The sequence below is a fragment of the Anabrus simplex genome, chromosome 3 (assembly GCF_040414725.1).
Source record: "Anabrus simplex isolate iqAnaSimp1 chromosome 3, ASM4041472v1, whole genome shotgun sequence".
Lineage (NCBI taxonomy): Eukaryota > Metazoa > Arthropoda > Insecta > Orthoptera > Tettigoniidae > Anabrus > Anabrus simplex.
Window position 1 is genome coordinate 236,830,495 of NC_090267.1, and position 288,358 is coordinate 237,118,852.

The 288,358-nt window shown below is 39.0% G+C and overlaps 1 protein-coding gene and 1 long non-coding RNA gene across 2 annotated transcripts; one reads left to right on the forward strand and one right to left on the reverse strand.

Annotated features, from left to right (window-relative positions):
• Positions 1-112,933: 112,933 nt before the first annotated feature.
• LOC136866186 (mediator of RNA polymerase II transcription subunit 25) lies at positions 112,934-219,218 on the forward strand. Its single transcript, XM_068226643.1, has 7 exons — positions 112,934-113,061; positions 145,754-146,022; positions 171,371-171,537; positions 200,523-200,685; positions 200,773-200,967; positions 210,683-210,793; positions 218,573-219,218. Exons 2-6 carry the CDS (start codon positions 145,783-145,785, stop codon positions 210,719-210,721), a joined length of 804 nt encoding a protein of 267 aa, XP_068082744.1. The 5' UTR covers positions 112,934-113,061; positions 145,754-145,782; the 3' UTR covers positions 210,722-210,793; positions 218,573-219,218.
• LOC136866187 (uncharacterized) lies at positions 131,332-132,964 on the reverse strand. The gene is made up of 3 exons (XR_010859518.2): positions 132,887-132,964; positions 132,419-132,481; positions 131,332-132,248 (listed from the first exon to the last, which is right to left on the reverse strand). It is a non-coding gene; the product is annotated as an uncharacterized lncRNA (long non-coding RNA).
• Positions 219,219-288,358: the final 69,140 nt, after the last annotated feature.

Below are 288,358 nucleotides of genomic sequence, written 5' to 3' on the forward strand. Positions count from 1 at the left end.
ATTGTGTTGGGTCCTTCTTAACTATTGAAAAGGATTCATTATCTAAGAAAGTTTTGGTTTTTTGAATGTAATCTGTTTTATCCATAATGACTGTTAACACAACAGATAAAACAGATTACATTCAAAAAACCAAAACTTTCTTAGATAATGAATCCTTTTCAATAGTTAAGAAGGACCCAACACAATCAATTCAAAGGCAACTGAAACAAATTCTAAAGAGCACATCTTTTCTCCTCACTGAACAAGAAAAACAAAAGTTAATTACTATGAACCCAGGCCTACCAACAGCTAAAGCACTACCCAAAATCCACAAAACCGGTGTCCCTATTCGACCCATAATAAACTACAGACCAAGCCCCTTGTATAAATTATCTCAATTTATCCAACAATTTCTTAATAAACATTATAAATTCTCATCAAATAAATCCATCAGGAACACTGTAGAATTAGTGAACAAACTAAACAGTTTCAAGCTTCAACCATATCATTCAATGCACTCCTTTGATATAGTCAACATGTATCCCAGTATAAACACCAACTCACTATTCCCGATCATCGAAAAGAACTTACTTGCTAACAATCAACTAAGTAAACTAGAAGTTCAAGACTTTATGACCATATTAAGATTACTAATTAACAATAACTACTTCACATTCGATAAGATCATTTACAAACAAGATGGTTTGGCTATGGGTTCACCAGCCTCAGGAATTTTAGCAGAGATCTACCTTGATTTCCTAGAGCACACCGCCATCGACAATAACATCAAATTTGCTAATATCCAATTTTGGGCTAGGTACGTCGATGACACATTTATAATCCTAGATGAACGCTCCATAGACGCGCCTTCCACCCTCAAAAACCTTAATAATATTGATCATGACATTAAATTTACCTTAGAATCAGAGACAAACAACTCCATCAACTTCCTAGACCTAACAATCAACAGGCACCCCTCTTCGTTCACATATAGTATCTATAGAAAGCCCACTCAAACGGCCACTACTATAAGAAATGACTCACTACACCCCCAAACACACAAAGCGGCTACATATAATAGCTTAGTAGACCGAGCATTCAAAATTCCAATGTCAAGAAAAAACTTAAATAAAGAATTGAACACCATTCGCTCTATAGCAAAATTCAATGGATATAATGAATCCTTTATTGAAAGAATAATCAATAAATTCAGACACCGCCCAAAAACCACCCTAATAAAAGACAATACTAGCACTGCCACGCTTTCCACATTTACCTTCAATAAAGAAATTTACAACGTCACTAACGTTTTTAAAAAACACAACGTTAAAATAGCCTTTCGTACTAACAATAGAAGCACAGAGATCCTACACAACTCTTCATCAATAAATAAAAGTAGTCCTTTTTCTAAATCAGGTGTATATAGGTTTTCTTGCCAAGACTGCAAAAGTTCTTACCTAGGGCAAACAGGACGCAGCTTTAAAATCAGATATGCAGAACATGTCAATGCCATAAAACACAACCGTTTTTCCGCGGTCGGCCTACATATAAAAGAATTTAAGCACAACTTTACTGAAATAAATCAAGATCTTGAAGTATTAGATATTCTAAACAAAGGTTCTTTCCTAGACGTCACTGAAAACCTCTATATTCATTTAGACCAATATTTCAATCCCAACCTAAACTTAAATGATATCTCAGAGAAACCAAAGATCCTATTCGACTTTCTCATTGAATTTTTCAAAAACATGAATATCCCGAAAAACAGATCTGTCTTTCAAATCATGCATAATACTTTGTCACGCCACACACTTTCACCACATCACCCTCCATACTTCCCCCCCTTCCACCCCTCCTCCCCTACCGCTCCTCCCCTCTCCCCTCCTAATCCAACAACGGCCGCTGCCCAGACCTAAACTATAGCTTTACCGCCTTATGTCCCGCAATAATCATCATAGAAACCTGCCCCCACCCTACACATAACGCTGCAACAATACACCACCAATACTGGCACAGTCAACCTCCAAACTCTCAACAATGTATTCCTTAATACCTATTTTATATTCTTGTCAAGCTGAATACCGGACCTATGAAGATTACAAGATTAATTTGTGCAGCTACAGAATGGTTGTTAATGAAGCTATGTAATATAGAGAGAAACTTTCAAAGGTGGTTAAATGAAGAAGTTATATCATGTTCAAGATCATGCTTCCACATCTCTGCACAGTATTTAAAATACAATTTACCGTTGCTCTTTTATAGCTATTGTTGAGAGTTAAAGAGAATTTCCTGTTGTGTATGTTTATCAGGAACTCAAGGAAGACTTCTTTAGTTAGTTGGAACATAGAAAGAATGATGAACTCTTCTCAGAAGAACTCTTAAGGTTTCACCTTACCTTTTCCTGCCTGCTGGCTCTTTAGAAAGTGTGTGCGTGCATCTTGTATTCAGGATTCATTCAAGGCAAATATTTTCGCACTGCAAGTTGTGTGGTTAAGCTTATTTTTAATATGTATAATTTTTGCTTTCTCAAAAATGCATTTGTTTCTACATTCGTCCCTGTTTTTATCTCCTCGTAAGATGTGGATTGTTTAATATAACACCTTGTGTAAAAAATTGGGTTAAATGAAGGAGTTATATTATATTCAAGATCATGCTTTCACGTCTCTACACAATATTTAAAATGAAATTTACCGTTGATCTTTATAGCTATTGTTGAGAGTGAAGAAGAATTTCCTGTTGTGTATGTTTATCAGGAACTCAAGGGAGACTTCATTAGTTAGTCGGAACATAGAAAAAATGATGAACTCTTCTCAGAAGAACTCTTAAGGTTTCACTTTACTTTTTCCTGCCTCCTGGCTCTTCAGAAATGTATGCGCGTGTGTTTTGTATTCAGGAATCATTCAAGACGAATATTTTCGCACTACAAGATATGTGGTTAAGGTTATTTTTAATATGTATAACTTTCCCTGTTTTTTATCTCCTTGTAAGATGTGTATTGTTTAATTTTCCTGTTGTGTATGTTTATCAGGAACTCAAGGGAGACTTCATTAGTTAGTCAGATCATAGAAAGAATGATGAACTCTTCTCAGAAGAACTCTCAAGGTTTCACCTTACTTTTTCCTGCCTGCTGGCTCTTTAGAAGTGTGTGCGCGTGCGTTTTGTACTCAAAAGGTGGACCGTTGAAAGAATCCAGGCGCATGTTACATCGGCTCTAAAAGACATTCCGGAAAAGGCCTTCCAGGATGCCTTCCAGGCATGGAGAGTGAAGGAGAATTTCCTGTTGTATATGTTTATCAGGAACTCAAGGGAGACTTCATTAGTTAGTCGGAACATAGAAAAATGATGAACTCTTCTCAGAAGAACTCTTAAGGTTTCACTTTACTTTGTCCTGCCTGCTGGCTCCTCAGAAAAGTGTGCGCGTGTGTTTTACATTCAGGAATCATTCAAGAAGAACACTTTCGCACTGCAAGATGTGTGGTTAAGGTTATTTTTAATTTGTATAACTTTTGTTTTCTCAACGATTCATTTGTTTCCTATATTCGTCCCTGTTTTTATCTCCTTGTAAGATGTGTATTGTTTAATGTAACGCCTTGTGTAACATAAATGCCTACATGCTTGCCTGTTTCCCATTTTGGCTGATGATGACGCAAACACAGCGTCGAAACTAGTTCCAAGTACAAATACATGTTATAAATAAAATATAACTTTTTGTATTGAAAAGGTGGACCGTTTTAAGTTTTTCCTATCAGACCTATCTGTGTCGGTGCGACGTAAAACAACTAGCAAAAAAGAAAAACTAAAGTACCCAACATTAATAACATACTTACCGTAGGTTTCAAATCACTTTTTAACTTATATATGTGCAATATTTGTATGTTAGGTCAAATTGCCAGCGATTACGAATCGGTGATATGCCATTGCTTCCCTCGCAGCTTCCCAAAGAGTAGAATCTGTTGGTAGAGGGAAGCTAGGGGAAAGGTGTGTATGTGTGTGGCACTGTTTAACCGAGAGGGAGAGGCGATGTGTGGTTATAGACTGTCTGTCTTTATGTGTAGTAGAAAATGAATACACCGAGAACAATTCCGGAATAAGTTTATGTGCGGTAACGAATTAAAAATGAGTACTGTACTTTGTAGAACTTTATGTTTAATGATTCATTCATTCATTCATTAATTTATTTCAATTAATTCCAACGAGCCTGCAGGCTCATGCATAGGAATTGTACAGGATATTACATACTGGTGGGCACTTACACATCAAAATATAGTCTGTGTATACAAGATTATTAGTAAATGGTTGAGCATATAAACACATACAATATATAAAATATATACATCATCAATATGAGGATTACAGAGAATTATTTCTGACTGTATTTACATTTACATAACAAGAAAGTTGCAAAGGTATAAGAATAGATTACAGAGTATTTTCATTTACATAACATAAGAGTTGCAGAAGTACAAGAATAGATTTCAGATTATTTACAATTACATAATATAAAAGTTGCAGACATACAAGAATTGATTACCGAGTATTTACAGTACATATACACAACACAGAGTTGCAGAGGTACAAGAACAGATTACAGAGTACAGTATTTACATTTATATAACATAAAAGTTGCAGAGGTACAAGAATAGTTCCGGACAGTTTGCAAGATTGTTTGGGAGAATGACTTCAATGATAACTGATATTTTGATTTAAAGAGCACTGTACCTTTCCCAAAAATAATGCTTGACTCTTTGTTTGAATTTTGCCAAAGTTGGTGCTGTTTTTACCTCCACAGGGATGTTATTAAATAACTGGATCGCAGAGAACTTTAAGCTGTTTATACCATATTTATAAGAGCGAACATTGTATAAGGCAAAGTCATTCGCGTGCCTAGTACTATATGGATGGTTGTCAGAATTCAGAGTATATGCAGTGTTGTGGTGTATAAATTTATGTTTTATTTTATACATGAGTACAGCTATATTGAATTCTGTACTCATGCTTAGGGGTGGTATTTTAGCACTTACGTATAGATATTTTATTGGCGTTAGGTAGGGAAGATTAAGTATATTTCTAACAGCTCTATTTTGTACTACCATTAGCTCATTCAAGTCAGACTTCTTACAGCGCATCCAGATTACATTCAAATATTGTAGGTGACTATGAATTAAAGAGTAGTAGATTTGTTTTAGAAGATGTTGTGGGATAAGATAACTAAGTTTCTTTAAAATTCCTGCAACCGGTGTGATCATTTTTTAGTAATGTATTCAACATGGTCTGTCCAGTTCAAGTTCCTATCAATAACCAACCCAAGATATTTGACAGTACTACCGTAACTAGTTTTATTTCAGTATTCTGCATATATATTTTACTGTGTGGGATTTCATCATGATCTTGTTTTGTCATTATCATATAATTAGTCTTTTGCACATTAATTGATAATTTATTTGCTTGAAACCACAAGCACAGAGTACCGTATAATGGGGTAAATAGGAACATGGGGGTGAAAGGGAACACACAGTAGGGAATTTATTTTATGGAAGGTTTGCATCACATGCGAAGCAGTTGAGTGGGATTTTTTCACCCAAAATTTTTCCTATCCTCATTACCCGCCATTTCTATGTGCTCTGAAAGGATAACAACAACTTGTAGCCACAATAGTGCGCAATAAGGAAACCTTGAATTTTTTATAGCTATTAAAGACCATAAAATCTTCTTCTGGATTAGAAAAATCACATGGAGGTAAGTGCTTTTAATGTCTTAGAATAAGTAACTGTGCTGTATTGTGACACAATTAAATATAATTTTACCATGATATACAACCACACTTTTCTATGTAAAAACTATGCACAATTAGTGAACAAAATCATTGAAAAATGGGGTGAATGGGAACACATAGATGATGTGTAAAATGAGGTTAAAGGTGAATACAGTCTTCATATAAGTTCTATCCCTTATTTTATCTGTATTCCAGCTGATCAAGAAAGATGCCAAGGCAATATAAACCAGATCAAAGGGGGAAAATCCATAGGAAAGACCCACCGGAAAACTTTCTGCTGCATTTGAGGATATTAAAAGAGGATTATCATACAGAAAATGTTCAGAGAAGTATGCCATTCCTACAACAGTGTTATACAGACGTATGAAATAAAATAAAAGTAAAGGAAGAATATAAATGAAGCCAACAGGTGGACAGACATTGTTTAGTGTTGATACTGAAAAGCAAAGAGAATGAGTACCAAAGAGAATGAGTAAGAGATGACTCTCAACGTTATTTTTCTCTTCTGTACGCAACGGCTGCGCAAAGATCACCAGGAATTGCACACTAGCGCCTCTAGCTTATACAGGGCTGAACTAAAATTATCGGGCGGGCGATTTAAATCGTTTAGCGCGCGGAGGGTCCCCAGGTTCTCGTCGCCCCTCCACACTTAAATATTATATTAAATATTTTTTTTTCTTTTTTTTTTTCTTTCTCTTATATTTTTCTTTCATTTCTTTTTCTTTCTTTCCTTCTTTCTGAAATACTGCATTCTGAACAACAATACACCTGGAGGTTGGCCTGTGCTGTATTATTAATAATTTTTTTGCTGGAGAAAAGAAGCTTACCAGCTTGTGCTGCTTATTATAATTATTTGATTTATGTTTAGTGATCATAGTATACCATAATCTCATGACATTTCATTCAGCAGTGTTAATTATCAATTAATCTTCATCAGCCAGAAAACTATTCAATACAACACAAATACAAAATCATTCATTTATAAAAGAAAGACTGGAACTGACAAGGTACAACATAATACTTTTCTCTCTTATTGCAGTCTAACATTGCACTGACATTGCAAAAGTTTTCAGCAACACCATTTGTATTTTCCCAAGGAACTTACTATGTGATACATCTTTCAGTCTGTCAAAAGATATAGCAGATACCTTGGATTCTGGAGGTCAAATGGACTGTATCGCGATTGACCTGTCTAAAGCATTTGATAGGGTGGATCATGGGAGACTACTGGTAAAAATGAGTGCAATTGGACTAGACAAAAGAGTGACTGAATGGGTTGCTATATTTCTAGAAAATAGATCTCAGAGAATTAGAGTAGGTGAAGCTTTATCTGACCGTGTTATAATTAAGAGGGGAATTCCTCAAGGCAGTATTATCGGACCTTTATGTTTTCTTATATGTATAAATGATATGAGTAAAGGAGTGGAATCGGAGGTAAGGCTTTTTGCGGATGATGTTATTCTCTATAGAGTGATAAATAAGTTACAAGATTGTGAGCAACTGCAACGTGACCTCGAAAATGTTGTGAGATGGACAGCAGGCAATGGTATGTTGATAAACGGGGTTAAAAAGTCAGGTTGTGAGTTTCACAAATAGGAAAAGTCCTCTCAGTTTTAATTACTGCGTTGATGGGATGAAAGTTCCTTTTCGGGATCATTGTATGTACCTAGGTGTTAATATAAGGAAAGATCTTCATTGGGGTAATCACATAAATGGGATTGTAAATAAAGGGTACAGATCTCTGCACATGGTTATGAGGGTGTTTAGGGGTTGTAGTAAGGATGTAAAGGAGAGTGCATGTAAGTCTCTGGTAAGACCCCAACTCGAGTATGGTTCCAGTGTATGGGACCCTCACCAGTTTTACCTGATTCAAGAACTGGAAAAAATCCAAAGAAAAGCAGCTCGATTTGTTCTGGGTGATTTCCGACAAAAGAGTAGCGTTACAAAAATGTTGCAATGTTTGGGTTGGGAAGAACTGAGAGAAAGAAGAGCTGCTCGACTAAGTGGTTTGTGATATACTAACAATTTGTTGGTTATTTTGATCCACCTTTTCAATACAATAGGCTGATGATGCTAGTGAATAAAAGCGAAACATGTCCCGGTAAATTAGTGTTGTAACATTACAACTTAGCAACACAAACTGTAATTTGTATTGAAAAGGTGGATCAAAATAACCAAAAAATTGTTAGTATATCATAGCATAGTTCAATACGGGTCTAATAATGAGATTAGTTACATGTAATTAGTGGTATGTTCCGAGCTGTCAGCAGAGAGATGGCGTGGAATGACATTAGTAGACGAATAAGTTTGAATGGCGTTTATAAAAGTAGGAAAGATCACAATATGAAGATAAAGTTGGAATTCAAGAGGACAAACTGGGGCCAATATCATTTATAGGAAGGGGAGTTAGGGATTGGAATAACCAAGGGAGACGTTCAATAAAATTCCAATTTATTTGAAATCATTTAGGAAAAGGCTAGGAAAGCAACAGATAGGGAATCTGCCACCTGGGCGACTGCCCTAAATGCAGATCAGGATTGATTGATTGATTGATTGATTGATTGATTGATTGATTGATTGATTGATTGATTGATTGATTGATTGATTGATTGATTGATTGATTGATTGATTGATTGATTGATTGATTGATTGATTGATTGATTGATTGATTGATTGATTAGGCACGTAGGGCCACACACTGAGAAATATTGAGATTTGTACTTCTTTTGCATCTACTAGAGGATGGCAAATCTCTGGCAGAGTAGTGTTTGAAGAAACCAAGACATGATAGCACATACTCTGTTCCTACATACTGCACCAAAACACAACATATCATTCAATCAGTCATTTGCATTTAGATGACAAACAATGTCAAGCTACAAAATTGTATGCATCCCTTGTACTCATTGATCTGCACTATTTACAATACTTAAAAATGTTCTATTTTATGTGACAGTAGGATATATCTAAATTTTTCTGCTACATGGAAAAGGATTGAATCATGAATATGTTTGTGGGTTTAAAAGACAAGAGAGCGCTTACAGATTCTGTGATTGTTCCCTCTTACAACATGCAGGAGGTACAAATAATGCTTCCTTTCAGTCCATCCGCAGGAGAGGAATTCCAAGAAATTGACAGAAATATGTAGCATCAGGATCTACGTACAATAACATGGCAGCTGATCCAGCATAAAACATTCCCATGCCAAGTCACAACATAGCTCCACCTATTAAGACCTATGTCCAAGGACTTGTTTGCTAATTTAGTACAGTATTATGAACAATATGCTGCTACTTCCACAACATTACGGTGTGCAAGGGACTTTGCTGTGACCTAGATGAAATGCCAGTTGAAGACAGTGGAAACTCACTTCAGACAGTGCCATTTGTACCTACTGTATATCAAAGGCAGAAATCTATGTTGGTGGTTGCAGAGTAGGCTGATCTGTGGTCTGACAGCATGCACTCCAACCAGCCAACCAAGCAGAGGAGGGGTGGCTATGGTTCCACAGTATTTCTACACCTCTGCATTTGGGACACAGAAACGGGCTGTTCCCCTACCACTGGCTGTCCTGAGAATGGTTTTCCTTTCGCCTGCAGTAAGGCGAATGATAGGATATTTTCTAGTATATGTCATGGCCACCAAACATCTCGCCCTCACCACAAATCTCCTTGCTTAAGATGATGATGATGCTTGTTGATTAAAAGGGCCTAACATCTAGGTCATTGTTTTAAGAGAAAGTACAACTAGGCAACCATCCCCTATATATATATTAGTAATCGGAGAGAAGAAATGGAAGGGGCTGACACTAGGAAAAATGATTGTATCAGCTAAGGAAGAGCAGGACCATGGAGGGCTTGAAAATAAGACTCCCTGGGCCTCTATACGTAATACAATCGGGGGCAGAAAAGAACAGGTGGTGATCGAGGTAGATCAGATAGGATAGATGAAAGTGGGGAGCCTGGCACAAGTAAGCGGAAGCAATGCCAAAATTCAATTAAGGGCTCCGTGGTCACCTACCCAAGCTCCCAAGTGCAGAGCCCACATGGGACCCCTTTTAGTCGTCTCTTACAGCAGGCAGAGAATGCCGTGGCTGTTATTCTAATGCCCCTACCTACAGGGGGACAACTATGATAAGGCTAGTTGCTTTACGTTGCACCGACACAGATAGGTCTTATGGCGATGATGGGACAGGAAAGGCCTAGGAATGGGAAAAAGCAGGCGTGGCCTTAATTAAGGTACAGCCCCAGCATTTGCCTGGTGTGAAAATGGGAAACAACAGAAAACAATTTTCAGGGCTGCCGACAGTGGGGTTCGAACCCACTATCTCCCGGGTGCGAGCTCGCAGCTGTGCGCTCCTAACCGCACAGCCAACTCGCCTAGTACTATGATAAGAAAAGTTTGTACAACTGTTACCATCACATCAAATGAATGGGCTACCAACATCACAAAATTCACAAATATTAATTTAGTTACTTGGACATTGCATACATACCAGTACATGCTTTTGTATAGGAGGTTGTGCATACAAACTGCAAATAAGAGAGGTGAGAATATAATATATTCCCTGTGTTCTGATGAGAAATTTTCTCCAAAATACAAGATTTTTAGTGAAACCTCCTTTGGTAGAAATGGATGCTTAACCAAAACTATGACTTCTTTACACAAATCATTCACACAATATCACACGACACTTCCACTTCAGTATTTGATTATTATCATACAATTATACACAAATGATGATCTCATATAAAGGAACAGACTATGAGTACAGTAAACCACATGTTTGAAAGGTTCATTGCTCTTGAAAATAACTCCACATTACAGTTTTTCACTTCCCATTTAGCAGATATGCTTCATGCTGTACTTAATCTCCCTATAATAATATTAATAGTAATACTAATATTAATGATAATAATACATGTCCCATGAAGTTTAAATAAAGTGTTTGATTATATAACAACTGTAGGGCAGGAATTTGTAAAAGTCATTAATGCAATTAAGACAAATGGGAGTCTGAAACATGCAGATGTATGGCATATTTTGAATTACAACACTGAACATGAACTGAACATACTTCTTTTCCACCTTTATGAACAATTATAATGATGTTCTGGGCTTCATAATGATCTCATTTTTTTTTGCCTATGAGGCTCATATATCACCGATTCATGGCAACGATGGAATGGGGTTCGAACCCACCACTGCCCAAGAGCAATTTCATAAATACATGACCACGCTGCACAGCCTACATGTTGGGTGTTTTGTAATACAAAAATAAATATATTGCTAAACAATCATTAGCATTCATAAACTGAAATTGTTTAATTTGAATGTAAAATTAACATTAATAACATTAGCACCAGTGTTCTCCCCAGAAATGTTTGTCAGGCGGGTGGCAAGAATGAGTAGCCGGGCGGGGAATACTACGTAAAACTTCAATACGAATATAAATTTCAATTCGTTCCCCTCAGGGCATTAACGATAATATCAGACAGGTAAATATTAACTGCACAATTGAACTATTTGAATGTTATGATCACAAACAAGTTATAACAGAGTACTTTGAACTTCTAGTGTTCTATTGCTCCTTCCAAATCATGTAACACTGGACTTAGGCCTCCCACTCGGTTGCTGTGGACATGTGGACAGCATCTTTATACAGCATCCTTGATAGGAGTCCTGGATAGCTGGAGTGACGAAAGTGCCTCGAGCACACAGTGCGGTTCCTCAGCTGCTTCGGAGGAAGCTGCCGCAACCGTTCGACCCCCACAACGTCCAACCACTCTCTGCAAATGTTAGGTCTAGCAACAGGGAAATGATGAAATAAGATTCCCTGTTGCCGGCCTTCTTCGCTATCTGTGTAAATTCCACAGATCTGACACTTTTTTTTTTCGTGCATGGTCTGAGACATGAAAAGAAATAGAAGAAAATAATTAAGGACACTGTAATCAGTTTATATTTTTACTGCTAATATCAATTCTATAAAAACGATAGTGGCCTATCAGACATAGGCCTAATAAAACATTACATCAACTGAATTTTAAGGTGTCTGTTTCAAGTAGGCTTATGTAACTATCATATCAGCCACCATGCAAAAAGGTAATAAAAAGGTGACAGCCAAAAATAATAGCAACTATCAATCATTAACTTATTAACTTACTTAACCTCCTGCGGCCTAGTATCCTTTTAATAGGATTTTATTTAAAAATAGAATGGAATATCCGCAAAAATTATTCAAACAATAAGATAAAATAAACAGAAAATTTAGGCCTAGGTGATTATGTTTCAATTTTTTTATTATTATTTTTTTTTTTTTGCTATTGGCTTTGCGTTGCACCGACACAGATATGGCGACGATGGGACAGGAAAGGGCTAGGACTGGGAAGGAAGCGGCCGTGGCCTTAATTAAGGTACACCCCCAGCATTTGCCTGGTGTGAAAATGAGGAAACCACGGAAAACCAGGGCTGCCGTGGACAGCATCTGCCGACAGTGGGGTTCGAACCTACTATCTCCCGACTACTGGATACTGGCCGCACTTATGTTTCAAATTATCCGAAATTCATTTGCCTTGGTGTGGTATGTTTTCATGTTCTGGCCTCAGGAGATTAGTAAAACAAGAACAGTAAGGATGCTTACCTCAAATATCTTGTACTTTTTCTTCAAACACACAAACGAAGATAACAGATAGCATACAAATCAAAGTGAAGCAAAATGTCACAAACGTCAAAAACGTGGTCGTCCCACGTGGTCTAAGTTGTCAAACTCAAATCGACTAATAGCAATCGGGAGATGTTTCTACCAATAGGAGCTGCCATATTCGTCACGTGGGCTTAGGGTGAGTGACGTGATGTACAACAGCGCGCCCACACGTGTGGAGGGCGAAAGTATTCAGTCTGAGCTGGGCCCTCGGAAGGGTAGGATTTATGCCGCTGTCAAACCCTTGATGAGTACAGAAAAGCATTTGGTTGGTCAGCTGGTGACGTGTTCTCCTCTGGTTAACCTTTTGATGCATAATGGCCTCCGATGTCATTTTCCCTGCCTTATCTTTGACGTGTACGGTTGTCCTTGTCTGGTAGCTCCGTGGTTTTTGGTGTTTGCGTGGGGAGTAGTGCATTGTTGTCCGTCGTTCGTGTGCCTTCTTCCTTCTGTGTTCCTGAGTTCCTCTGCCTGAGCCTTTCCACTAATGGCGACTGCCCCGCCGGGAGGCGGGGTCCCTCTTGGATCTCTACCTTCTAGCGCTTCTTCTTCTACGTCATCCCTCCATCAATGGCCTGCTTCCGCTCCCGAGTCCAGGATACATGTGCTTCCTAATGTCGATCCCAGCCTGCTCCAAGCCGTCATCGACATGACGTGTAAGTCACACAATATATCCTCTTCCTCTCCAAGTGCTCCTGCTTTCCAGATGTTTGCGAAAGCTAAGCGCAAGGTCGCGGAGATAGAACGTAAACGTTTCAAGCAGCTGAAAACCAGGAACATAGCTGCTCCCGTGCCCTTGGCTAATAGCTTTCAGGTGCTTTCTGATCTTCCCACCAGTGGTAACTCTGATAGTGCTTCTTTGATTCCTATTGTTCAGTCAAATACCAGTAATGTAACTGAACAGAGCACTTCCTCGCAGTCCCAGCCTGACGCCTCTCAGACTGGGACCCAAGAGGGCTCGAACCCTGGTGATGTTGTAAGTGAGAATATGGAGGTAGTCCCTCAGAAAAAAATCACTGTTCCCCCGATAGTTGTTTTTGATAAATCTAACTTTCAGCAACACTTTAATTACCTACGTAGTAAATGCACTGGGGAAATTAAAGTAGTTAATCAAAGAGATCCCATCAAGTATCATGTAGAAAATGAAGATGACTACCACCTGATGAAGCAATATTTCAAGGATGCTAACAGTCAATATTTCACGCATCAGTTACCTAGCAATAGATTACTCAAAGTAATCATCCGGAATATTGTTCCAACAGTTGGTGTTGACTGGGTGCGAGAGGAGCTCATGGCGCTCAGCTACGAGCCCCGTGATATCTATCAGTTCACAAGGAAAGACCCCAGCTCTAATAAGCAAATTCCTCTGAGCGTCATGAGCGTAACCCTCCCCAAAACGAAATTTTCTGAGACTATTTACTCCCTGAGATATCTGTGTGGTACGAGGGTTACCATTGAGGCATACCAGGGGAGAGAAGGTCCCTCTCAATGCTTTAAGTGCCAGCGGTGGGGTCATACCGCCAATTATTGTCATATGCGTCTAAGATGCGTCAAATGTGGTGAAAATCACAACGCAGCTGCATGCCCTCTGAAACCAGAAGCCAAGGCTAAATGTGCCAACTGCTCTGGCGAACATCCAGCCTCCTGGAGAGGTTGCGCCTTATTTAAGAATATCATGGAGGCAAAAATGCTTAGAGAGTACGAGAGAGCTCAGAAAAAACGTGCTCTTTTAGCAAAGGAAATAGATCCGAACATTACCTTTGCTAACGCAGTAACTGGCGGTACCCCCCCCCCCACCACAGAACCCACCCCCTCTTCGTCCTCCTTGGGGTCTGACTTATCAGGCCTTAAGGAAATATTAGATCTCTGCAGGCAAGTTAATTTCTCAAAATTAATGCCTATATTGCGTGATACCACTACGAAACTGAAACAGTGCCAGAACACATTCGATAAGATCACTGTTCTGATAGGTGCTGCATTGCAGTACTTCTCAGAACTTTAGACTCTTGAATTGTTCTGACAATGGACTTGACAGTCTGTGCTTGGAACTGTCAGAGTGTTGTTAATCAGAAATACGAACTTGAGTCGTTTATTTCTGATTACAATATTGACATCATGTTGCTAGGTGAAACGTGGCTCAAATCTCCTCATACTTTCAAAATTAAAATTTTTACAATGTATCGTAAAGACCGACTCCACACTGAGGCTGGGGGCGTGGCGGTGCTGATTAAATCTAGCCTTACTCACCACCTCATCGACCCCCTCCCTCAGGGTGTAATTGAATCCCTAGGAATTGAATTACAACATGGTAACTTTCATTATCGTTTAATAGCCGCCTATCTATCTCCTAACGCCCCCCTTCATACCCTGGAAATTGACAATATACTTAATAACAATGAGCACGTTCCATCTATCATCTGTGGTGACATCAATTCCAAGCACCCGGACTGGAATTCATGGGTGACTAATCCTAAGGGGAGAATACTACAACGTCATGTAAGGGACAGTAATATAAAAGTTCATGGACCGACGGAGCCCACTATTTATCCGGCCCGCGGTCGCCCTGATGTTATTGATATTGCTATTTCGAAATACTTCTCTCTGTATATTACATTTACAGTACCTAATGTGCTAAATTCAGAGACCATAATCCCATTCTTTTCAATCTTGCTTGGTCCCACCTACATGCGCCATCTCCCATTGTTAACCACATTCCAATTGATTATAATAAGTTCAGGTGGCACGTTAATAAAAATCTACAACCTTTTGAACCACGTAGCAGGGAGGATATTGACCGGGCTATTCAACATCTATATAATAATATGGGGAATGCTCGTAAATATGCTTCGAAAGCTACACAAAATTCCATTTCGGCCCAAACACGCAACAATGGCGTACACAACAATGGCATTCATACTCCCGCCCGACAGGGCGGGAATATGACTGGCCCTGATGATAATAGTACACCAGATATTATTAAAGACCTAATCTATATTAAAAACAGATATAGAAAAAGATGGCAATTGTACCGCGACCCTGCTGACCGGGCTGAATACTACGAACTGGCCCGGGAAGTCCGCAAAAGACTGCTGGAACGTAAGATTGAAAAATGGGAAGAATTTTGTCGCTCCCTTACAGAACACGAATCAGACCGCAATTTCTGGAGAACCACCCGCTGTCTGACTCGAACCCGGGAACCTAGCCGAGCTATTCACGGCACTAGGGGCCTGGTATTCTCCCCTTATGAAAAAGCTGAGGCCTTTGCAGATTCTATTGAGAATCAATGTGTGGCACATGACAATATTAACGATGACGCTGACGAACTACGGACCCGTGCCGCACAAAGAAAGGTCTCAACTTTCATAAGACAATGGACTCCTGACAATGACATAGAGAAAGTAACTCCTGCAGAGGTCCGCAAAATCATCAAGGACCTAAATGAGAATAAGTCTCCTGGCGATGACAAGCTTTCCAACAAAGAAATTAAATTCCTGCCTTATAAAGCAGTATTGTTTTTAGCGTCCATTTTTTCGGCCTGCCTTACTACGGGATACTTTCCTAAGCTCTGGAAAACAGCTAAAATAGTTGTTCTTCCTGAGCCTGGAAAGGACAGATTGTTCCCACAAAATTATCGCCCTATAAGCTTGTTATCGCACTTATCTAAAATCTTTGAGAGACTTATTCTCAAAAGACGCAATGGACATCTTCGTCTGCAGGGCATAATGAGACCGGAGCAATTCGGATTCCGGTCGAGGCGGAGTGCCCCTCTTGCGGCGCTCCGCCTTACTCAGTATGCTACTAGGTCGTTCAATTTACGCCGTACAGTACCCGCGGTATTTTTTGACATTGAAAAAGCCTTTGATACAGTGTGGCATGACAACTTAATATCTAAACTTCTGGATAAATATCACGTTCCCCCTTACCTAGTCAAAATTATCCACTCCTACCTCTATAATAGAAAATTCTATGTCGCATGTGACGGTGAGAAATCCACCCCTCGGTCTCTAAAAGCCGGAGTACCACAGGGTGGAACGCTATCCCCCACACTGTACGACCTATATGTGAACGATCTACCGATAATTCCGGGAGTAGAGATACAGCAGTATGCTGATGACATAGCCGTCTACACTACGAAACGACGGAGATGCGATGCCATTCGGCTACTGCAGTCCTGGATAAATCGTTTTAGGGACTGGTGCAAAATTAATAAAGTCAAAATTAATGCAGACAAAACTCAGGCCATTCCTTTTACTTGGAGAATACCTAGACTTGACCATCTTAGAATTGGCAATACGGTCCTACCCTGGGCCCGTGTTGTCAAATATCTTGGACTATGTCTTGATCGTAAATTAACATGGCGCAACAATGTGAACCAGGCCCTAGAGCGAGCTTCAGCGAGGGTGGCCTGTCTCAAGCCACTGCTTCAAAATAAATATATCTCTCCCACCATAAAGAGAAATATTTATTTAGCATGTGTGAGACCCATCCTCCTGTACGGCTGTGAGGCCTGGGGCTACATTGCAAAAACTCATGTACGCAGGCTGCAAACCTTCCAGAATAAAACCCTTAGAAGAATGATCAAGCCTCCCTGGTACATTTCGAATAAAAAGATCAGGCAAGACTTGCGTATTTCCACAATCCGTTTCCAAATTAACAAAATTACTAGGATGGCCAAGTCTAGAATTCTCTCCACCCAGTCAAATGATCCAGGAATCTCTTTGTTGAAACGGGTTATAAAGACCAAGAAGCCGAACACCCGGTTCAAATTCAGAGGCCCTTGGCTCCTTTATAATCCACAATAAATTTCGGCCTATTCCAAATTTTCTAACCAACACTAATTACTAGAAAACTGCCCTGAAAACGCCCTTTTGTTGAGAAGGCATTGGTATCCCCTCCCACCTTGCGCTTATTTTATAACAATGTATAGCGATGTTGGGGGTTTTCATTACTGATTTAGGGGCTTAAACTCCCCTAAAACAGATCAGTTCCCCCCCCCCCCCCCAGTGCAAGTAACAGTGATTTTTCCGTCTCATCGGTATCCCACGGAAACAGATGAGTAGAGGGGCAAATCCCACCTACTTGCTTTAAAAAAAAAAAAAAAAAAAGACCTCCGATGTATTGTTAAGGCTTACCAAAGCCTACTGGATACTAGAAGGCCTGGACAGAAAGCCAATTTCTTGCATTAAAAGCGGGGTAATAGTTTTTCTCTTTTAAACCGCTAGGTTCGCGTTTATGATCTGTTGTTTGGCGTGAATTCTACGATGACGTGTGTTACAGCAACATGTTTTATGAGAAGAAATAATATATTAAACTTTATTTTATAATGTAAGGCCTTATCTAACATGAAATATGAAGAGTTTTGCCGTTTTTTAATTTATTTGGTCTCACGGTTTGCAATATATGGATGGCTGTTGAGATGCATTTAACATTTGTTTAGTTATGTGTTTCCAAATTACCGTCAAGGTGGTGGTGGTAATTATTGTTTTAAGAGGAAGTACAACTAGGCAACCATCCTCTATATAATACTAATCAGAGAGAAAAACTGGAAGGGGTCCGACACTTCGAAAAATGAAAGTATCGGCCAAAGGAAGACAGGGGCCAGGAAGGGCGTGAAAATAGAAGACTCCCTAGCACTCGGAAACCTAATAGCGTCGGGGTCAACAAAGAACTAGAGTTGACCAAGGAAGGTCGGATAGGATAGATGAAAATGAGGAGCCTGGCAAAGTAAGTGGAAGAAATGGCAGGACTCAGCTAAGGGCCCCGTGGTTGCCAACCCACGCTCAAAATTTCAGAACCCCTGGGGCCAATTGCCGTCAAGTTTCTCTTTCCATTCTGTAGGTTAAGATGGTTTATTGCCGGGCTGAGTGGCTCAGACGGTTGAGGCGCTGGTCTTCCGACCCCAACGTGGCAGGTTCGATCATGGCTCAGTCCGGTGGTATTTGAAGGTGCTCAAATACGTCAGCCTCATGTCGGTAGATTTACTGGCACGTAAAAGAACTCCTGCGGGACAAAATTCCGGCACCTCGGCGTCTCCGAAAACCGAAAAAGTAGTTGGTGGAACGTAAAACCAATAACATTATTTTTATTAACATTATTAAGATGGTTCATTGTTGCGTGCCTACACATCTGACACAGCGAAGAAATATACACAAATATTAATTTTCATCTTTTTCCTAAAGATCCGAGTTTACGGGAGAAATGCAGGCTTGTTATTTCTGGACAGGGCAGCAGAAATGAATCTCTTCCGGCTCCTAATGATAACTCCAGAATATGTAGCTTGCACTTTTTCGAATCAGATTACGGTGTACGTATTGTGAGGGGAATTCTGCCTCCCCGACAAAGTGCCGATGCAAATTCTTCTTCTTAAAATGTATTAATATTTACAACGCGGGCGTTAGGATATCTCGGAAAATGTAAACTTGTCCGAAAGCTGAAAATCCTTACCACTCCAAAGTTTAAAGAGACGTTTCAGTGCCACGACTTGTGATGTTTGGGACATCACTGCATGTTTTTAATTATTGAACTATGTAATTAATTGATAAGATGTGTATATTTAATCACTGATAAGTCATGTTTAAATTAATATGTATATATATATAGGGTTTTTATCATCCATTTCCATCATCATTTCATTTCTTTGTATCGCGGCTATAACGCATTCTGAACGAACAAATTATTGGGTAAAGTATTTCAACATCATGCATATATACAACTTGCAGTAAATTTTCCAATAGCCGTTGTGAGGTGACCAGAGTCAGCAGGCTAATTTCAGCCCAATTCCAGGAAAAGTACGTCATCTAGGTTACGAGAGACCGTACCCTCTCTACCTCATGAAGAGACAATTGATACATTATTAACACCCACTTTTCAAACTCCACTTCGGGACGCTTTATTTCAGCGGGAAAGTTCAGCCTATGTGAATGAACGTAATGAAGCAACGTGATGGATTCACAGCAATACATAGGAGAAGGGATGAGACCTCGAATCTTACTGGACCATGTGATATGGCTGATGGAAGGAGACTTTTGAACCGATATATACCACCGACAAGAGCTGGAGAGGACATTCATACTCTTATTCTTACTCGTGAGCAGATTGTCACTTGTATTCGGACATTCTGATTCTGATTCTCACTCTTGGAAGACACTCTTACTACGATTCTACGTCTGCACATCGGAGAAGATTTTAACTTAGTTCACTTCACATCTGAGTATATACTACTCAAAAGTTACTCTCATTGGAACTTGTTATCTCAATGACGAGAGGTAGTCAACGGGAGACCGGTTTTCACTAGTATAGGGGAAGAGAGCCTTTATTATGAATTTAGCTACGCTACTGTTCCGTAATACGGAAGAATACAAGTGTATTCTCTCCATGAACATAACCCATGGTGGTTTTGCATTTAAAATTAGGACTCATTACGACTTTATGTAAGGAGTACAGTAGGAAGTGTTAAGAACAGGAAATGTAGAAGTAGGACTGGAATCCAACAACAGAGAAGGCAGCCGGTACGAGATCCACACATCATCAGCTTCAAGACAATAGAGTCTACATATGGTGAGCTTATGGCATAAGTTACTGCAAGTCTTCGCGCAACAGTTCATTTTTCAAATTAATTTCATTCAATTTTTCTTTTGCTTCCGTAAGTTCAGATCTTGTTAAAATGCCGTTACGTCACGTTTTTCATCTTAATAAATAGCTGTTTTAATTTGTATTTCATGAAATGATTATTAATGATCCTTAAATTCCAAGTTAGTGTACTTAATGGTTTGTGTTCCGTTCACCTCACCCCTGGGAGTTTTTGAGTCTCATTACGTATTATTATTATTATTATTATTATTATTATTATTATTATTATTATTATTATTATTATTAATTATCTACTTTTGTTTTCAAGCCGTAAGCTTGAAGACTGGCGCCCTTGGGATACTGTTTATGGAGAAACAATGACATATCATTTATTTATTTTAATATTAAAGTGACCCGCCACGTTATAATTTTGTCATACATCTGTGGGCCAAGTGGGTACGTCACAGACTGTGATCAAGCACACATCACATACGTTATACTTACAACATTTTTCAGGCCTGTTTTCGATAATAATGCAAAGAAAGTGACTAATGACTATGATACATACATACATACATACATACATACATACATTATCATTATAGACTGTTACGCTTTTCAACGTTCAGTCTGCAAGCCTCTGAGAATTTACAAAACGTCGCCACAATCCTCGATTTGCAACTAGTGTTGTGGCCTCATTTAGTTCTATACCTCTTATCTTTAAATCGTTAGAAACCGAGTCTAACCATCGTCGTCTTGGTCTCCCTCTACTTCTCTTACCCTCCATAACAGAGTCCATTATTCTCCTAGGTAACCTATCCTCCTCCATTCGCCTCACATGACCCCACCACCGAAGCCGGTTTATGCGTACAGCTACATCCATCGAGTTCATTCCTAAATTAGCCTTTATTTCCTCATTCCGAGTACCATCCTGCCATTGTTCCCACCTGTTTGTACCAGCAATCATTCTTGCTACTTTCATGTCTGCTACTTCTAACTTATGAATAATATATCCTGAGTCCACCCACCTTTCGCACCCGTAAAGCAAAGTTGGTCTGAAAACAGACCGATGTAAAGATAGTTTCGTGTGGGAGCTGACTTCCTTCTTACAGAATACTGCTGATCGCAACTGCGAGCTCACTGCATTAGCTTTACTACACCTTGATTCAATCTCACTTACTATATTACCATCCTGGGAGAACACACAACCTAAATACTTGAAATTATCGACCTGTTCCAGCTTTGTATCACCAATCTGACATTCAATTTTGTTGAATTTCTTGCCTACTGACATCAATTTAGTCTTCGAGAGGCTAATTTTCATACCATACTCATTGCACCTATTTTCAAGTTCCAAGATATTAGACAGCAGGCTTTCGGCACAGTCTGCCATTAAGACCAAGTCGTCAGCATAGGCCAAACTGCTTACTACATTTCCACCTAACTGAATCCCTCCCTGCCATTTTATACTTTTCGGCAGATGATCCATGTAAACTACGAACAGCAAAGGTGAAAGATTGCAGCCTTGTCTAACCCCTGTAAGTACCCTGAACCAAGAACTCATTCCACCATCAATTCTCACTGAAGCCCAATTGCCAACATAAATGCCTTTGATTGATTTTAATAATCTACCTTTAATTCCATAGTCCCCCAGTATGGTGAACATCTTTTCCCTCGGTACCCTGTCATATGCTTTCTCTAGATCTACGAAACATAAACACAACTGCCTATTCCTCTCGTAGCATTTTTTAATTACCTGGCACATACTGAAAATCTGATCCTGACAGCCTCTCTGTGGTCTGAAACCACACTGATTTTCATCCAACTTCCTTTCAACCACTGATCGCACCCTCCCTTCCAAGATGCCAGTGGATACTTTGCCTGGTATACTAATCAGTGACATACCTCGATAGTTGTTGCAATGCTTCCTGTTCCCTTGCTTATAGATAGGTGCAATTACTGCTTTTATCTGAAGGTACCTTACCAGCACTCCACGCTAATTTTACTACTCCATGAAGCCATTTCATCCCTGCCTTCCCACTATACTTCACCATTTCAGGTCTAATTTCATCTATTCCTGCTGCCTTATGACAATGGAGTTTATTTACTATCCTTTCTACTTCCTCAAACATTATTTCACCAACATCATTTTCCTCCTCCCCATGAGCTTGGCTGCTTGCAACACCACCATGATGATTTCCTTTTACATTGAGAAGATGTTCAAAATATTCCCTCCACCTCTCCAGTGATTCCCTGGGATCTATTATGAGTTCACCTGAATTACTCAAAACACTGTTCATTTTCTTTTTCCCTCCCTTCCTTTCTTTATTACTGTCCAGAAAGGTTTTCCTGCTGCTTGACCTAGACTTTCCAGGTTATTACCAAAATCTTCCCATGACTTCTTTTCGGATTCAACAACTATTTGTTTCGCCCTGTTTCTTTCATCTACGTACAAATCCCTGTCTGCCTCGGCCCTTGTTTGGAGCCATTTCTGATAAGCCTTCTTTTTACGTTTACAGGCTGCTCTTACTTCATCATTCCACCAAGATGTTCGCCTTTTCCCATCTTTACACACAGTTGTTCCTAGGCATTCCTTTGCTGTTTCTACTACAGCATCCCTGTATGCCACCCATTCTCTTTCTATATCCTGAATCTGCTTACTGTCTACTGTTCGAAACTTCTCACTAATCATATCCATGTACTTCTGTCTAATTTCCTCGTCCTGGAGATTTTCTACCCTTACTCGTTTGCAGACAGATTTCACTTTCTCTACCCTAGGCCTAGAGATACTTAGTTCACTACAGATCAGATAGTGGTCTGTATCATCGAAAAATCCGCGAAAAACACGTACATTCCTAACAGATTTCCTGAATTCGAAGTCGGTTAAGATATAGTCTATTATGGATCTGGTACCGCTAGCCTCGCATGTGTAGCGGTGAATAGCCTTATGCTTGAAGAATGTATTCGTAACAGCTAAACCCATACTAGCACAGAAGTCCAGCAAACACTTCCCATTCCCATTAACTTCCATATCTTGCCCACATTTACCAATCACCCTTTCGTATCCTTCAGTTCTATTCCCAACTCTCGCATTGAAATCGCCCATTAGCACTATTCTATCCTTGCTGTTGACCCTGACCACGATGTCACTCAATGCTTCATAAAACTTGTCAACTTCATCCTCATCTGCACCCTCACATGGTGAATACACGGACACAATTCTTGTCCTAATTCCTCCCACTGACAAATCTACCCACATCATTCGCTCATTTACGTGCCTAACAATAACTATGTTGCGTGCAATGGTATTCCTGATAAAGAGCCCCACCCCAGACTCTGCCCTTCCCTTTCTAACACCCGTCAAGTACACTTTATAATCTCCTATCTCTTCCTCATTATCTCCCCTTACCCGAATATCACTTACTTCTAGCACATCCAGATGCATCCTCATTGCTGACTCAGCCAGTTCTACCTTCTTTCTTCCATAAGCCCCATTAATATTGATAGCTCCCCATCGAATTCCATTTCGTTCGCCAAGTTGGTTCCAAGGAGTCCCTCGCCTGTCAAATGGGAGTGGGACTCCATTACTCCCATAGGTCCGAGGCTTGCTTAAAGTGTTCTGAGCTCGGTAAATTCATGAAGCAGGATGCTGCCCTACTTGCACATAGTCCAAGTGAGGATCTCTCCTCTAACGGGTTATGGACCACCGGTGAATTGTATAGTCCTAGCCGCCTGAGCACAAGGATGACCACGACTCAGAATATGTCCGAGATGCCCACTCCCATTCCATAGCAACTGGTATCCCGACTCTCAGGACCACTTACTAGGCCACTCAGCCGTTGCCCATGGTTCACGAACGAGGACGTGACAACAGTAACCCACAAACATGAACCATATAACTATGATTTATAATTTATTAAACAAATTCAAGAGCAAGCCTCTGAGCAGAAAAGTGTTGAAATGATAGAAATAGCGAAAAATCGGGTCAGTACTTCTAATTAGGCCTATTTCCATTTCTTTACTCCTTTGTGATAAACAAGTGCAAAATGAAAGAACTCTATGAAGTGTAGTGTGTTCTAAGTTGTTTTATATATTTAAATCTCATCCACACCAGACACAATGATAAAAAAATGTATTATTTCGCGTTATTGTATGAATCTTCAATATAAGGATATAGACAGAACATGAGAACAACAGAACATAAACGCGATCCAAGCGGCCATTGCCTGAACTACTTCGTTCGCCCAGAATTGTGTCGGCTTGTCCAGGCCTTCTATTATAGCGTAGGCAACGGGCTTACCCAAAGAGAATGAGTAAGAGATGACTCTCAACGTAATTTTTCACTTCTGTACGCAACGGCTGCACGAAGATCGCCAGGAATTGCACACTAGCGCCGCTAGCTTATACAGGGCTGAACTAAAATTACCGGGCGGGCGATTTAAATCGTTTAGCGCGCGGAGGGTCCCCAGGTTCTCGTCCCCCCTCCACTGTTAAATATTATATTAAATATATTTTTTTCTTTTTTCTCTTATTTTTTCTTTCATTTCCTCTTCTTTCTTTCTTTCTTTCTTTCTTTCTTTCCATTCAGTCTGCAAAGTGGGGTTCGAACCTACTATCTCCCGAATACTGGATACTGGCCGCACTTATGTTTCAAATTATCCGAAATTTATTTGCCTTTGTGTGGTATGTTTTCATGTTCTGGCCTCAGGAGATTAGTAAAACAAGAACAGTAAGGATGCTTACCTCAAATATCTTGTTCTTTTTCTTCAAACACGCAAACGAAGATAACAGATAGCATACAAATCAAAGTGAAGCAAAATGTCACAAACGTCAAAAACGTGGTCGTCCCACGTGGTCCAAGTTGTCAAACTCAGATCGACCAATAGCAATCGGGAGATGTTTCTACCAATAGGAGCTGCCGTATTCGTCACGTGGGCTTAGGGTGAGTGACGTGATGAACAACAGCGCGCCCACGCGAGTGGAGGGCGAAAGTATTCAGTCTGAGCCGGGCCCTCGGAAAGGTAGGACCTATGCCGTTGTCAAACCCTTGGGCTTACCTTGATAGAATGGGAGTCACTGTGAGGAGGTTCAGAAACAATATGCCAGGTCATGACTTAGCCCTCAGTTTCCTTAATCGTCACCGAAATGTTTTATCTCAACGAATGTGAAAAACAGAACAGAGACCGTATTCTAAATCGCGTGCCCCGTTCATCAGCAGAAGAAACTGTGGACGATGTTGAAGGAAACAATGGTATCACTGATGACTGCATTGCTTCTGTACTCAATGATAAAAGGTTCAGTCCTGGGACAGTAAGAATTAGAAGTGGACTCCTGAAATTCGATGTAAATTTCCACGTATGGTAACCTCTTGGAGCATGTTTTAGGTTGATAATTACCTTATTGTATTATTTCTTACTGTTTATACATTTTTCAGATATTAGATAACACTTTTTAAAGGTTTTCAGTGTTCCTTTTAACCCCAGTATGAGGAGAATAGGTTTAGACGGGACACTTAAGTATCTATTCCTACTGACCCCATATTTGGGGTGAATGGGAACAGTAGTTTTTCAGTCAATATCACGTAACTCTTTGTACCAATCAGTTCGTTTCATGTACCATAAGAAACTATCTGACATTATCAACACCGCCACATGCAGAAATGTATTAAATTATCTAAACCAAGAAAACAGCGACAGAAAATACTATAAAACCGTTCCCATTCATCCCATTTTACGGTATTGAGGTCTTCCTGCATATCTTTAACAATGGAGTCTATATTGCAACCAGTATAGAACAAGTTTGTGTCGTCGTCATATAGAGTAATACGTCCTTTCAAACGGCAAGTTGCAATGTCGTTGATGTAGACTAGAAAGAGTATCGGCCCTAATACCAACCCCTGTGGAACGCTGAGCTCCTACAGTTATTCAGCACTACATACTGTTTTCTATCAGACAGATAATTATCAAACCACTTCAAAGCAACACCACGAACTCCTGCTCTCTCTAATTTTGCCAACAATCTTTCATGGTCCACTGTATCAAGGGCCTTCTTTAGATCTATAAACAAACCACCAGCAAAATTATTAGAATCTATTGACTCTTGCAGCAGATTTATGAGATCTACAGTTGCTATTTCAGTGTTAGAATTCTCACGAAAGCCATATTGTGCATTGTTAAAGAAATTATTTTTGTTTAAAAAAGTGAGAAGTCTCTTTTTAACAATAGTTTGTAATATTTTGGAGATTATGGAGAGAATGCAGATAGGCCTATAGTTACTAGGATTCCTCCCATCCCCACCCTTGAAGACAGGAACTACTTTAGCTACTTTTAGCTCACTAGGTAATGTACCAGATACCAAGGATTCGTTAATGGTCTCTGTTAGCATCCCACTTAAAGAATCCTGGATTTTTTTTAGAAAGTTGGCAGTTATACCATCCTGCCCACAACTACTCTTGTTTTTTTAGATTTGATATTATAGATCTTACTTTTGTTTCATCAGTTGGATATAGGTAAAATGAGTTCAAGTAACTATGACCCCCAAGTGTTTCAGTGCTCTGGGGAGGGATTGCTGAAGCCAGGGTTTTAGCAATATTTGAAATATATAAATTTAATGATTCACATATTTCCTGACTGTCTGTAATTATCTTGTTATCTATTTCTAGAGATGTACAATTATCGCCTTTTGTTGTTTTTCTGTTATGTATGATTTCATTGATTATTTTCCATGTTTCCTTTGGGTTCTTGTTATGAATTCTAAATTTTTCAGAGTAATATTTGTTTTTAAGCTCCTTTTTAGATTTGTTACATTGTTTCTACACCTGCGATATTCCTGATTGAGATTGATGTTATTCTTTAGGGTTGGATTTTTAAGTTTCGCATGTAAAATGTCACGTCGCTTAATAAGGCTGAGCAGTTTAGAAGATATCCATGGTAAGCTACCAGTTCTTTGTGTTCGATGACTTTGTGCTTTCTGTCTTTGTGTATTAAGCGGTAGTTGGTCAATAAAGAATGATATATTATGGCAATCCTATTAGTAGTGTTGTTTAGGACTTTTGTGTTACGTTCAGTGATATTACTACTTTCAGGTCTATCATCTTTTCGGTCTACATTAGTTGCTTTCAGCCTTTTCAGTTCAAGTGATTGTGATGGAAATTTAGAATTTGGCAAAAGAATATCAAATATTAATATATTATGGTCACTTATATAGCTACCAACATTTGATAAATAATAATATATTCCAGAATTATTTATAGACACATGATCTATTAAAGTGCTTGTGGTATCACATATTCCTGTTGGATATACATTATTGCATTGCTTGAAATCATAGCAGGAAAGCAGGTTCATGTATTTTCTTTTTAGTTGGTCACTAGTTAAGATATCAATATTCGTGTCACCCAAAAATAGGCATAAATTGTTAGTTGTTTTACTTAGAAAATTTTCGAGGGATGCTAGAAATGGTGTGGCATTATTCCTATTTGGGTTATATCCTGCAATTAAGTCAATATTTTTATATTTACTACTACTAAATTTATCGCTATAAATTTGAACCCATATCAAGCTATGATCAAGTTCACAATTCATTTTCACATTGTCTTTCTAATAGTGCGAAATGTAAATACCTAAACCACCTCCAGCTTTGCCGTCTCTGTGTGAAAAGATGCTTCTATAATTAGGTATATTATAGTATTTCGCCTCCTCACCTTTTACCCAGGTTTCTGTCACAACAAATATATCTACCTGACCTATAATGTGCAACAGAATTTCTATTTCCTCAAGTTTGTTTCGGATACTCCTGCTGTTTAGGTACAAGCACCTAACCGCACTGTAAGATTTTAACGGACCAGTAGAGCTGTTTCCGTCCAGGTGAGAAGCAACTGTATATGAACTGATGTTCTGTAAAACAAAATTATTTATGGAATCGTATTGAATTTCAAAACAGCCTAATGGAAAAATGAAATATCTTGTGTAACACTTAGGTACTGCCATTAACGAGTGTTGGTATGATATCTTGGCTGTGCCGTTACACTTGTGTCTTCGCTCTGCAACTTTCTAATATCATCAATGCTCCTAATTCGCACTGATCGATGGTTTTCAGTCCTTCATACGTAGATTTTGCAGTCCCTTGTCCAAATATATTTATATCCATATTGCCGTAGATCCCTGGCCATCTTGTGGAGATATTTATTCCGTGATGTCAGATGTTCATTGATATATACAGCTCCGTTAGCTGCTTGGATACCTAAACCATACCCTACATAACGGTCCTGCCCGGCATTAATACCGGGTGCCGGTGCCCAAATTCAAAGAATTTGGTACGGATAAGTATAACCTAACCCACATTCCAGACCTTTAAGTCAGAGATTACCTCCAGTGGGATTCATTAAAAGCTAAATTTTACAAGAAGAATGAAGAAATCGTCTCTCTCCTTTATTAATGAGGATGCTTGCTGCTTGTTGTTTAAAGCGGCCTAACATCTAGGCCATTGTCCTAGTCATTTCCTTGAGAGACTATTGTACTCGCTGCAGAGTTATTGCTTCTGGCATAGGCGGTGTCTTGTCTTGTCTTGTCTAGGTTATTTAATGGGCTTCGCTTGGGAGCGGTATACCTAGCCACGTACCTTGAAAATAAGCTAAAAGATAGAGGATGCGGAAACTTGAATGCTAAAGGTACGTTTGAATAGAGAAAAAAGCCTACAAAACCTACACACAGGAAAACAAAACACAGGGACCCAAGGCACTAGGCTTCACGCCAAAGCGACCAATACTTGGCGACTTCTACAAATCACATACAAAACCGGGTCAACACATAAGGAGTAGGGGAAGGGACATAAACTACAGGAATATTTTGTTGTCAAAAAGGAAATTGGATAAAGCAGCTACCGAAGATGGAGTGGGATCTAAGATCCAACACGTCAATTTCGTGGGTAGCGCGAATTATTTTCGAAAACAAGGTTGTAACCATTTACGCCTGCTGACTTCTAATAACGGACACTGAAATAAAATATGATTAATCGTAGCCACCGACGTACGACAAGTGCATAGATTAGACTCTACCAATTTCATGCGAAATAAGTAATCCGGCGTACACATATGGTTAAGTCGCATACGAATAATAGTGGTAATCTGACGTCTAGTATAGGGGTGTTTCAGAAACCACGGAGAGCGCGGGACAGTCGGAAGTATAGAATACAAGTGGCGACCTATACGACACGCGGGATCACTCCATTCAGTCTGCCAAAGCAGGCGCATGCGTGAAAGACAACTACTCCAAAATTCCATTAACGGCAACATCAAATGATACACCACTCCCTGACCGTGCGCGGCTGCCTGAGCTAAGCGGTCCGCCAATTCGTTACCCGCTATGTTTCAATGACCCGGAATCCAGATTAAGGTAACTCGTTTGTCTCGTAGATGAAGATCGAAACATACTTTACGAATATCTTGAACGTACCAATGTGAGCGAGACCTGGGATTATGTATGACGCGTAGTACACTCAAGTCAGAAGCAATAATTGCTGCAGTTAGCGGGGAATATTTAAAGTATAGTAGAGCTTGACGGATAGCGGAAGCTTCCGCCATAAATATAGAAGAATCCTGAGGAATGCCAAATTGTTTAGAAATGTTTAAATCCGGGGAGAAGAAAGCCGCCCCCACCCCAGGAGGGTGGGAAATTTTGGAACCATCAGTATAGCATATTAGAGCGAATGAATGAACATCTGTAGACTGACTCCGATGGAGATATTTTCTAGCACTGTGTGTCCAGGCCGGGCCAACAATAGGGTCACTACCAGACGTAGGCAATATCATATCAGGAACGTGATAGTTAGCCTGGAAAGGGATAATGTAATGCACTGGGGACGGGCTACGCAAGATAGACGTACGAAGAGAACTAAATAGATGATAGGCCCATGCTAACGCTGGGTAACGGTGTAGCGGAGTACCTTTCTCTTGAAAGTATCGAACTAGTAAATCTACTTTAGGTAGCAAAGGGTGAGAGTTTCAAGAAAACTTTCGTAGCAGAAACTTGGTGGTGATAATTTTTCTCCTCAATGTCAATGGAAATTCCGCCGCCTCAACTAGAGTTGCATTGTTTATTGATGCTGGTAATACTCCTAAACACAGTTTAATAAACTGGACCTGAATCGAATCTAATTTGGTAAGTTTTTGCTTAGCCGCCATGTCGAGAAACCCCGAGCCATACTCCAATGAGGAACGAATAATATTACGATATAAGAGAAGTAACGTAGCGGGATCAGCTCCCCAAGGCCGCTGTCGTAATGCAAAAAATAGTGTTTTTATGGGCAGTAACTTGCCCACCAGGTAGTTAACCTGGGCGTGCCAAAGTAGTTTTCGGTCAAGGTAAATACCTAGATATTTTGTAGACGGGACTATCGGAATCGTGACGCCTTGGAATCGGATTGATGGGCGATCCGTACGCCGAGCCCGGGAGAAAATCACCGCACGGCATTTATCTAAGGATACTTTAAAATTATGCGCCAGATGCCACTGACCAAATTCTTGAAGGGTAATATTTAATGCCGAATAAATGTCCTCAAGTGATGGAAGGCTGAAATAGATTACCAGATCGTCGGCAAATTGGATCATCCGGGCCCTGCGCGTAATAATTTTTTCTAGGGACATGGAATATATTGCAAATAAAATAGGACTTAGAATATCCCCCTGAGGGAGCCCGGTAGAAGTAGTACGTGCGGGTATTTGTGGAAATTGTTTCAATTGAAGTGATCGATGCAGCAGCAAGTTCAATAGCAAGTTAATGAAGTGGGGAGGAAATTTATAGTTGAGTAATTTTTGGCCAAGTAGGTGAAGATCCACATGATCATAAGCTCCACGGATATGAAAAAAATGGCCAGCTGCGGTTCCTTCCAACATCGTGCCAAAAAGATATCGGTGACCAAAAGGTTAATAGCATTCGATGCAGAACGTTCTGGAAGGAAGGTGAATTGAAATTTTGGCCACAAATTGTAAAAATCGGGAGACCATTTAAGGCGTTCCAGAAGGATTTTTTGGAAAAATTTTCTCAGGCATTGCCCCAGATAAATTTCCCTGTAACTGTCAGGTAGCACAGGGTTCCTACCCGGTTTCAACAAAGGTACGAGGTAAAATACGTTCCAGGTGTCAGGGGTTCGAGCCAATTCGAGGCAATGATTGAAAATCGTTAATAAATGCTGACGAGCAGACAGGGGAAGTTGCTGTAATAGGGAGTATGAGATCTCATCCTGGCCTGGTGTCGAGTTATGTGATGATTGGATTACCAAATTTAATTCTTGGTTATCAATGGGGTTCATGAGCGATGCAAATTGGTTGAAACCACCGGGAACAGTGAATTTAAATTGTGGGATCACAAAATCCGGCGTGAGTTGATGGAAAAATTGTTCCAAGGCCTCCATATTGTAGTGGGTCTTAGATGGAGTAGTAAAGAAACGGTTTGATAGTCCTGCAATTGCTCGCCACATTTTTTTAGACGGCGATTGTCGATTGAGCGAGGCAATGAAAGTTTTCCAAGCTAGGCGGCGTTTCTCATTGAATACCTTGGTGGATTGCGCAACAAGTATTTTATAATATAAAAACGATTGTAGTGTGCCCAAACGTCGAAAGGAACGCAGTGCCGTTTTCCGACGCGAGATTAAATCTGCACAATCCGCATCCCACCATCGTACACAAGCAATGGACTTGGGCCGGAAATGTGGTTGTAGCGGGTGGAAGAGATTTAAATATTCAGTAATAGTATCTGTAAAAAAGGTATAAGACATCTGCTGGTCGTTTAAATCCGAAAATTTGTGGGTTAGAAACTGTTGAAAGTGGGAAGTATTGAAATGGCGCATTCGTCTACTCAATTTGACCGGACGAAGTGAAGCAGGCATGCTGTCAGCCAATCCAATTAAGATAGGGAAATGGTCACTGGAGTGCGTGTTCTGTATGATCTCCCAATCCATGCGGTATGCCAAAGTACTTGTACAGAGAGATAAATCAACCGCAATCTTATTTGTTATTGGGGCGGACACCCTAGTAGGGGTGCCGTCATTCAAAATACGTAAATGGAGTAAAGACGCTATTTTAGCTATTTTATTGCATTTGGGGCACGAAACTTCGCATCCCCAACTTTGGTGGTGCCCACTGAAGTCGCCCCCTATGATAAAGGGTTGGGGGAGCTGCGAAAGAAAGGTAGACCAGTTATCGTATGTACCTTGGATCCTGGGGGACAATATATAGAAATAAAATATATGTTTTCCACGACTATCGCAACAACCTGTGTACCGGGTATGCTATATGGTAAGACTACCGGTGAAAATTGTAAGGTGTTTGAAGCTAAAATACAACCTCCGCCATAACCAAAATTGTCATGACGCAGACATGTATAATGGGGTATAGCAAAACGTTTGTTAGATGCCAACCATGTTTCACTCAAGAAAACGATGTGCGGGAAATAAGAATCTATTAGTAAAAGTAGTTCGTGTCGTTTAGGTATGATACTATGTGCGTTCCATTGAAGAATTCTCATTGAGGGAAACAGATGAAGTTAAGTGTTTGAAGAGAGCCAGTAATTCCTCCAGCAGTGTGCGGCACATTTTGGGCCAGTTGTCAGGATTAGGGGTTGCCCTTGTATACGCTGATAGTTTGTCAGACATAATGGATATGGCTTCCGCTAACTTATTCGAATCCCGGGAGAGCCCCTGTTTAGAGGTCCCAGCCGACTCAACCTGCCTGATAGGATCCGGTACTTTCTTTCCCGATACTGAGGGTATAGGGGAAGGGGATGTTGTGCCCGAGAGAGGAAGTTGAAGGATTGAACGATATCCTTGGAGATCGTAGCCAGGCGACCAATCGTGCCGTGTGGGGGGGGGGGCGAGGAAACTACCGCCGGAAATTTACGTTTTCGAGGCATTGGAGGGTGCATAACCTGAGGAGCACTCGGGAGGGGTGGCAAGTGTTGTAGGGACAAAAGTGGGCGGAATCTATTGTTGTCCGACGTAAAAAAAAAGGAATCTGAGGAAAAAGTCACTCCTTCCAAAGCTTGCGGTTTTTTCATTTCCTGTTGTCTTTTGTGTTCCGGACATTGTAGCGATCCTACTGAATGGTCCCCTGAACAGTTGAGACAAAGTCTTGTCGAGGTCTGACATTCGGTGGATTCATGCTCATAGGCGCAATTGGCGCAGCGCTGGTTTTTTGCCCCACAATTTTTTCTGGTGTGTCCGTATCTTTGACAGCGCCGGCAGATCATTGGTTGAAAAACAAATGGTTCCACCTGAGTACGCACGCGATATATTGAAATGAAAGCGGGTAGGGTATGACTTTGAAACGTTAGTTTAATGGTGCCTGTGGGAATATAAACAACCTTCCCATCCTGAGTAGAGCGGCGTTTCATGCGCTGAGTCTCCACAATGGGGGCGGTCGATTCAACCACCTTGCATATTTCTTCCACTGACAAATCCTTATCAACACCACGAATCACGCCTTTCTTATACAAAGCGGCCGAAGGGATAAATGCTTTTAGCTGTTTTTCTTTGAGGACCGGAATGGTGAGGAATTGATTAGCTTCTTGCCTAGTCTGGAATTCAATCTGTATCCGCTGTCGACCACGCCTAGCTATTTGTATAACAACCTCAAATTTTCTATCATAAAAAAGTTTTCCTAACGCCATGGGATGTATGCTTCCCAATTTCTTACTGGCATCCAGTGCCTCCACGAATACCACAAAGGGGCCCGTATGTTTATCACCATATATCTGTGTTTCAGGTTTACTGGAAAATAAATCAACATTGTTAGATGGAGCACTGTTACTAGTAGGTTTGTTGGGTGCAGGAAGCACTAATGTGTTTTCTATCGAGTATTCTCCGTTATCCACTTCAATGGCTTCCTCCTCCATACCGAGACCCCTACTTGACTCCGCCATGAGGTCCGGAGTGAGGTGGGAATGTAACAAATAGGATACTCACAACCTCTCACCGCTCTCAAAGCAGAACCGATACAACACAAGAGAAGACACACTCCAAACTGATCCTACTCGCGTAAGACACTGAGAAGAACGCTAGAGCCGATAGCCACACGTCCACTCGCCACCGGTCACCAGCCAACACTCTATAGTCGGTGCCCTGGAAGTTTTTTTACCTTTAAATTTCTGCCTTGTGCATTTAAAGCGTCTCTGAAGTTCAATTTTCTTACTAACATTGCTCTTTGTCTGTGGTAAAGTTGCAATATGCTGTTCAGAAGCATTCGGAAGAGGAACTAACCGTTTCAGACTTTGACTGCAGATGTTGTATTGCTCTACATTATTAACTTTAAGGAGAACATTATTAAATTTCCGAGTCAAGTCTGCTCTTAATCTGGCAATATCGACTACTGCAGGCCTACTTATTAATTCACCACTGCCAACTTCATTTAAAATTGCATTTCTTTCGGCAGCAACAATATGTTCTTCGCCCATATTAGCATTTCCTCAAGACTGAATGGTACATTCGGAAGGTGCTGATATACGACATAACAAGTGTATATGCTTGCACATGTTCCACTTAATGCTTGCATCAATGCAAGTGCAACTAAATTTGTGTATGCAAGCCTTGCAGTGAGTACATGTAATGGAACAACTGCAGTCTGGTTGCACAAGCCTCGCAGTATAATATAACTGTGGAACATTTGACGAGGCAATAGCCCAACCACCGTCTCCATTTTCCGATACCAAATCGGACCTCAATTGTAACGATTTCTTATGACGCTCCCTAAGATCCCTTAACTTTGCAGTCACTTTTCCTTTCTCTATAACAACCAGACGGTCAAACAATTTAGTTATAACCAATTGAATTATAGCATGAATTGCTTTGACTAGTCGTTTTACTGGTTGTCCTTTCAATAACACGTGTTTCAGAGTTCTATGCATTGCCTCTAAATGCATGTTAGTGTTAATACCGGAATTCAATCTGTGACAATATGCCCACGCCTTACAGCATCTTGCATACCGCTGCTGGAAATACAAGCCAAAATCCTTTGTCTCCTCATCCTCCAATAACTGACGTGTAATTTCATCTATCCCAATGTTAAATGTGGCTTCATCTGTCTCGTGCAGAAGAGATCTCAATCTCTCGAAAGTTAGTTTTTGCTTTTCTGTGTCCTTAATTTTTGTCAGACTTCCTTTCCACGCCCGAATGACATGCCATGTGTAAAACAAACGCATATTGGATTCACCCATAACTTCTTGCCATGCATTATATAACGATTCTGCCATGTCCGACATGAACACGTTACAACTGATCACTCCAGTTCTCTCTTTTATGCAACTAAAAATACTCTGAGCGTTGCAGAATCTATTTTGCTACCTATAAAAAAGGCACACGGCAGCCCTTGCCTATGATCATCTAAAACAAGTACCGTAACCATCTCGAACCCATATGCATTCAAACCATGAGTGCTGTCCACGCAGATACAATCCGAGCCAAATTTCTGCAGCATCTCCTGCTGTGCCTCCGTGAATATGGCAAGAAAGAAATCATTTCTTGACAAAAATGGGTATTCAGATAGGAGGAAGGGAAAAGGTAGGAAAGGAAAATGTAGAGTAGAGGATAGGAAAAGACAGGTGGAACAGGGTCATGGGAAGGAGAAAAGGGAGGAGGAAGTAGCTTCTGCAGCTATCAGGAAAGATAGGTCTGACCAGGAGGGGACGGGATCAAATGAGGTGGGTAGAGTTGAGGCTCTGGTCATGGGGGATTCCATCGTTAGACACGTGGGGAAAGTGTGTGGAGGAAAGGGTACCAGGGTAGAGTGTTATCCAGGAATTAGGTTGAGGCAGATGTTGAGGAAAGTAGAAGAGAGGGAGGAGGGGAAGGAGAAGGTGGTAGTGTTTCACGTTGGTACCAACAATGTAAGGCAAGCTGATATAAGTACCAACATAGTTGGAGATGTGTGGGATCTGGTAAATGCAGCACGGGTGAAGTTTAAGAAAGCGGAGATTGTTATTAGTGGAATACTGTGTAGAAAGGATACTGACTGGAGGGTGATTGGGGATTTAAATGAGACTATGGAGGTGGTATGTGGGAAACTGGGAGTGAAATTTCTAGATCCTAATGGGTGGGTAGGAGATAGGGATCTGCGCTCAGATGGCCTTCATTTAAACCGCAGTGGTACGTATAAGTTAGGAAATTTGTTTGGAAGGGTAATAGGGAGGTACATTCAGGGAAACGGGATGGCCTAGGGAGCGGTGATAAGGGAACAGGGATCTGGAAATCAAGTAGGGATGACATAAAATTGTTAGTGTTGAACTGTAGAAGTATTGTAAGGAAAGGAATAGAATTAAGTAATTTAATAGATATATATATTTACCAGATATTGTAATAGGAGTTGAATTATGGCTGAGAAATAATATAATGGATGCAGCAATTTTCTCACGGCACTGGAGTGTGTATCGTAGAGATAGGATAGGAAGGGTGGGAGGGGGAGTGTTCATTCTGGTGAAAGAAGAATTTCTAAGCTACGAAAAAGTTAAAGATGAGACACATGAAATTCTAGGTGTAAGGCTCATTTCTAACGATAATAGGCAACTTGATATATTTGGAGTGTACAGATCGGAAAAGGGTAGCACTGACGCGGATTCGGAATTATTTGATAGGATAGTCAGCTATGTGGGAAACGACATGGAAAGAAATGTGATTGTAGCGCGAGATCTGAATTTGCCAGATGTCAATTGGGAAGGAAATGTGAACGACAGGCAGCATGACCAACAAATGGCAAATAAGTTAATATGGGAAGGACAGCTGATTCAGAAAGTGATGGAACCAACCAGAGGGAAAAATATCCTGGATGTGGTGCTGATAAAACCAGATGAGCTCTATAGGGAAACTGAAGTAATAGATGGTATTTTTGATCATGAAGCTGTTTTTGTGGTAGTTAAAAATAAATGTGATAGAAAGGAAGGTCTTAAAAGTAGGACTGTTAGGCAGTACCATATGGCTGATAAAGCAGGCATGAGGCAGTTTCTAAAAAGTAGCTATGATCGGTGGAAAACGGTAAATAAAAATGTAAACAGACTCTGGGATGGGTTTAAAGAAATTGTTGAGAAATGCGAAAACAGGTTTGTACCATTAAGGGTGGTAAGGAATTGTAAAGACCCACCTTATTATAATAGAGAAATAAAGAGACTAAGAAGGAGGTGCAGACTGGAAAGAAATAGAGTTAGAAATGGCTGTGGAAGTAAGGAGAAATTGAAGGAACTTACTAGAAAATTGAATCTAGCAAAGAAGGCAGCTAAGGATAACATGATGGCAAGCATAATTGGCAGTCATACGAATTTTAGTGAAAAATGGAAGGGTATGTATAGGTATTTTAAGGCAGAAACAGGTTCCAAGAGGACCTTCCAGGAATAATTAATGAACAAGGGGAGTGTGTATGTGAGGATCTTCAAAAGTCAGAAGTATTCAGTCAGCAGTATGTAAAGATTGTTGGTTACAAGTAAATGTCGAGATAGAGGAGGAGACTAAGGCCGAAGAAGTAATAAAATTTACATATGATAAAAATGACATTTTCAATAAGATACAAAAGTTGAAAACTAGAAAAGCGGCTGGAATTGATCAGATTTCTGGGGATATACTAAAGACAATGGGTTGGGATATCGTACCATATCTGAAGTACTTATTTGATTATTGTTTGGTCGGAGGAGCTATACCAGATGAATGGAGAGTTGCTATTGTAGCCCCGGTGTATAAAGGAAAGGGTGATAGACATAAAGCTGAAAATTACAGGCCAGTAAATTTGACATGCATTGTATGTAAGCTTTGGGAAGGCATTCTTTCTGATTATATTAGACATGTTTATGAAATTAAAAACTGGTTCGATAGAAGGCAATTCGGTTTTAGGAAGGGTTATTCCACTGAAGCTCAACTTGTAGGATTCCAGAAAGATATAGCAGATATCTTGGATTCTGGAGGTCAAATGGACTGTATCGCGATTGACCTGTCTAAAGCATTTGATAGGGTGGACCACGGGAGACTACTGGCAAAAATGAGTGCAATTGGACTAGACAAAAGAGTGACTGAATGGATTGCTATATTTCTAGAAAATAGATCTCAGAGAATTAGAGTAGGCAAAGCTTTATCTGACCCTGTAATAATTAAGAGGGGAATTCCTCAAGGCAGTATTATTGGACCTTTATGTTTTCTTATATATATAAATGATATGGGTAAAGGAGTGGAATCGGAGGTAAGGCTTTTTGCGGATGATGTTATTCTCTATAGAGTGATAAATAAGTTACAAGATTGTGAGCAACTGCAACTTGACCTCGAAAATGTTGTGAGATGGACAGCAGGGAATGGTATGTTGATAAACGGGGTTAAAAGTCAGGTTGTGAGTTTCACAAATAGGAAAAGTCCTCTCAGTTTTAATTACTGCGTTGATGGGGGTGAAAGTTCCTTTTGGGGATCATTGTAAGTATCTAGGTGTTAATAAAAGGAAAGATCTTCATTGGGGTAATCACATAAATGAGATTGTAAATAAAGGGTACAGATCTCTGCATGGTTATGAGGGTGTTTAGGGGTTGTAGTAAGGATGTAAAGGAGAGTGCATATAAGTCTCTGGTAAGATCCCAACTAGAGTATGGTTCCAGTGTATGGGACCCTCACCAGGATTACCTGATTCAAGAACTGGAAAAAATCCAAAGAAAAGCAGCTCGATTTGTTCTGGGTGATTTCCGACAAAAGAGTAGCGTTACAAAAATGTTGCAGTGTTTGGGTTGGGAAGAATTGAGAGAAAGAAGGAGAGCTGCTCGACTATGTGGTATGTTCCGAGCTGTCAGCGGGGAGATGGCGTGGAATGACATTAGTAGACGAATAAGTTTGAATGGCGTTTATAAAAGTAGGAAAGATCACAATATGAAGATAAAGTTGGAATTCAAGAGGACAAACTGGGGCAAATATTCATTTATAGGAAGGGGAGTTAGGGATTGGAATAACTTACCAAGGGAGATGTTCAATAAATTTCCAATTTCTTTGAAATCATTTAGGAAAAGGCTAGGAAAGCAACAGATAGGGAATCTGCCACCTGGGCGACTGCCCTAAATGCAGATCAGTATTGATTGATTGACTACGTTCTGAGGCTTGTAAAACAGAACGCTATTAGATCCCAGCTGTTTCTCTGTTTCTACCCATGCATCCACACTTACTGCATCATTAGGATGTCTAACAGCATCACTATTTAGGGAGAAGGCCCTTTCGATATTGTAAAGGTTTTGTTTTGTGATTAAGTGCTCTCGTTTGAGATTATCTTTACTTACGGACGATCTTACTTGATCTAAAATATCACCGTGAGACACTTTCATTGCAATTTTTGTTGCTAAATCACTGCGTTCAGCTGGGCCTAAATAAAGTTTTGCCAGTTCATTTTGGTGTCCAATATGAGTACTGCAAAATTCTACAGCTACGTGCCCATTTTTAAACACTGCATTAATTTTAGCAAGACAATAACCACCTGTGTTTGAAGTTCCTTGTATTTTTGATTCTCTTTGTCTACTTTCTAGCAAAACATGTGTCCTATACTTCCCCGATCTATGGCAATAAAATGTTACAACAAAATAATTATCACATAGAGTCTTGCCCTGTCTATCACAAATGATGCATTGTCCTTATGCTCAACCGTCTGCTTCCACTTATAAAATTCTGATTCCGATAGAAATTCGTGACTTTCTGTCTTGATTGTAATATCATGGGCCTCACACACACATGCTCCTTGTAAATGTCAAGGTCAAAACAATCTTGCTGGCAAATTGCACACTTAAACAGGCATGATGCAGTTTCTACTGGTATATATTCGCCTCCGGGATGAATATTAGAAATGTGTCTTTTTAAATTTAATGCTCTGGGGAAAGATTTGTCACAAAATTGACAGCTAAGCGGATTAACTGGCAGGTTAATTACAGGCCTAGTTTCTTGTGGATTATATTCCATTCCAGGATGAATTATAGAAATGTGTCGTTTCAAATTGTACATCCTGGGAAAAGTTTTGTCACAAATTCGGCAGCTGACGGGAGGTGGCATTTCGTTCACGGAATTTTACCTCAATACAAAAATAAAAATAGCCGTGCAGACACAATGGAGTGATGTAAGAAACGCTACTATCTGCGCACTTCTTCTTCTTCTTCTTAAACTGTTTTTTGGGCTCCTAATGTAATAATTTTTCCCCAGTCAATATTCTTATGTAGTTAGCAAGAACTATATAAATAAATAAACTTGCGGAACACTAAATGACACACACGACAGTAAACACATTATACACTTCAAGAAATATAGCGGGAACAATTACTGAAACAAGGCCTAAACTTCATGTAGAGGGTAGTAAGCCAGGTTCTTATTCTTCTTCTTGAAATGTGTTGGAGCTCCTTATTTAAAAGTTGTCGCCCAGACAATGTTCTTATGAAATTATCAAAAAAGATAGAAATAAATAAACATGCGTAGCACTGAATAAGACACACAACATCCAGCAAATATACAGCAAACCTTCAGTTCATTGCATACTTTTAATGGACAAAGGGTTAACAGGTTATTTAGTCCTCTGATTTACGGCAGGTTTATCAGCTGCCACGGAAGCAGCCACTTTCTTCTTTGCCAGTCTCAGTTTGGCTTCTTGTTTTTTCGTAGCAATCTCTTCTGGAGTACACTGACGAGGTTGGGAACTGGAGATGCTTCCAGATTCTGAAGAATCCTCTTTAAGATATAAGTTGCCCCTGTCATCATAGAACGAGAGCATAGATTGTACACTATCTTGTAACATGTGAAGAACATGAGATACCTGTTGATTATCACCCAATAACTGGAGTAATTTGGAAAGTTTACTACTAATGTTCCGTTGTAAATGTAGACGTTGCCGTTGAATATTATTTACTGACGGGGGCTGGGATACATTGCCTGGCACTGATTGGTTACTGGAAGTGGCAGGGACCGATGAGACCGTGACGTGGGTAGTAGAGACCTCTGAAAGGGGTTGGGAATCTGGTACCGGGGGTGTACGAATAAGATTTAAGTAACCAGCGTGATCATATCCGGGTGCAGGTACCGGGCGAGGGTTATGAGTAATAATTTGGGTAAATTTTCGCTTTCTTGGAAGCGTAGGAGTCATAGGAGTTACAGGTTGTGTTAAAGGGGGAAATTGTTGCGGGTTCCGATCTGGAAAGTAACTGGGAGGGTGAAGTTTTGACATGGCGTCATGAAAAGAGATGTTTTCAGTGCTCATAAGTTTTTTAATCTGGATTTGATGCTGTTGCTCGGGGCATGAATCAGAACCAGTCAAATGGGGCCCACTACAATGAACACATTTGAGAAAATTTTCTTGACAGTCTGCAGTAGCATGATTCAGAGAGCATCGACCACATCTATTAGTATTTGCCCTGCAATTTTTATCTCGATGACCATATCTATGACATTTACGGCAAAGTATAGGAAGAAAAATAAACGGATCCACCTCCATATACACACTATAGAGTGACACATGTGGAGGTAATGCCTGTCCTCGAAATGTTACTTTGACAGAACCTGTAGGTAAATAGTCCGTTTTATCTTGTTGTATGACACGTCAATTGAGACGTTTAACAGATTTGACTGGTACTGAAGATTTTAAGTTTTTGAGAATCTCCTCTTCCGTGATTGATTTGTCGACATCACGAATAATTCCCACACGCATAATGTTAGAACTGGGTATGAATGCCTTAATTTTTAAAGTATTAAGCAGAGGATTAGTTAAGAACTCATTTGCCTGTACTGCAGAGAAAAAATCAAGTAGAAGGCGGTTCCGTCCCTTACGCATGATAGACTTAAAAGGAAGATTAGTGTCATGAAATTTGCGCCCCAAGGCCATTGGGTGCAAATGACTGAGGTTTTGCGAATTAATAGACTCCACAAACACAATATAGGGTGCATAATGAGTAATAGAATATTTTTCGATGATAACAGACGAAGTAGAATCCGAATGGGGTGGGATAGTCGACGCTTCCGTATTTTGAGAAGAATCACTATTCTGCAACGCAGAAAGAAGTAATGAATCATCTTCATCCATACGAATAACTACTTCACGTGCAACCGGTAACTTTAATGGATCGGGTGATTCATCACCCCCACTGAACTCTGCCATTTCACTCACACGGCAGTATGGCACTCACACTACACCACACTCGCCCGTATGTAACTCTCCAACCGGACACACTAAGCAAGACAACCGAACTGAGTGAGAAAGTCAACACGATCTGCGCACTTTTTAGCGATAGATTTACACGCTAGTGCTGAATCGGTCGACCTCGGCAATCTTCGAGATTCGTACTGGCAACTTTTGCAATACAAACTATGAATCGCTTATGCATCGCTGTGCGACATCTGGCGTACACTTTACGTACTAGTACTGTTGTTATTTACACAGCAAAGCTAAGCTATAGAATTCACTTTAGGAATAAGATTCTCATCGAGAAATGCTATATAATGTTATATAATGGTGTGCGTGACACAGTTGATGGCTTAAGATAACAAAGGTTTAGAATATTCATATCAGTCGATCATATTATCGATTTAATTCAGATTGCATTTCCATTCAGTTGGCAGTACTAACGGAACCGGAAGTGATCCCTCCTTGCTCCTCAAACCCGTACACAAATCTATCGCTAAAAAGTGCGCAGATAGTACTTACCAACATTCCAGAAAAATAAATATATTTAGCTATTCTCAAAGTGTGCTACAAGCTCTACAATCTTTCTCCCACAGTCAAAATACATATGTCTACGAAGTTAAACATCTCCTTTTTCAACTCGAAACATCTGGCTATGGTATAACGTTATTATGGATTAAAGGACATAGTCAACACGTAGGCAACGATATGGCCGACATAGCAGCCAAAGAGGCTAGTGCAGATACCACGAACTTATTACAAATCAAAATTCCGGTCTCTGATTTCCTTCCATGTATTAAACACGAAGCTCAACACGCATGGTACACACAATGGCGTATATCAGCTGGTACGAAAGGCCAATATTATTACCAAATTCAACCGAATATTCCCACACTCCCGTGGTTTGCCAACGGTACATACACACGACGTCACATCACTAATATAATTAGATTACGCTTTAATCATTCATTAACCCCTGTATACTTATCTCGATTTCACATTACGAATTCCTGTGGAGAACCTTATAGCGACAGCGACCATTTATTTTTCCAATGCCCCCAATATGCACACTACCAGGCAATTTTAATACAGAAATTATTTAAAGTACACGTACCTTTACCTACACGACTTTCAGTCTTGCTGTCTCAACCTTCACATATTATCATTGCTATTTTAAACGAGTACCTTGATAACAATCATATCAAATTGTAATTACGCTCTAGATTTTCAGTTGTTTTTTCCGACATGTTTGCCAAGTGGCATTTCTATACGTTCCTGGTGAGTTTATCTCGCCCCAAGAGTTTTACTTCGTCCCAGTCTTGTACAGTGTATTACGTTTATGCTGCTAAAGAACCATAAGATTTCTGTGTATTTGAACAGTGCATATAGTGTAATACTTTCATGGATCTACACATAAAAGACACAATAGTACCTTTTTCAGTTTACCTATCTAAGTGTATTTGTGCCTAAAACGGTAATTAATGATGTAAATGTGTGTTGATGTGATACAAGTGAAATATTACGTTGGACTTGTGACTGGGAAATAATATATTGAATCCCAAATAAATATCCTCAAGACAAGACAAGTACTTACCAACCCAGTGTCAAAATACAGAACACAATAAACACACACAGCGTACAAAACACGAAATAAAAATACTTTCACTGCATTTTCCTACAAAAGAGGAAAAAAACTATGTTCAAAAGTCAGAACATATTGAGTACCCGCAACAGAAGAAAGCATCACTATACGTTAAATTACAAAACTGGCACCTAATACGAGGCATTACAATCTCTGGATTTTACCGCAAAATAAAGGTTAAAGCAGCCACGCTCAGAACACGTGGAAAGGTGCGAAACGCTACTTCCACCATCTAAAAACAGGGATGATCAGTACACGTGGTGTAAGACTAAACTCAAAACTATACATTCACTTAATTTTACCAAAAATAAAAAATAGGGCTTATAGTAGAGCACTTTAAACACACGAAGCGTTCCTTGGCAAAAAATATGAAGTCTGCTCCCACTAACTACGAATTAAACACGGAAAACAGCAATATTCGAAAGTCAAAACCTGCAACAGAAGAAAGCACCACTATACGTTAAATTAAATAATGGCAGTAAACAAGAGGCGGATTTAAAATAGCCCCGCTCAGAACATGTGGAGTGCAGAGAAACGCTACTGTCGCAAAATAAAAGCATTCGTTAGTACGAACTCTACCCAAAAATACAAAAATGAAAACAGGGATGGTCAGAACACGAGGTGTAAAGAAATACTTACTTACAAACACACATTCACAGAATTTTACCACAAATAAAATAAAAATTAGTCCTTCGTTCATAGAGCACTTGATCCAAATGAAGAAGCGTTAAAGTGGACAAAGTTTCTTCTTTATGATTTAATGCACTTTGCTTCACAAAATTTGTCTTGTTTTGTCTTGGTTGTTTAATGGGCTTCGCTTGGGAGCGGTATACCCAGGCACGTATCCTAAAACAACGCCAAAAGATGGAGGATGCTGAAAATTTAATGCTAAAGGTAAGTATAGGTATAGAAAGAATCTACAAACCCTACACACAGGAAAAAAACACGGGGACACAAGGTACTAGGCTTCACGCCAGAGCGACCAATACTTGGCGACTTCTGCAAATTACGTACAGAACCGGGTCCACACTTAAGGAGTAGGGGAAAGGACAGAAATATAGGAATATTTTGTTGTCAAAAAGGAAATTGGATAGGGCAGCTACCGAATATGGAGTGGGATCTAAGATCCAACACGTCAATTTCGTGGGTAACGCGAATTGTTTCCGAAAACAAGGTTGTAAATATTTACGCCTACTAACTTCTAATAACGGACACTGAAATAAAATATGATTCATAGTAGCCACCAACGTACGACATGTGCAGAGGTTAGACTCTACCAATTTCATGCGGAATAAGTAATCCGGTGTACACATATGATTAAGTCGCACACGAATAATAGTGGTAAACTGACGTCTAGTATAGGGGTGTTTCAGAAACCACGGAGAGCGCAGGACATTCGGAAGTATCGAATACAAGTGGCGACCTGTAAGACAAGCGGGATCACTCCATTCAGTCTACCAAAGCAGGCGTATGTGTGAGAGACAACTACTCCAAAATTCCATGAACGGCAACATCAAATGATACGTCATTCCCTGACCGCGCGCAGCTGCTTGAGCTAAGCGGTCCGCTAGTTCATTACCCGCTATGTTTGAATGACCCGGAATCCAGATTAAGGTAATCCGTTTGTCTCGTAGGTGAAGATCGAAACATAGTTTACGAATATTTTGAACGTACCAATGTGATCGGGACCGGGGATTGTGTAAGGCGCGTAGCACACTCAATGAGTCAGAAGCAATAATTGCTGCAGTTAGCTGGGAATATTTAACGTACAGTAGAGCTTGACGGATAGCGAACGCTTCCACCATAAATATAGAAGATTCCTGGGGAATGACAAATTGTTTAGAAATATTTAAATCCGTGGAGCAGAAAGCCGCCCCCACCCCAGGGGGTGGCAAATTTTGGATCCATCAGTATAGAAGATTGGAGCTAATGAGTGAACGCCTGGAGAAAGACTCCGATGTATATATGTCCTAGCACTTTGTGTCCGGGCGGGGCTACAGTTGGGTCACTACCAGATGTAGGCAATATCATATCAGGGACGTGATAGCCTGGAAAGGGATAATGTAATGCACTGGGGACGGGCTACGCAAAATAGAAGTACGAAGAGAACTAAATTGACAATAGGCCCATGCTAACGCTGGGTAACGGTGTAGAGGAGTGCCTTTCTCTTGAAAGTAGCGAACTAGTAAATCTAATTTAGGTAGTGGAGGGTGTGAGTTTAGAGAGAACTTCCGTAGCAGAAACTTGGTGGTGATAATTTTTCTCCGCAATGTCAATGGAAATTCCGCCGCCTCAACCAGAGTTGCATTGTTTGGTGATGCTGGTAATGCTCCCAAACACAGTTTAATAAACTGGACCTGAATCGAATCTAATTTGGTAAGTTTTTGCTTAGCCGCCATGTCGAGAAACCCCGAGCCATACTCTAATGAGGAACGAATAATATTACGATATAAGAGAAGCATCGTAGCGGGATCAGCTCCCCAAGGCCGCTGTCGTAATGCGAAAAACAGTGTTTTTTCACGGTAAATACCTAGGTATTTAGTAGACTGTACTATCGGTATCGTGAAGCCTTGGAATCGGATTGGTGGATGATCCGTGCGCCGAGCCCCGGAGAAAATCACCGCACGGCATTTATCTAAGGATACTTCGAAATTATGAGCCATAAGCCAATTACCAAGCATCACAAAATATGAATTTTGCTGCCACTACCCGTCCACTACTGCGATTTTTGGCTCCTCCCCGTGGTCGGACTCCGCTCAAGTCGTCTTGATTCTTCTTCTTCTTGTTCTTCTGGATAACTATGGACTTTTTAACTGTCGTCCAGCCACTATGCGAATAATAAAGTAAATCACACGCAAGATAGAGTCTAAAAATCATAGGAGAAGTGCATTTTGCACAATATTATAGAGGGGTTGAAAAATAACGTATCTGAAGGCAGTCTAATTATTCACAGTTCACATACAACCAAAACTTGCACTCAGTTCAAAAAATGGAAGCCAGGACAGAACGACCAATGATGGAGAAAGGAATTGTGAAGAGCACAAAATATATTGAGCACCTATAAATATGATCGTGCTGTGGAAATGTCACGCAAAATCCCGCATGGAACGTAAAGATCTTGAAGTAGGTGAAGAGGGGATCACACCATGAAACTAGAGTAGTAAAAGAATAAGTAAACAAGTGAGTGAGACATGGAAAAAAGCACAGGGACACAAAGGTACTAAACTTCACGCCGAAGTGACCCTTCTTGGTGACTTGTGTACTACTCAAAACAACACCGGTTCTACAATTGGGATAGACAAACACTTAGGAAAAAACTAGGAGGGAAAAAAGAAAAGGTTAAATCTAATAGGAGGATTAATTGAAGGAGTGAGGGGGAAATGAGATATATGCCAGAGAATTTAGTGTATAAATAAGAGCACTAACCTAAAAATGATAATATGCAATGTTTTGATCTAGTTGCCAAAAGACGAATGCACCGGAATTACGTACGTTAATGCTTGAAGCACGAGGAATAGGAGTGACAAGAGACAGTAGCTATGGGTAATAGCGAGAAAAACAGTAGCAACTGAAGTAAAGTATAACGGGAAACAAAAGTAAACTAAGATCATAAGAAAAGAGTGAATAAATGTATACCCCAATGAAATAGATCAGTAAAATTATCATGAACGTGGAATGATTATAGGATCAACTGAGCATCGTCAATATATTGATTAGGAACTGTAATGACGTCAGTTGATAGATCAATTAACAGATAAGAAAGACTTGTAGGAAAAGGAATTTTCATTCGTGTCAGGCTAGTGAGTAGCTTGCGCCGGGGGGCAGAATAGGCAGGACATTGAAAAAATAGATTCACCACACACACAGTTAGGCTGGTTAACTAAGTGGAAACGAAACTTGTATTGCGGAGTAAGGGAATGATTGAAACGTAAGCGAATTATGTTAGTGATATGTCGACGTGTATATGCGCCCCTGGTAAACCAAGGTTATGTGGTAATATGTGATTGGAGCTGGTAATAATAGGTACCTTTATAACGCGCAGATTGATTCCATTCATCTTGCCAGGATCTGTAGGCAGTATCTTTAAGACTGGGATAGAAGTCAAGAGGGGGTATAGCTACTGTGAGAGGGGGAGTTGGAAGACGACTAGCTTCTTTAGCAGCACTCTCAGCTAGATCATCAAAATCAAAATCTCTTTATTTGCAAATGAGGTGTCTACCTCGGTGGCAAGTGGTACACTAAAATACATTATTGTCAAGCACTAAATATTAAATTAACACTTGAAGAATATTTTCCTATAGCCTAATACAATACAATTTACGCTAACAATTTTTTTCTATTAAACACACAGCTCATCATTAATACATTTATATTGCTTACAAAATTCTACTTATATCATCTCCTGTACTACTTAAAACTATAGTCATCTGATATACAGTATGTGGAATTACTCCAAATAATACTATACAACTGGTATAAAATTAAACTTTACACTGCATTTATTTCCTTTTTTAACCCATTCTGGAACCTAAGTAGCATAACGACCTGCTGCGTCTTAACCAGAGCCCCTTTTGCCACCAATTTTCAGAGTTCCTGAAGGCCCTTCACAGCTACCGTAGCGCTCCCAGGGCCTTCGAAGTCCCCACTGTATTTCACCCCTACAGGCAGTCCCCTACTTTGGCTGTCCAGCTCCTTAGACCAGGGGATGGAATTAATTTAATCACACACATTTTTTTACAATAACCTGCACTGGTCGAATGCCCTCTAACACTTCATTTATTTTTTCTGTTGCTGTTTATTCTCTTCTTGAATATCTGTACAGATTTTGGAAAAGGATCAAACATTACCCCTGGTAAACTGTTCCACTCCTTCACACCCTTTCCAATGAATGAAAATTTATCTCAATCGCTTCTGCTAAAATTCCTTCTAATTTTATATTTGTGGTCTCTCCTGCCGATATAATTAGTTTCCAACTGAAGCCTCTCACGGATATCTCCCCATGCTTCTTCTCCTGTATAGGCTCTATATAATCCTATAAGTCTAGTTTTCTCCCTTCTCTTACTTAAAGTTTCCCACCCAAGTTCCTTTAACATTTCTGATACACTACTCTTTCTTCTGAAATCCCCTGTTACAAATCTTGCTGCTTTCCTCTGCACACTATCTATTTCTTTTATTAGGTATTCTTGGTGAGGGTCCCAAACACTGTTTGCATATTCCAATAATGGACGAACCATACTTAAGTAACTTTTTTTTTTAATTCTTTATTGCATCCTTTAAGTAGCCTCATTATGGCGTGTAACGATCTGTATGCTTTCCCAACGATGTCATCAACATGACTCTTCCAGTGCAAATTACTTTCAAATCTCACACCTAAGTATTTGCACTTGCCATCTTTTGGAATAACTACCTCATCCAAAGTATAGTCAAATTCAATTTTAAAGCTCCTGTTTGTCATCTGCATACAATCTTATTTTTGATGTTATATTGTTCCTTAAATCATTTAAGTATATTAAGAAAAGTAACGGACCGATTATACTACCCTGTGCAATTCCCTTCCAAACTTTCTCTTCCTGCGATACATTATTTCCTACTTTGACTTTCTGAACCCCTGAATTTAGAAATGCTTTTATCCAACGTGTAACCCTTACGTCCAATCCTATTCCCTCCAATTTCTTTAATGATATTCCATGTTCCACTCTATCAAAGGCTTTGGAAAGATCTATGGCTATGCAATCTAACTGACCTCCTGAATCCAATTGATCTGATATGTCCTGCTGAAATCCCACCAGTTGTGCCTCACAAGAAAATTTCTTTCTAAATCCATACTGGCTCCTCATGAACCAATTTTTATTATCACATATCCCTCTGATGTACTTTGATATTAAACTCTCCAGTATTTTACAAACTATACTGGTCAGGCTGATTGGTCTGTAGTTCTCTGGTTTCCTTTTATCACCCTTTCCTTTATAAATTGGTATTATTATAGATTCCTTCCATTCTTTTGGTATTACACTATTATTTATGACATAGTCAAAGAGAAATTTTAAATAAGGCACTATGTACCACCCCATTGTCTTTAATACCTCCCCAGTAATTTAATCACTTCCTGCTGCTTTTCCTTGCTGAAGCAGTTGGATTTCTCTGAAAATATCTTCATTTGTGAATGAGAAGCTTCTTGTTTCCCTCTGTGTCTCTCCCTCTCTATCTTCTGTTACGGTTTCCAACTCCTGACAATCGTGTAGTGAATCTCTGAATTCCCTACTAAATAGGTTTGCTTTTTCAGTATCTGTTAAATAGTGTTCACACCTTTCTCCCACCATTGTAGGAATTTGGATTCCTTTTCCTTTTTGATTCTTGATATATGAATACTGTTTTTTCAATTTCCCTTTGTGATCATTACCCTCTTGAAGTATGCCATTCATATAATTCTCTTTTGCTTCCTTTTTCACTCTATTTAGTTCCCTCATTAGCTGTTTTCTAGTTTCTCTACTCTCCCTACCCTCTTTGATTTTCCTATTTACTATTCTACATTTTCTTTTTAATTTTCTTATTTCCCTTGTATAATAATCAGGGTCTGAGGTCATTTTACCCTTCTTAACAGGCACAAATCTATTCTCTCCTTCCCAAATGATTCCTTTAAATTTAGCACAAAGTGTGTCCATATTACTCCCTTCACTTATCCAACAACTGAATTGTGATTTAAGGTAAGTCCCAAATTCATCAACTTTAGTTTTTCTGTATAATTTCTTGTCTTGTGTGACCCTCTTATTGAGCCTTTCTGGTACGAGTCCTACATCCATTATTACAGCTTTATGATCTCCTATTCCTTCAATTACCTCAGTTTTATTAACAATTTCCCATGGTTTAACCAAGAATACATCTAGTAAGTTATTGAGACGAGTCGGTTCTTGTACTACTTGTGTAAATCCTCCCTCCCAAATTAACTTATTTGCCAGTTTCTGTTCATGGGCTTCACTTGCAGCTCCATTCCATTCAACTTCAGGCAAATTTAGATCTCTCCCAATTATTGCCATATCATTATTGTTTTTATGAGTATAATCTATTATTTTCTCAAATATTTCCATGTCTCTTTCCTCTCTTCCAGGCCTGTATGTTCCTATAATTCCCACCTCCTTCATATTATCACAAACTAATTTTATCCCTAATATTTCATCCCTTTCATCGGTAAACCATTCATGTGAACAATAAGTTTCCTTCACCAGAATAAACACCCCGCCTCCCTTTTTATCTCCTCGGTCTCTACGATAGACTGTGTACCCTTCTGGAAATACTTCTCTATTACTCACCCCTTCTCTCAACCACGATTCGACTCCTATCACCACATCAGTCTCATAAGATTCCATCAATGTACCGAATTTAAATTGTTTATTTACTACACTTTGACAGTTTACCAGTAGCAATCTCAGACCCCCTTCCTCCCTAAAACTTGACTGTTGCAATCGGGTAAGTTGAAATTTTTTACTTTCCTGAGTTTCATTTTCTAGTTGACTGAGCCAGCTTGAAGTACAGCTGGCTCTTTCTACTAGTTTTCCTGGTCAGTATTATAACACAAGGGAGTTGCCTGTTTTACAGTACATATCTTAAGATTAATAAAATCTAGGACAATATTTGCTATCTTTCGTTTACCTGAATTGTTTAAATGGAGGCCATGTTTTGTATAACAGTATCTCTCAAAACTGCTGCATTCAATAACCTGAGTATTCCGAAAATGTTTACAAATTTTAACAATATCTGTATTGACCTTGTCCACTTCAATGTTCACACACGAGTCTCTAATCAAATCATGCCTGTGGGGCACGTTCACTACAAAGACGTTAGTGTGGGTCAGCTTCCCTAGTGTATGTTTAAGTTGTGATCTTACATTCTTGGCGTCGTCGTGAGCTACGTCGTTCGTCCCACCGATGATAAGCACTGCATCGTCGCTCCCGAAGTTCCTTGTTGCTTCTTCTATGTTTTCCAGGACACTGCTGATAGAAGCTCCTGGATATATTTCACCGGTTGCTGCTATATTCTCGTCGTTTACCACTCCCGCAATTCCCCTTCCTTGGCTATCACCAAACACAGCTACCTTTGCTGATTTAGGCCTAACTGGGTCTTGAATCTGAAATCTAGGCCTAAATTTTAACGTCGGCACGGCAACGGATCGCGATGATTTGGTATCACGCGCGCGATCACTTTCTTCCAGAATTAAATTATTTAGGACAGAAAACCTATTTCTGATGTTTATTTCCGGAAATTCGGTTGTAGATTTCTCCTTAGCCGGCCATTCATCAACTACTTGACACCACGTGCTCGAGTTTGTTACTGGTACCGGTATATCACTCGAAGAATGGTCAGTCCCAAATTCTAGCGATCGCAGTCTTTCTTTTAATTCTTACCAAGAATGTTGGAATGTCCCGGTATCCATACAAGTGTGATATATATATGGCACTTTTTTCAAGATGATAAAGTAGGGAATTGACAGTATATATATATAAGTTTAAGGAGGGGGTTTGCCTGCTGCCATTTCTTGATGGATACAGTACTTTTGTATCCATCTCTTGGCACAGGACAGAGTAACGTGTAGCTTTCACCGAAGTCCCAGTCTCATCCATGGCTGTGACGATATGGAAGCTGCTGGGGTATGAGTAGTGCTAAGTAAAGACATCCAGAGCACGACTAGTGCATCTGCGTGTTATGAAAGGTGTTGCTCATAGGGTCAGTCGTGTTGTAATAGCACTTTGACCCAATGAGGAAAGCAATGGCAAACTACCTCTCTCCTCGTCTTGCCTAGTACGCCTCATTTTGGTGCTGCCATTGGTTTTTGCGGTTTCCTTCTAACCGCATAACCTTTGGTGGTGCTATTTGAGGATCCAACCAGCCTCTGGGCTGATGACATAACAGACAGACAAGGACGGGGTAACTGATGTTAATGCCTGTAAAACACTTTTAGCATCCGTATAAATGGTAGCTTTTTTTTGGTAGCGGCTTTACGTCGCACTGACACAGGCAGGTCTTATGGCGACGATGGGATAGGAAAGGCCTAGGAGTTGGAAGGAAGCGGCCGTGGCCTTAATTAAGGTACAGCCCCAGCATTTGCCTGGTGTGAAAATGGGAAACCACGGAAAACCATCTTCAGGGCTGCCGATAGTGGGATTCGAACCTACTATCTCCCGGATGCAAGCTCACAGCTGCGCGCCTCTACGCGCACGGCCAACTCGCCCGGTAATGGTAGCTTTTTGAAAAGAATGTTGTTGTATGTAAATTAAAGCCTGTTGGATGGCAAATAGCTCTGCAGAAAAGATAGAGAAAGAAGTCGGAAGATGAACGGGTTCGACTGTGCTGGAGTCTCTAATAACGAAAGCAGCACCGACTCCTTAAGGGTGTTTTGCCCCGTCGGTGTAAAAGTCGACACCTATAACAGAAGGAGTTATGCGCATTTTTCTTCGACATGCAAAGGGACAATCAGAGATAGATGACGATCCTGAAAATAAAGAGTTATGAGAGAAAATAATTGTGGGTGTGTAATGTAAGCTTGCAAATGGAGTGGAGTACATGGGTAGAGAAGGAGTCCTGAGAATCGAAGTGCAGGATCTGTGTAAAGTGATATAAGCAGTGTATATAGCTGGAACGCGTCCCGATCGGGGCGGACATTGTTGATAGTATTCCTGTAATAGCTGTAGCTTTGGAATTAAAGGAGAGGATGAAAATGCAAGCCTTTTAAGCAGAAATTTTTTTGTTCGAGTAGTAAACGTCTTATCACAAGTGGGACTTCACTTGTTTCAACTAATAATGCGTTAGTTGGGGTGGTTTTAAGTGCTTCAATACAAAGACGTAAGGCTTGAAATTGAAGGGTATTGAGCGGAAGAAACGAGGTAACTGAAGCGATGTCTATTATATGAGCGGAATAATCAAGAAAGGAGCGAATAGTTGCTTTGTATAAAGAAAGAGCAGTATTGGGGTTGAACTACACTTTTAAGAATTTTAATATATCCGTCATCTTTGTGACGTATCGATGAAATATGTCGCTGCCATGTGAGTTTTTGATCATAGATTATGCCGAGGTATTTGTGATGAGTAATAAGAGGGATACTATATCCATCATAAGAACGTTTGTGAGTAAAAATCATTGCCGCACATTTTTCAATGGAAAGTTGAAGGCCATTATCCTGAAACCATGTATGTACTTTACTCATTACCTGGCTCATCAGTTGTCGTGCAATATCAATGTTATCATGCGATGCGTAAAGTACTATATCATCTGCGTAAATAAGGACTCGGGCATACTGTGCAATGAGATGTTCCAAATCACTGATATATAGAGCAAATAAAATTCCACTTAATATATCACCCTGAGGCAAACCATTACAAGCAAAGTAGCTAGGTACGTGATGATACGAAGATTTAATAAGTAATGAACGATATGTGTATAAGTGTTGTAGGATGACGACAAAGGCGGGAGGTATGCCTTTCGCAGCGAGTTTTTCCCAAAGACGGTGGAGTAAAACAGAGTCATATGCACTTTTGATATCCAAAAATACGGAAAGAGTACTTTGTTTACGATGCTTGGCTAGGAGCAGGTCTATAGTAAATATATTGATAGGATCTTGGGTGCTTTTTCTCTTAAGAAAGGCATATTGATACTTAGGAATTAACTGATAATACTCTATAGTCCATAACAGCCTTTGTAATAATATTTTTAAGAATGTCTTGCGAATACAGGATCCGAGGACAATACCACGAGAATTATTCGGATCCGTTGAAGATTTTTGTGGTTTGAGGATAGGTATCAGAAAAAATTCCTCCAAGTAGGAGGAATTTGTGTACTAAGTAGAATATCGTTGTAAAATGTAAGAAGTACATTGAATATTGAAGGTTCACGACCGCATTGTAATCGAAACAGATTTTCAACGTATTAGGTCGTGTTACGTACAAGTAGTACGTGTTGAAGAGATGTTAAGTACAGAACAAAAATGGCCAGCCGGACACCAGTGGATCCCCCACGTAACACGACCTAATACGTTGAAAGTTTGTTTCGATTAAGAAGTACATGTTGTGCTCTCAAAGGTAAGAACTGGAGCATATTATATGTAATATAGTTCGGACCTGGGGTCGATTTAGATGCGGAATGAAGGACAGTTGATAATTCGCTTAATTGAATGCGTTGTAGAAGGTTGGAGTAATGTGGGTGAGCATTATATGGGGGCAGATCAAAAAACGGTACAACATAATCAGGGGTCAGAGAATGCAGGAACTTATTAATTATATCACGTGGGATGATTCGTTGTACTTGGTGTTGAGAGGCACGCGACAGCATGCGAATAGCGTTCCATAAATGTAGAGCAGACATATGTGAATTGAGAGAGGAGATAAACGACTTCCACGCAGCACGTCGTTTCTGATTAAGGATAAGTTTCGTTTTGGCAATATGATGCTTCAAACGTAAATAATTATATCGTGTTAAAGATCGGCGATACGGGCGAAATAAAGCCTTGCGGGTCAATATTAGTTGGTGACATTCATTATCCCACCAATGGATATATTGGAACGGGCGGAGGGTAGAAGTGACAAATGGTTTGTGAGGATGGTAGATATCAAGATACTGATTGAGAAGTGTAACTAGGGAAAAGTATGTGTTGGTGTGTTCTGAGCTGTGTCGTAGCTGATATTGAAGATAAGATGTATATGTCTGGTCATCGAATGATCGCATGGAACGGACATTGTTGGCTGATAAAGAATTGTGCTGGGGTTGTACAGGTCTACCAACCCCATATGTAATCCATATAGGATAATGGTCACTGGAATATGTATCAGAGAGTGTTGACCACGTAATTATAGGGGTCAATGCTGAGCGATAGAATGTTAAATCAACCGCACTGGGTGTGGATCCGGGTAAAGTGAGTCTCGTGGGTGAGCCATCATTGAGAATGGTTAGGTCATGCTGTTGTGAGGCTGAGAGGAGATATGAGCCGCGTGGGGTATCACTAGTACCACCCCATGCTGTATGATGCAGATTGAAGTTTCCGAAAATGAGAATATTTGAGAGATGATTAAATTGTTGGAAAAAGCGAGACCAAGTCGAACCCGAAATATAAATATCAGGAGGACAATAAAGGTTAATAAGGTGGAGTTGCGGATAAGAAATGGCTACAATAAAAGTACGAGGGATGTAATAATGTATGGGTAATGATTGGTATGAGAGAGTTGAATGAATAAAAAAGGCAGCCCCTCCACACCCTGGGCCATCATGCTGTACTTGATTATATCCCGGAATCATAAAATTTGTTTGTTCGGAAAACCATGTTTCCTGTAGCGCAATAATATGTGCACGAGTTTCGTTAATAATTAACTGAATGCCACTCTTCTTATTAAGTACACTCCTAGCGTTCCATTTGACTATATTGATCATAAAGTAAAAATATCGCTTAGTCCGTCACGTAATTGGTTAATAGCATGCTGTATAGAAGGGTGACCACCTACCGTTTGGAGTAGAAGGATAAGAATGTTATGTATATCTTGTTGAAGGTCGGCCTTTTGGCGATAAACGGGATGTTGTGAATGTTCAGCAGCTGAAAGGGGGGAAATGACTTGTGCTGAAGAAGTTGAGGGTTTGGATTGTAAGAGGGGTGGGGGGAGCAGTAACACCCATTAAGTAAATTAGGTGTATCCCGAAGGATATCCATGTGTGCAGCTCGATCATACCCCGGTGCGGGTTGAGGTCTGGGTGATTGCGTAATAATCTGAGTAAACCTTCCTTTTCTCGGATTTTCAATAGGAGGAGTGTAATGTTTAGGAGCAAGGGGGGGGGGGAATTGTTGCGGGTGTTGAGCTGGGCAGTAGCTAGGTGGGGAAACCTTGGACTTCGCTTCAAGAAAGGATACATGCTCAGTGCTCATTATTTTCTTTACAAGTTTTTGATGTTTGTGCTCCGGGCATGTATCATGCCCTGTTGGATGATCTCCATTACAATGTGCACATTTGGTAAACTGTTCTGTACACTTATCCGTGGCATGCGACAAAGTGCATTTTCCGCATCGGAACGTCTGTGAACGACACTGTCGGACAGTATGGCCATAGCGCTGACATTTTTTACAAATAATGGGATTGAAAATGAACAGTTCCACCTCACGAAAAAAGACACTGCATAGTGATACATATCGTGGCAAATGTTGGGAGCGGAAAACTACTTTTACTGAGCCAGTGGGAAGGTATTCGATAGCTTCATTAACAACAGCTTTACGTTTTAACCTCTGGACAGATTTAACCATTTAGGCCCGGTTTCTTCAACTCTATGTTAAATTTTGCTTAACAAATGTTAACTAACAATTGTTATTAATTTAACACTTCGTTTAAAAGTACCCTGTTTCACGAACATATTTCCAACATTTGTTACGAAACAATTGTTAAAGACAAATTAACACATTTCCGTAAGATTTCTGAACGCGTTTGGCAGTGAGCGTCTTTTGTTTCTTTACATATAGCGGTCCTAGTGGCGTGTTGAAATAGTATTTTGTCACACAGACACATGGTTGACATTATTATAGGTTATGGTTAGCGGAGACCGCTAAGAAGTAAACATGTCAAGTAAGAGGCAACAAAAGCGTTATTACGATGAATGCGAGACAAATGTTGTTATAGTTTAATTTAAAATTATGCGAGTGTGCTTAAAAAATGAAATAACGGACTGTTATATCACAACATTCGATATAGCCTATTCTTGTAGGAGTGCAATCTAAGGTTCCTACATCACCGGGAAAATGTGATAATTGATATGTTTTGTATGATTTTCGGGCATTCTTTTATTGCGGGGAAAATAATGTAATGCCTTGTTAATGCTGCAATGGCAGCAAGAATTCTTTGTAGAATTCTACACACTCTTTTCTTGCCCTCGTGAACATAGTCGCCTACAATTAGGCCTTTTTTCGTTTTTAAAAAATACTATTTGTTCCGGACGTCGACCTATGAAGATCTTTGCCCCTACAATTAGTCCTACACGGGAAGTCTCGAGGTCAGATGTCATTACAAACATGTCAGGTCCGAAACCTTATAACTTCTGAAAAATTGATAAATCCCCGATTCCAATGCAAGGCGTAAATACTTAGGAGTTGTGGCATAGTGGTCATCGTACTTGTCTGCTAGCGTCGTAGACGTGAGTTCGAGTCTCGTTTCAGGGAAAGTTATTTAAAATTTGGAACAAAAATATTACACAAATTGCAGTACCGGTACACTTTGCTTTCTACCTGAAATTAATATAGGTCTAAACGTTCTCACTGTTACTGCTGGATCTCTTCCTCTGTATATATTAATTTCTTCTCAATCTGTTTATCCTCCAGGGTCGGTTTTTCCCTTGGACTCAACGAGGGACCCACCTCTACCGCCTCAAGGGCAGTGTCCTGGAGCTTCAGACTTTGGGTCGGGGGATACAATTGGGGAGAATGATCAGTACCCCCAGGCGGCCTCACCTGCTATGCTGAACAGGGGCCTTGTGGAGGGATGGAAAGAAGATTGGATGGGACAGGGAAGGAAGCGGCCGTGGCCTTAAGTTAGGTACCATCCCGGCATTTGCCTGGAGGAGAAGTGGGAACCCACGGAAAACCACTTCGAGGATGGCTGAGGTGGGAATCGAACCCTCCTCTACTCAGTTGACCTCCCGAGGCTGAGTGGATCCCGTTCCAGCCCTCATACCACTTTTCAAATTTCGTGGCAGAGCCAGGAATCGAACCCGGACCTCCGGGGGTGGCAGCTAATCACGCTAACCACTACACCACAGAGGCGGACTATATTAATTTGAGGTTGGAAATAAAGTTCCACTGCAATTTGATCATTACTTTTATTCGTATTTTTACCTTCTCATTCCCTGAAATCATCATCATCATCATCTGTTTACCCGCCAGGTTCGGTTTTTCCCTCGGACTTAGCGAGGGATCCCACCTCTACCGCCTCAAGGGCAGTGTCCTGGAGCTTCAGACTCTTGGTCGGGGGATACAACTGGGGAGTATGACCAGTACCTCGCCCAGGCGGCCTCACCTGCTATGCTGAACAGGGGCCTTGTGGAGGGATGGGAAGATTGGAAGGGATAGGCAAGGAAGAGGGAAGGAAGCGGCCGTGGCCTTAAGTTAGGTACCATCCCGGCATTCGCCTGGAGGAGAAGTGGGAAACCACGGAAAACCACTTCCAGGATGGCTGAGGTGGGAATCGAACCCACCTCTACTCAGTTGACCTCCCGAGGCTGAGTGGACCCCGTTCCAGCCCTCGTACCACTTTTCAAATTTCGTGGCAGAGCCGGGAATCGAACCCGGGCCTCCGGGGGTGGCAGCTAATCACGCTAACCACTACACCACAGAGGCGGACATTCCCTGAAATAATTAATTAAATTTGTATATAAAAAAAGTGATCTAAAACGGGACCCGAACTCTCATCATCGTGGTTTGTAGACAACTACGATGACCACTCGGCCACTGCTACCCTTGACTAGTGCGCAACTTTTCAAGTATATACGCGGTGCTTTACAATCGGGAATTCGTAATTTTTTCGAAAATTATTAGGTTGCGGACCTAACAAGTTCAAGTTAAATGTTTTCGCATTTTAGTGTTCTATCCCTTACACGTGGTCCGAAGCGGATCCTGCCTCATGACATTTGTCCTCATTTATTTCGAAAACGAAACTGTACGGTATTGACCCAAACCCTTCTACACGAGTTACAGGTACATTAAGCTAGTTGAAATCGATTGGACGCAGGGTCTGACCCATCCTTGGAAAATCTATAAGCAACTGCTGCACTGGAGAGATTGGTAAGTTTAAATCTGTTGGAAACTCTAACCTTTATCGTCTAGTACCTTGTTCATTATGGCTTCGGTAATTAGAAATCTTTTTTCTGACAACTCTAAAAGGTCGTTATTTCTTAGTATGGGTCGTCCTTTGCCTTCTTCAGTTTATAAATAGTCCTCATACAGCAGTAAAGCTTCAAACTTACGTCTTCTACATGTTTCCATTTTGAAATTTTAGCAACTGTTAAGAGGTTTAACACAGGGGTGCTGCTAGGTTAATTTAACACAAGATTTAACAATTGTTAGAGTTAACAATTCTTGATGAGACGATCATTTTGTTAAATTGTGTGTTAAGTCTCCTTAACAGCAGTGTCAACACTTAACATTCGTTGAAGAAACCGGGCCATAGTCAGATTTTAAATGCTGGAGGATAGACTCCTCAGTCAAATTTTTATCAAGCTCTCTTATAATACCAACACAGAATATGCTTGTGGTGGGTATATATGCCCGGGCACGAATAGATTCTAATAACGGATGACCCAAAAATTTATTTGCTTGGACAGCATGAACGAATTCAACTTGGAGACGATTTCTCCCTTTACGTATGATGGATTTTACTGGTAAATTTCTATCATAAAAAGACGACCTAAGGTTATAGGGTGAAATTCTCCAATAATTTTGTCCGCTACGGATTCCACTAGAACAACGTAAGGTCCAGAATGTTCTCGGGTGTATTCTTCCGTACTAACCGGAGATGTTGATTTTTGAGTATTCTGCGTGGTTTGTTTGTTAGGTATTGTATCTTGAGAACTTTGATTGTTAGATTGATTATTTAGAGAAATATCGTCCATTTCCACTTCAACTTCCTGTTCCACCGGTAACTGCGATACGTCCAAAAGGGGCCTCCCATCACTGGTGGTAGCCATCACACGGAAATTTCACAAGATACAAAGCACGAACGAACTCCACGCGACCACCAAGTAAACAAATTTCACACTGCACAACCGAACTGGTTCGTAGCACAGCGCAGACAATCATAGACTAATAGTCTTGATTCACTTCCACCAATCACAAAATCTGAAGCCACCATAGAAGATATAGAGCGGGTATAAAGGACTACATCACAGAACTTACATTGCTCGTAGGTAGAAGAGCAGGGGCTGCGAGTAACGTCATATAATCACCACACTACACAATAAAAAAAATTAACTCACTAGCGCATAACTATCAGATCTCAATATCAAGCCAAGAAGCACCTCATTGCGAACACATTGCCAATATTTACGACAGCAAAACCATATAAATAAAACTGGAAATGCGGCAATTTGCGGTATACAGCTTCCTGTCATTGGGTAGTAGGCCAGCGTTCCAGCGGCATTACGGTGAAACTTTCCAATTACAGCTTTATGCTGGGCTTCACAAGCGATTGTCAAGGCCGGTATAAGGAGCGCAGCCAGGGATCCAGTCGGCCGTGCGAAATGCCTAAGTGTCGCGTATTGTCTCTACTGTATTTGTTATCTCGTACGGATTCAACCATGTGTTCATGTAAAATTAGTATGGCTGACACTACTCACATATTCTTTCAATGTCCCCATTTCGCCCTACATAGAAAACGTTTTTTCCAAACTTTACGCTCACAAAAAATACAAGTACCCTCAACGGTCGCTCGTCTCGTTCAACAGCCTACACCTTCACTTGTTCTTGCTATTCAAGAAATTTTGGATAATTGTCATATTAAACTCTAAATTATTTTGACTAGTGAGTCATATGAGCTTCTTAACTCGCATCCTCCTCTACATAACTGTAACCCAATCACTTTGCTATGACATCTGCTGACGTAACGTTCTCGACCTGTAACCTGACTGTTTCTACAAGTGTTGAACAACTCTATCCCTCATAAGTGAGGCGGTCCGTTCCAAAACTCGTTTATCCATCATAAGTGATTTTTCAGGAAAAGCGAAAAACCTGTAATTTTCGTAATATAAGTCTCACTTGTTTAAATGTATTACGACGCGTTCAAGTCCAATGTCACAGGGTCGTCTTACGGAATAATTATAAATATAATCAGTAGAACGTCAATAAATTACATTTGTATTTTGGATAAGACGAGTTTTGGAGCACCCAAAAAAATTCAAAATATATTACCTCACACAACTTACTTTAAAACAAGAAAAATGAAAAGATTGAGAATATAATGTTGTAATAAAACTCACCAGTACACTCATGCAACTTTTTGCTGTCAGTATAATGATATTCGCAAAAAAAAATTAAACACAGCAGTGTGATTTATTGTATTTACATCCTATCCATAGTATTTGGAGAGAATTCTTCCCTTTATAGGCTACACTGCACTCACAATAGAAGTAACTTGAACAATAAAACATAACTTTGTTGTTAATAAAACTCTCAAATCTGTTCCCTCCTCTTGAGTTCCATTACAAAGAACTTCTGTTTCTTCAGCAAGATTGTTTTCGTCTACAGAAATTTAGGTGAACAGATTCTTATAAGAAGAAAGCAACTCATTCCTATCCCAATCCATTCCAAAATGCTTTTCAAGCAAACGTTTTACGTCCTTTACTTTGGCGGGATTCAAGTTTACTCCTGGCAATAATTCAGGTGGCATTAGCATATCTCGCAGGCGTTTTCCCTTTTTCATTACGGATTTTCTTAAACCGATGTCTGAGTTGTAATGAGGTTCTCCCCATAAGGGTGACATTTCCCAGTGAGTCTCTGCTAATCACAAATCGTTTCAGTGAAGAAAATTCAAAGCCAAGATGCAGGCATTTTCATCATATTTTCAGAAACCATTTTTCAATTGTTCACCGAGCAGTCTCTGCCAAACATGTAGACTTCAGCATGTTTGCTAAAGATGTCTTCATATTCTGCTGGATTACATATTATAGGGCATTTCCGTATCTCTCTCTCTCTCTCTCTCTCGACTTGAGCGAATACCCTGTCAGAGGGCAGAAATGAGTGACCTGTCATAGGAAAGACCAATTCAACACTTTCTATATTAGGCGGAGCTGTGTGTGTCAAGAAATATGAGCACATTGCAATCATTATAGAATTGCGGTTCTGTCCTCGGCAGCCATCCGCACGAATTCGTATAGTAGTGAAGTTTGACAAATCAGTTTGTGATAATCGATGGTAAACTGCAGATGACGTTTTATTAGACCCCTTATTGAATTCATGCTCCATCCATGTGTATGTAAAAACATTCTCCTTTGTAAACTTGGCATGTGAGGTACCCCTCACAATGGTAAAATTATAGGTGTACAATTGGCGACTGTAATAGTCAATTTGATCTGGAACTTTTCGATTCACAAGATTCTTTTGGCAGTCAAATGGAAATATTGCCGTGCTGTCCCTTTCTTCTTGGAGCTTTTTGAAAAAAGCTGCAGCCCTTAGTTTGTGTAATCTAAGTTCCAAGATTAAATCATTCTTCAGTGATACGTTCGAACTTTCAAGTTTAATTTTCTCCTTGACCTCTATGCACATTGAGCAAGCGTCAGTAACTGGTGTTCCGAATCCTATGTTGTAGCAACGCGTAAAAATTTCACGGAAGAACCACCGCTTCACCCTGAGTTCTTCAGGTGATTTCTTAGCGATGCTTAAATTTCCGGGTAGATACTGTCTGACCAGTGACTTTCCGCGGCAATAGTGACTTTCACAACACTGCAAACCTTAAATGAAACGTTGCACGGAGTGCCTCTTTTCAGTGTACTCTGGTTTGATCCTAGCTCCTCCCCTCTTTTCTGTTGGAAGTTTCCCTGTCGTGAAGTGATTTCTGGCAATCCTCTGAACCCGATCTCAATCAATCAATCAATCAATCAATCAATCAATACTGATCTGCATTTAGGGCAGCCGCCCAGGTGGCAGATTCCCTATCTGTTGCTTTCGTAGCCTTTTCCTAAATGATTTCAAAGAAATTGGAAATTTATTGAACATCTCCCTTGGTAAGTTATTCCAATCCCTAACTCCCCTTCCTATAAATGAATATTTGCCCCAGTTTGTCCTCTTGAATTCCAACTTTATCTTCATATTGTGATCTTTCCTACTTTTATAAACGCCATTCAAACTTATTCGTCTACTAATGTCATTCCACGCCATCTCTCCGCTGACAGCTCGGAACATACCACATAGTCGAGCAGCTCTCCTTCTTTCTCTCAATTCTTCCCAACCCAAACACTGCAACATATTTGTAACGCTACTCTTTTGTCGGAAATCACCCAGAACAAATCGAGCAGCTTTTCTTTGGATTTTTTCCAGCTCTTGAATCGGGTAATCCTGGTGAGGGTCCCATACACTGGAACCATACTCTAGTTGGGGTCTTACCAGAGACTCATATGCCCTCTCCTTTACATCCTTACTACAACCCCTAAACACCCTCATAACCATGTGCAGAGATCTTTACCCTTTATTTTCAATCTCATTTTTGTGAATGAAGATCTTTCCTTATATTAACACCTAGATACTTACAATGATCCCCAAAAGGAACTTTCACCCCATCAACGCAGTAATTAAAACTGAGAGACTTTTCCTATTTGTGAAACTCACAACCTGACTTTTAACCCCGTTTATCAACATACCATTGCCTGCTGTCCATCTCACAACATTTTCGAGGTCACGTTGCAGTTACTCACAATCTTGTAACTTATTTATCACTCTATAGAGAATAACATCATCCGCAAAAAGCCTTACCTCCGATTCCACTCCTTTACTCATATTATTTATATATATAAGAAAATATAAAGGTCCAATAATACTGCCTTGAGGAATTCCCCTCTTAATTATTACAGGGTCAGATAAAGCTTTGCCTAATCTAATTCTCTGAGATCTATTTTCTAGAAATATAGCAACCCATTCAGTCACTCTTTTGTCTAGTCCAATTGCACTCATTTTTGCCAGTAGTCTCCCATGATCCACCCTATCAAATGCTTTAGACAGGTCAATCGCGATACAGTCCATTTGAGTTCCAGAATCCATGATATCTGCTATATCTTGCTGGAATCCTACAAGTTGAGCGTCAGTGGAATAACCCTTCCTAAAACCGAATTGCCTTCTATCGAACCAGTTATTAATTTCACAAACATGTCTAATATAATCAGAAAGAATGCGTTCCCAAAGCTTACATACAATGCATGTCAAACTTACTGGCCTGTAATTTTCAGCTTTATGTCTATCACCCTTTCCTTTATACACCGGGGCTACTATAGCAACTCTCCATTCATCTGGTCTAGCTCCTTCGACCAAACAATAATCAAATACGTACTTCAGATATGGTACTATATCCCAACCCATTGTCTTTAGTATATCCCCAGAAATCTGATCAATTCCAGCCGCTTTTCTAGTTTTCAACTTTTGTATCTTATTGTAAATGTCATTGTTATCATACGTAAATTTTATTACTTCTTTGGCCTTAGTCTCCTCCTCTATCTCGACATCATCCTTGTAACCAACAATCTTTACATACTGCTGACTGAATACTTCTGCCTTTTGAAGATCATCACATACACACTCCCCTTGTTCATTAATTATTCCTGGAATGTCCTTCTTGGAACCTGTTTCTACCTTAAAATACCTATACATACCCTTCCATTTTTCACTAAAATTCGTATGACTGCCAATTATGCTTGTCATCATGTTATCCTTAGCTGCCTTCTTTGCTAGATTCAATTTTCTAGTAAGTTCCTTCAATTTCTCCTTACTTCCACAGCCATATCTAACTCTATTTCTTTCCAGTCTGCACCTCCTTCTTAGTCTCTTTATTTCTCTATTATAATAAGGTGGGTCTTTACGATTCCTTACCACACTTAAAGGTACAAACCAACTTCGCATTTCCTCAACAATTTCTTTAAACCCATCCCAGAGTCTGTTTACATTTTTATTTACCGTTTTCCACTGATCATAGTTACTTTTTAGAAACTGCCTCATGCCTGCTTTATCAGCCATATGGTACTGCCTAACAGTCCTACTTTTAAGACCTTCCCTTCTATCACATTTATTTTTAACTACCACAAAAACAGCTTCGTGATCACTAATACCATCTATTACTTCAGTTTCCCTATAGAGCTCATCTGGTTTTATCAGCACCACATCCAGGATATTTTTCCCTCTGGTTGGTTCCATCACTTTCTGAATCAGCTGTCCTTCCCATATTAACTTATTTGCCATTTGTTGGTCATGCTTCCTGTCGTTCGCATTTCCTTCCCAATTGACATCTGGCAAATTCAGATCTCCCGCTACAATCACATTTCTTTCCATGTCGTTTCCCACATAGCTGACTATCCTATCAAATAATTCCGAATCCGCGTCAGTGCTACCCTTTCCCTATCTGTACACTCCAAATATATCAAGTTGCCTATTATCGTTAGAAATGAGCCTTACACCTAGAATTTCATGTGTCTCATCTTTAACTTTTTCGTAGCTTAGAAATTCTTCTTTCACCAGAATGAACACTCCCCTTCCCACCCTTCCTATCCTATCTCTACATTACACACTCCAGTGCCGTGAGAAAGTTTCTGCATCCATTATATCATTTCTCAGCCATGATTCAACTCCTATTACAATATCTGGTAAATATATATATCTATTAAATTACTTAATTCTATTCCTTTCCTTACAATACTTCTACAGTTCAACACTAACAATTTTATGTCATCCCTACTTGATTTCCAGTTCCCTGTTCCCTTATCACCGCTCCCTAGGCCATCCCGTTTCCCTGAATGTACCTCCCTATTACCCTTCCAAACAAATTTCCTAACTTATACGTACCACTGCGGTTTAAATGAAGGCCATCTGAGCGCAGATCCCTATCTCCTACCCACCCATTAGGATCTGGAAATTTCACTCCCAGTTTCCCACATACCCACTCTATAGTCTCATTTAAATCCCCAATCACCCTCCAGTCAGTATCCCTTCTACACAGTATTCCACTAATGACAATCTCCGTTTTCTTAAACTTCATCCGTGCTGCATTTACCAGATCCCACACATCTCCAACTATGTTGGTACTTATATCAGCTTGCCTTACATTGTTGGTACCAACGTGAAACACTACCACCTTTTCCTTCCCCTCCTCCCTCTCTTCTACTTTCCTCAACATCTGCCTCAACCTAATTTCTGGATAACACTCTACCCTGGTACCCTTTCCTCCACACACTTTCCCCACGTGTATAACGATGGAATCCCCCATGAACAGAGCCTCAACCCTACCCATCTCATTTGATCCCCTCCCCTCCTGGTCAGCCCTATCTTTCCTGATAGCTGCAGAAGCTACTTCCTCCTCCCTTTTCTCCTTCCCATGACCCTGTTCCACTTGTCTTTTCCTATCCTCTACTCTACATTTTCCTTTCCTACCTTTTTCCTTCCTCCTACTTCCACACATCTCAGCAACAGTTCCCTGTCCCTCATCTTCCCTCTGTTGTTCTACCTGGAGTGACTCGTACCGATTTCGCACAGACACCTGTCCTGAATTCTGATCCTGAATAGAGCCCTTAGCCTGCAATCTCCTTCCCCTTAGAACATTAGACCACCTGTCTTCTACAACTCCTCCCATTCCTTCCCCTCCCTCTTGTACATCTACTGTAACCTTTACATTGTTTGAGGGAGTCCTATCCTCCTTCCTGTCTTCTGTAAGAATCCTAATTATCTCCCTCAAACTTTCCAACTCCTCCCTCATACCCCTCAATGCCTCGCCACATCCACAGTAAGTACACTCGCGCTCCTTAGCCATTCTTTACGGGGGGAAAAATGAAATTAAAAATAAAATAACTTATTTGCAAAAATAAATGAACGAAGGGATATATTGTCTGGGATAGTACACAACAATAAGGTAATTAATATACGACTACCGTACAATACTACTTAGTCGTGCTATATTTTTTTATCCTACAACCCCTGACAGGATAAAAACTGCTGTTAATTACTGAATATCGAATGTAATAACCTACACAAGAACTACACAATTCCAAACTGCAATTAAGCCTATTCTAATTTCAACAACAGTATTTTAGTAAGAGTTACTACGGATACCTCTACTACACCAGTACTACACAATTGTTTTACAATAATAAAATAATCACACTAAATTCTAATAGGATATTACTCGTATACTACTGTACAGTACACTACAGTAATTATAAACTACTTTCAGACATATCCTAATTACGATACCGGTACCGTACCGTATGTCACTAAACTAAGCACAACAGAAATAAAATTTGCAAGAACTACTGTACTCAAGGATTACCAACGAAGCTAAATGCTTAGACAAATTATTATTAGTATTACGGTCTAATGGATACACATGAAAAATAACACACGAATATAGCAGGCAAGATACGGCACTATCTAAATGTACTGTATCTATACTACAATGTATCTACACTACAATACACCGCGTTTGGTTAAATGCTCAAGTATCGAAAGGATTGCCGAACACGAAGAAAAACACGAATATAACTGGCAAGATACTATCTAATATATTATACCTTATCTTCACTACAATTCTACTGAAATGTGGTTATGTGATTATTACAGCTGGTGGATTACTATTATTTTCCCTACTCCACGGGACGGAGAATGAAATTGTCCTTAATTAGGCCTACTGAAAAATACGAGGTTGTCTACAGTAATTTCTCAAATATTTCTATCAAAACTACTACTACTACTCCAGGGACTTGAACTGCAAATTCTGGGATATATGAACTTTATTTATTATTAGGTAACCGCTCATAAATACTGTAAGATCGAGGGAGAGAAATATAGATTACGGATACTTTAACTACCTACTCAGAAGTACAAACGAATGGAATACAAGGTCAGCTGATTTTTATTTACTTGACTTTGCTGACATGCAATACATTCAAGAATGTGTCTTGGCAGCCCTGAATGTGAAACTGTTCTGTATTGGCAAGTTTTATATACCTTCCATAACAAGAGCAATATGTTCTGTCAATACACTCTATTCACAGCACAAAACTGCATGAAAGACTAACACAGTTCAAGAACAACTGAAAGAGTGGAGAGACTGGCATAAAACGCGGGTAAATTGTAGCGTGAGTCACGTGCTGAAATTATCCATTCCTATTGGTTGATTGTATATGGCGAGTTTTGGAACGACAAGTGCCGTGGATAAGGCGAGTTATGGAACAATAGCCTAAGTTTGGTGACAGATTTTTATGGGAAAAGGCGAGTTTTGGTGCTTAATTTTGTGATAGAACTATCACAAACATCATCAAGAAGACAATGCTATCTATAACTCATTTTTTTTAAATGGATAAGACGAGTTTTGGAACGGACCGCCTCAAGTAAAACTCAGTCTGTTTCTCTTGAAGATTTGTGATAATAAGTGTTGTGATTGGGTAATGGCTTTTTAGCAGCGCCCGAGAAAATCCTAAGGAGAAGAAGAAGAAGTTATCTCTTCTTCTTCTTCTTGAAAGGTGTGGTTGGACTCATGTGTTATCGTCCAGTCACGAAAACATTAATTACTTAACACTGACACATGTAACACTCGTATAGTACTTTAAAAAGTAATTGATAGAAAAAAAACATGCCATAGGAGTCACACAAGAAACGATGATAACATATAGACAGAGGGTAAAGAGATTTATATCCTACCAAAATTATGATAAACATTTTGCAATGGAAGAGAGAGCATAAAGAGACTGTCAGAGGATTATAATATAATATGTGCATCATCAAGAAACTGATTTATGCTGTTCACAAGAGTAGGAGTTAGAGAGGATAATAAACACGAAATACTTGTGGGGAAGGGGATGCCCATGTTAAGCAAAGAGGATAGGAAGCGCTGGCGGGGAACATCAAAAGCAGGACATTGTAACAGAAGATGATTACTGTCAGTATCAGACAAGCCACAAGCACAGGAAGTTGGGGGAGGAAGATGAAAACGATTTTTATATTGGGGAGTAAGGGCATGATTAAAACGTAGATGTATAATAGATGTGATATGGCGCCGAGAGTACGTACCATAATAAAACCACGGTTTAAGAGGAATAACAGGTTGTAATTGATGATAAAAACATCCCTTTTCTCGTGACGTTTCATTCCAATCGGACTGCCAATGTTGATATGCTATATCCCGCACTTCATGAATGAGATCAGAAGGGGGGATCGCAAGAAAAAGAGAGGGGGATTGTTGTGATGCTCGTTTAGCTGCCTGATCAGCAGTCTCATTCCCCATGATACCAGAGTGACTGGGAACCCAAACTAGAGTTATATAAACACCAGAACGAGTAAGGATATATAAGAGATACTTAACGCTATATAAGTACCAATTAGGGGAAGATAGAGGCGAGCATAAGGCATGCAGAACATTTTGTGCATCCGTGAAAATCGTAACCTTATCATAAGCATGTGACCTGATGGTAATGAGGGCTTGTCTAATAGCAAACAGTTCGGCGGTAAAAACAGAAAAGGCAGAAGGGAGGGAAAACTCAGAGAGAGTATACGGTTGGGGGATATAAAAGGCTGCTCCAACGCCGTGTGCTGATTTTGATCCGTCAGTAAAAATACTTACTTCCCTTATGTAGAGGGAAAGTCGAATACGTTTAGTTGCAAGAGGGGAAAGAGGAGTAGAATGTGTTAGACAAGAAAATGATTCAGAAGAAAATATAATTATCAGAAGAAGATATAATTACTTGAGGACAAAAGGACTGACTGTCATAAGGGATAGAGTATAAAGGCAATGTGGGTAAACGGAGGAGCTCAACTTCTCTTGGTATAAGAGAACGAAATGCGGTATATAAAGCAGGTACAAGGTTTCCACGGGGAGATTTGGAAGAATAATAAGAATGTAAAAGTCGTAGCTTGGGGATAAGCTGAGACCGGGTAACAGTAAAATGTTTGAGGACATACTTAGCGGCTATAGTCTGTCGCCGTATCTTTAAAGGCTGTTCACCGGCTTCTATTAATAAGGCATTGGTTGGTGTAGTTTTAAGTGCTCCTAAACAGACACGTAGTGCGCGGTATTGTATTGTATTTAAACGTGCAAGGGTAGTAGCAGAAGCGGTGTCGATAAAAAGAGCACAATAATCTAGTAAGGATCGAATAGTTGCTCTGTAAAGGAGAATAGCTGTAACGGGGTCAGCGCCCCAACTTCGACGGGTGATCGTACGTAATATAGAAATAAAACGATCAGTTTTACGTTGAAGAGAGACCACATAAGGAGTCCATGATAATTTGTGGTCCAATATGACTCCAAGGTAGGGATGTTGATTAACAAAGGGGATGGTAAGACGATCAAGAAGGAGAGGAGAACGGTTAGGTGCGCGAGTATGGGTAAATAGGATTGCAGCACATTTGGAAGGCGAGAGTGAGAAACCATATTCATGTAACCAGAGAACAACCTCATGAAGGACACATTCCATTTTTCTCCTACACACATCAACACTATCATGTGATACGTATAAAACATAGTCCTCTGCGTAAGCTAAAACTCGTGCGTTCTTTGTAATTATACGTTCTAAATCTCGCATATAAAGCGCAAAGAGGATACCGCTTAGTATATCACCCTGTGGGACTCCATGCAAAACGTGTCTTCCTGGAAACGGGGAGTAGGGGGATTTGAGAATGAGAGTACGAGAAGTATATAGGCGTTCTAATAGAGAAATAAAAGCAGAGGGAAAGCCAAGCGAATCAAGGCAAGACCATAATAGGTGTAAAGGAACGGAATCATAAGCTCCTTGAATATCAAGAAAAACAGTAATAGTGCTATGTTTACGATGTCTAGCTAGTAGGAGATCAGTCAACAAAAAATTGAGTGGATCTTGTGTGCTACGTCCTTTAAAAAAGGCATACTGATATTTAGGAAGGATCTGATGTTTCTCCATAACCCAGAGAAGACGCCGTAGTAGAATTTTTTGAAAGAGTTTCCTAACACCGGAACTTATAACAATGCCACGATAACTTAAAGGAGAAGAGGGATCTTTCCCAGGTTTAAGAATTGGGACTAAATGAAAGTTATTCCACTGTGCCGGTACTTGTAAGGTGAGAAGGATATTATTAAAAAGAGAAAGTAAGACAAGAAGACCGGTATGGGGTAAAAGTCGGAGCATAGTGTAAGTGATACTATCAGGACCAGGAGATGAACTACGAACTACTTGTAAAACGGACTGTAATTCGGACAGTTGGATGGGTTGAAGTAAAACAGAAAATTGGGGGGATATGGGACGGAAGGAAGAAAAGGGAGGCGGAATTGTGAAGTCAGGTGTTATAGTATATAGAAAAGAAAGAAGGACATTAGGCAGAATAATCGAATGCGTAGGGTGTACAGAAGTAACACGGGTGAGCGCGCGATCGGCGTTCCAAAGGGATGTTGCAGATACGCGATGATTAAGAGAGGAGATGAAGGCCTTCCAAGACTCGCGTCTCTTTGCATTAAATATGCGTTTGATACATGCATTATGACGTTTCAATGTTAAATAATTAGCTAGTGTCATATTCTTACGATACAATTTAAATAAAGCTGTTCGCCGCAGTATTAACTTGTGACATTCGTCGTCCCACCAATGTATTTTCTGATAAGGACGGGGACAGAGGGAAGGGATAAATTTGAATGGATGGAAAGTCTCAACATATGAGGAGAGAATGCGTAGAAGGGTAGGATAGTCTAAGGTATTGGGTGTGTATTGAAGGAAATGGGTGTGAAGGAAACTACAATACGATTGTTTATCAAAATTTCGGAAAGACCGAATATTACTGAGCTGAGAGGATGGGGATGAGGAAAAGGGTGGTTTACAAACACCAAAAGAAATAATAATAGGGAAATGATCACTCAGATGAGTGTCACTGAGTATATGCCACACGGTATTAGGAGTCATGTGGTCATGGCAGAGCGAAAGATCAACAGAACTAGGGGGTGAACCAGGAGGGGTGAGTCGAGTTGGGGACCCGTCATTTAAAAGGGTAAAGTGATGGGATTGAGTTGCCGTAAGAGAATTTGTCCCTTTAGATGTATCTTTAGAACTACCCCAGGCAGTATGGGAACAATTAAAATCACCAAAGAGAAAAACATTATCTATGGAATCAAATTGGGTAAGGAAGTGGGACCAGTGAGAGGTAGAGATATAAACATCAGGAGGACAATACACATTGATGAAATATATATTTCGCACGATAATACCTAAAGCAAGAGTATTTGGAATGCAATGCGTCAGAGGAAAGGGGACATATGGAATAGACTTATGAATAAAAATGGCAAGGCCTTCACTTCCATTAGTATCAAGGCGTTCGACACGAAAATCAGGAAGATGAAAAAGGGTGTTTGCATAAAACCACGTTTCTTGTATTATAATGATGTTAGCACATGTTTCCTGAATTAATAGTTGAAGTTCATGTTTTTTATGAAAAAGACTTCTAGCGTTCCACTGCAAAACGCGTATCATATAGGGTAAGGATATGAGCGATGCGATCTCGTAGTTGATAAATTACCGGTGAAATGGGAGACTCTCCTCCCACATTCTGAAGAAGCAAGAATAAGATTTGTTGGATTTCTTGATGTACTTGGTTTCTTTGTATTAACAGTTGAGAGTCGTGGGATCGGGGCGGGTAACTAGGACCCGAAGGAGAGGGAGGTGATGCTGTGGGAAGAGAAGATGGTGTTGTAGCAGGCGGAGGAGAAGAAAATGGAACCCGGCCCGTAGAACCAGGGTCAGGGCGTACCAAGGCAAGATAACCAGTTCTATCATAACCCGGAGTCAAAGGCGGAGGGGCAGATTTTTGGATTACTTGTGTAAATTTACGTTTTCTAGAAAAATCTTGAACAGGGGAAGAAGAGACCTGTTCTGGTACTAGGGGGGAAAATCCTGGGGGTGATGAGACGAATGATAATGTGGAAGAGAAGTCTTGTTCTTAGCATCTTGAAATGAGATATGTTCCGTGCTCATGACCTTCTTTATCTCTTGTTGGTATTTGTGTTCCGGACAAGTTATTGCTCCCGTTGTATGTGGGCCTTTGCAATACACACATTTTGCAATCTGAGATGTACAATGATCAGTAGCGTGCTCCATTGAGCACTTCCCGCAGCGTGCTACCTGTGTACGACATTGGGCCTGTGTATGACCATATCGGAGGCATTTTCTGCAAAGAACAGGGGAAAAAATGAAAGGCTCAACATGCAAGTAGACTTGGAAAAGAGACACTTGTGTAGGCAACTTTTGGGCTCGAAAAGTAATTTTAATTGACCCAGTGGATACATAACCAACACCATCATTGGAAACAATGCGACGATTGAGACGTTGTAACTGCTTTAACTGGTACGGTTGAAGTAAGATAAAGTCGAATGTCGTCTTCAGAAAGGTTCTTATCCACATCTCGAATAATCCCCACACGAAAAATATTAGATGACGGGATGTATGCCTTAAGATGTAGAGATGTGAGCAGAGGGTGGCACAGAAAATCGTTGGCTTGGCCCGCATTATTAAAAATTATTTGTAGGCGATTACGTCCTTTACGGGAGATATAGACTGGACGGGAATATTACGTTCATAAAAATGTCTCCCAACGGCCATAGGATGGAGTTGCCCTAATTTTTTGTTTTCCAGAGATTCAACGTATACAATATAAGGTCCAAGATGTGAATGGGAATACTGTTCACGTTCCATAGGCGGCAGTACATTGACACCATTAGAATTAGAATTTTGTGATAATTGTGAGTCTGTCAAAATTGATTGAGTTGCCAGGTTTCCAGAAGATTCGTCTTGCATCCGAACTTCTTTCTCCTGCGCGACAACTAACTTATCTCCTAACAAAAGGCTATCACCTCCACTGGAGGCAGCCATAATAACACACGGCACTAGCACTAAAACAAGGAAAAAGAATCCTCACAACCAAATACTGAAAACACGGAGCACACGACTAAGCGTGTCGTAATGTGTAAGTATTAGGTAGCGACTGGAGGCACAAAGTTCTTCAAAATATACCAGTAAATAAACTTCAAACTATTTGCTGAAGTTCAAACAACACCTCTCACGGTTGCCAAGGAAAAATTAAGACACACGAAGAAGTTATCTCGTAGGCACTGCCTGCGCGATCTGCATCCGATGGCTGCTTATACTGCCTGCTTCTCTTGTCTTGTCTTGTCCTGATAATTTATTGGGCTTCGCTTGAGAGCGGTATACCCAGCCACGTAACCTATTAAAAAAAAACAAAGTATGGAGGAGCCGGACATATAAAGTCAAAAGTGTAAAAAAGGTGGGAAATTAAGGAATGAAACGACAAAACGACTACACAGGAAAAACACAAGGACACAAGGGGACTAATCTTCACGCCAAAGCGACCGATACTTGGCGACTTTCTACCAATCACAAACAGACCGGTTCAACACCGAGGGTAGGATAAAGGTATCTAAACTACTGGACTGGGTGGGTGATAGAAAAGAAATGAATAAGGTAATTACGGCTAGATATCGAGTATCTAACACGTCTATTTATTGGGTACCGAGAAATTGTGAATGAATAGGATATGAGGTAGATATAAAACAATTATCGGAGGGAGTTCGTGTTATTTGGTTACATTACTACTGGCATTCCTGGGAGACCTATTCTGTGAAGCAACACAAGATTCTATGTTGTGTAAAAGAGCCACAACTTCCTCCTGCAGGGTAAGGAGCCTTTTTTTACCATGTGGCATCGTGCTCAGCTGCCTTAGCATACGCCCCTAGTTTGTCGGAAATAACTGGAATTAATTTCGAAACCGGGTTCGAAGTCCGGGATGTTTCTGACTTTGCGGTCACAGGCGACACAGCCTGCTTGGAAGGAACCGAAGTGTTCGTCCCGGATACAGAGACTTTGGGAGATATGGCAGTTGTAGCCGAGGGAGGTATTTTGAGGAGTTCACGATATCCCTGGACATCATAACCTGGCGACCTATCCGGACTCGGGGTGGGGGATGAGACAACCGCCGTAAATTTACGTTTTCTGGGCTGCTGATTCTGTAGAACCGGCGCAGATTTCTGGAGTGGAGGAAATTGTTGTAGGGTCAAAAGGGGGTTGAATCTATTGGACACTGGGGTAAAAAAGGACTCTGAGGATAAAGGAGAAACTTCCAAAGCCTGCTTTTTTCATATCCTGTTGTCGTTTATGTTCTGGGCATTGTAGAGATCCTACGGAATGTTCCCCGGAACAATTGAGACAAAGTCTGGTAGTATTCTTACAGACTGTAGTTTCATGATCCTGTGCGCTATTGGCGCATCGAGGGATTTGAGCCCTACAGTTTTTTCTGGTATGGCCATATCGTTGACATCGCCGACAGATCGTCGGTTGAAAGACAAATGGGTCGACCTGGGTACGAACCCGATAAATGGAAACGAAGGCAGTTAAAGTCTGGCTGCGAAACGTGAGTTTAATGGTGCCAGTTGGAATATAACTGACCCGTCCATCCTGAACGGAGCGTCGTTTCATTCTCTGAACTCCAACGATAGGGGCGGTCGATTCAGCAACCTTACAAATTTCCTCTACTGACAAATCTTTATCCACCCCTCGAATAACGCCTATCTTATATAGTGACGCGGAAGGAATAAACGCTTTAAGATGTTTTTCCTGTAAGATAGGGTTGGTGAGAAAGTTATTAGCTTTCGTTCTTGTCTGAAACTCAATTTGAATCCTATGGCGACCTCGCCTAGCAATTTGAGTAACACCCTCAAATTTACGGTCATAAAATACTTTCCACAAAGCCATGGGATGTATGCTGCCCAATTTCTTACTTTCATCAATGGCCTCCACAAATACTAGATAGGGGCCTGTATGTGTATCATCGTAGGTCTGCGTTTCAGGTTTAATAGAATACACATCAACCTTAGTAGAGGGAACACGGTTACTATCAGATGGGGTTGGGTCATTTAACACAAGTGTATTTTCCATAGAGTACTCACGAACATCAATTTCAACAGACTCCTCCTCCATACTCTGTCCCCCACTCGACTCCGCCATGAGGTGGGGAGTGAGTTAGAATTTAATACATATAATACAAACTCTCGTACCGCTCCCAAGGAAGCTAATCAAGACGAAACACGTTACCCACTCCGAACCTACTCGCACACCGCACTGAGTAATATGCTAGCACCGATAGTCACACGTCCACTCGCCAACACACTCAGCTCCGAACTGCCAAACAATTCCGATCAGCTGTGATCATCCATCCGTTTTTGGATATACTGCCTGCTCAATGCAACATTTTAACATGGCAGTAAATAAAACACTCCGTTTACAAATACCCACAGCAGGTGACAGCACGAACCGGCTCCTGAACTGTCAGAATGAAATAGCTGAAAATAGGGTACTACTGTATTTGTTTACAGTGAAAATTGTGTACTGCTGCGTGCCTTTCTGCAAATCAATGAAAGGGAAACCAGAATGCCGTGGTATTTCATTCCATGACACGGGCTTTTTCAGGAGATCCAGTTGAAGCCATGTTTAGTTCTAGAAGAATTGGCAATGACATGACTGACTCCCGGGCTATTCAGAATTCTATAAAGAGAATTCTGAAATCCGGTATTTTAATGTCCACCAATGGTGCTAACGTTATCCATAAGCAAAATTCAAAATTTTCTGCCTCAGTATCGTCTCCCGGACTTGACCAGTGATGCCCGCTAAGTATGTACATGATTTACTGGAAGATGTTCGTGAGCCCCCTGAGTCGGTGTTTGTCACTTTGTAAACTACTTCCCATGCATTAGTGTGTGGTTATTTAGTGTGTGTAATCGAAGAAAAAACAATGCAGTACGTGCTTGAGTAACGTTTCCACCTCAGTTAATGCATCCCCGTTGACGAACTTAATCAGACCGTCGGATAGAGGAGGTCTGCGCTATCCCCAGCCAGTAGCGGCGATTGGGAATTAGAAGTGTGGGGGGGGGGAGTTATAGACAACAAAATGTCCCGGTGGTCTGGGGAATATACTGCGGGATAGACATCAAAATTGAAAGAAAATAGCTACAAAATGATAAGTTTTGGTGCTCTTTGAGCGGATTTTGACAGAGAAGTAAAGGCTGATAGTTTAGCATCTTAACTGTGATCATAATAGTTTTGTGACATTTTGATTCAATTCTATACAATAAAACTTTCACAGTAGGAACAATATTACAAATGTGCGCATCTAAGGTTCTGTGCCATCAGATTGAGATCACGCTTCTACACGCTGCTGTGCGAGTCTCCACTACTTGCTGTGGCGCTGAAAAATTCGTTAGCTGCTTCGAATGGCATTTTTAAATTTATTTGTTTTATTTATTTATTTATCCAGAATCAGCAACAGCATAACGCCGAATTACTGACAATAGACATTAATCTAAAATGAAAGATATATATTTACAAAGCACACGAATATACACAATAAAAGCTGTAAAATTCTAAATAACACGTATTTACATAAACGACATAAACAAAGGAAACTATATTTAAATACAAGAGCAGAAACAGGAAAGAACAAGTAGGAAAATTATGTTATATGAGAAATATCATGACAGAAGGAAGGAAACGATACGAAGATGTCTAGGTTCTGCGTATTCCTACTAATTTTTTTATTGGGTTCGATTCCGACTTCAGCCATCCTCGAAGTGGTTTTCCGTGGTTTCCCACTTCTCCCCCAGGCAAATGTCTGGAAGGTACTTAATTTAAGGTCACGGCCGCTTTCTTCCCTCTTCCCCTTCTATCCGTTCAAATCTTTTCATTCGCTCACAAGGTCCCTGTTCAGCACAGCAGGTGAGGCCGCCCATTTGTATACCCCCAACCCAAAGTCTCACGCTCCAGGACACTGCCCTTGAGGTGGTAGAGGTGGGATCCCTCGCTGAGTCCGAGGGTAAAAACCAACCCTGGAGTTTAAACGGATTAAGAAAGAAAGAAAGAAAGAAAGATTTTTAATATTTAAAGAAATTTAAAAATAATTATGTAACAGACAACAGGGCTTACATACCATTGCTTTCCTATCATTCCTTGTTTTAGGTGGTTAAAATGGAATAAAAGTATAATATTTCTCCACAAAGTGGGGGGGGGCGACTGCCCCCCTCGCCCCCCTTATCGCCAATACTGTACCCCAGCAACGATTTATTGGCCTAATTATGGGACTACAGAAATTTGCTGAGGCGGCTCTACCGTACTGCAAGAAATCTGCAAGTCTGCTCCAGACTATAAAAAACGATGTTCTACCCTCTTTGTGCCACTGTAAGATTTTAAAGGCTTTTAGTAACAGTAAGCACCAGGAACTTGTGTCAGAAACTGTGGAGGCCAAATTCGTGAAACCTCTACCTAGCAATGTAGGGAAGTACCAAACAGACAAAGTTTCCTGGTTGTCTTGTTCGTCGAAATCTCTTTCTCGAAAAGTCCTGAAGCTATCACTCCCTAGAGCACCACTTTATGCGTACGATTCTTTAATTTTCCTGTTACTTTCAGATTTTAAATTTTGCTCGTATGCTTATCTAGCTGTATTCACGCGATAACTGGGTACGTCTGGTGCTCGATCTAGCGGCAGTTTGTTTGTAAGTCGTGTTACACGTTTGAATATGGAATGAGCAGGCAGTATAAGCAGCCATCGTATGCAAATCGAGCAGGCAGTAGTACTCACCTTTTTACCGATGGGTCAAAATCGACTACTGGAGTCGGAGCAGCATTTTATGATCCACAAACACAAACTAGCTTTAAATATCCGTTGCCTAATAATTTAACTATCTTTACAGCAGAATTATATGCCATATATCAAGCTCTCTTATATGTCCAACAGTTGCAATCCAAAAAAAATATATTCAGCGATTCTCAAAGTGTATTACAAGCTCTCCAATCCTTCACCCATAGTCAAAATACATATGTCTACGAAGTTAAACACCTTATTTTTCAACTCGAAACATCCGGCTTTGTTATAACGTTAATATGGATTAAAGGGCACAACCGGCACGTAGGCAACGATATGGCCGATATAGCAGCAAAAGAAGCTAGTGCAGATACCGCGAACTTATTACAAATCAAAATCCCGATTTCTGACTTCTTTCCATGTATCAAAAATGAAGCTAAACCCACATGGTGCACAAAATGGCGTTTATCAGCTAGTACGAAAGGCCACTATTACTATCAAATTCAACCGAGTATTCCCACACTTCCGTGGTTTGCAAATGGTACGTATTGTGCCATTTCACCGTTCTATAGTTGCAGTATTAGGAACAAAAATGGCGTTCCAGCCGTTAAAGAATTAAAATAAAAGCAATAGGGATGTATCACGCAAAACTTGTCCGCTATGCAGCGTAATGGTATTACCCGGTATGCGCTTTCCGCTGCTCGATTGTTTTATATGAGACTTATATGGAGTATTCCTACATTTGCGATCATCGAAACGAAACTTTTGCTTTAAATGCATTAAAATGGAGTTACCATATTCTGGTAATGTTTTCAACAAGACGGGAAATGGTATAGGTGCAATGACGATTGCGGATTTGGAAGCAAAATTGAAGAAAAGGGGCGAAAAAATATCCGGAAAAATGCAAGAGTTGATTGAAAGGTACCAGTAAGGAATAAATGCAGCAACTCCTTTTAGCGTTTTTGTAAAGATTGAATTCTTAAAGTACAAATAGCGTTTTGAAAACATTCCTAATACGGTATTTTTTCTTTTCTTTGCCGGGTATAGGCGTACATAAGGCACGACATTGGTGTGACAGCAGTGCCTGGGGCTACATCCAGTACGACTGAACTTCATTTCCGTGTAGCGCACGAGTTTCAGGATATTGTTTCGGACCATAAGACCAATACCGGTATAAAAATTTCAAATTTGGAAGTAATGTTCAGGAAGTCTGAAAATGATGGTGCTCCAGTGTCAAATTATAGGTCACTGTGTGATTCAGGGTACCGTACCGCAAACGGTGTTATGGCTGTTTTTCTACTTCCATATCTTCTTGCTCCTTAAGTCTTCGTCTTTCGCCTAAAATTATTGAAATACGTGATATTAACTTTTCAGAATGTACTACCTTATTATAACATTTTTTAAATTAGTACTAATTAGCTTACTTAACAGTTCCAGTAATGACATAATCTTCAACTCTAAAATGTTTCGTGCAGACTTTGATATTAGGAGTCATATTTTTAATTAGTAGGTCCTGCCTACGAATCGCATGCAACCACTTTTTACGGAAAGTATCTTGCTTAGGAAATTGATGGTATGAATACGGTTGACCTTGATTTTGGGACATTGGGACACAGCAATAGTCAGGCATCACAATTTTCTTGTCATCTTTGTTGTCGTAACGATATTTTAAATCTTTCATTTCAGCATTTAACTAGGCAACTTCCATTAGAAACACATATAAACAAATGACGATCGACAAGCGCATACCGGGTACTACACGTGAGACATCTATCGGTAGTGTTTCAGTACATCCCTATTAGCAGCGGTTCGAGCCGAAGAGACAATAAATTCAACCGGCAATCACGAAAAGAACCACTTTTAGAAGGCGGTGCGAAAGAATGACGAGAGCGGATTATTTAAACCGATTATTGAAAAAAAATCTTCCATTAGAACAAAATCTCAATCCAGCACTGCATCGAAGAAAGGACGGAGTCGAGTAAAGAAACCAGTTATTTATAGGATTCTTTAATCAATTATTGGAGAAAAGATCAAATCTGCGATAACCCGCTTAACATCAGCTGTTGGTTGACACATATACGTGAGATTATAGACCAGCTGTTAGGAAACGTCAAGTTGGTTCTGTACTACGTCACGGTTGGGCTCGGAACATTGTGTTTGCCCGATACTGCACAACGTCAAGAGAGCTGAATTAAACGGAAAATAAAGTGCAATTCTAAAAGCACGTAAAATTCACACCGTTTCGGCGAGCAAGGCAGTTGAAATAAGACGATATTTAGAGCTGTTATAAGCAAATTAGACGGACCAAAATACATAATACTTTTCGCATTAGCACTACGAAGCAGATTACAGCATGTATAAATCAACTAATGCTTTGTGTTATTCTGTCCTTGACGCAATGAAGACCACTATGATGTTCTAAGAAGCTGAGGCAGAGACTACTCCGGCTATGGTGGCGCTTCACGAGATTGATGACCCAGGAGGGCGGTAATCAGCTGTAAGGACGAGATGGACCCGATTACCTAAGCCGAACCATGGAGCGAGGTCTACCATTCCTGACGATTAACAGCGAGATGGAAATCACTACCCAATAAGCAAAGTTAAGTCCCCATTTGAGTCGTGTCGTAAGTAGAAACCTTTATTCTTTTGGTTAATATATGATGTGCATTATGACATTGTGTGGGCGTAGTTAATATACGAGTGTACTTACAAGGAAATAGGTATTCATCTGAAGTTACCATAAATCCCAGACATAGGTGTAAAATACCAGTGAATGCCGTTCGTAAGTTTGTCAATATGGTATTGGAGAAGTGATTGATATTTTTCTTAAATCGTTGTCAGTGAAGTGTTGGAGTATTAAGTGGAACCTAATATACATGCGTGATGGCTTTAACAAAATAACAAGCGTAAAGATCGTATTTAGGGAATGTTTACAATAAAATATAGTGGCACAGTTTAAGGTTACGATGTGCTGTTCTTTGATACTATGATAGTAATGATAATGGTTTTATATGTGTAGGTTATGGCACACATGTTGCGTATTTGATGAAACGAGTGCTTTGATTATGAATGCTACGCGATAATTGAAGTGTTAAATGGTGAATGTAATAAGCATATGAGTTGATAGTATATTATGATGGTGATAGTTATTGTTATTTAGGAAGTTGGTCATAGTATTCTTCGAGAGATGGTAGTATGGGTAGGTTGCACATGCTAAGGTATATGTATTGAAACATACTGTTTTCAATTGCTATTTTATTCCCTAATATATATATAATACAGATTAGGATACGATCTCAATGCCATCAGTATAGAATTAATTGGGTAAGTAGGATCATCAGAAGAGCCGAGAGGCCACCTACGTCAATATTTAGGCCTTCACTGACATACCTACGATTGTTTTCATGTATTCTCACATACGGCAACTTAACTTATGATTTTATGGGAGCAGTTTAACACATCACTGGTAATTTAGTCTTTCATATGTGGATTTTAGATGAAGATAGAGTCTTCCTATGTGTCAATTTTTCCACCTATGGTATTATTCGTTGGAAGGTTAATTAAATACACTTGGTAATGCTATATTAAGTCATATACGCACTTTAATTGAATTTCAACCATGAATTAAAATAATAATTGAATGATTTAGCCACATAAGCCTTACGATGGAATTAATTTGAGATTACTTACGACTTAAAGTGGACTTAGATTTGCTTATATGGAGGTCAGTTAATATGAAATATGAAACATTACGAAAATTTGAAACCTCAACTAGTGAAAATCTCTAATGAACAGACATTATTTTCTCACACGATTTTCCTACTGTGCGTGGACATTGATGTGAAGTGTTCAGCCAAGTGATATGCATTTCTTTAGTTACATGTGAATTTAGGTTCAAATGATTGGATTTTGGTCATTTTGATAAGCAATCCAGCTTAATATGGAAAGATTCCAGATCTTAATTAATTAATTAATTAATTAATTAATTAATTGATTAATTATTGGCCACCTTCTTTGCGTTTTCACATTTTCAATTGAAACCCAATTTGAACATTGTATATAGTAGGGAGTATAGCTTGTTTTACTTAAACCATTTGGATGCATCCGATTATTACAATTATGTTGAATAATTTTACTTGATTATATAATTTATTTTTTTCTTTTCATTTAATCTTCTTGGATACTACTTAATTACGATACAATTCTTCGACAGGCCAGGATTAGGATATAGATGAATGAGGCCTGATTTCAGTTATTTGTTAGAGGTTTTTCCAAACCTGTTTTCTTCAATGCAATATAATTATGGCGTTTAGAGATGCTGATTGCGTATGAAACCAGCCACATTGTATAAATAATTTTTCAAGATATTCTACCTTTATTTCAAGTCATACTTAGATCAATTTATTAATAAAGTTGAGTAGTGAAAATATTAAAATTCTTTTAATGTCTACTTAGAATAAGTGCTAGATATAAGCTCAGAATAACTAATTCTGATTGCGATTATGATGATGACATGCACGGAATTCTTGACAAGCCATGATAATCTGAATTTTACGATAAATTTCGGCATTATACAAGTACGGTATCCGACTGATAGCGTGTTGAAGACGTTCTTCTACGTAGGTTGGGATTTACCGTAGGCCATCGGCGTACATTCTCACGCGGAACTCACAACCCAGCAATATTTGGTAGATGGAATTGTTATTGAGAGCTAGTCTGGAACTCGTGTATCCCCACCTGGACGCGGGAGTGGTGCATGTAGTTTTTGGCGCCGCAACGTGTTGCAATTTAGGAGAAAGACACAGAGGTCAAGAACCGTTGGTCTCGTGCCCAACTGTGTGGCAAAGAGAGAAAAAAACACCGTGGGAGTAGAGTTGCCAAAAACATGTAATTTTTTGGTGCCCAATTGTGTGGCAATTTTGAGAAAGATACTGGAATGATTTCCGAAGGCATGTAATTTTGTCGCATTCCCGTGGAAATTTGAGAGAGAAACACCGTGGAAAAGAGACGTTGGTCATCAGACCATGTACATTTGATGCTACGTCATATTCATAATGAAGAGAAAGGCATTAAGGTCAAGAAATGGATTTGTCGAGTCTTGTAGAATTACGCAAACATGTGGCAGTCTGAGAGAAAAAAATTTTACTGAGAGAACCTTGATAAGAAGGAAAGGTATTTTAGGAATTGATTGATAGAGGATTTTGAACGTATGGACGAGATGATTGAGTGAAAATGGAAGTATCGTGCAAAACTTTGTTATATCTGGTAAAAGAAGTTGTCGTTTGACCAGATAAATTTTTATATTGGGATCGAAGAAAACACAGGAGGACAATGGACTGTGAAGTCGAGTAGATGCCCAATAATAATAATAATCAGAGATAAGAGAGAAGAGAAGCGGATGGATGAGATGAAGAAAATATCTGAGGACGGCTGGAAATAATCGAATTTCTGTCTAGAGGAAGCTGAGGCAGAATATGAAGACTTTGTAATTGTGAATATAAATAATTGGAAGTGAATTTAAGGAATGTTGTTAATATGTGAGTCACAATTTATTATGAAATAACTTAGATATAGGAAGTAGATGGTAAGAAATTAAGTTATTTGAACCTTTTTAATTATTCATGCCAGAATTAAGGTTTGGAATCTTAGTCATTAGGGTAAATGTTTCATATTTCATGGAGTAATTGGGTCAACCTCGTAGGCAAAGCCTAGTCAGAGTAGTTAAGCCTATATTTAAGCATAGTACAAGTACAGTTGAGTGAGTAAGAATAAGAATATTTGAGAATATTGAACTATAGAGAAGTTAGGGTAGAATTAGAGTATTATCTGAAATAATACAGAATTCGGAAATAATACGTAAAAGTAAAGATGTCAACATTGAGCCAATTAAAAGCAGAATTTGAAGAGTACCAGAAGGTACAGGAGGAGAAACAAGAAAAATACCAGAATGAGCAGGAGAAATATCGGAAAGAACAGAGAGAGGAACAACGGGAAATGTTGCAAGCCTTGAAGGAAATGATGGAAGAAATGAATAAAAAACAGAGGGAAGAAACTAAGAAAGAAAGGCAAGAAGAAATGAGAAAACAGAAGGAAGAACAGGAAGAGAAAGAGAGGAAACAGAAGGAAGAACAGGAAGAAAAGGAGAAGAGGCAGGAAGAGAAAGAGAGGAAACAGAAGGAAGAACAGGAAGAAAAGGAGAAGAGGCAGGAAGAAGAGAGAAAAAAGGAGAAGCAAGAATGGGAAGAGAAATATCAAAGACTCGTGGAAGAAATGAGGACGGAAAGGAGAGAAGATCGACAGGAGATGATCAGAGAATTGGAGAAGAGAATGGAAAGCACGAATGAAGAAAAGAAAGAAGAGTGGCAACAGGCAACAAAGAAAATGATGGAAGAAATCACTAGTAAACAGGAAGAGAAACAGAAGAAAATGATGGAAGAAATCACTAGTAAACAGGAAGAGAAACAGAAGCAAATGATGGAGGAGATGAAGCAGGAAATGAAGGAGGAGATGAAGAAAGGTCGTCGAGAGCAAGAAGAAAGACACAAAATAATTATGAAGGAGATGAAAGAAGAGATTTTGAAAATAGGATCAGAAATGGGCAAGATCAAGAACCACATGGATGAATGGAAAGCAGAAATTAGTGGAAATATGGAAGAGAAAACCAGAAAATACAAGAAGAAATAAATGACATCAAGAAAGAGATGATAGGGAACAATAACTATCTACAATCTCTAAAGGAGAATGAGATAAAGAACCTGACAGACAATATGGAGAGATTGCATATAGATTCCCAAGAGAAATGGAAACAATGCGAGGAGAAGATTGGGAAGTTAAGCGGCGAAATACAGACAACGAATGCTGATTTGGAAAAGAAATACGAACAAGCTGCAGATCAGATCGGGAATAAAATGACGGAAATAAGAGACGAGATCGAGCACAACAAAGAAGAACTAAATCAGAGGATGAGTAAATCTGAGGAAGGACTTCGGCAGATACAAGCTCAAATACGAGAGATCCGAGATGAAGAACAGGGAAGGACCGTTACGATATCCAACGACGAGTGTCGTAAGAAGGTGGAATTTCAGATGAATGAGAGAGAAGCTACATCTATACCGGTTACGCGTTCGAATCACAGTATTGTGAAAAGAAATACAGAGAATGGAAGCAGTGGGAGTCCCACTATAATAAATGTAATAAAGACATTCGACGATAGGCCTAAACATTTTAATAACAACACGAGTATTTCACCAAAACGTTTTCTTCGGGAAATGGATGACTATTTTAGAGAGCATGGTATCCCAGAGGAGAAAAAACTGAAAGTAGTAGAAAAACACTTGGACGCAAATCCTAGTTTGTGGTTCCAAGCATTCAAATACACCTTTCATGACTACAACGATTTTAAAACAGCATTCTTGCAGCGCTTTTGGAATCCATACGTTCAGCACAACCTACGTTTAGAACTCTATTCCCGTAAATATGCTTCAAATGGTCAAACAGGATACAGCGATTTCTTTGCCCACCAGTTTTACCGTTTTCAGGACCTGGATTCACCACCCAGCGAACTTGAAGCAATTAAGACCATACAACGTCAATTTCCATTAGACGTTCAACGATTATTAGCTACTGCTAACCCGTTAACCGCAGTACAGATGGAAACAACGCTAAGGCAGATTGACATGACTACGGTACCACATCCTCACAGGATAGTTAGGAACGGTTACGGTGAAGAAACTGTTAACATACTTACGCAAGATGACAAGAGCAGAAATACCCTGGAAGAACGTAGGAACACAAACAGAAAAAGACAATGGGGTAACCCAGAAAATGGAAGAAAGGAGGAAGAAAAATGTCATTGCAGGAGAGGAGCCTATGGTCAAGGAACATATATGGGAAACTGGAGATACAAGCCCAATATGCGACTGAGGAACCAGTATCGAGAAGGCAGAGGAAGAAACAATTTCAGAGAGAGACCCCGATACGAAAGAAGGAATGTTAGGGATAGCCAAGAAAAGGAAAGTTACAACCGAAGGTACATTCAGGAAATGAATGAGGCTCGATATGGTAAAACTAAATGAAGGCTATAAGAGATCAAGACGTAAATACTGACGTGGAAGGAGCCGAGAGTCTTGAACTACAAAGATTTAAGAAACGAAGACAGGAAGAACAGGCGCTCAATCCCAACACAAAGGAATTCGAGTGTAGGAGAGAGAGCGAAAGGCCAACAAGCAAAAAAACGCCGATTTCAGATTAGAAGGCGAAATTGAGAATGTAGAAAACGCAGGAAATTTCAAAATTAACAGTTATTTTATAACGCAAGTAGATTCGTGGGAGATTGATTCTGAAGAATTAGTGAAGGACTTAACACAGCATCATATGAAGAAAAGATATAATTTACCTATTATAGTAGCAAGGGTAGGAGAACTTAAAGTACATTGCCTCGTGGATTCTGGAGCCAGTATTAGTGTGTTATCCAAAGAGCTTTTCCAAGACATGAATAAAAGAATGAAACTACTAACAATACCAGTGTCAAAAATTAAGATACGGGGTATAGTACCTGACAAGACAGTGGAGTGTAATGTACAAACATATCTGGAGATTAATATAGGAAACAGAAGTTTTGAACACCCATTCGTAGTCATGAACCGAATCAAATATAACATCATACTAGGAATAGATTTTATGACAGTCACAGGAATGACCATTGACATGGAGAAACAAGAGATAAGATTTCCTATTTGCGATGAGAATACTGAAGAAAAACAGGAAAGAATTAAGATCAATGAGGACGTTGGTGTAGTTAATAGTGTGAAGGTCGAGGAAGAAGGAGAGGACCCACAGTCAGAAAGGAATCCGAAATTGCAGATAGAAGGGAATGAGATGTCAATGTCATGTGAGAATATACTAGAAAGTATTGAGAAGGTCATGATTACAGTGGAGGAAGAAAATATCCCGAACATCTCAGAGGCAGTTGCGAATGCCAAGATTTCACCTGTTGAAAAATCCAAACTTCACGGAATCTTGCAGGAATATTCAGATCTATTCAGGAACAAGCCAGGACAGATTCCCAATTTTAGGTACAAGTTGTTGGTAAATGATTGGACACCTTTTAAAGGGAAATTATATGGGGTACCGGAGAAATATTTCTCAGAAGTAAAAGAAATTATAAAAGGCATGGAGGATGATGGAATCATCATGAAAACATCCAGTCCATATCTGAACCCGTTAGTAATAGTAGTGAAAGGCAACGGGAAACTGAGAATTTGCCTAGACGCACGATGTTTAAATACCCGGCTAATTGCTGAATACAATACTGTACCGAAGATTAAGGATATTGTACAAAAATTCCGAGACATGAGGTATTTTTCGACGATGGACTTCACGTCTTCCTATCATCATATTGTCCTTGAAGAAAAGTCTCGACTGCTAACGGGATTCATGTTTGACAGTCAGACTTATGTCTACTGTCGGTTGCCTTTCGGTTTGAAGAACAGTTGTGCCGTTTTGGTGAGAGCCCTGGATAGGAATTTAACTCCAGAAGTGAAGGAATTTCTAACTTGTTATGTAGACGACCTCATTTTGGCAACCAAGACATTCGATGATCATTGTGATAAGCTGGAGAAGTTATTTCAGAATCTAAGGACAGCTGGATTCAAAATCAACATAGCCAAGTCCAAGTTTTGTCAGGAAGAAGTATTATTCGTCGGTCACATGATAGATGGCACAGGGGTACGACCAAACCCAGTAAAAATCCAGGCGATATGCGACTTTCCTCGACCAAAACGCATTAAACATGTACGACAATTCCTCTGAATGGCCCAATTATTTTCTAACCACTGTAAAGGCTACACTCAAACTGCAGCACCTCTACAGGATCTGTTGAAGACAAATAACAGATGGAAGTGGGATGAAAAAGCGGAAAGGGCATTCCAAGAATTGAAAACTTTGCTGACCAGAAGTATAAAGTTAGGCTATCCTAATTACGAAAAGGAATTTATTATCCAGTCAGATGCCTCGAATGTCGGTATAGGCGCGTGTTTGTACCAAGAGGAAGAGGGAACACCTCCTAAAAGAATATATTTAGCCTTCACCAGTCGAAAGTTGAGGAGTCATGAAATTCATTACACTACTACAGAACAAGAGCTACTAGCGATAGTCTATGCTTTACAGCAGTGGAAAAAGACCATCTATGGATATCCGATAACCGTCAGATCGGACCACAAAGCATTGACTTTCGGACTTAAAGCAGCAATGACGAACGAAAGGATAACAAGATGGATGTTGTTCACTCAACAATTCCAGATAAAGATCGAATACTGTAGTGGAAAGGAAAATATCCTAGCCGATGCTCTAAGTCGAAACCCCGTGGACAACATGGAGGAAGTCCATAAAATAGAGCTAGTTCCAGTAGATGAGAATATTCTAGAAAAACTACGGAATATTGTACAGTTGCAACGTCAGGATGAGAAGTTGAAGAATATCATAGACAAGTTAGAAAATAGAGATTGTGGTTCTGAAGCAAGGTCGAAAATAACAAGAGTATACAGCATCGAGCGGGGTATGCTCATGGCTAAGACAGGCAAAGATCAAGAGAGAGTACGCATCGTATTACCTTCAGTATTATATAGAGAAGTGATCTGGCACGTACATAGAATCACAGGACATGGCGGTATGGAGAAAGTGACTCAAGTCATCCTAGAGAAGTTCACTTGGAAAGGAAATAGAAGGACTATAAGGAATGTAGTAAGAACTTGTGATATTTGCCAGAAAGTTAAACAAGGTAATTGTCTGATAGGCATGAACCAAGGGCCATATTACCACACAAAGCCAGAGAGCTATATGCTATCGATATATTTGGTAAGCTTCCTACGGCTAAAAAAGGAAATAAATTCATTGTGGTAGTTATGGACGTTTTCTCAAAGTACGTATCACTTCAACCAATACAGCGTGCTAATTCAAAACAAGTAATACGACGTCTAGTTAAACACATATTGCCTAACATGGGAAAACCCGAGAGATTGTTGTCCGACAGAGGAACCCAGTTTACATCACTTCAATTTAAAGAGGCTATGGAAGAGATGGGAATTAAACATGTTCTATGTTCAATAAGACATCCATCATCCAACCCAGTCGAAAGATATATGAAAGAAATAGCTAAATTTTGCCGGATATACTGTTCAAAGCAACATTGGAAGTGGATAGATGTACTTGAGAAAATTGAAGAAAGCATTAATAACACTGTCCACGAATCCAGCGGCCAAATTCCAAAAGCTATTCACTACAATATTAGACCTGAGAGACCATGGGACAAAATAATTCAGCTACCTACCGAACCAAGCCTAGACCAAGATAAGCTGAACCAACTAGTTCGAGAGAGGATGTATAAACAATCCCAGAGGAGACTGAGGAGGATACAACACAAGAAATTCCATCCCGAGTTGAAGAAAGGCGACCTAATATTAGTAAAGAAGCCAGCAATCTCGAATGTATCCACTAAAGTATTTGCAAAGTTCGTACATTTATTCGATGGACCATTTGTCATACATCGATCATTTGGGAACAACGCATACGAAGTTCACGACCTGAATGGTAAAAGTAAAGGAATACACAACGCGGCAAATATTAAGTTATACTTCAAGGAACAAAGGGATTAGAGTCTATCAAATATCGCAGTTAAACAAGGAATGAGAACTGGAATGGCCTATGACAAGAACGAACCAATTGATCTGTAAAAACTTACAGTAACGCGCTCAAAATTCTGACTAAGAACAGTGAAAAGTCCCATTATGATATTAGAAATATATGAGATTAATATATAGCAAGCCATATATTTAAATCAACGTGGGAAGAGTAAATGTGCCATTTCACCGTTCTATAGTTGCAGTATTAGGAACAAAAATGGCATTCCAGCCATTAAAGGATTAAAATAAAAGCAATTAGCAGCGGTACGAGCCGAAGAGACAATAAATTCAACCGGCAATCACGAAAAGAACCACTTTTAGAAGGCGGTGCGAAAGAATGACGAGAGCGGATTATTTAAACCGATTATTGAAAAAATCTTCCAATTAGAACAAAATCTCAATCCAGCACTGCATCGAAGAAAGGACGGAGTCGAGTAAAGAAACCAGTTATTTATAGGATTCTTTAATCAATTATTGGAGAAAAGATCAAATCTGCGATAACCCGCTTAACATCAGCTGTTGGTTGACACATATACGTGAGATTATAGACCAGCTGTTAGGAAACGTCAAGTTGGTTCTGTACTACGTCACGGTTGGGCTCGGAACATTGTGTTTGCCCGATACTGCACAACGTCAAGAGAGCTGAATTAAACGGAAAATAAAGTGCAATTCTAAAAGCACGTAAAATTCACACCGTTTCGGCGAGCAAGGCAGTTGAAATAAGACGATATTTAGAGCTGTTATAAGCAAATTAGACGGACCAAAATACATAATACTTTTCGCATTAGCACTACGAAGCAGATTACAGCATGTATAAATCAACTAATGCTTTGTGTTATTCTGTCCTTGACGCAATGAAGACCACTATGATGTTCTAAGAAGCTGAGGCAGAGACTACTCCGGCTATGGTGGCGCTTCACGAGATTGATGACCCAGGAGGGCGGTAATCAGCTGTAAGGACGAGATGGACCCGATTACCTAAGCCGAACCATGGAGCGAGGTCTACCATTCCTGACGATTAACAGCGAGATGGAAATCACTACCCAATAAGCAAAGTTAAGTCCCCATTTGAGTCGTGTCGTAAGTAGAAACCTTTATTCTTTTGGTTAATATATGATGTGCATTATGACATTGTGTGGGCGTAGTTAATATACGAGTGTACTTACAAGGAAATAGGTATTCATCTGAAGTTACCATAAATCCCAGACATAGGTGTAAAATACCAGTGAATGCCGTTCGTAAGTTTGTCAATATGGTATTGGAGAAGTGATTGATATTTTTCTTAAATCGTTGTCAGTGAAGTGTTAGAGTATTAAGTGGAACCTAATATACATGCGTGATGGCTTTAACAAAATAACAAGCGTAAAGATCGTATTAAGGGAATGTTTACAATAAAATATAGTGGCACAGTTTAAGGTTACGATGTGCTGTTCTTTGATACTATGATAGTAATGATAATGGTTTTATATGTGTAGGTTATGGCACACATGTTGCGTATTTGATGAAACGAGTGCTTTGATTATGAATGCTACACGATAATTGAAGTGTTAAATGGTGAATGTAATAAGCATATGAGTTGATAGTATATTATGATGGTGATAGTTATTGTTATTTAGGAAGTTGGTCATAGTATTCTTCGAGAGATGGTAGTATGGGTAGGTTGCACATGCTAAGGTATATGTATTGAAACATACTGTTTTCAATTGCTATTTTATTCCCTAATATATATATAATACAGATTAGGATACGATCTCAATGCCATCAGTATAGAATTAATTGGGTAAGTAGGATCATCAGAAGAGCCGAGAGGCCACCTACGTCAATATTTAGGCCTTCACTGACATACCTACGATTGTTTTCATGTATTCTCACATACGGCAACTTAACTTATGATTTTATGGGAGCAGTTTAACACATCACTGGTAATTTAGTCTTTCATATGTGGATTTTAGATGAAGATAGAATCTTCCTATGTGTCAATTTTTCCACCTATGGTATTATTCGTTGGAAGGTTAATTAAATACACTTGGTAATGCTATATTAAGTCATATACGCACTTTAATTGAATTTCAACCATGAATTAAAATAATAATTGAATGATTTAGCCACATAAGCCTTACGATGGAATTAATTTGAGATTACTTACGACTTAAAGTGGACTTAGATTTGCTTATATGGAGGTCAGTTAATATGAAATATGAAACATTACGAAAATTTGAAACCTCAACTAGTGAAAATCTCTAATGAACAGACATTATTTTCTCACACGATTTTCCTACTGTGCGTGGACATTGATGTGAAGTGTTCAGCCAAGTGATATGCATTTCTTTAGTTACATGTGAATTTAGGTTCAAATGATTGGATTTTGGTCATTTTGAGAAGCAATCCAGCTCAATATGGAAAGATTCCAGATCTTAATTAATTAATTATTGGCCACCTTCTTTGCGTTTTCACATTTTCAATTGAAACCCAATTTGAACATTGTATATAGTAGGTAGTATAGCTTGTTTTACTTAAACCATTTGGATGCATCCGATTATTACAATTATGTTGAATAATTTTACTTGATTATATAATTTATTTTTTTCTTTTCGTTTAATCTTCTTGGATACTACTTAATTACGATACAATTCTTCGACAGGCCAGGATTAGGATATAGATGAATGAGGCCTGATTTCAGTTATTTGTTAGAGGTTTTTCCAAACCTGTTTTCTTCAATGCAATATAATTATGGCGTTTAGAGATGCTGATTGCGTATGAAACCAGCCACATTGTATAAATAATTTTTCAAGATATTCTACCTTAATTTCAAGTCATACTTAGATCAATTTATTAATAAAGCTGAGTAGTGAAAATATTAAAATTCTTTTAATGTCTACTTAGAATAAGTGCTAGATATAAGCTTAGAATAACTAATTCTGATTGCGATTATGATGATGACATGCACGGAATTCTTGACAAGCCATGATAATCTGAATTTTACGATAAATTTCGGCATTATACAAGTACGGTATCCGACTGATAGCGTGTTGAAGACGTTCTTCTACGTAGGTTGGGATTTACCGTAGGCCATCGGCGTACTTTCCCACGCGGAACTCACAACCCAGCAATATTTGGTAGATGGAATTGTTATTGAGAGCTAGTCTGGAACTCGTGTATCCCCACCTGGACGCGGGAGTGGTGCAGTATACACGACGTCACATTACTAACATCATCAGACTACGTTTTAATCATGCCTTAACCCCGGTATATTTATTTCGATTTCATATTACGAACGACGCAACTTGTTCCTGTGGAGAGCCTCAGGGCGATAGTGACCATTTATTTTTTCATTGCCCCCAATATGCACGCCAACAGGCCATTTTAATGCAGAAATTAATTAACGTCCACGTACCTTTCCCTACACGACTTTCAGCTTTGTTGTATCAACCTTCGCCTAAGATCATTGCTATCTTAAACGAATACCTTGATAACACTCACATCAAATCGTAATTACGATCTAGATTTTCAGTTGTTTTTTCCGACATGTTGGTGAAGTGGCATTTCTATATGTTCCGGGTGAGTGGATCTCGCACCAAGAGTTTTATTACTCTCCAATCTTGTACAGTGCAACACGTTTCTATTGCCCAAGATTAATAGGTTATCTGTGTATTCGACCAGTGCAGATAGTTTAATACTTTTATGAACTTACATTTATACACGATATCATAGTGCTTCTTTCAGTTCATCTATCTAAGTGTAATCGTGCTAAAACCGGTCATTAATGATGTAAACGTGTGCTGTTGTGATATAAGTGAAATATTTCATTGGACTCGTGACTGGGAAAGAATATCTTGGTTCCCAAATAAATATCCGCAAGACAAGACAAGACAAGAGCAGGCAGTAGAGCTGGGAACGGTAGGAGCGGAGCAGTTGTTTTCGCTCGTCCTCCGAGACCTCCGGTAGTCCTCCGACTGAATTCACTGGCGGAAAATTCAAATGCTTTGATGTGGGCAATGTTGTAACGGTGATCTTAGGAGGAATTACAATTTAGAGTTCAGTACTAATTCCACAGATGCATGTGTTCCCCTACGTTTGTCATTCAAATGATGTCGTATCAAGATCGCCGCATTATTTGTTACGGTATGAATAACAGATTTTGATATGCTGACATTCAGTTTGCAATAGGTGCAGGTGGATAGAATACTGTAGATTGAATATTGGCATATATTATACCGTTGCAAATGCGTTTACAATATTATTAATACCCGTAGTAAAATAGTTTAAGTAATAATTATATTCATTGCATCTAAACATGTATTAAATACGATGCTCTTACATTAATTATACTCGTAGCTCATTTATTACGGAACAGTACGTCCGACTCCATGGCTAAATGGTTAGCGTGCTGGCCTTTGGTCACAGGGGTACCGGGTTCGATCCCCGGCAGGTTCGGGAATTTTGACCTTAATTGGTTAATTTAGCTGGCACTGGAGCTGGGTGTATGTGTCTTCTTCATCATCATTTCATCCTCATCACAACACGCAGGTCGCCTACAGACATCAAATCAAAGGACCTGCATCTGGTGAGCCGAACTTGTCCTCAGACACTCCCGGCACTAAAAGCCATACGCCATTTCAATTTTTACTGAAGAGTACGAACTGATTGGAACTGGTTATATGCTGTACCGGGCTGAGTAGTTCAGACAGTAGAGCGCTGGCCTTCTGAGCTCAAGCTTGCGGTTTCAATTCCGACTTTGTTCGGCGGTACCTGAAGGTGGTCAGGTGTACCGGCACATGAAAGAACTCCTGTGGGACAAAATGCCGGCACCTTAACGTCGCAGAAAACCACAGAAGTGGTTATGGGAGTATAATAATAATAATAATAATAATAATAATCATCATCATCATTCCATCAATTTACCCTCCAGGGTTGGGTGTTCCCTCGGACACAGAGAGGGATCCCACCTATACCGCCTCAAGGACAGTGTCCTGAAGCGTGAGACTTTGGGTCGGGAATACTTATTTTGTTCTGCTTTACGTCGCATCGACACAGATAAGTCTTATGGCGACGAAGGGATAGAGAAGGCCTGGGAGTGGGAAGGAAGCGGCCGTGGCCTTCAGTTAGGTACTATCCCGGCATTTTCCTGGAGAAGAAGTGGGAAACCACGGAAAACCATCTTCTTTTTTTGCTAGGGGCTTTACGTCGCACCGACACAGATAGGTCTAATGGCGACGATGGGATAGGAAAGGCCTAGGAGTTGGAAGGAAGCGGCCGTGGCCTTAATTAAGGTACAGCCCCAGCATTTGCCTGGTGTGGAAATGGGAAACCACGGAAAACCATCTTCAGGGCTGCCGATAGTGGGATTCGAGATTGGTTTCCAAGCAACTGTATACTACCAGAGAATACTGGAAGGAGCGCTGCACTCGCACTACCGATTGCGATCATAGGAGCAACTGCTCCGTTTCCCAGCTCTACGTCCAATGACGAACCGATGCAATCTCAGATGAAACTGTGGAACATGACATAGCTAAGACGAAGACAGACTGGCTAGAGCTGAGAACCGTATGTTGGGAATTAATAGACACTACTTGAGATCATTCTTTGGACTGTGCTATGTTTTATATCTTTATTTAATATCATTGTGTCGTAAGTGTTATATCTTAGATTTTTAGATTTTTTGATAACAATAATAAATAGAAAAGAAACGAGACTAGTATGTTTTGCACTGTTTTCCTTGGCAACCGTGAGAGGTGTTGTTTGAACTTCAGCAAATAGTTTGAAGTTTATTTACTGGTATATTTTGAAGAACTTTGTGCCTCCAGTCGCTACCTAATACTTACACATTACGATACGCTTAGTCGTGTGCTACGTGTTTTCAGTATTTGGTTGTGAGGATCCTTTTTTCTTGTTTAAGTGCTAGTGCCGTGTGTTATTATGGCTGCCTCCAGTGGAGGTGAAAGCCTTTTGTTAGGAGATAAGTTAGTTGTTGCGCAGGAGGAAGAAGTTCGGATGCAAGACGAATCTTCTGGAAACCTGGCAACTCAATCAATTTTGACAGACTCACAATTATCACAAAATTCTAATTCTAATGGTGTCAATGTACTGCCACCTATGGAACGTGAACAGTATTCCCATTCACACCTTGGACCTTATATTGTGTACGTTGAATCTCTGGAAAACAAAAATTTAGGGCAACTCCATCCTATGGCCCTGGGGAGACATTTTTATGAACGTAATATTCCCGTCCAGTCTATCTCCCGTAAAGGTCGTAATCGCCTACAAATAATTTTTAATAATGCGGGCCAAGCCAACGATTTTCTGTGCCACCCTCTGCTCACATCTCTACATCTTAAGGCATACATCCCGTCATCTAATATTTTTCGTGTGGGGATTATTCGAGATGTGGATAAGAACCTTTCTGAAGACGACATTCGACTTTATCTTACTTCAACCGTACCGGTTAAAGCAGTACAACGTCTCAATCGTCGCATTGTTTCCAATGATGGTGTTGGTTATGTCCCCACTGGGTCAATTAAAATTACTTTTCGAGCCCAAAAGTTGCCTACACAAGTGTCTCTTTTCCAAGTCTACTTGCATGTTGAGCCTTTCATTTTTTCCCCTGTTCTTTGCAGAAAATGTCTCCGATATGGTCATACACAGGCCCAATGTCGTGCACAGGTAGCACGCTGCGGAAAGTGCTCAATGGAGCACGCCACCGATCATTGTACATCTCAAATTGCAAAATGTGTGTATTGCAAAGGCCCACATCCAACGGGAGCAATAACTTGTCCGGAACACAAATACCAACAAGAGATAAAGAAGGTCATGAGCACGGAACATATCTCATTTCAAGATGCTAAGAACAAGACTTCCCTCCCTCATTATCATCCGTCTCAACACCCCCAGGATTTTCCCCCCCTGGTACCAGAACAAGTCTCTTCTTCCTCTGTTCAAGATTTTTCTAGAAAACGTAAATTTACACAAGTAATCCAGAAATCTGCCCCTCCGCCTTTGACTCCGGGTTATGATAGAACTGGTTATCTTGCCTTGGTACGCCCTGACCCTGGTTCTACGGGCCGGGTTCCATTTTCTTCTCCTCCGCCTGCTACAACACCATCTTCTCTTCCCACAGCATCACCTCCCTCTACTTCGGGTCCTAGTTACCCGCCCCGATCCCACGACTCTCAACTGTTAATACAAAGAAACCAAGTACATCAAGAAATCCAACAAATCTTATTCTTGCTTCTTCAGAATGTGGGAGGAGAGTCTCCCATTTCACCGGTAATTTATCAACTACGAGATCGCATCGCTCATATCCTTACCCTATATGATACGCGTTTTGCAGTGGAACGCTAGAAGTCTTTTTCATAAAAAACATGAACTTCAACTGTTAATTCAGGAAACATGTGCTAACATCATTATAATACAAGAAACGTGGTTTTATGCAAACACCCTTTTTCATCTTCCTGATTTTCGAGTCGAACACCTTGATACTAATGGAAGTGAAGGCCTTGCCATTTTTATTCATAAGTCTATTCCATATGTCCCCTTTCCTCTGACGCATTGCATTCCAAATACTCTTGCTTTAGGTATTATCGTGCGAAATATATATTTCATCAATGTGTATTGTCCTCCTGATGTTTATATCTCTACCTCTCACTGGTCCCACTTCCTTACCCAATTTGATTCCATAGACAATGTTTTTCTCTTTGGTGATTTTAATTGTTCCCATACTGCCTGGGGTAGTTCTAAAGATACATCTAAAGGGACAAATTTTCTTACGGCAACTCAATCCCATCACTTTACCCTTTTAAATGACGGGTCCCCAACTCGACTCACCCCTCCTGGTTCACCCCCTAGTTCTGTTGATCTTTCGCTCTGCCATGACCACATGACTCCTAATACCGTGTGGCATATACTCAGTGATACTCATCTGAGTGATCATTTCCCTATTATTATTTCTTTTGGTGTTTGTAAACCACCCTTTTCCTCAGCCCGCCCCTCTCAGCTCAGTAATATTCGGTCTTTCCGAAATTTTGATAAACAATCGTATTGTAGTTTCCTTCACACCCATTTCCTTCAATACACACCCAATACCTTAGACTATCCTACCCTTCTACGCATTCTCTCCTCATATGTTGAGACTTTCCATCCATTCAAATTGATCCCCTCCCTCTGCCCCCGTCCTTATCAGAAAATACATTGGTGGGACGACGAATGTCACAAGTTAATACTGCGGCGAACAGCTTTATTTAAATTGTATCGTAAGAATATGACACTAGCTAATTATTTAACATTGAAACGTCATAATGCATGTATCAAACGCATATTTAATGCAAAGAGACGCGAGTCTTGGAAGGCCTTCATCTCCTCTCTTAATCATCGCGTATCTGCAACATCCCTTTGGAACGCCATTCGCGCACTTACTCGTGTTACTTCTGTACACCCTGCGCATTCGATTATTCTGCCTAATGTCCTTCTTTCTTTTCTATATACTATAACACCTGACTTCACAATTCCGCCTCCCTTTTCTTCTTTCCGTCCCATATCCCCCCAATTTTCTGTTTTACTTCAACCCATCCAACTGTCCGAATTACAGTCCGTTTTACAAGTAGTTCGTAGTTCATCTCCTGGTCCTGATAGTATCACTTACACTATGCTCCGACTTTTACCCCATACCGGTCTTCTTGTCTTACTTTCTCTTTTTAATAATATCCTTCTCACCTTACAGGTACCGGCACAGTGGAACAACTTTCATTTAGTCCCAATTCTTAAACCTGGAAAAGATCCCTCTTCTCCTTTAAGTTATCGTGGCATTGTTTTAAGTTCCTGTGTTAGGAAACTCTTTCAAAAAATTCTACTACGGCGTCTTCTCTGGGTTATGGAGAAACATCAGATCCTTCCTAAATATCAGTATGCCTTTTTTAAAGGACGTAGCACACAAGATCCACTCAATATTTTGTTGACTGATCTCCTACTAGCTAGACATCGTAAACATAGCACTATTACTGTTTTTCTTGATATTCAAGGAGCTTATGATTCCGTTCCTTTACATCTATTATGGTCGTGCTTTGATTCGCTTGGCTTTCCCTCTGCTTTTATTTCTCTATTAGAACGTCTATATACTTCTCGCACTCTCATTCTCAAATCCCCCTTCCCCCCGTTTCCAGGAAGACACGTTTCGCATGGAGTCCCACAGGGTGATATACTAAGCGGTATCCTCTTTGCGCTTTATATGCGAGATTTAGAACGTATAATTACAAAGAACGCACGAGTTTTAGCTCACGCAGACGACTATGTTTTATACGTATCACATGATAGTGTTGATGTGTGTAGGAGAAAAATTAAATGTGTCCTTCATGAGGTTGCTATCTGGTTACATGAACATGGTTTCTCACTCTCGCCTTCCAAATGTGCTGCAATCCTATTTAACCATACTCGAGCACCTAACCGTTCTCCTCTCCTTCTTGATCGTCTTACTATCCCCTTTGTTAATCAGCATCCCTACCTTGGAGTCATATTGGACCACAAATTATCATGGACTCCTTATGTGGTCTCTCTTCAACGTAAAACTGATCGTTTTATTTCTATTTTACGTACGATCACCCGTCGAAGTTGGGGCGCTGACCCCGTTACAGCTATTCTCCTTTACAGAGCAACTATTCGATCCTTACTAGATTATTGTGCTCTTTTTATCGACACCGCTTCTGCTACTACCCTTGCACGTTTAAATACAATACAATACCGCGCACTACGTGTCTGTTTAGGAGCACTTAAAACTACACCAACCAATGCCTTATTAATAGAAGCCGGTGAACAGCCTTTAAAGATTCGGCGACAGACTATAGCCGCTAAGTATGTCCTCAAACATTTTACTGTCACCCGGTCTCAGCTTATCCCCAAGCTACGACTTTTACATTCTTATTATTCTTCCAAATCTCCCCGTGGAAACCGTGTCCCTGCTTTATATACCGCATTTCGTTCTCTTATACCAAGAGAAGATGAGCTCCTCCGTTTACCCACATTGCCTTTATACTCTATCCCTTTTGACAGTCAGTCCTTTTGTCCTCAAGTAATTATATCTTCTTCTGAATCATTTTCTTGTCTAACACATTCTACTCCTTTTTCCCCTCTTGCAACTAAACGTATTCGACTTTCCCTCTACATAAGGGAAGTAAGCATTTTTACTGACGGATCAAAATCAGCACACGGCGTTGGAGCAGCCTTTTATATCCCCCAACCATATACTCTCTCTGAGTTTTCCCTCCCTTCTGCCTTTTCTGTTTTTACCGCCGAATTGTTTGCTATTCGACAAGCCCTCATTACCATCAGGTCACATGCTTATGATAAGGTTACGATTTTCACGGATGCACAAAATGTTCTGTATGCCTTATGCTCGCCTCTCTCTTCCCCTAATTGGTACTTATATAGCGTTAAGTATCTCTTATATGTCCTTACTCGTTCTGGTGTTTATATAACTCTAGTTTGGGTTCCCAGTCACTCTGGTATCATGGGGAATGAGACTGCTGATCAGGCAGCTAAACGAGCATCACAACAATCCCCCTCTCTTTTTCTTGCGATCCCCCCTTCTGATCTCATTCATGAAGTGCGGGATATAGCATATCAACATTGGCAGTCCGATTGGAATGAAACGTCACGAGAAAAGGGATGTTTTTATCATCAATTACAACCTGTTATTCCTCTTAAACCGTGGTTTTATTATGGTACGTACTCTCGACGCCATATCACATCTATTATACGTCTACGTTTTAATCATGCCCTTACTCCCCAATATAAAAATCGTTTTCATCTTCCTCCCCCAACTTCCTGTGCTTGTGGCGTGTCTGATACTGACAGTAATCATCTTCTGTTACAATGTCCTGTTTTCGATGTTCCCCGCCAGCGCTTCCTATCCTCTTTGCTTAACATGGGCATCCCCTTCCCCACAAGTATTTCGTGTTTATTATCCTCTCTAACTCCTACTCTTGTGAACAGCATAAATCAGTTTCTTGATGAAGCACATATTATATTGTAATCCTCTGACAGTCTCTTTATGCTCTCTCTTCCAGTGCAAAATGTTTATCATAATTTTGGTAGGATATAAATCTCTTTACCCTCTGTCTATATGTTATCATCGTTTCTTGTGTGACTCCTATGGAATGTTCTTTTTTTTCTTTTTTTTTCTATCAATTACTTTTTAAAGTACAATACGAGTGATACATGTGTCAGTGTTAAGTAATTAATGTTTTCGTGACTGGACGATAACACATGAGTCCAACCACACCTTTCAAGAAGAAGAAGAAGAAGAAGAAGAAGACTAGTATGTTTACTTGACTGTTCTTCCAATATCACGATATAATTTTGGTGCCGGAAACACGGGAAGAACTACACTCCAGCGCGAAGGCAATATACTAGAGACTAAATAGGTAATCATTGGTTTACTACACGTTCCGTAAGGAGACTACGGGAAAATTGCTGCCGTGGAAATAAAACCTATCACGCCAAGCCATCAACGTACGGTAACATTTCTCAGATGTAATTTTGTTCCTGTTAATATCTGAACTACTCGTACTTAAGGAACTTCCAAATACCGCATAAAGCATAGTAAAAAAGGGGTATAAGTAGTATTTGTAGTGCAAACGCATAGATAGTTTATTGGTTAAGCTGGAAGGGTAGCCATATTGTTTATTTACTTCACTTGGAGAAGACGTCACGCACGACTAAGTGACCAGTGCTGCCATCTGCTGGCTTTCCTTGAACTACGTCGCAATACATCGGAGTACGATTAATAATAGATCAAGTAACGAAATATTTCCCACGCTATTACGAAGTCCCTATCAAATACACTATTTTACTATAGCAAATTCACGTCTAGAGGTCCAGTATGGAAGGCGGTAACGCGAACACACGACTACACCAATTGAAAAGAAGACGTGCTAGGGAAAGGGCAAACATCACACGTCTCGTGGAGAAAGCACAAGAGTTTACTGAGTCTACCTCTCCCGAGGATTACGAGTACTGTAAGGATAGGTTACAAGAGACTTTGGATAAATTAAGAGCCCTGGACGATGAGGTTCACGACCTCCTGGATGACACCGCGTACGCTGATGACATAAGTACATGTGAGGAATATATAGAGAACGCCAAGCGCGCTATCATTCGCATTTCACATGGGATGGAGAAAAAACTTGAAAGCGCGATGTCGAATCTTAGACTCACGAACACACAGACGGTACCAACACTTGCCTCAGCTGTTCCCTCAACCACGTTAAGACTCCCCCCCAATAAGACTAGAACCCTTCTCAGGTAATATAGAAACATGAGCACGTTTCTGGGAACACTTCGAACAGTCAATCGATAAGGACACGTCACTCTCTACTATTAATAAACATATATTTCTGAGGGGTTATTTAGAGGGGGGACCGAAGCACTTGATTGACGGCATCGCAGTGACGGCCGAGACTTATGAAGAGACTAAGAAAATTCTTGAAGCTCGCTACGGCGACAAGAATAGAATCATACAGGCCCACTTGGACTACATAGAATGTATTAAGCCCATCCAGTTTGCCACACCGAACGCACTTAATTCTACGTTTATTGACTGCAATCGCCGCATTCAAGCTCTGCGCGCTCTCGGGGAAGATGTGAACGCCTATGGCCGAGTACTTGCACCGAAGATCCTCCGAGCATTTTCAGACGATATATGCCGTCGCTGGATCATTCACGCAAAGCGAAAAGACCTTTCGGAGGGTAACATCCTCAAACTAATGGAGTTTCTCGGTGAGGAAGTTGACGGAGCGCTTACTACACAAAAGATTCGTGGTGAAACCTCCATATCATCAAGCTACCCCCCTACGGTGGAAGCTCTTCACGTCCGTGCCGATCCTAAAGGCTTAGCAGGAAAAGAGGTTAAAGGGCCGAAACCATTTTGCGTTTTTTGTGAATCAAGAGGTCACTGGGCTTAGGACTGTAAGAAAATCACAAACGTTACGGAGCGAAAAGAGAGGCTGTAGAGAGCTAACCGGTGGTTCCTGTGCCTCAATCGAGGGCATACGGCGTTCAATTGTCGAAAGAAAGGAAAGGCACAGTGTGCTAACTGCAAGAAGTCGCACCATAAATCCCTTTGCGACAACGGAAGGAGTCACAAGACCTCAGAAGATCAGGCCAACACAGCTTCTGTAGGAAAAATAGATATCACCACACCAGGTTTCACATTCTTGCAGACAGCTCAAGTAAGAATCACTGGACCTACAGGGATAAGCCGACTTACTCGATGTATACTAGACAGTGGAAGTCAGGCAACATTTATATCAAGATCACTGATAGACGACCTACAGTTACTAACCACCGACAAAAGTGAACTGACTGTTTGCACATTTGAGTCCCAGACTAACCCATCATGTCAGCGCAGAGTTGTCAGGTTCAGTATGAAAGGAGTTTACACAAACTTTAAGGTTTCCATGAAAGCTTACGAAAGTGCACACTCACTCTCACCTCAACCAGCAGCTCCACAAGACATCAAAACTTGGGCGCACGTACGCAAATTGCAGTTAGCAGACCCTAGGTCTGATTAGAAAGAAAACCTGCCCGTTGAGATCTTAATTGGCAGTGACCAATATTGGAAAATAGTGAAGGACGGTTCACCGATTCGAATATCTGAATCGATCGTTCTGATTCCAACAATTTTTGGATGGATCTTAAATGGAAGCCGATCAGGGACTTGTGTGAATTCTACTGTTGTGAACTTCATTCGACAAGCTAGCTCACCTTCGGATGATGAACTAAGAAAATTCTGGGATCTAGAGGCAATGGGAATAGTTGCAAATCAAAATCGGGACCTAACTGAGAAAGACTCTGCCATTCTTCAAGAATTTAAGGCAACCTATCGCGTTGAAGGTCGCCGGAGAGTGGTCTGCCTACCAAGAAAGCAGGATGTTCTTCCTTCAAGTAACAAGATAAACGTGGAACTTCGATTTGATAACTTGATCAAAATACTTCAAAACAATACCACTCTAAAGGAGGTGTACTACAACCAAATGCTGGATCATATCATGAAAGGACAAATAGAAGTCACACCTACTGGAGATCCAAAGAACACCACGTTTTATCTCCCCCACCAAGCTGTAAAGAAGGAGAAACTGGGAAAAACAAAATGGAGAATAGTTTTCGACGCATCTTCTCACGAGACCAACTCACCGTCTCTCAACGATGCTTTAGAGGCAGGTCCAAATCTGTTACCGGAGACACTGGCTATTCTACTACGATTCAGGCTACATCCCATGGCCATCAATACTGATATTACACAGGCATTTCTTCAGCTGATCTTGCACGAGAATGGCAGGGACTTGACCAGATTCTTGTGGTACAAGGTCACCCAGGACAGTAACGGAAGTTACCACACGACGGACGAGGTAGTGACCTATCGCTTCACTAGGCTCTCATTCGGCCTGACTTGCAGTCCGTTCTTGCCTTCAGCAACACTGAGGGAACTTGCCGACAGATACAAGACGACATTTCCTATTGCAGCACCCCTCATAGATGACAATACCTTTATGGACGACTTCGTATCCGGCGCAGAGAATGACAATGGTGTGATTGCCCTGTATTACGAACTTACTGCACTGATGAAATTGATGAACTTCCACCTAGCGAAATGGACCACTAATTCAGACTCGCTAAAGGCCATCTGGAGAGCAGAAGGTCAAGAGGTCAACGTAGAGACGCAGGTACTAGGCGTTTACTGGAATACAGAAACGGATAACCTTTACACTAACCCAGAGGAGATCACCAAGGCTTTACCTGAAGGACCAATCACCAAGAGGAAGTTATTACAGATTACGGCTAGATTCTATGATCCACTCGGACTGTTATCCCCAGTATCCCTCCTCAGTAAGCTGTTATTCCAGGATACGTGGAACAGGGGAATTGACTGGGACGAGTTGCTACCCCTTGATATCGGAGCATCATGGAACACTTGGGCATCCTCCTTATCCTCTCTTTCACGCATACAAATTCCGCGGTGGCTAGCTACTTCAACGACGAGCAAGGTTCAGATCCACGTATTTTGTGATGCTTCAGAACGGGCATACGGAGCGGTTTTGTACATTCGCACGAACGAGGGAAGCACCGTACTCGTCCATCTGGCCTGCAGCAAGAACAGGCTCACCCCGATCAAGAAGGTACCTTGCCAAGGCTCGAACTACTAGCAGCGCTAGTGGGAGCACGATTACTGTCCTATTTCTGTGCAGCTACAGGCCACGATATCACTCAGGCAATACTATGGACGGATTCTACTGTCACCTTGGGTTGGATACACAGTGGCCCAAACAGATGGAAAACCTTCGTCTGCAACAGAGTAACGGAGATTCAATCGTACTCAACTCCAAGTCAGTGGAGGCATTGCCCTGGACATGAGAACCCGGCTGATCACCTTACACGAGGACTACGTGGCGACCAGATACGGAATGAGCGCAAGTGGTGGAATGGACCCACATGGCTTGCACATCGTGAGGAATGTTGGTCATCTGGTGCTCAAACCCCAAGCGAGCAACTTCCCGAGGAGAAGAAGAGAAACATAAAACATGTAATGACAACGACCACATATTCCAGCGTTATAGACAGTTCGAAGTTCAGTTGGAAACTGATGCGTATTACTGGTTGGATTCTTCGCTTTACACACAACACCCGCAATCGAGAGAAGCTTACAGGAGAACTAACAGCGGTGGAGCTCGCAAAGGCACGTAGATACTGGATAGGAGCTGTTCAACGAGAATGTTTTGCACTAGAACTTCAAGCACTCCAAGACGGTCGACCAATTCCTAAAGAATCCAAAATACGACCCTCAACCCCTACATTGAAGGCGGACTCCTCCGCCTCGGGGGTCGATTGCACTGTGCGGACCACGCTAAGGAGCGACGGCACCCAATACTTCTAGACAGCTCTCATCGATTCACGTATCTACTCATTCGGCAAACACATATCAGACTACATCATTTTGGGGTTCGGGTAATACTGTCGGAGCTCCGAAAAGAGTTCTGGATCCCTAGAGCTCGTCAAACTGTTAAGAGGGTCTTGCACGCCTGCCTCCCATGCAGAATCATGAAGAACCCTAGAGGGCAGCAAATCGAAGCTCCTCTACCTGCGGATAGGGTGAGACCGTCGAAACCCTTTGCAATTACCGGGATAGACTTCGCCGGTCCCCTCTATATCAAAATAGGCATGACGATGGAAAAGGCTTACATAGCGCTATTCACTTGTGCTGTTACACGTGCGGTGCATTTAGAGTTATGCTCCAGTATGACCACTGACACATTCCTTATGGCCCTTCAAACGTTTGCTGGTAGGCGTGGACTGCCACATTCTATATATACAGACAACGCAAGGACATTTCAGGCCACCAATTCAGAACTGTCGGAACTTTGGAAGGCATTGTCATCTTCGGAGACCCATCGATTCCTCGCCAAATACGGTATAACTTGGAAGTTCATCGCCCCACGGGAAGCTTGGTGGGGAGGATGGTGGGAGAGAATGGTAGGCACAGTTAAGCGATGTCTAAGAAAGGTGCTGGGACTATCAAGACTTACAGAAGAACAGCTTAACACCACTCTAGTCAATATTGAAGCTGCGATAAATTCAAGACCGATCTTGCATGGAGATGACGCTGAACCCCTGACGCCGACACACTTTCTTGTTGGTGAAGGACTCACGACCGTGCCAACGGGACCAGAACCGACTACCAGACTTGCCTTGACAAGAGAATTCAGGCTGAGACAAAAACTTTCAGATGACTTTTGGAGAAGATGGACCAAGAAGTACCTCTTAGAACTCAAGAGCTTTCATGAAGCTCGATGTGTGTCTGGGAGATCCATTGAGTTTAGACCCGGAGATCTGGCGTTGATTCAAGAAGATGGACGACCACGCCAATTGTGGAAAAGGGCAAGAATAGAGAGGTTACTAGAAGGAAGGAACGAGAAGATAAGGACTGTGATTCTTCGAACCCCACAGGGACATAAAATAGCCCGACCAATTCAGCTGGTCATCCCCCTAGAGGTTGACCAGGGTGGGGAGAATGTTGGGAATTAATAGACACTACTTGAGATCATTCTTTGGACTGTGCTATGTTTTATATCTTTATTTAATATCATTGTGTCGTAAGTGTTATATCTTAGATTTTTAGATTTTTTGATAACAATAATAAATAGAAAAGAAACGAGACTAGTATGTTTACTTGACTGTTCTTCCAATATCACGATACCGTAGGAGGGGAGCGAAGCAATTGTTTTCGCTTTTCCTCTGGAGACGTCCGGTGGTCCTACGATTGAATTCACTGGCGGAAAATTCAGATGCTTTAATGTGGGCAATGTAGTAACGGTGATCTTGGGTTGAATTACAATTTAGGTTTCAGTACTAAGTCCACAGATGAATGTGTTTTTCTACGTTTGTCATTCAAATGCTACAGTCGTTTCAAGATTGCCTCATTATTTGTTACGCTATGAATAACAGATTTTTATCTGTTGAAATTCAGTTTGCGCCCGCCTCTGTGGTGTAGTGGTTAGTGTGATTAGCTGTCACCCCCAGAGGCCCGGGTGGTACGAGTGCTGGAACGGGGTCCACTCAGCCTCGGGAGGTCAACTGAGTAGTGGTGGGTTCGATTCCCACCTCAGCCATCCTAAACGTGGTTTTCCGTGGTTTCCTAGTTTTCCTCCAGGCAAATGCCGGGATGATACCTAACTGAAGGCCACGGCCGCTTCCTTCCCTCTTCTTTGTCTATCGCTTCCAATCTTCCCATCCCCCCGCAAGGCCCCTGTTCAGCATAGCAGGTGAGGCCGCTTGGCGAGTTACTGGTCATCCTCCCCAGTTGTATCCCTCGACCCAGAGTCTGAAGCTCCAGGACACTGCCCTTGAGGCGGTAGAGGTGTAATCCCTCGCTGAGTCCGAGGGAAAAATACCGACTCTGGGGGGGTAAACAGATAAATGAAGAAGAAGAAGAAGAAGAAGAAATTCAGTTTTCAATAGGTGCAGGTGGATAGAATAATGTAGCGTGAATATTGCCATATATTATGCCCTTGCAAATGCATTTACAATATTATAATAGTTAAAATGTTTAAGTATTAATTATATTCCATTACATGTAAACAGGTGGTTTATACGATGCTCTTACATAAATTATACTCGTAGCTCATTTATTACTGAAGAGAAAGAACTGATTGGAATTGTTTATAGGCCTATGCTGTACCGCGCTGAGTAGTTCAGACGGTAGAGCGCTGGCTAGGGGTTGGGTCGGAGCGGTACGGAGCGCAGCAGTTGTTGTGACGTCATCACCCGGTTGTACCGAGTAAACTACTGAGGGCCTGTACTACGACTGTCAGATAAACAGCCAGATACGTAGGCTGCAGTTTTGCAAACTAGAAGTTAAATATTTTCTTGCGTACTACCAACGGATTTTAACGGCGGGATTGTAATGCGGAAGATGTAGTAACATTTTTATTGGGTTGGTAATAAGGTTACTGAAAATATAGTGAAATTTAGCGCGGTGGTATACGTGCTCCCTGGTGTTTTCGTTTGTTGAGCTCTATTCCTTTTTAAACTGTATTACTAGAATCCAATATCAGACTCTTATTAAGCTATAATGTGGAAGTTCAGGTCAAAAACAGAATTAGGACTGAAATATACACATACGCCGCCTCTGTGGTGTAGTGGTTAGCGTGATTAGCTGCCGGCTCTGCCACGAAATTTGAAAAGTGGTACGAGGGCTGGAACGGGGCCCACTCAGCCTCGGGAGGTCAACTGAGTAGAGGTGGGTTCGATTCCCACCTCAGCCATCCTCGAAGTGGTTTTCCGTGGTTTCCCACTTCACCTCCAGGCGAATGCCGGGATGGTACCTAACTTAAGGCCACGGCCGCTTCCTTCCCTCATCCTTGCCTATCCCTTCCAATCTTCCCATCCCTCCACAAGGCCCCTGTTCAGCATAGCAGGTGAGGCCGCCTGGGCGAGGTACTGGTCATACTCCCCAGTTGTATCCCCCGACAAAGAGTCTGAAGCTCCAGGACACTGCCCTTGAGGCGGTAGAGGTGGGATCCCTCGCTGAGTCCGAGGGAAAAGCCGAACCTGGAGGGTAAACAGATGATGATGATGATGATGATGATATACACATACGAAGAAATGCTAAAATTAATTAACTGTATAACGAAACTGAAACTGTTATAGAAAATAAAAAGACTGAAAATGTAACCTGGACGCAAAAGTTAAGATTCAGGTTATGTATCTTTTCTGTCTAGTACTATTTACGAGGTTGCGCGTTACGACGAAAGTAAAGTTTATATTCGTAATTAATGCCATTGATGCAGCGTGGGATCATTAATTTTATTATTAATTCAATTTATTGTTTGCTCATTGAATAAGTAGTTAGTTTCCTTCTTTTCAATACAATGTGAGAATAGTAACTGGCAAGCATTTATCTCACTTTAGCGTAAATACTTTTGTAGCAAGTTGTTATGAAGTAAAAGAAATATAACCTCCTTAACATCCTAATTCGACGGACGAATCACCATGAACAACGTCGTATACCGGTACCTTTACTCCATATGTGCGTCGCGGATAGATTTGGAATAGAACCCACGCTTGTGACACGCATTTTAATGATTAGGAAATGTGTACTATCACCTCTAGTATCCTACTGACTACCATTTACAAGGTAAAAAAGTTAGACTATTGGTACTCGAACGCACGAAAAACTGCTTAACAGCAAACTTTGATGCCCTAACGACCACGGCTACCCATGAAACTTGCGATGTACTGTTTGTGTACTACTGATATACTCAGTAGCAACAACTTACTAGCTTTGGAAAATTTTAAGCATTCTGTGATAGCTGGACAGGAAGCATGACATACTTTATAAATATATACATAAATTACATTGTAACAACTTAATTTCGCACAGCATCATGCAGATGGTCCGCCTCTGTGGTTAGCGTGATTAGCTGCCACCCGCGGAGACCCGGGTTCGATTCCCGGCTCTGTCACGAAATTTGAAAAGTGGTACGAGGGCTGGAACGCGGTCCACTCAGCCTCGGGAGGTCAACTGAGTAGAGGTGGGTCGATTCCCACCTCAGCCATCCTGGAAGTGTTTTTCCGTGGTTTCTCACTTCTCCTCTAGGCGAATGCCGGGATGGTACCTAACTTAAGGCCACGGCCGCTTCCTTCCCTCTTCCTTGCCTATCCCTTCCAATCTTCCCATCCCTCCACAAGGCCCCTGTTCAGCATAGCAGGTGAGGCCGCCTGGGCGAGGTACTGGTCATACTCCCCAGTTGTATTCCCCGACCAAGAGTCTGAAGCTCCAGGACACTGCCCTTGAGGCGTTAGAGGTGGGATCCCTCGCTAAGTCCGAGGGAAAAACCGAACCTGGAGGGTAAACAGATGATGATGATGATGATGATGATGATCATGCAGATGTAGATTCATCTTCATGAGTAGCCATCTTGATTCTTTACAGCAGCGTCCCCGATAAGAGCTAAGTCACAGATAAGAGCGTTAACAGCCTCTCCAACTTCGGCATAGCTATACTCGAGAATATTTTCCAAGATTGCACATAAACGAAAGTCGTAGTACGCGGTTTCAACCGAACTTCCAGGTAAATATCCAAACTGCCAAATAAATTTATACCGCACTTTTATCTGGCTGTCGTAGTACAGGCCCTGAGTGAATGTAAACTAGCGGCATGTTTAAACACGTTATTGGTATGACAACGTAAAGGTATTTCACCCGTCTATTCAATGCCCATTTCTCACAACATAACTGTTTCGCTTAATACAGCAATGTTGTTTTCTGCTGCTAAAGCCGACCTGCTCATTTCATCCTTGTGATGCCTCTTGATATGATCCCACAAATTTGATGCACTACCATCTGTCGCGTAAATGCGGCCGCAGAATTTGCATTTTGCTGATGTTTATCATCAGTACGAGTAATTTCAAAGGAATGACAAGCATCAGACGGTCTTCGTGGCATTTGTGGTACAAATTTCTGTAAAAATTTATTAAATTCCTTTAAATATTCTAAAACATGAATACCATCTAAAATGGAATTCAATATCAAACCAATACCACAATTATTTTCTAATATACTTTGCATTATCTACAAAACACAACAAGCAGAGGAAGTATAGACGCAAATTTAATAAGCATAGACTGAATACAGGTACAACACACTTACAAGGGGAGGCCACGACGTTCGGATCACGGACTGCCTTCAAACTTTGTACACATTTAGAAGCTCATTAGGACAACATAATGTGCAAGTAGTAAGGCGTACTACTAAGGCGTTCTCGAGAAAATCGCAAGAGAAAGTTTCGCGTCGAATATGTACCGGTGCGTTGGGGTCACGAACACGAAACGGCGGTGGTCGAGTGATTAGCGTTCAGGCTCCGTAAGCGCTGGTTCAAGTCCCGCTTGTCGCTTTGGTTTTCAACACCGGTCATTTTCTTTAAAATGCTACTTGTTCGGGGCGTCGGCCCGTGTGGATCTGGCATCATATTATATGAACCTGCGTGTAAGTGGAATGGCGGTAGTGTGGAATGTTGTGTGTGAAGAACGGAAGATAAAGGGCTACACAAACACCCAGTCCCCAGGCCAGGTATATTAATCATTACAATTTTAAAAACTGAACCGGCTGGGAATCGAACCTCGGGCCGCCGGGTGACAGGCGGATGCGTTGCCCCCTACACCGCGGGGCTGAGGAATACTCGTCATCTCTATCATATATGCACTTCAAAGGTAATATAATGACAAACATGTATTCTATTTGCATGGACTTTTATAGGTTATAATATATATAGTATGAAACACTAAGATAAATGAGAATGTGCATGTTTCGTACATTCGCCTTCTTCATACTTATAAAGCAGTATTTACTATGTCGCTAGCACATCCATTGCGCTCCACTACTGGAACTGCAAGCGAGCACACATTCAGTGCTGTTCCTCCGTCCTCCCTCCGCTCGCCCTCCGAAAACACCGATTGGTTTCCAAGCAACAGTTTACTACCGGAGAATACCGGAGGGAGCGCTGCACTCGCACTACCGATTGCAACTGCTCCGTTCCCAGCTCTAGCCAGCTCTAGCAGGCAGTGCCTTTGGGCAGTGCTCGGTAGGCAACGCCCAGACACAAGGTGTGTAAGCAGGTGGCTGTCAACGGCTGTCAGGAACATTCAGGAGTGCGCATTTTTGGGAAGTGAAGTGATTTTTCTGCACCAGAAAGATGGATGTAAGTATTTCTAAGCTGTTTACGTTATCATAAATTATTCTGTAGTGCTGCAGACATAGATTGAGCATACCTGTTGTCTCAGTATGGGTAAATAAATAGGATTTATGTAATTGTGAAACTCGGGAACATAACTTCTTCATCTTGCCATGATCATTCATCTCCAGAATTATTTTATTTTACTTTATTTTAGTTGATTATGTTACTGAGTTATTACTAGTGTTATGAATATTACAGACAGGTTATAACATATCATATTTGAGTTATGCGTTTGTTCAGATTACCTTTCCATATATATAGTTGTGGATGTATTATTCGTTTGTCTTTCACTTTGTACACCCCTTATTCTACCCAAAATGATGGTTGCAGCTGTATTTAGTGTAAATCAGTTATACTTCTTTGTGGTACATGCACATATTCATATTCTATGTCCTGATTTGTGTGTGCCTGCGTTTGGTTATTGGTAAGTATATTCTCACATTTGTGTCACTTAGGCATACTGACAGCCATTGGGATATATAATAATAATAATAATAATAATAATAATAATAATAAATGTTTTACTGCGCACAAATGTGCATGGAAAAAAAAAAATTCTTATGAGCAGTCGTCTGTACAGAATTTTGTTAAGGATTCTATTCTCAGTTTATACTTAAGTACGTGATAGCGTTCACAAAGTTCGCCGCATCTTTTGCACCTGCATTCCGGACTTGGCTCATGAAAGCTCGCTTTAATACACAGGCATTGGTCAAACCCATGGACTGAGAGCCTGGTTACAACGTGTCTCAATTCATAGCCTCCCTGAGTCCAGTTGCGTTTGATCATCGCATCACACTGGTAAAAGTCCCACCATATGCTGTCTCTCTTTTGTTGAAGCTCTTGTAGGAGTTCCTTATACGCTGGGGTGGCCGGGAGCAGTAGTTTCATACGCAGCTCTTCCACAAAGAATAATTCCCTCGACAGTTGGTATACGAGGCGTGATGGAGTGTACTTTGATAGGCAAAGTACTTTCTTTAAATAGAATGCTTTCACCTTCTCTATACTATGTAGTTGCCTCTTTCCAAGATATATCCACATATTTTCTAATCCATAGGTGGCTACAGGACTAACCTTAAGATGAAATAACTCGATGGCACATGAAAGTGAGAGATCGCTCAAAGATCTGATGTCGTTAATGGATTTTATGGCAGCATTTAGTCGGTCTTTTACATGTAACGAGAACACGTTCCCCGGTGTTTGAAAAGTGACTCCTAGGTACTTAAAATTTGTGACTGACTTTAGTTGCTGGTCATTGATTAAGAATGTTCCCCGTTTTCCTCCTTTTCTGAAGGTCAGAGAGACAGTCTTATTTTCATTTAACCTCAGCTGGTTCTCTTCTGCCCATTTCATAACTTTATTAAAAGTAGTCTGCAAATCTGAGAAGTTGACATCAGAACCATGTCATCTGCATACATGAGATTATTGACATTTTCTAAATCTATTCTTTGTACGATGTCAGCTGTGGCGGCAATGAAAAGCAATGGGCTTAGGGGGTCGCCTTGAAGGACACCAGTGGTTTGAAGTACTGGATATGACTTGGTGATGCCATCACTAATCTCTACCCAGTTATCTGTAAGGAGATTCTTGATGATTGGAAGTAGATAACAACTAGGTCCGATGATGTTTAGCAACTTCTCTAATACGATAACTCTGGGATATATAGTTCCCACATATTGTTTTTCACAGTTGCAGTGTTAGAAATTTTTTTTAAAAATGGGACATTCCATCACTACAAAAATGTTTAGTTCCCAAAAATTAATTTCTTAAATAATTTGGCCACAAAAGGGTTAACTACTTAAAATTACCTGATACTTAAAGCAAGAATAATCACATTTATTTACCACCAAAATACAAAATATTAGGATAGAAAATTACCACTGTCCATACATATTGGCCAGTGAAAATTTAGGCAAACATTGATGTCAAATACTTCTCAAATAAGCAAAAACATCACTCACTACACATTATCAATGCTAAATGCCACAGGGCACCTAATAAAATATATGTTTAGCAAAAAGAATAGGTTATCATTATAGTCTACAATATGTCAAAGTAATCCAATGACCTGGGCCCTATTTTTTCTCCATTACATCTATGGACTCTGTAAATTCATAACGGATACGATCTCCAATACACACAAATTTAGGTTGTGGCAGTTTCTTTATAATATTCACATGACTAATTAAAGTGACATCTTCACCTGGCCTGAATACCGTATTTTTGTTTGTCTACACACTTCACTTTGAAGCAGCAAATGTTCGAAACATTGTTGATTCTGTTGTGAATCAGATGATGCATCAAGATCATCTGCTTGTGAAGATTCAGTTAGATTGCCCAATGGCTGGAGTTCTCTGTTGTTGTACCTTTCAAGCCTGATCAGATCTAGTCTGTCAATGGGATATTTGTTCCGATTTAGTGGGAAAATCCCAGTACTCTCAAAACGTTTGTCTCTGGTGTGAGAGCAGTATGCCAAATTTCGCAAAGGATGTCAGTGCTCTCCCCTGACATTTTCGTCTGCCGGGTAGCAGGAATGAGTAGCCGGGCAGGAAATACTACATAAAAAATGAATATGATAAAATTTCAACATATTCCCTTCACAGCATTAACAATAATATCGTACAGGTAAATATTTACTGCAAAATTGAACAATTTTTGTTATCTTGACTAACAATTTCATATCTATAAGAGTATTTTGAAGTAGTGTTCTACTGCTCATTCATAATCATCTAACTCTGGGGCTTACCACTCGGTTGCTGTAGAGTGCGGTGGTGGTGGTGGCAATCATCGTCAGAGTGAAAAAAAATGGAAGGGATTCGACAATTCGAAAAACAAAGATATCGGCCAAAGAAAGACAAGGGCTACGCTGTGCGTGAAAGTGAAAGACTCTAGGCCTCGTGACCTAGTACCATTGGGATCTGAAAAGAACAAGAGTTGACCAAGGGAAGATGGATAAGATAGATGAAAGTGAGGAGCCTGGCACAAGTAAGTGGAAGCAAGACCAGGACGTCAGTTAAGGGCCCCGTTTTCGACAACCCACGCTCCCAAGTTAAGAGCCCCTGGGGCCCCTTTCAGTCGCCTTTTATGGCAGGCAGGGGATATCGTGGGTGTTATTCTACTGCCTCCACACACAGGGGGAAATGCCAATGAGTTTGTGATGTTCCACTGAATCGAGTGCTTGCATGCGATTCCACGCTAATCCAGGCACCGCTCGTGCACGTCACCACGTGACAGTCAAGCTAAACGTTTAAACTCTGATGCAGTTATGCTGACAATAATGAAGACTTAATGTTCAAATAAACTGTTTTACAGTATTTACGCCTTAATTTGGAGCACCCGATGCACCATATATGTATTATTATGTAACTAGCACATATCTAGGTTAGGTTAGCCAGGCAGTTGGTAAAAATGGCTGGATGTCAACAAATTCAGCCTCCTGCATTTTTCTTTGATTCATTCTCTGCCACTCGGTTACACCAGTTCTGTTTCAAGGGGCAAAATCCTCATTTATCCAATGGCTGCAGAAGATCTGTCATGTGAGAAGGGAGTTTAATAATGCATATGTTTTCACCCATAGCTTTCATGATAGTTTCTAGGTCCAAATGAGTCACATGTCCATCAAAGATTAATAGAAGGGGCCTTTCCTTCACTGTTTTGCAGAACTGTGTAAAGTAGTCTTGAAAAATTTCTGTAGTGATGTATCCTTTTTGTGACACTGCATACATAGTTGCAGGGATATCTCTGTGAACTTTCTGTCCTTTGGAAGTTACTCCTTTAATATTCCTAGGGTCACTTGAAAACCCAGATTCATCCAAATTCCAAACATTTTTTGGTTTATTATGTAAGTTCATTTCTTTAAATTTTTTCTCCAGTAAATAACAGAAACCATACACCGAAAAAGGATCAGAAGTGTTTTGTCTTCATGATTTTCCCAATGCTTCTAATCTCTTTTTAAACATAACCCATTCCTTCTACAAACATTCTGAAACCAGTCATCTCCAGGTCTGTTACTTTTAAAAGGTGTTTGCAATTCATGCTGTTCAATAAATTCATGTAGGCCTACAGTATTTTTTACATCTTCCTTTGATAATGCAAACCCCCATTTTGCTAAAATATTCGGATGACTAGCTAGTTTCTGTTCATGTTCAGGTCAGTGTGCTATTTTTCTACCTCTGTTTTTGGTAGTGGGATCCAGTATCTTCCTACCCAACACTGATTTTGATATGTTATACTTTTCTACCACAGCTCTTACGCGCTTCTTATCATTTATTACTTCACTAATAGCTTTAGATAATGTTTCTGGAGAATAAAGTTCACTTTTCTTCTTGTAAGTATGCACCATTTTATCACTTCAGTAACTTTTTAACATTCTTCCTACACTACACACACCAAAGCCATCTACAATTAAAGCCGGAAGATACACTTGGCAACACTGTACCCATCTGTCAAACGGAGGGCGAGAGAAAAGGGGGCATGCCCAACTTTGAATGACTTCACCCACATTCACTACATTTAGATCAACACAATGTTTATGATAAATGCACATTCTTCATAAAATGATACTAAGAAACACATATATCAGTAAATGCATTCACTGAAGTTAGAAATACACATTTTTACATGAATAAAAACAAAATACTTTAAGAACATTACTCACAAGCTCAGCGTTGATAGCTTCCTCCGCTTAATGTTTTTATCCTCACTGCTGACATAACTCTTGTTCTTAATCTGCTTTCTATAATTATTTAACTCGACATGAGGAAATGTAGACTGTAAATCTATCAGACTATTATTGTCATGTCCACAATGACTGTGTTCAAGCCAGAACTGTTGATTTACATCTCTTCCTAAAGCAGCTCTAGACAGAAGAGAGAAATTCTTTGTGATTTCTACAATCCAGGTAGTCTTCCTTGTAGTCTTCAGATACCAACAAGGTAAATATTCCTGTCACTGTTACGCAGACATTGTGATGGCACCACTAATCCACCTCTCTGAAGTTCTTCAAAATAGGGGTAATTTGTTTCATTACTCTGCAGGAGACCTAAACAGTGTCACAGCTTATCCTTCTGGATATTGTTCTTACTGCATGCCCAGAAACGTATATTATCCTTGACATCTCGAAATATCCACGAAGTTGGCTGTGCGGTTAGGGGCTCACAGCTGTGAGGTTGCATCCGGGAGCTAGTGGGTTCAAGCCCCACTGTCAGACAGCCCTGAAGATGGTTTTCCGTGGTTTCCCATTTTCACACCAGGCAAATGCTGGAGCTGTACCTTAATTAAGGCCACGGCCGCTTCCTTCCCACCCTTAGGCTTTTCCTATCCCATCGTCACCATAAGACCTATCTGTGTTGGTGCGACATAAAGCCAGTTCCAAAAAGGAGATTCACATAATAAAAGTGAGTCTAACTTGCTTATTACTTCCATATTGGGCCTAATACAGGGAGAATAATTTAAGAGTTCAGACTTCTGCTCGCATGCCGTGGGAACTCCCGAGCTAAGGGCTCAGGGCCCCGTGGTCGCCAACCCACGCTCTAAAGTTCAGAGCCCCTGGGGCCCCTTTTAGTCGCCTCTTACGATAGGCAGGGGATACCGTGGGTGTTATTCTACCGCCCCCACCCACAGGGGGATCATTACTACATAACTGATCCCCTGGTGCAAATGAAGGAGACTTTACCAGTTCATGACCTCTCCCACCTCATGCCCTTCCTCTTCGAATAGGTTGCCTGCTGCTAAGAGATCGTCCTCTGCTGCAAGATTGATCACGGCTGGTTGAAAGAGTAACTGCATATATTGTAGGTGCGAAGTCCACTGTGCATATTTTAACTAGCTAAATCGCTGTCATTATCCTACATATTACCACACTGTTGAGGTATAAAATCCTCATCGTCACTCATTGCATCTTTATCAGATAACTTATCTTTGTCACCTGATTCGTCTTCTCCAAGCTTTTCAAGTTCTGCTAATAATCGAACAGGAGCAAGTTTTTGCTGCTGAGCCATTATTACACTCTATACTATGCAAGGGACAGGCACTAACTCGTCCACTCGCGACCACTGCTAGAGGCATACTATTTAGTTACAACATACGCCCATATAGTGCCACTTGTAAGTATGTCAGAGGAAACAAGCAGTGAGCAGAATAGAGCTCTCCGTATCGAGGAAGTGAAGTGGTCAAAATGACTGCTTTTGGCCGTCCCAGGTATAACTGACAATATCAGTGTTTCCTTATCATCTACGGATGTAATTTTAGGTGTGAATATACATAACCATAAAAGATTGAAAGTCACAAAAGCACAACCTCATACGTAAAAATGTACGAGTGTGGAAATACCTTGAAATTGGCTAACGGTCAAAATGACTGCTCTGGCCGTTCTAGTGTTAAGAAGTACAACTAGGCAACCATCCTCTGTATAACTAATCAGAGAGAAAAGCTGGAAGGGATCCAATACTTCGAAAAAAGAAGGTATCGTTCAAAGAAAATTCTTCATGAGAGTCTGCTTGCCTTTGTATTAGACCTCAAATTTTAATGCAAGGTATTTAAGATTATAGTACCTGAGGAAGAAATGGTAGCTAGAATACTTAAAGGAATAGCTCCTCAATACCAATCATATATATCCTTAACCAAAAGTTCCACTGACTCTTCTGAACTAGAGCAGGCGTTTACCTTTGCAGAGGATGTAAAACATGGTGATGAATCACGTCATGTAAACTATCCACCTTCCCAAGCTCCTGGTAATTCCAACCATTATCCATCCTATTGTTCTGCTGAGAATTATGTTAGGAAATGTTATGCATGTGGATCCAGAGATCACCTGAGAAATAATTGTCCTTCTGCCAAACCTAGAAATTCCCCTAACCAGAACCCTGGTGTCTGTTATGCATATGGATTTAGACAACATACCAAAATAAATTGTCCTACTTTACCTGGAAACAATTCAAGGTGACTAGTACAAATTTTCTCTAAATTTCAATGAAAACTGTTTTGGGAATAATATAGTCAGTGATTTTTGTCTTCCTCATGATTTAATGATTTTTAGTAAGGTTAAGCCTAAAGCTTCTCTGGCACAAATCAAAGTTAATAATGAACCACTGTTAGGTCTGATTGATTCGGGAAGTATTGTGTCACTAGTAAATGGAAGTTGGTATCAAAGAATGAAATGTTGTGATTTGCATAATATTGAACCGTCTAAAATTGTGTAACTGCGAATGGGAGTAAATTGGAAATTTTAGGATCCATTTTGGTCAAAGTTAGAATTGATGAATTTACTTGGAAAATAAAATATCTTGTGACTTCTAAGTTGTCATGTCAAGTCATATTGGGTGCTGACTTTATAGCTAAATTTGGGATAGTTCTATCCTTACAAGATAGGAAATTTTCTTTTAAATTATGCCTTGATCGGGAATTTCATTTGAATGATTTTATGGTGTTTCATAGTAATGTTGCTTGTGTCATGATAGTAATGATTTGCAAAGATACTAAGTTAGACCTTGATCACCTATCTGATGCTCAGGCATCCCAAATTCACGAGCTTTGTGCCCAGTATCCCGAAGTTTTTACTAATCGCTTAGGATTAACAAATGTTCTCAAGTATCATATTGATGTTACGAGGGCGGTTTGAGAAGTTCTCGGAATCACCGCTAGATGTCAGTCCTAGAGCAACAAGGTCCCCGCGCAATAATCACACATCCTTTGTGAGTGAACACGTGGCGCGTCAGTGCTCTAGCTGCAGGAGTGTGGTAGTGACGACTCTTTGTTGTTCCCGCATTGTGATTTGTGACAATGGAAAAAACTGAGATTCGAGCAGTGATTAAATACTTTGTAAAGAAAGGTATGAAAGCAAAGGAAATTCATGCCGACTTTCAGAACACACTGGGGGACTCTGCTCCTTCATTTTCAACTGTTGCCAAGTGGACCAGCGAGTTTAAATTTGGTCGGGAGAGCTTGGATGATGATCCACGTAGTGGACGGCCAAAAAGTGTTACGACCCCAGAATTTATTGCAAAAGTGCATAAAATGGTCATGGAGGATCGTCGACTGAAAGTGCGGGAGATTGCTGAAGCTGTAGGGATGTCTTCTGAACAGGTATATTATATTTTAACCGAAGAATTGGGTATGAAAAAGTTATCCGTAAGATGGGTGCCGCGGCTCTTGACATTGGACAATAAACGCACCAGACTGGAATGTCCGAACAAAGTCTGGCCCGTTTTCAGTGCAACCAACAAGATTTTTTGTGCCGGTTTGTGACTACAGATGAAACTTGGGTCCACTACTATACTCCAGAGACAAAACAGCAGTCAAAGCAGTGGAAACATGTTGATTCACCACCACCAAAGAAAGCAAAGGCAGTGCGTTTGGCCGGAAAGGTCATGGCGTCAGTTTTCTGGGATGCAAAAGGCATTCTGCTGATAAATTATCTTCCTACTGGCCAAACAATTACGGGGCAATACTATGCAAACCACCTAGACCAACTACAGGAAAAGATACGCGAAACAAGGCCTGGTTTGGCAAGGAAAAAGGTCATCTTTCATCAGGACAACACTCCACTGCACACAAGTGTTATTGCCATGGCAAAACTTCATGAACTGCGGTACGAATTGTTGCCACATCCACCTTATTCACCTGATTTGGCACCATCAGACTTTCATCTATTCCCCGAGCTGAAATTTTCCTCGGTGGACGGAGATTTTCTACAAGGGAAGAACTGACAGCCGAATTGGAAAGGTATTTTGCAGGCCTGGAGGAATCTCATTTTCGAGATGGGATCAAGGCATTGGAACATCGCTGGACCAAATGCATTAGTCTACAGGGAGACTATGTTGAAAAATAAAAGCAGTTCCACCGAGGTAAGATACTTAATTCTAGTACATTCCGAGAACTTTTCAAACCACCTACGTACTGATAATATTCCAGTATGATCTCCTCTGTACAGACTGGCTCTATCCAGAATGACTGAGTTAAAGAAAATTATTGATCAAATGCCCAAGGATGGTGTCATTAGGCCATCCACTTCAGCTTATTCTGCCCCAATTTTCTTAGTACCTTAACCATCTGGTGGTTATCACCCGTTTGTGGATTATAGGGGGTTGAACCGAAAGATTGTTCTCCAGTCAGTTCTCTTGCCGGATTTACATATGTTTCTCATGGTTCTAAGGTGCCTCTTGATGAAGAATCTATTCCACTGACAGCATTCGCGACAGATTGGAACCTGTGTGAGTACACAGGGATTCTTTTTGCTTTATCGACTGGAGCTGTAGTGCTCACTCGCCTGCTAGATTCGGTCTTTTCTGACATAAAATTTAAATTTGTGATCAATTATTTGGATGACCTTGTATATTCAACTAATTTTGAGGATCACCTTAAACATATCAAAGAGGTTACCGACAGATTGAAGAGAGCGGGTTTAACTGTAAAACCTTCAAAGGCAAATTTTGGCAAACCTCAAATATCCTTTCTGGGGCACATAGTTTCAGCAGAGGGTATAGCCATAGAACATGCCCGTACCCAGTCTATTCATGATTTTTTTTTGCAAGTTGCTTAACGCCGTACCGACACAGATAAGTTTTATGGCGACAATGGGACAGGAAAGGGCTAGGAGTGAGAAGGAAGCGGCCGTGGCCTTAAGGGCTGCCGACAGTGGGGTTCGAACCTACTATCTCCCGAATACTGGATACTGGCCGCACTTAAGCGACTGCAGCTATCGAGCTCGGTATTCATGATTTTAAACACCCCCCCCCCCCCAAAAAAAAGCGTAAAAGGTATAGCCAGGTTCATTGGTATGATGAACTTCTCTAGGAAGTTTGTTCCAAATTATGCAGAAATTGCAACCTCATTAAATTATTTACGTCGCAAGGACGTTAGGTTCATCTGGGATCATCCCCAACAGGAAGCTTTTGAGTCTTTAAAAGCCGCACTCCAGTCCTGGCCATTCCTGATATCAACAAGAGATTTACTGTTCGGTCAGTCAGGGTAAATATGAGACATTTTTTACAACTTTGTTCATAAATTACAAACTACAACAGTGACAGTTATAAAAAAAAAATCATAATAAGTTGTGACTGGTGTTACAAAAAACACTGGAAACAACAGATTACTATATATTCATTAACTTTTGAAAAATAAATATAAATGTGCGTCTCATTTTTAACCTGCAAAAGGGGAAATTATGAGACAACCCAGGGGAAAAGTGAGACAGTATTGTAGCAGACTGTAAAATCATGTTGGAGAGTTAATAGGGTAATTATTGTAAGACAGTTTAGGGTCAAGGGAAGACAGGAAAAAATCTGGGTGTAATAGTTTGCAACACTTTCCTCAGTTTTATTATAGGAACAAAATGGCCATGTTCTGATACCACGAAATTTAGGCTTGAGATGCATTTTTATACTCATTCCTGACAAAAATTACTTAGTATAGACTGTTGACATTATCCCATTTAATTAAATGGTACCTGAGCTTTATGCCTGAATTTGTTACATTTTAATTATACTAAATAAATACATAGTGCCCATTGTAATCAGAATGGTGAAAAAATGAGACATCACTTGGTTTAAACTGGCTTAAAAGAAATTGTAGGAGTTCTAGTTTTTTATTTTCAAAAACATCAACTGTTCCTGGGAATGCAAATGTAATGCCTCTACCTTTCCCTGGTATTATTGGAACAGGAAATTTCCCTAGTAATTTTGACTTTTCCACAACAGATACATCATTTTCATTAAGCCTTAACACAGTTTTGTTATTGTCCACACAATTGAGACACATGATTTGCATGTCTCCACCTTCCAGAACTTTCTGAACAGTGGCAACATATTTATATTGAAAAGAATGCCGCTTTCCAGAACTTTCAAAAAGTACAAGTACAAAGTCACCTGGATTTACTTCATCTGCCATGGTCATTTCCACAGCATCTGTGTCAAGCAAATCAACTTCATCAAGACTGTCACCGCTACCTTGCCAATCTTCATCTTCGCTCAGATTTGTCTTATGGCGATGATGGGACAGGAAAGGGCTAGGGGTGGGAAGGAAGTAGCCATGGCCTTAATTAAGGTACAGCCCCAGCATTTGCCTTGTGTGAAAATGGGAAACCACGGAAAACCATTTTCAGGGTTGCCGACAGTGGGGTTCGAACCTACTATCTCCCAAATACTGGATACTGGCCGCACTTAAGCGCTGCAGCTATCGAGCTCAGTGAATGAACTTCTGCTCTTGATGGAGGTTTTACTACTGGAACTGTTGCCTTTTGAATACCTGTACCCTTTCTATCCTTCTTATGAAGTGGTTTCTGCTTTTCCCTCACAAGCTGGGAATACTCGTCAGATGTGTGTTGGTGTTGGGTCCACTCTTCTTCGCTTCATTATGGTTTTGTCAGTGTGTTTGATTTTTGAAAGTAGGATATTCTCAAAAGAATTTTCAGGAAGTATATCAGGAAAGGAGTCTGTAGGAATGACAAACATAAGTATTTAGGTACAGAAACAAGTGTACCAACTGTCTCATATTTCTCCTAAAAGTGCCTCACTTTTACCCTAATGATGTCTCATATTTTCCCCCCTTTTTTAAAAATGAATTTTCTTCTTAAATCAAAAACTTAAAATTGTGTTTTCAAGCTGAAAAAGAAGATTATTCCTTACACTACCAAATAAAACCAGAAACACTTTCCTGGATATTTGGGTTGAGCCAGAGTAACAAAATACAAAGTGCAATGCATGAAAGTTTTTTGGTTAGAAAAAACACCACTCAGGAAAAACTTGTGTACTGCTAGATATATAGTTCGGACACTTTCCAATTATTTTACCATAATGGATAAAAGACCAGCATATAATATCATTCATGCAAAGTGTTGAGATAATTAATCAGAGCAGAAAAAATTGAGTGTCTCATTTTTTCCCTTTTTTTTGTCTGTCTCATAATTACCCTGACTGACCCTATATTGAACATGTAAATTTTAATCTAGAAACTGATAATGAAGCCCTCTCGTGGGTTCTAAGGAGACCTAAGCATACCAGGAGTTTGACTAGATGGGTATTAAGATTTTTGGCCTTCAGTTTTATTGCCCACCACATTCATGGAACTGATAATGTCATTGCAGAAGGACTTAGCCGTATATTTGACGCTGAGAAAGATCCTCCTGAAAATCCTGAGGAAGATAAGGTTCTCCAAAATAATTCAGTAAAAGTAAGCACAATCTTTTCAAACCTTCCTTTGTTGTACCAAGACACTGGCCAACATCAATACGAAGATCCTTATTTGAAAATTATTTTAGGAAGAATTGATTCTGGTAAATCTGTAAAACCATATTCTTTCGTCAAAGGTGTACTCTGCTTTCAAGCTTGTAATGACAGAGAATTGAAGATTGTTGCCCCGAAGATTATGGTTCCTATTATCTTTCAATATTACCATGACGGTCCACTTGGTGGTCATTTAGGTACCTTTAAAACTTGACAGAAAATCAGGCAGTTCTTCAGTTGGAAGAAGATGGATCAAGATATCAAATCTTATAAAGCATGTGCAATCAGTAAACCTAATCTAAAAACCCGTGAGAGTCTGCTATCCTCTTCCCAAGCATCTTGCCCTATGGAGCGATTATTTGTTGATCTCATTGGAGCACTTCCTCGTTCCTCCCGTGGGAGTACTCGTGTGTTGATGTGCATTGATGCCTTTACCCAATTCTGTTGCATTTTCCCTACCAGGTCTACTAATTCCCAAACTACTATTAACTGCTTGAACTCAATTTTGGCTTCGTTTGGAACTCCCAAGTTCTTGGTATCTGACAATGCCAGTGCATTTACTAGCCACGTGTTTAAAAAAATTTGATTTGTGCATCTCGCATGTTACCACAATGCCCTTTTACCCCAACCCATCATATTTTGAGAGGATGAATAGGAATTTGAAGTCTGAGCATATCTCATTCCTGCGTAGCATGTATTATTTATTCACTCGCCAGCTCGCCAGGCCCAGTTCACTGCAGTGACTGGTAGTACAGTGTTCGCACTGAAGTATTGTACAGTACAATGGCTTGAAAATGTCATTGTTGGGAACGAGCCTTAGAAGTATTTCACCATATCAAGGCATATGTTGCAAATGCTAAGTTGCCAGAAAGTAATCCCTGTAAAAATATTAAAGAACAAATCCAAGACCCTTTAATACAGTGCAAACTAGCATTTTTCAAAACCATTTCTTTGGAATGTGAGCTTTTTCTCAGGCAATTTCATAGTAACAAACCATTTGCTCCATTTTTGTACTCCCATCTGAATGAACTATTATGAAGTTTGATAAATCGCTTTGTCGAGCGTAGTAAAATGGCAAATGCCATTGATATTAGGAGTATGTTTTTACTTGATCTACAGGACCCAACAAACTTAATTGAGGTAGGTAAAGTTGATGTTGGATTTGGTATGAAAAAGGTACTTAAAGAACTAAAATTGTCAGAGAGAGAAATTCTTAGTTTTAAACACGAATGATAGGAAATATTAGTTGCAGTTGTGACAATCCTGTTGGATAAGAGTCCTTTAAAGTATAGATTAGTGAAAGGTTTTAAGAATTTGAACCCACATATGATATTTCAGCAACCAAGTCTTGGTCAGACCTGCTTCTGTTGCATGAAGGTAACAGAATAACTGAAAATGTGGCCGATAGGGCATAATACATTCCTCTGTGTTGTGAATCAAAGGAAGCTTTGGAAATTAAATTCAAAGAATACTGTATATCTCAGTATCTGATGATAGTATGGGTTTGGACATTTTCTTTGCTGACATTTTAGCAGAAAACAAACAGTATAGTGAACTTTGGCAAGTAATAAAGCTTTGTGTTATACTGTCTCATGGAAATGCTTCAGTGGAGAGTGGCTTTTCTATAAATAAATCAGTGTTGGTAGAAAACATGCATGAGGAGTCAATTATTGCACAAAGACAAGTGTATGATTCCATTTTGTACTATGGAGGTGTCAGATACATACCAATCTATATATATAAAAGAACATGTCCTGACTGACTGATTCATCATTGCCGAGCCAAAACTACTGGACATCAAGATATGAAATTTTGAGGACACATTTATATTACAATATAGGTGCTCGCTAAGGGAGGGTTTTAGGATATTCCAACGCAAAGGCGGTGAATTTTTAAAATGAGAGCATCTATATCTCGAAACTTAAAAAAGTTTTTTTTAGTGGGGGGGATCATCTTAACTGCGATCATTTTTAATCTTTCCTGGGTTTGTTTTCAAGAGCCATCTTTTCCTTTGGTGAACCTTAGTTAGATTACAGTAGATACTGCTGGTATATAAATAAAAATTTAAACACATTTGAAATAAACTATAGGAATGGTATTGACCGCGCAATTGTTCACCTCTATAATAAGGTCGATAATGCACAGAAGTATATCATTCTATCGCCAGGAAATGTTATTTTCGAGCTGTGCTCATAAGAAATACCAGGATTACTTGGAGAAGACATGCCTGAAGTTCAAAGAAGAGGACAGGAGAAAAGCTGAGAAATGAAGAATAAGAGATGAAATACAAAAGTTGGAGGACAAAAACAGAAAAGGTTACAAGAATGCAGTCACAAGAATGTGAAGCCAGAATTAAAGATAAAATATACCTACTTGAAACCATGATAGGTTTCTTTTTGCCCTCTCAAGCTCCCCTTCATCTTGGTTTGAGCTGACTATGTTTTGTAACTGTTTTTCCTTCTGTAATGCGTTAAAGTAATTTCTAAACGAGTCACCTCAGTAGTTTGGGAATAGCCCCTGTTTCATCGGCCTAGAGCCCTTTAGGTTTTTAGGTTTTCATTGTCTTGGAGTGCAGTGTATGCCTCCATTCCTTTTGTGTTTGGGCCAGTTATTTAACTTGTTCTTTTCCATGAAGGTTGGGTTTTAAATACCCCTGAATAAAATCATTTTTCGAATTGTAAGTTGTGCCTTGAGAGGTCAGTGATTGCCTTGAGTGGGCTTGGAAAACTGAGAGCCTGTTAGCTCTTTTTCAAAGTTTTTGTAATACTAACAAGTGCCTCTAGAAGGCTAGAAATTGTATTTTGGATAGCAAGTGCTCCATGAATTAGGGGATTTCTGTCCTTGAATAAATTTGTGCTCTTTTGTAAATTTGAGCTGGGAGCTCAGAAATTGTAAAGTGAGGGGCTTGAAGCCCAGGATTTGTAACAATCACTAAATTTTGGATTTTCCTTGTCTTGTTTCAAGTTTGTCATTGTACCTGATGTTTCATTGTTATGAAAAATTGTTAAGTTTGAAGTCCTAAAAGAAATATAACCTTTGTTAAAGTTTTAAATAAATTCTTGACCCCAGCACCTTCTTTAACATCTTTTTGCTCCACGGGTAACCCCGTAACGAGTGGTAGCAGAGCCTGGTTGAATGGGTCTCAATTAAGCCCCTTTTGATGGCCATTTTATTTATACATGAATAATGACAGTATTACTATTAAAATAACTAATGAACACACAATGTTGGTAATAATGTAAAAAGAATGCACCACCACAACAAAATTACACACAATTTTTTTCTGATTGTCGACAACGAACGCACAGCCCACCTTCGTATTTTCTGCCAGGTCATTATTTATATGTTCTCTACTGTTCAAAATGTTGTATTTCCTATTTGAGTGATAAATATTGTACAGGTGTGTGTTGGGGTGGAGGAGGCTGTTAAAAATTGCACAAATGCTAAATTTTTGTCAGGGAAATTAGTTTGACTTTCTGGATGGGAACCCTGTATAAGTCAAAATTGGGCTTCATTTAGGCCCGGTTTCACAGTATACGCTTAAGCCTCGGATCGGGCTTAAGCGGGAGCTTAAACTCTGGACACGTTTCACAGTGGGGAGTGCAAGTGGTAAGCCGAGCTTATCTGTGACTGGCTTAAGCTGTATGCAACTGAGGTTTAAGCTAAGGATTCAGTCTACCACGATGTTTTCTGAAGAAGACGACTTTGATGACAAGGAAATGCAAATTATTTGAGCTCATATGCAGCATAGAAGAAAACCATGACCCAAGAATATTTAGAACGCGTCCAAATCATTTTCATGTGTGGAATGACAGAGAATTCTACGACAGATTTCGGTTAAGTAAAGAGTCAGCAATGATGGTACTAGAAATGATTGGTGATCCTATTAAACATAAAACCGACTGGTAAGTACCTACGGTATATAATAGATACAAATATAATAGACCTATTAATTAATATATACCGTATATGTATGTTATTACATTTGCAATTCATTCTTTTATCGCATTCATGTTATCGCATAACCATCAATTTACTTTATATTTCAGGAACAAGGCCCTCTCACCCGAAACAATCCTCCTCTTAGCATTGAGGTTATATGCAAGTGGCAGTATGTTAATTACGGTCGGCGATTTCTGTGGCGTCTCGAAATCGACAGCATGCAGAGCTGTCCAAGTTGTTTCACACCACATTGCTCTGCTGAGGGATAGATTTATCAAGTTCCCTGCCACTCAGGAAGAAAGGATTAAACTGAGGGAACAGTTTTATAAAATAGCCAGTTTTCATCGTGTTATCGGAGCTCTAGACTGCACTCATGTCAGAATTGTATCACCAGGTATGCATTATGATCAGTTATTATTATTATTATTATTATTATTATTATTATTATTATTATTCTCTTTTCTCTGTACAAATACATTTTGTGTCACTCCTAGCTTTGAGGTTTTGTTGTGCTAAGGTGAACAGTTGCAGAATGGATACACTGATGTACACATTCAACTTCCCCGCTTAGAACCTAACATTGGAGTTTAACATTTCAGTTGAAATGCTGCACTCGTGAACTGAAGCCTGTGGTAAATGTGTGTAATACAGTGCATGAATAACCTTACCCTAGGATGAGTACTTATGCATGTATCCATTCTGTATTTGTAGGCCTATGATATGTAACTGACCTTTTCCTGTTATGATGGGCTTATGTTGTGTTCAGCTAAACAGCTGCAGGATGGATACCTCACTAATGTACACTTTCAACTTCCCCGCTTAGAACCTAACATTGAAGTTTAACATTTCAGTTGAAATGCTGCACGCATGAACTGAAGCCTGTGGTAAATGTGTGTAATACAGTGCATGAATAACCTTACCTTTCTACGCTAGGATGAGTACTCGTGCATGAATCCATTCTGTATTTGTAGGCCTATTGTATGTAACTGACCTTTTCCTGTTGTGATCACCTTGACAGCTCCAGGAAGGCTACACCGATGTGTACATTCAGTTTAAACAGTTAAATTTTAAATTCCAAGGCTGGGTTTTCATTTTGAAGGTTGCACTCATGTATGGAAGACTGTCTTAAGGGAACCTGGATGTGAAAAAGTCATCAAAAAATAGTATTTTGGCTTTTCACTTCTCTGTACAGACTGAGTTTTCCTGAATTCATAGATATATAATGTGTATGGGGTAGCACAACAAAAGTTATTTTTTTAAAATATGGTTGAACCCATGACAATCCCTCTCATCTGTCATTTATCATTACAAGTTAAATACCTAGTTTTTGTCTTGTACCAAAAAAGCTGTGGTCACTGGAAAGCATTATAGCCACAAACACTTCCCCTCCTATGAGGTTCTCAAGGCTATTAACACCAATTTAACCAAAATAGGATGAAAGTGAATATGGAGCCGGAAAATTTTGAAACAGTTAAGAGTGAGTTGAACATCATGAAGTGTTTGCTTTGAGCTTCACCAAAAATGATGTTTTTCAATTTTTAGGTTCAGTTTCCTCTGGAACTGTAAGATCTTGTGCAAGAAAACTCAGCACTCATCTTTAAAACCCTAATGGCTACAATAGAGGCTTATAGAAGTTAATTTCCCCAAAATATTAGTTACATGGTACTCGACCTCTCCGACTTCTTGAAGGAAAAAATTATTTTTTGAGAACCTATTTCAGTAAGGTACAATAACTATTTGGATACAATTGTAAGTCTTTATTTCAGGTAATAGTGTTATTGACTTCCATAAGAAGAATTATGGCTGATAAATTAAGACAAATGCCATTAATTTCATGGATATGGGTCTTCAGAAATAAGCCAATAAACATACAGAATCACATCCAGGTCACCTTAAAGGGTGAATGATTCTATGAAGAAGTTTAGGTTAGATAGAAAAGCAGGTAGCTTAGCTTTCTATCTGTTCATGGCAAATTTGTGCATGTAACCTTTCTGAATTTTTATTACTACTGCATGTAACTTACATTCTTGTACTCTGACATATTAACTACCACTTGTCATTGCCTCATTTTAGGAGGAGAGAATGCAGAGATTTTCCAAAACAGGAAAGGATTTTTTTCCATGAATGTTCAGACTCTGTGTGATCCTGACGTAAAGATCACTGACATTGTTGCTCGATGGCCTGGTTCAACACACGATTCTACTATATTTAACAATTGTTATAAGAGCTCGATTTGAGAGTGGTGTTATCGATGATGGTAGTCTAATCATTGGAGACAGCGGCTACCCAAACAGGCCATGTTTCATAACGCCACTAGCTGCACCCGATTCACCTGAAGAACAATTGTTTAACGAATTACAAATTCGAACCAGAAACTGTGTAGAAAGGAGTTATGGTGTATGGAAAAGAAGATTCCCAATACTCTCCACAGGCATACGACTTCACCATAACAAAGTTCAGAGTATAGTGGTAGCTGTACTACACAATATATGCTGCCTTAATAATGACATGAATTTACCAGTGTTGGAGCCACATATTGAAAATGCAGTGTCTGCTTTGAGCTTCACCAAAATGTACCTAATGCTAGGAAAACTCAGAATTTCAATAACTCTGTAAGAAATGCAATTATTTATGACCATTTCAAAAATTTAAGACAAATTCAAAGTTAAAAACATGTTTTAATTGTCAAGAATGTAATGTACACATATACTTCATAAATAAATAAAAATATCACAGGCTTTTTTTAAATATTTCTATCTCTAATTTTAACTTTCCTTCACTAAATTGTGTTCATCTTCATGTAGTTTCATTTTCATTGCATGACTCTCCAGTATCAAATCGTGCTGTTCATTCATTTGCTTGATTTCTTGATTTTTAATTCATGTTCTTTTTGAAGAAGCGTGGTTTGTAAGTGGACAAGTTTCAACTTTGCTTCTGCCAGTCAATCCCACTTTTCACTGGTCATTAATTGCCCAGTAGAGTCTTTGACTTTACCTGCAAGTATAATACCACACATTAAAAAAATACTGTTAATTTTACCAGTAGGTAATGTACATTACTACAAAACATGAGAAAATCTTGGCTGGCACATTGTGTGGAAGCACTAACTGGAACACTTTTTTCTGTGTTCTGCATTTAATCATTAACAGTTTAAATAAAAATACCTGTGTTTTTCTTAGTTGGATTCTTCTGATTTGCCTTCTTGACATCCAGTGATGTTGTTGTACCTAGAAAATAAATGTTTTTCATCATCCTTCAGAATTTACTATATTGTTTTACAAACATTCATTCCCACATACCTAAATATGCATTCTAAGCCAGCAATCATTATGTGTTTATCAGCTTATTATACATTCCCATATGCACACCATTTTTGAAGAAATAGGTAGGAATATAAATTTAGTTTGTCATGAGGTGTGTGAATTATTACATGAAAACCAAACAAACCTAATGGTAGAAATAAGTAACCCATTCTTAAAGTGCATGGAACTTAACAATATAGCACATGTATGAATAATAATTATGAGACCTAATATGCTGCAACTATGAAATAGTACGTATATTATTTAACATTCATACATGTTATTTTTTATTCAATTGGTCATGACATAAACCTAAACACTGATATTTACCTAGCAGAGAAATAAGCATGCTAACAGTATGTACAGACTCGCCACAAACAGTAGGTTGAGGAAATAAATCATTCCCATCATCATTCCCATCATCATCATCATCCACTACAAATCTCAGTTCTTTGGACATCGGTTGCCTCAACATAGCTGGCACATATTTACTCCAGTCATTGCTGGGAGTTCCTAAAATAATAAATAATTATGAAAATGTATCCAACAAACTTTTTAAAATTTCATAGATTGCTATATGTGCCACTATGAAAGTTTTTTTTTTTTTTTTAACAATTAAAAGGTATCATCTGGGTCACTGAACAGCACACTGATATGGATTGCCTCAACATTGATGGCACAGTTTAAAAAAAAAAAAAAAAAAAAAACCCTTTACAGATGTAATACTGAAAACTGGTCCTACAAATTTCAAGCAATTAAAATCATTTTAAAATTTGAATAATGCATTCTTGTACAGTATTATAACTCTCATTACCTATACCTTTGATATGTTCATGACAAATAAAGCAATCCCTCTATGCATATGATTCACTTTACAGAACAATTACTGACCTGATAAGCTGCTGTCTTTCCCAGTGTTACTACATTCTGCAATAGCATTATCACTGGAACCTGAAATATTAATACATGAATTAGAGCAGCACAGTGAAAAACATTTAGTTTTTTAAATATTCAGACACATATTTATTTAGGCCTACCACCATAACTCAATGAATCGCAAATATGAACCAGAAACTATATACAAAAAACTGCCAGTCTATGGAAAAGAAGATTCAAGTGAGGTAAGCTAGGGTGGAGTAAGTGAAATCACCAACTTTTTTGAAATCCTTCTTTCTTTCTTAATCCGTTTACCCGCCAGGGTTGGTTTTTCCCTCGGACTCGGCAAGGAATCCCACCTCTACCCCTTCAAGGGCAGTGTCCTGGAGCGTGATACTTTGGGTCAGGGGATACAACTGGGGAGGAGGACTAGTGCCTTGCCCAGGCAGCCTCATCTGCTATGCTGAACGGAGGCCTGGCAGAGGGATGGGAAGATTAGAAGGGATAGGCTTGGAAGAGGGTAGGAAGCGGCGGTCATGGCCATCGCGACATTTGCCTGGAGGTGAACTGAGAAGCCACAGAAAAACCACTTTGAGGATGGCTGAGGTGGCAGATAATCACGCTCCAGGACCACTACACTACAGAGGCGGACTTTTTTGAAATCATTTCAGAAAAAAATAGGTAAAGAACTGACAGGGAATCTCCCACTTGGGCGACAGTCCTGACTGCAGATCAGTGGTGAATGAATGAATCTTAGGTTGGAGTATATAATAATTGTACATTACAACAAACAAATCAGCAATGATCCAGTTAGGGAATCACACACCATGTAAGATGAAATACAGATACGGTAATTTTTGTGAAGGAATCATTAGCCTACAAGATAGAGAAATGAGATACAATTATATAAATGTATGGGAAACTAGAATAAAAATCTACCGAAGGATAATATCAAGGATTAAATGAAATGAATGAAGCCTCTTTTACACAGAAAATAGAACACTGATCTTCACTCTACAAAATAAATTCATCACCATAAGATCTATCTGCGTCGGTGCGATGTAAAGCAAATTGTAAAAACAAAAAATCAGTTACTGACCTGACACACAGTTATCTTTCTCAATGTAGCTGCAACCAGCAATAGCAATATCACTCGAATCTGAAATTAAAAACAGAGAAATATGGACAATATTTCAATAGTATCGAGCCACTTAATCGAATGCCTACTTCCATTTAACATGCAATAACCTAGCCTATATAACATTTTACAAAATGAAAGAAAATGGAATATATGCCTACTTACTTTGCACTACATTAATGTCGTCACAGTCATAAACTGAAACGAACCCATCAATTTGAACACCAATTAACTCTTTCAGTTCTTCGTCGACTGGTGTTATTAGCGATGGCTTACTTGGACCACCACTTGTACCTCGAAGAGCACATTTTTCGTCCGCATACTTATTTTTGGTGATTTTTTTCATATTTTCGTACTTCTTCTTTAGCACATTAGCATCTCTATGCACTGCACCACTCCGGGCATTAAATGTATCCGCAGTTTTGTTCCACGTTTGAGCTTTTCTATTCCACAATAATTTATCTGATTGTTTACATTCTATTATATGCTTATAATTTTTTACAATCTCCAATAAAATGCAAACTTCTTGCGAACTGAAGTTTGCAGTACGCTAATTGGAATCACATTTTCCGTTCATTTTTCTCTATCTTGGCTGGTAAACGATGTATAACCTACAAGTCAATCAATCATACGCTACGGATGTAAACAAAGATGAGAATTGAATCATTGCGTATGCGCAAGCATTACCAACTTCGGAGATGTTCAGCTTAGTAAAGCTGCACATGGTCCCCCTACTGTGAAACTCGTAGTGTTTAAGCCAAAGCATAAGCCTTGCTTAAGTGGCATGCGTGGCTTACTAAAGCTTCGGCTTAAACTCAAACTGTGAAACCAGGCCTTAAGAATTCATTTAAACCTTGTATTTCTGTTACGCATATTATATCTATTCAGTCATGATTTCACCTGCTAATTCAATTGTATATGTGTTGCATAACAACTTTGTTTACTGTATTAATCTGCATCTGGGTGTTTACCATTTGGGTAACACTTCATTTAAATTTAAAAACTTGGTTAGGCAAAAATCCTATTTTGGTATTATTAGGTAATTACCTTATTTCTGTTACGTCAACAAAATCTTAAATACTAAATATTATGCCGTATTAAGATAGCTTGGGTCGTCAACTTGTCTATATTAAGGCCAAACACATGTAAATGATCACCTACAATGGTAATCAATTCTGTTGATTGTTTCTAGACGATGACCTCCTCCTTAATTATAAATAATAAAGTATTTCCACCTATCAATACTTATTTATTGCACTTATTATGCTACAGGACCGGTTTCGACCCTTTACATAAGGTCATCTTCAGCTGAACCATACATACATATCTATGTGATGAAGTTATGATTAAGATTGTATTGTCAAAGGAATGCCATGCGATAATAAACATTAGGTCACATCCAAATGTGGCATGTCGTAACGTGAACTGGCGTATATGTCACTATGTGCAACAATGCATTGTATATCTAAAATAGTATGTTTAAGGTCTTAAAATTAGTTGATAAAACACATCTCTACTTAAAACTAACTTATATATATGTACAAGATGAATACAATATATGGGAGCACTTCATGCACATGAACGTTCATGTCTTGCTTGTTCAATTCATCGGCTGACTCCTGTGTTCAAGTCTTGTTTAGCTGCTGTTCCTGGAGTTTAAATGATATGGTTTGCTTGTAAAATTGTATAAGTAAAAGATTTTGTCTTCATATATATACATAGAATAAAACACTTTCCAGTTTTAAAAAGGTGCCAGACGTATGGATAAAATTAGGCTAAAATATGTTCAGCTTTGCTGTGTGTGTTGCCTTGTGTTAAAATCAAATCATGTCCTGAGGTCTCAGCCACACCAACAACAATAAATATAACATCACTGCACAGCTACAAATGGGAAAGGAGCCACTACTTTGAACTTAATGTCACTCAAATTTTATGGACGTCACAGGACAAAATGATTTGATTTTAACATAAGGCAATACACACAGCAAAGCTGAACATATTTTAACCTAATTTTATCCATACATCTCGCACCTTTTTAAAACTGGAAAGTGTTTTATTCTATGTATATATATATGAAGACAAAATCTTTTACTTATACAATTTTACAAGCAAACCATATCATTTAAACTCCAGGAACAGCAGCTAAACAAGACTTGAACACAGGAGTCAGCCGATGAATTGAACAAGCAAGACATGAACGTTCATGTGCATGAAGTGCTCCCATATATTGTACTCATCTTGTACATATATATAAGTTAGTTTTAAGTAGAGATGTGTTTTATCAACTAATTTTAAGACCTTAAACATACTATTTTAGATATACAATGCATTGTTGCACATAGTGACATATACTCCAGTTCACGTTACGACATGCCACATTTGGATGTGACCTAATGTTTATTATCGCATGGCATTCCTTTGACAATACAATCTTAATCATAGCTTCATCACATAGATATGTATGTATGGTTCAGCTGAAGATGACCTTATGTAAAGGGTCGAAAACGGTCCTGTAGCATAATAAGTGCAATAAACAAGTATTGATAGGTGGAAATCCTTTCCTATTTCTAATTGTGTAATTCGTCAATACAGAAATGAAGATTATAGATTACGATACCTCCTCCTTATTCTTTCATTAATGTAACTATTCAGGAGGAAAATTAATCACTCAGTGGTTTTGAACTTAGGTAGTAAGTTGAAGATTATTATTAATTGAATACCCCTTTTCTTTTAATATTCGGCCATGTGGTGATGTTCCTGTTGCTGTGTTCTTGTCTTGGATGGCCTCTGCTTTTCCTTTTAAAAAAGGGCGTGTGGCCTTGATTTCTATTGCCGATCGTTATCATGAATGTTTTTGTTTTTTTGGGAATAATGATGAGATTGTATTTGAATTTAATGATGGCTGATGGTAGTGATCAGTATTTTTCTACTTTTCTTGTGAAGTAACTTTTAATTATTTGAGATTTCATTTGCCACAATCTGTTCTTAAGTTAACTATGAGTGAGTTAATTGATTAATTAATCATTTACTTCATTTGTTTGAGTTCAAGAGGAAAGGGAACCTTTAACAAAATCTGTATCTTCAGATCATCTCAGTTCATGTGAAACATACTTTCTTAGGTTAATTAAATTGCAATCCAGTTATTTCCCATTGGATGAATTTTCTTTTCCATCGAGTTGTAAAGCTATTTATTTTATTTTAAAGAAATTTATTAAGCTTGAGTTCTTAAAAGGTTCATAGCTAGTACTTAATTTACTGAAGATCGTTCTTACCTTTTGGTTATTTTACCGGGTGAGTTGGCTATGCAGTTAGGGCCACACTGCTGTGAGCTTGCATCCGGGAGATAGTGGGTTCGAACCCCACTGCCGGCAGCCCTGAAGGTGGTTTTCCGTGGTTTCCCATTTTCACACCAGGCAGAATGGCTGTACCTTAATTAAGGCCATGGCCGCTTCCTTCCCACTCCTAGGCCTTTCCTATCCCATCATTGCCATAAAGCCTATCTGTGTTGGTGCGAAAAAAGCACATTTAAAAAAAAAACCTGGTTGTAATCCTTTACTTAACATCCTTTAGTAACCTCATTATTGTAATTTCATTTACTTAATATCATCCTTTAGTAACTTTATTATGGTAATTTGTATTTAGTTTAATTAAATAATTATTTTCCTCTAAACAAAGAGCTTTTATTTCAGTCAGATTTGATATTAGTTACAATCATTTCTTGTAGCTACAGATCCGCTGCTTCTTAGCATGCGTTTGTGATTTTTATTACTTAAGCACAACTGGGCCTAATATTAAGGTTAGTTTCCTGTTTGTTGCGCTTGTGTGTGCAAATGTATTTGTTTCTGTTTAAGTGTCGTGTTAGAGCTGTAACTGTTCCACCTCATCAAAACACTTGGGGAGATGAAAGTTATTATCTTGGGACACATGAATATTAAATAAACTATTTGTGGCTTGCCCGCAAATTGCCACACAAATAGAAACAATTAACATTCCATGGTTCCCCATTTCTCTATGTAATGTTTGGGCGCCATGGTTACAGTTTTAAAGAAAACTGTAAACCAAAATTTATATTTACTAGCATGGAGACTTATACTGAAATCACAGGGGTAGGATTTTAAATAATTAACCATTAAGTATCGCTTAAGAAAGAAAATTAACGCAATATAAAATACAAATTAATTTATTATACAAAAAAAAATTAGATGAATCGGAAAAGTTTCCTTAAAGCGTGGAGGAATTTATAATTTACTGAATTTACTATTGCTTGCTTTATCTAATTGACGCTCACCAATTGCAGCTTCCGTTGAAGTCATCTGGTTTCCGTGGTTACTCGTTCTCTTCTTCTCGATGTAGACTTTGCTGCGTGGACATCCTTCCTTCCTTCTCTGATATGGTACGGGCTGTTTGGACTAACACTCCCTACTTGCCTAGTCTTTAAATTAGACATTGGCCCTATACTTGTAAAAACTGATCAGCATTGATTGTATGAGGAGAAAATTCAGAGATATGAATTTTTCCATATTAGTAGAAATCTCAATCCAACTGAGCTACACTGTTTATACGGTACAGACTTGTACCAAAATTCCGTAGACTTGAGCTAAAGATAGTTCGTCCATAATATTTACTGAATATCACACAAGCCATAAGCTTGTTTCGTTTCTCGTAGATCCGATAACATTACCGCAGCTGAGTACTGTATCGAAGCGATAACACGTTGTACAAAAAGAACTATGTCGCGGAGCGACCACATACTGTATCAATATTCAAATCACGTCGTTCAAAATAGATGTTCACAGTAGAAGTACTAGTGATGGAGTATCTCGTTAGGATGTTAGCTTCACAGCAGAAGTTGTACTTAGTTAGGTGCCGTTCTCGTGTTGGGAATCAGTATATATCCGGGCTCACCCCCACTCTTGGTAACAGTTCAATCTCAAAACTCATATACAACGAAGTATCTGATTCAATAGATCGAAGCATCAACTCCCCTTCCCTCCTTCCTCGACAAGTCCAGAAGGCGTGGCGAAGATATAGCTGACCCTCTTGCAAGCCTCGCGCACGGGTCGCTGTTTACTAGCCTTGGTCATAAAATAAACCCATGACTAACGCAAAATCCCAAGCTTCAAGAATAACCCTCCGTATACACAAACATGAGATGAAATGAAAACAACTATGTCTCAACATATTGACCGTATTTACAACATAATGAATTCTTATCCTACATAATATAATAATTTAAATACTAAAACGATGTTATTATATATACAATATGATTCCAAAAGGCCTTGATTACAAATGATTGACGTTGAATAAATATGTTATTACAAATAATTGCCGATGGCCGATAAACTTGATATCAAATGATATCGCGTAAAATATTATATTAAATTAGTAGGGCTGGAGAAGTCTGGACGGTTACATTCGCTACACACTACACCAAAACGGTTGATATATACATCATTACATCTGACACACACTTAATAAAAACATACATAATTAAATCTTGTATCTCACTGTAGAGTGTCTGTTTCAATGATACCAGATAACATTAGTAATAAATCCTGCCAATTTTCTTCCGAAAGTTTGTCAGCAACACTCATAATATTTACAACAAAACAACATGTAAATAACTCTATCTTTGCACTTCACCATCAAAGTGTTTGGCAGTTCCAGGTTATCATAATATATACACCACACACACACGTAATCACATGTCGATTACCTCTCATAGATGGCTGCAAGCAATTTCTTGTTTTCATTGCAAAAGAAAATATATACTTAGAAAATTATTGCATTAATTTCCTTCTGCAGTTTCAAAAAAAATCCCAAGTTACTCATGGCTTCTACAATGATGTCAGGTCTAGGTTCCCAACCTATACATGAATTCACGTTTTCCAACTCAAGTACATTTAATGTTGTCAAAACAACATCGGGGAGACATTACACTTAATTCGCAGAAATATATCGTCTCAGAGAACGAATATTATAAGTGCCCAACATGACACGATTACCATCTTTCAATCTGTATGCACAAGGACCAACCCGACAATGAATCTGGAATGGACCCTGATACAACAAAAAGAATTTCTTCGTCACCTTCTCTTCACTGGACGAGAGCATGGGAACACGTAGCAGAACAGAATCTCCTACCTGAAATTCGTCTAACACCTGACGTTTCTGCTGTCTGCTACGCTTCTCAGCCGCTTCAATCAAATTCTCTCTCGCTAATCTGACATATGTCTGAGAGTCCCGCTGAGGTTCCTGTGTAATTCCTAGTACTTTTGTCAACTCGTTCCTTGGATTGCTGCCAAAATGAACCTCTAATGGGGTGAATTTCGTACTATCATGCTGAACCATATTAATCCATTTCTCAATCAACGCTAAAGAACCAACCCACGCAGTGTGCTTGTCATGAACTAAAGATCTAAACATCCTACCTAATTCCTTCATCGTGCGCTCACACATATTCCCTTTCGGATTCCTAATTGAGGAAAAAACGTGTGATACCTAACTCTGTCATCACAGCCTTCCACTTCTTCGATGTAAATTGAGATCCGCTATCAGATATTAACCTCCTAGGCGTACCTAATTCCTGAATATACTTGTCACTAATAATCTTACTGCAGTCCGACTCGTTGGCTGAACGGTCAGCGTACTGACCTTCGGTTCAGAGGGTCCCGGGTTCGATTCCCGGCCGGGTCGGGGATTTTAACCTTAATTGGTTAATTCCAGTGGCACGGGGGCTGGGTGTATATGTTGTCCTCATCACGACGCGCAGGTCGCCTACGGGAGTCAAATAGAAAGACCTGCACCTGGCGAGCCGAACCCGTCCTGGGATATCCCGGCACTAAAAGCCATACAACATTTCATTTCATCTTACTGCAACTAAGACCTGTCGCTTTACTCAATAAAAGATTGACACACTGACTACTCGAAACTTCAATAATACCATCCTCTAACATAGCTTCAATTTGATTGTCTACCACTTTAGCATATTTATGTGGTATCGGATATCTCGGTCCAGCGAATATACTTTTATCCAGCACTGAAAATGAGTGTTCATACACATGTGTTTTGCCAGGTTTCGATGAAAATACTTCCTTGTGTTCTCTCAACACGTACAACAATCGGTCCCTCTGACCTTCTTCCAAATTGCTACTATCTACCGCTTCTCTCAATGCATCATCGTGGTTCTCCTCTAACCACACTTCACACAACTTAGAATCCGCTCTCTCTTCTTCATCTTTTGAAACCTCATTAACACGCCACATGTTACAAACCTCCACTTTCGTCTGAACTTTGGCATCCCACGTGACTTTAACATCCTCATTATCCCACCTTAAATATACTATCGCATCATTGTAATCTAGCCGAGCTGAGTATAAACTTAGCCAGTCAGATCCCAAGATAACATCAAATATAAGATTCGAAATAACAAGACAGATCTGAATTTTCGACTTCCCGTTAATACAAATAGGTATGGCAACTTGTTTACATATTTGCTTGGATCTTTTACCTACAGCAGTGACGATATATGTGGATTTCACAGACATTTCTTCAATCTCAATATTCTCCTTCTTTCTGTCCTCATACCACTTCAAACTTACCCATGATCTTTGACTGCCTGAATCCAATAAAGCCTGATACTGCGCCCTCCATATAACGATCGTAACAACGGGGTTCTCACTTCTACTATCAACTTCGACTTGATTCACTTCCACCTTCCTTAATAACTCATCTCTAACATCGAGATCATAATCCATGTGCGTCATTACACAATTTCTCGCAACATGTACTGAAGACTGATAATCTGATCTCTCATTACCGTCTACTATCAGTTTAAATTACTGTGTCTCCTTGTATCCTGATTTCGGCTTGTACCTTCCTCTACATTGCGTTCCCTCTGAACATTCCTATTTTGCTGGAGTGACTGATTACCTACAGGTTGTCTCGGTTGAAACTGACCACGGTGATTGTGTTCTTGTCTTCTGGGTGGTGTTTGATAGTTTGTGTGATCTCGTATACTATTACTATTTCCTAACACATCGAAACTTGCTAGCAATATTTCCATTCCCTGAATAGACTCTATCTGTTGCATACAGCTAGCTTCGCGGATTTTGTTGGGAAAATGCCTGAGTAATAACTTAACAATATCTCTCTCCGCTGACATCCCATCTACGTTTTTACAAATCATAACGTGGGCTAAAAAATATTCGGTCATAGAAACTCCCTCGTGTGGCCTAAATTTCCCAAAGACAATGCGTTCTCTTTCTCTGCTTTGTATAGCTTCACTCCAAAATTTTTCCGTGAAATATTTCTGGAATTCCACCATACTGGTCATGCTGCTTTTATACACCGCAAACCATGATTTCGTTTCCCCAATAAAAGCTTTACCAATTATTTCTAACGCTTCTTCCCATTCAATGATTCCTTCTTCGATTCACTTTTCAAACCGTTTCTTAACAGTGTTTAAAAAATCTAAAGGGTTTGTCTGCCTCCCATTGAATTTAGGTAAATCAGTTTCATATATGAAATTTGTACCATGGCACTGACTTCCTATATTACCTTGCTTTTCTCTGATTTCTTTACGTATTAGTGCCTCCGACTTCTCAATACGTTCATTAATTCTTTTGTCTCTAGTTTCTACATCATTTGCAATGTGTTCCTGTCTTTCCTTGGTGGCTTTAATTTCAATAGCATATTCCTCTGCTTTCTTAAACTTTTCATTACATATTTTGGCATTAATCTCTACCTTACCACACAGATCATCGTATTGTTGTTGTACTTCTTCTCTAACTTTACTAACTTCTCCTACTTGTTCCTGAATTTTACAATTAATTGCTGTGATCTGCTGGTCTACTTCGCTTCTGTGTTCAGTTAACTTACTTTCTACCACTTTCTCATGCTGGCTGCGTCTCATCTCCTGTTCTGCTAACTGATTCTCAAAAAGTTTCTGCTGCTCTAGTGCTTCATCTAATCTATGATCTAAAGCATCCATCCTAGCATTCACTTCTCTGCTAATTTCCGTTTTCGTCTGTTCTATCTCCTTTCTATTTTCTTTAATCTCTGTCTGTGTTTTCTCTACTTCTTTCTTTATTTCATTCGTTTGTTCAAATATCCCTCGCATCATCACAAACAGTTGTTCCATATTCTTATCCCTATTCGTATTACGTTTCTCGCCCTCCATCCTAGCTACATCAGATTCTGTACTATTTTCCATGCTCCCACCACTCTCTACCGTTTTATCTACTTCAATACTTTCATCTACAACATTCCTAGAATTCAGTGTCTCGCCTCCCTTTACTAAGTTTCCGCTACGTAATTTCATATCCTTTTCACCTTGTGCAGCCATGATATCCCCAAAATCACACATACAAATTATATGGACACTCACTTAACCCCCACAAACACAGATTGTACTTTACTGCTTTCTTTCCACGAATACTTAATGGTTTTCGAGCTCCACGTTGGTGCGACAAAATGTAACTGTTCCACCTCATCAAAACACTTGGGGAGATGAAAGTTATTATCTTGGGACACATGAATATTAAATAAACTATTTGTGGCTTGCCCGCAAATTGCCACGCAAATAGAAACAATTAACATTCCATGATTCCCCATTTCTCTATGTAATGTTTGGGCGCCATGGTTACAGTTTTAAAGAAAACTGTAAACCAAAATTTATATTTACTAGCATAGAGACTTATACTGAAATCACAGGGGTAGGATTTTAAATAATTAACCATTAAGTATCGCTTAAGAAAGAAAATTAACGCAGTATAAAATACAAATGAATTTATTATACCAAAAAAAAATGAGATGAATCGGAAAAGTTTCCTTAAAGCGTGGAGGAATTTATAATTTACTGAATTTACTATTGCTTGCTTTATCTAATTGAAGCTCACCAATTGCAGCTTCCGTTGAAGTCATCTGGTTTCCGTGGTTACTCGTTCTCTTCTTCTCGATGTAGACTTTGCTGCATGGACATCCTTCCTTCCCTCTCTGATATGGTACGGGCTATTGGACTAACACTCCCTACTTGCCTAGTCTTTAAATTAGACATTGGCCCTATACTTGTAAAAACTGATCAGCGTTGATCGTATGAGGAGAAAATTGAGATATGAATTTTTCCATATTAGTAGAAATCTCAATCCAACTGAGCTACACTGTTTATACGGTACAGACTTGTACCAAAATTCCGTAGACTTGAACTAAAGATAGTTCTTCGTCCACAATATTTACTGAATATCACACAAGCCATAAGCTTGTTTCGTTTCTCGTAGATCCGATAACATTACCGCAGCAGAGTACTGTATCGAAGCGATAACACATTGTACAAAAATAACTATGTCACGGAGCGACTACATACTGTATCAATATTCAAATCACGTCATTCAGAATAGATGTTCACAGTAGAAGTACTAGTGATGGAGTATCTCGTTAGGATGTTAGCTTCACAGCAGAAGTTGTACTTAGTTAGGTGCCGTTCTCGTGTTGAGAATCTGTATATATCCGGGCTCACCCCCACTCTTGGTAACAGTTCAATCTCAAAACTCATATACAACGAAGTATCTGATTCAATAGATCGAAGCATCAACTCCCCTTCCCTCCTTCCTCGACAAGTCCAGAAGGCGTGGCGAAGATATAGCTGACCCTCTTGCAAGCCTCGCGCACGGGTCGCTGTTTACTAGCCTTGGTCATAAAATAAACCCATGACTAATGCAAAATCCCAAGCTTCAAGAATAACCCTCCGTATACACAAACATGAGATGAAATGAAAACAACTATGTCTCAACATATTGACCGTATTTACAACATAATGAATTCTTATCCTATATAATATAATAATTTAAATACTAAAACGATGTTATTATATATACAATATGATTCCAAAAGGCCTTGATTACAAATGATTGACGTTGAATAAATATGTTATTACAAATAATTGCCGATGGCCGATAAACTTGATATCAAATGATATCGCGTAAAATGATATTATATTAAATTAGTAGGGCTGGAGAAGCCTGGACGGTTACAGAGCTGTGGTTAGTATATTTTATAATATTTGTCATAAAATGACAACTTTAGTGTCTTGTAGAGTATTTATCTTAGTAATACAGTGAAGTGATTAATATCTGTAGACATATTATTCTGTACTACCTTGTTCTTAAAATGATTGCTTTCAGATAATGTCATTATAAATACTCAACCATATATGAATTCCCAGCCAATGCATCTACCAGTGAGCAGGTCCTGGTGGTCATGTCATGAATTCTCAAAACATGGTAGTGCCAGGGTCAGTGGCTCTGGGTCCTGTTCAACCAGGGCCTCCTCAAACCCAGCAGAACCCAACAGGTCCTGGGCCAGGGGCAACCTGTTCAAACTGGATCTCAACAGTCTGTCTGGAAATCGGCAACAGGAAACATTTTCAGGTGCAACTGATCCACCATCACAGGTCATTTCCTTTTTTTGAATTCTAAATTTAGATATCTGCATCATTTAGACTGTTACAGGGTGTAACAAAACCTCTGGGCAAAACTTCCCAAGTGGATTCCTTTTCTTCTACTTTTCTTCATGGGGCCTCTAAATATTAGTTCCTAATTAGCGTCGACCTCTAAAATCTTTTGCTACCATGTTTTTCCTTCATTCCCACCTAGATATACCTGCTCCCTTCACAAAGCTGCAGGTTGTTCTCATTGGGTCTTCTTGGATTTTTTCTCTCTCTTCACCTGGTAGTCCTAGAGTGGAGAGTCTGATTCTGCCCAGCGCCTCACATTCGAAAAGTATGTGTTCAGCTGATTCCTCTGCTTCATTGGATTTCCTACATATATTTTGTCTCTTATTACTCCAATTCTATGTAGGTGTTTTTTCAGATGGCAGTGTCCTGTCAACAGTCCTACTACCCATCTTATATTTTCTCTGATGAGTTTCAACAGTTCTTTAGTATGCTTTTTGTTTGGTCCTTTTATCAATTTCTTTGCAAGCCTGCTTCCTGGAATATTTTTCCAGTTTCCGATTTGTTTCTTTTGCACCCATTTTCCTATGTAGTGTCGGGCTTGTCCATAGGAAATCCTGCATATAGGTTCTGGGCTTACAAAATGTGTTTCTGCCCCTTTCCTGGCCAGTTTATCTGCCTTCTCATTTCCTTCTATACCTGCATGCCCTGGTACCCATATTATTTTGACAATGTTTTACTTTTTGAGATTCAGGAGATGTGAGTGGCAATGCCAGACAATTCTGGATATTATCAGGACTGCCTCTAGTGCCTTAATGGCTGCTTGGCTGTCCGTAAAAATGAAAATGTTCTTATTTTTATAGTTCATTTTCAGATTTTCTTCAAGACATTTTGTGATAGCTGTCATTTCAGGCTCATCTGGATTGATCTCTCAGATCTTCCCCCGTTGATCCCTCCTCCTGTACCATCCACATTCTTTGTTGAGCCATCAGTCCACCACACTATATCTTCTTTTTCAGTATTCCATTTGTTGATATCCCAGTCTTCTTTTTCTATTATCTGGGTCTCAAACAGTTTTTCAAAGTTGTACTTTGGTATCATATGATCAGAAGGCATGTGTAGAACTTCCTCTGTTATTGCTCTGTTAATTTTACAGTGTCCTACATTGGGTCTTTGTACATTCCAGCACTCTGCTTTTGCCAGTTGATATGAACTCATTCTAGCCTGTTTTTTTATGAAATTACATAGTGATGGGAGGTCTAGTAAAGTATTCAAGGCTTCCATCAGCGTAGTTCTCATAGCCCCAGTTATGGCTATGCATGCCATTCTCTGTAGGCTATCCAATCTACTTCTGACTTTTCCTTGACTTACTTTCTGCCACCAGATCATTGCAGCGTAGGCCATCAACGGTCTAATGATCATTGTGTATATCCACATTACTATTGATGGTCTTAGGCCCCATGTCTTCCCTACGGCTCTCTTACATGCATTCAGCAGGTTCTTGGCCCGGGTTATGTTCCTTTCTATATGTGGATTCCAGGTTAGATTTTTATCTAACACTACACCTAGGTGCAATGCCTGTTCTTCCATATATATCTTGTCCAGATAGCTTCAGTGATCTCTCCTTCTAATTTTCTCCTTCTTGTAAAAGGGACCAGAGTTATCTTGTTCGGGTTGACTGATAGTTGTTCTTCCCAACAACAGTTCTCCTCAAGGTTAAGTGATCTTTGCATGAGGTCCTGCATAACACTCATCACCTTACCTCGTACCACAATCACTAGGTCATCTGCGTATCCTTGTGTATAAAAACCCTGTTCGTTGATCATAGCTATGATTTTGTTCACCACGAGGTTCCACAGCAGAGGCGAAAGAACTCCTCCCTGAGCACAGCCTTGGGTGGCCCTAACCATCAGCGTTTCTTCAAACAGGGTTGCTGTTATCTTCCTTCTGTCTAACATGGATTTAATCCATTTGACGACGGTTTTACTCACCTTGCTCTTTTCCAATACTTTGATCATAGTCATAGGTTGTATTGCTGAAGGCTCCTTCTATATCTAGAAATGCTGCCGGTGCAATTTCTTTATATTCTATGCTTTCCTGGTCTATATACAAACTGATTTTCATGTAACGTTGAGTTCAGTTGCACCGTTCTTCTGATATATTTATCCAGAATTTTCTCCATTGCTTTCAGCGTGAAGGAGGTTAAACATAATGGTTTATGTGCTTTGGCTTGGGCATAATTTGCCCTTCCAGGCTTAGGTAAGAACTACTGGTTTAGCTTCAGACCATGATTTCGGCACATACCCTAAAGGTAGACTAGCTCTGAAAAGGTCCGTCAGGGCATTGACGAGTATCTCCCATCCTTCCTGTAGGAGTATTGGATGTATCTCATCTGGCCCCGGAGCCTTTATAGGATGAAACGTGTTAATTGCCCATTTTACATGGTTATGTTTTATTATTCTGTTGGCACAGTTCTAGTCTACTCTTCGATCTTCGGTCTCTGTTCCAACCGTTTCTTCTTGTCATCTCCTCAGCCTCAGGAAAGTGACACACCATTAGTATTTCCAGCGTGTCCCTCCCTGCCTGAGTAAATGACCCATCTGATTTCTCCAGTGCCCCCACTTAATTTATATGGGTTGCTTTCAGAACCTTCTGGAGCCTTGCTGTTTCAGTGTGTGATTCCACTTTCTCACAGAACAGTCTCCAAGATTTTCTTTTTGTTTTCCATATCTCTAGGTTATACTCGATGAGTTTCCTATGAAATACATCCCACATACCATTTCTAGATGATATTCTATACAACATCCTAAACTCTTTTTTTCATTTTGGCTAGTTTGTTGTTCCACCACCCGACTTTTTTTGTATTTTTCTTTTCTTTGAGAGCACAGTTGTCATGGAATGAGTCTATAATGGCCTCTTCTAATAGTTCTACTGCCTCATCCAATTCTTTCTGTCCTCTCACGTTAGTTGGAATTTTTTTTACAGCCTTCTCTAGAACTTCTCTGTATCTATTTAGTTAGTTCTTTTTGGGTCTCTGTACATCTCAATCCCACATAGTCTTGCATCTATTGCAAATTGATGTGCTGGTTTGCAATATACGAGTGCTTAGTGTAATGTCTATTACCTCCCTATGATTTTTATTTATAATTGTAGGCTTGTTTCCTTGTATCATCAACTCGGTTCCAATAATAAACTGTAGTAAAGACTCAACTCTTGCATTGCAGTTTGTGCTGCCCCATGCTGTGTGGTGTGAATTTGCATCTGCTCCAAGGACTAGGTGTTAATCTTTCCTCTTTGCATTGCAAATTAGGTTCTCAACTTCTTCTGCTGGGGGCAGATTAGTTGAGTCATATGGGAGATATGCAGAGCCTATGGTTATTTCTCTTGGTCCCTCCCGATTTCCAAGTTTAATCTTGGCCACGGTTAAGTCCCATGAACAGTTAACGTATCCACAAAGACTCACACGAGATGCTGTCAGTTGGTGGTACAAATATTTTATTTACATTTATCTACAAATTAACACACACAACCTTAATCATTGTCGTCAAAACCAAAACATTCACATCACAAACCGCCATTTAAAGACAACTGCCAATCGCTGCACATTGAGATGATAACCTTGAAACACAAATAAAACAGTTGACTGCTTAAAAGCATGTCGTCCACGTGGTCACAAGCATAACCTTGCTACACCATGACTCTTCAACCCATAATTTCCAAATCATAACTCAGCAGTAACTAACTTTACCATTGAGATGGTTGGTCTCTTTTATAGGTGCCTGGTCAAGCTTCTAGAAAGTTACATTACAAGAATATATCTTCTCGAAAACTCGACTGTGCATAATACACAAATTATAATGGATGGAATATTCTTAATCGTTCTTGTCATCTATACCATTCTGGAAGTTACAGTGTGTTTCACAATTATGGATTACAATTTATATATACAGGTAAGAATAAATTATAATATTGATTTACAGTTATTTACGTTAACTGAACTGATATAAATGTTTATATACAGTGCCTTTTTCATGACATAACCTCATAAACAACGCAATCATATCGCATGTACACCTAATGTAATACCAAATGGATGTAACACTTCACAGCTATACATACGAGGGCCATCTGGAAAGTAGTACCCATTAGCGCCGCGTGTAGCGCTGACAACTTAGGTAGTCGCTGGGCAAGGTCAGACTGCGTCAGTAGCTTGTCTGCCTGCTCTGTGCAAGGTTGCGTGATGCTAGTATTGCCTGTGTTGTGTCTGTGATCGTTTAAAATGTTTAAACAAATTGAGAACCCTGCCAATTTTGAAGTGAGGGCCGTGATTAAATTTCTTAATGCACGAAACGTTCGACCTGGTGATATTCATCGCCAATTAACGGAGGTGTATGGAGACAATGTGATGGACGAGTCGTCTGTTCGGCGCTGGTGTCGCAACATCAACCTGAGGAGGGGGAATACACACGACGAGGAGCATTCAGTGAGACCATCTGTCATTACAGACCAACTGCTGAGCGCAGTAGACGAATGCGCGAGGAGCGATCGGCGCGTCACTGTTGATGAACTCTGTGAATATTTTCCTAATGTGTCTTGAACAATTGTTCATGAAATTGTCAAAGACCATCTGCATTATTCAATAATCTGTGCAAGGTGGGTCCCTCGCATGCTTACAGAGAAGCACAAAACTAAGCATATGGCTGCAGCACTGACATTTCTGGGACGTTATTCCGATGGAGACTCTTTCTTGACTCGCATCATTACTGGGGACGAAACATGGATTTGTTATGCATCACCTGAGAGTAAACGACAGTCAATGGAGTGGCATCATGCTCATTCACCAACCAAACCGAAAAAATTCAAGACAGTTCTGTCCACCAGGAAACTCATGGCAACCTTTTTCTGGGATCGCCGAGGTGTACTGCTCATTGATTTTATGGCCCGTGTAGACACAATTAATGCTAATGCGTATTGTGAAACATTAAATAAATTACGGTGGGCAATACAAAATCTACGACTAGGTTTATTGTCTACAGGCGTCGTTCTCCTTCATGACAATGCCTGACCTCACGCAGCTGCGATAACACAACTTTTGCAGCAATTCAAGTGGGAAACCTTCGACCATCCCCCATATAGCCCGGGCTTGGCCCCTTCGGATTTTCATCTCTTTACGAAGCTTAAAGACTTTCTGGCGGGAAAAAGATTTGACAGCGATGGAGAACTTAAACGAGCTGTGACTACGTATCTCAATACGCTGACGGCAGAGGACTATGACGTTGGAATACAAAAACTCGTCCCACGTTATGACAAACGCCTAAATTTGCTTGGAGATTATGTGGAGAAGTAGTGTAAAGTATGCTCTTTCCAATAAAAATGTGTATATTTGTTAATATTTACCCCTGTGTCTTTATTGCGCAAACGGGTACCACTTTCCGGATGGCCTTCATACAATAATAATAATTGTAAAATTATTATTGTAAAATAATAATAATTCAAGCTCGATATCTGCATTAGTTACCCATGGGTGAGAGAATATTGTTTTCAAGTTATACCTGTTATCGCACTTGCGTCACAGTGTTTCTGCAACCTAAGACATTTTAGTTTCCTGTTCACAAGAAGACATGTTCTGGGTATATCCGATGTTGTAGTTTCATCAGTTTACCTCCAGATTCCGTCAGTCCTGCTACTCTGCCCTTGACTACCCAAGGCTCTTGAATAAGGGCCACGTCAATAGCCCCAGGCTTGAACTTCCTAGCGAAATTGGCCACCGCTGCTTTTTTATGCTGAAGATTGGCCTGAATAATCTTCAGCACCATCTTTATCAACAATGGATTTCGTTTTTCCCCTGATGACCTGAAACTTGATCTGCCAAAATCCGAGCTTAGCCTTAGGGCTTCTTTTTCTGAGCTCTTCAAAGTCTCTTTCACCAAGGGCTAAAACGACTGTCCTTTCCGTCTTGTCGATTGAAATGGCATTCTGCACTCTCCACTCTTGCGTCAGAAGTTTGGTATCGTGCCGATTGATTCTGACAAGAACATCCTCCAGTTTCATCTTGTCAAAAGGAGGTGGGAATTTGGTGATGACGTTGGTCGTGTTCAGCACCTTTTTTTTATCCGCCACCTCTAGGGTCTCCCCTTTCCATGGGTTACAGTTTGATACTCTCTGTTCCAGCCAACTTTTTGTTTCTGGATTTGCACTGATCAGTACCACAGCTCCACTTTCCAGCCCTGGTGACTCAAGGAAGCCAGGCAGACATCCGTCTGACAGCGGCTTCATTTGTGCTATCAGAGCAGATGACAATTCAGTCACGTTTTCATCCTTGAGTGTTCCATCTGGAAAGGTCTTAGGTATTATTGCGACCTTAACTGTGGATAGTCTTTCTGAAAAAGATGTGACATTTTTCCTTCTTTTTCTTGGAGGGTGGTTTTGAAGCCAAACTTGATGGCGTGTTTTCCTCCGATCTTGGCCCCTTGGGCGTAGTCATCGGCATAGCGTCTCGCCGATCCCTGTTCCTTGGCTTCTTCTCCACCCAAGTCCCATCCGCTATCTTGGCTTCTTTCCTCGCCTTCTTCTTTTCCTTGTAGTGGTGGTCTATCTATATGCATCCTATTTAATTTCGATGCCGATATCTTCAGGTCTTTCTCAGTGAAATCTCACGTTTCCTTTTGTCCAGAAGTCTGCTTTCCTGTTGCTTCTTTTGTTTCTTCTTCAAATTTGGATTCAGCCTGCCCTGCTAGGGCTTCTGTCTCCATATTCTCCTCTTGGGCATGCCGCTGGACCTACTCTTCTGGAGCTTCCATAGCTTCCCTTGGTATTTAAGTGGTTCATTTGGAAAGTTCGTGGTTCCATATGATGTAGGGGTTTTGCTCCTTCTAGGGTCCTGAGCGGCGTTCTCACCATCTGTGATGAGGCATTCCGCTAGACATTGTCCTCTCACAACTCAGGCTCTCCGTAGCAGGCGCTACGCCCCTCAGCCGTCCATCCAGCAGTCAGCCCATGGCCCGGACCCAACCAGGTTTGTTCCACCTTCAGTAGACCTACTCACATGGTTCCCACTTGGCATTACCATGACTGAGTTCACAGCCTTGGGTTCGCCCCGTTCCCAAACCGCGGCTTGTTCAGTCTACATAGGGCAAAGTGATGTGTTGGTTCCAGCACACTGCAGTGAGCTTTCATCTTGGTCACCAGCACCCACTTCACCTAAACCACCGTATCAGCCATATGGAGGTTTCATGGATGCCTCTCTAGCATGTGTGGGCGAGGTTTCCACTTCCAAGCCTTGGCTTAGGCTAGTAACAATCACACTGCCTCAAGACGTTTTCTGGCAATACCTGTTTTTGGTCCGCGAGAGGGTATTTTATTTCCCTCAGACCCTCCAGACAAGTCCGGAGGGTCCCCTGTCTGCCACCTGGGACGTGCCTGATAGGGGAACAGGCAAGAAAACCCCCACGGGTGTACGGATGTCACCTATGGCTCGATATTTATTACAAATGTATGTAAATCACTTGTGTGTTATTATCGGAATTACATTTATTAACGTGTCATGAAGGATCTTGCACAGAATACGTCTTAAATATCCAGTTGAATATGTTGTTGACGTGTCATATGAATTATTCAAAATGTCTACCTCATGCCTGAATGCTCGTCTTCATATTGAGTTCTGAATACGCCGAGAAATACATGGTGTAGTGTTGTACATTTTGACAGGATTCTGCAGTTAATACATGAAGAAATATTGTATCATGTACAGTAGTCAGATACACCAAGTACTTCAGAAACTCCTTCAGAAGAAAGTCATAGGGATTAAATCAGGAGAGCAAGGGGAGCCATGCAACTGGTCCAGCTCTACCTATCTAGAGCTTATGATTATGTGCATTTAAGATCAAAATCTGCTGATGTACCATCATACATGAAACTTTAAACAAACCTATCAGATATGGCTACTTACATTTGGCACTATGGGATTCATTTTTGGGTCTTAAAGCCGTATTCAGGTCTACATCCGTTTATCAGGTTAAACATGCAACAAATGTGAGAAGTATCTCAAATTTCATTCCATCTATTAAGACATGTTGGGGTGCAGTATCTATAATAGAAATGGATAACTCAGCAGTTGTACATTTGTGGACCCTTACTGTTAAAAACTTTTTTCTTAATGTGAGAAATTATTTTCTGAGTTTTGCCCAGGGATTTCATTACACCTTGTATATGTGAATAATCTGCACACCATACTTTTAGGAGGGGAAGTTTTATTTTTTTAATTTTGTATTTTTTTAATACGAGAAATGTATGCTACATAAAATGTCAATTTGTTTTAAAACTGTGTACTATAACCTTGCCTCTTTTCATTCATATAATCGCACAGCCTATTGTCGATGTAACTTAAAAGTTTTTCAGTCTGTTGAACACTAGTCCAAAACACTATAACATACCTGTACAAAATACACTATTAAACAAAGAATGACATGTTTCATTCTACAAGAACATCCTCGGATTCTATCACATCACTTTAAATCGTGCGCATATATGTACAATAGTTTACATTGTGTAAACTAATCGGTGATTATGAATTGAACATGTCACTTTAGTGAAGTAAGGAATTTTTTTTGTACTTATCTTAGCTACTGTCGTCCGTTCAGCAACTGTATTTGGACTGATGCCAGTTCTTTAGCTCTGGACTTTGTCTTAGTAGCTAAGTAGTTGGTGAGGATAAATTTTTTAGGCAATAACTTCGTTTTACAGAGAGGGAAAGGGAAGTAGGCGGGGCAATGGGAATGTGTGCGCATTGATTAAGTACATTGAAAGTGGTAAGGGGATTGTTGCTTCTTCATCTTATAATGTATTTTTTTGTATTAGGTAGTAATGGTATGATAATGATTTTGATGAAATGTCTGACTCTTTGGCTGATGGTCAGCATACTGGCCTTCGGTTCAGAGGGTCCCCAGTTAAATTCCCGGCTGGGTCGGGGATTTTAGTCGCTTCTGATTAATTCTTGTGGCTTGGGGACTGGGCCTTGTGTCCGTCCCACCACTCTCCTCTTCATATTCACACAACACACTACACTACCAACCACCACAGAAACACGCAATAGTGGTTACATCCCTCCACATAGGGTTGGCAGCAGGAGGGACATCCGGCCGTAAAACAGGGCCAAATCCACATGTGCGACGCAGTTCGGACCCACTGCCCCACACGTGTGGGGAAAAACGGTAGGTAAAGAAGAATGATTTTGATGAAATAAAGTATGGAGTTGAATTAAACTTAACTTATAAGACCTCATTTATAATTATAAATAATAACTGAATAAAATATCTTGATTGGTGAAGGTGCTGCATAAATTCAGAGAAATAACCACAGATAAGTACTGTTGGAATGTTGTGTTTTTCTCATAAAAATAAAATGTCATGTAAATATCTTGTATATATCTAACATCGAGGTTATGTGTCGGTAGCTCAGATAATGGAGTGGAGTGTTTGCTTTGTTTGCTTTTGTTCTTTGAACGTTTGAACTGCGTGATGTGTGTGATGCTTAGTTGTAGTGAACAGCTCGTAATAAATGGATGCATGTGAGGAAGCTGGTGTTTCAATGGTATAAGTTGATGTCCTAAACCGGTGTGAACGAGCAGAAATGAAGATATATCAACAGGTTATGGGCCCAGAGCTCCAGAGCGCCAAAACGCTGCAGTAAATTTCGGGCAATATAAGTGGAAATTGAGTAACGAGAATTAACAGACGAAGCAAGTTGTGACGTTATTGACGGGAAATGGCGACCTCGTGGACCGGTGAAGAAGCACTGAATAGGAATGTAGCCAAGCTTACAGTGAAGAACTATTTTTCATGGGCATTAAAGGTGAAACAAGAACTGTTGTTAAAAGATGTATGGGAAACAGTAATAGGGTATGAGGATACGCTAGGTTGTCAACTGCCTCAGACAGAAACGATATGACGAGAGAGAAACAATGTAATCGTGTTGGCGGTTATTTTCAAATATGTGAGAGAAGATTTTGAAAGTGACATTGCAGATATTGAATCAGCGAAAAAGGCATGGGAAAAACTGAACGAGTTGTACAATTATGGAGGGCTAGTGAATGGTGCTATACCTGAAAGAGTTAACTCATTTTGTGAAGCCCAAGGACATGAGTGTTCAAGAATACTTTGCAAAAATAAATAAACTGTGGAGGAGAACGAGCAAAGCGGGATACGAGTTCACAGATCAATATATCCCAAGTGGACTGCGTAACTCTCGACTGGAGTAAGGCCTTTGATCAGGTACCTCATCAACGACTGTTGTTAAAACTTAACAAGTATGGCATTCAAGGCAACCTGCAGGCATGGTTTCGATCATTCCTGGTAGGTCGGACGCAGAGCGTTGTGTTCAGTGGGGCCAGGTCAAAACAAACCTCAGTCACCTCGGGTGTGATTCAAGGTAGTGTGATAGGGCCGCTGCTGTACACAATATTTACGCTGGATCTGCCAGGTTGTGTATCGTCTTCTATGGCACAGTACGCTGATGACACCATCATTTACAGAATCATTCGCAATGAGAACGACGTAAATAAGTTACAATCAGATCTCGATAACGTGGTTCTGTGGTGCAAAATAAATAGAATGTGTATAAATGTACAGAAATGTAAATATATCCGCTTTACTAGAGCAAGATCACAGTTACAACACGAAATTTCACTGTGTGGTAAAAACCTGATGCCTTGTACCTCAATAAAATTGCTTGGCATTCACATCTGCAGCAATTTAAAATGGAATAAGCATATTGAGGAAATAAGGTGCAAAGCATACAGAGTCCTGGGATTCATCCGCAGATCTCTACTGGGAGCCAGGAAGAAAGCCGTTCAGACAGCCTATTTGTCATTAGTACGGCCAATATTGTTGTACGGGCTTCCTTCCTGGCACCCTACTACAGTGGAGAACATGACGAAACTAGAGAGAGTTCAACGCCGAGCAGAACGACTAATTACTCAACACGGTCATTTAAATACAGCCAGGTCACTGCCCTCCATAACATCCCTCTGTAAACAAATAGACATTGCTTTCCTGAGAAAATCCCTCGCAGGTAACATTCATATAAACCCTTTCAACCGCTTACAGCTGAACTATCGTTCCGCTCAAAGAGGTCGAGGTGTGTCCCTTTTCCCTCCATTTGCAAGAACAGCATCATATCAAAGTGGCTTCTTTAGTCGTTCTGCTCGATTGTGGAATGAACTCCCACCGCAGATAAAAGAACTACCTGCAGAAAATTTTTGTAAAGACGTAAAAAAGATGTATATATAACGAAACCCTCTGTACAAAACATAATTTATCTACTGTGTGAATGTTCAGTATGAGTGGGAGGATAGATGAAAGTTATGGGGTCCCGGGTGATTGAGACGGTAAATGGGAATGAATGAGCCGGCCTAGCTAAAATCTCTCTCTCTCTCTCTCTCTCTCTCTCTCTCTCTCTCTGTGTGTGTGTGTCGAAATACTTGAATGTTGATCAGATCTTGTGAGTATTATGTAAATGTATGTATGTATGTTTAGTCCTCAGCCCGAAAGCTGGTTGGATCCTCAACAGCTCCGCCATCAGCTGTCATAGATGGCCTAGGCATCACTGAAGAGGCGTACTAGGGAAATGAGGAGTGAGGTAGTTTCCCGTTGCTTTCCTCACCGAGCCAGAAGTTGCTATTACATATCAGTCTGCCAAGCCCACTGAAATGCATGCACCAACCGACCCTATGAACAATATTTTCACACTGTTCATAGCAGGGACTGGCTGCATAAGGAATGGCATTACTAGCATCGCTCATACCTCAGTCACTTTCATTTTGTCAAAGCCAAGGATAAGACAGAGACAGATCAATGAAAGTAACATTATTGCTCTAGCCCATACCAGAAGACATAGTGCACTGTAAACACTAGGTCCCGCCAGCAAAAATATGCCTATGTAAATACGATAACTGTATATAAGAACACCATGTAGAATGTAATTTTATACTTGTATATTATAATTTTAAGTGGTGATGGAGGCACTTTTGTGTATGTGGGGCTATGCCCTTTCTCCATTCACCATCCCTAAATTGTAACTACAATTAGTGGAAAATAAATAATAATAATAATAATAATAATAATAATAATAACAAGTTGCAGGAATGATCATTGGAAATCTTACAGAGGAATATGCAGCTTGTATACCTTCCTTGGAAGCTGATTTGGCGAAACTGACCATCTCGAAGGTGAAGGCGAGATTACTCACGGAGGAAAGCAGAAGGAAACTTCAGCAAAATGGAGGAAAGGCTTTACGACACTGGAAAACGTGAGGAGGACGAAGCTTAAGCCATGCTTGTTCAACAGAAGTGAGATATCAAGAAAGAAGATGTGGGACAAGGAAAATAGTTGCTACAATTGTGGTAAACAGGGACATGTATCTAAATATTGTCGCAGTACCCAAAAGTGCTTCAATTGTGGTAAGTCAGGACATTATTCAAAAGTATGTCCAACAATGAACAGTGACGAATCATCACAGGAGAGTAAATCAGTGAATGCAAGTGGAAAAGTGGTAAGCTCAGAAATTATACATGTAGTAGATAAGGCAATGAGCATGGTAGTTTCTGTAGGGACTGAGAAAATTAGAGATTGGCTGTTCGATTCAGGTGCGTCTCATCATATGTGTCCAACAAAGGAGATGTTTATAGACATGTTAACAAATGTAACTGGGAATGTAGAAATAGGAGATACCAGTAAGCTGGATATTAGAGGTATAGGTAAGTTCAAAGTAAAAATGTCAACAGGCTGGACAATTACATTTTCGGATGTGTTGTATGTACCAAACTTAGGTGCAAATTTAATATTGGTTGGTAAGTTAACCAGCAAAGGTTTCAAAGTAGGATTTGCAGGTGAGAAAGCAGTGGTTGTAGATAAGAATGGAGATGAAATATTGTTTGTTGCAAACAGGAGGAATGATGTGTATGTAGTACAAAATAGAGGGGAGAAACAATATTGTAGCTGTGAGTGATTGTGATCAAATAATAGATCAAGAATGTAATAACAATGTAGCATTCAAAAGTGTTGGGGAGGTTAGGTTGTGGCATGAGAGATACGGACATGCACATTCTGAAGCTTTGTTTAAATTGTTACAATTGAAAAGGAGTACTGATATTAATACTTGTTCTGTATGCATTCAGGGGAAACTAAGTAACAAGGGAGTACCTAAGTCTTGTGAGCGTAAGGCAGAAAGACCACTTGATGTGTGCACACTGATGCAGTTGGAAAAATTAGTCCATCACTTGGGAAATCTCAATATGTTGTAACAATGATTGATGAATACTCCAGATTTAATGTGGCTGTATGTGTGAAAAATAAGAATGAAGTGTTAGAGGTGTTTAACAAGTATCAGGCAAGAGCAGAGAAGTTAGTTGAGGAAGAAATAGGTAGATTGAAAGTATTTGGACGTAAGGCAGTGATGGAAGTTAAACATGTGAGTGTAGTGGAACCTAGAACAGTTCAGGAGGCTATGTCAAGCCAAGAGTCCGATAACTGGATAGAATTCATGAAAGTGGAGATCAATGAGATGAGAAAGAAGGATGTTTGGGAAATTGTAAAAAAACCAGAAAATGTCAAGATAATTAGTTCTAAGTGGGTGTTTTCATTGAAAGGACAGTGAGGGCAACATTCAGAAATATAAGGCCAGGTTGGTTGCTCAAGGTTTTAAGAGAGAGATGAACGTTAGTTTTGATGAAACATTTAGTCCTGTTACAAAGAGGAAAACAATGAGACTGTTAATAGGTATTGCAATACGTAAAGGTTGGACTGTAGAACATCTAGATGTAAATAGTGCTTACTTAAATAGTGAAATCAGTTGTACTGTATACATGGAACAACCAGAATTGTTCGTAGAAAAAGATGTCCAAAACTTTGTAAATTGAAGAAAAGCATCTATGGACTACCTAATTCGAGTAAAGACTGGAATGCTTGTGTTGATGCTATAATTAGAAGACTAGATTTTAAGAAATGTGTCAAAGAACCATGTGTGTATGTAAAGGTGTGTTGTATTATTGGCTTGTATGTCGACAACATACTTGTAATAGGTGACAAGAGGTTGTTAAGTTGGTTAAAATAAGGTTGGCAGATGAGTTAGAGATTAAAGATCTAGGGAAAGCAACAAACTTACTGTCGATAAAAATAGAACAGACAAAAGAAGGGGTTATGTTGAATCAAAGTTTGTACATTGACAAATTACTTACTGATTTTTCCATGAGTGACTGAAGAGTGGAAAGAAGTGAAGCATATCATGAGGTATCTAAGTGGTACTAGAGATTTAAAGTTGTGTTTCAAAAATTGTGAGGAGTCAGTACAAGTGTTCTGTGATGCAGATTGGGGAAGAGATACTAAGACTAGAAGATCAGTGAGTGGGTATGTAACCACAGTGGCAGGGAGAGCAGTATCATGGTATAGTAAGAAACAGATTTGTATTGCTAGATCTACCATGGATGCTGAAAAGCTTTATGGATATACCTTGTAAAGTTTTTGCTGACAATGCATCAGCAATTAAATTGAGAAAAAACGATATTGTGAGTGAAAGGTCAAAACATATCGACATCATGTACCATGTATGTAGAGAGCTAGTAGAAAAGGGGTTCATTGAGTTTGTATATGTAGCAACAGAGAGAAATGCTGCAGACTTGTTCACAAAGAATTTATCTGGCAACAAGCTTAAGAGTTTGTATAAGCTTATAGGTTTGCAATGGGAGGATAATTGATTGAAGTGTAGTGTTTTTTTGAGAAAAGGGGGGAGTGTTGGAATGTTGTGGTTTTCTCATAACATTAAAATGTCATGTAAATATCTTGTATATATCCTAAGGAAAACAAAATTGTGGTTATTTGTCGGTAGCTTAGATAATCGAATGGATTGGTTTATCTTTGTTTGCTTTTGTTCTTTGAATGTTTGAACTGCTTGATGTGTGTGATGCTTAGTTGTAGTCAACAATGGATGTGTGTGTGTAAGCTGGTGTTTCAATGGTATAAGTTGATGTCCTAAACCAGTGTAACTGAGCAGAAATGAAGATATTTCAACAAGTAGGGGAGAGTGGGGCAGTTTCATACACATTCTACCTATTAACACTTAAGAAGATTTAGTGGCTGTATTTTGCAATCTAAATGGCTAAAAACAAGTGTTACACAAACATTGTTATATTAGAAACAAGTTGGACTTATGTAATTACTCATTCAGTTAATTCCTATAAAACAAGTTAAAAATATTTATAAACATGTAATTTGTATGAAAGTACCCCAACATGAGGCAGTATCATACATTGAAGGGGCACTTTCATACATGTTCTACAATATTGACAAAACATGCTTTTATACATACAAAAACACCACTAGCCTATCCTAAACTGAATTCAGTCATATCTACAGAAAAAGTTAAGGAAATTGCTCGAGCTGTTCCTCCAACCATGGTAGGCTGTGGAAATTTAGTGTAAACATCAGCCCGAGAAATTTCACTGACATCTTGCTTTTCATGGAAAACAGAGTTCTTTTTATAATTTGTACGTGAAAACTTTGAGAAACTCTGAATGATTCATTTTCTCATCAACTTGACAAACAAAGTATTTCTTTGTTCTTTTTGTTGCAAACTCAACCAGAATGAAGTCATTAAGCTCAATATCACTGCTTTTATCAAGCAGCGGTAAGTCAACATCTTGGTCACTAAACTCAAGTTCACTTTCACCACTTGTTACAGCAACACTTTCTTCACTGCTTGAAGAATTCAAGCCTACAGATTCCTTGCCAGATTTAAATAATTTTCGTCTAGGGAGATTCGAGGATGTCATCTTGTTTGGCTTTTTTTGTTTTATTCTTAAGCTTCATCATTTCCTCCAATCTTTCTTTTTCAGGAGTGGTGGTAGTAAGAATTCTTGACTTTCCTTTAGCTCGTCCAGTGTCTTTAAGTGTTATAGGATTTGCTTTGGGGTAAGGGTGGATATATTCTGGTGTAATTGTAGGTTTTTGAGGGTTGCCTTGGAATTGGGTGTTGGCGTGGAAGTGGGAGAAGCTGAAGTGGGTATGTTACTGGATGGTTCTTGGACATGACTTCCTCATGATGGGCAGGATCTGAAGATGTAGACATTTTTGTGCAATCCTTTGGAGGGCATGGGCGATCTGTTGTCAAAGATGCAGCAAAGTCTTTGTCAGTAAAGACAAAACGATGTGGAGACCAAACTCCGGTCTTCCTGAATGAAGACACAATGTTGATCTTGAAAAATGACTGTCTGAATGGTATATTTGTCAGTTATGGTATGTAATAAATTGATAAGGTCCTTCCTGGATTTTCATTGATCCATGTATTAAATGCTTGGCTGCATCTGGTCTTAAATGGACCGAATTTGTCGAACAAGACAAGTACGGGATCATCCTTAGAAGACTTCCATATCTTTTGGAGATGCTAGATGATTTCAAGAAAAGATGTTCCTGCAACCCAGCCACTAGGCCTAGGAGCCCCAATTATATCCTTTTTGCTTTAAAAATAGATGTAAGGGGGTGGATGAAAGTGCCCCAAAACATTGTATGAAAGTGCCCCATAGGCATTTATTTTACTAATCTTGCCATCTGGCTTTTCATAAGTTCTGCAGACTACTGTAACTTATACATAAGTTGCAGTGAAGAGTGTAGTATGATGTGAAACTTATTCCAGAATCAAACACAGTGAATCAAAAGACTTACCTAACTATTTCACATTATGAAGATTTTTTTTAAATCACCAAAATTAAACTTTTCAGCACAGCTTCTCGTCAACAGATGCTATGAAGCTACAACTTGCACAGGAAGTAGATGAAGTCAAAAGGAGTTAATAAAAAAGATGGCACTCACTACCCTTAAAGGTGGGAAATTTAAAACTGTATGAAACTGCCCCACTCTCCCCTACAGTATATCCTAACCAACATTCTGTACGTTTTAAGTCAGAGGAGCTTCCTGTGGGATTCGTTGAACACTAATGCAAAAAAAAAATTAAAATAATGTGCTGTAGGCAATATCATTGTTCTGTGCGTTGGTGAGGGGAAGTTGAGATGACTGTCGTGGGCATTAACTCTGTTCTTTGGAGTGGGGGGTATTGGAAGTGTTTCTTCTTCATCTTATAATGTGTATGTGTGCATTGGTAGTAAATGTATCAGCTGATATATTATTAATGCTCTTCCTGTTGTTCATTGTATGTAGTAACTGTATTGCCACATATATAGGCCAAGCAAAATGTAATTTCCACACCAGATACAAAGAACACAAAAATGCAATTACATACAATTGGCATTCAGCCTTTGAAGAACACATGTATGACAACTCATGCCATTTCACAGACATCAGCACAGATTTAAAAATCCTACACATTGAAAACAGAAATAAATCTTTGAACATTAAAGAGGCTGTTGAAATTTACATCGCAAACAAAAGCTAATCAAACCAATCTCGATGATCACACAATTTAAAAAATTCACCCCTCTTTTCACTATTAAATTAATTTTCTGACTACATTTCTTGCTTTAACGCATAATGAATCCCACAGGAGGCTACTTTGACGTAAATGTTTGGAATGTGGGTTCGGATATTCTTATCTGTAGAAAATTCTCTGTATTTACTCAGCATCTTTGCCATTCGGGACATTGTATTTGGTTATCATTTAGCCATGCAGTTGGACAGGATCAGAAATTATGTCTTGGTAGTCAGGGTTTGAAGCAGCCTATTCTTCACGCCAAGTCTGATCTACGTTGAAGTGAGATTTAATCAGCGTCTTGCCTAGCTTCTATGATAGGTTTTCTATTTTCATCTGTCTGGATTCGAGGGTTGCCAACCTAGTGTTTTGGCAAGTAACGATTCTTGCAGCTCTTTTTGCACAACTTTTCTTCTTATTCTGCTTCTTCTTTCAAACATGGAGAGGATGGATGTTGGATAACACTGCCATGGGTTGCCGTTGCTTCACACCTTTAGGTTTCTCCTTGAAGTACCCTACACTTAATCCCTTTGCAGTGCTAAGTTAGCCACACTATTGGCTGCTGGCCCTAAAGTTCTGCTTTTGAATATCCTAGTAATCAGGGGATACACAGCTATTCATTGAGCTGATCCGTTGATATATTATTAGTGCTCTTGAAGTTCAGTTGTTCATTGTATGTGTGTGTAGGTGTGTGTATATATATATTGTACCGGTAACGGTGGTACAAAACTAAGTCCCCGTAATAGAAATCTTAAAAAAAACTTACGCGTTACGCTCCGGGCCGGCTACGAAAGACTGACTGGACGGCGAGCAACAGCTGTGTGCATGTGACGTAGAGAGCGGGTGACGTCATAGCATGCCTCACCACAACAGAGCCTAGACTGATGTGGAATGTTCTTCGAACTTCTATGGGTAATAACTTTCCCCACAATAATAATTAAACAAATTTAACAATATCATCGTGTAACCCGATCCCTTATCTACGTTCTTGCAGAGTTTCGTGTAAATCTGACATGAGGCGATGAAGTTATGGAACGAGATGTAAAGGCCCGGATCAGATATAAATACAGTACTGCTTCGCTCAGCAGAGCAGAGTGTGTATGTGCACGCTAGGCAATGGAGTTCTTACAGTCGGTTCGCGAGGACCGTGATCTAGCGTGAAGCGGCTATCAATCTTCAAGTCCGTGGACTTTAACCCAATCGCGTCGAATATGGACTTGTACGGATTTCTTTATACTGTGAGTGATAAACTTTTACTCCGACGGGACGTGATATAAATTGTGCTTCGTCTGAACATTATCAAGTGACTGTTTGTTGTACACGAGTGTCTAAGACTTGCGAATGTTTTCGAGTACTCGTAATTTGAAGTTTCATGTTATGGACAGGACTTAGAACAGTTTGCTCCTTACAGAGTACTAAATACTTCAAGTTTATTAGACTGTGTTTTAATCCAGATTTACTCGATTGCAAGCATGACTACGTCACTAATTTACCATTTCATGAACTGTGTAAATATTTGTAGGTCATGAACTGTAAACTGTGCATGTGTGAACTGTGCATTTCAATTCTATTAAACAGCACATTTCAATTCTATGAACATTCAGTTGTGCGTTTCGATTTTACGAACAGTCGAACCGAGGACTGTCAATACATGATTAATTTCGTCTTGTAATTTCATGTTGTTATCAATACGTGAATGAGTTTGAATTCACGAGTGAAACATCTTTATTTTCTAATCCAATTAAATTACGTTGAACAGTGCTTCAGACTAAGAAATAAGTCGTGCGGTATTACTTTACATTATGCCAAGTGCCACAAATTTCAAGTGACTCTGTTAAAATTCGACGATAAGTTTCGAGTGGACTTTTATTTTTATGAGTATTAAACTTACATGCTCATTCGAGTCTAGTGGCCTTCTTTTCATTTAACACGGGACAAAATTTAGTGACATTTCACCGTGTGATAAACTCTCAAAGATAGATTTTTTTTTCGTGTTTGAACCTTCTTAAAACCATTGATAAACTTTCCTCTCATCTGTGCAGAAGCAGTCTTTGCATTAACTCGCCCCAAGGCTTAACGATGTTCATTCACGTTCATCATTCACGAGGACTACCTTCATCAGCACCGTATGGATCTTCAAGACGTCGAATGGATCTTCTAGAACTTCCTTCGGGGGAGGAATGGTGGTTCACTGGTATGGGAAGAGGAGGAGCTGCCGGAATTAAGGGACATCGCCAGCCCTAGGACGAGGAACATTTTCTACTGTATCTGCTGTACAGAGGTGACATGACTTTGAATTTAGTAATAAACTCAGAGGAAAAATTTTAAGATTTATTTCTAAACAAACCCTCTCCCTCTGTACGCACTTCAACAAATGGTACACGCCCTACGTCTCATGTCTACCGAAGTACCACATTTACTGTTACAATATATATAATAATATTTATATACTCAGTAGAACTTTATTATTACGATGCTTGAGACAGCTGATAAATTGTATTGGTATAAAAAGAGCCATAAAATGCAGTACTAAATTTTATAAAAGAGTTTTGCCTCATACAGTATGTAAAGTACTCGCCAAGCTTCTTTTTTTAGGAATAATAACGAGAAAATTTTGCCTGTCTTCTTCTAGTTGACCAGTACACATTTTCTAAATTGTGTTCATCATCATCTATTTACCTCGTCCAGCTCCCGTCGGGTTGGCATGTTTATGGCACCTTCCCATCTTACCACCATTGTTTGACCTTAACTGTGTTCCGATTCAGGCTTCTTCTCTTACCCTCCCTCCTTCTGTCTGGGTCTCCATTATCTGCTTCAGCATCCATCTCCATCCTCATAACATGTCCAAACCATCTTAGTTTATCCCTCTCCCTTCTGTCATAAAATTTTTCCTACTTCTGTTTCCTTCCCAATGTCCTCATTTCTTATTCTGTCCTTTCTTGTCTTTCCTATCATCTTAAAAATTTAATTTCACTGGCCTGGATTTGATTCTCTTGTTTTTTTGTCAGTGTCCAAGTTTCCTTTACATACAGTATGCCAATATTAGGCATCGCTTCTTTAAACTTCATTGGTGCTCTCTTCCTCCACACAAGGTTTCTCACACTCTGGTAGAATGCATTTCCCTGTTGAATCTTTTTACTGCTCTCCTTGTCAAAGCCTGCATCCTATATCAGTTTGCTTCCTGAGTTCTTGAAGCTTTGTACAGTTTTAAGGTTTTATCCCTTTATTTTTATAATTCCTTGCCCTTCCCTTTCTTCTCTAGTCAACATCTTTCACAGTCTTACTCTTTTCCATTTTCATTCCATAATTTTCAATAATCTCACTCAAGTTATCAAGTTCCATTGTGCTTCCTCTCTATTTGCTTCCCACACCACAATATCGTCTGCAAACGGCATTAGCTCAGCTCCCTGTCCCCGTATTTTACCTTTGTCTCCTTCTCAATTTCACGCATGACCACACAAATAACAATGGTGACAGCACTCTTCCTTGTCCTAGTCCAGTTTCATTCCAAAACCACTCTGTCTTCCCCACAAATGTCTGGACACTGCTGCAACAATTTTTGCACATTGCTTGCACATATTCTATTGCCTGTTTTCCAAATCCTTGTGTTCTTGTGTCACAATTTCACAGCAACTTCCTCTTGCTGTTTACAGCTTTGGTGGCTTCTAAAGCATCACTCACTGTTGGGACAGACTTCTCTTCTTCCTTCTTTTCATGGTCACTGTGGTTCTTGTTTTTCATTTCACGTACCATATCATCACATACGTCTGTTCCTCCATTGTAACTTGCCCAAATTGTCACTGTCTTCAAATTCTTCAGTTGTGTTTATTTCTTCACTTGATAAAATTTCATCAAGTTGGTAATCCTAATCTAAACTGAAGTTTAAAATTATGTTATATTTCATCAAGGTGGTAATCCTAATCTAAACTGAAGTTTAAAATTATGTTATATATGAGGTAGGACACATACAGTACATGTTTTTCAATTTAAGTGACGCCGAACGTTATTTTCTTTATGGGGAATATGTCGTTACCAAAAAATAATGGATGCTATAGATGAGGTGTGTCTGAAACTGGTGTTGCTATAACAATGTTCTGTTGTACATATTTCCAATTTGATCATCTATATATATAAAATAAGTGTTTTGTCTTTTGCTCAGAATTTGAAAAGAATGTTATTTCTTTATCGGTCATGTCCACAATAACAAGGAAATGCACTTTTTACTTTTGTCTGTCTGTATGTGTGTATGTACATGCATCACGAGAAAATGGCTGAAGAGAATTGAATGAAAATCGGTATGTTAAGTCGGGGGATGAGCTACTACAATCTAGGCTATAAATCATTTTATTCATGTTGAGTAAGATGGTAGTTTAGAGGAAGGCCTAAAATTTAATTCTCAAATATTTATATTATAGTGGTCCTATTGATTAATTCTATATAACTAAAGTTATATAGAATTAAATTTCTGATCATTTATGTCTCATACATTTTTACCGTACCGCCTAGGATAATGCAGATATTCATGAATTTGTATTTTTGTTGCTAAGTCCATATCGACGGCGAGCCACGAGAAAATGGGTTGAAAGAATTTAATAAAAATTTGTATATAGAGTCGGGGGAATAAGAAAACACAGTCTAAGCTACAGGTAATTTGATTCACCCAGGATGAAATATTAGTTTAGGGGAAGGTGCCTAAATTTTAATTTTAAAAAACGTATGTACTGGTCCTATCGAAAAGTACTACATAACCAAAGTTATAGAGAATACAATTTCCAATTATTTATGTTTTATTCAGTTTTACCGTATCGACTATGATGAGAGTGGTATTTCAGAGTCGGAAGAAAACTAAATGTGAAGGCCTACAATATCGAAAGCACATAACATTGATCAAAAATAACATTACACTGACCATTGTTTGTTGTGATATTCTTTGTCTCTTATGCTGCCACTCATCTCCGATAGATGGGATTACTGCTTCGTATCGAGTATTACGGCCTGTCTGTACATTGGCAGGAAATAGCTGGGGAGTTAGATAACTTTCTTCTTTAACATGCCATTCCTCTGGTTCATACATTTTCTGATATTGCTGGTACGTAACACACTGGTTCTTCATAGTATTCCAGCTATTCCATCCCTACTCTGAGGCACTGTTTTGATTGAGCATTGTGCACACTTAAGACAGAGACTCACTTAGTAGGTAGTATGGCCTGGTGTAGATTACAATTTAGGCCAATTCCAAATTATAGCACCACAATTCACTAAACAACTCAAAATTCAACCCTGAAAAGAGCCGTTTCTTAAGAAAAGCTTTTTCTTCTTCACTTTTATTAAATTCTACATTCATTTTATTCCATATTAGCAGTGAAGAGGGGTTTTCTCCTCTGGCTTGGAGGAAAAATTTGCCTCCAAGTCAGATAGATTTTTCCGCCGCCATTGTAGTGAATTCAGGTTTTCCAACTCATCGGGTACTCCTAGGAAACAGATTAGTAAACGGGGCATAGTTTTTGCCCTGGGACTCTCCACTGTTCGACGCCTCCCCCTCCCCCAAGAAAAACCAAGAGTGTTCACGGATCACGGCTCTCTGTGGCTTGGCCATTCAAGCTCTGGAACTTTGGACTGTTAGATCGGCAGCGTAGTACTGTTCTTTAAAAGTGAGAAAATTTGTGTTTTTCATTTGATCGAGTATTTCATATGAAAGCATTGCTTTTAATCGTGCCATTCCTACTGACGTCATTGTAATGACCTGTGTTCATTTCAGTTGGGAAAACCACTAAGACAGGCTTTCTGAAGATGTAAAAAGGCAGGTGGAGAGTGAGTGTCTGCCATTATAATGAAACTCTCCAACCTGTTAGTGACTGATGGTAGGCAAGTGGGCCTACCATCACAATGAAAATTCCCTAACCCTGTCTTCATATGAGGAGAGACGTATGGTGACTTCCCCATTGCGTTTCTAGGGTAACTTTAAGAGCTGTGCAATTTACCATATTTTCTTGCATAATTTATGCACTTTTTTTACGAAAATACACTCGAAAACTTTGGATGCGTAAATTATTCAAGAAATTCAGACAATTAAAAATTATTTACAGTTCATTTACATTTAAAAGGTATATCAAATATAATATAAACACAATCGGTTGAACTCGTTTGCGGTTATTGTCATTTGGCGTAAAATTCCGGCATGAGATTTTTTCTGAAAAGTCAAGTAGGGTAGGCCTACATCAAATAAGTTGGACATGCGGGTTTGAAGTACCAACACTGGAAAAATTTTCTTCCTGTTACGAGCTGACAATACGACCTGAAGTGAATTAAACATGAACTAATAAAAGTACACTTCGTGTAATGTCATAATAATGACATACCGGCAAAACAAAATAAGACTGTCCAACAGAAGAACTGCCAGGCATCGAAGGAGGGACCCTGCTAGATTTCCCTAAACCGTTCATATCCAATCTTGTAAGCGTGACGTGTCCATCCACCCTTTTTCTTGGATACGAACGTGGATCCCTCGTGGAAATATGACTTTAGGCATTGTTTTTTGTTTTAAAACAACGTAAGATGTAAGCTTTCTGCCATCAGCTTTTACAGCAAGCACTGCAGTACATCGTTGTTTTTCGCTTCTGGTAGCGCGTACGATAACACTTTATGTCCCTTACTTATTGATTGTTCTACTTTGTGGCATATGGAAACTGATTGGCGTCTGACGTGCGGTTCCTATTTGGGAGATCAAATATTCTTTCACTTTACGCTTCTCAATCTCAAAGCGATGAAAATCAATTGCTTTTTGGTTGAAATCATTCGGTCCTTCTAGGCATAATGTTATACTTCGTTGAAGAGAAAGTCTATTTCTCTTCATAAAATTATTCATCCAGTTGCGGCTAACCTTCAAATCGGAGGCAGTGATTCTATGTGCACCGGCTATTTCTCGTCCTGTAAAATACAGCATTTCATGAGAAATGGCATATCAAATGTTGCATAATGAAATCATATATTTAAGCAGATCCTCCTCATCTTGCCGCTTTTTGTTCCACGAAATGCTTTGCGAGACTTCTTGGTCGCTTCAAGTGCACTTCTGTTACCGCTGTAGCGCATGTCACATTAGGACACTGAATACTTGGCGGCCTGCTGCCCTGTTCCCGTATGTTTCAGTGTAACTGATTACCGTGAGTTTATATGATGCAGTATTACCCGAACACTTGGTCATTGTGAACTAACAAACAATTTTGAGATCACAGAAAACGCATGTCCTGTACCCGAAACACTCATAAAATATGTTTGTACCAGAGTGGAATAGAGCATCACCAGGCACTTCTGGGCTGATTCTTTCATTGAACTAGTGCAGTGGTATTTCCTACCGGCTGATAACAGCACCTTGACTGGTATTTGGAATGCCCAGTTTTGCAATAGGAAGGCTGCTACTTGAGTAGCTGATATCTTTATTTCAAAACGCATCCGGAGCTGCATGATGAATGTTCGAAGAAGTGGGTGCTTCAAATACGTGAACATTTCTTTTTCTCCACCTTGGACCCAGAAATATTGGGATGCGTAAATTATGCAAGGGCACTAATTATGCGAGAAAATATGATAATACAATCTTGCTCACAACGTGTACACTATGTAACCTAGAATTCTGTACACAATGTAGAATTCTGCAGCGAAGCACGGGTACATCAGCTAGTTATTTTATATCATTATTCAAAGGATCTTATTGGACAAAACATGTCAGCTTTATTTAATAATATTTCCATTCCATTTCTTGTATCTTTTTTGTTTATATAATGTGTTGTTTGATCAAACCAAATAGTTTTCATATTCTCCCTGTTGTGAAGTCGACACTGAAAAACTTGGCTTCTAACCATAGATTCTTGTTCTTCCACTATAGGGCCCTCCTGGTAGACAACAAATTGGGACTGTTGGTGAACTTCATACAATTTGGCAGGGAGTTCTTGAATGGAATGAGAAAGCTGAGAATCCCAATGATCCACAGAAATTAACACGTCATGTGCCTTGTCAAGTCTCGCTAGGTCCGAGGGATGGAGACTCTGATCTGTAAGTAGTTGAAATTTAGAAGATAATTTGTTAATTTTTTTTCTTTCTTTCTTTGTTTCTTTCTTACTTTGTTATGCGCATTGAAAGAGCATGTTTGAATTTATTCTTTGGCCTCATGGTTTTTGCATTCTTATCCTCCCAAAATCTCTTCATGAATGCACTGTGTTGCATCCTGCGTTCTGTGGACCACTTCGTACCAGTTTTCTTTTTAGATTTTTCCACGAATTTGAGCTTGGCTACTATTGTACTAAAGGTTCCACGAACTTCTGTGATGTCCGTGATATTCATTTCTTGGAGATTCGCCTTAATTTCTTCTAGCCAGTTTAGTTTGACCTTCCTTGAGTTGATTACCTTAAGAAATCTTTTAGTAAATCTGCCGCTGTCCATTAATTGTGAATGCAGACATTTTGACTACATCATTAGTTCATTAATACAGTATTATAACCGTTCATGGATGTGGGTGGTTCGACGTAATATATTTTGTTTCAATTAAACCTCGGCTGGTGTCAAGCGGTTTGCAAGAGATTCACTCACGGGCATGGTCATTCGGCGAGTACCGGTTGTATCCCTTTCATTCAACGTCAGGCTCATGTGCACAGAGTCAGTTCTACGTCCTACCTATCTACATAAGGCTATAAAATCATAATTTATGAAATGAGAAGATCACAATATAATTTTGGAAGGATAGCCCACTTTAATTATCTATTCATGAAAAGAGATAATAACAACAATAATATTAATAATAATCACTCAAGTAGACATGATGAAGAATAAAAAATATCACATTGATTAACCTTTGTTGGTTTCCATTAACATTTATGAACATTTATTTGATGTTAGTTTCTTAAAATTCTGTAAATAAATTCATCATAACATTTCTTAAATCTTGACTGCAAAATAATGAATTATTTAACAGTTCTTTCTAATCCGCCAATCATAAAATAATTAATTTCGTAAACATTCACTTTGTTCATTCATATGTCACATGTCCGTCCAAGGTTTGTCCTCCCATATTCTATCTGTTTTAATCGTCTAACTATCTTCCTAACACACGACTTGAATCTCCCAAAGATCTAGTCTTCCTAACATTGCATGATATTGTACTCATCTGTTAATCAGCTAAAGTGACTGAACATATTCAATAAATAAATCAATCCTGGTGATAACAGCATATCTGGAACCTTCAGCTTCAACAACAATAAAGGTGTTTTAATTGATTCCACCTATTCAATACTTTTATTTACACTTATAGTGGTTACATAAATAGACTCTCAGTTAAATGGGACATATTTTGCCCTCAATTAATGGCATATTCAGCCTAAAAACAATCATCAAGAGTACAACTAATATTAAAAGTGGAAGCTAAAAGTTTAGCCAGTTATAAAAATTCGGGACATAAAAATGTGAAAAATGATACAATATATAAAGATGCTAATGGAAACACTGTCAATGATTAAACTATAATCTTGTCGGAGACTAAAACTTCTTCCATTAACATTCCAATTAAAACAGTTCATTTAAAATATTAGTGGAAAACCAAAGTGGTAATAATATAACGCCAACAACATGAGGGTGTGAACACAAGCATAAGATGATTGTCATAAATACAATCTGTCCAAGGCCGCTGATGAAATTCGTCAGCATAAAGTGAGACAGAAGCATCAGTTGAAAAATTGTAAGTGGCCCTTAGCATCGGTAGGTAATACTATTGGCTGAAACTCTGCCAGGATATGTCAGTAGATACTGAAATAATGTTTTCTGTAAGAGAAGGGAAAGATGAATTAAGAAGTTGAACATAAGGAGAGAATTCGGATTACATAAATTGAAACAGATGAGGACTTCCATGTTAGTTGAAAGTTTGTAATTTGTTATCTACTGTTGTGTTGGTTGCTGCCCTTCCGTTGGCTCTGAGTCTGGTGTTGTAACTGTGCTGCAGAGGCGGCAGTGAACTCGGAGGGGAAGGAATAGGGGAGTGTGGAAGGGAGGAGAGGATGGGTGGAGTCAATTGTGATGAGGCTGACAAAGGGGGGGGGAGTTCACCGTATTGCTGGAAGTAGGCCTAATATCTGTAGGTATGGCAGGAGTATTAGAGTATGAAGAATTAAATATATTAGGTATCCTAAATTTATTCGAACTAACTGACTTTAATAATTTCGGCATTAATTCATGTAACATACTTTTACTGCCCGTGGTTTCATTAAGATTCTGTTGCTTATTGTAGTCTGATCTAAATAGATATATAAACTTTCTAATTCGTTCAACATTCTCCCTTTTTCTATGTTTCTAATTATCGCTAGGTCTTTCTCTATGGATTCAAATCTGTGACCAGTCTCTCTCATATGCAAACTCATCGCTGAGTATTTCCTATGTTTTTCCGCGTTAACATGTTCCATGTATCTTGTCATAAAACTTCCCCCAGTCTGTGCAACATATGAAAAATTACACTGAGTACATTTGAGTCTGTATACTCCTGATCCCAAATAATGATTTTTATCATAATTAACTTTTTTATGATTAAACGATATGGACTGGTTAGTATTAGTAGTTCTAAAAGCTACATTAAAATTATGTTTCTTGAATACGTTAGTAATCTGGTGTATAGCTGGATTCTTAAAAGTGAATGTAGCATACTCAGTTTTTTTGTTTTTTTCTGGTTTTAGATTCGTGGATAACTTGTTGTTAATTTTATTGATTAATTTGTTGATCATTTCTATTTTGAAACCATTTTGTTTAGCAAGGTACCTAATATAATTTAATTCTTTCTTCAAATTCTTGGGAGGTAGAGGGATTCTAAGTGCTCTATAAATCAGACTGTGAAAAGATGCTTGTTTATGTGAATTCGGGTGTAAAGAAAAATTGTTTATAGTTGTAGATGATTGTATCGGTTTTCTAAATATTTGGAAATCAATCAAAAGTGTTAACCTTACGCGTAACTGTTACATCTAGAAAATTCAATGAGTTATCGACTTCGTCCTCTTTCGTGAATTTCAAATTAGGTTCGATTTCATTTAACTTATTTAAGATTTCTTGACTATTAGTGACATCTTTGTTTATGATTACAAACGTATCATCTACGTATCTCAACCATAAATCAATTCCTTTAATTTTTGCTATTATTTCATTGTGTTCGATTGAATCCATAAATATGTCGGCAAGGATGCCCGATATTGGGTCACCCATTGCTAATCCATTCTGTTTATAAATATTATTGTTAAATGAGAAGTAATTATTGTCTAATATGAAATTTAACAATCTTGTGAATTCTTCCACTTCCATTTTACTAAGATTACTGTGTTGACAAATATTATCATGAATGATATTAACAGTTTTATCTGTCGGAATATTCGGGAACATATTCACATATTGAGGGCGAAACATGTCCCACTTAACTGAGAGTCTATTTATGTAACCACTATAAGTGTAAATGTATTGAATAGGTGGAATCAATTAAAACACCTTTATTGTTGTTGAACTGTAAATTTTCAATACGGACCAAAAATGAGATTTATAACATGTAAAAAACCTTCAGCTTCGCCGTACCTAAAATAAACAATGTCTAACTACTGACATACTCAATGTAAATGGTAATACTGGAATGTCCTCACTGTGTCTGCTCTCCTCCAAAGATTTCCTGTAAGCAACACTACTGCCTAAAAATCAACTACTGCGAGCAACTACTCTGAATGTTAATGTACTGTAACAGGTGACATTAACTTCTTAAACAACACATGTCACTGTTCATTTGTGTCATTTTTATCGAAGTTGCTCTCAATAATTCATCCATTAATTCAATTATCTTACCTTCCTGCCATACCATAAATTCATATTTCGATGATTTTCACATGCTCGACATTTAAAATCTCAGGGATACTCTTTCGAAATACTATCAACACATCATATCGCTTGCCTATCCGAAAATACTTAAAACATTGCATGATGAACGTCTCATTTATATCGTTACCAATCTAGGTTCATTGACATTCTCGAAGACTTACTACATTGCCGTAGTATCAATCTCAACAAACTGCATTATCACATTACCTCACCATAATATACTCGACAACCCTGTCATTTATCATACCTTACCTCAAAATGTGCACCATGCCTACATTATCAATCTAAATACACAAGCGCATGTATCCGAAGAACCTCAACTATTCGCGTATAAAATCATCTCATAACTGACAGCATAATCGCACTTCACTAAATTATTACATGACACAACTCATTCTATAGAAGATCTAGACACTGACATATCAATTACATATAATCACTTACTAAAGTTACATACGCAGCACTCAACATTACCTTATTGCGAGTAGACTCTTACAAACATTCGACATTGTCAGGAAATCACAAAGTTTATACAAGGAGTAATTTTAATACCACCTATTCAATACAATTTATTCCACTATAGTGTGGTTAAATACACATGGAAATTACCAGAAATTTGAAGGGTACATGTTTCGCCCACTATATATTGGGCATCGTCAGCCTCAATTAATCTTAAAACACACATGGTCTAAGGAGTCATAATAACTTACGTAAAACGTATTGATGAATATTTACAAGTGTTAATACTGTGGATGCAAAATGTTTACAGTACAAAAACAGACTAACGCTGCAGATACATTAGGAGAATAAATTGACAACATTGTTTACTACGGACATCCACGTCCACAGGAGGCATTTTCTGGTTAAATGAAATTGTCTTCCGGCCTACCTTCTTTTTACGGCAAACTCTTTGAAGTATTTTAGCACTTCATGACATACCATGATTTTTATCCAACTTTCCCAGACGTCTTAAACTATACCGCCTCCAATTCAACTACATATTTCCATCCTTATTTTAAATATTGACCTCAAACATGAGCATATACTGTATCTTTTAACCGTCTTGTTCTTATCCTGTTGACGCCTTATTTTTGTTATTCTGTTTTCCTAATGTAATATATTGTTCAAGCTTTTCATCAAAACGATCCATTTCAGTGTCAGACATGGATTACTTTTTAAAAACAATGTGTGACAATTACTTTTAGACGAACATTTCAATTTTTCAAAGTGATTTTAGTGTAAGTTCTGTTTTATTCAATTTTTTGTACTGTAAACATTTTGCATCCACAGTATTAACACTTGTAAATATTCATCAATACGTTTTACGTAAGTTATGACTCCTTGGACCATGTGTGTTTTAAGATTGATTGAGGCTGATGATGCCCAATAAATAGTGGGCGAAACATGTACCCTTCAAATTTCTGGTAATTTCCATGTGTATTTAACCACACTATAGTGGAATAAATTGTATTGAATAGGTGGTATTAAAATTACTCGTTGTATAAACTTTGTGATTAGCTATTTTTCAATACGGAATAATGACTAGAATAATAGTTTGTAATTGTCAGGAAATTCCATAAAACATTACCATACTTGTATGCCTTAATCACCTGAACATTCACGGCAAACCGAATTGCCACTCTTACCAATGATTGGGTTATCTCTCTCTGACAAATACGCAATGGTGATCACGTTAGGTTATTCAAGCTGTATACTCTTAGTTACCTGATTAACATGGTTTTGAAAGAAATCTAATATTCTATAAGCTCTCTACAGATAGAATAAAGAAAAACAATGCTTGGGTACTTATCAGTGACGACTCTGGTGTTCATCCCATCTTCTTGGTTGCTGTAGCCATGGACATTCATTTCCATATCATTTCAGGTAATTTCATCTGAAATCGGACCCATTAAGACACTAGTCTTGACTCAGGCCCACATCTCTGCCTTGTTTGGATTCATCATGATAATAAAACAGGTCCGTCCTTCCTATCTGAAACTTGTACAAATGATATTAATACAGTGCAATAAGATTTCTAAATATTTCAATTTTGCTTGCGACACTCACCTTATTTCGTGTATTAGCGTTGTACAATATGTTATCGAGTTCTTAAAAACCTTACAATATCTTCCCAGGCAAATGCTAGGGCTTTACCTTAATTAAGGCCACGGGCACTTCCTTCCCACTCCTAGCCCTTCCCTGTCCCGGCGTCGCTATAACACCTATCTGTGCCGGTGCAACGTAAAGCAACTAGCAAAAAAAACAAAAACAATATCTTTCAATTCCTTATAATCTGATCAATTCTTTCTCAACATGTACCAGAGCTGTTGTTTAGTCAACCTTCTTCTTTGTTGTTTTTTTCATTCATTGTCATAGGAACAAAATCTTATTTTTATAATATTACAATAATACGCCAGTTTGCATTTCATGATTTCTACTAAAATTACCATACTGTAATCTCCCTTCCATCTGTTTTTGACATTTGAGGAACATTTTGTCTAACACAGTCGCTCTCTTCATTCAAGAAATACGCAAAGGAACACACTCTGCCATTCATTCATCTTTTTAATGCATACAATCCATTACTCCGCATACGCCTCCTTGATAATTAAACTTGCACCTTTCAAAGCTGTTCCATGGCCTCCGCCGCATGACGTTCCTAGACCTTGAATGTTACATATGAAATTTAACTTCCTCTCAGCTGTTGATGTGATCTTTTATTTGCTGGTCTCTATTTGTATCCCAATTCATGTTTTCTTATCTCAATCATCCAAATACCACGGGGTTCTGAGCTTGTGAACTTCTCATTTTATTTCCATTAACTTTCCTCTTAAATGAGCGAGTTATCTCGGTTTACGGATCTAGTTGGACGTATAAATTGGATGTATTCTTGCCAGATGTGTACTTCTGCACAGTTTCTGTTGATCTATTCTTATTATAACTTTCAATGGCTCTTTCATACTTGACCTAGAGACCATTGAAAAGTTATATATCACTATATTCATATTTGCTAAAATTAATGTTTTCTAAAATGATGGATTTTAAATAGCGGTCGCGGTCTGAATCCCCATGCGACTTCCAAAACAAAGTTGAGATAGGCCTTAAAATGAAACTTTGGTTTGTGATTTTAGATTATTCATCTTCGGTTTAGCATATAGTATCGCCATAAGACCTATCTGTGTCGGTGCGACATAAAGCAAATAGAAAAAAAGCATATAGTATTGCAGCAAAAGATCAGTATTCCGGATCAGTATATATATATATATATATATATATAAAAGCACTTGTCTGGAGCGATCCATATATAAAGGTATAAAAATGAAAATAGACGTGAATTAATGTGAGGCACTTCCAGAAATCTCAGAAATTTGAAACTTGGAACCGGAGAAGCTGATGACCCCACAATCCCTTGAAAAATAGAAAATTCTCAAAATTCCCTGAAGCAGGTATGCTGGGGGCTTAAAATTTTGGGCTCAGGATAAGAACGCAGTCGTATAATTTATCCAAAGCGACAACGTATAAGTTTCATGGGATTGAAAAATTTTCAGGAGTTTTCTGATTTATATCCCGTTTCCCCCAAATCAAGATGATGGCACAATCTGCCAGATGAGCTAGAAAATTGAATTTGGCAAAAGTATAGATTTTAGCCTGTAACCGACGGAAAAATTCCAAGGTGTTTAAATTTTTCACTTTTTACCCCCAAAAAATATCGATATATGGAGGCATTTTTAATTACTGTACAGACATTCTTTTGAGGTATTCGTAGGCTAAAGGGTAAGTCATATCACAAAACGGATGGCACAGTCTCAGTTCAATTTGGTCCTATGACTTTTTGTCGTATCTCTCTCTCTTATACGTTAGATTTGGCTGTATTTCTGGATTGTTCGTAAATTTGGTGATTTTTACAAGTATAATTCATTGTTTGACACACTTAAAGGAAAAACAGTCATAAAGTTTGGTGCACATATTGACACTATCGAAGGCCATATGGGAACCAAATTTCATGACAAAAGTAATGTAAAGCGCTAAAAATGTACCCAAATTTCACCCTATTCCAATTTTCGAACTTAGTCTAATCCTTACATATGGCAGATACGAGAAAATGTTTTAGAAACAAACATGTAGCAGGATGATGGTGCAAACCGTTCGTTGATATCGTGCCGTTCAGGAGTAGTAAATATCGAAGAGGAGGTCTGCACTTTTAAACGTGCTTATGCTTATCTGCATATTATCTTCTTTGTGTGTGTGTGTGTGTGTGTGTGCGTGCGTGCGTGCGTGCGTGCGTGCGTGCGTGCGTGCGTGCGTGCGTGCGTGCGTGCGTGCGTGCGTGCGTGTGTGTGTGTGTCACCTAAACCACTGGAGCAATTTCAACCAAACTTGGTACACTTATAACTTACTATCTGGAGACGAGCACTGTGGGGGTAAGCCATTCATAGCGCCCTTAGGGGTGGAGGGTCCGGGGGCTAGGTATAAAAATAATAAAAAATAGTGTCGAATCCACAGTTTTCGGGTTCGCTGAAATGAATAGTGACACTCCCAATTTTTAAAATTTCAAAGTTCAGCTCCCTTTTGGGTGGTGGCGAGCGGGGATTGAGATATAAAAATAATCAAAAAATAGTGTCAAATCTATTGTTTTCAGGGTCGCTGAGATGAATAGTAACACACACGATTTTTAAAACTCAAATTTTATCCCTCTTTAGGGAGGGGGGATTGAGATATAAAAATAATCAAAAATAGTGTTGAATACATAGTTTTCCAGGTCACTGAGATGAATAGTAACATTCCAGATTTTTTAAAGTCCAAGTTCAGCCCCCTTTGGCATAGGGGGTGAGAAAGTATGAGAAAATAAATTGTCCAAAATGATCGAGACAGTGGGCGTATGTATGTTCCAGTATGACTTACTACCTGGAAAATATACTGTGAGAGTAAGACGCCCCTAGAACCACTAGGGAAGGGGGGTGAAATATAATCTATATTAATAAAGGGAAGTCAGTTTGGAGCGATCTATATGTACTGTTGTGTATATATATATATATATAAATTAAGGCATAAAAATTAAAATAGACGTGAATTAATAAGACACTTCCAGGCATCTTAGAAACTTAAAACTTGGTACCAGACAAGCTGATGACTTCAGGATCCCTAGAAAAATCAAAAATTCTCAAAATTCTCTGAGGGGGACACATTGGGATTTTCAAATTTGCATGAGAATGCAGTTGGACATATTCATCCAAAACGATAACCTATAGGTTTCATGGGCTTAAAAGTTTCCTGAATGTCCTAATTTTTAACCCTCTCCCCCATATCAAGATGCCGGCCCAATCTGCCAGACGAGCTAGAAAAATGGAATTTGGCAAAATGATAGCTTTTAGCCTGTAACCGACGGAAAATTTACGAGATGTTTAAAATTTTTATTTTTTACCCCTGAAAAATATCGAAATACAGAAGCAATTTTATTAACAGTGTAGTCCTTCCTTTTGAGGTATTTGGTGGCTAAATGATAAGTCGTATCACAAAACGTGTGGCACAATCTCAGTTCAATTTGGAGTGATCTACAACTTTGATCCTATGACTTTTTGTCGTAACTGTATCCCTTATAAATTAAATTTGGCTCTATTTCTGGATTTACCTCAATTTTGCACTTTGTACACCTATAATTGATGGTTTGAATCACTTATAGGAAAGATAGGATCATCAAATTCTACACGAATATTGACCCACCCAGTAGTCACACGTGAGCCAAATTCTATATTTGAAGCTGTCACATAAGTATTTGAAAAGTAATTCACTGTATGAAAACCTTGCACAAATTTCACCCTACTCAACACTCTTATATAGATGAGATACAAGGAAATATCATAGGACCAGCCATTTAGATCGCTAAATGAGGCCAGAGGGATCTTATCATACAATCTGTTTTTAGATATGATGCACCGTTTAGCAGCAGTTAGTAAGTGAAGGTGAACATGCAAATACTTTCGTATGTCGATTTATATTTATTCATTTAAGTCGATTTGTAGCGATCTAGAAGGGGGGGGGGTGCCGTTGTAATTAATCATTTACAAATCAATAGTGACTGTCAGCAGGAGGGCATCTGCTATTGTAATCAATACTCCCCACATCGACTTTAACTGGCAGTAAGAATGGAGTCCTCCTCCAACTCCTGTGTACCATTGTAATGAATAAAAACCCAATTGTCTTAAAGTTGATAAAGCAATAATCTTTTTTAAATCAAATTCAAAATTAGCTCCTAGACACTTCTCGATTTGACTAGTGACAGGCAAGGGAGCGTGCAATTTCTTTTTAAACTCCTTTACATGATTCTGTTTGTCAGTAGACAAAGGTGCTCCCTTGCAAGGGTGCCCCCCATTATAAACGAATTCCTTTGTACTTTGATATCTGTATACAATGTAGAATACCATAGCGAAGCTTGGGTAAATTTGCTAGTTTTTTTGAAATCAAGATTAATATTAATCAAAGAGCAGGGCATTTTTTTTATTCTGAACTTTTTCAGTGAATCTTGGCTTTAATGATGTTATACTTGAAACATTTATAACAATTTGGGATGCATCATGTATGCCAATGAAATCTGCTGTAAGTGTGGAAAGCTCCAGTAGCATTAAACTTTCAGTACAATATTTCAAGTATAAATACATGAATGAATGAATAAATAACGTTGAATATTGAATTTTCACGACTGCATTGTAATCGAAACAGACTTTCAACGTATTAGGTCGTGTTACGTACATGTAGTACGTGTTGAAGAGATGTTAAGTACAGGTTGTGGGTTTGGATCCCACTGGTGTCCGGCTGGCCATTTTTGTTCTGTACTTAACATCTCTTCAACACGTACTTACTACATGTACGTAACACGACCTAATACGTTGAAAGTCTGTTTCAATAAATAACGTTATTTTGCAACAGTCAAAACTGGTTAGGACATTTTTGTGGGGACCAAAATAAGTCATAAAGATGAGATGTGCTAAAAAAAAGCGGAAAAAATTACGGTATTGAATTTAAAGTAAGGTTTGAACGTAAAAATAATTATGATAAAGACAAAGAAACAAGTGTTTACAATTATAATTGTGACCTGTCGTAGAACAGTCATGAAGAAAGAACGGAGAAATTTATTTGTGTTCTAAAATTTATTGTAGTATACATTTTTATTTATTTCGTAAACATCAAGAAAGGACGGAGAAATGTGTGTTCTAAAATTTATTGTAGTATGCATTTTTATTTAATTCGGAAACATCAATAGAGGACGGAGAAATTTTATTTGTGTTTTAAAATTTATTGTAATATATATTTTTTATTTAATTCAGAGATATCAAGAGAGACATTATTATGAAGAAGTTTCAGTCTAGAAAGAATGTAAAATTTTATTTTTATTTAAGTTTGTTTGATGTTGAACAAATTGTGTATTTTGTAATATGGTGAAACCGTATGCAGTACCTAACTTTTGCTGGCTCATCAGAAGGATGTTTCTCAAACAGCCTTCTGATAGGTCAGAATAATGATCTCTCCTATTGGTAAAAATTATGTTTGAATTGTAGTGAGCTTCCCTGATTGGCTTTTGCATGTTTCTCAATTTCTGGCCTTTGGCTCCTTGATGGGAGCAGGGCTCTTGTCCGCGTCTTTGGTTTTTGAACTGCCTAGCAGCCGGACGCACTTCGGATGTCGTACCGTCAGCGGGCTCCAGCCACCTCAGGGTGACCATGTTTTCTCCTCTCGAACTTTAATATGTATATTTCTTTTGGACCCAGAGTTTACCTTAGACCTTGGGATTCGCCATCTTTCTTGTAATGCATTAGCTCTACAGCTAGGTATATCCTTTTGATTTTGGAGGTAATTCCCTTTTCTTTTAATTAACATATTTGGTTGTTTACATGTAAAACTAATTATAACCCCGGGATTGCCTCCCTTAAATCCGTTCCGATTTAATGCACGCGAGTTGGAGCTATGCGTCTTTCACTGAAACGTTTTAGGAAAGGCAGCAACTCCAAAGGCCTCTGCATTAAGTTTTAAATTCTCGTTTTTTAAATTTTCGTGTAAATCAATTGTAAAGTTGATTTCCTTATCTTTAATGTAACCTTAAGAGATTTCCGTCTGTGTAATTAGGATACTGCTGGTTACGTTTTATCATGCACTTGTGTGAAGAGTTTTGTGTTTTCAGGTTAAATACACCTTTAAAGAAAAGAAAGGTAGAAATGTTTTTAGTAATTGATGTTCATCAGCAGAGATTCCTGTAATGTTAAATTAGTGTTTTCTGAAAAGTCATGGATACGAACCTCGTGGTTCATTTACATTGTTCTTTGTTATGCTTTTATTGCCCATATTACCGTTGTTTCAATTCGCTGTTGTTCTGTTTTCATGTTAAGCCTTCTTTTAATTTGTCAGTAAACGTGGACTGAAGGGTAACCGTGTTCACGTTTCTTTCCCTACATCATCAAGTAATATTCCATCTTCTTGGGGATCCCAGCCCGCTTTCCCACATCCTTCATTAGTTGTCCTATGGTAATTCTGTTTGTTTTATATTTAGCAAAGTGTGTTTCCGAAACTTGCGATGGTTATAACTGTTGTCTCGTCATTTGATATATTTCCCTTTATCCTTATTATTACCGGTGTTGATTTAAATGTGTTATTTTAATTAATGTTGCCTGTTTTGGGGTGGTTGTAAGTAGAGCGTGGTTGTATAAGAAGGAAATGGCAACGGGGTTAACCCTTAACTAACCTAAAATTTGTGCAGTTCCTTGCTGTCACCATGTCTCGTGTTGTTCCTAATCCTTTTCATTTGAGAAAGGAGGAATTAATTTACGAATTCCAAATTTGTAAATTAAATTCTGCAGGAAATGTGAGGGATGACACGAGCTTATTGAAATGATCTCTTAATTTTTCAATAACTGTTCCTGTGCTAACTACAGATGAATTGTGCACATCTTTAGGGGTGGTTAGAGATAAATTACTAGAATTTAATGAAATTCTCATTACCTTTTGTTCTTCTGAGCCGTCACATGGTCAATTAACACATGTGAAAGCCCAACTACAATTATCTGGATCGAATTTGGGATTTGTTGTCTCTCAGTCTGCCAGTAGATGAGCAACAGGAGTGTCAATTCTTATTAACACAGTTTTCTCGGATATTTGATAAAATCATGGGCTTGCTTGAAGGGAATGAGTTGCCTAATTCTAGTTCTGAGGTTCAAGTGTCTACCCTTTCTGAATCGTGTGAAAGTGTTACTCCTACTTCTGTATCTTCAGCTTCTCAAACTTGTACTGTGGTCACTAGTGATAATGTTGTTCTGGGATCTAATGTGGGTAATGTTTCACTGGGATCTTTTTCTGCTCTCTTTTCAAGTGCTTTGGGGCCTGTAAGTAATTCATGTAATGGGTCTTCTACACATGTTGGTATGTCTTTGAATTTTCCTATGGCACCTGGTAACTCTACTGTGTCTCAGTGTCGGCCTACTGTTGCTACACAATATGTTTCTCATGCGATGATACAAAAATATTCCCCTGTCCAAGTGCCACCTGTATCAAGTGTTCCTTTATGTTGTGTAACCCCTAAACAAGTGGTCACTGCTCCAGTGGTTCCTCAAATTTGTGAGAATGTTTTGCAGGTGAGAATATCTGCACCTGTTTCATTGCAGTCTTAACGCTAGTCCTAACCTCACTTTCAGTACTCCATCCTTTTCTCAAGGGTGTTTGAATCAAGGTTACTGTGCTGCTGTAATGCCTTCTCAGGACCACTCTAGTCCTTCTCAGGTACCTCCTACACCTGCCTTCTCCCAGATATTTTCCAATTTACCTCACCCATTGACTGTATTTAAGGGAGTGTCAAAGTTTATTGCTAACTCTATTGGTGAGGTTATTTCTTTCCTTCAATTTTTAATCCAATTCAAGGATCAGGCTATTGTGTACAATTCCAAGTCTTACATCCACATGTATCTGGAACTCTTTCTGAGCATATCATTAGAGCCATTTCTGAAAGATGGACAGTGGATCAGTTTCATGCACATGTACTTGAATTCTTTATTCCTTCTCATGCCTTGTCTTCGTTAGTGCAGAAACATTATTTCAGAGTGCAGCATTTGAATGAATCGCTGTCTGAGTGTATTCAGGATATTTCTATGCTAGAATTTTTATGCTCAGCTTTTCTGAGTCCGAAATGGTTGCCAGCGTTGTTGAGGGTCTTGCCCCTAATTATTGGTCGTATCTTGCTCTTTCACCACGACCAGCAACTTTTGCTCAATTGGAAGCTATCACTGTTTCTGCCAAAGGTATTAGATATGCCGACCAGCTGCGCGTGGCGTTAGCTCCCCCTCCTATGAACATGTCTTTTCCACAGGCTACTAAAACCGCTCCTTCTCTTTCTTCCAAGACACGTAATTCTTGTGCATGTTTTAGTTGTGGCTCTCCTGAATATTTCCAGTGGAATTGTTCTAAGACTGGACCTTTAAGCAATTCAAAACTTGATGTGGGCGGTTCCACTGAACATTTCCAGAGGAATTGTCTAAAGATTGAGCCCTTAGGCAATTCAAAACCCGATGTGAGTAGAGTCTCTTCCACCAATAATTCTTGTCGATACTGTGGGTCAAATAGGCACTTCTCTAACACAGTGCCCACGTAATTCTTCGGGATCTTGGCATGCTGGTAATAGTAATGCTAGATGACTAATTGTCAATTCTTGTGGTAAACCTCAAAGTGTAGCTTCATGTTTGGTCTGTTATAACTGTAGGTTAAAGGATGATTCACCAAATTCTGTGGCTGATAATAGGTCCCAGTCTGAACCTAGGGCCAATTTCCTACAATCTTGCAGCATTTCTGCTATCCCTTCTTGTAAATTACCGTACATATGCTTAGAGGTAAATAATGAATCTGTCTGTGCATTGGTAGATTCAGAAAGTAGCATCACTTTCATTAGTGAGAACTGGTATAACTCGATGAAAACTGTTTGCAAGTTCCCTCCTTTGAAACCTGTGGGCCGATTGCAGAAACGATGACTAGTTTTGAGCCTTAAACAACATCTACCTAAACGACGTCTAAAATGAGCACGGTCTTCCATTGCATAAACAACGTTCAGTCAATGTTTACCTAGACATCGCTTAAAGTTTCAATATTGGTTCGAAAATGAAGATAGAAGTATCTTTCATGCAACTCTTTGCATGTCGCAACCAATGAAATTCGTCGGTGCGCGTGCCGAACGCCAGTCAGCTGTTTGTCTTCCTACACATTACTCAAATATGGCAAAGCATGAGAATGACTTGCCTACAGATAAGAGTATTGCTTTCGGTGGAAATTAAATCTCATAATATTATCGACACTAAGCGACGCTCCACCGTACGGGGCAGTGTAGCTTTGATTTTAGCGTTGTTACATTGAGTGTAATCTACTCATAAATACGGTAGCTTTGACGAAGAGAGGATGAAGCAATGGTAATGTGTTACAGAATGTGTTGTACGGGCCATATAGATGTAGCTTGCATTCTGAAGATCGTAGGTTCGAAACGCATTATCGGCAGCCCTGAGGATTGTTTTCCGTAGTTTCCCTACTTTTACACCAGGCAAATACTAGGGCTGTTATTATGGACACAGCTTTTCTTCCCCAGTCCTCTTTAAACAATAATCGCCACCACCACCACCACCATCACTTGCCTTTTCGTATGTGATAGTTGCCAAAAACTTATACGATTATATAATTATATAAAAAACCCATACAAATACTTTTTAGTTTTCATTAATATGTGTGTTTACTTGGCAGTAAATGTAAGTGAATCCTCCCTGTTGATGTATGTGACAGCCCTCTGACGATCGGGACATGTAATTCTGATATGTATGTAGTCGAAGTGACCCATAATTCCATGGAAATTACCCCATGTATATAATAAAATATATTGGTTGCCAAGAATTGTATTCAAGTTGACAATTACTGGACTGTCCCTTTGTCAGTCTCAAGAAACAAGTCTCTCGAAAAGCGAAACCTTATTTTAAGATCTAACGCCCCGTATATGTCAAACGAATTGCTGCGATTTAGCAGCGGGCGACCCACAGAGAGGCCATCGGACTAATCTTTCTTCCCGGAATTGTCTCAGCATGATAATACAAATTGTATGTTTCATGGTACATAACCTCTGATTTTGATTCACTCCTCTCATTTGAGGTTAAACAGTGCTCTCGGCAGTGTTTAAACATGACCGGTTCAACATTGGTTTTAGACAGTGTCTAAGTAATAAATAACATCTCTGCAATGCGGCAGCCATACTTGGGCATTGTTTAACTGTAGACATTGTTTAAATACCGTTTCTGCAATTGGCCATGTATCTTTAACCTGCCATACTGCTAATTCTAACGCTTTGAATATAATAGGGTCTCTAGATGTCAAGATAAGAATCCGTGATTTCACGTGGAAAATGCCAGTGTTAGTTGTGAATGATTTATCTTGTCCTTTCATTTTGGGTGCAAATTTTATTGCCAAAACTGGTATGATTTTGGACCTGAAATTCAATGATTTCCATTTTAAATTTTCCATTAGAATCTTTAAGCTGTGTAATCGCTCCCTTATTTTGCTTTGTCATGCCAATGCTGTTCCTGCAGACACGAGTGACCCTAAAGCTTTTGGTTTTGATCATTTGCCTGATGATCAGACCAACCAACTTATGAATCTCTGCGATAAATTTCCAGATGTATTTACTGGCAAGTTAGGTGTAACTAATATTTTGGAGTACAAAATTGAAGTCTCTGACAACGTACCTGTTCGCTCTCCTCCGTATTGGCTGTCTCCTCCCAAAATGAAAGCCCTTAAGGCTATTATTGATCAGATGCTTGCTGACGGTGTAATACGGCCTTCTAAATCTGTTGATTCTTCTCCCATGTTTCTTGTCCCTAAACCGCAGAGTGTTTATTGTCCTATCGTTGACTATTGGATATTGAACAAGAGAGTTGTCCTTCAATCTGTGCCTCTTCCTGATGCTTTTCTTGGTTTGCCAATGCCCAAATTTTTACCACTTGTGATTTGAACCAGGTATACAGTATTATCAGATTCCTCTTGCTGAGGAATCCAAGCACTTCACTGCTTTTGCCACTTATTGGAACCTTTATGAATTTGAACGTGTCCCGTTCGCATTAAGTACAGGCGCTGCTCTCCTTACTCGGTAACTAGATAATGTTTTGTCAGACATTAAGTTCAAGTTTGTATACAATTACCTCCTGCCAGACAAGCGCCCTAAATTTTTTTTCGGTTGCTTACAATTTTGTTTAAGGTCGTCATAGGAATGTTCAACATCTGGACAATTTGCACGTTTCATGTGTGCATTAGCATCCACTTTCTTGATTAATTTTAATTTTTCATTATCAGTAAATTGTCTAGCTTTCTTCTACATAACTGAATGTTCTGCAAACCACTAGTCCTATGCATATGTACAATAGTCCTAATTCACTTACAAATGTAAAGGTAAGCACCAACATGTTGGCTATATACATAAGTACAGTAGGCCTAATTTACGTACGTTACACAATTCACTTACAAACGAAAATTAAGCACCAACACTCAGACGAGGTACTGTTGCGCTATCCAAACAACCACACCAAAGACTGGCTTGGGACTGACGCTGCCTGTAGCCAAGGTAACTAGAATAGTATCCCCTGTAGCTGTACGTTGATACACTAGCGCGCTATGTGGTCCGGGTAGTCTGGGGCCATGACAGTAAGTTCTCTACCCGAATCCTTACCAGGCCAGCCGTAGCTGGTGCGCCGTTCGCGAAAGGTGCCCCTGAAAGCTATTTTAAATTCCTATCGTGGGAGTTACGAATGTACTAAAGAGTGACATACCGTATTTACTCGTGTATTAGACCCCATTTCCCCCACGTTTACAGCCATTTTTGCTCTCTGATTAGTGTTATATAAAGGATGGTTGCCTACTTGCACTTCTTCATGAAACAATAATCACCACCACCACCGCAGACATTTATGCAAAGTCCTACTGAAAAAGACACTAAACAAGCTAGGTTGGAAACAGAAAGAGAAATGTAGCTTTCTGTTTCAAAGTATTATTATTATTATTATTATTATTATTACCGTGTTTTTGTGGTAGTTAGAGGTGAAAGAAGGTGCGGGCGTGAACGGGTCTCAAACTACGAAATTAAAGTTAATGTAAAATTTAACAAGGTTATATTTTCTTTTCAAAATTAAGAAATAACAAGCATGGCAGGTACAGAGTAGCAAGGCAACAAAGTATAGTTACAATATTGACCGGATTTGGGCTTCGCGCCCCGACTTCACAAATCTTGGGCAATCAGCCCAACCTTACTCCAAAATAAGTTTTAACAGAGGGGCAGAAAACCCCATTCATGCTCAGGAGCACTTGCTCCAAATTACACAGAAAAGCCTCCTCGAGGCATACAACACTCAATCTTCAAGAAAGAGCCACTCGCTCTCAAACTTTAAGCCTCTCAAAGGCCACACCAAACTCCACCTTCAAGTTGTCCTCTCAGGACATAGACACAGGGGTAAAATACCCAACCTACTGAGGTCTATTAAGTGAGAAAAGGATTAATTACATGACCTCTAAAATAACAATTTGAGAGGAGGCGAACTTGCGCTCCTAATACACTTGTTCAAAACCTACTTGGCACTAGGCCGTTAATACAAGGGCTAATCCCATACTAAAGAGGTGACTTTTAGAAAGAAACAATTTACATTACGTTAGGGAAGAAACGGTTGTGAAAATAAGTTCACCTCAATACAATATGGGAGGAAGCTCGAGAGGGTTAAGCACTCTCTATCCCAATATGTAGCTTAAAAGATAGAATAAATACAAGGCGTCTTTACATTTTAGGGAAAGTTACATGGCGGAAACGCTTCGGACCCGCCCCGAGAGTTAAACTGCTGAGCTAGCAAGAAAAGAAGTTATTAATCGGCCATTACCTTGTTGTTGAACTGCTGCCCGAAGGAAGAGGCGCTTCCCGCCCCCTGCTATGTACTTATGTATTTTACACACTGAAAGATGGTACTGAAGTGGCGCAGAGACCCTAAAATCAGCAGTTTATATACTCTCGCGGAAAGTTCGAGGCGTTTCAGGAAAGAAAACACCCGCCCACAATCATTTATTGGTTAGGGATAAGCAGCATATTCAAGTTGGGGAAAGATCCATCAGATTGGTCAGAAATAAATTAAAGAAATTCGGGATTGGCTAAATACAAAACGAGGGGAAAGAGAGGGGTATACAGCCAACTTAAACAATAACAGGAAGAAATTTAACAAGAAACAAACTTTTGAAATAAAAATGTCTCCAAAAAACAGTTCTTTCACTTCGCACTAGGGTGCACCATTGTAGTTTTTCAGTAGTGTCCTCTAGAAGAGAAAGTTCACACTTCTTACTACAGGTAAAACAAAAGTACATCAAAAATGACCCAGTTCAAAAACTCCAAAATTTCCAAGTAGTGACATCTTCTGGGTAACTTGAAAATTAATACCGTAGATAAAGTTCAGACTGGACACTGGACACATTGGACTACTTGAGTCACTCCACGTTTACTTTCTCTTGGAAAGTCGTATGTACATATAACTTAACTATGTAAATAATACTAATACTAAATGGATGTAAACACTTCATAGCTATGCAAACAAGCAATAACAACAACATTTATTATTATTATTATTATTATTATTATTATTATTATTATTATTATTATTATTATTATTATTATTATTATTATTCAAGCTCGATATCTGTATTAGTTACCCATGGGTGAGAGAATATTGTTTTCAAGTTATACCTGTTATTGCACTTGCGTAATAAGTTCGCTAAGATTATCAGATCACACAACATTTTGAAAGTCAAAACATGTTTGCACCCTTCATTGGTGGTTTGAAATACGAGAAAACTAGAAATCAATCTAATTTTTTTTAAATATTTTGGAATGTTTATAGCCCAGATTACATTAAAATTACTCAAAAATGTTAAAGTTTACATTGAGCACCACGAAACGAATTAAGTAGATGTCTTTTGATACATTGTGGTAGGGCGACAGGGCAAATAGTGCAAACTCGGATAACTTTTCATTCTTCTCCGCAGGTGGTATTGATGTGTATGGCAAGATTCATCTTCAAAGCATCAGGCGCGAAAGATCTCAGATTATCACATAACACATTCTTGTAAAAAGAGAAGCTCCTTTCTACATCACAAGACGTTATTGGTGCATACTTAAATAATATTAAATCACTGCTGTCGAGTATACACTCGTCTTGAAATGTACTGGAATCTTCTCCTCTAAGAACATTGTTTATCTTGCACACACAGCAAAAACTGTCGCTTCAATTAAGCACGTTTTGAAGTTTCCGTTTTACACCGACGCCAACTATTCCATGTGATTGTTGTGCTGGAAGTTAAACACCGCCGAAATATGATGTTTCTACGAAAATAATTCAAAATATGACCTTATAACATAAAATTGCCAAAATATGCATTTATATGACAAAAGTTACTTAATTGTGACGATAATCACCTGATTTGCACCAAAATCCAATCAGGAAAGAAAATAGAGACAAAGAAGGAATATAACCTTTCCTAAACATCCAAGCCCTACTACTAATCTTTAAATCACTATGTGTATGTTCGGTGCTCACCCTAAGGCTGGTTGGATCCTCAACAGCTCCGCCATCAGCTCTCATAGATGGCGTAGGCATCAGTGAAGAGTTGAAGAGTTGTACTAGGGAAATGTCCCGTTGCTTTCCTCCCCGAGCCAGAAGTTGCTATTACGTATCATTCTGCCAAGCCCACTGAAATGCATGCATCATCCGACCCTGTGAGTAACATTTTCACACCATTCATAGCAGGGACTGGCTTCATAAGGAATGGCATTACTAGCCATCATCTACTGGATGCAAGCTAACAGCTTCCGTGTAGCCAATTTGCTCAATGAAGAACAAAGGGGTCCAGTATGTTGTTTTTTTTTTTTTGGGCAAAAGGATAAAGTGTGAGCAAAATTCACAGGGAACTTCAGGCATGCATGGGGAATGGGGATTATTAAATGTAATGTAATAATATATCCTGGTGGTGCAAATTCTTCCAATATGCCCATGTGTACCTTGCTGATGTACCACAGTACGTGCAGCCTGTAACAGCTACAACACTGCTAATTGATAACTCTGAAAGACTGCCAGATTCATCTGCAAACCTTGACAGTGTGGCTTAGTATTTTGTACAGTACGGTGTATCATACTGTGCATGACACATTGAGATTTGTAAAGTATGCACATGAAGGGCACCAAAGTTTCTAAAAGACGATGAAAAAGGCCAGAGAATGATGGCGTGCTTGGACTACTTAATTCATTACCCTGAAGAAGGGCATAGTGACTGGTGATGAGTCCTGCGCAAACCACTATATGCCCACAACAAAACACAGCAGGCCCTCTGAATGAAAACCTACAACCTGTTTTCCAGTCAGTGACCGGGTCAGGGATGGAATGAATGAAGCCCCCATCTTGCGGCAAAGATAGGAATTGTGCCGGCTGCCGAAGCCTGTCACATCCTCTGGGGCAATGATTAAGGACTAACAGATGAAATGATATTGGAGAGTGTTGCTGGAATGAAAAACGACAGGGAAAACCGGAGTACCCGTAGAAAAACCTGTCCCCCCTCCGCTTTGTCCAGCACAAATTTCACATTGAGTGACCGGGATTTGAACCATGGAACCCAGCGTTGAGAGGCCGACGTGCTACCGCCTGAGCCATGGAGGCTTCAAAGCAGGTCCTCTATGGTGTGGAAATATTCCAATTCCCCACGAACGAAGAAATTCTGAGTGATCAGCTTCATCCAAATGGGACCACTGAAAATGCAAAAAGCGTTGTGCCCTGTGTGACAAATGCCGCAATGCTGCAAATGTCAGACTGCTCCGTAAAAATGCTCACTCCCCATGTTGCAACTTCTGTTTGAGCACATCTTGTGCAATTTGGCTAGGAGGTGCTCCAGCATCCACTTTACAGTCCAGACCTGCTCAGACCAATGAAGAAATTCCTGGGTGGCCGATGCTTCCATTCAGGTGATGAGATTTCACTGGTCAGGTGTAGATGGGCATAAAACTGAGGAATGGAGTTCTATGACCACGGTATATTGAAACTTATGTGAATATGGGATAAAAGTGTCGAGAGACAGATCTTGAAGAATAGCGAAAAGATGTAGCTTCAGAGGGTACAATTTCTTTTTTCCTACTTATTACATTTTTTACAAAAACAAGTGTTACTTTTTGATCTAACCATGTACAATATAAAACATACATTTTCAATAAAGTTCTAATCTGCAGGGTGCATGAATCAGTTGACCACATGGTTATCCTCGCTGATAAGATTTCACTGTAGGACATTTCAACATCAAGCCCCAATTTTCAAAATCAGAGGTGATGTGAGTGACAAATTAGTAGCCAAGTGATATTGAAGTTGGAATGCTGGTTACTACTATGTGAAGAGTGCACACACATTGTGAGTCTTCCTCAAGCAGAGATGGCTACAGCTTTCACTATTATTATTATTATTATTATTATTATTATTATTATTATTATTATTATTATTATTATTATTATTATTATTATTATTATATATAAAATTCGCTGGGGCCATCAAGGACCACGTTAAGTCTTGTTGCATTTGACACTGAACTTGGCCTTCTTTAGAGCCCAAATTTCCCTCATTCTTTGTGAGTGGGCCTGCTTACGCTCCTCTGTCCAAGGGGCACCGTGTCTTCTCTTCGGTTGCTCGTCTCGGTTTAGCCCGTTCGTCAATATTTTCTTGCGGAAGAGATCTCTTCAGCTGAGATATGTAGCATTTGCAGGTCTTCTTTGGTATTTCTAAACCAGGGAATTGTGGTTTTGGGGTTTGAATCAAAAAAGTGAAAGATTTCTTTAGTTAACTTTCTTCCGTCCATTCTTTTCAGATGACCGTACAATCGTGCCCGTCTTTTTCTGATTGTGTCGGTAATTTTCTCTATTTTGCTGTAGACTTCCTTGTTGGATCTCTTTTGATGGATTCCATTTCTGTACTTTGATCCCAAGATTCCTCTCACAATTTTGCGTTCTCTTTTCTCCAGTTCTTCAAGGAGTCCTTTGTTGGCATTTAGAGACAGGGTTTCGGCTGCATATAGAACTACTGGCTTCAGAACTGTTTCATAGTGACATATCTTGGTGTTTTGGGAAAGACATTTTTTGTTGTAGATTGTGCGGGATGTTTGGTAGGCTATTTCCAGTTTGCGTACTCGCTCCTGAAGTGCTTCTTTGTCGAGTCCATTTTTCATGATGATCTCACCCAGGTATTTGAATTTGTCTACTCGGGTGATGTCCCCGTATTTTGTATGGAGTTTTGGTGGAGCCTCTTTGATGTTAGTCATTACTTCTGTTTTCTCAAACGATATCTGCAAACCAGTTTGTTCGGCAATTTCCTTTAAAATTTCAACTTGAGCTCTAGCGGTTTCTATGTCGTTTGAGAGAACAGCAATATCATCGGCAAATGTTAAGCAGTCTGTTGCGATCCCCTTGGATTTGGTTCCTATTCTCAATGGACTATAGTTGGTTTCCTGTAACCTCACCCGCCAGGTTCTGATGATCTTTTCAAGAACACAGTTGACGAGTATCGGGGATAGCCCATCACCTTGTCGGACTCCTGTTTTGATGTCAGAGACATCCGTGGAACTTCACCTTGGATTTTGTATCGGTCAGGGTGGCTCTAATTAATGCCAGCAGTTTCAAATCAACTCCAAATTCATTTAAGATGTTTAGCAGGACTTCCCGGTCAATGGAGTCGTACGCTTTCTTAAAGTCCACAAAGACAGACACATACTGCTTGGACCTTAGTGTACAATATCTGATGATCGTTTTGAGATTTTGGATCTGTTCAGCTGTTGAGCGACCTTTTCTGAACCCTCCTTGTTATTCACCTATTTGATGTTAGACTTGTGCTTCCAAACGCTCCAGGATGGCAAGTGATAGGATTTTGTAAGTCACGGGTAGCAAAGATATTCCTCTGTAGTTGTTGATGTTCTTCATGCTGCCTTTTTTGTGTAATGGATGGATCAAAGCTATTTTCCAATCTTCGGGTAGGGTCTCCTTGTCCCAAATTTCTTCTATTTGCTTTTGCAAGATATCAAGCGATTCCTCTGGGGCATATTTCCATAGTTCTGCTACTACTGAGTCTTCCCCCGGTGCTTTGTTATTTTTGAGACGGGCAATGTGGCGCTTGATTTCATCTCTGTCGGATGGTCTGGAATCTGGGTACCTGAGTAAGGGTTCCTTGGTCTCAATGGTGCTTTGCGGTTTGGAGCAATTAAGTCAATTCTTGAAGTAATCTGCCAGAATGCTACAATTTTCTTCATTTGACGTCGCCAGTGTGCCGTCCTTTTGCTCAAAGCATAGAGATGGTGGTTTATAGCCAATGAGTTTGCGTTTGAAGGCTCTGTAGTACTCTCCGCTTTCATTCTTCCTAAAGTTTTGTTCTATCTTTTCAATGAGAGATTTTTCGTATTTACGTTTCTCAGTTCTGAACACCCTAGCTGCTTGGACACGTTGGGTTTTGTAGGTTTCCCAATCATTTTCTGATTTCGTAGAGTAGTACTGTTTCTTTGATAGAATGAAATTATTTGCCAGACAAACTAAAACTAACTACAGCTATAAATAAAATATTTAACACTAACAATAAACTACGATGTTTAAGTCAAGAATGAATGAAAATTATGATGCCCGATGTGCCGAACCAAGCCTGCCTTGGTGATGCACTTCCTTTATTCCTACTTCTCCTTGAGTGTCGTTGTCGCCATTAGCGATAACATTACTCGAATGTGACGTGAAATTTATAGTTCCTCATTGAAGATGCGCTCTAGCCATCTGTGTTGATACACAGTCTGTCTCTCACTCTCGGAATGTTACGGTGGTCTGCTCACGATACCAACAATGGAGGGATCGAAAATGATGAACAAACTGGGATTTAAAATGTGCTTCTTGATCTGCAAATTGCTGTTATCATGGATTTACATGTTTCAAGGCTCGGCTCTCTGCTGAGAGTCATTATTTCGATTGACGTAAATATTTCGAGATTCCTGTTTGCTGCTCCCAGATATTCATTCATTTTATTTCATTTTACGTGCCATAGTTACAAGAACGGTTCTATGTGATTGTATTGCGGTAGTCTTTTATCACCTGTCTTTTTAGGCTCTTAGTTAATGGTTTTCCGTGGTTTCCCATTTTCACACCAGGCAAATGCTGGGGCTGTACCTTAATTAAGACCATGGCCGCTTCCTTCCCACCCCTAACCCTAACCATCGCCATAAGATCTGTCTGTGTCGGTGCGCTGTAAAGCAACTAGCAAAAAAAAATTAATTTTGTGTGCGTTTTAAATTTTTCTTTCTTTGTGTGTGTGCACACGCGCGAGAACGGGGAATGGTATTTACCTATCTGTGTGTTTGTGGGTTTTGAGACCATGCACTTCTGTTTTCTCATCATTTGGAATCATGGCTGAGCATTGGTATATTGTGTGATTTGACGCTACGGGGTTTAATCCATTTTTGTCCACATGTGGCAATTTGGATATCCCGGGTAGCAGGTCGACGAATGTTGTGATTGCCAGGATTATATTTGGATCAGCCTTGCCTCTGTTTGCGGCGGTCCAGCATTGTATCTGTGGTGTTCGAACCATGCTCGTGAGTCCATGATATCCGTCGCTATCCTGTGCGAAGAGTGAGAGAGAAAAGAACATCTTGGTGGAATGATAAAGTGAAAGAAGCCATAATGAAAAGGAATAAGGCCAAAAAAACTTCTTGATGTGGCTAAGTCTGACAGAAGAATCAACAGTGACCAAATAGACAACAATAAATTGGAAGAGATAGCAAAGGAATATAGATACAGAAAGCTGGAAGTCAAGAGAATTGTACGGGAAGAAAAAGAGAAAAGTTGGAAAGAATTTACAACTAAACTGGAAGAAGACAGTAAAGGGAATATGAAAATGATATATGGAATAGTTAAAAGTAAAAGATCAGATAAAGAAGCAATTACAGCTCTGGAGACAGCAGATGGGAATATAGTTCGCAATATGAAAGATATCACGGATACAATGGGGCAGTATTTTGACAAGCTCCTAAATGGCCCTAAAGAGATCTCTGTTGAGGATGTAGGACAGAAAACAATAGAGGAAGATATCCCTATTACATGGACAGAAGTAGAGCAAGCTCTCCACAGGATGAGAAGTGGTAAGTCAGCAGGAGCTGATGAAATTACAGCTGACATGATTAAAGCTGCTGGTCCACCAGGAATACAGTGGCTGTATAGAGTTCTCAGAACAATATGGAAGGATAATGAAATACCTGAAGATTGGACAAAAGGGGTGATAGTTCCTATCTTTAAGAAAGGGAGTAGAAGGAAAAGTGAAAATTACAGAGGCATTACCCTCCTATCACACGGCCTTAAAATTATGGAGAAGATCATTGAAGCCAGAGTAAGGGATATACTTGAGCCTATCTTAGAAGAGGAACAACATGGTTTTAGGACTGGAAGAAGCACAACAGATCTGATATTTGCTTTGAGGATGTTGGCAGAGAAACACTGGGAAAGAGGAAAAGACCTAATTATTGTGTTTATGGACCTTGAAAAGGCGTATGATAATGTTCCTAGATCAACTATTTGGAAAAGTCCAAGAAAACTTGGTGTACCGGAGTACCTTATTAGGAAGATCCAAATGCTACTGTATATAGTAATTGTAAAAGCTGTGTCAGAATTGGAGATGGTCACTCTGAATGGTTCAATACAACCAAAGGAGTACAACAGGGAAGTGCCTTGTCACCACTTCTATTCATAGCAGTTATGGATACCATTTTAAAAGAACTAAAAGGAAAAGGTAATAAAGATCTCCAGGCTCTGGTGTTTGCAGACGATGTGGCAATATGGGATGAAACAGAGGAGGGAGTGCAAAATAATCTGAATGCATGGTGTAAGAAGTTTGATGATTATGGAATGAAATTGAACCCATCAAAAACAGTAGCATTAAAAATCAGCAGACATTATACAGAATGCAACATAAAAATACAGGACCACCAAGTTGAAGTAGTACATTAATTCAGTTATTTAGGAAGCGTAATTGCTAGTAATAACAGAGCTGAGATAGAAATAACAAACAGAGTAACCAAAGGCTCTAACTTTTACAGCATCGTTAGACACCTACTATGGGATCAGAAAGTCCCACAAAGAACAAAAATGACCCTGTACAAGTCATATTTCATTCCTATCCTTACATATTCTCTGGAAACCTGCACACTAACATCAAAGGATTATAGTAGGATTCAAGCTTGTGAAATGAAATTTCTTAGAACTGCCCTCCAAAAGACCCGACTTGATCATGTGAAAAATGATGAGATCCGATCTAACCTAGGTCTAAATGAATCGATGGAGGAAAGACTTAGGTCATCTAGACTTAAATGGTTTGGGCATGTTAAACGAATGAATAGCACAAGGTTACCATGTGCTTATTTGGAAAAGAGAATAACAGGTGGAAGACCAAGAAGATGATGGATGGACCAACTGAGGGAAGACGTGGAGAGAAGAGGATGGAATTGGGAATCTGTCTTGGACAACGAAATGTTTTTGAATAGGCAACTTTGGAAGACGCTCGTTTTCAAACACCCTACCCGGCTCGCTGGAAGGGCAAACCGATGATGATGATGATGATGATGATCCTGTGCGATAGTATACATCGCGTGCCTCGATACACTGGCCTGGTCTGGGTCAATTTTGTATTGGGTCTCAACTTGTTCATACGTGTGTGTGCATGCCTGTGCTGTCTGCCTCTGTACGGTTTATAGTACTCTCCGTAGCTCGAAATTTTAATTTTTTCTTCCTTTTCTTTTATTTTTCGTTTTAGTTGGCCGGTTTGCACTATGTGTGGTGTGCTATTTTATATTTCTAGTCCGTTATCTGCTCCATTGTCGGCGATTAGTTTTTGTTTTTGTAACTGGCAACATCTTGTTCTTTTGCTTCTGCTCCTTTGGGAGGCTGTGCTTTGGCATTGTTGTGATGCGCTAACATCGAGTGGACGCTCATTTGGAGCACGGATGCTAATTGTTGATATATGCGTGGTTTGCATTGGTACGACTGAATTATCCCTTTCGTGTTTCCATTTTCTGATTCGTTCGATAACGTGTTCTACGTCACATTATTTTTCTGAAAAGGAATTTGCATTTTTATGTGGCTATACGGAAGTGAATTGTGCAATCATGTGTACTGTCGCCGTGTAACAAAACTTACTATGTCATTGAATGGGATACTACTTGATGTTCTATTTTTGTGCAGTTATGTAAGTAACTTTTAATGCAGCTTCCCATTTTTGCTCTCATTTTAATACTGTGTGTGTTTATAATAAACCCCATTTTCTTTTGATCCATTCTTTTATTCATGGGGGTTATGGGTTCTTACCTTTCTGTCCTTTCTCTCCCCTTTTGTGTATGCATGGGGCCAGCTCCGAACTGTTTTAGTTCGTTCCAATCCATCCACGGCAATTTATGAAGGGAGGTAAGTGAGGTAAGTATCTGCGCGTATATGTCGTAATGTGTTATGTGAGCAGGGTAGGGGGTGGTAGACCGAATTGTACCTAGTTACACACCAGCCCCACGGTGTAGGGGTAGCATGCCTGCCTCTTACTTGGTTGCCCTGGCTTCGATTCCTGTCTATGTCAGGGATTTTTATCTGGATCTGAAATCTGGTTTGACATCCACTCGACCTTTGTGGGAACAGTTGAGGAACTGTCTGATGGTGAGATAACCAAGAATGACAGCCAAGAATTTTATTTTATTTTTTTTAATTTTTTTTTCGTTGACCCGCCTCGCCTTGGCCAATACCCATCAGGTCTGTAGCACCATGGGGTTTGGTTTGAAGCACAGTTAACGCACTGTACACCGTAGCTGACAAGCTGGTATATATTGTCATTTAGCCACGAGAACTTGGGCTTTTGTGACTTTGACTGCTATATGTGCATGTGTATTTTGTGAAATTAATTTCATTATGGTCCGTATTGACGACAGTTATCGCTATTAACAAAAATTGGAGGGTATTGAATAGGTGTACCCTCCAATCTTTGTTAATACATGTGTATTGTGTTATGATCTTTGGATAAAAGTAATGTATTTTATTTCAGGAAAGCTGACTCATGGCCACAAAAACTTATCATGCAGTTGATGCCGAAACAGCTGATTGGTAACATAGGAGGTGTTTATTTGAAGAATTCTAAATCTGTGTTGTTCCATCCACAACAATGTGAAGCTTTGGAATCACTGACAAAAGTTATGAGTTCTGGTTTTGTGAGTAAATACATTTAGTTTGTTGGTTTCATAATGGTTTCAGTATTGTTCAGATGTGAGAATGATAAATTTATTTTTATTTTTAAGGCTGGCTGTGTTCACTTCACCGGTATGCCATCACCAGCTTCCTGTAATATAAAGGTGCTTATCTTGCTGTACACATCTGAAAAGCGTGCCTATTTGGGCTTCATTCCCAATGATCAAGCAGCATTTGTAGACCGTTTGCGGAAAGTTATACAGCATCAGAAGACTACTCAGGCTCTCATAAGACAGCAAGGACAAGTAAGTAATAATTAGTTATTTGAAGTGTTAATTTTGGTTAAAAAATGTAATCCCTTTCGAAAGGTCATGGAGACTGCATTAGTCATAAGAAATAAGGTCTTACAGTATTATGATTATTTAAAGTAGCGACCACTTTTACTGCCTCATGAATGCAACTCTTAGATTTGATTATGAAAGAGATTCATTCCCAGCAAAACAGGCCAGTAAGTAGTGACCTATTACCTTCAATAATAAGTTTGTGTTTGTGACAGGAACTGAAAGTCAGAGTTTATATTATTTTGCATCAGAATAGTCAAACCCAGTTAATCCATATATAGGTCCTTACAGTATGTTGGGACACTCCTACAAAGTGGTGTATCAGCTCATGCCTCACACTTTCATCAATAGTCTGGATCTGGATCTGAAATCTGGTTTGACATCCACTCAACCTTTGTGGGAACAGTTGAGGAACTGTCTGATGGTGAGATAACCAAGAATGACAGCCAAGATTTTTTTTTTCTTTTGCGTTGAACCACCTCACCTTGTATTCTACTGGCATTGGTCCTGTGCTGTGGCTGCGTGGCAGGCCAATACCCATCAGGGCTGTAGCACCATGGGGTTTGGTTTGAAGCACAGTTAACGCAATGTACACAGTAGCTGACAAGCTGGTATATTTTCATTTAGCCAAGAGAACTTGGGCTTTTGTGACTTTGACTGCTATATGTGCATGTGTATTTTGTGAAAGAACTGCTTTGAAAGTGGAGGTTTTCAGTGAAATCCAGAAGTTTCTTTGTTTATCCATGAATTATTGATGAGCATTTGTATCTTTTGGTCTTATAGCCAAAAGCCTTTAGTCATTTATGGCATTTGTTTTTGATAAACATACTTGTACATTAGTTAAAAGAATGTTGTTTTTTTACACAACAGCTGCAAGAAACAAATGATAGTGTTGTTAAGGTGGATTAAATTAAGGTGGATTAAATCATCAAGGTCAAAAAAAGACACCATGCCACCTCTAACGTTACTCAAGCCAACACCAACTCTCTAGAGTTAAGTATTCATGACGATACTGAATTTGAAACTTTCAAATCACTATGCCAGAGTAATTAGCGTTGAGACCAAAATGAACCAGCCTTCAAATGTAGAATGTGATATAGTGAAATTTCTAGATCCTAATGGGTGGGTAGGAGATAGGGATCTGTGCTCAGATGGCTTTCACTTAAACCGCAGTGGTACGTATAAGTTAGGAAATTTGTTTGGAGGGGCAATAGGGAGGTACATTCAGGGAAACGGGGTTTCTAGGGAGCGGTGATAAGGGTACAGAGATCTGGAAGTCAAGTAGGGATGACATAAAAATGTTAGTGTTGAACTGTAGAAGTATTGTAAAGAAAGGAATAGAATTAAGTAATTTAATAGATATATACTTATCAGATATTGTAATAGGAGTTGAATCATGGCTGAGAAATGATATAATGGATGCAGAAATTTTCTCACAGAACTGGAGTGTGCATCGTAGAGGTAGGAGTGGTGGGAGGGGGGGAGTATTCTTCTGGTGAAAGAAGAATTTGTAAGGTACGAAAAAGTTAAGATGACAAACATGAAATTCTGGGTGTAAGGCTCATTTCTAAAGATAATTGGTTACTTGTTGTCTTTGGAGTGTACAGACTGGGAAAGGGTAGCACTGACACGGATTCAGAATTATTTTTTAAGATTATCAGCTATGTGGTAATTGACATGGAAAGGAATGTGATTGTAGCGGGAGGTCTGAATTTACCAAATGTCAATTGGGAAGGAAATGCGAACGACGGGAAGCATGACCAACAAATGGCAAATAAGTTAATATGGGAAGGACAGCTGGTTCATAAAGTGATGGAACCAACGAGAGGGCAAAATATCCTGGATGTGGTGCAGATAAAACCAGATGAGCTCTATAGAGAAACCGAAGTAATAGATGGTATTAGTGATCACGAAGCTGTTTTTGTCGTTGTTAAAAATAAATGAGATAGAAAGGAAGGTTTTAAAAGTAGGACTATTAGGCAGTACCATATGGCTGATAAAGCAGACATGAGGCAGTTTTTAAAAAGTAACTGATCGGTGGAAAACGGTGAATAAGAATGTAAACAGACTCTGGGATGGGTTTAAAGAAATTGTTGAGGAATGTGAAAACATGTTTGTACCTTTAAAGGTGGTAAGGAATGGTAAAGACCCACCTTATTATAATAGAGAAATAGAGAGACTAAGAAGGAGGTGCAGATTGGAAAGAAATAGAGTTAAAAATGGCTGTGGTAGTAAGGAGAAATTGAAGGAACCTACTAGGAAATTGAATGTAGCAAAGAAGGCAGCTAAGGATAACATGATGGCAAGCATAATTGGCAGTCATACAAATTTTAGTGAAAAATGGAAGGGTATGTATAGGTACTTCAAGGCAGAAACAGATTCCAAAAAGGACATTCCAGGAATAATTAATGAACAAGGAGAGTGTGTATGTGAGGATCTTCAGAAGGCAGAAGTATTCAGTCAGCAGTATATAAAGATTGTTGGTTACAAGGATAATGTCCAGATAGAGGAGGTGACTAATGCTAAAGAGTATTAAAATTCACATATGATAATGATATTTACAATAAGATACAAAAGTTGAAAACTAGAAAAGCAGCTTGAATTGATAAGATTTCTGGGGATATACTAAGGACAGTGGGTTGGGATATAGTGCCATATCTGAAGTACTTATTTGATTATTGTTTGGTTGAAGGAGCTATACCAAATGAATGGAGAGTTGCTATAGTAAACCCTGTGTATGAAGGAAAGGATGATAGACATAAAGCTGAAAATTACAGGCCAGTAAATTTGACATGTGTTGCATGTAAGCTTTGGGAAAGTATTCTTTCTGATTATGTTAGACAAGTTTGCAAAATTAATAACTGGTTCGATAGAAGGCAGTTCGGTTTTAGGAAAGGTTATTCCACTGAAGTTCAACTTGTAGGATTCCAGCAAGATATAGTAGAATATCTTGGATTCAGGAGGTCAGTTGGACTGTGTCGCAATTGACCTGTCTAAAGCGTTTGCTAGGGTGGATCATGGGAGACTACTGGCAAAGATGAGTGCAATTGGACTAGACAAAAGAGTGACTGAATGGGTTTGTAGAAAATAGATCTCGGAGAATTAGAGTAGGCTAAGCTTTATATGACCCTGTAATAATTAAGAGGGGAGTTTCTCAAGGCAGTATTATTGGACCTTGATGTTTTCTTATATATATATATAAATGATATGAGTAAAGAAGTGGAATCATAGGTAAGGCTTTTTGTGAATGATTTTTTTCTGTATAAAGTAATAAATGTTACAAGATTGTGAGCAACATCAAAATGACCTTGATAATGTTGTGAGATGGACAGTAGGCAGTGGTATGACGATAAACGGTGTTAAAAGTCAGGTTGTGAGTTTAACAAATAAGAATGAGTCCTCTCAGTTTTAATTACTGCGTTGATGGGGTGAAAGTTCCTTTTGGGGATCATTGTAAGTATGTGGGTGTTAATATAAGAAAAGATATTCATTGGGGTAATCACATAAATGGGATTGTAAATAGAGATCTCTGCACATGGTTATGAGGATGTTTAGGGGTTGTAGTAAGGATGTAAAGGAGAGGGCATATAAGTCTCTGGTAAGACTCTAACTAGAGTAGGTTCCAGTGTATGGGACCCTCACCAATATTACTTGATTCAAGAACTGGAAAAAATCCGAAGGAAAGCAGCTCGATTTTATTCTGGGTGATTTCCGACAAAAGAGTAGCATTACAAAAATGTTGCAAAGTTTGGGCTGGGAAGAACTGGGAGAAAGAAGACGAGCTGCTCGACTAAGTGGTATGTCATATAGATGTTGATTCCCAAAGCTGGCAACTAGGAGTGAGTTAGCTGGAAAATTTATAATGTCCAATAACGGACCATTTATATTGGTATTAAGTGGTATGTTCTGAGCTGTCAGCAGAGAAATGGCATGAAATGACATTAGTAGACGAAATAAGTTTGAGTGGCGTCTTTAAAAGTAGGAAAGATCACAATATGAAAGTAATGTTGAAATTCAACAGGACAAATTGGGGCAAATATTCATGTATAGGAAGGGGAGTTAGGGATTGGAATAACTTACCACAGGAGATGTTCAATAAATTTCCAATATCATTGAAATCGTGTAAGAAAAGGCTAGGAGAACAACAGATAGGGAATGTGCCACCTGGGCAACTGCCCTAAATGCAGATCAGTATTGATTGATTGATTGATTGAATGTAATTAAATTTGTTTTTACTGAAAGCTAAATTAGCACATCACTGCAAAGTTGAAACTTTTTACAGTCATTAGTTCATGGTACACATTAAAATAGTCCCTATACCTTAAAAGGAAAGCATGTTCGCTTTATCCCATCTTGGGTGATAAATTCAACCAATTTCTCTGGTTTCAGTGACAGTCAGATTTACCCGTTTCCTTCAATGAATTTTAAATACAATGTCGAGAAGAGTTAATCAAGAGAATTATTTTCCACAGGGAACAATTACTTAACTAATGAGACAAGATGATGATGATGATAAGACATTGGGTTTCTTTCTTTTTCTTTGTATGATTATTATTATTATTATTATTATTATGATTATTATTATTATTATTATTATTATTATTATTATTGAGAATAATTAAAATATTAGAGTAAGAAGACCCAGCCATTTATATTCTCACTCATACCCCAGTATACACACTCATTCACAAACACTCCCACACGCGCATGCATACACATTCACCCACATTCAACTGTTACATGCACCCATCTTTCTTGCAATTCTAATTTATACAAGTTATATGCATCACATATGGGTTTCTATTTACATATGCATTTTCTTTACTTCACGGAGGAAGTGAGGAAGGGGGCAGCTTTACTCAGATGGTAGCAGGTTCCAGGTACGAGCAGATCTTGCATAAAACCCATTAAAATATGAGGTTGCTCTAGTGAAGGGAGGGACAAGAGTAACTCCTTGGCCTCTTTTAATAGAGTGGTAATTAAGCTGCATGCAGTGGGAAGGGGAGAGGTGTGTGTTGTCTGTCAGGGATTTCCTATGGATGGCTACGTCTATTTGTGTAAATAACAAGTTCACTGGTGGCAATGACCTGGCTGTGTTTAAGGGGATGTGTTTGTTAATTAAACGTTCTACTCGTCACTGGATACCCTCTAGTTTTCTTATATTTTCCATTGTCGTTGGATGCCAGGAAGGAAGGCCTATAGTAGTATGGGCCGCACTAGGGAAATATAAGCCATTCGTGGGGCTTTACTTTTTCCTCCCGAGAGACATCTACGGACAAAACCTAGCGCTCTGTATGCCTTACACCTCACTTCCTCCACATGTATATTCCATTTCAGATAGTCCGTAAAGTGAATACCGAGCAGTTTGTTGGAGTTAGAAGTCGGCAGTTGGATTCCACATAGAGTAGGTTGGTTCTGGAGAGGTTGTCTACCTCTGCTTATCTTATATATTTACACTTCGTAATATTTATATACATTTTATTTACCTCACACCACAGAGCTATACTATGGAGATCCGATTGGAATTGTACAATATCATCACTGTTTTACATGGCTCTGTAAATGACTGTGTCATCGGCATACTACGCCATGGTTGAATTTACACATCCGGTATGTCGAGAGCATAAATTGTGTACAAGAGTGGCCCTATCACACTGCCCTGAATTACTCCAGAAATAATTGTGGTTTGGTCTGATTTGGCTCCTCCATACACAACACTTTGCGTTCGACCCACCAAAAATGACCTCAGCCATGACAGCAGTTTACCCTGAATGCCGTAGTTGCTAAGTTTTAACAGAAGTCTTTGATGTGACACCTGGTCAAAAGCTTTGCTCCAGTCCAGAGTCACACAGTCTATTTGTGAGACATCAGTCTACTCCAAAGAGAACTGTCAGTCAGTAATCAATGACTTTTGTTAAAAGTATTGTGCAGGATTTTCCCGGAATGAAGCCGTGCTGGTTTGAGTTCAACAGGTTTCTCTCCTTCAGAAAATCCAACATACATTTAGCAACTAGACGTTCCATACATTTACAAATCCCTGATGTTATAGAAACTGGGCGGTAATCATCTACGTTTTCCTTATCTCCATCTTTGAAAACCGGCGCTACGTTGGCTTCTTTCCACTCCATAGGCACAGACCCGGTATTAATGGAATAGTTGAAGAGAGCGCAAAGAGAGGGCGCCAAGGTGACTGCACAATTCTTGAGAATTCTTGCTGGCACTCGGTCCGGCCCAGTCGCGGCATGAGGTCTTGTTTTCAGAAGGCTCTTCTTGACTTCATTTGTTGAGAAATAATACAGGTTGGTTAGAGGGAAGAGAGGGGTAGATGTTGTCCTTGATGTTACTTTTAAATTTCCTGTTGAAGGGGTCTGCAATTTCTTGTGGTGTGGAGACTGCCGTACCGTTATGTTTAAATACAGATGGAGCTCTCTTTCAACCTTTACTTCTGAGAAAAGCCCAGAGTTCCTTGGAGTTGGTGTTGAGATTGTGGATGTAAGAATCGTAGGAATCTCTGATAGATTGTTTAGCCTTGTTCCTAGCCAGCCTGTATTTCTCCTGCTCACAATCGGTTGGGTTTCTTTTCCATTTCTGGTACAAATGGTCCCTTCTTCGAATCTCTCGCACTATCTTCTTGGTAATCCATGGGGATTTCTGTCTGCTGGTTATATTTACTATTGGTGTGATTTCTTCTACGCATTGGAAGAAAATTTTCTTCCAGTCTTACATTATCTTGTTTATGTCAGTACTGCCGGTGAAATCTGAGGTGAGAACGGGGAGGCGGTTGGATAGTAAAGTGGATAGATCGTTCCAGTTTGTTCGAGAAAAATTATAAGCTGTTCTGGTATGGAGTTTGGAGGATGGTTTTATATGGGTCAGTGTTGCGAGAATTGCCTGATGGTCACAGAATCCAGGAATAGTTTTAAGGGATTGGATGGACTGTGGTATGTTACTTAGGAAAAGATCAAGGGTTGAGTGTGTTGTTTGCGTAATACGCATGGCTTCGAACATTAACTGATGAAGGAATAAATCGTAGAAGGCGGAAAGGAATCTATAGGCGAGGGGTTTATTTAGAACAGGTGCAGCATTTCTGGACCTCGTAATTTCTAGGTTGAAATCACCGACAATATAAATGGCAACAATACCAATATAAATGGTCCATTATTGAACATTATAAATTTTCCAGCTAACTCATTCCTGGTTGCCAGCGTTTCGCCCCCGTGTGCTAGGCTGGGCTCCTCAGTTGGTACCTAGCACACCTACCAAGACGCATGGCTAGTGCATACCGTGGAGGCTACTACATAGGTTAATTGTAGCCACCGGCAGTGCCAGTACACCATGATAGACTCGTCTCATCACCAAAAATTGATACCTGCTTGGCCATCAGATGATATTGCCTACGGGAATCAACATATGTATCATATATATCAGTATAAATGTCATCGTCATTTTGGTGTACATGTTGTACGCGAGAAAGGGAGAGAGAATTAGTTCATTGTTCATCTCTGGTGACGACTTAGGGGCGCGATAAATTGATCCAATAAGGAATTTGTGTTTGCGTGTCACTTCCACCCACAGTGCTTCGGCTGCTGTCTCCAGGTGATGAACTCGAGTTTGGATGACATTCTGGCTTGGCTGCAATTAGAACTCCCCCTGCAGAGCGGTGCGATCTGTCCTGATATAGATGTTGATTCCCATAGGGAATCTGAAATATTTGTCTCGAATGATTAAATTTATAATACCAATATAGATGGTCCGTTATTGAACATTATAAATTTTCCAGCTAACTCATTCCTGGTTGCCAGTGTTTCGTCCCTGTGTGCTAAGTTGGGCTCATCAGTTGGTACCTAGCACACCTACCAAGATGCATGGCTAGTGCATACCGTGGAGGCCACTGCGTAGGCTACTTACGGAACAATATCAGCGAGTCAGGGAACACTTCTGAGTCATTAATTTTGCTGGACAACCACGTCTCATTGACACATACAGTAGTCGGGTCAAGACTTTCAAGCGATGCGTGGATATTTTGTAACCATCCGGGTCACATAATACTGTGAGCATTGAAGGCAAAAATTGATAGATTTTTATTTACATATGTATATTCAGAATTATTTACTAAGTCACTGGGCGTATCACTGGTAACTGTAAAGAACGAGTCTGATAATGGAGGCATTTCACACTGCCAGCATAACCATATACGGGAACCGTTCTTTATTTTTCTGAATTTAGACACAGAGTTTTGCGCAGGTTCTATGGCCTTTTAGCGAACAATTATTACAGTGGACAAATAATTGGTTCCTCCTACCACTATTTCTGCAAATTGTGCACTGTTGTGGACCCGGGTTTACTTCGATGTCCCCACTTACGGCAAGTGCCAAGCACAGCAGTGGCCGATTAGCTACAGGCAGTCTGACAACACCCCTCCCGTCCCTTCGCCGTGGCGGACCTATGGCTGCCATCCCCAGACTTTCAGCACTGCACCACGTCAAACAGGTAAGAGTACATTTTTCACTCACCAATAGGTTTTCCAATAGAATTGTTTTCCAGGTATCCAGGAGAGTTATCTAAAGCGATTATAGCACTTTCAGAGTATTGCACTGCACACGCTGCCATCTTGAATAAATGCTTGTATGCTTTACTGGCTCCTTATTTTGTAAGTTAATAAAAAACTGTGATTTGTTGACAACAGAATGTATTGAAGATATTCTGGTAGATGGTACTGTGTTCAAGAATTGAATTTCTAGCTTTGATTATTCATATGTCGGTACCCTAGTTTCCTGTTTAAGGTTTTATTGGATGGTATGCAACTGGAAACAAAAAGTTGCATTCACTTTTGATGGCTTCCAACCAATCATTTTATCAGTTCTATACTTGCTCTGGAACAGGCAAGTGTTGGCAGGTGTTCACTTGAGTTGTTTTGAATAAATCTAAGTTAAATCAGCATAATTATTGCTTAAAATGAGTAAAATAACTAGTTACATTATGCTAATGAGTACAGAAGGGAAGGATGTTGAAATCGTTGAATCGAATTGTGATTCTGGGAAACAGGAAAATGGCAGATAACACACTTCTTACTGTAGGTTTCACACTCTACAAATGAGTCACAGTCTTGTGGGCTCACTGTAATTATCCACTTTGTAATACCATATTTTCCAGTAAGAATACACATTTGTTTTCAAAGAGGTATACTAAGGTATACATTTTCCTCCTCTTCTGCACTCTGTTCTGTATCGCTATCAGTTTTTGCTATTAATAGTTCTTTTCCTTATTCTCACTATTTTCACCACCCAAACTTTATTTCTTTCTCAACAATTTGTAGAAGAGATGGCTCCTTGTTTTTCTTAACTCAAATTATTTGTAATGATCAATAAAAACTCTAGTCAGATAGTTACTTTCTTTTGGAGCAGAACTCTCAAGACAGGAGCAGCTATTTTGCAACATGGCCTGACAATAACACTGTTCCTCTTTCTTCGACTTTATTCCTTCTATTAGGAGGTTACTGCTCCTAGATAAGAGAGAAGGAATGTGGGTGAAGGTAGGCAATGGTTACAGCCTGTATGTCATAAAATATGGAAACTACAACAAAATTAATCTGTGATGGATCATAAAGTACCCTGTGCCATCTCTCATGGGTTAAATTCAGTATGTAAACAATGATTAAAATCTATGGTATACCTTTCAGAGCAATGAACGACATCTAGGTGGACCTGGAGCTAACTAGCAGAAGCAGCAGCAGCCAGGGGGTAGTAGTGGTCCTCTCCGGGGTCAAGGAATGATGAGCGGACAGCTTAAGGTACAGTACGGTTATTTTTGTTCTGCCTCACATTTAATATTTATGGCTTGCAACACTACACTTATTTGATTTTATTCCAGTGTCCATATTCAAAAACATTCTTTGTGGTCATTTTTGCCTGGATGCTTTCTTACAAGTACAACATTCAGTGTGAATATTTTTGTCTTTAATCCCCTTTTAAAAAATGCATTTAACCACACATTCTACTTTTTTTTTGGTATTGATGGATTGTTTCATGTTTTCCTTATTAGTTTCAATAACATGCAGAAAACAGACTGTACAGTGATCACATAACAAATTCATTAATTTCTTTTGGTTTTGAACTTACATGTGATTTCCATCTCCAGTACTTAATTTACATAAAGAGCACTTTTATTTCAGTAGTCAAATATAAGTAGCTCCTTTCTTTACAATCTTCTTTTTGAAACAAAATGGAAAACTGTCCTTGTTCTTTATAAATTCTTTTTACCTGCTAGGTCTCATTTTTCCTTTACTTCATTTCTGGAACTTTCAACAAGATTTTGTTCAGTTGTAATGACACAATGGCAAAAAAATAACCATAAATTTAAATCAAGAAATCTTATTAAACAAGAGAAAGTTAATTATGTACTAAGCTTCATAACTTTGGCTATTTAAAATGTAATATTCTGCTAAACATTTTCCCTCACCTGACTCATGTAGCAGAAGGAATTACAGTGGAAGTCTACAATGTATACCTCTACCCCTACCAGGGAGAGTATTTTAATCCCTTGTATTTGTGTAAAACAAATTCTTACTAAAATCAGTTACAGGTGTATATTTATATTCAAGGTGAGACAGTTAAAATGTTCACCTTATATAACTTGTAAACAGTAAAAGATATAAAACATCTGTTTTCACTTTTATTAATGTTACCAAGTGTTCACAATAAAACTTACAATATTTCTCCATGGTGTCAATATCTGCTGAGATAAGGGTACCAACTTTGTTTTTTGAACAGAATTAAAGTATGGGCATTTCAAATTCAGAGGTGTGATTATTTTTAAAATGTGACAAGTGCTTATCCAGAAAATGGAAAGTCTTCACATGTGCTTCATTCGCCAGTTGTGGATCATCCTATTAAAATGAATCACTAAATAGGTGGCTACGGCACGTGCTATGCATACTTCACAAGCTCCTGATATACAGTTCCCACAATTTCTGATTATTAGATATTTGCTTTACTCTGTCCTTATATACACTATGAAAATACTGCATAATTTAAACCTTTAACATTATCAAAGGTAACAGTTTAAGAAAAAACATACACAATGCCACATAAGAACAATATTTATTTGAAAAGGGCAGCTCAAAGCTGGCAAACAAGCATGTTGAAAACATTCCATTTCCTCAAGAAATACTTCTTGGATTTTGAAAATAATCACATCCTTGAATTTACATTGTCCATGTCTCTTTATTAGTGGTAGAAACCAATGTGGCTCTGTTTAAAAATGAAGTTAGTTCTGGTAACTCAGCAGACACTGACATCCTGGAAAAGTAGTTCAAGCCTGGTCCTAGGTCCCTTGGAAAGAACTAGAACTGAAAGCAAATTTTCCATATCTTTAACAGTAGTCTAGTTATTGCAATGAACATTTCAGATGTTTGCCCTGTATATATATATATATATGCATCTGTGAGTGTATTTAATCTCACTTGTTTTTCTTACATGTATGTATCTACTGTAATTTCTTGTTTGTATACCTCTTCAGTTCCATGCAGCCTTCTGCGTCTTCTATATGAGCCAACTGATAAGGGGCCTTGTCGGGCCTTGTCTTTCAAAAAGACTGAGCATAAATTTCTCTGTACATACATTAAAATCACTCTCATTTCACATGGTTTCCCTGATAGATCAGCAAAGTTGTCAACCCCAGTGGCTGAAAACCCGGATACAAATCCTGGCTGTGGAGAGAATTTCAATCCATTATAAAAACTCTGTCAAATTCCTAGCATTGCTTACACAGTGATCCGATATGTAAATTGGAGATTTACTCGGAAATGAATTTACGAGGAATAAGTAACCGGGTGGGGAATACTATGTAAGAAATAAATATGATAAAATTTTAATTTACTCCCCTCAGGGCATTGAAAATAATATCAGACAGGTGAACATGAACTGCAAAATTGAACTATTTTAGTGTTATCAACTGATCACGACCAAGACATGAGTATTTTGAACTTCCAGTGTTCTACTGCTCCTTCATAACCATATAAAACTGGGACTTACCACTCGGTTGCTGTGGAAAGTTGTACGGGTTCATGATGTCGTGCGGAATCGAGACACCGCTCATGCACGATATTGTATACATGATAGTCAAGCTAAACATTTAAACTCCGATGTCATAGATGCAATTATGCTGACAATAATGAAGGTTCATCATTTAAATAAAAAGTGTTACAGTATTTACATTTAGAATACCCAGTGACTCAAATATGTATTAATATTATGTGACTAGCACATATCTAGCAAATCATATCGTACTAATAATAATAATAATAATAATAATAATAATAATACAAATACTAACATGATGTAACACTTCACAGCCATACATACAAGTAATAATACTAATAATAATCGTAAAATAATGATGATAATAATAATAATCATACCAGATTAGAACGACAGATAAAATGGAAGATTGGAGAATACCAGGCGGGCTTCAGACTCAAGATGATTCTCCAACATCGCCAGTCAATTCGAACAGTGGTCACTTTTGTTGACTTTAAAAAAGCTTACGACTCGATTGACCGTGCCACCCTATTAGATGTACTTCATGAATATGGTGTTGACAACAAAACAACGAAGTTAATCCAACAGACTTTAACTAACACAACTTCTAAAGTGAAATTCATGGGCGAAATCTCCAAATCATTTGAGATAAGAACAGGCGTGAGGCAGGGTGATGGATTATCTCCACTGCTGTTCAATCTTGTACTAGATAAGATCGTTAGAACATGGGAGAAAGTAGTACACGGGATAAGTATGGGAACGAGAGATAAGCGAATCAATATTAAGTGTCTTGCCTTTGCTGACGACTTAGCAATAATCACCCGCACTCCCGAGGAAGCCAGAACCGCTCTTGAGAATCTGCATGAGATTGCTATTAAGACCGGCCTCCAAATATCATATGAGAAAACACAATACATGGACTCCAAGAACACCAGTGTGGAATCAGTTGGGACCAAATATGGCAATATCACATGAGTTAAACATTTCAAGTACTTAGGTGAAATTATCGGAAGCACTGGTAACGACAGGATAGCCAACAAAACCCATGCCGAAAAATTACGTTAAGCCTACACAGTCACCTGGAATATCTACAATAAGAAATCCCTTTCCATCCAAGCCAAGCTAAGTCACTACCATACAGTAGTTCTTCCTGAAGCACTCTACGCGATTGAGACATCAACACTGACCATCAATATTAATGACATCGAGAAAATGGAACGGCGAATACTTAGGAAAATATTTGGACCAAAGTTCTAAGATGGAATATGGATGCGGAAAAGCTCGGAAGAACTTTACTCGCTGACCAAAAGATTCACTTCAATCGCCCGGAAAAGACGTATGCAATTCTACGGACATCTAGCACGAATGGACGACTCGCGACTAACTAAGAAAATCTTCCTCATTATCAGTGGAACCCGACAAAATAAAGTATGGTGGCTTGCTGACACCCAAAAAGATCTCGCAGAAGTCGGCGTTGACCCACTGACAACTACACGGGCTACATTTAAACACAAAATTAACTTGCACAGCTTTGCAGCCAGACAATGTACAAGAAACTTGAAACTCCAGGAGGCATGGACTCAAGAAAGACGACAGACTCGCAGCGAGGATGAAGAAGTTTTGGGAGGATAAGAGAAACAAGAAGAAGAATGCTAACTAATGGTTCTACGTGCTCCTTAGAGGGCCTAACGCAAATATATATATAATCATACTAATACTAAATGGATGTAGCACTTCATAGCTATACATACAAGTAGTAATAATAATAATAATAATAATAATAATAATAATCATCGTTCAAGCTCGATATTTGTGTTAGTTGCTCATGGGTGAGAGAATATTGTTTCCAAGTTATACCTGGTATCACACTTGCTTCAACATCTGGGCAATTTGCACACGTTTCATATGTGGTTTAGCATCCACTTTCTCAATAAACTTTAATTTTTCATCATCTATAAACTGTCTAGCTTTCTTCTTCTCCACAACTGAATGTCCTGCAAACCACTATGATTAAATACAGTAGGCCTAATTTATGTACGTTGTTACACAATTCATTTACGAACGTAAAATTAAGTACCAACATGTCAGCTGTATACGTAAGTACAATAGGCCTAATTTACGTACATTGTTACACACATAAGTACAGTAGGCCTAATTTACATACACAAGTCACTCAGGCCTCTTTCAGGCGATGCGGGAGTAAAACGTGCCCGTGTGTTTGTGCGGGTTCACCTGCTTCCGCTGACTCACACACACAACGGGTCGAGTAGTGCAAAACTCCCCGCGCTTTCCAGCGGATCCTTTTCAACACTCTTTTCAGTGTGGGTAATAAATATGGATTATCATAGTCTTCGTTTACCTTCTACATTTAAGAAAATATAAAAATAATTCACACATGCTATGTCCTTTACATTTTGTTAGAGAAGGAGATGGTTACAATTTTGAGGATACTCTCTCAATAACGTGTCTATATGCTATCACGCTTTCCAAAACACGAAACCACTGGTATTTCTGACATTAAAGTTATTTAATTCTCGTGTCTAATTCAGGTTCCATAACAACCACTGTAAATCACACAGGAAAAGAAAAAACACACAAATAACTTTTAAATTGAAAATGAGAAATATGTCAAATGGGTGAAAGCGGGCCTACTTTTTTTATCGTCTAAATCCATTTCTGCTTCCTTACAGGTACACTATCGGTTTCTGATACAGGTCGCAGTACTGATGTCGCGAGCAGCACAGCCGATCCGCTGTGTATGATGATATGCATAAAAACTAATATCCAATAACAAGTAACTGTGGGCGTGGGACCGGAACTCGCCACATTTCTCTCGCGCACTGTTACTCTCCGCCCACGCATCATCTGAAAGATTCTGTTTGAACAATCATTTCTTAGTTTAGGCCTAGGTGGACCGGTGGCTAAGCGCGGAAGCGGGTCCAACCCACGCCATCTGAAAGAGGCCTCACGAATGTAAAATTAAGCACAAACACGTCAGGCGCAAAGATAATGAGGCTGGCTTGGGACTGACGTTCCCTGCAGCTGTAGGCCGACAAGTAACCGCGCTGCGGCACCATGAAATTAAGTTCTCTACCAAATCCTTACCCAGGCCAGTTGTCGTAAATGTGCTATCCAGCTTTCTTTAGCATGTATTTAATAGGACACATCCTGGGACTTCGGAATAATGGCGTAATAAACGGGGAAACATGCTAGAGAGGGACGTCTTAACCAGTTTTGACTGTATATCATTTGATATCCATATTAACAGGACGAGTATTTACAGATCGCAAAACACGGTCATAAAAATGAAAGGCAACTCACAAATATGGTTTCCAGCGAACTTCAACAAAAGATAGAGAGATAAAATATGGCTGGACCGAAGATTTGAAAAATAAAAAGAGGAGGGTCACGCGCAAGCATTGTGCCTGGCATTGCTAAGGGAACACATACACACACAAAAGTGCAAGTGGCCAAGAAAATGCAAATATAAGAACAAATGACACAACTAGGCAATATGATACGCGTCCTACATATCTCACATTCAAACACTTATACAATAGATTAAAAGGGTCCAAGGAACAGGGAACCTATAACAGATAACAGTGGTCAGAAAAAAAATGCAAAATGTAGAAGTACGGTTCATAAATGTCTCACACGGATATGCGATGTCAAACCCATACAAGATCGGAGGCACAAATCACATTATCAATACGTCTCTCAAATATAACTCAAATGCCAAAGCAGCACAAACTTCCCATGTACTTGTTTTTTCCAATACCCAACCACATAGTGGGGATATCGGAGAGCAAATTGTTACATGAGTAATAAGATAGAGATCTCCACAACATGAACCGTAGAACAAAGTTCACATAACACACATCCAAAGTGCAACAGAGCTCATTCACGCAATACAGACACTCAGTGATAGTACAGTGTACAGAGTTGTGACACAAAGAAAAACATAGCTTATATAAATAACGTTACATGGGCAACAACAGAAAGAACAAAGACGAGCTACGGAGAGTAAAGAAATAGTGGCTAACCACAATGCCACATGGTGATATAAAACAAATATGGTCCACGAGGCCAACCCCAAATAACAGGGAGAAAGAGATCGGGAAAAAAAAAAAAGGTTAAATTACCTTAATCAGCCCGCAATAAAGCATGTTGGAAACCTCAAGAGACCAATAGCATTCACGTCTCAAAACATATAGAGATGGCCAAGATATGGCACAGTAGTGCCTCCTTAAAGCCCTATACATACGGAAACATTTCTTGCGCAAGAAGTGGCGCAATAACACAATGTTCTCGTCTGAACATCAACATTGTTTACCATCTGGTGGCAAGCAATGACTTGCATGTAGACTACATGCCAACAAATGGCGCCAAATTTGTGCCATCTTTTTAGCCATTGCAGTTTGGTACAGGTTACTTGAAATAGTTCTGTCAGTGTTTATGTGTGATAAAGTGGAGTGGAACAGGCTGGCAGTAGAATGTTTAATCGGTGCCTACAAAGAAGAGACTTGTTTATATAACACCAAGTCTCCACACTACCATAATAAGCGTACCTGAAAAGAAGCTCTGGAAAGAATTGCATGTGCATTGAGTGAGGTTAGACCTTTAACTGCTAGCAACATAATGATGAAAATGAAAAGTTTGTGGAACAGATTCAGTGCAAATTTATAAGCCCACAATCTGGTATTTTGAAAAGCTGCGTTTTCTAACAGAACATGTTCTTTCTAGGCGAGGAACTTGTAATGCAGAAGTGAGTTTGGTACCAGCTTCTGATGACATAGTACCAGGCGAGTTGGCCATGTGGTTAGAAGCGTGCAGCTGTGAGCTCCCATCCGGGAGATAGTGGATTTGGATCCCACTGTTGGCAGCCCTGAAGATGGTTTTCCATGGTTTCCCATTTTCACACCAGGCAAATTAATTAAGGCCACGGCCGCTTCCTTCCCATTCCTAGGCCTTTCCCGTCCCATCGTCGCCATAAGACCTATCTGTGTTGGTGCGACGTAAAGCAAAATAGCAATGATGACATAGTGACGGTAAGGAAATTGTTCCATCTTAAAAACGTAGACTTTCACGACTACTAAATTGTGTAATTGTGTGTGGGGGATAAGGAGTCAGTTTAAATATATAGTTATGGTGTAATATGATCACATATCCCCAACATACATACAATTGTCAAAACTGCTTGATATTGTTAATTAGTTTATTATTTTCATGAGGTTAAAAGATGCACTTGTTCAAATCGGGAGACATATTTTGATAGGGAAATTTTGTCAGCCTCGCAGTTGCTGAAGCTGTGACCATAAACGCACTAGTGCATAGAGGCTACAGTGATCACGTGCAGTCTTAGATATAGCCTTGTTATTGTTTCAAATCAAAATACGTGCTGTAAATAATGATGATGATGATGATAATAATAATAATAATAATAATAATAATAATAATAATAATAATAATAATAATAATAGAGAATAAAGCATGAAAAGCATGTTCCACATTTCTTTTCCTTTTCATTTTAGGACGAGTCTCAGTCTCAGACATTTTCCCCTGATTTTGAAGACTCCTCTGTGATTGAAGAATGCCTGGTTCCTAAAGATGCAAATGAACATCTGAAGCCTGTAACCATTGCCAGTATTTTACCATCAAGTAGCAGCACTCCATCCACCAGTGGAGGATCTACTAAAAAAAGAAAGAGCGACAGAGACATGACCACACAAGAAACAGAAATTCTTAACAAAATACAAAACATTCTTGAGAATGTAAGAAAAAGTAAAGAAGTAAAAGGTGACTTGGATGTCCTAGGGGAACTAGTTTCCATAACACTGAAAAGTATAAAAAACAGGAAATTGGTTTTGAAAGCAAAAAAGCAGATTTCAGATGTACTGCTCTCCTTACAGGAAGAGGACCTACAGGAGAGAGAGAGAACGAGAAGAGAAAATTGTCAGAAATAACTGTTTTCTAAAAATAACACATTCTTACAAGTAATATTTTCGTTTTATAGTATATCACTTTTACAATTTAGACCAAATTTTGTAAAAATCACACATCAAACCAACATTTTCTCAGTTGTGTAATCAAAGTTTACATTTTTACACTATGTACAGAAGGCCTATCAGTATTTATATCTTTTAATAAATTCCCATTGCCATGGGACAAATCCAGGAGTATTGAAATATCTTTGGAGTGTATCCCTTATTTTACGAGCTTTACCTCCTGATCTGTGTACACCTACTTTAGATCTATCAATCCTTATAAGACCATTGTTCCATTCTCCTGGAGTAATGACACACTTATCTGTATCTTCCTTTTCCAATTGTCCCATATACTTGCTACCACATGTTTTCAATAAAAATTATGCAGTGCACATGCAGACAGTTTCACCTGGAAGTTCCATTTTTTTAAATTAAAATCCCGAAATGGTTAGACAATATCCCAAATGCATTTTCGGACGTTCTTCTTGCTCTGCTTAAATGATAATTGAATACTTTCTGCTGGTGAGTAAGATGCCCTTGTATGGTTTCATGATGTGTTCATCAATGGGAAGGCATCGTCTGCAACTATTGTGTAAGGTGTTGTAGTTTCAGTTCCAGGTAATATTTCTGGAGGAGGAAAATTGTTTGTGTTGTGGGTAACAATGCAGTGAAGTGGACTGTTCTTTAATACACCTCCATCACTTATCCTACCATTACAACCAACATCCACAAATATAAATCTGTACTGTGCATCTACAAGTGCAAGTAAAACAATGCAATTTCCCCTTTGTAATTATAGAAATAAGAGCCCATACTTCTCGATGGTGGGAATTTTACATGCTTTCCGTCTAAAGCACCAAGACAATTTGGTAAGTTCCATAATTCTGCAAATCGTCGTGATATTTGCCTCCATTCATTTTCTGTTGATAGGAACTAGAGAAAAGAAACATAATATTACCACGAAAACATAAAATGTAATTTAAATCATACTTAATTTTTAATTTAAAAATACAGGCATATCTTCATGTACGTTTCCTTCAAGCTGTGGTAAATTTCTGCATATGTCTTGGGAATAATTGTAGAGATTGTACTTACAGGAATTCAAAATGAGAACATTAAATTCCGTTAGCTCTCTCCTGTTGCTAAAAATCAGAGAGGAAGTACCAACCTACAAAGATAATACATTCAATGGCGAGGTTATATTACATGAAAACACATTTCAATCACTCGGAATTTTCAGGTACTTACCTCCATGAAGCAGAAATACTTTCTTGCATTACTGTATTTTGCTTCGTGAGTTTGTGCCCAACTAATTGTAACAGTCTGTTGAAAGTCTGTTCTTTCATCCTCAAAAAGCTCTTGTAGGAATCAGTGTCCCCTGTCCTCAGTTCATCATTCAAGAGACTATGTAATTCATGTTCACCTTCATCTCGCCGTAATATCCACGGTTTTGTCCACCATCTTCTATTCAACCATTGTAATTTTCTTTCTTGACAGTGTCACAAAATTACCACAGAAATAACAGCTTGTACGGCAGCTACCTCCAACTCTATTTCACTATCCTCCATTTTCCTGACAGCATTTGTACCATTTAAGGTATCGTGTGTTCATGTGCTACCAACAGAAGGCATACCAGTACATTGTACAATAAATGGTAACACGAGATTGCACCAGTTCTGGTGCAAGAATATCTCCGTCTGCACAGGGCTTAAGGGATTCAAATACTCGATAATTACACAGTAACTATGCCAGATGTTAAAGATACTACAAATGCAGCTTTAGTCTTCTTGTTTGCTCAGACTGTATGAGACATCCCATTACTTTGCTGTGACAGCACACCTGAACTCAACAGTTCAGCTTCATAACATCATAAGAGTTTCTTGAAGTTCCAAACATTTTTTTCCAAGTCTGATGTGAACTTTTCTGGTCCACACCTACTTCATTGTCAGTAATATAATATTCTGAGCTAATAAGTCAGATGTTGTTATAACAGATTTCTGGGGTGATCTCTGAATGAGATGTTAAAGCAAAAGCAGTCAGTTATTATTGAAGATTTAAAAAGATATTTAAATAAAAGATTTATTGCAGCTAAATAGCCATACATTAGTGAAAGGTGTTATAACAATTTAACACTTGTACCATTGGTCGCATAGTCTCTGATTGATCTAGTCCTCTTGTTGCACAATTTTAAGTGATATCGTTCACTTAACTGTCCACATCATGTACACGTGCATGAGTTTGACGGTTCGTGGTATGTTGGGTGGCTGTCCATGTACGATCGATTATGGCCCCAGTTCCATAGAATTCCGTGGGTACTTCTTCTCTTTTCCTAGTTAGTGTTCTTAGTAGGTTCTCCGATGCTGTTGTGTTGGGTGGGAGGTATATTGTGCTTAGATCGTCTACGAGGAAAGTTTCCCGCACGAGAAGGTAGACTAATCTGGATCTTGTTTTTGCCACTCCGATTGCTCTTTTGATGTATGTTGCTTTAACTCTTTCCAGATTTGCTAAGTTCTTTTCATTCGGGTGTGTCCATATAATTTCAGTACCATATGTAAGTATTGGGACGATTTTCGATTTGAAGAGCGCCATTGCTGTACCCAGATTTAGTGATTTGATGAAGATTATTTCGTTTATCGCTCTAATGGCTTGTCACTTTCTCTATTGTGTGCTTAGTGAAGCATTTTGCAGACTGTTGAAGTGTTATCCCTAGATATTTGTATTCTTTAGTGATAGATATTATTTTTCCTTCCAAGGTGATTCTTAGATGTTGATTCCCATAGGGAATCTGAAATATTTGTTCCGAATGAGTAAATTTATAATACCAATATAAATGGCCCGTTATTGGACATTATAAATTTTCCAGCTAACTCATTCCTAGTTGCCAGCGTTTCGCCTCCATGTGCCAGGCTGGGCTCATCAGTTGGTACCTAGCACACCTACCAAGACGCACGGCGAGTGCATGCCATGGAGGCCACTGCGTAGGCTAATTGTAGCCACCGGCAGTGCCAATGCACCACGAGATACTTGGCATCATTACCAAAAATGATGCCTGCTTGGCCATCAGATGATATAGATGTTGATTCCCATAGGGAATCTGAAAAATTTGTTCCGAATGAGTAAATTTATAATACCAATATAAATGGTCCGTTATTGGACATTATAAATTTTCCAGCTAACTCATTCCTAGTTGCCAGCGTTTTGCCTCCATGTGCCGTGCGTCTTGGTAGGTGTGCTAGGTACCAACTGATGAGCCCAGCCTGCCACATGGAGGCGAAACGCTGGCAACTAGGAATGAGTTAGCTGAAAAATTTATAATGTCCAATAACGAACCATTTATATTGGTATTATAAGGTGATTCTTGTCGATTTTGGTATTTGCCCTCCTGATCTGAACACCGTCATTTCTGTCTTCTCAGTGTTAATTACGAACTTGTGTTCAGTGCACCATTTTCTCACATCATCAATAGTGTTCTGCAGTTTTGTTTTTTTTGAGCCGATCACGATATCAACTGCGTAGGTTGCTACATCTTCATTTTGTGCTATTTCCATAATGTCCTTCGCTGCCAGAATGAACAACAGAGGGCTTAGTGGGTCCCCTTTGAGTATTTAAAGCCATAAAACTACACAGTAATATTACATTGTTGTTCTATTAATAGACCATGCACTTCACGTACCTTTTACAGAAATGCTATATTAACTGAAGTAGCATATTTCACTTTGAGGAAAAAAATGTGTACTTATTTTCTGAACTGAATATTTAGTAATTTTGATAATTTACTATATTACTTGGATTTTTTAGTTGGTTGATTTATTTATTTATTTATTTATTTATTTATTTATTTATTTATTTATTTATTTATTTAATGAAATCATTTTTCAAGAATTTTTCATGCTTCTTGAATAAGGGTAAAAGAAAAACAATAAAAGCTATGTGAGGAAAACACGGATGCTACACACTTCAAATTCAAAATGGATATGAAACTTGTGAGGGCTCTTTTTGTGGTTTAACAAAACTCCTCACTAAGAATGTATAAGCTGTCTATGGTTCAGTGTTAGTGTGTCGTCGGCCTTCTGATCCAAAGATAGGGGGTTCAAACCTGGCAGAGGTAGTTGGAATTTTGAAGGGCAGAGAAAAGTTCATTCGACACTCCATGTCGTACAATGTACAATGTTGGAATGTAAAAGATCTCTGGTGACACATTTAGTGTTTACCAGACAAAATTAATTAAAACTCGGCCATAAGTGCATGTCTCTTACTATTTTCCTAATCTATAAAACAGGCAAAGGCATCTTTCTGTTACTTCCTACATTCTTGGTAAATATACTAATAATAATAATGCTTGCTACTTTCACTGTGCCTTCCCATGTTTATTCATTTTCATATGAACACACTGTCTCACTTATCACCAGTTACAGTATTCTCTAGTCTGGATACTAAACAACTTTTTTCAAAGACTTGCAGGACAGGTCCAGAATATTGGTGGTAAAACCCTGGTAAACAAAAAAATCCATTCCCAAAGCAGAATATAGCAGGTAATCAGAACCCCAGGTAACAGCTCTAAAATTCAGCTCTCAGAAGCAGCGGGAAGCAAGAAAATTCCAGGATCTATTAATGTGAAGGGAGCCTCGTTTCAAATTTCTTGCTATAGCTGAATTCTGATTCTGTGACCCTGGAGGGACGTTTGATGCTGCTTTGCGTCAGCAATCAGCTCCAAAGTTTCCACATTAGACTCAATCAAAAGCACTATAAGCAAGCACACAACATACAACAACTTACCTGGAAGGAAAGGAAGAAAAACTTTCAACAATTCGAACAATGTTATGAAGTTAAACATTTTTTTAAAATTTTTAATTGCATACAGACTTTTTATGTAACAAAGTGAAAAAATTTTTGAACAATTATTCTAATGAATAGACATAGTTTTAAGTCAATCAACCATGTAATCATCTGCTCTCATACCAGTAACACACTAACCCCACATTGTCTTTAATATCATCTATCTTAATTCGTATTTAGTTTTTAAGTGAATCAATGTATTTGTAAATCTATGTGTTTAAAATCTTAACCATTCACCTAAGCCACTATAACAGCTGAGGATGTTCCTAAATAAGGAACGAAACATGTACTGTTGACATATAAATAAAAAATTTGCCAAAAGGCAAAATAAAGTATCAAAACGGTGAAAGAATCTCGATAGTGTAAAATTTAGTGATGCGAAAGTTTTGAAATAATGAAGCGATTTCTTGTGCAGGAAAATACGTGTGATGACGTTACCGTTACTAGTGACGCTAGTAATAAACCAAAAATATTTCGAAAATTTAGGGAGGAATACTCGAAAGAATGGCCCTGTTTACTGCCTTCCTCAAAATCTCATTCACACATGTTTTGTAGTGTGTGTAGTCGCGATTTTTCTGATGCGCATGATGAGGAAGAACAAGACTGAATTCCGTGCTAATATGAACTCCGAACTGTTAAGTGCTCTGTTAGTGCAGAGGATGCACATGATATCAAAAGAAAAAGCATGTCACCGGTGTACGTTTACCAAACAGGAATACAAGCTGCCAAGGGAGCAACTACAGTACTCAACAAAAGACATGATCCTTCAACCTCCACTCAGATATGTATTGCAGATCACCTGTTACTTTAGCAGGTAAGAATCATACACTCTTTATGTGCCAGTCTTTGAATATGTTACATCTGGTTGAATTGAAGGTTGTTCATTGATTTTTCAATGATATGTAAGTTAATAGGATCTCGGGGGAAAAAAATTCTACCCCCCTCCCTCCGTGCCCTAACGGCTGCATTACGAATTTACCCCACTCTTAATATTTATTGTTTTTTGAGACTGCTGATATTAATGGAATGATCTTGGTCCCCTTAACATTGCTACTCTACTGTATAATAATCTAATAATATATAGCCTAGCACACACTTGGGCTATCCCTGAACTACCACGTTTTGAGAAATTCTGTTAAAGTTGCTTTCTTGTGATGTTGACACAAAGACAGACAGATACGCAGATGAAAATTGAACCGAACCTACTTTTGACTTTTCTGTATTATATAATACCAGATAAAAACGCAGTATGAGGGGAAAAAATCAGAGTGTACAGGCAAGATGATAATTTTATTTAGAGAGAGAGAAATTCAAAATCAATATTAAAATAATCTAAATTACAGAAATTGATATACTCATTCAATTATTTTTAAATGTACTGTATGTATACTTTTTCAGTAGATCTGATCCATACATTCTACACTTACTGCCATCTCTTGGTAAGAGCACATAATGTATAATTTTTATGACATATTTTGAGCTCTTTCATGACCTGGGAAGAGTGTATGTGACCATCTTGAGACTCTGGCAAAAAGGGAAAAAAGTGAGGTGTGATGTGAACATCTGCTTTTCACACCCTAATTCTCCAAATTCCTACCTACATATTAAATAAACTAAGCAACTCAGTGCAGGGTAGGTATTCTACCCCACTGAGAAACTGGGTCGGTAATCAGACATGTTTTGGAAGTCAGTGGAAGGCAACGGGAAACCACCACTGAAATCATCCCTGGAAGTTCATGGCATTGGACCTCCATGTAAATGGAGGTCAAAGTCATGATTGGACCTATTGAAAGACAGATAGTGGTAATTATTGGGATTTACCACTATAGTCTGAAATGAACCCATTCTTCACTCCGTTGCAGAAATTAAAAAAAAAAAAAAAATACAGAAAGAAAGAGAGAGACTGTCATTCCCACCTACTGTATGGTCCAAGGAAGCAAACTCATAAAATAGTCTACAGAATGGTTTATGGTGTTGGCTGTGTATACTGCCATAGTCTCATGCTCTGTGGAGGCTTTACTGGTGTAAATATTACTCGCATTAAGCTGAAATATTGTCATTTTACTTTATTTGCCCCAAAATGCCCTTAGGCAGAAAATTTCTGACCCAGATATCCAAACAATACATTTTTAACTGGGATTGTTTCCATTGTGTAGTTTTTTAAGTGTGTTTGTTTTTTACTGTGCAACATTGCAGTACTGTTGCATTCTGTTTAACCATATTTGAAACCTATTCAGAAAAGATCTACAGCTGTTGTTTTTTCCATCAGGTAGGTTTAGTTTTGAGTTTTCAGCCCGAAGTTTGGTTGGATCTGTAACAATTCCATCAGATTTCACAGGCAGCGTAGGCATACTGCAGAGGCATAGTAGGGAAAGGAGAGTGAGGTTGTTTGCCATGGGCACCTGCAGGATCTTTTCTGGGGGGAGGGGGGGCATTAACATTTTTCCAGATCAACTTCACTGCTATAAAGAGGATACATTATTTCATTTCATTACCTACCTAGATGATGATGATACTCAAACCACCACCCCCACCCCCTACCCCCATTTTCATTACATTACTTACTTGCTTTGTTAAATGCAGCACTTCGCTGCTCTGAAACTGTTGGCTACTTTATGGCCAGAATGGATGTATATTTAGCCTTTAGTTCAGAGATTTTGGCCACAAAAGTTTGTTTTCCCTCTTTTGTGATTCATTATCAAAGGTTCAGTTCCTAAAATGGTTACAAATAATATGGTAATGTTAACCCAGTTGGCCGATTTTCTAAACACGTGGATATATTTTAAGATAACTCCAAGTCACTATGTTAAATTAAACTGTAGACATATCCCTAAACTCAACCTGGATAATTATTCCAATAGCACACACAATGGAATAATTTGTCAGTTACTTAAAACTAAAGTTTCCAAATGGTTTTACTTTTTTAGTTTTGTACTCACCATTACAGTGAATCACCACCTTTTTCCTCTTCTTCACAGCCAATCTTGAATATCTTGCAGTGCTCTTGTTAGAATAGTGAAACACTTATATGAAGTGACAAACTTTGTAATGTTCATTTTATTTCTTCAGCACTTAGTTTCACAGCAGTGGTAAAAAGCACTGGGTAGGCAAATGTTCTGTCTACTTTGAATGAGAAGGAAAAAGTATGAATTAAAAAATGTACTGATTTAGCAGCATTACGAATATGAAGGCTTAAATTATAATACAATATCCAGCACACACATTCATTCAATCAAAACATATCTATCACTTGACAAATATTATCCATTATATTTATATAAATTGACGTAAACCACGCTTAAACTTGACAAAAATTGTTTATAGGATTTTTTTTTTTTTTTTTTTTTTTTTTTTTTTTTTTTTTTTTTTTTTTTTTTACATATGATGTTCTTAAACATCAGAATCGGGTAAGAGAAGTTGCACTCTTCTAGGAGCTTCTCTAGAAAATCATGTGAGAACGTTTTTAATAAACTTCTCTTTGTCCTCTGCCACTCTTTCACAGTGCAAAAACATCATGCAAAGCCCACTAAGTCGATCGTTTGTCTTTGTTGATCTAAGCCAAGATTTCCTCTTACGAAGTGTGCTGAAACTCCTCTCCGCTGTGCACGTTGTCGCAGGCAGGGAAATACAAATTTCTGAAACAACACCTACGCTTGGGTAAAAATCCTTACTTTTAAAATTTCCAGGAAATTCATATCTGGTTTACAGTCCTGCCTCTGTGGATCAGTGGTAGTGTCGGCCTCCGGATCCCAAGATAGCGGGTTCAAACCCGGCAGAGGTAGTCGGATTTTTGAAGGGCGGAAAAAGTCCATTAGACACTCCATGTCATATGATGTCGGCATGTAAAAGATCTCTGGTGACACATTTGGTGTTTACCCAACAAAATTAATTAAATCTCAGCCATAGACGCCCAAGAGAGTTTCAGTTTGCTTGGTCTGCTATCTAGTGGGCCTAGAGTAAAACGGAACGTCGAAATTGACGAGCAGACAGCCAGATAGCGTCAAATTGTAATGTCTGCACACGGTAGCTGAGGCCATACGATTATTATTATTATTATTATTATTATTATTATTATTATTATTATTATTATTATTATTATTATTATTATTATTATTAGTCCTTGGTTTGCCACATGTCATACCACAATTCTGCGTCCACTATTAACCTGTCTATTTTGTAGATATTAGGAACAACTTTCATAGAATGCAAAAATCTTCCTTTCTTAATGTTTTCATAACACAAGGATGGTGAGAATACAGCATCGGTATGGTCTTGTTTTGTTCTCCAAAACGTGATTCTAGAGACTGTATCAGTGAGTCCATGTAGGGAACGTAGATTGAAACTCTGTAATAGTCCTTAGTCCTAGTTTCACTCTGGTTCGTCCTGGGACACTGGTTGGCAGCGAGGCGAGGGAGCGTTATTTCAAATCCACTATTAAAAGCTGCTTCCTCAGCATTACCATTATTCTTTGAAAGTGGGTAATTACATCTGATTGTTGCTTTTTATAAAGGTCCAGAAGCAACAACTAACTTCAAACTTCACAGAAAAGAGGTAAGTTGCAGATCTGCTTTCTTTGGAGTGGACTTTCACGAAAAAAGTTAATTATTTCCTTGATGGTACCTGCTGCATTATTCACAACAGAGAGTTCATTGAGGTTGTTTATTACCAGGTTAAGTTTATGACTAGCACAGGACAGAAAATAGCCTTTTGGTACCTATCTTGTATTAATTTTGCAACTCCACCTTCACGTCCTGCCATAGTAGTAGCACAACCATTGTATCCTTGACCACATAGTTTGGTTAAATCCAGACCAGAACTTGTTAAAAAATTTGAAATTTAGTTTGCAGTTGACTTTGCATTCATTTCTTCCAAAGGCTGAAACCCAAGGATTTATTCACATACTTTCAAATCATCACTAGATGTATTCTTGACACATTGAATTCCAATAGACAGTTGCTCGGTTCCAGATATATATCAGCTGTCTCGCCAGCAGTAATAGAGAAGGCATTGCATGAATTTGCTTCCGTAACCAACATCTCTCATAATTCCTGTTCACAAAATCCTATCATTTCATTTTGAACTTGAAGAGAAGCGTACTTGGCTGCTTTTTTTTTTTTTTTTGCAGAATTTGAGTTTCTTGTAGTAGAGCATCTCCCCCCTCCAGGCGGAATTCCAATAAATCATGGAAAATTCCGCTGTCTGACATTTTCCCTCTAAGTGAGATATTATGGGTGCCACAGAAAATGATAGTTGAAAAATTGGTTCCATCTTCTTTCTATTTTGTTCAATCTGATGGTGGAGACTACTATTGATTTGATCAGCTACCGCGAGTTGCCTTCCTTCATAGATATCGACAAGTTTTTTGCCTTTTCTGATGATTCTCTATGCCAATTTGATTTTATATGGTCTTTGGCGCTGGCATTGAAGTCATTATTTTGTGAAAGGTTTTGAAATGAATGATCCTTGAAGACCTCTTTTAAAGCTTGGCTTAAACAGAACACACATTCAGCATAAAGCGCCCTTCAGTACATGACAATAGCATCGCCACGTAGAATAATCCTTCAACCACTGGTGACTGAAAGCGCGGCTGGTTCCAGCTTGCAAATCACCTTGAAAATCATAGGTTACTTGTGGAACCCATGGTTTTAACAATAATTCGTACTTAAGAGTGTTGCATATATTTTCCTGCATTAAGAACATGCTAGTGTCTTTTATGTCACTTTCATCTTTCAGAAACACTTCGTTAACAATCCCCCCCCTTGAAGTTCTGCTTTATCACAGCATTGTTCTATATCTTGTGAAGATTCCATTTCGCGAACACTGCACATTTGTTCTGTTCAACACTGTTACTTGACGCCCTTATTTCCTCAGAACTTCCAACCCCTTCACTTAAGTCACTAAGTTAAGCCTTTTGAAAGGCTGTCTTATATCCATTCCTAATGCATAAAAGTTGCTAAATCGTTTTATTTTACCGCTAAGTTAAGTAGATAAAAATTACTAAATCACTTCTCACTATAATAGCCACTTCGATAAGAACAGAAACATCACAGAATCAAGGAACTACGAGGGGCATACTGTATTGTTTTATACTTTATTTTTTGTACGTCCGGGTATGGTTCACATTTCACTTTTGAAGGTGGTGTCATGTAACTATTGTCTTGTTCTACCGTTTGGTAGCAGCACACACACAGGGGCCAACGAATGCACTCGTCATAGCCATTTCATAACACTGTCAGCGTAGGAGCAGACAACATGGAAAGCAACCGTCAGAGACAGCGCTATGTGACTTAGTTCATCGGCACGTGGTGGCAGTCTGTGGAGAACATGCGCCGTCACAGAAAACAGTTTACAACTGGGTAGAAGGTTGGAAAACAGGGCGCACATTGGTGGACAAGGGAAGCAGTTCTGGACGGAATGTGACAGTGTCAACACCAGCTAACATTGCCTGGGTCGAACAGGCCATCCAAGGAAACAAATGCACCACATTTACGGAAATGGAGGCAGCCACGGGAATTAGCCGGAACACCCTGCAGCGGATCGTGCCCGGCTAATTACAGTTGGGGAAGGAGTCATTCAGGTGCAGACGAAAAGCAGAGGTGTGTGGATGTGTGCAGAGAACTTTTGCAACGCCATGATCAAGATCCAGCCGACTTCATGGCTAGACTTGTGACTGGTAATGAGACATGGCTCCATTACTATGAGCCACAAACAAAACAACAATCGATACAGTGGAAGCTTAGGGGCAGTCCACCGCCAAAGAACAAGGGAACATGAAGAAACTTCTGCGTGGTCGCCGTTTTGCGGATTTTGCAGAACTGGACACAGCTGTCAAGGCATGGGTACGCAGCACTCCGAAAGAATGGTTTCAGGAAGGTCTGGAGGGACTGACACATCGATGGCAAGAATTCATACAGTTACAAGGAGATTATGTTGAAAAGGTGGACGTAACAGCTGATGTATAATGTATTCATTTGGGTAGGAAAAAATAAAGTGTAAAACAATTTAGTACACCCTTCGTATTATACAATGATTCGATTGTAGATGATTTAACACTACAAATTAAGAACCTATTGTACAAGAACAATGGCAGGCTGCCGTTCTATTATAGCAATCGTCACTTTGTTCACAAGAAATTAGCCACCATATTATTGCATGCCTTAAAAGTAACAATATACCCCTTTCAGACCGGAAAGAAAACTGGAGGTGTGAATTTTTGTTTGTACGTCAAGAACTGACTAAAATGCTCCTCAGTACACATATTAATAGTTTATTTTACAAAATAAAAACTAACATCCGAAAAACAGGACCCACACAATTGTGCGTATCAAAATTCAAAACCTCGTATCACGTACGATGGTGTAGCTTCAAAATTTACGTTCACTAACCAATGTACACACTTCATTGAATATATTCCGGTATTCAGTAAAGCTTCTAGATTAATATAAACGCAGTAAAAAAATACTTACTTTCGGCACTACTGCTTCCTGCCATCTCGCCGATCAACTGTGCTTTTTAAACTCTTCTTCCTTCGCCCTGGCAGTCAAGGGCATACTAAAATCAATTGAAATACATGCCACGTGTCCTGCACAATCACTGCAGTCCAGTGTAGCGCCGAAAAAACAACAAATACGGTCAGGGATAACTAAAATACGAACCCGCACAATTGTGCGTACTCGGTCTGAAAGGGCTATAGCATTTCGCAGCACGAACAAAGATTGTGGTAAGATGAAACAACGTAAAATTAGGTGAGAGCACAATAAATAATCCACTTTGTAAGCACGACCGTACGGGACTAATGTCTTACCTGTCAGCAAACAAGACCTTGGTTCAGGGGTTGAGATTCGCTAGAGGTGTGGTGAAAATGAAAATATCTCCAGAACGTGCTTTCCCTTATGGTCACTGCCGAGGCCAAATTCCTAAGGTACCGTACAAGGGGTGGCAAAAGTAGGTAGTCGCCACTCATGATGATGATGATGATGATGACGATTAGTGTAATGGAAACATACCTAAAACTAGGGTAAGCGTAACCATATTGGAAATTGAAGCAATGTTTCCATTAGTAGCCTACTGTACGAGTACGACATTATTAGAATATTTTTCTTGAATATAAAAACGAATACAATGTCAGCATCATTAAATTGTTTACAAAAATTTCCGGTTATAACCGGTGTTAGATGACTGTCAGTAACTCCAGTTTATGAAATAGTCTGGTATGGTATTAAACAATTGAATATCAACCTAAAGTGGGAGTGCACCTGAACAGGCAGGCTTCAGACCCCAGATAAATTGTACAGCACAAATAACTCACTTAACACAACACACAGAGGATGGGTTTGAGAAGGGCCAGATCACTGGAGTGGCATTTATTGATCTCTCATCAGCTTATGATACAGTCCAACACTGCATAATGCTTCACAAGATCTACAGCTTGACCCTGGACTTTGGTTTCACTAGAATAATTGCCACCTTATTGCACAACCGAAGATTCTACATTGAATTCCAAGGAAGTCAGAGCCGTTGGAGAACCCAAAGGAATGGCTTACCCCAAGGGAGTGTATTGTCACCAATACTCGTTAACATCTATACAAGTGATCAGCCCAGACCTCATGCAACCAAAAGTTTCATATATGCCAATGACCTTGGTTTAACAGTACAGACAAGTGATTTTGAAGAAGCAGAACAGATGCTTACAGGAGCTCTAGAAACCTTTTCTGGCTACAACAACAAGAACCACCTGAAGCCAAACCCACAACAGACTCGGGTCAGTGCTTTCCATCTTTGAAACAGACAGGCAGGAAGAAAACTGAAAGTGATTTGGGAAGGCACCAAGTTGGAGCACTGTTTTACACCCAAATACCTTGGAATTACCTTAGACGGGTCCCTCACCTACTGACAGCATTGCCTAAACACAAAACACAAGGTGTCACCCCGTAACAGCATCATTCAGAAACTTGTTAGTAGTAACTGGAGTGCTGAACCTCAAGTGGTCCGTACTTCTGCCATCGCACTTTGCTTCTCCACGGGTGAATATGCCTGCCCAGTGTGGTATAAATCCGCCCATGCAAAGCAAGTAGATGTGGCCCTTAATGAAACTGTGAGACTAATTACTGGATGTTTGAAGCCAACCCCAGTTGACAAACTGTATTGTATGACAGGAATTGCTCCTCCTGATATACACCGGGAAGTAGCCGCAAATGCCGAAAGGAAAAAAGTTGAAGAAAATGAGCTACATCCACTACACAGACACACTCCAACGAAGCCTAGATTGAAATCTAGGAGGATGTGCCTCACTCTTTTGCCTACACTTAACATCATATGATCTCATTATCTACTGTATCTATATCCATTATTGTTGTTAAGGTACTCTTTGTCCTTGGGCAACCTGCAGCTGTTACAGGAAGATTGGATGATAATAATAATAATAATAATAATAATAATAATAATAATAATAATTGGAAACAGTATTCTCTAACCCATGGGTAAATTATGGAAGTATCGAGCTCGATGAGGAGTATTATTATTATTATTATTATTATTATTATTAGTATTATTTATGTAGTAATGTCCGGACTTTGTTCGGTATAATTTATGATCGTATTATTTGTGAGGTTATATCATGAAACATCTGCTGTATATATATATTAATATGAGTTTATTTAATGTAAGAACACTTAATAGTATATAATTTATTATTTACCTGTACAGATGATGTATAAATCAAATGCAATATTGTGCAACACCAATATAGTTGGTCCGTTATTGGACATTACCAATTTTCCAGCTAACTCATTCCTGGTTACCAGCATTTCGCCCCAGTGTGCTAAGTTGTGCTCATCAGTTGGTAAATAGCACACCTACCAAGACGCATGGCTAGTGCATATCATGGAGGCCACTGCATAGGCTACTTGGAGCCACCGGCAGTGCCACTGCACTATGAGAGACATTTTCTCTTTACCAAAAACTGATGCCTGCCTGGGCATCAGATGATAATGATGTTGATTTCCATAGGGAACATGAAATATTTGTTCTGAATGAGTAAATTTATAATACCAATATAGTTGGTCCGTTATTGGACATTGCCAGGCAGGCATCAATTTTTGAAAATGAGACAGTCTCTCATAGTGCATTGGCACTGCCGGTGGCTCCAAGTAGCCTACGTAGTGGCCTCCATGGTATGCACTAGCCATGCGTCTTAGTAGGTGTGCTAATTACCAACTGATGAGCCCAGCTTAGCACACTGGGGCAAACCGCTGGCAACTGGGAATGAGTTAGCTGGAAAATTTATAATGTCCAATAACGGAGCAACTATATTGGTATTATCAATTTACTCATTCGGAACAAATATTTCAGGTTCCCTATGGGAATCAACATCATATCATATTGTACAACACACGGCAATAGTCCAGAATAACGTATCTTTTTGGCTCTAGAGATTTACAGAAAATTCCTTTCATTGTAAATAGGTAATTGCAAAATCTCGAAATTACGAGAAAGTATGTGTGTCATATTCTTCTAGAAGCCTGGCCAGGCAACGTATATAAAGAGGCAGTCTTGAGGGTTGAGAACAGTTGTTTAACAAGATTAATGAGTGAAAGTCGTTAATCGAGTATTTTAATTCATGTTGTGATTGGTAGTACCTTGACATGCTATTGCTGAAGTCGTTTTCTTATTCTTCGTAACTGTATTTTTTCCAGAGCATAGTAGTTGACTGTTCAAGATGGTAGTTTATTAGTGCGTGTGTGTAGAATATGAACATATAGTTTGTAAATAAAATGGTGTACACAGTTGACAGCATTTCATGTGTGCGTCTTTGTGGAAACAACACGGTACTGTGGAGCTTGTCCTATCTAGCGCTGCCTAACGGGGCATGCTTGAACTCGAGGACTCCTCACAATTGTTCTTATATTCGTCATGGCATCACATTTACAGATGAGAAACGCCTTTTAAACTTACTTTTGGTATGCCCCTTATATTCTACCACCCATATGGAGAATCAAATTAGCTTATGAACATGTCTGTTGACGATTTACTAGAGACACACACACACACCCACACCCACATACTGCTTTTGCTCTGACGAGAAGAATATCAAAGCTGCCTTATTGCTTTGTGAAAATATTATGAACACCATGTGATCACTGGGGTCTGGATTTTCATGTCATTACATATTCCATTCCTTTACTTGTAGACAACTGGAAAAATGTTGGTGAATTGTGGTTCATTTTACATATTCTTAGTAATATTAAATATTTTTACATAAAATGTGAAGAATGTAATGTTTTTGTACATATGTAGATAATTAATATAAAAAATGTGTCAGCTTCTTTAATTTTCAGACTAGTAAAATAATTGGTGAATTTCATCTCATAAACAATATATCATTTGCTACACTTGGCTTTAAAATTCCTTTGAAATTGAGATATTTAACCTGTTTTCTGTGAAATACAGTAGTCCTGGGTGCCTCAATTGCATACAAAATCACTATCTCTTTCTTGGAATTTGAGATGGCTAGGTGTGTTTCATTGGTCAGAATTTCTAACAAACTCCATGCAGTCTTGAAATGAAATATAGATTATTCAAATTTTCTCCCTGTTTGCAAGATCATTATTGGTGAGCAAGGAGAGCCCCAGGAAGATAATTCACCCAGCAGGTTTTATCTTTTAACACGTTGAGTGCCAAGCGACCCCATTTGGATACGTGAGAGTAGTCAAGTTTTTGAACTTCACGTCCCCATATGGGGTTGTACGTTCGTTCTAAATCGAGAACTGTGCGAACCCATTTGGGTGCGCAGTAAGTATGTGTTTTGAAGCTGTATATAGTCCCTTCCTGCCATCTGTTGGTCGTGTATTTAAGTACATGCATAGTTCATCTTCCATTCCTCAATTCCTGATTTGGCGCGACCCCATATGGGTACGTCAAGAGTGTTTTGTAGGGTGACAGTCATTGTCTATCTCGCGCACGGATTGTTTATGTAAGTGTGCAGTGCGGCGAGTTTCCGTTTCTTTTTTAAGTCGTTACGAGTAAATCGAGCAGTAAAAGACTTAGTGCAGATAGTCTGGACGATATATCGAGCAAGTCGGACAATGATGATGTAGACGAAGTGTACAGGTACAGTGATTTTGGACCCAGTACAGAGCAACCAGCGATCTCGCACGTTCATCCACAATGATGATCTACTGTCTTCAGCATACACATCACCACTGTACTCCGGGTTTCCAAGCCAGCTGTTGCAACAATTATGACCGTCTTCAACAATATACAGTAGTCACTGGTTTCCCATTTTGCACAATCATCGCTGCTAGGTTCTCTTACTCAAATTAAAAGTTATACAAACAAAATTATGTACTTGTTCAGTATTCTGTAACTATTAATTCTCCTTATAATATTATTCTGTTACATCTTAATTTACCAAATTCATATGATTTTCACTACTTTATATAACTACATTCTATACGAAAATTTCCTAACCTAAAATCGGAAGATCGTCATTTACAAACATTTCCTGGCCTAAAATGGGGGATCGTACATTTTTAGGGCTCCAGGATGAACAACGTAACGCATCTCTCATAATCAACAGCATATAACGCGTCCCTGCAAACGAAAAGGTAAGTATGACCGAGCGTCGGGAGAGTAACTACTGTATAAGTACGACCCCATATGGGTGCGCGTTTACGTGTACAGTTCGTAATGACCAATGCGACCCCATATGGGGTCGCAATATTTTACCTAATATACATAATAAGTTAACCATTATATCATAAATACATCCTCATTTCAGCGATCATTTGCTTGGTTAAGCCTGTGAACGTTTTGGCACCAGAGAGTAACTCGATGTTATTAGCTCACGGCACTAGACGGCAATCCTTTGAAAATTGGTCTGGCACTCAACGTGTTAAAATATGCACCTGTGACTTCTTGCGATGTTGAACGGTTCTTCTCAGCATAGGAGATAATTTTATCGGAGCAGAGCCAAATCACAATAGAAAGCACGGAGAAGTACTTGGTGACACACTGCGCATCTCGAAAAAGAAATTGCCATGTACATTGCGATTTTTAAAAAGTTGCCCTACTATTTGTGTTACTTAACCTGCGAGGGTTCATGCCATGGTCTTTTAGACCAGGCGCATACATTTTTTATTCTTTCAAAATAATTTCACGCTATAAAGCTTCACCCCTTCCTGTACTTATCAATGGACTTTCCCACTACACGCGCTTATGTTCACTGTTCGCCACTTTCATCCCCAGTCAGTCAGTGGAAAGCTTTTTCCATAAGCCTGGTCGTTTCCACCGTGCGCGACTCATGGCTTTACCTTATTACAGGGTCCTTTACACCATGCGCAATTCCTGACGTTTGCCGTCCACGGTCATTGTTGTCAGTATAGAAGTGTTTTGTGGGTTTCATGGATATATTTCTCTTCAATAATACAATGTGTTTTGCTACAAAAACCAGTATTTAGTTTTACAGATATATTTTTCTTTAATAATACAATGTGTTTTGTATTTTTTTAAATAGTATTTTGTTTCATAGATATGCTTTTGTTTAATAACATAACGTGTTTTGCTGTGTATTTTGTATCATGGATATATTTTTACTTAACAATACAATGCATTTTGGAAGAAAATTGGTAATTTGTTTTATGGATGTATTTTTCATTAATAATGCATTGAGTTTTGATATAAAAACTGGTATTTTGTTTCATGGATATGCTTTCTTTTAATAATACAGCTTGGTTTGCTATAAAAGCTAGTGTTGGTTTTTTTTTTTTCATGGATATACTTTTCTTACACAATACAGTGTGATTTGCAAGAAAAACTGGTATTTCATTTCATGGACATGTTTTTCCTTAAAGACACAATGCGTTTTGATACAAAAACTGGTATTTTATACTCTCTGGTCAAATCGACTGTCCTCAACCCCTCGTGGGTTAAAAGAGGTTTAAAGACAGACTAACTGAATTTAGAAACCTTTATTTGTTTCATTTTTCACTGTAAAAAGGCAACAGGAAATTAGCTACAATACATTGTGTAATATACTCTGCGATTTACAGTGGATAACATCACGAGGGGGGATCAAATATAAACAAGATTTTATTTATTTAAATTCATTTATTGAAAAACACAAGGCAATTACGATTTATTTTTCCACATTGTTTCCTTTGTTTCATCTTTGTTTCATTGTTTCATCTTTTTGATGCCCTCATCGTAAAAAGAATAGGGTCATGTCACCAGCCAGTTGCGCATGAAGTCTTCCAAACTCTCGTCATCTTCAAATTGTTGCCCTCCTAGAGCTTATTTAAGTGGTCCAAACAAATGGAAAGTGCAGGGCGATAAGTCCAGGCTGTAAGGAGGATGATCAAGTGTAGTCCAGTGCATTTCCTGTAGCTTGGAGACAGAGCTGCAGTATGGGGCCATGCATTGTTGAATTGGTTGGTCTCGTCTTTTGCGGCGATATGCAACCCTCGCCTTGTTCAACAGCTTGCAGTAGTAAGCAGCATTGATTGTGCATCACTCATGCAAAAAATTAATCAGCAAAATGCCTTGCCAATCGAAAAAAACGGTTGCAGGAACCTTGCAAGCTGACAGTAGAGTCTTGGCTTTCATTGGTGCTGCCTACTCTTTCCTTCGCCATTCCTCACACACGTGTCCTTGACAATGTTTGATCACCGAACTGTGCAGTCAATCTCTGGAAAATTTACGCTCTTGTAACTCCTTCACAAGCAAGAAATTTTATAATTATGCGTTGCGCAGTGGAGGGGTGCACCTGTTGCTCCGACATCGTGAGCGCTACTGACGAAATGGCGGTAAGTATCTAACAGCACTCTCTCCCCACTCCTAATGGTCCTGCCTAAGCATAGCAGAAGCGCAGGGCCAGTCCTACCAACTGTTGATGTTCAGGAACAAAAATCCCGTTTATATTTGATCGACCTTCGTATTTATAAATATTTGAATTATTTTGATTATATCTTTAATTTGATTATTTAATCTTTCTTTCTTAATCTGTTTACCCTCCAGCAAGGACTCAGCAAGGGACCCCACCTCTACCGCCTCAGGGGCAGTGTCCTGGAGTGTGAGACTTTGGGTCTGGGGATACAACTGCGGAGGAGGACCAGTACCTCGCCCAGGCGGCCTCACCTGCTGTGCTGAGCAGGAGCCGTGTGGGAGGATGGGAAGATTGGAAGGGATAGACAAAGCCGTGACCCTAAGTTAGGTACCATCCTGGCATTTGCCTGGAGGAGAAGTGGGGAAACCACGGAAGACCACTTTGAGGATGGCTGAGGTGGGAATGGAACCCCCCTCTACTCAGTTGACCTCCTGAGGCTGTGTAGACTCCCTTCCAGCCCTCGTACTACTTTTCAAATTTCTTGGCAGAGTTGGGAATGAAACCCGGGCCTCCGGGAGAGGCAGCTAATCACACTAACCACTGCACCACAGAGGCGGACTTGATTTAATACTGTCAAAATTTGGATGTCAGTAGAATAGGTATATGAATTATCTAAAGCATCAACAATGACTTTGTCATAAAATACGGAGGTATTTAAAACAATTTTATTATATCATAATCATAACCCATAATAAAAGATTTATATGAACATTTTTGTCAATTTAGTGCATTAATACTATTACATATTTCTCTGATATTTACTACATTTTTGTGTACATATTCAGAGATGCCAACTATTATGATGCAGTCGTGATAATTATGAATTACTCATCATAATTACGCCTTTACGAATCGCATGCCACAAATTACGATTTTTTGTTGATTTTCTTAAAATCTATGTATATGAAGTGTTAAAGGTTACACAAGGAATATAACCCCTTCCGGCTCCATGGCTAAATGGTTAGCGTGCTGGCCATTGGTCACAGGGTTCCCGGGTTCGATTCCCGGCAGGGTCGGGAATTTTAACCATCATTGGTTAATTTCGCTGGCATGAGGGCTGGGTGTATGTGCCGTCTTCATCATCATTTCATCCTCATTACGACATGCAGGTCACCTACGGGTGTCAAATCAAAAGACCTGAACCTGGCGAGCCGAACATGTCCTTGGACACTCCCGGGACTAAAAGCCATACGTCATTTCATTTATACCCCTTTCCTGTCCCTCGTTTAAGAATATTTCGAGTTTCTCGCACCGAATACAGTGTGTGCTTCCAGTACCAGAAAAATAGGCACCTGTGAAGTGGTATATCTTGCGAAGTTGTTGTCTTTGTTCGTCATATGATCTGACTTCCATGCAAGTATGCGAGTTCTTCTGTTTTTGTTTTAGTGGCAAAGTGGTGACAAACTTCGTTTCATTGTGAATACTGTGTGCGTGACTGTTGAAGTATTTATTGCAATTTTAGTTGCCAGATTTACATATATTGCTCTTCTAGGATATGTGATACGAAATGCGAAAGGTTTGAAATAATGAAGCGATTTCGTGTGCAGGAAAATACATGTGGTGTTACCGTGACTAGTAACGCTAGTAATAAACCAAAAATAGTTAAAAAATTAGAGAGGAATACTCAAAAGAATGGCCCTCTTTACTGTGTTCCTCAAAATCTCATTCACGCGTGTTTTGTGGTGTATGTAGTCGCAAATTTTCAGATGCGCATGAGGAAGAACGAGACTTAATTCCGTGCTAATATGAACACCGAACTGTTAAGTGTTCTGTTAGTGCAAAGGATGCACATGATATCGAAAGAAAAAGCATGACACCAGCGTATGTTTAGCAAACAGGAATACAAGCTGCTAAGGGAGCAACTACAGTACTCAACAAAAGAAATGATCCTTCAACCTCCGCTCAGATATGTAGTGCAGATCACCTGTTACTTTCTCGGGTAAAAGTCATACACTCTTTATATGCCAGTCTTTCAATATGTTACATCTGGTTGAATTGTATGTTGCTCATTTATTTTTCAATGATATATAAGTTAGTAAGATCTCGGAAAAAAAAAGAATTATATGGCCGCCACTCCCCCCCGCCCAATGTGCCCTAACGGCTGCATTACGAATTGCCTTTCTTGAAAGTTGGCATCTCTGCATATTTCGCACTTCGATGTTACATAAGAATTCGGGCCCTACTGATCACCAGTCTTATACATTAGTGTGCGCCTATTAGATGAAAACTTTCTGATTGATTCAGAAATGCACAGTGAGATAAAGCAAATTGTAAATTTGAACTCCATCAAGAAAATGAATGTTGAGATTCAGATAACAGTAGTGTGCAGTGTACATCTTTTGATTGAGATCTTGTCTTAGATTCCCCTCAATTTGCTCATTGCTATTAATCCATACAATAACCTGCTCCTCTCAAAAATAGGGAGAGTCTGATATTTTCTGTTGTATATATTTTGATCATTTCATGGTTTTAAGGTGACTTTCATTTTTCAAAGTGTATAATATATAGTGCTACAGGCCGCTCATTTGTTTACTTCAGTTTCCTTATTTAAAGGTGAAAGTTAACCAGATTTTTTTTGGCATTGATACAAATCCATTGTTTGTATATTTGTACAGATTATAAGTCATATGAAGATCCAGTAGCTTCAGCAGAATCTGGAGCATTCTCAGCAGCAGGAAGTGCAATATAAGTCCAAAATGGATGAGAGCCTTTCCTACCTTATAAAGTCTTTTTTGTTCTGGTGTTCATTTGAATTCACCTGCATTTCATTCTGAGAATTACTTATGGGCTGTACATTTAGCTTCTTGATTTGAAAGATGTAAATAGAATCTTAAGAAATATTGCTACTGAAGGAGATTTTGAGATTGTGATCATGAACATTTCATCTGATACAATGACTTATTTGTGATTATTTGAACACTACCTGAAATTAGTGAGCAGAGTTTGGGAGTGGTTTTTTTTTTTTTTTTTTTTTTTTTTTTTTTTTTTTTTTTTTAATTCTTACATAATTTGGAATGTAACAGGACCAAGAAGGGGAAGAGAGCTGTTACCATTGTTGTTCATAATGGTAATGGATGAAATTGTGATGGAGACGAAGGAAAAGTATGGAGATGGTGAGCCGAAGGTGATGTCTGCAAATGACATTATGGTGTGAAAAGATTAATTCAATGGATTTCTGAATGTGAGAATTGGTTTAGACAATATGATAGAGTAACAGTGCAAGGCTACAGAAGCTGTAAATTATATCACTGTTGAAGAGGTTGAAGTGCAGTTAAACAAATGAACGTGGGAAAGGAATGAATGAATTATGTGTGGAAATTATAACACCAGCAGGACCTGACGGTCTACATTGACTTTATAGGCTATTTAGAGGTATTTGAAAAGAAAAATACGTGCCAGATGACTGGAGTAAGAGAATAATAATAGAGTAGAGTCTGACTAATCCAAACTATTTGGGTCCAGGCCAGATCATATTGGAAAATTTTTTGATGATCAGAATTTCGTTCCAAAATCCAGTATTGCGCCCCAACTACAAAGAATAGAATAACTGATTTTGTAGAGACAAAAGCTAGTGACCGATATTTGTGGAGCTTTGTAATTTATGCATTTTTTCTCTGTAAACAGACTGTGTAAAACCTCATTAATGTTGTTACATTATTTTATTTTGATATTATTTTATATTTACTTCATATATCAATAATAAAAATATTAATCATTTTTGTTTAAAAATATGTTGTTTTTTTCATTTCATTATAACTTTAGCACTTAAATATTCAGTTTTTATTAACTATGTGGAAAGGGTGGCTAGAAGGTATGTTTTAATTATCGACAAATTGCGCTCATATCACAAATAGCAAAAATATTTTAAAGGATACTTAATAGGAAAATGATGAGAAAGGTGGTAAGATGATGTGCAGTATGGCTTTAGAAATGGAGGATCAACACTAGACCCCAGCTCTTCAGTATGAGATAGCTGATGGAAAAGCAAGGGGAACATGGAAGAGAAATGGGGGTGACATTTCTTAATTTAGACAAGGCATACAAAAGCATCACCATAGCAAAAGTATAGGAAGTCGTGAAGTAGTAAGGGTTTGTGAAACAAATGATTGAATAAATGCAACTTCAGGTGACAAAGTCAGGGGTGGTTTCTGTTGTATACAAGGAACTTGATATACAGTGACACAACATAAAGTTCAATGATTTGATACAATATGTATAAGAAATAAAATTGAATTCTTCTTGAAACTTGTTTGAATGCATGCAGTTAATGTTGAAATTAAATCTTAAATTGAATGTCTGTTGCATATGTACAATTATACAATAAGAGAGTTCTATATACACTTAGTTCTGTCTTGAGGAGATAGTCTGTTTCACTAATAAATTGTCCTGATAGTCGAAAACTATCTTCTGTGAAATTACAAGCATAACTTGTAGAGAGAGGCAGAATGCTGGTACTAGGTTTATACTTGCAAGGAACTTGCATTAATTTATTCAAATAGCAGAATGCTAAGGTGGATGTCGGAGCACTGGTGAGGACTAAAGGGAGTAGCAGAATGCTATACTCGGGGCTCGATGTGGCTACGGGGATCAGGATAATGAGGCAATGTTCAGAGGTGAAACCTCTCGGCCAGCACTTTGTCCACCTGTTCAAAACACGTTTTTAAGAGGAATGCCTCCATGTCTGACTTGCGGTGTGGTCTGGTCGTCGAACATTGGGGTAGTCCTGGAGAGGCTCGGAACGAAGCTCCTTATATATCGCTGGCTGACGTCATCGGTGAGCGTGCCAGGTGCAGTTAAGACACCTCGTAGCTGCTAGAAACTTCGGTGCTGCGGCGGGTTGCGGAGCTTGTAGGCGCAGAGCTTGCGATGCGGAGGACACACACAACAGTTTCTCCATAAGGTTGCAGGTTTGCGCTACCCCCATTAAATTTTTATGTTTATTTTAGGTAAAGTTTTATCATTTGGATTACTCAACTACTGTACTGTATTTTCATTCAACAAGACAAACCTTTCAAGAGCTTGAAAGAGCAAATATTGACTACAGGGTACTTTACAAGCCGGTACTCTTAGATGTCCACTGCAGGAGCCGAAAAGTTTGCAGAGGGAAGTCAACCTGAGTTAGGATGAAACTTGGGCTGCTCGAGGGGTGCGCGGGGAGAGGAAAAGATAGGCGGACTTCTTATACATTGCTTAAATGGAGGTTTATCAACCTAGCTCCTCCTACCACGGCCGACTGGATCCCTCGCTGCGCTAAGGGGCTGCCTAGAGCGACGCATCAAATCGGCCGTGCTCCTACGTAACCAACTACTAGCGAAGTTGCTAGAGACTGTTGCTGCTCAATGTGAGATTCTGTTATAGAACTGGAGTGTCATCTAGCGACACCGGATGGAAGTTCATCTGCTGGATCACGTCCGGTTGGATCCCTCGCTGCGCTCCGTAACGAGCTAGCTAGATCTATTTGTCCTGGCTAGAGCGACGCATCAAGTCGGCCGTGGCTGGATATATAATTAATGTCTCTAAATTTGATAATAAACACCGCCATTTCTTTCAGTATAGTCGTGAGCTTTGTTAAATGAAAAAATGTTAATGCGTTATAGTAATATTCCTGAAAATAGAAATGTAAAATGTTTGTTTTATTTTTAATAATAAAAAAGTATTGTTGATTTATCTAGATTTGAAAATTAGCCTGTAATCATATTATATCATTGGTAAAAATTGTGCACCACTGAACTTTTAAACCCCCAGCTGCCACTGATTACAGTGTGGGGAACAAATGGAAAGGAAGTACAAGGTCAGTTGTACATGTTGAGTGAGTATATTGGTTAGTATGGAATGAAAATAAGCATAGAGAAAAGCAAGACAGTGGTGTTGACTAGAGGAGGAAGAGAAAGTAAAGGTACTGTAAATATTGAGGAAGAAGATCTGGAAATTGTAGAAGGTTTCAAGTACTCTGGAAGTGGACTCGTGTAAGATTGGATATAGAGATCAATAAAAGGATACAATGACATTCATTTTACCATAGTGTTAGCAACTTGATCTGAAAGAAGGAAGTGTAGAGGTATTATGTGTAAGATGTGTTATTGCTCCATACTGACATATGCAGCAGAGACATTGTTGGATGCGCTTGTGAAGGGTTGGCTGTTGAGAGAGCTCTTGCATTATTGTAGTGAAAAAATTGTAAAAACCTATTGAAATTATTTAAATTTTGTGTGTTTGTATTCCATTTAGTGCTATTTGTATATTGGTGTTTAGTGCTTGTTGGTAGAAATTGGGAGTAGTGTTATTTATTTAAATTTTATAACAAGCAATTCATTCGGTGTTCACTTGGTTACGTTTTCTAGGTTAAGTAGGCTAGCTAGGTGTACTTTGTTTCGAATTTAGGCTTAGGAATTACTTTAGGTTTTAATATTAACTTTTAAAACAATATTTTTAAATATATATAGGTTCGTTGGTATTATACTTACAAAGGCAGATTATCATAAGGAGTTGTAACTCATTGTAATTTCCGCCGCTACTTTTCCGATATTTCGTACGGATATCCGTTCAAACTATCACGAAGGTGGTGATTTATTGCATTAAATAACACGATAGGCCTGTAAACATCGATTTAAAGAGAAGTTAAAGAGAATTCACGGTAATTTCACTGGATAATGGCAAATGCTGGGGGGCTGTATCTTAATTAAGGCCATGACCGCTTCCTTCCCACTCATATGCTTTTCCTATCACATCATCACCATAAGACCTATCTGTGCCGGTGCGATGTCGTAAAATGGGGTGAATGGGAATGGTTTTATAGTATTTTCTGTCGCTGTTTTCTTCATTTAGATAATTTAATAAATTTATGCATGTAGCAGTGTTGATAAGGTCAGATAGCTGGTTATGGTACATGAAATGAACAGATTGGTACAAAAAGTTACGTGATATTGACTGAAAAATTAGTGTTCCCATTCACCCCAAATATGGGGTCAATAGGAACAGATACTTAAGTGTCCCATCTAAACCTATTCTCCTCATACTTGGGTGAAAAGGAACACTGAAAACCCTTAAAAAATGTTATCTAAGACCTGAAAAATGTATAAACAGTAAGAAATAATACAATAAGGTAATTGTCAACCTAAAACATGCTCCAAAATGTTACCATACGTGGAAATTTACATCGAATTTCAGGAGTCCCCTTCTAAAAAAATTAGGGTGGTGTACCACACCAACAACGCTTTCCTTATCAATTTCACAGACATTTTTATGTTCGGACCACTTAAAAATTTGTCTGCTTTCAACTTTAGTTGGCACATACAGTAGGCCTACTTCAGAAACGTTACTGTGAAGCATTCATAGTCCAACACTGATGACTGTTTCAATGAAATAGAATTGCTCTGAAGAATTTGGGTGATTTGATTAATGATGTGGATGGAGAAGAAAAATCTACCATAACCCAGACACCTTCTTCAATTCGTGCTTTCTTGTACACAGCTCTCATTATTTTTTCAACCGGATGTAGTTCTCAGTTGCAGTCCTGCCTTAGGTGTGATTTAGGGTTCTGATTCTGGCGTCCTTTGGTTGGGATTGGCAACTTTCTTTTACTAGCATGTTTATCAGTAGGAACTTTAAACATTTTATTTTGAGATCTCCTCCTGCTGTTGCTAATCATCTGACAGATGTCCTTCTTGGCTATCATTTTCCAAGTCGTCAGCTTTCACACTCTGACCAGGAGGAATGTTTAGCTTTCTCTTTCTAATTTTTACTGTCCCAGGACTGAAACTCATATCATTGAGTACAGAAACAATGCAGTCACCAGTCATACCATTGTTTCCTTCAACATCGCCCACCGTTTCTTCTGCTGATGAACGGAGCAAGCGACTTAGAATACGGTCTCTGTTCTGTTTAGACACGTTCGTTGAGATAAAACATTTCTGTGACGATTAAGAAAACTGAGGGCAAAGTCATGACCTGGCATATTGTTTCTGAACCTCTTCACAGTGACTCCCATTCTATCAAGGTAAGCCTTAACAATACATCGGAGGTCGTTATGCATCAAATGGGTAACCAGAGGAGAACACATCACCAGCTGATCAACCAAATGCTTTTCAGTATCTAAACAATGTCTGTCCAACTTTTGGCTACATTTCTATTCCTCCTTCACTTTTATTATATTTCATACGTCTGTTTAACACTGTTGTAGGAATGGCATACTTCTCTGAACATTTTCTGTATGATAATCCTCTTATAATATCCTCTAATGCAGCAGAAAGCGTTTCCGGTGGGTCTTTCCTGTGGATTTTGCCCCTCTGATCTGGTTTATATTGCCTTGGCATCTTTCTTCATCAACTGGAATACAGATAAAATAAGGGATAGAATTACCGAACAGTATTTATATGAAGACTGTATTCACATTTAATCTCATTTTACACATCATCTGTGTGTTCCCATTCACCCCATTTTTCAATGATTTTGTTCACTAATTGTGCATAGTGTTAACGTAGAAAAGTGTGGTTGTATGTCATGGTAAAATTATATTTAATTGTATCAAAATATGGCATAGTTACTTATTCTAGACATTAAAAGCACTTACCTCCACGTGATTTTCTAATCCAGAAGATGATTTTATGGTCTTTAATAGCTATAAAAAATTCAAGGTTTCCTTATTGCGCACTGTTGTTGCTACAAGTTATTGTTATCCTTTCAGAGCACATAGAAATGGTGGGAAATATGGATAGGAAATATTTTGGGTGAAAAAATCCCACTGAACTACTTTACATACGATGCAAACCTTCCATAAAATAAACTCCCTACTGTGTGTTCCCTTTCACCCCCATGTTCCTATTCACCCCATTTTACGGGCAAAGCAAATTGTAAAAATAAAAAAATTTTAAAAAAAGTTTCTGTGTGGTTTGGGTCACATAGCTATCATTTTGCATTTGGGGGATGGTGGGTTTCAACCCTACTGTTGGCAGCCCTAAAGATGATTTTCCATGGTTTCTCATTTTCACACGAGGAAAATGTTGGGGCTGTACCTTAATATTTTAAAAATAATTATGATGTATAAAGTAGTACCTTGTGAAGGCTCCTTTCTAGGTTTACAGGATAAAAGATGATCAATGGTTTAGAAAGCAGAAGACAGTCTTGCATCTCAGCAGTGAACATAGCAGAAGAATTGTCTTTTGTTTAGCAGTGGCTGTACTTCAGTGAAGTGGCTGCAAGAGGTGTACTGTTTCCCATGTTGTGGACAGGCTGGAAACCTTCTTGGTCTAGTGAATCAATTCGCAACAGATGGAAATGCAAATTTCTGGAAGCACTAACTATAAACGAATGTCAGGTGTGAAAGGTGCAATGATAACTCAAACAAATGCTCTTGAAGGCACAGTCACCGAAGTTCGGCATTTGGATCCAGGGGCCCAACATCATTGCACAAATGAAGAACAGTTGGAAGGTCTTGGAATCCCTTAGACTAATCACAAATATAGAAACAGAATATGCATGGAGACACTGAATGTAAATTCATTGTTGAAGATAGGGAAACAAATTGGAAATAACTAAAATAATTTGAAAAACAACTGAAAATTTTAGCTATATAAGAGAGCAGATACTGAGATGATGACTCAATACAAACACACCATTACAGAATTTATAAAGGTAAACCAGCGCAGAAAAGGTCTCTGGATGTTTGAAACAGCATTTGTAGTACACGATTCACTGGGAGACAAGATAACGGAATTCAAATCCACCACATCAAGGATGTCAACTCTAACCTTAAAAAAAATAAGGAAAAAAATATACACTTATCAGTGTACATGCACCAATAAATAAGGTCAACCAGCAAAATCCCGGGAAAGTAGAAAAATTTTCGGAAGGCCTGGAAGAAACCCTAGGAAATTTTCCAGAGAAGAATGTTGTAATATTATTAGCAGGCTTCACTGCACAAATTGGAAGGAACAAACCATCCAGAACCACAGGAAAATTCACTGCACATACCAGGACAAACATGAATGGTAAGAGGTTGATAGAGGTGTATGAAAGTTTGCTTTGAATATTATGACCAAGTTCCAGAAAAAGCTGAGGGAGCAAATAACATGAATTAGGTGAATTTCAAATTGACCATATTGCAATCAGCTATGATGACTCCAGGGAAATTCGGAATGTACATGTAGCAAAAGGGGCCAATTTAAACTCTGACCGCTACTTAATGAAAATTAAGATGAAGCTGACACCGGAAAGTAAAACAAAAAATTGTGAGTATAGAAGAGGAGATTTGAAATTCAACCAACAGACCTTGGGCGATTACAGTAACAGGATAAACAAGACCTAAAGCCACGGTTGGACTGACATTGCAACATCAATACAAGAAGCAACAGAACAAGCGATTCTACGAAGTGAAAAGAAGAAACAATCATGATGGATTGAAGTGTGCGAGGAAGCACTACAAAGATGATCTCAAGCATGGAAGAAGTGGAACTCAAGTAAGAAATCAGACGACTAGGAGGCATTCAAAGCACAAAGGAAGTTAACAACAAAAGCATAAGAGGTGAATGGAAATCCTACAATACTCAACAACTTCATAGAATAGAAGATGACTTTGTGAAAAACAATACACGTAATTTCTGCCAAACTTTTAGGGTGAAATTAACAAGATAAAAACCGCTGACTCTGGTAGAGAACAGAATTGTCCACACCATGCAAATTATTTCCAACAACTTCTGGACTGTAAAAGACCTGCAGAAACTCTGACATTTGAGAAACCTACAAACAAATTAGTAGACTCAAAACTTCCCAATAAAGAAATCAGGGAAATAATAGGATTGAAGAACAAGGGATTTATTGAAATATGCTGGAGAACACTTAGTGACTCAGTTAGAAACACTGTTGGAGGATATTTGGCAGACAGTGAGTGAGCTTACTGAAGGAATGGTAGACAGCATTAATCTTGGAACCAGCAGTCATCGCGATCGCAATTCATTCTTTGCAATCATTTAAGAAAAGGCTAGGAAAACAACAGATAGGGAATCTGCCACCTGGGCAACTGCCCTAAATGCAGATCAGTAGTGATTGTGTGAAGCATATCATTTCCCTATTACTCAACCGGCAGAGTCGCTATCAAGATGCATTACGCCAGCGCTGACTAATTTTGAGATACCGCATTGATACTTAACATCTGTATGACATATCTTGCATCATGTTGAAGAGGAAACTCTATAAGTAATTATGAAGTAGTTTAGTGTGACAGACTGTGCTGTATACACGTGGAAAAACAAGAACACTTTGCACACGATCATTTTGTTGTGCTTGCTGTGTTTGTCCGATGTGCATTAGCTTTTGTGACGCAAAATGAGTGAATTGTCGGGAAGTAGTGAAATTTGTAATTGTTTGCTTGATCTAGACGGCGAAGGTGATAGTGACATTAATTTTAGAAGGAATTGACGATGATTTCGACAATAATTTGTCTGGTAGTGGCGAGTTATGAGCTTGGCTAAGTGATTTCGACACTGATATTGACGATGATGTGGAAGACCCATGAACCAGCCACTGATGATAATAATGATAATGACGATAATGCAGTTGACCAAACAGAACCGAAGTGGACAAGAGTTTATCCTCCAGAAATAAAGGTAGAAGAGACGATCAAGGTTCGAAACGCAGGTATATGAAATTGCCCTCCTTGAAACAGTCCTCCTGTAACATATTTCTATTTGTTTTTCTCCAGTGCTATCTGGAATCTTTTAGTGACTGAAACTAATAAATACGCACAGGAAATTATTTGAAATAAAACTAATTCCGGAAATATGGGTTCATATTCTCGTCTGCAAAGAAATGAAAAAATTAATTTCTCTAGTTATAAATATGGGTCTGAACTCTAATAACAACATAGAAAAATAGTGGTGCACTTAAAAATCGCAAATATTTCCATATTTTTCTAAAGTCATGTCACTAAAACGTTTCGACTGGAAAGAAATATTCTATAACCTGTTGGTAATGGTAATTTTTGATGCCTACATACTCTGTAGTTTGAACACCGACAAACCCCGTGAACATGAGAAATTTATGGGTAGTATTGTCAAAGGTCTTGTAGATGATGACACTCTTCAAAACATTCCACCTGGACCTTCAGGAAAAATGGGACATCAGCTGGTATGCCTCCCAGGAAAGAAACTGACTGAGTAGACTCGCGTGTTGGTGCGATGTGCTTGTGTTATTTCAGTTCAATTTTACTTCACAATACTCCAGCATAGTGAAACCTTTCTACATATTTTTAATCAGCATAAAATTGTGCAAATTTTGTATATAGTAAAATCGTCAGATAATATTACTTTTTACGTACACGTTGCCCAGAACGTTCGAATTATTTTGGAATAGTTAGCGTTTGTTGGATACTTCGCCATTACTGCTTCAGGTTACTAAATTGGTAAGTTTAATTTCATACTATAGTATTCTTTGTCCTTTTCTGAATAAAATGACTTGTTGTACATTTACAAAAATTGAAAAACAATATTTTTATGAATTTTTTAAAAGTTGCTTGCAAAACTTGCCTAAATGCTTGCTGCTTGAAGGTAAATCGCTTGCCGGTTCCAGAGTTAATACAACCACTGGAAAAAAAGGAAAAAAGGGGATATGATAAACGTTAATAATTACAGAGAAATAACATTCCACCGAGGTTAGCCGGTTCGAGTCCCGTTGGTCGAAAAAAATGTCACCATCAGAATGTTGGCCGGCAGGGTAATTTCTAATCACTAGATTGCATTGTTACCACAAAGATGCACATAAAACGCTGTCAGTTGTGTACATTGTTTTATTTACAAGTTATTTACACATATTCTACACACATTAATGAACTGCCATCTTGACAAACATTTGACTGCTACAGTAGCATGTCACAACCAACTACCAACATAACCAGTTCACATACTTGACTTCAAACACTCGGCTGACATGACTTCCAAACAAGTCTCATTTAAACAACTCAACTCTACTCCCAGGCTTCTAGAAGAATATGACACACCATGTTTTCTTGTAATTTCGAGAGTCTCCAACAGCCTATTTACAATCTAAGGATGTTTCTACTCAATTCTAGTTGCACATTGCATTGTTCAGGACTTATTACAGTGTGTTGCACAATGTTGCATTGGATTATACATCATATATACAGGTAATAATAAATTATATGCTGTTAATCACGTGTTCTTACATACTAATATATATACTCAGCAGATGTTTCACGGCATATCATCATCATCATCAGTCAGTTTACTCATTGCTGAGCGTCGTGACCTCATTTCTTCACTTCATTATTAACTGCATCCTTAACAAAAAAAATTCATCCTGAGCGGTCTTTAGCTCTTCTTAAGATATTGTGAAGAGGTAGACCGGTGATCTTCTTTGCTTGGTCTAACCATCTACTTGTTCTGCCTCTTGGTCTGGTGCCTTCAATTTTGCCTTGCAAAATGGTCTTTTCTAAATTGTCTCCTTCTCTCCTCAAAATGTGTCCCAGCAACTGGAGCTAACTTTCACTAACGCAGGAAGAAAAACGTTTTGTGATGCTCAGCTCTTCTATAAAGGAGACATTTGTTGTTCTTTCTGTCCATGGTATACGGAGCATTCTCCACCAACACCGCATCTCAAAGACATCTATTCAGTTCTTGTCACTTGCCCTCATGTCCAACTCTTAGGCTGAATGTTCAGCGTACTGGCCTTCGGTTCAGAGGGTCCCGGGTTCGAATCCCGGCTGGGTCAGGGATTTTAACCTTCATTGGTTAATTCCAGTGGCCTGGGGGCTGGGTGTTTGTGCTGTTCCCAACATCCCTGCAACTCTCACACCACACATAACACTGTCCTCTACCACAATAACACGCAGTTACCTACACATAGCAGATGCCACCCACCCCCCATCGGAGGGTCTGCCTTACAAGGGCTGCACTCGGCTAGAAATAGCCACATGAAATTATTATTACTACTAGCTTTCACAGTCCAGGTCTCACAACCGTACAGGAATACTACAGGAAACACCAGTGATTTCACCAATCATATTTTCACTGTTTTGGATAATGCCCGGTTCTGCCAGTTTAACCATTGCGGCACGACCTAGGACAATCCGTGATTTTATTTCTTTATCACAATTTCCCGTGTTACTGATTATGGAGTCCAGATATACACAATCATTCACCAACTCCAGATCTTTCAGGCATCCTGTTATTTGGATTGGGATTTGATTTTGTCGGTTGATAACGATTGGTTTGCTCTTTTTCATGTTAATTTCTAGACCAAAATCCGAACTAATGATTGTCATTCTAGAGAGCAATTCATCAAGTTCTTGTCCACTTCGTGCAATGAGTATAGTATCATCAGCAAAACGTAAATTGTTGATTTTCCTACCACCGATTGAAATTCCACTATCCCAGCCATCCAGTGCTCTTCTCATTACATACTCTGCGTAGATATTGTAGAGTTGGGGTGTCATTATGCAACCTTGCCTGACTCCGTCACATTGGAAAATTCTGACCCAGCTCTATAGCTGCAGTCGCTTAAGTGCAGCCAGTATCCAGTATTCTGGAGATAGTGGGTTCGAACCCCACTGTCAGCAGCCCTGAAGATGGTTTTCCATGGTTTCCCATTTTCACACCAGGCAAATGCTGGGGCTGTACCTTAATTAAGGGCATGGCCACTTCCTTCCCATTCCTACCCCTTTCCTGCCCCATCGTCGCCATAAGACCTCTCTGTGCCGGTGCGACGTAAACAACTTGCAAGAGAAAAATTCTGAGCATTCACCATCCACCCTTACAGTTGCATTATGACTGTTATATAGACCTTTCAATAATGATGTTAAGTGTTTTGGGACTCCACATTCATTGAACACTTCCCACAACTTGTCCCATTTGACATAGTCGAAGGCCTTTTCATATCTTTTTATATCTTGAGGATGACTTGTTAAGAGTCGAAACCGGTCCTGTTTTAAAAACATTAATAAATTTAGTATTGATAAGGTGGATCTCTTTCTTTCTATGACATACAGGCCTTTTTATAATCGAGGAAATAAATATAGGCAGGGACACAGAACTTGTGGCATTTTTCAATTATCTGCCTCACGTTTGTTATTGACTCTCATGTACCTTTACCTGCCACAAAACCTGCTTGTTCAGCAGAAATCTGAGATTGCAAGAAAGTTTTTAATCATTGATTCATTATGTACAGCAGGACTTCGCTAGCATGTGATATTAATGCTATGGTGCAGTAATTAGAACAGTCCCTAACTGACCCTTTTTTGTGAAGGGGGATGAGAACAGATGTAGTCCAGTCTTTAGGCCATTCTCCAGTTTTCCACACTTTATTACATATTGAATGTAAAGCATGGAGGCCTTCTTCTCCCATTACTTTCAGCATATCTCCAGTAATACCATCTATGCCTGGGGCTTTGTCGTTTTTCAAATATTTGATGGTGTTCTCAATTTCACTAATTAGGATAGCAGGCTCTATAACACATTCCATGCAATTGTTCTCTTCGCTCATGCTATTACCTTTGCAGTATAAGGTTTTGCAGTGTAGTTTCCACCTGGATATTGCTTTTTTTTTTTTTTTTTGTCACCAATTACATTTCCCTGTGTGTCTTCAGTCACCCATGTACGTGGTTTGAACTCTCGGGTGATGCTATTTATCTTCTTGTAAAGGTCACGTGTTTTATTTAGCTTGTGATGGTGGGAAGGGATGAATTGATGATTTCCTTCATCTTGTCCCATGTTTGAGAAGAAGCTCTTTCCTCCTCTACTTGCTGGAATTTTGTTCTTATTCTTTCACCAAACTCATGGAGAATATGTTTGTCTAATGCGTACCTGTTTTACTCTCACCTTCTTCAATGATTTCAATTTTATCTGCTTTTTCATAGATAGCAGTATATGATCACTACCACAGTCTGCTCCAGGGTAGGTGTTACAATCGAGGATTGAAGTCTGCCAACGTTGCTTCACCAAAATGAAATCAATTTGATTCCTAACCTTATCCCCAGGAGAAATACACGTATAGCGACGCCTTGGATTATAATGGAAGAGGGTGTTACAGGTAGATAATGCCAGCGTTGCCTCACCAAAATGAAATCAATTTGATTCCTAACCTTATCCCCAGGAGAATTCCATGTCTAGTGATGCCTTGGATTATAATGGAAGAGGGTGTTACAGATAGACAAGTTGTTATTCACACAGAATTCTGATAAACGCTCTCCGCAGTCTTTTCTCACCCCCAGACCGAACAGTCCAACTGTAGGTCTCGTGTGTATCATCTATAGTCTTACCTATCTTCGCATTAAAATCCCCTTGGATGACTAATATTTCCTTTTTAGGTATCCTACTGATGGTATATTCCAGATGGTCATAAAATTCTATTTCTTCTTCTAGTGAAACTGAATGATGTTGATATTACAAGGAGAAGCTTTCATCTTAACACATTCATGCCCGTATCTGAGTTATTGCCTATAGCGCGTGACCATGCTGTGGACCGTATCCGAGTTAGCCCGGATAAGCGCAACCTTGAACTGGAGCTGTTCCTACACAGCTGGGATCTATTTTGGTCACAAATATGTGCGAGAGAGATGAAAGTAATACCCTTATGAATGCTTCTACTCACAAGAAACCATATGGCGACGGCGATTTTCCCTCCTAATGCACTTTCTTTGTTTTGTTTCTGAAGGTAGCCTAGCGCTCGCACAACTAGTTGCATAGTTGATTTGTGATTGCACAAGCGTGTGTATCATCACGTTCTGAAGTGTAACCATGGTGTGTAGGGACAATATAAATGATGCAAGTGATGCGAATTTACAAAGCAAAGTTTGTCAGCTGCTTGAAAGTTATCTTGGCCAGGGGTATACAGTCTATGGACAATTATTACAAATAGCATTGGACTCGCGAAACAGTTACAGGAACAGAACACTGCCGTATGTGGAACGATACAGTCAAATAGGAGTGTACCAAAAGATCTAAAGGAACACCAGGCAATTCTCAAACGGGGGGGGGGGGGAGTGAACCCGACATAAAAGTACAGTCACCTCTCTCCGAAATCTCAGCTCCATCTACGTCATCAGCTCTAAGTCAACATCCTGCGATTTTGCCACCAAAAAGGGCACCGGCCAAGGATCCATCATTTAGGTTAAATGGGAAGGGAAAAGAGCATATTCTCTTAAAGTTTCCACCATCAAATATAGTCAAGTTCACCTGAAGGTGCAAAGAGTGTGCTTCAGAAATAAAATTATTAGTGAAACATGCTCTTTTTTTTTTTTTTTTTGAAACTGTAGTGTTTCCATTCACCCAGGAAAATGTGACATTACCTACCACACCCTACAGAGATACTAGAGGACTTCACTAGGATGTGTGGAAAATTTTGTTTCCATATCTTGTTCAGTTTAGAAGTTATTGTGGAAAGAATTCGTTGTTGTTTGCTCTGCTACTAACAGCTGGAATAGCTGGGCCAGCCCTTTAAATAGCCGCTCAGATGATGGGCGTGAATGTGTTAATATAGATAATTAATATAGATAAGAGCATTGTTAAGATTATTTGGAATTATTACAGCGACACCATTACGACTCATATCCTCGCTTCCAGAAAAATATACTGTATTAATTTGTTTGAGTCATAAAATGGCCACAGCCTCTCCAATGTGTCTCACCAAGTCCAAGTATGTCCAAATCATGAAGTTTCATTTCTCTTTCAATGATGTGAATTTTTCCTATCTGCAAATCTACCCACATCATTCGCTCATTTAAGTGCCTAACAGAAACTATGTTGCGTGCAATGGTATTCCTGATAAAGAGCTATAGCCCAGACTCTGCCCTTCCCTTTCTAACACCCGTCAAATACACTTTATAACCTCTTATCTCTTCCTCGTTATCTCCCCTTACTCGAATATCACTTACCCCTAGCACATCCAGATGCATCCCCTTTGCTGACTCAGCCAGTTCTACCTTCTTTCTTCCATAAGCCCCATTAATATTGATAGCTCCCCATCGAATTCCATTTCGTTCGCCAAGTTGTTTCCAAGGAGTCCCTCGCCTGTCAAATGGGAGTGGGACTCCATTACTCCCATAGGTCCGAGGCTTACTTAAAATGTTCTGAGCTCGGTAAATTCATGAAGCAGGATGCTACCCTACTTGCACATAGTCCAAGTGAGGATCTCTCCTCTAACGGGTTATGGACCACCGGTGAATTGTATAGTCCTAGCCGCCTGAGCACAAGGAGGGCCATGACTCACAATATGTCCGAGATGCCCACTCCCATTCCATAGCAACTGGTATCCCGACTCTCGGGACCACTTACTAGAAGGAAGTCAGCTCCCAGACGAAACTATCTTTACATCGGTCTGTTTTCAGACCAACTTTGCTTTACGGGAGCGAAAGCTGGGTGGACTCAGGATATCTTATACATAAGTTAGAAGTAACAGACATGAAAGTAGCAAGAATGATTGCTGGTACAAACAGGTGGGAACAATGGCAGGAGGGTACTTGGAATGAAGAGATAAAGGCTAATTTAGGAATGAACTCGATGTATGAAGCTGTACGCATAAACCGGCTTCGGTGGTGGGGACATGTGAGGCGAATGGAGGAGGATAGGTTACCTAGGAGAATAATGGACTCTGCTGTGGAGGGTAAGAGAAGTAGAGGGAGACCAAGACGACGATGGTTGGACTCGGTTCCTAACGATTTAAAGATAAGAGGTATAGAACTAAACGAGGCCACAACACTAGTTGCAAATCGAGAATTGTGGCGACGTTTAGTAAATTCTCAGAGGTTTGCAGACTGAACGCTGAAAGGCATAACAGTCTAATGATAATGTATGTATGTATGTATGTATGTATGTATGTATGTATGTATGTATGTATGTATGTATGTATGTATGTATGTATGTATGTATGTATGTATGTAAGAGACCTCCTACATTCCAGGTTGCTATTCTGACTACTCGTAAGGATGGTTTAGATAAATCTTCATATTACAAGTAACTATTCTCATTTTGGTTCCGTATTGAAGTTAACGTATATCTCAAATATTATTATAATATTTATATTGTATTGTATTCAACAGGTGGACCTATAATAATATAATAATATTTGAGATATTAATCTTCATATGCCAAAGCTCCTCTCAACCTTGTCCGCCTCCGGAGAGCCGACTGGGGGACTTACTCCGGAATCTAATTTGAGATTGAGTAAAGCCACGAGGTTGTCTTGTAAAAATAACAGTGGTGGTTTCCCGTTGCCTTGCACTGACCAACCATTCCTGTTTGCTCACCGACCCAGTTTCCCGCTGGGATTGGATATCCAACCTTCCACTGGGTTGCTCGGCTTAACAGGGGCACTGCGTGTAGGTAGAAATGGAAGAATTGAGGTGTGAAAGACTGAGAGAACTCTCTTGGTGAGTTCTTATAATCGCATCACACCTGCATTTAGCCAGAGTCTCAAAGTGATCGCAGAGACTCTCCCTAGGTTGCTTCCCATAACCTCACAAATAATACGATCCTGATTATACCAAATAAAGTTTGTACACAACCACGTAAATAATAATACTAATAGACTAGGAGACCCGTGCGAGAAATCTTGCATGTTCATAAAGTATGTGGTGGAGTAGCCCCCTGGTGAACTACTGGTGAACTAAGCAATACACAAATCAGTACAATATTAGACAGTCTTACTTACCACAAATGTAAATTTGATTTTTTTAACATTTATGGTATCCACTTGAACGGAAGCAAATGCAAGCGCATTATTATACTGATGAATGTTCCAGTAGTAATTTTTGGTTTTACTATTATTCTTTTCTTAAATGATAATTACAGAATATTATAATGACATAACACAGGCGTCCCAGCGGCCAAAATGTGAAATGGACAGCAATGATGGCACGTATTTTCCTACAGCAACAGTATTTGCAAATCGCACACTTCGTGCAATTTCTTTAAACTGTTTTTGAAATAAATTATCGATATTTTTGAAATGAGAGTGCAGTTCGTCACTGCTAATGTCTATTCTCTTCCTTTTGAATGCTCGTTTGTCATGATCGGTTACTTGTGAGCGCCGCAAAAGGGATCTATTCTACTGAAATCTGTATATATAAAATAAGAGTTTTGTCTGTACATTGCTCAGAATTTGAAAAGAATGGTATTTCTGTATCAGTCATATCCACAGTAACGAGAAAATGCACTTTTTACGTTTCCGTAATTTCTGTATGTATGTATGTATGTATGTATGTATGTATGTATGTATGTATGTATGTATGTATGTACGTATGTATGTACACGCATCACTAGAAAACGGCTAAAGAGACTTTAATGAAAATCAGTATGCAAAGTCGGGGAATTAGTCGCTACAATCTAGGCTATAAATAATTTTATTCACGCTGATTGAAATGGTAGTTTAGGGGAAGGCCTAAATTTTCAAATATTTATTTTATTAGCGATCCTATCTTGATAAAAACTGGTATACAAAGTCGGGGAATAAGTTGCTACAATGTAGGCTATAAATAATTTTATACACGCTGAGTGAAATGGTAGCTTAGGGGAAGGCCTAAAACTTAATTCTTAAATATTTGCATTATTAGTGGTCCTATCTCATTGAAAATTGGTATGCGAAGTCAGAGAATGAGCCACAACAATATAAGGCTATAAATCATTTAATTAATGCTGAGTGAAATGGTAGTTTAGTGGGAGGCCTAATATTTAATTCTCAAATATTTACATTATTAGCAGTCGTATCGATAAATACTACATAACCAAAGTTATATAAAATTAAATTTCCAACCATTTATGTCTTATACATTTTTACTGCACTGGCTATGATAACACAGATATTCATGAATTTGTATTTTTGTTGCTAAGTCCATATCAACACCCAGCCACAAAATAGGTAAACAGAATTTAATGAAAATCGGTATATAGAGTCGGGGAATAAGAAACTACAGTCTAAACTATAAACAATTGTATTCGCCCTGGATGAAATTGTAGTTAGGTGAAGGCGCCTAAAATGTAATTTTTAAATACCTATGTCATTGATCCTATCGAAAAGTACTACATAACAAAAGCTATAGAGAACACAATTTCCGGTCATTTTTGTTTTATTGTTTTAACGCGCCGACTATGATAATATTGGTATTTCAGAGTCGGGAGAAAACTAAATGTGAAGGCCTAAAATATCGAAAGCGCATAACATTAATCAACAATAGCATTACATTGACCATTGTTTGTTGTGATGTGCTTTGTGTCTTCTGTTGCTAGTCATGTTGATGGACGGGATTACTGCTGTATACCGAGTATTTTTTTAAAATTTGCTTAAGTCGCTCCGACACAGATAGGTATTATGGCCACGATGGGATAGGAAAGGGCTAGGAGTGCAAAGGAAGCGGCCCTGGGGTTAATTACGGTACAGCCCCTGCATTTGCTGGATGTGAAAATGGAAGACCACGGAAAACCATCTTCAAGGCTGTCGACAGTGGTTTTCGAACCCACTACCTCCCGAATGCAAACTCACAGCTGCGCGCCCCTAACCGCACGGCCAACTCGCCCGGTCGTACCGATTAGGCCTATAACAACCTGCCTGAATATTGGCGAGAAGTAGCTGGGAAGTTAGATAACTTTCTTCTTAAGCATGCCATTCCTCTGATTCTTCTGATCTTACTGGTACGTAACAAACTGGTTCATCATTCCATTCGAGCTATTCAGTCCTTACCCTGAGGCAATGATTGGAATGAGCAGTGTGTATATTTAACGGAACATGGCAGAGGAGTGTTCACAGCTGTCTGCAGCCTGGTCATTCCAGGACTGGAACTTTGGACTATTAGATCGACATCGTAGTACTGTTCGTTAAAAGTGAGAAAATGTGCGGTTTTTCATTTGAGCGAGTATTTTATATAATATCATTGCTTTTAATCCCTACATTCCTACTGACATTTTTGTAATGGCCTAAGTTAACTGTAGTTCAGAAAACCACAAAGACAGTCTTTGTGAGAATCCCGTAGCGAAGCACGGGTACATCAGCTAGTCTATATATATATAAAATAAGAGTTTTGTGTGTACATTGCTCAGAATTTAATAAGGATGATGTTTCTGTATCAGTCATGTCCATAGTAACAAGGAAATGCGCTTTTTAATTTTCCGTAATTTCTGTCTGTCTGTCTGTCTGTCTGTCTGTCTGTCTGTCTGTCTGTCTGTACACGCATCATGAGAAAATGGCTAAAGAGAATTCAATGAAAATCGGTATGCGAAGTCGGGGAATAAGTCGCTATAATCCATGCTATAAATAATTGTATTCACGCTGAATGAAATGGTAGTTTAGGGGAAGGCCTAAAATGTAATTATCAAATATTTGTTATTGGTAGTCGTATCTTAATGTAAAATGGTATTCGAAGTCGGGAAATGCGTCGCTATAATCTAGGCCATAAATAATTGTATTCACGTTGAGTGAAATTGTAGTTTAGGGGAAGGCCTAAAATTTAATTCACAAATATTTGTTATTAGTGGTCGTATCTCAACGAAAGTCGGTAGGCGAAGTCGGGGAATAACTTGCTACAATTTAGGCCATAAATAATTGTATTCGGGCTAAGGAAAATGGTAGTTTAGGGGATGGCCTAAAATTTAGTTATTTAGTTCTGAAATATTGATGTTATTAGTGGTCCTATCTTAATGAAAATCGGTATACAAATTAGGGGAATAAGTCGCTATAATCTAGGCCATAAATAGTTTTATTCACACTGAGTGAAATGGTATTTTAGGAGAAGGCCTAAAATTTAATTCTCAAATATTCATGTTATTAGTGGTCGTATCGATATAAATACTACATAACTAAAGTTATATAGTATTAAATTTACGATCATTTATGTCTTATGCATTGTTACCATACCGTCTATTATCACAGAGATATTCATGAATTTGGATTTTTCTCACGAAGTCCATATCAGTGCTGAGTCACAAGAAAATGGGTAAACAGAATTTAATGAAAATCGGCCTGTAAAGTCGGAGAATAAGGAACTATAGTCTACACTATAAATAATTTTATAAGATGCCCTAATATCACAAAGTCGAAAGAAAACTAAATGTAAAGGCCTACAATACAGAAAGTTGATCAACAATAACATTACATTGATCATTGTTTGTTGTGATGTGCTTTGTGTATTCTGTTGTCACTCATCTCTGATAGATAGGATTACTGCTGCGTACCGAGTATTTTTTTAATTTACCTTACGTTGCACCGACACAGATAGGTCCTATGGCGACGATAGGATAGGAAAGGGCTAGGAGTGTGAAGGAATCGGCCTTGGCCTCAATTAAGGTACAGCCAAACATTTGTCTTGTTGTGAAAATGGGAAACCACAAAATACCATCTTCAGGCAGTGGGGTTCGTATCCACTCCTGGATGCAAGCGCTCAGCTCCACGCCCCTAACCACATGGCCAACTCGCCCGGTCATACGGAGTGTAACAGCCTGCCTGAATATTGGCAGGAAGTAGCTGGGAGTTAGATAACTTTCTTCTTTAGCATGCCATTCCTCTGGTTCTTAAATTTTCTGATACTACTAGTACATAACACACTGGTTCATCAAAGCATTCAAGCTATTCAATCCCTACTCGGAGGCACTGATTGGAATGAGCAGAGTGCATATTTAATGGAATAAAGGCAGAGGAGTGTTTATGGCTGTCTGCAGCCTGGTCATTCCAGCCCTGAAACTTTGGACTTAGATCGGCACCGTAGTACTGTTCATTAAAAGTGAGAAAATGTGCGGTTTTTCATTTGATCGAGTATTTTGTATGATAACATTGTTTTTAATCGCTACTTTCCTATTGACATTTTTGTAATGACCTATGTTGACTTCAGTGAGGAAAACCACAAAGTCAGTCTTTCTGAAAATCCCGTAGTGAAGCACAGGTTGTCCCGTGAGGTAGATCATACACAACACTCTACGTTCACGGCAGTAAATTAACAACAAAGAAAGGAAAAATTAACTGGAACACAATAAGTGAATAAAGAGAACAAGCTGGAAGCGAACCCAGAGCAATATCATCAACACAAAACAAAACAAGAACAAGATACTTACCATAAATAAGGCCAAGAAAACCCACCCGGAACAAGGAGAAAGAAAATCGTACCTGGTACCAACTAGTTAATTTAAGAAGAACAGCACTTTCATAGGGGAATTTAAACAAATGATTTATTTAGTGAATTAATCTTTTAGAAGGTTAGAGAAAGAAAATACTCAACGCAGGAGAAATTATAAAGGTATAAATTAATTTGAATTAAGATATCAAATAAAAACTTTTAAAACATAGGATGATCAATCACCAAAAACAAAGGAAAACACCAAATTATTAAATAAGTGAGGCCTCATCATACCAGCAAAGTTAATTTGACACTAGTATCAAAACACATTGGATACATTTTAAAGTCTTCCAGATCCACCGAGCTCTCACCAAGGGAATAAATCAAGAGGAGGAGAAAATTTAGCATGACACATAGTACCCCGAAGAAAAAGAAGGAAACCGAAATAAAAAAATAAAATCCCTTAAATCCGAGCACAAGGTCACCCAAGAGAAGAGAAATCAATCAGAATAAAGCATAATCACATCAATACCAAAACCGTTGGCATGGTAACCAAGAAACGCCATGTATCAAGCATGGAAACGGGTGATCACGGATACAAGGATTATCAGAATCAAGGGAACGAAAGGAAGAACGAGGAACAAGAAACACGAACAAAATCTAACTCAAACACACCATAAATAAATAATTACTGTCCACTTGGTTAGAACTCAACTGGATAAATAGACTCGCTTAGCATGCTTTGATAAGGTAGTTAAATTGATACTTTACAAGCTTTACCACATGAGCGTAAGGTACTCGAACTCCGAAACTTCTTAAATTATTTTACATATTTCACCCGAATAAAGGTTTCAATGATTTCTTTCAAAATGATAATAACAATATCCAAATTTCTTTTAAAGGCCGAGATCTTCCATTCAATTAAGAGTCCATCATTACTACGCGACGGATACTGAAATTGATTGAAGCTGAAGAGAATTAGTTTCGTAGAATTGCCGAAAATCTTCACTGAATTAGGAAGGCGTCAAGACGCCATTTTTAAAAACTTACATTCTGGATGATGAAGCGATGCAACGATTAAATTAAAAATACCAACTAGAGCAGCTCCCGCGTTGATTAAAGACGCAAGATCATAAGGAGGGCCAAGGGAGAGCCCCTTTTCACTTTTTTCTTCAAGTCACATCCATGACAAGAGGCAGAATGCGCTCCCACCAGACAGGCAAGAACCGTGCGTCCATCTCAGTTCACAACTCACGCCAGACTCCACCTCAATAATCGGAGATTAGCTTTTCTTCTGGAAGCGAGCTCTCATTGGTTAGTGGGCGGAGCATCGTAGGACGAAAGCTCAGGTAGAGAGCGCCTCATACAAGGTTCATTTCTTCCCGCAGTTTCAAGGAATCGCCGCGAGAGCGCAGATCAATGCATATATTTAGTAAATAAATTCTCAAGCAGTACCAAACCGAAAAGAAGGTAATTCCACCAGATAGAGATAATTTGTTACCAATTTCCACGGGGATTAACCCAGCTCCAAAAACGTTAGGAGAGAGAAGACAAATAAATTTGACACCTCGGTGTCAAGGTACATCAGCTAGTAATATATATGATATAAACAACTTCATAGCCACACCTCACAAGTCATAATAATAATAATAATAATAGTAATGATAATTTGAGCTTAATTTTTGCATTATTTATCCATTGGGTTAAAGAATATTGTTTCGAAGTTATATTAGTCTATTACACTTGCGTCAATGTCCGACTCGTTGGCTGAATGGTCAGCGTAGTGGCCTTCGGTTCAGAGGGTCCCGGGTTCGATTCCCGGCTGGGTCGGGGATTTTAACCTTAATTGGTTAATTCCAATGGCCCGGGGGCTGGGTGTTTGTGCTGTCCCCAACATTTCTGCAATTCACACGCCACACTTAACACTATCCTCCGCCACAATAACACGCAGTTACCTACACATGGCAGATGCCGCCCACCCTCATCGGAGGGTCTGCCTTACAAGGGCTGCACTCGGCTAGAAATAGCCACACGAAATTTAAAAAAAACTTGCGTCAATATCCCCCCTATAACTTGGAACAATTTCAACAGTCTGTCACACTCGTCAACTTTGCCTTGGTCGTAGATTATATCTTCTCTCTTCCTTGACATTGCTGGATGTGTTCTCCTCCTCTTGACCGGATCGTGCCATGTTGGGGGTCTGTGTCACCTCGCTGCCAGTCTCTTCCTTGGTGGTAGTCGATGCTTTCTCCTCATGACCAGATTGAGCTGTGTCATGGCAGTACCAGGCTTACTCTGTATACGCAGTGGTTGGGTGACTTGCTGCAACTCCGATGCATGGACCTTGACAGTAGGGTTGGTCTTTAGTGAGTAGACCCCATGGCCCAGCTGCTTATTGACTTCAATGGGCCCAGTCCACTTAGGTGCGAGACCTGCGTGAAACTCTCCAATCTTATTGCTGACGGGGTGGTTACGTCGCAGTACTTGTTGGCCTGGTCTCTTGGACATCTTGAGCCTTGGCCTGTGTAAGGGATCTCTTCTCGGCCAAAGCTTGCTTTTCCTTGTTGTCCTGCTGCTGCTTATACTGCCACTCTTCTATGGAAACAGCTGCATCATCTTGACCAGAAGTGGGTGGTGGACGAATTTCCCAATCCCTGGTGCCGTATAGCTGTCGACCAATGATCAGCTCCGCTGGGGAATGGACACTGACACGGATGATGCATCGTCGCAGGGCAAAGAGTGACTGCGGTATCTGACGGTCCCACAGTCGATGTTCCTTGTCTATTAGGTGGACCTGTAGCATACATTTTAGCTCCTGGTTCCATCATTCCGTTGGATTGGCCCTTGGGTTGAAGATAGGGGTTGACCACTGATCCGCACCCCATTCAGTCATCATTTGTTGCCACTTCCTTGACGTGAACTGACTCCTGTTGTCTAACAGAATGCACCGTGGATAACCGTAGCAGCTGAATACCTCATCTTGTAGAAGACTGGTGATGCGTCCCGTCGTGGCTTCTGGTACCGGAAAAGCCTCAATCCATCTTGTGATGATGATGATGATGGATGATGCTTGTTGTTTAAAGGGGCCTAACATCGAAGGTCATCAGCCCTGGTGATTACTAGGAGTCCTGTTTTACCCCTTTGTGTTCTAGGGTAAGTACCCATCAAGTTCAGGGCAAAGACCTCCCAAGTGTGTTGTGGCCATCTTCCTTGCTGACTGGGGTCTGCCTTCCTGTTGCTCACCTTGGTGCAGGCGCAGATGTAGCACCCCTTCACATAGTCCAGGATGTCTTTCTGCAAGTTGACCCAGAAGAATCTTCATCGGATAGACTGATATGTCTCTTCACTTCCTGGATGTCTGGCTTCATTGCTGTTGAAGAACTTCTCGAGGATGTCCGCCGTGTGTTGTCTAGGGATCACCACTGCTGCAAGTGTGTTGGAGAGGTGCGATCTGTACATTATGAGTCCTCCATCGACCCGGAAGTCTTGTAGCACATCTTGAATTCCCTCGGGGCGAGTTGACTATCTGTGTTCTGTCTCCTAATCCACTGCGTCATAGTCCGACAGGGCTTGTCTTGTTCTTGCCATTGCTTAATTACTTCCAGATCAAGTTCATTCTTGGTGATTGTAAGGACAGATTCATTGGGTTCGCTCTGGTGATTTTGTGGAAACTCCCTCTCGGCAATGGTGCTCCTAACTTCAGGTTCCATCGCCAGGTGCTTAGATAAACTGTCTGCTCCTATGTTTGTCGGTCCTGGGACGTGACACATCAAAGTCAAATTCTGCTATTAACAGAGCCCATCGCATCAATTTCGATTTTGAGCCAGACACAGAGTTCAACCATTTGAGAGCTGCATTATCGGTGTAGAGCTGTAATTCCCTTCCCTCCAAGTAGCCTCTGAATTTGCCCATGGCCCACACCATGACTAAGGCTTCCTTCTCGGCAGTGAAGTAGCGTTGTTCGGTGGGAGATAGCTTTCTGCTGGCATACTTGATGAAGTCCCTTCCGCCATCACTCCTCTCCTGGAATAACACTGCTCCTAAGCTGCAGTCGCTGATGTCCGTCTGCAGGCACATCTTCCGTTGAGGGTCGGGATGAGCTAAACTGGGAGCGTTGCATATCTCAGTCTTAATGCCTTGGAATGCTGCCTCTTCCTTGCTGGTCCATCGGGATGGGCGGTTCTCGAGTTGATCGGTGAGTGGTATTGCCTTCTCTTCAAAGTGTGGCACGAAGCTGCTGTACCATCCACACAAGCCAAGGAACTGACGTACTTGTCGCTTGGTCTGCGGGCGTGCAGTTTCCTCAATAGCTCTATTCTTCTCCAGTTGCCTTTCTAAGCCTTCAGATATTAGGACATGGCAAAGATATTCTATGCGGGACTGCGTGAAGTGGCACTTCTCCACTTGGCAGGTCAGTTCATGAATTTTCAGTCATTCCAGCACTTTCTTCAGGTGTACAAGTTGTTCTTGAATATTCTTGCTGTGGGTAGATAACAATTGATTTAAAACATCTTATAGGTTCCACCTTTTTCAACACAAATACAATGTTGTGATGTTTTTTACAACATATCTTTAATTACAGAACTAGTTTTGGTATTGATGATGCCATCATCAGCTGCATAACAAGTGAAGAGAAACTTGGCGATACAACAATATGCAACAACATATCAATAACAGTTAACTCCTTGGTATCCTATACTAATTTTATGTTAAGTTTAAAAATTTCTAGTTTACAGCGAGATAGCACTTATGAGTCAAAATTTTAAAATAGTACAAGAATCTGATCTCAAGGTGATGAGTTAACTTCAAATATTTGGTAATAACTAGGTATCTTTTATACACTCGTAAGCATAGAAAGTCCAAGTTATATTGCAACGTTAGTGTTGGACAAATAGATCTGAGTTCAGTAGTATGCTATTAAAATGTTCATTTCAAAGATACAGTACTAGACGGTTTTATGGATAAAAACTCATTGTGTTCTGTTAAAATATTGTAATAAAATGTGCTGTCTTCTGGAGCTTGTTGAATTGTAGAACCGTAAATCTTTTGTTGTATATCTGATTGTTTAGAACTATGAACATTTGCCCTGAAGATGTTAAACGGCCTAGCCTCTCAGTTCAATACCAATCCCTGCAATGATGAAAGCCCAATATTAGCGTAAAGAAATTGACTGTAACATAATCTAATTGAACTTATTTTTAGGCAGACTCACCTCAATAGCGCAGTGACTGTAGCATGACAAGTGTGTCTGCTCGTGTCATGCGTTGCGCGACGAAGCACTAAGGTAGTAGTTTTTTAGGGCGGCGATGGTTTTATTGAAAATAATATTAGTTTTTTCTGTGATTTCATTTATGTTGCAATTGGGGTTGGCATACTGATCTAAAGATATATAAAACTCTCTTGTTATATTGAGACTACCTCAAAACAATCAATAAACAGAACATAACACATGCCATAGAACCGTCAAACGACACGCCCAGCTCTACCCCTACCCCCACATCGGCAACTCCCTCTACCCCTCCGCCCACTCCCCTCACAGCAGCGGACACAAGCCCAAGGCAGACACAAAGTAGTACACGGCAAGCTCTCAGATCGAACGCAACCCAGCCACGACAACAACAGTAAGTACACATTCACATCAGCACATTCCTTCAGCTTATAACTCTTTACTTACACTTTATTTTATCTTTCACAGACAACTATAACATCAGCACACAGATATAGATGAGGAAGGAGCCACCACCATAGTCTAACATCAAGCAAAACTCACAAATGATCAAGACCATATCATCTGCTTTTAACTTAAGGAATAAGACTCCACACACAGGAGAGCTGCATGTACTTACCTCTACCTATATAATCGGATCTTGTTAACAACTAAAGTGTTTTATCATATATACACGTGAAGACATCTTTTAAGTAAATAATAAGACGGTTCTATGGCACGTGTTATGTTCTGTTTATTGATTGTTTTGAGGTAGCCTCAATATAACAAAAGAGTTTTATATATCTTTAGATCAGTATGCCAACCCCAATTGCAACATGAATGAAATCACAGAAAAAACTAATATTATTTTCAATAAAACCATCACCACCCTAAAAAAGACCTACAACATTGCCTACAATCACAGCATCAAATTATGTACAACCATGGACTCTAACACAGGAATTAAATGAAGATATACGCAAGGCACGCACATTCAAATCATGAAGTGTTTTATACTTATTACTTTAATGTATTTTAATATGTTCTGTGTATTTTAATGTGTTTATTGTATTTGTACATACAACGTAGATTTAAGCTTAGGATAGATTTTACAGTCAAATTTCTAGTCGTAAAGAAGATAGCTTTATACCCATGTACCTGAAAATCTAAATCATAACACATAATCAATTCACACTTAGCATGCCCAATTTGGACACATTCAGATATGGTGTTTCCTTACGGCATCTCCCTTTAGACAGAGTAATGCCGTTTATTGCTTGATATATGTAAAGGTCTAATTTATGTTCAGCTGATGATGACCGAATAGGTAGGGTCAAAACCGGTGCTGTAAGCTAATTCTTACAATAAACAGTATTGATAAGGAGGAAATCCTTTCTTATCTGTACATATGTTGTAGTTCTGTTGTACGCGTTGTTTTCATCAGTTATTTTGTTGAAATGTCGAGTAATTTAGGTTCAAGTCCCATTCGGAAGATGTTGGATGAAACAATGAGTGATGTGAGTGATATGAGTGATAGTGACACTGACACTGGTGTTATGAGTGACAGATCACTGACAGACTTCTCATCTGGTCCACGCGGCGATGCGGATTTTGTTCCTGATGAAGATGAATTAGAAGGTAATAATAAGACAATAATGAGAATTCAGTCAGTGATTACGATAATACGCCTAGGCCTAGGAATATTTTACCGCAAAATCCATGGGTTAGGGTCTACCCACCAGAGCCCCCCAAAATCATTGAAGCCAACTTTACTCTCAGGAACCCTGGCATCAGAAACTGTCTCCCGAGAAATAGTGCGCCTTTGAGTTATTTAAATTTATTTTCGACTACAGCCTTTTGGCAAGTACTTCCCAGAGAGACAAATGCCTATGCTGACAGAAAAATCTCAGCTAATCAGAACCAGAAACCCAATGCCAGGTCGAAAAGATGGCTGGCAGATGTAAGAAAATGTATTGGTTTGATAATAAACATGGTCATTATTATAAAAAAAGAATGTCGGGCATTATTGGGATGTAAGGGGGTCGTGGCAAGTTCCATTTTTTAGTTCTGTGATGCTTGCAAATAAGTTTTTTCTCAGTTCCTATCTTCATCTGTCTTCTGCAAATCCTGTCAGTCGAGGTGCACGTGGTTACGATTTCTGACTAAAAATTAATCACTTATTAGACCTACTGAATTCAGCTTTTACAAGACATTTTGTACCTTCTCAGAACATTTGTACAGATGAATCACTTATCAGTATGAAAAATAGGTGTGCCTTCATACAGTACCTCTCAAGAAAGAAAAAAAAAAAAGAAGAAAAGCAGTATGGGGTTGAAGAAGTTTGAGTCGTGCGATAGTAAAACTATGTACTGTATATGGAACTATATAGTGACAGGGATTATTTACCTGTACGACCTGGTGATCCAAATACATTATTTTTCTGAACGTGTTGTCATGGAAGTACTAGAGAAGAGCAACTTGCTGGACAAAGGCCATCACTATATACAGACTAATTTTATACCAAAGTGCCCCTTGCGAAGAGTCTGCTAGCTCAGAACACATACTTGACTGGCACTATATATAATTATTCCAAACATCTTCCAGTACAGATAAAAACAGCAGTAATTCAGCCTAGAGAGAGTGTTTATTTCAGGCAAGGGGAGCTTTTGCTGGTGAAATACAAGCAAAGAGCAGGGAGAAAACCGGTCTTCCTCCTAACAACTGCGTGCCATGCAGAAGATGGATTGGTACGAAGTAAGAGAGGGTTAGAGGCAGTGAAGCCTCTACTTATCAATCATTATAACCAGGATATGGGAGGTATAGATGTCAGCGACAAGGGCGTATATCACACAACTTGCAACAGAAATAAACACAAGTACTGGAAGAAAATATTTTTCAATTTGAATGACTTGGCACTGTCAATGCTTTTCTTCTGTGCAGCTTGAACACTGACAAGCCAACAACAAGAAGAGATTTCATTATTAGTACTGTTGAAAGTCTGTCAACTTCAGCTGACCTTATTCTTCCACAAATCCCAGGTCCTGCTGGAGATGGAGGCCCTGCACACAAGCTTGACGAACTTCCTGGAAAGCTGGAACGTTTATGCATAATCTGTGGACCAACAAAAAAAGGGGAAAGACCGAGTATTGGTGCCCGGGTTGTAACTGTGCAGTTCACAGGGAGTGTTACCACAATTTACAGCACTTTTGAAGGCCTGAAAGGAGAAGAAGAAAAATGAGAGAGCAGTCTAGTTCCAGTAGCTCCTCTGAGTAACTTTGCGGAGGCATTCTAGTGCTTGTGTATATATCTTTGTGTATATATCATCTAAAGTGTTTATATTTTTTTGAAGTGCATAAAATTGTGAACAACATTCTGATTTAACTTTCTCAGGTAAGTTGAGTATTTTATTGTCTGGTATGGGTGCAAACATTTTGGAAACTCAGGATGGCTGTAAAGATATAATGAAAGGTACGAAACAAAAATATTTTTATTTCAATAGCCTATGATATTAGGATTTAATAAAATGTATTGCACTGCATGCTTTTCTTTTAAAACCTACTTTTTAGAAAAAAAATTTTTGGAAGTATACAAAAATCATGAAAATCATGTGACCGTAACAGTCGTATAAATAGACCATTTGAGGGTTAAAACATAAAAGCAAAGGAAAACGGTCAAAGGATTAGCATAAAAACAAATTGATGGGGATAAGGGAGTCAAATACTCACATTCATAATGTATAATGATGCTCCAACTGCAGTAAAAACCACGTGACTTATCAGTCTGTTTTCTTTGTATCTGATCCAAAGTATTTCTTTCTTAAAAGGGGACCATTCACTATCTCAAGGTGAAAGTAACAGCCTTCACATAATAAGATCCAACAGCTCCCCAGTTTTATAAATTTATGGCTTCCGACGATCCCCATAGAGATTTCATCCTCATAAATCAAAGACATGGTGAATCAACACTGTCAGAAAAGTAAACAAATATGGAGTACAAAAGGGTAAGAAAGGAGTTGCCATAGTTACAGAAACAAAAAAACATGAGTCAGAAAGCAATTAAAATGAGAGCAAGATCCCGAAATAAACATATTAATCGGCAGAGGAAGCCGGAAACAATAGCAAGAGAATAATGACAAAAAACAAATATCCATAAGACTCTGAAAAGTAACATAGGTACAATAACCACTCCACACGCACACATACTCAGAGACCAAACGTGAAGCAGAGGGTATAAAAATATAATAGCAAGACACGTTACGACAAAAATCGTATCAGCATGACATGATTCAGTCAACGGCTTATGAGCTTGACCAGAGTACACAGATCAGAAAACTGGGTAGCTGCAAAGAGGCCTGGCCCACCCAGTTTAAACACATAACGTAAATAACTTGCATGCCGCATAACATGTATTCATATCGCACATCTAGGTGAACATGAATCATACAGTATAAGCATTAAACCACAAAGCAGAGCATAAGCTTGAGCCAAAACATCGAAGATGCAGTGAATTGAAATGTCGTATGGCTTTTAGTGCCGGGATATCCCAGGACGGGTTCGGTTCGCCAGGTGCAGGTCTTTCTATTTCACACCCGTAGGTGACCTGCGCATCATGATGAGGATGATGAAGACAACACATACACCCAACCCCCGTGCCAGAATTAACCAATTAAGGTTAAAAATCCCCGACCCGGCCGGGAATCGAACCCGGGACCCTCTGAACTGAAGGCCAGTACGCTGACCGTTCAGCCAGCGAGTCGGACTACAGTGAATTAAAAGGTCTCCAATCAAAACAACAGGCAAACTCATCACACACACACACACACAAAATAATCAGATCGATGCCACCTTTTGCTCTATTCCAGGAATGAGTACACATAAGCAGACATGAAAAGAAAGGAAGGACAGTGAAATAACTGTGCAGCAAAATTATAAAGAATAATACATTAAACAAGGGATCTCTCAGTAAACAAACTGGCATAACTATGGCAAGCCAAGAAAGCATAAGTAGGAAAAGTACCTCGAAATTGAAATAGTCATATTCATGACTCTAAAAAAAGAGAGCCATTTAAAATAATGTTTAAATCTTTTATAGTACCATTTGTACAAGATGGTCATCTCGCGGGTCATTGTCTCCATCTTTTCTCCAAACTGCCATCTGTCTAAACAAGACGACCTACACATCAAGTCCAGCATAGAGAATACTAAGCAGCCGTAACAGACTGACCTATAATATCGTAAAGAATGCGATATCAGTAAAATACAAAAGCAAGATATGGAGGTAATGAGGTGCGGCACACAATGTTCCACCAGTTGCCTGTAAGATATTATCTAAGGTACTACAAAACAGGATTGAGGGGATTACTGACAAAGAACTTGGGATATACCAGGCAGGTTTTCAGAAAGGGAGATCATGCAGTGAAAAAATTTTTAATTTAAACCCTCTACCACAACTGCGGGCACTCACTGTGAAGAACTTAGTGATTGGATTCATTGATTTTAGAAAGGCATAGGATTCAATAGACAGATCAGCATTGATAAGCACATTAGAAGAATTTTGGGGTTAATGAGAAAACTAAGAATTTAATGAAGGAAACTATCACTGACACTACTACACAAGTAAAGTTTATGGGTTTGTTGTCAGAACTGTTTGATATTGTAACAGGTGTCCAACAAGAGGACAGGATCTCACCACTTCTATTCATTGTTGTGCTCAGAAAAGTGGTCACAGAGTGGAGGATGAGGTTGACAGAATTAGGAGTGAAAAATGGAATAGTACCAGGGAGGTCTGGAATAAAAATTGATTGTGTAGCATTCGCAGATGATAGGGCAATATTGGCAGATGATACAGAAACAGCTAAGAGGTTGAAATGCTTCAAGAGATTACTGGAAAAGAAAAGACCTGACGGAGAACATTATCGCTAAGTATGGAACAATTAACAGAGTACCTAAGTTTAAACTCCTTCTACAGGGTTACCAGAAATAGTGTTACAGGAAAGGGCAAGGAAGATAGAAACAGCCAAAATGTATATAACAAAAAAATCAATGTCAATCACGGCAAAACTCAGACCAACACCGTGATAAAGCCAGAAAGTTTGTATGCGATCGAATGTGCATTTCATTGAACAGGAAAGGCTTGCTAGAAAACATTTAGGAAAAGGAGAGAAAAATTTTGGGGAAAATACTAGAGCTTATAAAAGTGGGACAAGAATTTCTACTGCAACCAAATCTGGAATTATACAAAAAGACAGAAAATTATGACATTTAAAATGAGAAGACTTTGTTTCTATGGGCACATTAAAAAAAAAAACTACCAGAGGGAACAGCTAAGAGGATTCTGCAATATATGGAGAGCAGCAATTGGCTTAAAGGAGTCAAGGAAGACATAGAGGAAAAGAACATACCACAGGATGCAGTATAAAATAGACATTATTATAGGATGGCCATCAATAAAATTATGGAATTTCAAGATCAAACGTTCAACCAAGGTAACACAAATAGGAAACGGACCGGCAACACTCGGTCGCAAGAATGTAAAGAAATCCATTCGGAAAGGATGAAGAAATACTGGGCTTATTGAGAGAACCAGAAATGACCTACGTTGTCTATAGTAGACCCGAACGGCAACAAAAAAAGTATTAGAAATAGGTTCTATATTTTTATTATCCACACTTTTTAGAAAGAACTCATATTTCCAAAGATATTTTGAAATTTATAAAAATAGTATAATCATACATATGGAACATATGAAACATAAGAGATTGATCACTTTTGGCATAATTTTTTTTATCATGAACAGTTTTTCAACACAGCTAATATTAACAGAAAAAATTGACGCTTCATTTTTGACACTCCTTGGCATGCCATGTATAATAATCAAATATTATGTGGTGTAATGCACAACACGGTTATCCCAGAACTTAAATACCATATTTTGTGAAATTCCGTTAAGCCGTTTTCCCATGATGTCATAACGGATATACAGTACACACGTTATACCCATTTAGGTGCAGTTTGAGAAATAGTACCTGTGAAAGTACCTGGTTCTGCTTTAATCATGATGATAAAAGTTTACTACGGCTGCTCTAATAAAATAAATGCATGAGGTCTGCTATCCCAGTAATAATGTTTATGGGCACTTCAGGTACTTTCATGATGAGTAGTAAATAAATCTTTAAATCATTTCCTCATTACCACGTTCATAGTGTTAAATATAAGACAAGACTACATAATTTCCTAACTAAATGAATATGTCATATATTTATTCCGTGATTACAACATTGATGCGTGTTAGGATGACATATAACCAAACTTAACCTTGAAATGTGTACGCTGATCATCCATGATATAAATAATTCCTAATATTCCAACCCTTCCAACTCATTAATTACAAATCACAAATGAAGCTGACATTGATTATTCCTTAAATGAATTTGTATAGAATGCTTAAAATTCGTGAAGTTAACATCTAAATTCCAATTCGATAATAAATAACTTCTTGACCATAGTAAGATATGTTATCTTGCATTCAATTTATCAAGTTATGTAAATTATCTTGAATAAATAAATAACTTGAATAATAAATAACTTCTTGACCATAGTAAGATATGTTATCTTGTGCATTCCATTTATCAAGTTATATAAATTATCTTGAATCGTCACTAATCAAGTTTTCAATTCATATTCCCTTAAAATTCTCCATAATATCATTAATAAAAATTAACAAAAATACATCAATTATATCACCATATGTTCTCTTGGCATCATGATTCTAAATTCTCTATGTCACACTGTCTTTACCAATAAAATAATTCCTCCTCATATGATAAAGTTGAAAAAGTAACATAAAATATAAAATTATTAAATAAAATTAATAAAGGAATTATTTCTGGTTAGAAATATTGAGCAAACATGAAGATTCTGTTGTTGGAATATTAAATTCAAGTGACGCTTAACTCATATAACGTTGATTCCCATAACAAATCAACATGACACAACTACTCCTACATTTCGAGAAATTAAGTCGTTGAGATTTACAATATTAAAATTCTTCCACCATTTTGATACTTTTTTATTTGCCTTTTAGCAAATTTTTATTTGTCAACAGTACATGTTTCGTTCCTACTTAGGAACATCCTCAGCTGTTATTAAAGCTTAGGTGAATTGCCAAGATTTTAAACACGTTAGTTTGTAGGTACATTGATTCTCTTAAAAACTAATAAAATACCAATTAAATTAAATGATATTAAAAACAATGTAAGGGTTAGTGTGTTAATGATATGAGAACAGATGATTACATAGTTGGTCAGCTTAAAAACTATGTCTATTCATTTGAATAGTTGTTAAAATTTTTTTCATTTTGTTACATTAAAAATGTCTGTCTGTTTGCGGTTTAAAAAAATATATAAATATAACACGGAAAAAGGAAGAGTTTGTCTTCAAGATACACAGAAAACCCACTTTTACTCCCATTACAATAAAGAACTACTCATTGCACCCGGAATCGCAAAAAAGGTCAGCTTATTACTGTTACATATATAGAGCGTTTAATATACCTCTTACACACACAGAAAGAGAAAAAAGAACTGCTCTTTATTCGCAAACAAGCCCGATACAACGGTTTTGAACTAAAAATAATAAACAAAATAATTGGTAAATTACAAACTAATCTAACACCCGAAACAAAAAAGAAAGACAAATACGCCAAGTTCACGTTCAATAACCCTAACTTATACACAGTAACCAATTTGTTTAGAAAATATAAGATCGCATATTCAACCAGCAATAACACAAAGCATAAATTATTTAATTACAATAGTGTTAATTCCCTAGGAAAAAACAAACATTCTGAATCGGGAGTTTACAAATTGAAGTGTCATTAATGTGGAAAAAGTTATGTCGGACAAACAGGGTGCAGTTTTACTGTAAGATACCAAAAGCATGTCAATGCCGAAAGACATAAAAAAATGGGCTAACACATGAGTTCAACCGGACATCAATTCACAACCACAGAGCAGGATTTAACTATATTGCATAAAATAAACAAAGGAGCTCTCCTAAATACATTAGAAAATCTATATATTTATTTAAAACAAAAAAGCAATCAGGACAATAACCTGAATGAAACAATTGACAATAGAAACCCTATATTTGAAGGAACATTATCAAGTCTTGAAATTTTAGGCAAAAGACACAATACAAATAGTAAAAAAGATAAATAAGACCGAGCCTTCGCCATTTTGTACATCCCCTCTCCCCACCCCTTCTAAAGTTGAAGCCGTGACAGTAAGCGACACGCCCCCTCCCCTCTCCGCAGCCTTGCCTCCCCAAAAGGAGGAGCAGACAACGGAACACACACACCATTACTATACTAGACGTAAAGCAGCATCAAACGTCCCTCCAGGGTCACAGTAGAATTGGGGTCTAACAATAGCAAGGTAAAGAACTCTTTTATACATTTAGTTATTACGTAAAGACACATGTTTTCAAACAAATTCCCATTTCCTTATTTTATTTCATTTCAGAAATTAAGACGAAGCTCCCTTCCCAAAAATTGATCAGCAATCAGCTTCAAAGTTCCACATTAGACTCAATCAAAGGCACTTTAAACAAACTCATAATATATAACAACTTACCTGGAAGGAACGGAAGAAGAAACATTCAACAATTTGAACAGTGTCACGAAGACAAACATTTTTTTAAACTTTTTAACCGCAAACAAACACACATTTTTAATGTAACAAAATGAAATTTTTTTAAACAACTATTCAAATGAATAGACATAGTTTTTAAGCTGACCAACTATGTAATCATCTGTTCTCATATCATTCACACACTAACCCCTACATTGTTTTTAATATCATTTAATTTAATTGGTATTTTATTAGTTTTTAAGAGAATCAATGTACCTACAAATTAACGTGTTTAAAATCTTAGCAATTCACCTAAGCTTTAATAACAGCTGAGGATGTTCCTAAGTAGGAACGAAACATGTACTGTTGACAAATAAAAATTTGCTAAAAGGCAAATAAAAAAGTATCAAAATGGTGGAAGAATTTTAATATTGTAAATCTCAGTGATTAGATTTTGATATGGAAAATGAAGCTGATTACTTGCAAATTAAGTCGTTCCAATGATCTACCATTTGGACATAAATATTCATATTATACTTTAGGGACTTTAAATGTAACATTAAGATTCACAACGTTGTCACGGATAATACATCTTACCTTGATTATTCTCATCTGTGATCATGTTTCCATTCCTAATCGATTGTGTGAGGTACAATTAGAAGACCCTTTTTCATTATACATTTTATTTCAACATCTTTCATTAAATTATCTTGAAGATTTTCCTAATAATCTTAAAAGGGAATGTTATACGAAAATTTTGGGTAGCAGTTCTTTGTTTTTTAATTGTTCGAACTTTGTGGTCTGTAATGAAAGTAGGAAAATGCATTAGTGGTCTTCATCTATGGAGTTTTTCCAATCCCATGTTAATCTGTGTATGTAATACAAAGTCAATTGTCTAATATATTTCATTATCTGAGTTGTTGAATGATGGTCCTTTTCTTATTTCTGGTACCTGCCTGTAGGGGTGAAGTACAGTGGGGACTTCAAGGGCCCTGGGACCGCTACGGTAGCTGTGAAGGCCCTTCAGGAACTCTGAAAAGTGGTGGCAAAAGGAGCTCTGGTTAAGACGCAGCAGGTCGTTATGCTACTTAGGATCCAGAACGGGTAAAAAAAAAAAGTAAATAAATAAATACAATGTAAATATTAATCTTATACCAGTTGTATAGTATCATTTGAAGTAATTCCACATACTGTATATCAGTTGACTATATTTGTAAGTAGTACAGGAGATATTATAAGTAGAATTTTGTAAACAATATAAATTTATTAAGGATGAGCTGTGTGTTTAATAGAAAACATTGTTAGCGTAAATTGTATAATATTGTATTATAGGAAAAATTTTCTTCTCTTGTTAATTTAATATTTAGTGCTTGACAATAATGTATTTTAGTGTACCATTTGCCACCGAGGTAGACACCTCATTTGCAAATAAAGAGATTTTGATTTGATTTAGATTTGAAACCTCTCCTATCCCCCCCCCCAGTGTTGCTTCCTATCACTCTGCTCCTTGCTGTTTTGTTCACGTAAAATTTTGGTCTCATCAACCTTGTTAGAAGAATTGGTGATATATTATCACCATTGCTTTGGAATCCTATTTTTCTAAAAGCGCCGATGCAAATATACTATGCCAAAATAATTTATCTTGCAAAATTGCGTTACACCACTATTGCCGAGTACCTATTTCTCATTAAACCTGTACGGTTTGTATTACTGAAGAAACTATGTTATTATTTCCATGACATATAATAATTTTATTACATTTTTTAATTATAATGTTATTAAATATTCATTGTGAAGATCTTTACACATATTAGAATTCGTGTACATTTCTTTGAAGACCTCAGCAGTAACATTTATTCTGTGATTACGACATTGATGCGTGTTAGGATGACATATAACCGAACTTAACCTTGAAATGTGTACACTGATCATCCATGATATAAATCATTCCTAATATTCCAACCCTTCCAACTCATTAATTACGAATCACAAATGAATCTGACATTGATTATTTCTTAAATAATGAAAATGTATCCTGCTTTAAAAATGGGATTATAGTAATCTCCATTAAAATAATCAAAATAATAAAATATCAATCTACTAATTAAAATAACTAAAGGAAAATAAACTACTAATAAAGATATCTTACAAGGAAAGAATTTCATAATTTATAACAGGGGTTTCCAAAAGGCAGCCCGCGAAGCCATTTTTGCGGCCTGCGAGAGCACTCTAAGAAATAATGTGAAGAAAAGTCAAAAAAATATTTCATAGCTCGTTCAAAAACGTATTAATTTTTATACACCTTTCAGACCAAGTCAAAACTAATTATTCTTTAATACTAGTTCCTCTTTCCAAGTATTCACTTGTTCTCAGTAGATTATTTTTGATTTTAAAACATTTAAAATTCAAATTTCAAGTAATGATGATGTTATTTTTGCGTCCCACTGACCACTTTTGATGGTTTTCAGAGACGCCGAGGTGTCGAAATTTTGTCCTGCAGGAGTTCTTCTATGTGCCAGTAAATCTACCAACACAAGGCTGACGTATTTGAGCCCCTTTAAATACCACTGGACTGAACCAGAATCAAACCTGCCGAGCTGGGGTCAGAAGGCCAGCGCCTCAGCCGTCTCAGCCACTCAGCTCAGCTCCAGATTTCACTCTTTTATGCAATTTCAAAATAATGTTTTAAGAAATTAAAATTATCAAACCCTCCTTTCAGCTGAACTATGCATATTATTTGATAATGATGCTTCTGTACTATTTGCAGAATTTTACAAAAATTGGCCTATTCATGTGCAGCCCGCAAACATGATTAAGGTTTCCAAAATGGCCCTCGAGCCCGTACAAATTGGAAACCCCTGATTTTATAATCTAAAATAGAGCGAGAATACAGTTATATGATGACTTAGCTGATCATCCTTTTGTATTTCAGTTTTCCTCCACTTATTGTGACCACCACCTCATGTAGCAAGTTCCTGTGGTTGTCTTCATTTTATACTGGTAGATATCTTTCCTCTGAATAATATGCCTCTGAAACTGACAAAGATTGCATTAAAATATGTTCAACAATAGATTCTAATTTTACCGATTTGAAATTGAATGATTTTCCTCTTTAAAAATATAGGAATTTTGCAGTTTAAATACTCCAACATATTTAATACTGTATTGTATTTAGTATTCATATAATAATAGTACTAGTAAGATACCCGTGCTTCGCTACGGTTTTAAACTGAAAGTTGTTATTCAAAGTTTTACATTTTGGAGAGTCCACTGTCAGCCGAGCCTGTAAAATACGCCCTCAGTGCGTACTGTACCAGGAAAATATAGCCCGACTCTAGTATTTACTTTAAAATCGCATGAGGCATATCTCAGGGCAGTTCCAGGAGGATACTAGGAGGATAGGTCCTATCTACAAGAAAATTTGAGAGCTCTTTAAAGAATGAAGTTTATTCAAAATAAATGCATGTTGAATTGCATATCATCTTTGTGTAGATATTCGTCGTCTTCAAAATCGCCTACCAAGTAACCCATACTCCCAGGTCACCATGCTGAACTGGACTGGAACTCGTTATGCAGGCCCATTTCGTCACCATGGAATGGAGCTGGGACACCCAGGTTGGTCCAACATGGGGTCGAACTCGTACCTTTGAAGTTCTAGACGGTCTCCGACGATCTTGCGGGGTAATCACTCATTTCTTTACTCACACGAGTGTCCACATTTACACAGTCCCCCGACACATTTATTCGACACCAACGTTTGATTTAATATTGACGTAATATGAAGTCGGTCTTCACTTGTCCCTTGTAGATAGAATTTAAATGTCATTCAAAGATGAAGATGCAGATAGCATCAAATTAAGAAAAGGAAAGAAATCATAGTTCAAGGACATTAGCTTCTAGAAATAATGAAACTAAAGACTGTTCACATATTATGCACAGTTCGTGGTTGCTTTCCACAGAAATATTGTCGCACTCGACACTAAAATAAATAAACAACTGCTCAAGAGTTTATCCATCGGACACTGCTGTCAGCAATGCACTGATAAATTATTAATCACTTTGATGAAGTAATAAAATTAGAAATTATTATGCAGTTATAAATTCAACTCAGTTTGAATTGAGTACCGTTCACTTCACCTCAGAATCGATCACTTGTATCGGAGCACACTAATATAAATTGCGCAATAGGCAATAACTTGCATTTATGATAGTGAAACAGTTTTAAACACTTTCATGATCACTTCTACGTAATAAATGAAAAGCTGAACTGAGTTTCAAAACTAGAAAATTCCACAGTTAATAATACAACCTGTGTCTGTTCGATGAATGGTCCCGTGAAATAAAGATAACGTAAGTTACACACAAAACTCCTTTACTGGCCTTCAAAGTAATCTCCGTTAGCTACAACTCACTTTTGACATCGACTGTAAAGCTGCTGGAAGCTGGCAGCAGATACTTCTTTTTGAATCTCCCGGAGAACCCTTGTCACGCATTGTTGGATACCTGCTACAGTGTCGAACCGGTGGCCTTTCAGGGCTAATTTAAGACGGGGGAACAAAAAAGATCTGCCGGCGCCAAATCCGGATAATACAGAGGGTGTGGAAGAACAGTCACCTGGCGTTCAGCAAGAAACTGGGTCAAGCGGATCGCAGTGTGAGGACGGGCATTGTCGTGGAGGAGCTTCCACTGTCCACTCCGGTACAGTTCAAGCCGAACCCGTCTGATGCGTTGCAGTAGCCGTTTCAAAACTCCCTCGTAGAATTCTGCGTTGACAGGTGTACCCTGGGGTACAAATTCATGATGAATGACACCATTGCTGTCAAAAAAGGCGATCGGCATTGTCTTAATCTTGGACTTTGTGCGCCAACTTTTCTTGGGAGGCGGAGAAGATGCTGAACACCACGCCATTGACTGTCCCTTGGTCTCCGGATCATACTGGTTGCACCACGACTTGTCTCCTGTAATGATGGTTTTCAACACCCCCGGATTTTGGTCACAAACATCAGTGAAATCTCCCGACGTTCCCATCCGAGTTTGCTTCTGCTCGTCTGTAAGGTTGTGCAGTACAAACCGGGCACAAATTTTCCGCTTTTTCAAATGTTCGTGAACAGTGGTTCTTACACTGTCCTTGCCTACACCCACTCCGTAAGGACAGTCACCGATCATTAGCAAGCATCTGTCGCACTCATTCGATGTTGTCTGGAGATGTGCTTGTGGTTGGGGTTGACCCGATCACGCTCGTCCTCAACACCTTCCTTCCCATCTCAAAAGCGTTTAAACCAGTCAAAAACGCACTTTTTACTCACTGCTTGAGCGTGGTAAATTGCACTAACATTGCGTGTGTTTCCATTACCATTTTGCCTAGCTGGAAGCAAAACTTCATGTTAACGCGTTGCTCCATTTTGCAATGACACGAGTCCTCACACTGACTCCATGCGATGTGCTGCAGTGTTCAACTCTGTTTAATTGTGTTGAGTTGACCGATAGGGGGCATTTGGTGTCATGTCTCGCAATGTGTATGCGCGAGCGCATCTTCTGAACTAGCACGGTGTACAACCTAGGTGACCATTCACCAAACTTTTCAGACACAGGTTGTATAATGTAGCAGTGTGTCACTTGGAAATTTACAACACTTGTTGGAGAGAAAATAAGTTCCACAATTGTAAAGAGGTGAGAAACTAAGTACCACAATTGTAAAGACTTGTCACATATCGAAGTTTCTACCCGCGCACAAATTCTAAAGTTCCGATTAACTGACAGAACCTAAATTCACTTCTCTTGCAGAATTTGAAGATAGATTTTGGACAATACTTTGTCCCGACGAACGGAGTAACGAGGTAGTGTGGTGAGTCTGACTGGACTCCCAGCTATGACTGACTAGTTGGGCCTAGCGAGCTCGTCTTATATACGATTTGAGCTCCTACGTCGTCAGATGTCGTGATTCCTATGGAGTGGAATAACATGAGAATCCCTCGATGGATTTACTTGAAATTTATTATTAGAGAAGTTTACATGATTCCTTACAAAATGACGTATCTCTCAAATTGATATGACGATTATTACAGGAGTTTTGAAAATTTCCTAGTCGAATTTTCTGGAAGGTATGACGTTTCTTCTGGAACACGCTAGATCTTAAAAAATACAGCATGTACCGTGCGTGGGGTGAATGTTTTAAAATATTTAACATCTAGGATATAGAAGACCACCCTTCATAAAAAAATGTTCATGCCTGAAACGGTTTCAAAAGAATGGATATTGTGTTTCTGAGACTCAACCAAAATCTAAACCCCTTAGGGGAGAAATATTTTAAAGTTTACGATATTTTACACCTAGGACATAAAATAAGACCCTTCTCGTAAAATTACAACTTTGTACGTCGAACGGTTTTGGAGGGATGAAAATTTTTTTTTTTATGGAGCTAACCTCATTTAACACTTTAGGGTTGGAATGTTAAAAAATATTTCCTATTTCACACCTAGGATTTAAAATATTACCGCTATTTGGAATTTTGTCTTCGTACATTAAACCGTTTCGGAGGAAGAAATTAATATATTTGTTTTCGGATCTTAACCCCATTTAACTCTCTGAGCGGTTAAATTTGTTTTAAGCCTTCTGTTACTTAACACTTAGAGTATCATTTGCAATTTTAACTTCATAATTCAAACGTTTTTATATATAACAGCATATTTTTGTCATCATTCCTCACCCCCCAGTCAGAACCCTCTTAGGGGTGTATTGTTTTAAGTCCACTTTGTATGTTTATCCTCAAACAAAGAATTCAACTCATTTTTCAATTCATTTATTCCCCCCCCCCTCCCAAATTGGATTTTCCGAAAACAGAAGAATACATGTATCTTTATTTTTAAAGGAGGTTAAGTTCGTGCCCAAAAACGTTTCCAAAGGTAATGTGTTTTTGAGAGTCAACCACAATCTAAACCCCTTAGGGGAGAAATATTTTCATGTTTGTTACATCTTCAGTTTTTGAGATATAAGTATCCTCATATAAAAAGAATTCAACCCCTTTTTCAGTCCTTTTTACAACCTCCAACAATTAAGTGTTTTTTCTAGGACAATAAATACGTGTTACTTTATTTTTAAAAGAGATTGAAAATTCCAATTTTCATGACTGTAATATGTTACATTTTTTAGATATGTTGTAGATATGCTCATTTTAAAAATTCACCCCCTTAAACACTTCCCCTGAAGTGGATTTTCAGAAAACAAATTATGTGTGTTCCTGTACTTTTACAGGAGATACCAAATACCTATTTTCTTGTCTATAACATGTTCATTATTTAATATATAAGTATCCTCATAAAAAATAATTCACTTTCTCACTTCTTTCCACCCAACCTACCCTCTTAAGTGGATTTTCCGAAAACATAAATTACGTTTTTCTTTATTTTTAAAGATGATTCCAAATACAAAAATTCATGTCTGCAACATCTTCAGTTTTTGAGATAATAAGTATCCTCATAAAAGGAATTCAACGCCTTTTTCAGTCCTTTTCCCGTAAGTGAATTTTCCAAAAACAAAAGATAACTGTTTATTTTTAAAGGAGATTCCAAGTACCAATTTCCACATCTGTAATATCTTCAGTTTTGGAGATACCAGTATCCAAATAAAAATATTTCAACCCCCTTTTTCCATCATTTTTACACCCCATTAAGTGTTTTTCCAAAAAAAAATACGTGTTACTTTATTTTAAAGAGAGGTTAAAAATACCAACTTTTATGTCTGTAAAATGTTAAGTGTTTTGAGACATACTGTAGATATGCTCATTTTAAAAATTTAAAAGTTTTAAAAATTTACCCCCTTTAATACTTTCCCTTAACCCTGGAGAGGGCGAGTCATGGTCTTTTCGACCGGGTTCAGAGATAAATGTTTATAGTTCTTAACGTAGCGGGATGCTAGTTTCCATCCCCTCAGTACGTTACATTGGACTCGTCTACTATCAGTGTGCGTAAACAATTCACCCCTCATGCTCCTCAGTTTCAGCCTAAGTGCATTGCTTGACGGACCCAGTCTAAAACTCTAGGCGGGCCCCATGACATAATGCTTGTTTATGAGTTAAGTTTTTCTTTATTTTACAGTTCATGCATAAGAATGTGCCACTTTTGTTTTATTTTCGTGTAAAATAGTGCCTTTGTATATAGTGAAGTCCAATGCATCGTGGATCGAAACAGGGAAAGAGAAATCAAAAGACTTATAAGGAGCGTTACTCAGTTTCACGCACAAGCAACCATTGGCCAATGACTTTGTTTTTTACTATCTTGAACATTACTCGAATTGATTCGTATATTACTTACAAGCATGCGAAAGGTAACTGTAACATTCAAAGGCATAATTATTTGAAAGAACTAAACCAACAGCTATACATGAGATATTTGCAAGAACTGTATTCAAACTCTCCCAACGGGGCTAAAAAAGGAACATTCGCTAAATGTTAGGATTGTCTGAAGAAGAGCAGCCCTCTGCAGCTCCACAAGATCTAGAAGTGCCTGGAAGATGTGCCTACTGCAACAGAAAAAAACAACAGAAAAACCAATACTATAAATGCTGTGTATGCCAGCGACACATCTGCAAAGAACACTCGGGAGTGACATGTGTTGGATGCAGTACAGAAAGTCAAGAATCTAGTGATGATGTGGAATGAACGTCAATTGTTAAAATCCAATTTTTGTATTGTCAAAATACCTTTGAACATTATTTACAAGTTTGTGCAAAATTACTTATTAGTTCTGTAACATTAAATGTAGTTTTTGCTTAATTTGTGCTATTTTTATATGACCTGGTGTAAAAAAAAAATGTGCGCACCTCCTCGCGTGGTTATTTTTACATGCCTTCTCCAGGATTAAGTGGATTTTCAGAAAACAAATTATGCGCCTTCCTTTACTTTTACAGGGGATTCCAGATACCAATTTTCACATCTGTAACATGTTACGTTTTTGAAATATATTGTAAATATGCTTATTTCAAAAATTCACCTCCTTTGTCACTTCTGTTTACCCCCTCTTAAGTAGATTTTCCAAAAACAAAAAATTTCTTTAATTTTAAAGCAGATTCCAAATACCAATTTTCATGACCGTAATATCTTCAGTTTTTGAGATATAAGTATCCTCATAAAAGGTATTCAACCCCTTTTTCCACCCCTCTTAAGAGGATTTTCCAAAAACAAAAATTTACATGTTTCCTTATTTTTAAAGAAGATTCCAAATACCAATTTTCCACATCTTTAAACTGTTAAGTTTTTGAGATATAGATACACTCATTTTAAAAATTCACCCCCCTTTTCGCTCCCTCACCTACGGAATATCCAAAAATCCTCCCTTAGTGAGGACCTACATTGTAATATAGATTTTTCCTCAAAATTCAATTTCTTTATGTCCAGTAGTTTTGGCTCGGCGTTGATGAATCAGTCAGTCAGGATATCTTAGTTTGTATACAGTTTTCATCTGGACTTTTTTCTTCAAAACACATGTCTGTCTCGTATCAAATATTCTTGAATATAATAGACAACTAGTCCTACTGACTCATCATAATCACATCACAGAATTTTACTTCATTGGATACACTTCTTATATAATAATTACCCTTTTTCTTTCTCCATGCCAGTGTACGTTGCCGACTGCCATGTTTGTTCCAAGTGGATGAATGGTCTCAGTCTCAAACATACATACAAAAATTGAACTGGACCTCCTTTGAACTTCAGTGTACTTAATCCAAGAATACAAACAAAGTATAAAACAATGTGAAGTATGCTGACAAAGCACTTTAATTTTATTTATCTAGATGTAAATTTTCTGCTTAGTATTTTAAAGAAAAAGTGTGATATTGAGTGGCATCATCATTGGCTCCTCGTGAAGGTGATCATGGTTTGAACTCCATTCAATGCACGTGGGATTTTTAAAATGAAAAGTCACGTTCTTGTGGTTCAGATTCCACATTAAATTAGAAATCCTCTGTGTGTGATTAGGATATTAACAGTCAAGTAAAAACTATGTTTTTGCTTAGTTTCTAACTGTAAAGTTTCAGAGCAAAATCAACCAATTTGGTTTTGAAATTTAATATTCTCTGTCCTTTTTCTGTTAAAAGAAAGAGAGAGAGAGAGAGAGAGAGAGAGTATCCTGTAAATTAGTCTAAGACATATACAAGCAAACTCCAGACCACTTAATAAGCAACCCGCAAAGCTGCTGAACACCATGTAGTTCAGAATGAACCGGTAGATGGAGAGACAACCAGACGATGAGTGCAGTGGTCGTTGCTGATTCTTGGAAAAATACTGTTTACAGTTTGTATACTTTGATCAGTGTTTCTCTACCTTTTCTGTAAGTGTTCGCCTTTAGACTTTCAATGGTTTAGGCTACACTAAACAAATAATAAATTTCATTTTTAATTAATTCATTATATATTTGCAATTAGGGGCTACCTAGCCGAGGCAGTAAAGGCGTGCTCGGTTCACCCGGAAAGATGTGGGTTTGATTCCCCATCAGGAAGTCACAAAAGATTAAGAAATGAGATTTCCACTTTCGGAGGTGCACTTGGCCCTGAGGTTCACTCAGTCTACACCAAAAATGAGTACCAGGTTAATTCCTGGGGGCAAAGGTGGCCAGGCGTAGAGCTAACCACTCTATCCCATCAAGTGCTGAGGTTATGGTTAGTGGAAGCCTTTACCTTCCACCCCTCCTAAGGCCTTTGTGGCCTGTATTGAGATGATTGCTTTTGCTTTGTATAGTTCATTT

Coding starts and splice junctions, on each gene's coding strand:
- LOC136866186 (XM_068226643.1), top strand. CDS start 145,783: ATGAATTCCCAGCCAATGCATCTACCAGTGAGCAGGTCCTGGTGGTCA. Junction 146,023..171,370: donor CAACTGATCCACCATCACAG/GTCATTTCCTTT, acceptor CTTCCACTATAG/GGCCCTCCTGGTAGACAACA. Junction 171,538..200,522: donor AGGGATGGAGACTCTGATCT/GTAAGTAGTTGA, acceptor ATTTTATTTCAG/GAAAGCTGACTCATGGCCAC.